General features: G+C 43.2%; 4 protein-coding genes across 5 annotated transcripts; 2 read left to right on the forward strand and 2 right to left on the reverse strand.

The window, feature by feature from the left end:
- Positions 1-2,114: 2,114 nt before the first annotated feature.
- Positions 2,115-19,363, forward strand: DHRS7 (dehydrogenase/reductase 7; the record flags this gene model as incomplete). Its single annotated transcript, XM_079536673.1, has 7 exons — positions 2,115-2,250; positions 7,020-7,172; positions 11,753-11,859; positions 12,620-12,859; positions 16,807-16,929; positions 18,366-18,581; positions 19,328-19,363. The coding sequence occupies 7 exons, from the start codon at positions 2,115-2,117 to the stop codon at positions 19,361-19,363; spliced, it is 1,011 nt and encodes a 336-aa protein (XP_079392799.1).
- Positions 19,364-23,242: 3,879 nt separating this feature from the next.
- Positions 23,243-32,809, reverse strand: PCNX4 (pecanex 4; the record flags this gene model as incomplete). The annotated part of the gene is made up of 10 exons (XM_079537612.1): positions 23,243-23,494; positions 23,906-24,092; positions 24,587-25,623; positions 26,060-26,163; positions 28,702-29,065; positions 29,313-29,435; positions 29,586-29,686; positions 30,461-30,975; positions 31,067-31,246; positions 32,121-32,809. 10 exons carry the CDS (start codon positions 32,807-32,809, stop codon positions 23,243-23,245), a joined length of 3,552 nt encoding a protein of 1,183 aa, XP_079393738.1.
- A 26,336-nt stretch (positions 32,810-59,145) lies between these two features.
- On the reverse strand, positions 59,146-116,419 carry LRRC9 (leucine rich repeat containing 9; the record flags this gene model as incomplete). The annotated part of the gene is made up of 34 exons (XM_079537489.1): positions 59,146-59,321; positions 59,803-59,980; positions 62,355-62,447; positions 64,249-64,317; positions 64,525-64,742; positions 64,986-65,122; positions 67,210-67,349; positions 67,697-67,805; positions 68,283-68,413; positions 68,931-69,053; positions 69,773-69,993; positions 70,403-70,580; positions 72,925-73,059; positions 73,999-74,124; positions 75,596-75,787; positions 76,692-76,811; positions 77,649-77,858; positions 78,906-79,027; positions 79,857-80,003; positions 80,860-80,995; positions 82,486-82,603; positions 85,317-85,493; positions 86,804-86,935; positions 88,259-88,455; positions 90,066-90,221; positions 91,136-91,318; positions 92,007-92,077; positions 92,673-92,736; positions 94,057-94,197; positions 94,758-94,976; positions 96,408-96,491; positions 97,670-97,821; positions 115,398-115,510; positions 116,286-116,419. 34 exons carry the CDS (start codon positions 116,417-116,419, stop codon positions 59,146-59,148), a joined length of 4,902 nt encoding a protein of 1,633 aa, XP_079393615.1.
- Positions 116,420-116,828: 409 nt separating this feature from the next.
- Positions 116,829-211,902, forward strand: RTN1 (reticulon 1; the record flags this gene model as incomplete). 2 transcript variants are annotated; one of them, XM_079537224.1, is made up of 9 exons in its annotated part: positions 116,829-117,018; positions 170,110-170,853; positions 173,123-173,905; positions 208,339-208,546; positions 209,433-209,571; positions 210,451-210,520; positions 210,882-210,928; positions 211,012-211,070; positions 211,860-211,902. In XM_079537224.1, 9 exons carry the CDS (start codon positions 116,829-116,831, stop codon positions 211,900-211,902), a joined length of 2,283 nt encoding a protein of 760 aa, XP_079393350.1. The 2 variants fall into 2 exon arrangements, with proteins under 2 accessions (XP_079393350.1, XP_079393351.1); XM_079537225.1 differs by lacking the exons at positions 116,829-117,018; positions 170,110-170,853; positions 173,123-173,905 and adding an exon at positions 198,822-198,882.
- Positions 211,903-243,813: the final 31,911 nt, after the last annotated feature.

The following is a 243,813-nucleotide window of genomic DNA, read 5'->3' on the forward strand; positions in this document are numbered from 1 at the left end:
GTAGAAAAAGCAATCTAGTCAAATACGTATTTCTGTCTTATTGCTTTGGAGGCTTATGGCATCTTATTTTGCTATGATTTCCATTGTTGCCAATATCACAGGTGTAACAGGCAGTAACAGGAATAGAGCACATTGCCATGCTATGTTCATACTTCAATTGATCTGTTATCTGCTGCCACATAGTCAACACAGGGAGTCTCACCAAGGCTGGCAGCAGGGTGTGGAGCAAGACTGTGACCTCCTGAAGAGGTAACTGTTCTCTTTTCAGAGCCGTGTACTTCAGCCTTGCATTTGGTTCTTGCAGTTCACTGCGTACTTGAGTACAGTACAAATAACAGAATGTTTACTGGACTCCAAAGTGTCATCTGCGTAAATCACAGCACAAAGTGCAATAGGTCTGTCATTCATTCTTTTGATGGACAGGCTGACTTCGGTAAATTGAGTCTGTAATCCTCAACCACGTTTAAAAACTGCTAGCAGTAATGGCTTCTTCAGAAAGTGAAAATCAGCTTCTCATGTGGAAACTGAGCTCAGACCTTAGAAAGATAGTTTTTTTGTTTTCCTTGAGAACTTAAGAGTTGGTCAAATCCAAGGGCTTTTTTGTTGACACGAATCTTTAAGAAATCTTTCATTTTGCTTTCATAATTTGTCATGCAACTTTTCTCTAAGCAGTTGCTGGTTCTGAAGCAACACAAAGAGCATATGTTACTGGCAGTACTCAAAGCTGTATTTCCAGGAAGGAAAGCCAAAGCACCCCTGGCCATCAAGGTAAGACTGGATGCTGGCAGCCTGGGACTCCTGTCAATCTTTTGCCTGTTGTTTTGATGCTGAGAAGAAATCTTGTGGTTGGGCATGATGTAAATTGTTTACAGAAATCAGAGATAAAAGCCACAGACTGTGGTCACTTCACTGCTTTTTAGCTGATGGAGCTCTCTGAAGAAGTTTTTTCACAGACTTGAGTGGGTATAATTAATATAATTTCTTAACTATATTTATCCATCATTAAGATAACCACGGAATCGTAGAATCATTCCTGTTGAAAAAGATCACTGGGATCATCTAAAGGGAGACCCTGGGAGCACCGGTCCCGGGACCGACGCCTGAGGGACACTGTTTGTGACTGGCCTCCACTCTGACGCCCCCACATCCTTCTCCGCAGGGCTGCTCACAATGAGTTCTTCTCCCAGTCTGTACCCACAGCTGGGATTGCCCCGATCCAACAGTAGTACCTTGAATTTGTTGAACCTCACTAGATTCTCAAGCCTGTCTACGTCCCTCTGGGTGGCATCCCTTCCTTCTGATCTATCAACTGCACCATTCAGCTTGGTTTCATCAGTAAACTTGCTGAGAGTACATTCGATCCCTCAATCTTCATCAATGATAAAGGTGTTGGAAGAGTACCAGTCCCAAGACAGACCTCAGTGAGACACCACTCGTGACTGGCCTCCACCTGGACCATTGATCACAGCCCGCTGGCTGCGACCTTCCAGCCAATTCTTTATCCACCTAATAACAGTCCAACCTTCAACCCCATCTCTTTCCAGACAGATGACATCAGCTGCCAGATGCGGGTGGGGCTGGCCTCAGTGCTGCACTTTGAGCTGCTGTCTCCTGTAAAGGCAATGCAGCACACTCCATGACAGGGAGCCGCCTGAGGAGCAAAGGGATGGCCGTGTCCCCTGAGACTCTCCTCCTCCTCGCGTTGAGCTCCGGGTTTTGATCTCTGGGCACAGAAGTACTGAGGATGTGTGTTCACAAGCTCTGCTCCCCTCGAGAGCACGTCGCGTCGGGATAAAGAGGGCCCCGCTTCCAGGAAGCGACCTTCGCCCCGTCAAATGCGTGACCTCTGCCCCGCAAACGCAGCGCTTATCGCCGTAGCCTTGACTGTGCCAAACGCGGGGCCGTTACCAACCGGCCCCAACCAGGGGGCGCGGGCCACGTCCCCGGGGAGAGCAGAGCGGAGCCGCCCACCGCAGCCCGGCGGGGAAAGCGGGTGGAATGGGAGGCGAGAGGCGGGGAAGGGCAGGCCGGCGCTGGCTGCGGGCAGCAGGGGCGGCTCCCGCCTGGCCGAGGCCCTTATAAAGGCGCGCGGCGGGCGGCGGGAGGTGGCGGCCATGTCGTGTGGCTGCGGACTGTGCGCGCTGCTGGTCGGCGGCGCCCTGCTGGTGCTGCTGTTCCAGCTGCTTCGGTGGCTGCGCGCCGACGGCGACCTCACGTTGCTGTGGGCGGAGTGGCGGGGGAAGAAGCCAGGTAAAGCTGTGCCTGCGGCCCCGGCCGCTAGGAGGGAGGCGGCGGGGTCGGGTGTGGGCGGCGGTGATCCCGGGGGTGGGATTCTGTGAGGGGACGGGACGGGACGGGGCGCGGCGCGGCGGTGCGTGGGGCTGAGAGGTTTCCTCGGGAGCTGGAGCTGAAGTTTCCTCAGCTCCGTGAACCTGACCACCGCTGCCCCACGGCTTTGTCTGAAGAACGACAAAAATCACCCCGAAAACAGAGTTCTTAGCCCTTTATCCACAAGGTGTGCGGTGCCACTCGCGTGCATCTCCCTGCGGGGCGACTGCGGAGGGACCTGTTGAATAAAGCAGTAACCTGAAGTAACTTTGCAGGGACGGGGCTTGCCCCAAAACTATTGTTTTGCATCTTTTCCGGTCATACGTCCGGTTCTGGGGTAGCAAACAGTTCCGCTGAGCGAGCATGTTGCTCAGGAGGCCGCACCAAAGGAAGGTCCATAAGGAGAGGGGATGCGATACTGCCTCGGATCCTGACCGCTGTGAAAGTAAGGAGTGGCCTTTGTCACCTGGGGTATGAAGACTCTAAAAAGCTCCCAGACAGGATTTTCAACTTTTAGGTTGGCCTCCTAATTTGTCTGTAGTTCTGCCCACTTCCAGACAACTAACGATGTGTAAAAACTAACTTTTACTAACTTTTTTTTTTACAAAAAACTAACTTTTTTTACTTAGTTTTTTGTAAAAACTAACTTAAAACAGAGGCTTTTGATCAGATGAGCTACAAACTTTGGGGATTTCACCTTAGCTTAGTCAGCAGCCCAATCTGAGATGCTATGAGCTCTGGATAGCTGAGGTGAAAATGGAGCTGGAGCTGTCAGTCCCTGTACAGCATCCTCTTACATTGTCTGGTGGGATGGAGAATGGGGCAGAAAACATTGTAAGCTGTCCTGCGTGTGAAATGAAACTGTATGGTGGGTTGAGGCAGGGAGAAGCAGCATCAAGAGAATGAGTCTGGGGGGAATGGAGGGATGAAGATTTGAGTTTGAGGCAGTCATTCATCTACGAATGGTGGTGCAGGTGAAGGCTGGCATTGGGAAGGGATTGAGAGATGCACAGGGCAAACTCTGTGAAGAGTTTGGCAAGAAAGATGTTTGAAATGTGAATGTGGGACTGGTTTTTTGGAGATTCTTGAGGTCCCTTCCAACCCTGGCCATTCTGTTTTTTTGTGACCAACCAACGGGATGTGCAACAAGCTAGGAGCAAAGATGGAGGCCATCTTCAGGTTGTACAGAAGAAGTGGGATAACGTGAGGGTCATTTCCCTGTGGAGTTGGGTTTGAGGGTGTTGAGACTTGGTTTTGGCCCCAAATTTGTTGAGGCTGTTCTGTCTTCTACTGTCTGACAGAGCTTGCTGTAGAAGTCTATATAGTGGAGAACAGAACAGAAAAGTGCACAAGTAACACACACTAAGAACACAAAATGTGTGCAATCCTCTGTATCTCTTTGTGTATATAATGTTTTATAGTAAGTCTGTCAGGTAGTTCCCTTACTACAAGAAAACTGCACTAAAAAAATCACATCTGTGTGTGTGATCTTTGCAGAGTACATGCAAAGACTCAGGGCAGAGAAACATGAGAGATCTCCCCAAATAAAGCTGTTTTGCAGAGATTTTGCTGTGAGGGTTTATGTGATGCACATGGAGATCTAGGAGCTCTCAGGTAGATGTATTCATAGAATCACAGAATCCAAGGTTGGAAAAGACCTCCAAGATGGTTGGGTCCAACCATCCACCTACCACCAATATTTCCCCTCTAAACCACATCCATTTGTATCACATCTACACATTTCTTGAACACCTCCAGAGATGGTGACTGTCTTTTCCAGTACCTGACCACTGTTTTTTGAAGGCAGCCTTCAGTCTCACTGGGAGCTTTGAAACCTTTTAAATAGTCCCACATTAGGAACAATGTAGACATTTTCGGATGGGGCAGTTTCAACTTGTTGAGAAGAATCAGTCAGAATTTTATAAATGTAAGCTTCTTTACTTTGCAGAGAGATGGGTTGTGTTCTGCCACTGGTGCTTGTCATCGACTGCAACATGTAGCTGAGATGGTAGCATTTCAGTGGTGTTTTGCTGATAGCTCTGCCAGGCATATATGGGATAGTGGCACCACAGGTGCTGGTCATGTCCACTCAGTGAGGGGAACAAAAGGGACAAATACTAGCAAAGATGTTTCTTTATCCTGTGAACTGTAATTACACGTAGGTAAGACTGGTTTCATTCCATTGATTCACTTCTATAGGGAAGCATCTGGATTTTGTCATTGGCAGATGCTGGATTATTTCCCAAAATGTAAATATTTGTGTGATCAGGAGATAAGGGTTACTGCGTGACATTCTTTGTGTTGTGTCTCATTAGCAGATCAGCAGTCACTCTGAACATTGTGTTTTTCACAGTCAGTGTGGTTGGATCCTTTTATGTACAAATGTGTACGTATGTGAAAGCCTACTCCTTAAACTTTAAGCGTAATATCATGATTCTTTCTGGGCATGGGGAGTGTTCTACTTCAAACTTCTCCACCCCAAATGTTTTTATGAATGAAATAAAGTGGCAACTTTGTGTGATAGGCGCACAAATGATGGCAAACCTCCCAAACCAAATAGAGCTGAACAACAGAAGCACATCTTGTAAGACGAGTGCTACTGCTTTGTTCAACCACTTGTTTCTTATGCCTTGTAATGCAGTAGTTAATGGTTAGTAAAAGCACATTCTCCTTTTATTTTTCAATTTGGCACAGTTAATTTTTAAGCCTATTTGCAGTATCAACAGGGCATTTATTCTAAAACCATCTAGGTTTTGATGCAGCTTATGAGCTAGATCTTAAATTACATCAATTCCAGTGCTTGGTAGCAATCAGCACTGAGAAATCTCTGTTAATTATTCTGTCCACGGAACGAGATCCTGAACAACTTCAGGAAGTGAAGCTGCCCAGGACAATTTGAGAATGGAGGAACTGTGTCATAGGAAGAAGTGAATTTGTTTGCAGTAGCAAAAGGAGATGAGTGTAATGAACAGGGATGAAGGCCTGTCCATGTGCCCTTTTCTTCACATAGTACTTGTTTCCACAGGTTTTCTGCCAACAAAACAAACTAATCAGCTGTGAACCCCCATGTTTCTTGTGATTAATTTAAGGAATTAGGAATATATTGAAATGAAACTGTAGGGAGAGTGTAAATAAGTGTTGAAGGCAGCAGCCTTCTGGTACAATTATTAATTAAAGTTATTCCTACAACTTCAGTGACATCTCTTTCCACTTCCCATGCTCATAACCTTAGCTTTCTCCTTTGGAAAAGTCCTTTTTTTTTAAACAAAAGGAAAGACTTGTTCTTTGGCTAACATACAGTCAGCTTAAAGAAAAAAGAAAAAAAAGAAAAAGAAAAATAGTGCCTGATGCCAGTACTGCAAACCCAAGTTGAGATTGGATAGTCTTGAATGCTCTCTACTCTTCCAGTCAGATGGGAAGAAGATTTTGCTGCTCATCTCTTCATGGGATTTTCATCATGAAGACTCAAAGTAGGAATTTGAGACAGTTTAGTGCAGAGAGAAGCAGGATCTGATCCTGAAGCAGGAAGTAGAAGTTGTCACAGCCATTGGCTTGAGTGGGGGAGGAAAAAAAAAAAAGGGGGAGTTTCCGCTAAACTGAGAAAGTGGTTAAGGTTCAGTGAGCTCAAAAATGCTGTTCTGGCTATTTTGAGAATCAAATAGGCTTTAAGTCCCAGGAGGTGAATTTGGCTCTGCTATTAGAATTGTAATATGAAGTCCTTGGTTGGCTAGGAATTGTTTGAATGCTCTGTATGTATGGCAAATAGAAGGGAGAGCTCTGCTCAGCAGCCCTCTGTGTACTTGAGTCAGATTTTCACTAAGACTGATCTTGAAAAATACGCAAATTTTAGTCAATATGTGCTGAAGGTGCTCTGATATTATTGCTTAGACCGTGTTGAGAATGAAGTGGTTGATTTTTGATCCATCTATTTTATTTGTTTTTGGATGTGTCCCTGGAAAGCTAAACTTTTCACAAGTTGCAAGTCTGTCTTGGAGCAGGGGTGAGGGAATGACTGCAAACAAGGGGGAACAGCAAGAGAAGAAACAGTAAGGTACTACTTTTACTAGAGATTTAACAGACATACCAGGGCAAGAATGGAAAGCATGCAGGAAATTAATATATGAGCTTTAGGAATTCTTAGGAACACTTTAGGAATTCAGTGTATTGTACTCTGACCAATGCAAGAATTAACCTGCATCAGATGTAAAACAAGGTGGCTGAACACCATTCTGTTTGTTTTGATCAGCCTCCTACGATCAGAGAACTTGCTGCTTTAAGCAATTCCTTAGGAACGTTTTTGAGGTAGGACGTTTATTAGGAAATGTTTGCTCAGCCTTTTCTTTGGTTTTGCAATATAGTAACAGTTTTCTGTCATTTCCAAGAATTCCTCTGTTTCCTCTGAACCTCATTTTGATCAGGTCTGTGGAAATCCTATCCAGTAGAAATGCAACCAAATACCTTGCATCCATGTTTGTTCAGATCAGCCTTGGAACAAAGTTCAAGTGGCAGTTGAACAGCATTGAACAATTTCACAACTACATGTGACCAAAAAATAAAGAAGTCAAGATTTTGTAACAGCCAATAAAGCTGAGCAGGTCTTACAAACAGTATCAGATTGTATCTCTGCAGTGACTCCTATGTTTATTCTAGCATTAGCAAGGTGTGAACTGCTGTCCTGGTTCTTTTGACAGAAAATGAGCTGCGTGGCAAGGTTGTCTGGGTGACAGGAGCTTCAAGTGGAATTGGAGAAGAATTGGCTTACCAGCTATCAAAGATAGGAGCTTTGCTTGCTATCTCAGCAAGAAGAGAGGATGAGCTGGAAAGAGTGAAAAAGAGATGCCTTCGTAAGTATAAGTTCTTGCTTCATGTGGCCAGTTCCACTCTTAGTGTGGTGGAGTTGCTGCAGAAATAGTAACCTACAAGCATGGGAATAAATTTCACGATGAAAGTAAACTTTATGCATAACTCAGGCATGTGGTATGAGTGCCTTCAAGAGCTGGAGTTAGGTCAGAATCTCATTATTAATTCCATGTTATATAATGGGGAAGGAAGCACATGAAGGGGTATCATTCTGTGTCTGTCACTTCACAAGTAATGCCTCCTATTTATTTCCGTGGAAACTACAACATATGCAAAGAGCACAAGAATACTGTTTGATAGAGCAGGTTCTCAGTTACAAAATGCTATTTTCCAGTGTAGTCACTACCATTATCTCTGCATTTTTGTCAGTGATGAACGAGAGCCTGCATGCTGTGCTTGTACAAATCTGAGGTGGCCCCCTGTTTCACAGCTGCTGTGATGGTGTTGGGAGTGCATGTTGCCCATGCAGTCTGTCTTTCCTCAACACAAACAGATGGAAGATGGAAGTTGCCAAATGTGAACTATCAGGACAGTCCAGGCAAGACTGGCAGTATGCTTCACAGTCTTCAAACCAGTATGTGGCCTGGCATTATCATGTTGCAGGAGAAAGGATGTCATCTTCTCTGGCCTAGCTCAGGAAGTTTAAACCTTCAGCTTAGTCAGTGTGATGATGTGCTGGTTGGAGTTGATGGTCTGTCTGAGTTTCAGGAAATCCAGAAGGATCGCCCCTTCCTATCTCCATGGACTGCTGTTTTGACTCTGGCTCATAGTGGTGATACCACATCTTATCACCAGTAATGATACGATCCAGGGAACCTTCAGCCTCATATTGGTTTCTGTAGGTCCTGACAAACTTGCATACAGTTATGTGAATTACTTGGAACAAATTTTGCAATATTCCAGCTCTGCCACGGTCATTTCCAACACACTGGAGCTGATAGTCAGCCTCATACACAGTTCCCTGATTATAATCTGCTGATTCATGTGGATGAGCTGATCAAGATGCAGAAAAGAATATCTCCTGTGTATCCTGAGGAACAAATGTTAAGCATTTCTACTCTGAAGATCTGACAGTGATCTTTAGAAATGCACTACTCCTTATTTCCATTTTCTGATGCCTCAAAAAAGCTGCCACTTCAGTAGATATATTTAAAAGGGAGCAAGAGGGATCTGTGTGTCTAAGTGGTGATAATGGCAAAAATTCAAATGGGAGAATTGGTAGGAATACATGAAACTCCTCAGTAAGAAGCCCCCTTGCACTCTTACCTTCTCTCTAAACTCAACCTTCCATCCCTTTCCTTAACTATCATGTATGCTGGCTCCTCCAGCCATCTTGGTGGCCCTGTGCTGCAGTTTCTCAGTACTTGTTTGCAGCCCAGTAGCATTTTTTTCTGACTTTCATCAAGATCTTAAGTCTTGTTTGGGGATCTGATACCCAACCATTTGGATGTTGGTTTGCAGTGCTGCATAACACTATTCAGTCCCAGGTGCAAAATTTTTCATTTGATTTTTGTTGAGCTTAATGAGGTTTGTCAGACCATTATTACAGCTTGTTAAGATGCCTCTGAAAGGCCATCCTGCCCTCCAGCATATCAAATGCTCCTTTGAACTTGACATTATCTCAAAATTTGCTGAAAACATGTGTTTCATTCCATCATCTGGGAAATTAATGAGGAAGATACTGAAAAATACTGTCCATGGAGAGATACCTCTTAGAACTGGTCATCACTTTAATTTTGAGTGGTTGGTTGCTCCAGCCTGGTGTTTATTTACACTGTAATCAACTCCTCTAGACCCCTCATTTCTCTAATATTGTTACAGGGATGCTATGGAAGACAGCACAGAAAGCTAAGTAGTCTAGGTATTAAACATCTGCTGCTCTCCCCTTGTCTGTAGAGCCAATTGTCATCACAGAAGGCAATTAAGTTGTTGGGCAGTCTACATCCATCTTATATCTATGTTGGCAGTTAGTAGTCTTGTCTTTTATATGTTTGGAGATTGTTTTAGGGGGAATTGCCATATAATTTTCCAAAGGACTGAGGTTAGGTTCAATGACATTTGTGTTTTTTCCAGTCACTGGAGACCTCCTCTAAATATCAGTACCACTCTGGTGATTCTGGTCGGTTCTTGTAGCTTTTGAATGCATGTACTGACCTGTTGGTATCTCTAGTTTGTCCCTAGCTTGGTCTTCCTCTGATGCTGGTAGGCTTTCCCCCAGAGGCTAGCCTCAGGAGTGTGGGAGACCAGAGAGAACTTGGCAGTGAAATTCAGGCAGAAAACACAACATGAATGTTTTCCTGTGTCCTTCATCATTTCATTCCATCTCTATACTGAGTGGTGATCTCACAGTCTTTAGGTCTTCCTTTTGTTGCTGCTGTACCCATAGAAGTCCTTTTAGCCTTTTGCTTTTCTTACCAGCTTTGACTACATCTGAGTTGAAGTCTTCCTGATTCCATCTCTGCATGCTTAACTAACTTCTGGATTCTGCTTCCAGAGGCTGCCCCTGCAGCCCTCTTGCTACCAAAATGCCATGTAAAGCAGATACACAGGGCAGTTTGTGCTTGCTTCCACCTCCTGTGTATTTTCTTGTTGTAACTGAGTTCAAGGATGTCCTATAAGGCTTAAGTAGCATGAGATGGGTAACGATTGAGTCGTAATGCATAACAACAACTTGAATTTGGCTGAATTATATGGCATAATTGGAGTTATAAGCTTTAACATGCCTGCAGTAGGCTGTGCATAGCAGTAACTTAACTAGATAATTGACATATTAATGTCAGAACAAAGCACATTTATCTTGTTCAAAATTCAGACACCACCCTGTGATATGTTTATGCATTCTACACTGCTTAAATGCTGAAGGTAAGAGAAGGAAAGCTGTGTAAAGGTTACAGGTAATACCTGTTGTCATGCACATGCCCACATGCTCCACGCTTCATTGCACCTCTGCAGGAGGAGAAAGTAACTGGAAGGATTTTTCTAAGAGGATTTGTATTTTCCTGCAGCATTCTCTACAACAAGTTGAATCTCACCAGTACTACTGGAATTTCTTTTCTCTCAAAAGCCCTTAAAAGGAGGAACCTGGGCCCAAAACCCCATCCAGCCTGGCCATGAGCAGTGCCAGGCTTGGGGCTTCTCTGGGCAGCCTGTTGCAGTGCTTCACCACCTTCATCATGAAGAATTTCATCCTAATGTTAAATCTTTATCTACGCTCCTTTAGTTTAAAGCTCTTCCCCCTTGTCCTGTTGCTACGCTCCCTGATGGAGAGTTACTCCCCAGCTTTCTTGCTGCCCTTTTGAGTACTGGAAGGCTGCAGTGAGGTCTCCCTGATGCCTTCTCTTCTCCAAACTGAACAGCCCCAGCTCTCTCACCTTTCCAAAGGAGAGGTGCTCTAGCCCCATGGCCTGTCTCAGTAGACTTTGCTTGTGCAAATCTGCTCGTGGGAGTGTGAGGCAGAGGTGTAGTTTGATGTACCAGGACTTCTGTTGCTGTCTGTAATGAAAGAAAAATGCATGGAGGGGAGAGAAGAGGTCTTGGAGGGGGCTGTTCACTGAAATACAGTAGCTTTAAACCAGAGAAATGGGTATATTATATCCAGTTGCCTAAATACTTGTGACCTTTGAACAGAGACAAGCTATGGGTTTCAATCACCTCTTCTGTGCATCACTGTAGAGACAAAGTTCAGCCTGACCTATATATGCAGGCAGTAATGAAAAACTCTGTGCTCTGTATTTAAGGAGCACAGCAGTTAAAGGGGAATGGGTGTACGTAATTGTGGCTAGGAATCAATTTAGAAACAAAAATAGCACTACTAAACCAGTATAAATAAATTCTTTAAAATATCCAGTTTAAAAAAATGGCAGATTAACAATGAAGATTTTATTTTTGTGAGTCAAATGCCCCCAAGCCCCAGGGTAGCACATTGCTGCTCTAGAAAAGCTTTCTAGGGAAAAGGTCAGTTCTGAAGAGGCAGTGGTGTAAACACTCAGTATAACGACTTGAAGTTGATGATAAGTGACTTTTATTCCAAGAGGTGGATGCTTTGAAAACTCTCAGTTAAAGGGAAAACTTCTTAGAGAATATTCCAAGCTAGAAGGGACTCCCAAGGATCATTCTCCCTCTTCCCTTTGCAATAAACCAGCTCATGTATACAGGTTGTGGCTTTGGCCTCAACTATACTGTTCCTGTTAGAGAGAGTAGGCATGGTTGAGCAGTTTACCTACAAGGAAGATGTCAAGGCTGCCAGTAATAATCACATAATGCATTGCTTCCAACCACTGCAATTTATTTGGAGAGTTGCATTGTCTACATTGCAGTGCACAAACCTATTTAATAAAGTCAAGCTTTTTGCAAGCAAAAACGTAATGATAAGAAAAAAGACTTGATAGGAAGGGATTAAAAATGTGTTCCATATGGAGATCAAAATGAGGACAAAGAAGGCATTTGATTTCCATTTTAATGTCATGGTTTCTTTTTAGTGCAAATGTCTGTTTTAAAACACACTAATCACAGTTGTTGTATTAGCACCCTTACTGGTTCCCATTTACTTTGTGATTGTTTTTAGAGATCAGCAACTTGAGCGATAAAGATATCCTTGTTCTGCGTCTTGACTTGACTGACAGAAGCTCTCATGAAGCTGCTACCAACAGTGTTCTGAAGCATTTTGGCAAGGTGAGGAATGTTCCTGGGGCTGAATTTTTCCATCTCCTCCTCTCCTATCCCTGCATGTATGTCTGTATTTCACTTCATTTACTGATGCGTACATTCTTGCTTAAGTTTCATTATTGAACATGACAAGTAGTACCTAAATTCCCATCCCTTCCGTTGCTTGCTTCTGAATTTTAGCAGCTTTGCAGAGATACAGCAAATAACAAGTAATCACTGGTTGTTACCAAGAATTAAAAATTAATTTACTTGATGTCACTGTATTTCCTGACCAAATGGAGTAAGCCTCATCTGTATATTCTAGTCCTAAAATTGTGTGTGAAAGTCAGGACTTTGATTTTGTAAGCTTTATAATGCATGCAATTTGGGTTCAGGGCTGTATGGAACAAAACTGGACATCAGGCACAAGTGCTTGCCTTGTTTGGTGTGGTATTTTGGACTGTGAGTCCAAAATAATGGCAGTCAGATCTGACTAATACTGCATGTGGTGGTTGAAGCTTCAAGCTACACCTTAGTTGTCCACTGGTACTTTGGTACCAGATCTTTTTGGTTTCCAGCTGCCATTGTTCCTATACTAGGAGTTGGTGTCAAACACTGTTCTGTTTTGTTGTCTCTGCTCTAAAGCAGCCAGTCCTCAATACAAAGGAGTGGTGTCCTGTTTTGGGGTGGCAGGAGGGAAGGGAACAGTCAGTTAGCAATTGCCTGAGGAAGGTGAAATATTAAAGAAAACATGTTGTATTTATTTATCACTTTATTTTTTTCTGAGATTGATGTTTTGGTCAACAATGGTGGACGTTCCCAACGCTCTCTGTTTGTGGATACAAACCTGGATGTCTTCAGTGCCATAATGGAACTGAACTACCTAGGCACAATCTCTTTGACAAAATATGTTCTGGATCACATGATCCAAAGGAGAAGGGGGAAGATTGTGACTGTGAGCAGTGTGATGGGGATCATGGGCGCTCCTCTTGCCTCAGGGTACTGTGCCAGCAAACATGCTCTGCAGGTAAGACACGTTCTGACCTTTATCAAGTCTTGTTGTGTGAAAGACCAACAGATGGACTCCTTCTCAAGTTTCTAGTTGTGTAGCCTTTAAAATAGCTTTGAATTGAACTTCAAGCCCTTCTTCAGCTAACAGCACTGGCAGTTCATTGTTAGAGAATCTGCTTTGTTTTTAGCAAAAAAAACCCGCACAGAAGCTTACAGCAGTTCTGAACTACGTGTGCAGCACTGGATAATGTGGGAGAAGGGTTTGCCATGCTTCTCTTCCACTCCTGACCCATCACACTCACTGTGTGCAAAAGGCGCTGAGCTGAGCAAAGTCCTTGCGCAGGTATCTTGGAGTGTGGTGCAAGAATAGGGGTATGGTGCTTGAAGACACGGCTCAGTCAGTGAGGGAAAACTACAGAAAGACTATAGGAAATCTTGAGGTCAGTAAAGTGAGAGCAGTGATGGGTAAAGCAGACTAACAAGAGAAAGGGCAATCCCTGATCTTGGAAAGATCTGAAGGAATCTTCCCAGTAGCTTTGAATCTTTCTGAGCTGTGAAGAACTGGCAGCTCATCGTGCCTTAGGAAGGAGGTCCTACTCTCTTCTACGTAACACTGAATTTTCAGTTTTGCTTGGAAAGATTTCTGAAAGCCATTTCACTCATGCAGAAAAACATAGAAGAGCTGAGAAAAATGTCTGCAGGGAAAAGAGGCTGCCTCTATCATTGCAGAATCGTTTGTTTAACTAGCAAATTTATTTAGACATATTTGTCTTTCACCACTGTTTGACTTCCTGCTAATGTATGCTTTGATCTCAGAAAGCCAAAGTTCAGCTGTACTTAGAGGTGATTTTAATAACAAAAAGCTGGCACGTTCCTGCTTCCTGCTGGGATTATGCACACGAACAGAGTACAGAACTCTGCTCAGTCTATTGGATCGATATCTTTTTGACAGTTTGACCACCAACAGCAGATGTGGAACAAGTGGCTGACATTGCAAAGCCATGGGCACTTGCAAGAATGAGGATATAGAAGACAGCAACAAGTCTCTGCTCACAGAAGACTTTCAGCTAATGACAGGGAGAGAGCTGCTACTTTTAATTTCGGCACCAGCAATGGAATTGCCCGTTAGAGGCCAGCCTTGACTTAGGTCTGGTAGATTTAAATTAGAAGAACACAGTGTGCAGAAGCATGGACTCCATTCACTTACACTCCTTTATTTGAAAACGTTCTTTCACTTGACTGATCTTTTGGCTGTTGGAATAAGCACAGCTAGTTAGTTGCTTTAAACGTTCTCAAACTTCGAGTTTCATGTGGAGATTGAGAATGTGGAAGAAGATTAAAAGAAAATAGTTTACTAAAATGTCTGGATTAGTTATAAGCAGTTCAGTTACCTTGTTTTTTCTTTGGTATTTCTTCTTCTGCTCAATAACCAGGCCAGACCCCAGACCTCCTCTCTTGTTTCTTTTGCAGTAGTCCTGCAAATACTAATTGCAAATAGTTTGCAATATAGATTTTTGAAATCAGACTCACCCTGAGAGTCTCTTACCAGTCCAGAGCTATGGGTAGATGTGGGCACGAGACCTCCAAAGCTATAAAAGCTCTTTTGAAATATCGAACTTCACCAATATAGCTCAGATAAAGGAGATTTGTCAGAATGGCAGCCCTCTGCACTTAGCAGACACCCATCTCTGATGACCAGGAGGAAATGATTAGAGAGGAGTTGGGGAAAAATAACACCAAGCATGAAGTGATGCATTTCATGTTGTGTTTACCCAGCATGTGTCAACCCGGTGTCATCTTGAACTGCAGATTTCATTCTGTCCCCCTGTTATTAAATATAAGTCTGACATCTATAATATAGTTAAACAAGCATATCTTGATTCATGTCAACTGGATCTCTTTAGAATGAGGAAGATTTCAAAAGCTGAGGAAATCAGCCTTTTCTGCAGTTTCTCTCCTGGTGTGGTGGTGCTGGTGGAAATGATGCACCATTCCTCTGGTTGTAATGTGTGTAATTGGTGGCACGTGGAGTGAGTCAGAAATGGTGATCTTAAAAATGTACCTCCATCAGGAGCTTGTCTAATGGGCACATGGGCTGCATGGAGCAGCAACAGCCACTCTTCATTCAGCCTCTGATCCTTAGAGGAATTTCTGAAGTACATTTCTGTCTTAGAAGTCATTTCAGCATCACCTTTTGCAGCATCTTCTAGGATATGGTTACAAAGCTGAAGAGGCCCATGGTTTGAAGCAGTTCCTGTTCTGCAGACCCTAGTGCAGCCTGCTGTAGGGAACATGCATTAGCATTGAGGTTGGAATCAATAATCTCCAGAGGTCTCTTCTGTGAATCTGTGACCTGCTGCAGCCTCATCCAGCTCCTTGTGCCAGAGCTGCCTTCTTCACGAGGGTCTGTTGAATTCCCCCTGAGCAAGTGTGCCAGTCACTGTGTGCTCTGGGTGGGCTGCACCTCTTCTGCAGTGTAAGAACTGCATTGGGAGGGACGGAGGGGTCACAGAAAGCCCTTTAAATGCAGGGGGATAGCAGGGTGGTCACAGTACAAACTGCATCTTGCTGGTTTCTCTGGCTACATAGATTTCGTGTTTGTGGAGTCTGAAGCCCTTGGTTGCAAATAGCACTGACGTTGACCCCACTACTCAAACAACACTGAAAAAAGCCTCAGCAGCCCTGTGCTTGGCTGATGTCTAGACAGGATCTTCAAGGATAACTACGTCTCACTGGATCAATGCTTAGCTTTTGTTACCTTGCAATTTGTTCAAGGCAACAAGGCTCTCTTTGTAAAACGCTTGGAGGGAACCAGCAGTCTGAGGGAGCGTGCCAGAGCCCTCTGCGGGAAGCTGTCTGAAGTTGCAGAGCTGGCCTCTTCTGGGTTGTGCCCAATTTTGGCTAGAATTCATATCCCTGGAGACCCCCAGTGACCCAATCCCAAATCCCATGGAGTGATAAGGGAGTGAGGGCTGGAAGAGCTCTAAGTGCTGCTCCTGCAATTCAGTATTGATGGAGGAACCAACGACTGCATATGGCAGGGACTATGGTTGCATAGCTTACTGCTTAGGGTGTCTTTGTGTGAGAGCCCAGGCTTGTAGTCGTTGCTGCAGTAAATAGCATACAAAGCACTCGTGATCAAACTGGCTGTCCTCACCAACTTGACACACTGCCACCTTCTCCCCTTTAAGGTCCAGTGCTCTTTGGCATATTACTTTCTACTTAGCTTGGCTGCACAGCTTCTGTGATGGAACTGCACAAATTGGTGCTCTTCTGAGATGTGTCCCCAGGATCCCTTGGGCAAAGGAGGGGATGTGAAAAGCACAGCTGTGGGCTGCAGCATCAGCCCAAAGCAATGGGTGAAGCCCAGCCAGCAGTGTTGATGCCATGGCTGAAGATGTGCATACGGATGGAGAAGTACTCCAGGGCGGAGCCCAGGTTTTTAATCAAAATCATCTGAATGCTTGGGAGATCTGAGAGGCTTCCTGATCTGTTCAGAAGCAGACTTCCAGACATACAAACATCTTTAGTGTTAGAATTAGTCCTCCAGAAGCTACACATCTTAGATAATTTGCTTTGAAGATCTAATGTGGGGCCTGCAGGTCTTGTAAGTTAAAAGGTGCAAGTCAGTGTTTTTACAGAACGTAGCTGCAGAGCCTATGTGCAATCTGTGAGCTGGAATCAGCCACCAGTGATTGGGAAATCAGAGCATATGTGGACAGGTCTTGGTTGTAAGCGTGCATGGGTGTGCGATTTGTTGCCTGTCCTTAGTGCATTGCTCCAGTTGTTGTGTTGGTGTCACCACAGGAGAACATCTGATTGACATTTCTCCTGCAGCGCATTTTGGATAAGAGCTTGGGCCAGACAGCCCTCTTCCCAAGCTGGATAGGACAATAGTCAAAATAGTAGGGATTGCAGAAATTGATTTTTAAAATGTAATCACATGACAGTCTTTTCTTCCAGGGTTTTTTTAATTCTCTTCGGACGGAGCTGACAGACTACCCTGAGATAAGCATTATCAACATATGCCCAGGACCTGTGCAGTCTAAGATCATACAAAATGTCTTTACGGAGAAACTTGACAAGGTAAGGAGTCGAAATTCTATTACAGTAAATCCAACTTTTGCTACAGGTAAATGTGAACCTTTTGTGATTTTGTTTTCTCTTGCTTCCCCTAGCAAACGTCAACCTCCCTTTTCTTACCAAGAAATGCTTTGGTTAATGCAAAGCCATGTGTTGTCATGTAATGCTTTGTGGTATTAGGTCCATATAAAATGAAAATAAAGTTGTAGAGTTGTTGTCCTCTCTTCCAACGCACCCAATCCACACCTTGTAAATTAACCCTACAGCTGCCCTGCTCCAGTCTTGGGGAAAAGGCCTCTGTTTCCTAGATACTATGCTACAATGCAGAGCAGTGTTTCAGCACAGGTAGTTTTCTGTTTGCCCTACTCACAAGGTCCTCTGTTTGGCTGACTCTGGTGCAAGTGTTGGCAAAGCTGCTGGGGTCAGCTGATGCGAGGCATGCATTCTTTTCCTGTTAGTGGTTGTTCAAGGACAAATAGCAAAACCTCCCAATTGCTCAGTTGTTTTTAATAAAGGCTGTCTCGCAGAATAGCTGGCAGAAGTTGTTGCTGTGATTTATATTGGTAATGTCATAAATTCAGTTAATTTAAAGCTCAGGATAACACACAAGTAAGAGGGGGAGGAAGAAGTTCTCCCATTGTTACATCAAGTTCTGAAAGGAATTTTGGCTTGCAAAACTGCATACTTTCATGAAAGAAAAGATTACTTTTCCAGCAATCTGGAAATGTTGCAAAACAAATTCCTTAGATTTCAGTGTGGCAAAAGACCCAGGAGGAAGACTGAATCTAAGCTAGAATAGCTTTTGCTCCGGGAAACAGAATAACAAAGTGATAAAGCAGTCCATGACTGCTGAAGTGAGATGTGTTTGAATTCACAGAGCTGCAGCTTATTTTCACTATGGGATACCTGTGGAGAAGACATCAAACAAAACATCACTGCCACTGAAGAAGTCTATTGCTCTTCTCTTGAGATAGCTGCACACAGAGCAGAGCTGGCAGGAAGTTTTAAGTTAATGGAGGACATGTCCTCGTACTAATTTGATTACAGATTAACTTGGAATGTATAATGGGGTAGGCAGCTGGGAACAGGAAAGTTTGCATTTCTCAAAGCCTTTAGCTGCAGAATGGGTAATTTGTCCTGATGTATCTCCTTCAGTGTAATTTCATGCCAAACCAGAATAGGTTTTTGAGGCATTTTTAACCTTTGAACTATTCAATGAGGCATTAATTAAAAAGGTCCTTTATTTAATCTAAAGGAAGGCAGTAAGCTTTCCCACACAGAAAGCCAGTGGATTAGCAGGGAGAGATGGGTTGTTCCTCATTTGCACAGTGCAGAAATTAATAAGAGCATGCCTGCTGCACAGAGCCCAGCCCTTTCTCTCCCTCTGTCAGCCACAACCACAGATTGGTTCTGATTCCTGCCCTCTCTCTGTGCTGCAGTCGCTAGAGAACAGCGGTGACCAGTCCCACAAGATGCCAACAGAGCGCTGCGTCCGGCTCACGCTGGTGAGCACAGTCAATGACCTGAAGGAGGCCTGGATCAGCGACCAACCCTACCTGGCTGTCTGCTACCTCTGGCAGTACGCGCCCACCTGGGCCTGGTGGCTGATGAACAGAATGGGCAAGAGGAGAATAGAGAACTTTAAGAGCGGAGTGGTGAGTTTATTCCTCTCTCCCCCACTTGTTGCTTTTTTTATGCTGCTGACAGACTCTTTAGCTGTAGGAATGCTGGGATTGCAATTTTGGATCCGTTTCTTTTCTTCCTCCTCACTTCCCTGGCAGCTGATGCCCAGCTCGGCTTCACAGCTGCGTGCCCGGTAGTCTAGAATTACTGCAGCACCGTCACATTGCAGAGCAGTGAAGTCAGTACATCTTGTAGTGCCAGGGTCTTGCCTCTACTCTTTGTCACGCAGGCCACGAGTTCACACTCAGCAGCAGCGCAGGGCTGAGCTGTAAGTCACCAGCACGGATTATTTAACGCAGTTTGAAATTAAGACTGTTGACAGACTCTCTGGGAGTTCTGTCAAGTTTCTCTATCAGACATGTAATCGGAGCATCTCCCAAAGCACGTTAAGAGTATGGCTCTGCATCAGGTCTCTTCCCTCTCATTCATTTCCCAGAAGACAGACGTACAACGCTGTGTCTTGATCTTGATCTTGCAGCACTACTTGGTAGATGGTACGTTTTTCGCTGTGTTCTTGAACTTAGTATGCAGTAACGTGTTGAAGCATTCAAAAATCAGGAAATGGAACACTAACGCTGGCACATAGATTGCGAAGGCAGGAAGCTTTAAGTTGCAGCTGCCCATGGTCACAGGGTGGTTCAGGCAAAGTAACACTGTGAGTGAAGGACACCAGTATAGCACAAGGAGGGGAAATGCTGACAATGTATTCTCACTCCAGGATGCTGATGCCTCTTATTCAAGAAAGAAGAAATAAGGAGAAATGTACAGAATCCTGCTGTACTCGTGCTGAGGCTGAGAAACTTTCCCATGCTGCATGACTGCAAATGAGAACTTTTTTATCACTTGTACCTTTCTCACCGTATGACTTGACAGATCTATCAAGCTGTATACGCACTTGGCTAAATAAAGTTCAGTTTTTAAATACACCTGGTTTAAAACATGTTTAAAAACTTACAGCAACTGAGACAGAGGTCAAGCATTGCTTTGTTTTCTGCTGCTATGACACTAGCAAATACTGTGTGAGCAAGCTATGAATTATATACCCACAGGATTCCATTTCCTTCACTTTTACTCTTAATGGGCCATTAGCAGAAGAAAAACACAGGTAGAAGCTTGTGGTTAAAGGAAGCATAGTCAGTGTTTGAGAATTGTTCCTTTGGGAAAAGGAGATTTCATCAGTATTTAGAAGTACTTTGTCTTCAGGACTCCAAGGACAACTGCAGAGCCCACAGACCTCAAGTTTCTGGTTGGTGAGGTGAAGTGTGAAACTTAGGCAATGGGGAAGGAAGAAAGTGATGATACGACTGTAACCTCTGTCACAGCAGGCACTCAGCTTTGCACTAAGCCTGGTACATGCGCTAGAGTATCAGAGAAGGGGAAGAGTTCCTATAGCAGAACAACATGTAGCTACAAGCACAGGCACGGCATTAACAAAGAACTTGTTACATCAGCTTGCTTACAGCCAAGACAACAGCACTTGTGTCAGAGCTGGATTAGGGCAGGCATTGCAGTGTGGGTGACTCAAGCACGAGACAAAGCTCCCAGCCCTGCCAGGAGCAGGCACCCTCATACAAAGCAGAAGCAAATCCCAACATCAGCAGTGGAGAACCGAGGACTGCAGTTTTAAAACTTCTACAGTCAAATTAACATTCAGTTCAATTGTTTACTAGAAATACCTCTGTAATTTCTTTGTGTTTACAAGCTTGGTGACCATTTTGCTGCTGAAGTCCTCAGTAATGTTTGGATGTACCTGAAGCCACACTCTCCAGGTAAAATAAAAATAAAAATCCTACTTCATATATATTATTGAGCAATAATAAAAGAGTAACCCATTCATAAATTATTGAAACTTTCTAAGTGTAGCAGAGTCAAAAGTGACATTTTTCACATGGCTTTTAATACAGAAGGAATCTACCGTCTAGAACAAAAATGACTGATCAAATGACAAGCGAGTCTCACGCAGCTCTGGAAGAACAGAAGGTTCATTTCACTCCATTAAGCTGATTCCTGTTGCCTCATAATAACAAAATGAGACAGGCTGTCTCTGGGACTTAATGTTTTTGTATGAGAGCTAAAAAAATCCTGCTTAGATCAGAAGGGGTAAAAATCCTCTAATGAGCACTGAACTTTTGTTAGATTAAAGCTGATCTTGTTCAGTATTCTTTTTCAAGGCCACAGTGTTTTATGCTTACCTTTGTGTGATGAATATTGCGATCTGTAATGCAAGCAGGTGTTAATAAGAATTTACAACACAGCTGATGCATACCTGGTTAAAAAGGTAGAACAGTTCTCAGGGGTCACACAGCAACCAGATACTGCATCCCAAATCATTCCCTCAGACAGATGAGTAGTGGGATATGTGCTTACAAGAGCTGCAGACAAACCTGGCTTGAAGGTGCTGTAAATTCCTCAGAACTCAAAGAAATGCTCCAAACCAAACAGAACTGTTCGAGTAGCACACAGAAAACAACACACGTAACAGAGGCACTGAGCCACATCAATCTGCAGTGCAGACCAAGAGACTTTAACCAGCGGTTCTGCCAAAAATTAGATTCTGAAGAGGGCTACAGAAAATCATTACCAGGAATCAGTCATGCTGCCACACAACATAGTGGAATGTATGAATTGGCTCAGTGTACCCATGCATGAGGGGCTGCAGGACATGCTGCCTGCAGTAGCTGGGGACAGGATGTTTCAGGGTGCTGGAGTCTGTCCATAAACAGGAATTCTGCACATAGCTAATTCTATTCCTCCATCTGGTACCAATCGAGATCTCTGCTGGAACACCGGGGCCAGTAACACCAGTTACCAGCAATGCTTTTCAAGAAGGCTGGGTACCAGATGGACAGAACCAGGGAAACAAGAGAAAATGATCGCAGCTCTCTTCAGTCTTTTCTCAACTAGTTTATTCGGTTTACAGAAGACAAAGTAGAAAACAAAAGAATTAAACTGTCTGTGAAGGTAAGTCAGTAGGAGGTGTACACTGAGGCAGGGAGGTTTAAATTGGACAAGAAAAAAAGAAACGAACAAACAACAATCCCAACCTTTCCAACTGGTATGAAATGTTTTAAGTTGGATAAAACATTTGTCAGGATAGTCCTCCTTGACTGGGAGCTGAAGCAGGTGCTGTGTAAAAGCCCCCAGCAGATCTGTGTCCACAACTCTCTGTTTCCAGGTACAGGGCAAGCAAGGGTTTTTGTCAATATCAGCACTCTGCTGTTCATGCTCCTGTGGCACACCAAACAACCACTGTCTAAAAGCTGAATACTCTATGTGAATTTCATACTGTACTGTGGAAGAGTTACGCGTTGGTGTTTGATGGGTGTTCTGGTACCACTTCTGAATTCCATTGCAAGGTTTGCATACTTCACTGGTGAAAACACACAGTTAATAACCACATACATTGCACACAATCCCGTGACAAATTTTATCCAAGAGGAAAACATCTTAAAGGTGAGGAGCAGAAATAATACACATGCTCCAGGTTATGCAGGACAGGGTTCTCTAAACCAACACCATACCAGTTACAGAGCAGATGTGCTTTAAATTGATTCTACAGCTTGAAGAAAGTCAAGTATTTAATCCTGCTCAACCTACACCAGCAATAACTACACTATAACTACAGATCTACAGAGAAAATACATTTATGTGCTAATGACTGGTGGTAACGACCAGGATAAACTGGAGAGATGACCCAGGCCTGTTTCAAAGGAGACCTCAAATAATATAAAACAATTGCCAATTGTTGTAAGCTCTGCTAAGGTAAAAAAAACAAACCAGAACAAAAACATAATAACAGATCTGCCAAAGACAGCTGGGCTCCACCCTCAGTTATCCAGCACTCACTGCATTTGTGGAAGACTGCTTAGTGATGGGGACATAGGATGCACACAACAGTTTTACTGGAAGAAGGAAATAAAATTAATGCATTTGGACTTAAATTCCATCTGTCCCCTGACCACACTCGCCCACTTTCATCAGCAGGCCATACGGGTTATTAACGTGTCAGAATGCAAACTGTTTTATATGAACGTCTTTGCCCCCCACAACATGTACTTTGGTAAAAATCCTCCCTTACGACTTCACAAAAGCACAGCTGATAACTTACTACAACTAAGGAAGATCACCCAAAATCATATATTATCACAAGTACTAAAACTGAACTCAGTCCAATATAAAATGGCCAGAATTAAAAAAAAAAATAAAATCATATAAATAGTCATATATACACTTTGGTTACCAACTCTGTGGTTGACGGTTCTACAGGGAGCTGTAACCTGTCAGTGCAAGTCACCTGTCCAACTATTAGAAAGAAAAAGATCAGAACGCACCACAGTTAATGATCAGAATCATGCTGCTCTTCTCTAACCTGGAGAAGAGAATTTCAGCATCTCCTGGCTTGTCAGCCACACTGGCAATGGTGTCTCAAATGTTCCAGCAGCAAGAAAACAGAACTTCCTGCCTGCTGAAGGTTCTGGCTAGCACCACTTCTGTGCAAATCACATACACTGGTTTGGCACTGCCACCCAGCGCGATTCTCAGTCTTACTTCTAGCGTATAAATGTAACATGAGCATTTTCCCAACAGGCAAATGGAAAATAGAAAATAACAACAAAGAAGTGCTACAGACAGTCTAGAACAAAGACAGATGCAGAAGCTCAGAAGAATAAACAGGGTAGCCAAGAGGTGGGTCTGCAGCTTGCACAGTGAGGTTTCTCAGAAGAACTGGGTGTGCCTGAATGCTGTAGCGTTCTTCATCATCGTTCGTGGCATACAGCAGCTCCCAGGACAGATTTGCCCACTGACCTCGGACAGCTTCATCATTAAGCTTTCCCACTTGTACTAACAGTTCCTGGAGAGTGAGGACTCGCCCAGTGTAAATTCCCTTCAAAAACAAACATCAAAACGTTCATTATTTTCTCCAAGGAGTCACACAAGCACCTCAGTTACAAAGCACTGAATGAGGCTCTGAAGCACTGGGACATCTCATGCTATGAGCACTGGCCCTCTAAAATGGCAAAGTGCATCAGCTAGTCTTCCTGATTCAACTCTTCCATTCTGGAACATAACCAGCAAACATGACAGCATCTGAAGAACAATGCCTTGCTATTTTCAGCAATGGTGAAGTCAGCTCCTGTCTAGCGCAATTTGGTGGCACAGCCTAAATCTTTTGGAACAAAACAAAACAAGAAAAACCAAAAAACACACACAAAACACGTACAAACGAAACACCAGACAAACCACAAAACAGTGGAAAAGAAAACCAAGCTTTGACACCGCTTGCTATGATTCTTACCATATTTCGATCATGCCCCAAAGAAAAAAGGTATGGCTTTTCTTGGAGAACTGCTTGCTGCCACTCAAGATCTGACACCAGCCCGATGTACCAGTCGTTTTCATATTCTTCTAGATAGTTAACGAGCTCTTTGAAGTTCTCAACTGGACCCAGGCTTGCTTTGTCAACCATGAGTTTAAAAGTGTATCTGAAAGGTACAGAAAGACATACAGTAAGTACTGCTGCAAAGGAGGGGAGGAAGAAAGCCTCTTAGGCAGTACTAACTTTGTCAGTTACTTCTTGACAGCTGAGTAACTAGCAGCTAGTGAGCATATGCTTTTAGCTCACCCAGACGTAAAGCACATTAGCTGAAACATCTTTCATTCACCTCAAACACTGTTACCCTGTCTGCTAAAAGGAAGTGCCAAACATTTCACTCCATCGCAATTCTCCCAGGTGATGTGGACAGTGCAAATGGGTCAAATTTCAAGAGTTGGAGGCAGCTGCATGCAGGGAATGAATAAAGAAGGAAACTCCATACTACAGGCTTTGTGGCCTTGGCACACAGGCAGTATTTACGTAGAAAGAAGCTACAAATACCTTTAAATGAGATGGTTTTAAAGTGAACTAATCTTTGCAGACTTTCAAAGTTCAGTATTCCCTATGTCATTTTTCAAATCTGAGAGAGCATTTTGCATTTACCTGAATGCTTTTAATGCAAGCTGGAACAGCTCTGGTTTGCCAGTTAGCCAGTCCAAGCCTACAGACCAAGGAATACCACCAGTGTAGGCTCTGAACACATGGCTCGGGGCAGGCACCGTGTTATCCAGTCCAAACAGACCAAAACAACACGACAATACACCATGGACGTATAAGTCTTGTAAAGCTTTATCTTTCATAAGGTCATCAAGTAAATTGGAAGGCTTGTCTTTCAGGTGAAAAAAGTCCAGCTGACTCAAAATGAAGTGGTACCATTCTTCTGGAAACTTCTGCCTCATTTCATGGACTTTGGAAGGAGGCACCGGGGCTGTTCTCCATTCTTCAGGGATGCTCAATAGCTCTGAGTAAGAGCAGCTAAACTCAACCCGAGGTAAAACTTCCTGCTGTTTTCCTTTGTCTACAGCAGGAAGCCCAAGCACAACAGCCCTGTGTAATTTATCTTCTGGCAACATTTCCTGCAGGACATCTTGGCTCTGTGTTTCTACAGATCCTGGAATAGACAGATGCACTTTTGGTGTCATTCCCAAGTGCCGAGGTTCTTTTCTGTCTCTCATTCTGCCCCTGGGTTCGAGATCAAAAACATCACTATCATCAGTCCAGTCCTCAACTGTATCAACGCTAACGCTCTCTTCGTCCCTCAGGGCCCTGGGTGCTCCTACTGCACCACTGTGCTGCTTTCCTGCAAACGGTCCTTTCTTGTTCCTGTCTGCACTGCCCAGGGTTTCCCATGCTTTTGATTTTTTATAACAATACTGGACAAGCATCCATACAAGCACTTTAATGAAATCATCTTTTAGATGCTTTAAATTCTCATGGGAGTCAATTATTCCAGATAACACATTTCTGGCATCAGAATACAGTCTCACAGGTAGAACGGTACAAGGAGTCAAAATGTGTCCAAAATGGTGATTGAGAGAGAGAATCTTTGCGTGCTCTTGATGTTCAAAGGCCATTTCAAAAATCTCATCCACCCTGTGAGCTTCAGCAGCATGACAAGATGTTTCCTGCAGCTCCAGTCCCTACAGCAGAAATGCAAACAATTTAGTTTTAGTTTTTACCAGTCCTTATCCTCTGTTTTATACAACAACATTTTTCCCAACAAATGAAGATGTGCTCCATTATCAGAGTATTTTCAGAGAGGAGCTGCCTATAAATCTAACTAGACAATCACTACACTGTTAGGCACAGATAAGTGACTTTAGAAGAAGCCAAGCATTTGCCTCATGCAAATGTCTACCAGCTAATAAAAACATGACAAGACAGAAAATAAATAATTTTACAGCTGCTTGGCATATCAGCTGCAAGACTAGTTAATGCAGATGGAACACTCATCTTAAAAAACTGACTGTAGCAGCAGGTAAATCAGTTATGTGTTCAACAGCAATGCAGCAAAATCTCTACATGGTTCTAAAACATTCAAAAGTAAATCTCAAGTTAAGTAAAGCATGCAGTTACCTTAATATTAACACCACAGTAAGTGAAGCCTTTTTCCAGCACCAATATCCACATTAGTCTATCCTGAAAACGGCACAAATAATGTGATCCAGGTAGAGAGAGACCTAAACAAGAAAAAAGAAAAAAGCCAAACCAACTGCTGTGTTACTGTAGCATTCTATCAGTGAAAGCCTTTTCCACATGCCAGCTAAGAAACTCAATTGCAAACCCAAAACATGAACATAACAATTAATTATACCTGGCTAATTAGTACCCCAGGACCTTAAAGGAACTAGCTGCAAAGCCTGACCTTGTAGTTTTCCTGCTATCTTCGAAAAAGCTGTAGAAAATTGTGAAATCCTTACAGAACTGCATGAGCGCAGTATTCACACTGACCCAGGATTAAGTAACTCCACCCTCAACTGCCTTCATAGTCTTCTGTGATTGAAGATCACCTTTAGCTGCATTTCCAAGTGCACAGGTTCCATCAATGGAGATATAAATGGAGATATATCATGGAGATATAAAATTCTTGAGACTGTGGAATACAGTGAAGAATCATCATCTAGCATATGGGTATCTCAGTGGCCCTGCTTACTGGAGTACAAAGCTAAGGGAACACGAAAATTCTCACTCAATGGAAGTCTGTACCTATACTACCAGTTCCTGAATTAATTTGTCTGTATTATAGTGATTAAAGAAGTATTACTCAGGATACAAAATACAGAGCTTAAATCATTCTGCTAGGTTGGGAGTGGCTGTTGATTCTCTTGAGGGTTGAGAGGGGTTGCAGAGGGATCTACACAAAGTGGAAGGCTGGGCAATCACCAACTGCATGAGGTTTAACAAGAGCAAGAAAAAAAATCAGCTGTTGTAAGTTTGACATCACCAAAAATAGTCAGGAAAAACGAATTGAAATTTGAAAATTAAGTTCTGAACAACATCAGATCACAGATCAAAGTCATTAATGCTCAAAAATCCCACAATGTGGTGACAGCTGTAAGAATTACACAGCTTATTCCCAAACACACATGTTCTATTTCTCTCTTTTAACCTATTTCAGTAAGAGGCAACGCCAAACTTCCTTCCAACTGGTGGTTATCGTGTATTTGAGTTACAACCACTGCCAACTCCTCACACATTGGTGCAGTTTGAAAGCCTGATGAGGTACCTTTGCAGCAGTTTATGACTTGCTTCTGCTCTCACTCACATCCAAGTGATCACTCACTTCCATGGAGAATTTCAGTTTTAGACAGTTGTAAGATGGAATCAGTGAAACCAAGCATTAAGCTGCAGTTAAAATTTAAGTAACCTTTTCTATCCCAGTGAACTAATGAAGTGCATTTTCTTGCTAACATTTTGCAAAGACTGCAACATTTTTCTTACTAGCTGTTAAAGCTACTAAAACTTCTTTACATAAAAAAGTATGGCTTTAAATTAAAATGGAGACACACAAAGTGGAACATTTTCATATTTTAACTCATCTGAGAACACAACATTTTTTCTTGCTTGAGGACATTCATTCACAGATTTTCCCATTAAAGAGAAGACACTTTTTCCATCAAGACTAGTGTTTAAATTATTTAAGCTGAAGTATACATGCCACCAAAACCACAATGGCCATAGAGAAACATACAGTACACACACAGAGGCTGATGGACTGGACAGTTAAATGTCTTGCTTCTTTAGAGGAAAATAGCTTTTTTTTTTTTTTAAATATCTCTCTAACTGTATGAAAACTGCAGCAAATATTTCCTAGTAAAGCAGTTGTATTCAGTCTTCACTAGATAGAGTGATTAACTTCCACCCTCTTTAAATATCAGTCCAACTTTTCTAGTTGTAAACCATAAGCCACAGGCTTCTGAAAATGTTTGTCCTTTGTCACAGGGTAACGAGCTTTTGATTATTTATGCTATACAGAGACTGCTCATCTAGAAAACGAGCTTGCAATTTCAAGTTATTCTGTCTCCAGCTGGGAAAAACAGCAGCATTTCTTCCCTTTTATTTATATAAACCTGTGAAACACCCAGCATCACGTTCATTTCAGGCTTTAAGATGAGAAGCGTTGTGGCAACCCTACAAGGTATGACATTAAGTCTCATCAACTGTTTCTGGTCTCAACTGCTAATGCTAGTTAGGTGACACCATATACCTTAATGGACATTCCATCCATATTCATTCTACCTTATAACATAATCAAATTAGTAGAATTACCTTCTAGTCCCCAAATACTGGGATGGATGAAGAGAAAGGCATGCACATATACAAACACAAAGAGCAGTCTGACACCTCCTTCTCTCCACTGTCAAGAGAACTCCTCAATTCACTGTCTCTATATAGGTGGGATGAATTCATGCCATCTTTTTTTGTTCAGTACAGTAAGATCAAGACTGACACTGCTTCACTGCCCCTTTGTTTCTGCTTATTTGCTTATTTTAAAGGCAACAAAGAGAAATATTTCCTTGAGAGAACCTAAGAAGTAGAGTGGCATGAGAAAGATGGGAAGTAATCGGTTTTTCTTCAAATGAAAAATCTGGTTATCAGATTTAATCTAAGCACTTGAAAAGTATTACCAACCAGATGCTGATTCTGCCATGTTGCAGCAAGATCACATTCCTCAAAGCATTAATTACATTCCATCGTGGTGGAGCTGCCATACCTACCTAAGCTTCCAGCTGCTAATGCAGACTGCAGAGCAAGAGCCAGGCTTGGAACCATCTGCTGGTAGTACACCGTGTCAGAACAAACACACGCTGTAGCACCCACTGGTCCTGGCCAGCTTCGGATCGGCCTAGGAAAGCCAATCAGAAATACTGGTAGCGTGAAGAGAGGCAGCAGTGGAGAAGAAAGGAGCGCAGAGATGGCAATGAAGATCAGCAGGATTGGGAAGAAAACCACGTTCAACGTGATTAAGGTGGCAGCAGATTTACGACGCTGTTTTTTCTCTGTCCATGATGTCAAAAGAATGGCTATGGCAAATTGCAGCTTTGAGGCAAACTGAAGCAGTCGATCCCGTAGGATACCAACCTGCAAGATACATATAACATGAGTATGTTTATCTGTATTTTCTATCACAGCACTGCTAAAACTGCCTTATCTAGAATAATTTTAAGAAAGTGAAGAGCGATTATCATTGACTTCTTCAGAGTGCATGTCTTAGTACACAGCTTTTTAGTCTCTGCTAGATCCTGAACTCTGTACATGTCTAATAGGGGAGGGCAAGGAAATAGTTTAGATTACAACTAAATGCAAAAATATACATTATGACAATTACCAGCAATAGTCTGATTCCTGTATCAAGGCTCTTGTTCCACCACAGGTCTGGATTGAACACCAACATTTGCACTACTGACACAATCACAATGTCCAGTAGGGCATTTTCTGTATTCTGCCATACCTAAAATAAAGGTATGTTAAAAGTACATTTTAAAAACGTGCTTAATTTTTCTCAGCTTTCTTGACCTGGAATATTTCTGCCAAGTCATCTTAATACTTGAATAACGCTAAAGAGAATTTCTTAGGCTAACATAATTAAACTTCAAATTACCATCCTAAATATTCTTGTGAATCCAATGGAAACAGAGACAGAATGAAGGTTTTGCAGCGACCGGTCTAGTGACAGGAATGCTATCATAGCAAACGGAGACACTGAAATGGAAACAAAAGAATAATTGATTTCCTTTCAGAAACAAGAAGTTTACAGTGGTAAGCAGTATTATTGCAGAGTAAAGTCTTAGTGTGAAAAGAGAATTCCTTCTTTCATTGTGACAAGCTCCTCTTTGTATTACATTTCTAAGACATCAAAGAACTAATGGTAATGCAAACATTTATGTCAGTGCTTGCTTTTCACTCATTATTACTTTCTTTGTTTCCCTGAGAAGGGAATATTTCTAGGTCAGTCCACTTCCCCAAACTGGAACTTCTTATGAAATTGAATGAACTGAGGTCAAATTTTGGTTCCCTCAAAGTAAACAAATTTGTCCCTAACCCCACCAGAAAGGAGAGTGTTCTGTTTGCTAGCAAATTCAGTAAACCTGAAGACTCTCAAATCACTTCAGATTCCAAAGACCTTTTTTAAAAAAAATCAAGAAAAGTTTTTTTGTTGTTGTTTTGTTTTTTTTTTTAAAGTGCATACTGATGTTTTAACTAAAATCCTTTAGCAGGCCTTACTTCTCGAGCTGGAGTTTTAATATTCTCAAACTTTAAAGTTTATCCCTTTAAAGAAAATGAACTGGTAATCACTTTCAAATATTCGGAGCCCGTATTTTCTCAATGCAGAAAGAACAGCAAAGAACAACAAATAATTCCAGCTACTCGGTTTTTCTTAGTTCATTCACAGTCTTGCACATAAAGTAATTCTAGTGTTGTTTCAATCTTCCTACAATCATCATCTAACAAACAACAGATAGTGTGCATTCCTACCTAGTGTTAGTAAAATCCTCCTGACAACACCAACTTTCATTAGCCTTCTTTGCTTCTCCATGAATACAGTCACAGTCCTGATATCCTTGGGATAAAAGGGGTTTCGGAAGGTTCCAAACAAGTACACTCTCTGAATCTCTCTAAGAATCCACACAGTTACAAGTAATACCAGCAGAACGTAACTCACTACAGCCTGGGGACTGGCCTTGGAAAACGATGAAAAGCCTGCAAACTGATGCAGCAGGCTAGCTTCTGTGAGAGCAAGTGTCAGTACAGTCAAATAAAAAATCAACTCCCTCCACCCAAGCTGTATCCTAAGACCACTATGCATATCTTTAGATTTGCTGGAGGCTAAACGGCTGCTCATGGTGCGTTTGAAGGCAAAGCCAATCTCGCTTAGGTTAAGGCTCAGTATGAACCCAAATCCAGTCATGAAGAGGATCGCACCGAGAGTGCTGGGAATGAAATACGATGCTATTGCTGTTCCAGCAGAAATGAGAAACATTACTAACAACCTGTGAAGGAGAAAATAAAAAAGATTTGCTTGAAAAGAAAAAGGTTATAAACAATATTGCTGTATTTTATCATTATATAAACAAAATTTACTTTGTGTTACTTGACATAGGTGAACCTCCTAGTCCAAACTCCAACAGTTGTTCCATTCCCCACAGAAAAAGTGCGTCAAGCGGGGGCAGAATTCCCATTGCCCACAAGAACGGCAGACAAAGAAATACGACGTGCAAAATCTGGTTTGCCTGCTCTAGAATGGGTGCGTTGACAGCAAACCTGGAAAGAAGAAACGCATTTGACTTTTGTGAAGGAAAATACAGCTGATGTGTGGGAAGGCTTTTTGCTCAACTAGTACAGTCCATCCAGAAGCATAAACACGACCTATTCAATCTACAAGACCTCAGCCTCTATCTTTCAAAATTGTAGTAATTTTGTACATAAAAGCATTTAAACCCTTCTGTAAAAACACAAAGATCAGTATTAGAAGTCAGCATAAATTCTAAGCCACATATAGTTCATCAGCAAGCACACTGACTCACAGGTGGACTGCTAAGGTACTGGATTTCCCTCTGCTTCCTAGTAAACAAATGCGCCTGCCTCAAAGGAATGTTTTCAGGAATTTAAAGAACGTCTGAATTTTCTGTTCATGAATTTATAGGGAACTATTTGGGGTCCAAGAACGTTTGTGTAATTATCACATTGTAACTGAAAAAGCAACTAGGGTAAATTACATCTTCAAGTGCAAAACTAATCAAATCAAAAGCAAACACGCTTTTTTTAATAATGCATTTGAAGTACCTCTGTCACATGAACACATTTTCTGACTAAGTGATATCACTACTGCTTGACAAGGAGAAAGCCTGTGTAAAGTACATCTAAAAGCAAATTAACATTGCAAAAGACAGTTTTAACTGTTTCTAACTTACAAGCTGCTCAGGGTCTTCCCAATTTACGTGACAAAATACAGCAATTTAAGAACAACCTTTTATACACAATGTAGAGCATCAGTATTTGACATAAAACTTCTCTGCCTTCTTTTGGACAACCTACAGTTGATTAATTTCCCTCAGAAGAATAATTTCACCTTTCTCATAAAAATACACACAAAATAACTAGAGCTTTAATTAGGAAAATGCTGCATTAGGTTTACCTGTGTGCAAGATCCACTGCAATAAAGACAAAAATATAGAAAGGCCTCATCAGAGCGGTGATTTCGTAAGTATCCAGCGCTTGGAAAGTAGCAGTCTCAGTAGCTGTATTTACGATTAACGAATACTCTGCTATACATACAGTCACCCATCCAAACACAAAGATCATAACAGTTCCTCCAATGTTGTTATACAGCAAGGTTATTCTGTTTGGCAGCAAGTACCAAGTTCCCAGCCCGCACAATACCCCTGCCAGAAGCGAATGGAATACAGTGTTGATTATGTATTTCTTGCCAGGAATAATAAATTTTATTGTCTCTGAACCTACGCAGCTGGAAAATTCAAACTCATCTTCATCTGTTAGAGCATTCTGGATTTGCATTCTTTCTACTGTCACTGTTTTCTGTTTTGCATATAGATTTGCCATCTGAAGAATAAGCGCAGTGACAAACATCAGTCCTCCTGAAAGTGCTGCAGTATAATAGTCTTTCATAATGTCTAATTGGTACAGAAGCGTTCCTACTCCTCCCAAAACCCATGGCATCAAGAAAAGAATGATCTGATTCACATATACGTAAGGAGGGGCACAATAGCCCAGCTTAAAGCGGGGACCTCCCAGCACAGTCTGCGGAAAGCGCTTCAAGAAGAACTCCTGCTTGTAATCATTGAGCAGCGGTACATCTGGACCCATTCTTATTACTCAGGAATGCTGGATGAGTATCATTGTTCCTGTAAGAGAGCAGAAAGAAGAAGGAGCAAACATTACTGAATCTTACTCAAAACCGAGACAGGGAGTTCTTTTCTCCTATTTTCATGTAGCTAATTCTAACTGAATTTTAACAGTAGTACCAGAAACTGCCCTAACACGTCCAGAGATTTTGCTACTAGAATACAACTAGTAAGCAAACGCCAAGAATGTCAATAAGACCATTTTTTAAATTAAAGAATACGCTAATGATCCAAAGCTTTAGGCAGCAGATGATCTAACCTGTTACTGGGAAATGAGAAAACCACTCATCTCCACACCACAGTGTCTGCCTAAAAAGGATTTCTTTTTCACCTGGGCTAATTCCAAACACGTCTTGCTATGGAACTCCAATTAATCCTGTTACAGATCTCCATGGACAAACTGAAGAGTCACTGATTCGGGCGCATAATCAGGCATACAGTCACACCTGAAGTCCCAACAAAAATCAAAGCACTATGAAATAAACTGTAAAAAATTAGTAAAGCCTATTATTTCTATAACACCAGCATCTTTAGTGTCTTTCCAACATAGCTTTCTGCCTCCTAAAACATATAAAGGAAATAAACACTGATAGTTTTCCATGCACTGATCCTGCACAACTCACATCTTCCTCGTGGCAGTGGGGAAAGCTGAAAGGAGGAGAAAACAGAATCACAGAAAGGCCAGGGCTGGAAGGGACCTCAAGCATCACGAATCTCCAACTCCCCTGCCACGGGCAGGGCCACCAACCTCCACATTTAATACCAGCCCAGGCTGCCCAGGGCCCCATCCAACCTGGCCTTGAACAGCTGTAGGGACGGGGCATCCACAGCCTCTCTGGGCAGCTGTTCCAGCACCTCACCACTCTTAGAGTAAGAATTTTAAAACACCTCTAAACCTTTACAGTGGATCACCATGTAAGAGCCAGTCACAAACACTGAGAAATAATGATGGTAACTCCAATATTCAAATATAATCTTACAAGACTGGTCACAAAAGCGAAAACCCACAGATGTTCTTGGGAGATGCTAACATGTACAAATACTTGAGGTAAGACACGGGGTATGGCATTTCTACTCCTCCCAAGAGCAGCACAAAGCATGCAGTGCAGAACTAATTCATTGATAAGAATGCTTCTTAAAAAGAGATGCTGGATTGCCTTGGAAGATGCAATTCTGCCTTCCTTCCACTGGATGTGCACAACCCGATGAAAGCCTACTAGACATCATTGTTGATACAGTGAAATACATTGACCACCATGGAGTTCCCACCTACTGTGATCCCTTCCTGTGATCCCTACATACCAAATCCTTTTAGGTGCATCTGAGCCCACTTCACTCCTCACATTTAATCACATACTAGTGGCAGAGGTAGCTGCTCATCATTCTCAGACTAAGAAGCAGTGCAAATGAGAGATTCTAAAGGCCATTTCTACGCATTAGCTCAACCAGAAGCTTGCCTTCAGGGCAACCCAACACACCCCCAGTGAAACGTGGGGCCCTGCAGGCTTTCTTCAACCACTATCCACCAACGCTGGATTATTTTTTCTTCCAAACTGTAAAAATTCCAAGCTAGAGGAAAGGAGAAGGCAGAAGTCATAATGGAAAAGACACATGTTGACAATGGGGAGAGGAATTCACTGCAGTCAGCTCAAGGATGTGAAAACCTAACAGTGATGCACCCAATTAAAAACAATTTTCAAATGTCATTTTAAAAGTTTACAGTTCAGCCAACCTCTTTTGTAAGAATGCTGCTTAAATGACCTGCATACACAAAAGTAAGTTGCTCCCACAGTTAGGTGCAGCAGATTCATATGTATGCAAAGGACAGAAGACGAGCTTTCAAACAAAACCAAAGAAGAAAGTAGAACCAAAAGGTGCACCGTCCTCCTTTAAAAGCAGTTCTTTGGCAGCCGTGACGTTCAACTCTCTGTAAAAAGGGCTATTTCTGTTTCAAGGCTTCGTTTGCGTTGTGTCGATTTGTATTGCCAACCAAACGCTAACAAAACATCCCTCTTACAGCTTCTGTGTAAACAACAGACATCTTTGTGCGAGACGCAGAATCTACACACACAAACAATACAGCTCCACTTGGCCACCCTCCAAAAACCTACCAGGAGCCAGAAAAGGAAGAGAGTTTATTTATAAAGCCCAAGACTTAAGCTGAAGAAACGTGGAAATGCCCCCATCAGCAGTCCTGCCGGCTGCCAGCAGTCAGGTAACACCTCCCGGCTCCCACGAGGCGCTCACGCGTCTCGTTATTGCTGAGCCCTTAGCAACGGGGCTCCACGAGGCACCGAGTGTTTACAGGACCTGGCTCCAGCACGCATTCCTATCATAGGGGCCTGGCCCAGCGCTGACAACCCTCCTGGTTACCCAAACAGTCCGCGGGACAACAGCTGCTCATCCCCGGCAGGGACCGAAGCGTCGTAGCGGCGCTACAGGGCTGCAGCGCCATCAGACCGCTCCACGCGTTCCACCCCCCATCCGCGTCCGCACGGAGCGCTCAACGCACCGCGCACGGGATGCCCCCTCCCACGTGCTGAAGTCCCCGTATTCCCGCGGGAAAGCCGCGGCTCTGTGGCGGACGGCTCTGGCCCCGTGCCGGCGGTGGGGAGGTTTCTCCCCGTTGCCATCAGGCCTCGCCGAGCCACGGAGCCCGCAGATCAGATCGGCTCCTCCGAGCACCGCGGCGGCACCTACCTCGGGCCTGGGCTCCGAGCAGCTCGGGGAGAAGGGGAACGGGGCCGAGCCTGCGGCAGGAGGAGGAGGAGGACGGCGGAGCGCTGCCCCGCACCCCGGCCCCACCGGTTCCCTCAGGGGGCGTGAACGGTGCAGGCCGCGGCCCGGCGCTCCTCCCCGCCGGCAGGGCGGGAAGAGCAGCAGGAGGAGGCGTTGGATAACGGATTCCGGCCTCGCGGCGGCGCCCCCTCCCCTCGCAGCCGCCGCCGCCATTTTGCCGCCTGAGGGAACCGGCCGCACGGCGATGAGGGCGAAGCTCCGTCGGCAGCACCGTGTGCGTCTGCCGCCCCGAACTGCCGTCGTCCCGCTGTAAAACGAGACGTGAGGGCCCTGTCTAGCCGTGGCTTGCTGGCAGGCTCCCAAAGTGAAGAAAAAAGTGAAGAAAAGCCCCCGGCCCATCCAGCAGCTGCAGCAGGTTGCTGTCCCTGGGTCCCTCACCAGCCTGGGCCCTGCGGACCACATCAGGCCCATTGCACACTGTTTAACAGCCGGAGCGTCCTTAACAGGATTTACATCTAACAGCATTACGGTGTGTAACTCTGTACTGTAGGGTAGCAGGGCATGCATCTGTCTGCCTTAATATTCACGTTCTAAGTTCTTGGAAACAATCACATCCGTTGGAATCTGAATCCCTAATAACGTCTAATGCATTTCTGTGTACTTGAAATTCTAAATACAGCAAAGGAATTCCTCTGAGCAGTTTGAGTCAGAAGCGTAGTAACTTTTTTTAGAGGCTTGTTAGTCTGTATTCTTCAAAGATAACAAAGCGACAAAGTGGGGGGTATCCAGTGTAGAACTCGGGAAACGCTACCAAAAGAGACAGATTTACATTTATGGGGTTTCTTTCCCATGGAGGTCAACAGTAGAAGTGACTCCGAGCCCAGTGGGCAGGACGATGCGCATCTCAGGCTGCTCGGTTTTTCCAGCATTCCAGGTTTATTCACACCTTGTCCTTGAAATGTGTCTCTTGCAATCCTATTAAAACACTGTACTGAAATATGTAAATCCTCTGACAATTTCGGGGGTAAGCAGACATAAGCTTTATTTAAAGACAGTCTCTGCAGCTTGTGTTTCAGAACTTAGAGAAAAGATTCTTGCCTGTCCTTACTCAAGAATTAATCAGAAATTGAGTCAATGCAAACTCTTAAGTACTGGAAAAGAGAGCACACTAATTTATTTCTCCAAAAGTTAGAAGAACTTTCTTGGTCATATAAAATAAAACTTGCAAAGTGTTACAGATCAATTTTGCCAGCCTCCAGCTGTCCTTTCCAGATTACTGCAGTGTGTAACTGCAAACATGTGAACAATTCTTCTGAAATTAATAGTTCTCATCTGCCTGAATTGAGATATACATAAACTATTTGCAGGCTTAAGACTTGTTTTTTGGGTTGCTTCTTTTTAGTTGGTGAAAGGGCTCTTAATTCTGATCCCCCAAGTAATCATCTTGCATATTTTCATACTTTTTATGTTTACTTTCTTAAGATTGATGAAGCTGTGTATGCTGGATGTGTATTATCCACAACTACTTTTTCATGGCTCCCTTAGAAGTAATTCCTTTAGACAGTATGACCTTAGGCTGGCAGAAAGCCATGGAATACTTGGGAATTTGCTTCTTTCTGGATGACTTTATCCCTTTAAAATAAACCATCTACTTTATTAAAAAAGTTTTAAAAAGTTCCTCTGTGTGAAAGATACCTGCATTTCCCCAGGGCCAAGGGCTTTCGGTGGTATTTCTGAACTACTATTGATCGTGCCAGTGTAACAGTCATTCATGTGGTGAATTTTCTCAAGTATTAACTTTCATTCAGCTGCTCACTTGTCTTGGAAGTCTCTTTCGATTGCTGTGCTTTGAGAATCTGTCACTGATCCGAGGAGAAGGGGACAGAAAAAGAACTACAAATTGCAAATTTGTGTACTGCTTGAATTGTAAGTGACAACCCAGGATTGACTATGGGATATTCTGCATCTTTGGTTTGACAGGGCGTAAGAGTCCTGTGGCCATGCAGACGTCACAGTTGTCATTTGTCCCACGCTCCGTGGCCATGTAGATGTGCTTATGAATGGAGGCACACTGTGCAAGAGATGCCATTCCAGCAGCACACTGCCTCTCACTGCTGGAGCTTCAGGACAAGTTGTAGCTCTTGTATGAGTACTGAATTTGTGTCATCTGCATGCAAGCCAGTGGGTGCACTTCACCCAGTCAAGAATGGTCGCCTTCACACCCCGTAGTTATCAGGGTGTGGGTTCCAATGGCCTCCATCAGGATCTGAATGTGAAGATCCTCGTGACATTCCAACAACGCTGAGGGGTGTGTGATTTGTACACACCATCAGCTGCTCCTATGGAGTGCAGACCATTAGGCCTGCAGGTGAATCTCCCACGTTACATGAACAAATGCCTTTTTAGCCTAACGGTTAGAGGCTGACAATATCCACCCCACCCAGCTGGGGTGCTGGAGCTAGGGGAGGAGGATGGGGAAGAAATGCACTATCCTGCAGCATAAGTCAGCTGCCAGAAGGCTTCCCAATAGCAGAGCTGACCCCTCGGAGCTCTTACAGGTGGCAGTGCTTGGACAGTAGATGAATGTTTTGGAGAAGAGCTTGAGAGCATGCCTGTGTTTTCCCCTGTTGTGGAGCATTAAGCCTATATCTATACTGATGCAAATGGTAAAGTTCTGTTCTTCGCTTGTTCTCCGCGCACTGCAGTACTGCTAATTAAGCTTTGTTAGTTTGATGTCCAGTTTTTCCGACGTGGGTTTTGATCCAATCTTTCAAAATTCTGAAACTCCGCTTTTTTCCTTTGTATGTGCAAGTACATTTAAAAAGGATTTTCATCATTTCTTTGTGCCCAGCTTCTCTAATAAGGTTGGACAGATTCTCACAGTTTCTGTTGCTAATATGATTCCTGGCAAATAGAGCAGAAGGTTCAGGAGAACAAAAGAAATGATCTAATTTTAGTAATGGTGCAGACTGGGTCTGTCATTTTTCTCTCTCTTTTATCCTCCTACCCTTTTTGAATGTCAGCCTCTCCCAGCATCGCTTCTTTTCAGTTTGAATCTAATTCTTGTTCTTTGTCAAGGACTGGGCGTGATGAGTTTTTAGATATTCCTCTGAGCAGAAGCTGTAGTGTTTGAGAGGCTTATCGGGGAGATTTGGACTTGTCAGAGGTAATTTACTAAGAGTGAGCCGCTTCCAGGGAAGCTGCTTTTGAATGTTAAAAAGCCATCTATCTGAAATTTCACTTAATGTATATGTCACATTTATATTATCCACTTTAAATCTTCAATCAAAATCTGAGTCTAAGGAGTGCACTGCAGTGTGAGGATAATAAGAGAATTAATTTGGTTCTGAAAGACAAAGAGGGTTGCATGTAGTGTTGGAGGTCAGGCCTCTGTCTAGTGAAGTTCTTTGCCTTCTGCATAATTCAAGTATGAAAATTGCTACTGAAGCCTTAACATTAAAAGTGTTCTTGCAAAAACAATACTAACATGTTTTAAATTAAGTTTGTGCCTACAAACTTTGCTAGATTTGGACCCAGTGACATTGTTCTGTTGAACTGCAGCTATGCTCAGCTTACCCAGCCTTTCTTCTCGTGCTCCTGTTTTGGATATGAGAAATAAACAGGCTGTATTTGCAGTTTGGATGATGGTAATTATAGATAGCTGATGTGCAGAACCGTGCAAGGACGCAAAGAGAAAAGAGCAGTGTGGACTGAAGTGGAAAGTGCTGAAGCGGTAGCAAGATGCAGAGGACATCCTGTGTTAATTTATTGTGCGTACAGCAAGAACACCAGCAGGATTAGAAACAAACTATAGCTCAGCATTCACAGTCATAATGTATTCCCAGATGAAAAATGAAGCCAGCACAGAAGTTAATTTTGTTCCCAAACAGATCTATCTAAATAATTAAATCTGCCTTGATTAAAAACGGACAGTTTTACAAAATAAATCATTCCTGATTATCTAGCTCTAGCTGATTTCATTTTCTTACGTTTCATGGCACCTAGATAGAAGAGGGCTCTAAAACCTAAACAATATTCCTGCTGGAATACTGCTAAAACGGCTTCCTCTGTTGTAACAGACCATACGTTAGGCCTGAAGTTGGGCTCTGGGATACAATCAGTGTAATTTAGAATGGTGTTTCCAAGTGCAAATGCTCGGTAAGTAATTAGGCAGACCTCTTGCCCTACTTCTGAGACTGATTTAAAAAGTGAGCTGAGCAGTTTTGAGATGGAAAGAATATTGTTCCATCTTCAGGAGTTATATTTACATTGCTTTTTTTTATTTCAGGAATCATTAACCCTGAGTAAAATGAAAGCTTAAATGCATTCCATGAACGGCAAATTAAAAATGCTGTGTGCCAAGTAGGGAAGGTTTGCAGTGAAATGTCCTGTATCTCTTTACCAAGCAGCTCATCATTTCACCAGGAGATGAAAGGGAAGGACCAGCCCTTCCTTATTTCTCTCCCATTTTTGCATTCCATGCACAAGGTTTGAATGTTTTCAAGGAGAAGCTCAGCTAAGCGCTGCATTCAGGCTGGGCAGCCAGCCCAGCCCCTCTCCTTGCTAGCCATCAGCTCTCATCAGGGTGCTAATAAGGTGCCTAATGAGGTCCATGTTCTTGAGGCACATTAAGAAATCCCACAGATACAGCTCACATTCAGGAACAATAGTGTTTACATTGGCAGGGCTTTGAACAGAAACTCACTTTCACTCCAGCTGGTGAGTGTGATTCTAGCAACTAACCTAGCTTTCAGTAGCAAAGTTTGTTGATACAGCTTGTTGCTCTTCCTGTCACAGAACAGATCAATCACCTGCACAGTCAGAACCACAGGAGTGTTCAGGTTGGAAGGGACCTTTGGAGGTGACCTAGTCCAAGTGCTGCTCAAAGCAGGGTCAGCAGAGCAGGCTACTCAGGGCTGTGTCTGGCTGGGCTTTTAGTATTTCCAAGGATTGAAAGTGCATAACCTGTTCCAGTGTGGGTTGTCAGGGTTTGGTTTACTTTTTTGGTGTCTGTTTTTTTTTCTTATGTTTAAATAGTTTCCTGTATTTCAGTGTCCACTGTCTGCTCACTGAGCGCCATTTAGAAGTCGGGCTCCATTTCCTACCCCTTCCCATCAGGTGTTGGTTCACATTGGCGAGATACTCCTGAAGCCCAGGCTCAAGGCTCAGCTCTGTCATCCTGTCCCCTTACGACAGACGCTCCAACCCCTTAACCACCATCATGGCCCTTCACTGGACCCATCCTAGAATGTCTATGCTTCCACTGTACTGAGGAGCCAAAGACTGAACCAAGAAGTGCAGATGTGACCTCTCTATTGCAGAGGAGAGGATTATCTCCTTTCCTTTGACTTGCTGGAGATGCTCTTCCTAATGTAGCTTTTGCTGTAAGGGCACATTGCTGGCTTGTGCTCAAATTGTTGCCCTCCAGGTCTCCCATGGGAGCTCCTGCACAGCTGCTTTCCAGCTGTTCCACCCTGTTCTGGGACCTGTGGTCGGTCGTTCTTGCCCAGGGGCAGGGCTTTGCAATTCTCTTTGTTGGACTTTATGAAGTTGCTGTTTACCTGCTGTCTTTATGAAGAACCTCGCAGGACAGAGTTGGAGGGATGGAGATTTAATTACTCATGTTCCCGCAAAATCCACACATCATTCCTTAACTTTTTTGGTCTCGTGACCCTCTATAGCACCATGTCATCACCCTGATCTCTCACTGAATCTAAAATGAAAAGAAAAGCAATCCATGAAGTTATTTGCTTTGTAAGTTTATGCAGAAAAAGGAAGGAAAGGTATTTAATTCTCCATGTTATTACCTGAGTCATACAAATTTTTTATTTATGGCATTTCTGTTTTAACAACAGGAATCATGCCCAAAAATAAATGTGTATAAATTAAAGCCTCTTGGTTATGAATGAATCACTTATTTTCTTTATATTTATCCAGCTGAAATTCATAGTCTCCTCTGTGTACTGTGCTTTTTCCTCAGGGTTCTTTCCAACCAGGCCTCACCAATTCTGTCCTCAGCTCACCTACGATGAGAAAGCAGAGCATCTGTGCTGTTTCCTGATTGTATAAAATGCTGGGAAATGCTGCCACAGACTGGAATCTCCATCAGATTGCCAGATGTCCTGAACATCCAGAATTCTGTCTTTGCCTTTCTCATTTTACCTGGTATCTGGGGGTAAATGAGACTTAGAGCCTCACGGAGCAGACTGATGGATGGGGCTGCTGGTCCCTTCCTTTACGTTTGCCATCCACGTTGCATTGGTTCACAGAATTGCAGGGGTTGGAAGGGACCTCGAGATCATCAAGTCCCACCCCCCTGCTAAAGCAGGCTCCCCGCAGTAGCTCTCACAGGGAGGCATCCAGATGCCCAGCATGGATTGATTTCTGTCTGTGAAGATTTCTTACTTGAGGCTCTTCCTTGGATCTGCACTTTCCGGTCTGTACCAAGGCTCAGACAGTGCACGGACTTTGGGACATAATCCTGGTTTCTGGGGACTCAGCACTGAAAATGCCTTTGTGCTGGAGGCAGCCTGCGTTTGGAGGTCAGGAGCATCCAGGCCCCTTATTTCATCTGTACTGAGAACTTAAGCTCATTCAAAACTCTCTGCTCTCCTTGCTTTGCTCAAACTCAACCAGTATGTTTTAGCAGGTGTATTTACTTCTTAAACGTATTTGTTTAGTCTATAATTTCATCGTGCCCCTGGTGTTGCCTTGCTGTCAGTGACTCACTGCTGGGAAGCATCAATGCAGAGGGATGGAGAATGGTCTCGTGTTGAAGTTACTAAGCTGAGGTGCTTCCAAGAATGAAAAATGGTGTTTGAACAAATGTGTTTTCATCTGACCTTCAGTAAATCTTCTGACTTCATTTTTCCTCCTGCAAATTAGGTACTGCCAGGGTAAATTTATTGGCTATAGGGTGGGTGGGAGGAAAACATAATTATTGAGAGAAAAAAAAAAACAACAACAAATCCTGCTTCATAGACAGCTCATTTATTTTAAGTAGGTCAGGGTTGTTACAAAAACACAGCAGCAGTCACACTTGCGATAGGCTTCAGCTTGTTGAGTACCATCCGTTCGCATTTAAGACATCCATCCCCTCCTAATTTTCAATTTTGAAGGCAGGTGACTCACAAGGGACACTTTTTTCCCTCCCAGGCTGACATGCTGACCCAGTCAGGCAGCACAAGTGGGATCCAGGTCCTCCCGTTGCTGAAAGAAGCGCCCAGGAACGAGGCTGCAGGATTAAGGAGGAAGCGGAGGTTTTAATGAAGCAGACTCCATTCTTTGGTGGGGTGAAGGGAGGTAAGGGGAGCTCCTGTTGCTTATGTGATTATTGCTAATTACTGTAATTGAACATCCTCATGACAGGAATATTTGGGGCCTGAGGTAAAGCCTGTTTGCCTCCGTTCCTTTTTTCAGCTGTCTCGTGGTGCCCTCTTGAGGTGGAGAGCTGCTCGTTTCATTCACTGTTTAGAGCAGCTGGGATGCGAACTGCAAGCGCAGCCCTTGCTGAAGAAGCTGAGAAATCAGTTTGCTTTGGAAAAGAACCGCTGCAGTAACTCCACGCAAAGTTGTTTGGTTCTGGATTCCATTTGAAAGCACACTGATCCCTCTGCCTCCAACTTTTTTGTGAAAGCCAAAGGTGTTTCTCCCCTGTGTGAGAGCTGATCAAAGTTAAAGGCTGCCTGCTTCCATGAGGGCAGGGACACACTTCCCACAGTGTGCTCATTTCCCTTGAAGTCTAGGACATGTTTGGGTAATAAGGGGATCCGAAACCTCGATGCATTAGGAAGGCCAGCCTCTGGCTTCAAGTTAAATAGAGGGCCCCGTGCCTGTGGGAGAAAGCCTTGCATGGCCTGGGAAGCTGAGCGGAGGGATGCAATCACTGCTGCTCTGTGAAGGACTACAAACTGCAGGCTTCCTGTTAACAGCAATTATCAGATGATTGGGTTGGAAACATCTTTTGCCATGCGACGGCAGATTCTCCTTTCCAAAGGCCTCATCTTAAATCCAACAAGGAGTGAGGATTATCAGTGCCATAAGTCCTTTAGAGTCATTGAATGCATTACATTTGTTTTGGACTGAGATGGGTAGAAGCTGAGTGTTTTGGAGCAAGGACTCCATCTGACAGATGAGTATGCCGTGGGTGCGTGCTGTTTTATCAGTAGGCTGCCATTCTGCTGAGTGGGATAAATTTCACCTGTGTCCACTTTGCTGTCACCTTTTCACAGGATCTTTCTGGGTCATCCCAGGCTACTCCCACCCGATAAGGGTTAGACACAGGAGGCAATTGCTGGCTGTATTTTGTCAAAGTCCTTTCAGACCTCCTGCCACACCAAATTGTCCCAACAGCAGCACTCACTGGAAGTCTGTCATGTTCATTGGACCAACATTGTTTCAGCTGCACCCTTCAGGCCAGATAGCCACAGAGGGCTTGAGATGGCCTTGCTTTCAGAACTAGGAGGCAGTGGAAGCTGTGGCTACCAGAGAAGGCAGCTCACACAGATTAGTGCAACAAAGTGGGCTGATGAATGCTGCACCTTAGCAAGTGGCCTTTTTTTCCTCCTGACAGCAAGACAGCTGTGGTCTTCAGAGACACCTGGGGAACAAGATTTCCTGAAGGGTTTTTCTTTTCTGGTCTGATTTTCTTCTGCTTTTACTATAGAAGGCAGACTTCATGAACTACAGCACCGCCTCTGTCCATCTTTTATGTGCAGCTTGGTTTTAGAGGTTAGAAGGTTTTTCATCCATTGATTTTGTGCTCATCATGGATATGTTTTAAAAACACTCTTAAAAAAAAAAAGTCCCCACTTCTCATGGATAAATTTTGATGGGGATGGTGGGAAATAAATGTAAACAACTGCTGAATGACATGCGGAATCTGATAGCACAAATCCCCTCTGCAGAGCTGTAAATTGACTCAAAGCTCCTGTTGTGTGGAAAAGAACTCTTGGGCCCAACGAGGGGTAAGATGTTAATAAAACCTTTGTTCACTGCTACAATAGGGAGCAGCTAAGTGTGGTTTGGGGTTTCTGCCAAGTTAACCCTGACTTATTCCCATTGTCAGAAATACTGCTAAGAAACCCTTTAATGTGTTATTAAGGGTGAAATATGAAAAATAGTATTTTTCATTTCCAATGCTCTATTTAAAGCAGAAATGTTCATTGTAAGAACATCCTTTATTCCTTTTCCCCCTGCTACACTCAGTGCTTTAAAGAAAATTCACATTTTGTGTGGCACTAATTTTCTTCTTGTTGGAAAAAGAAGTTGCTTATGTGGTCTGAAACTGCCACCATCTTTAATATGGCCAGAGTCTTATTTTGTTTAAGAGGAAAGTGCAGGTGTTCTGAGACCCTAAACACATGCTAACCTGGCTTACTTGATCGTTCCTTTGCCTGTGGCCTGTTACTCACTGCCCAACCATGGTCTCTTGCCCTGTTCTCAGCTGCTTAGGTCAGGATGCATGTGCAGTGCATTCAGATCCATGCACGGGTTTGCAATGGTAACTCAAATAATAATCAAGTTGTGAAAAATAAGACAGTATGCATTTCAACAAGTTCAATTTTTATTTCTCCAATGAAGAAAGGTGAGAGAAAGAAAGCTTCTGTCTACAGTTCTGCCTTTTATTTGCAACTGCGCTGCTAGGGATTTAGAGGCTGTAGAAGGCAGCATTTCTATGTATCTCCACTAGAGGCCAAGCGTGGTGTGATGACACCTGGTGTCATCTTGGCAACCAGGGAAAAAATAAAGGAGGTGGAAGGTCTAAGCTGGGCACTCTGGTGGAGCCAAGGTGTCTTGGGAGCTGAGTGCACAGAGCTCCAGCCATACGTTTAAAAGCAGCCTGGTGTCACAGCCACATTCCTTCCAGCCCTCATACCTTTCCTTGCCCTCTGTGCCACCCGCTCATCTGAAGAAAGGTGGCATCTAACCAAAACACACTTTTGGTGCTTTCAATTATAAATGTTTACTCCATTCTCAAAACGTTTCCACTTGTTTTCTTGGCAGGACCTTGAGGATCTCTCTTGAGAGTTCCGTTCACGTAGATATGCACAAAAGGAACAGTTTATCTCCAGCTCCTGCTGACTTCCATGAATAATTTGTTGTAAAAGCTAAGTTGGACTTCTGCAGTCTTGAGTAACTTTGGAGTACCAGGTTCTAATATTCCAGCCACAGACCTAAGCAGCCTTTCTACTTTTAGAGGCCAAAGCGGCCTCTCTGATCTCCACTTATCTGTAACCACCTTGGAAATTTCCACTCCTTTTCCCTCCTTTTGGGTTCCCCATAAAACCAAGAGCTCCTCACTGGCAGAACTTCCCTTCTGAATTAAAACTTAAACAAAGATTTGATGGAACAAAGATTTGATGGATCTTTACTGTTTCTTCTTCATCGCTCAAAGTGCATGCCAGGAAATACTGTGCTGACATAGGAAGGTGGGCAGCTGTTTCACAGGGTGCATTTGTACACCCAATCTCACTGAAGGCAAACAGAATTGCTTATCTGAGTAATGCCACACATGTGCCTGAGTGATTGCAAAGGACTGAAAGGAGTTGGGAGTAGAAATAATAGCACTGCTTCATCTCTCACAGAGCAGCGCCAACAAAATAATGAAGCTGCATGAATAAAGAACCAACATAATAATTGGGCTGCCACCATTTTTGGAAAATTAGCACTTCTTCCATAACAGTAACGGCTGCTGGGAAAATGGTACAAAATATAACTGTCAGGTTAAGCACACCTTAATCAACATGCGCCGAGTCCCACTGATGTGTCCTCAAAACTGTTACTTAAGTACTTGTTAAAGCCAATTAAATAAACAAAAATTTACAGCCTAATAGCATAAACCACATAAATAACATAAAAGAGCCATAATGGCTGAATGGGTGAGTGTTTAGCCCTTCCTGATTTAAAACAGTGAAGTGAAAAATGTTGGAGCCCTTGAAGGTGATTTTGAAGATGAGGAAGTGACTGTGCTACACAAACAGCAATCAGAGACAATTAAGAGAACTGGGACAAGTGCCTCATTCTCTCCACAGACTGCATGGGAAATTGCACTTTACATTTCAGTCTCGTTGCATTTAAAATAAGGCCCCCAGCTATGTCATTTTTCAAGTCCAACTCAAATCAAAAGATATTGCTTAAAATCTTCCTATTACTCCAGAAGTGAAAAGAATGATTGTCTATGCTGATGAGCCCAGAAGATTGTCTTGGAAAGACTTTGGCAGTTTTGTCTCCCAGTCATTATAATGTTATTACCGCTCCTGAAGAAGACTGACAGAGTCTGAATGCCACAGTAAGTACTGGGGCAGTTTAGGGTAGCTGCAGATTTCATGTTGTTTCCCTGCCAGCAGAGAAACTGTGCTGTGCTGTGCATCTGTTTTCTTTTAGAGCTTCATCTGATGAAGAATCTTCGGCTGCACAGAAACAAAACAACAGAAAATAAAGGCAAGCTAAAAACAGCCCATAAAAAAATTGAAAGAATGCAAATAGGGAATTTTGGCAATAATGCAATTAGACATGTCTATATATAGTTATAACCTGTATAAATATAACCCTATCCATAGACAGGTCCCTAGCACACACAGCCCTTGGGCAGCACCTGCTCAAAACCTTTCTGGTAAGCATGGAAAGATTTCAGTACAAAATGGAGAGGTGTTCTGAAGCGGTCAGGTGGCCTCGCTTTGGCAGTCATTGTTTTGTGAAGCTTTCAGAGCTCATACAGCTCCTCTGATTTGTCTTAAATTGTGATGCCTAGAAATGAGCACCTCAGCTTTAAAGGTGCTTAAAGACAGATGTAAGTGACCAGCCTTCCCATGGTGCAAACCATAGAGCCATCTAGGATGTAAAGGACCTGTAGGGTCATCCAGTCAAACTAGCAGCCTGACCTACCAGGTCCCATCGCTATGCCGTGTCCAGCAGTGCCACATCCACACCTCTTACATACCTCCAGCGATGGGGACTCTGCTGCCTCCTTCAGCAGCCCGTTCCAAAGCTTAACCACCTGCTCTGTGAAGAAAATACTCTTAATGTCCAATCTAAACTTCCCTTGGTGCGACTGGAGCCTGTTTCCTCACATCCTGTCACGTTACCTGGGAAAAGAGACCAACACCCTCCTTGCTGCAAACTCCTTTCAGACAGCTCTAGAGCACGATGAGGCCTCCCCTCAGCCTCCTCTTCTCCAGAATGAGCAGCCCCAGTTCCTTCAGCTGCTCTGTCTTTTGGATTTGGAGACGTAAGGAGCAGCAGAGTACGAGTATCATTAATATGTTTATTTTTTAAAGTTGTTTTTTTTCCTAATGGAAAAGGCTCTAAAAATAAATTTTAATTAAAAGGATAGTTAATGCCAAATATAAGAAATTGTTAATTTAAAAAAAGTCAATTACAAGATTTCTTCACTCAGATGCAATCAACTGCATACACCAGGTAGTCTTATAAAACAAGAAAACAAGAACTTAAATCAATTATTTTCTGATGAAAGATGTAACTTGTACTTTTTTCTGTGTAACAATTGAATAAGAGAGAAATTATGGTTGCAGCGATGACCTGGTGCTCGCTCCCTCTGTCCAATGGGTAAGCTACCTCAATTCCTGAAAAAAGAGTAATGCCCTGTTGGTCTCTGAGGACTTCAGGGCAAATAAGCTTCTTGAAACTAAGACGGGTTTGGGAAGGAAGCCACCTGTAAATTCTAACAAACCCAGCAACACAGCGGAGTGTCAGAATTCGAGTCCATCTGAATCAGCAGTCATACATGGAACTGCGGAAAAGAGAAATGCTGCAAGCCACGAGTCCTGCTCCCCAAAGCATCTCCTGGTACCAAGACTCACGATGGACTTCCTAGCAGAAACTTCATCCGTTTCAGTGGGACTCCTTTGGAGCATTCAGTGAACGATGGCAAAGTTGAGTCCTAAGCTGTTGCTTTAAAAAAGCTTTAGGAAAAATATACTCAAAGGCAAATGCTGCTCTCAATAAAATCAATGGGAGTTTTGTGACTTAATTTGTATGTTATACAATAATAAAACTTGTCTTACATTTTCAGGTACTGCGGATGCCTAACTACTAATCTAAGGAATACATTGATGCACTTAAAGATATACATGTATAAAACTGCAGTGTTTGTCATTTTATATTCGCTGGTGACTGTAGTTCTGCCAATGACTCTGTGTCATTTTCCAAAAGCTGAAGACCATCGGTAGCATAACACCAAGCTGAGGTCTCTCTAGCTCTCCTCTTGGAGCAATGCTGTCACGTTAGAGGGACTTGTAGCAAACGCTTGCAGTTGCTGAGACTGTCATCCAACTGCACGCCGCTTTGTGCCCAGGATAAGGATCGGGCCAGCTGAAGTGCTGGCACCACGCCATGCGGACAGATGGACAGATTGGTGAGCAACGCGGGGACCGAGCAGGAGCATCCAGTGTGGATTCTGAAGGCAGCGCTCCCAGCTGGCAGACACCAAGCAGCTGGCCGGCCTGAATTTGTTAAAAACAATTTCTGTTTTTGGAAATGTTGCGGTTTGTTTGGTTCTGGGTGACGTCACGCACCAAACACAACAGGGAGAGGAAGAGCTATTGTTAATTGATGTTGGTAGCGTTGGCTTGAGCTGTACGAAAGGAAGGAAGTGAAGAGTGGGCATTTCTTCTGGGCCCTGCAGAGAGTGAGAGAGAAATCTCAGCACGGATTCAGAAGCTGGAACTTATCAGAAACTCACACTTGAGTTTTTTTTCTCCAAAGAGGATCACAGTCAAGTAGGGGCACTGTGAAACAGCTCCTGTCCTGGTGTGAGGGTAATGTTTACAGGATACACTTGGACTCTGCCTTATTGCAAGCTGGAAAACGGAAACTTGAAGGTGAAAATATGGAGCGAATGTATTTTGTTTCTGAAGAAAATATCTGAAGAGAGATACTCTAAGTTTAAATATTTAGCTTTAAGCAGTTTCTTTCTTGGCACGCTGAGATTTAGACAGTAAAATTAAGTCTTTCAACCCCATATGGAAATGGGGCAAGGAGCCTGAATGGTTGGTCCTCACATGTGGAAGCGTCCCTTTGTCTTACAACATTTCATCCCTTCTATTGGCAAAATCAAATAGTGTCTTCCTGGGCAGAGACTTTATCCTGGCCACAATGTTCTCTCTTCTAATAGTCAGCCTAATCTGCACGTCAAGCCATAACCTGTAATAAATACTAGCATGGTACAGATTTATTTACTAAACTAAAGTTCATAGAGAAGAAATATGTTTCTGTTGGTGCACTTGCTGTCCTTCTCCCAGACTGCGGTACTTGTTGATCTGTGCTGAGATGGCACACAGCCGCACTTTACGGGCTTCCACAGATTATGCTTACAAGCTTAATACCAATTATATGCCCACAGTACATTAAATAAAACGATTACATTGAAAGAATGTAAAAGGCATGAGGCTGCCAGCCAAACAGTGGTTTATACTTTAAAGTAAAACCCTCATCTGTGTACTCCGGCAGCACCTCTGAACTACGTGACCAAGTGCTTCTGGTGCCGTTTTAGGACAAGACTTTAGAACATGCCTTCCATCTTCTGCCATCCCCATATAAAGGTGACATGCACGGTGCCTGCATGGTGGCTTTGTCGCATTCACGAGGTGTATCTAATTTGGAACATCACAGGTCTGAGACTGTGGCTGTCAGTGCAGACATTATCTAACTGTTGGTCTCATCTTGGCTTGCAAAGATCAAGAGCCGACCATTGTGCACCACAGCAGAGAGAAACAAAACATTACCATGACCCCGGCTCTAAGCCAGCAATGTTACAAAGGGGTGAATCTGGGTTTAAGTCTTCCTTGTCTTGTTTAAGGTCACCGATTCTCCCTAAAGAAACAAAACAAAACACACATGCAATAATTAAAAGAATTAACACTGGACTTAGTTTGTGCTGCAAACCAGGATTCCTGCTAAGTGGAAATTTGCCAGATGCTCTCCAACACCAGACACAAAGAAGAGGCGTTTTTCTAACTTAAACCTGAGTTTTGCTGTGGGATCAAAGCTCACAATTCTGTCTGTTATCGGTTTATTTCGGAGTGTCAATGTTCGTAGTGCAGGTTCTATCTCGGAGTTACTTGGAAGAAGCTGTAGAAAATCCTTTTTCTCTCAGGCTGCCAGGCTTTTATTTGGTGGAGAAAGTAACACAAACAATAAAATGCTGGAAGTGCCAGTGGGCTCAGTAAAGAAGATTGAAGGGTTTATATGTCTTTTTCTTCCTTTTCCTTTCTTTTTCTTTCTTTCTTTCTTTTTTTAATGGTCCAATTCTGTACCACGTAGCAGCAACTGGGCTAACAACAGCCATATGATGGAATAGCTCGTAATCCGGTTGTGGGTCTAGCTCCATGAGACAGACTCCAAGTAGATGAGTTTTAAATCTCCTTAGAATTAAGAAGGGTTTGGCAACCAAATTAATTGTTTTGGAGAAATCCTCCTTTATGGATTGTGAAGAGGATAAAAAGGGAAAAAACATGTCATCTGTAGTGGTTAGTCAGATGTTCTTTTGGAGTTACAGCGATTTCCTCTCTAATTCCTCTTCTTGTTGACATTCCCGTTAAAAGAATAATGAGCGCTGTGTGAGTTGCCTTAGCGCTGCTCGTCGCTGTGTACATTACGAAATCTTTGCATTAAGCCACCCAAATGGATTGAATCACATCGCAGGGCAGGCATTAAAAACAATTGCACTTGACTGTAAGCGCGCATAAAAGCAAAGTATAACTGATACGCTGCCGTGCAAGTGCTGATCAGTGCTGGTGCACTGTGCAGCAGATTGCTTCAAAGAGGTGCTTGGGCCCAGACATCTGAGAGCACTGGTTCAGCAGGACTGGGTTATTTTAGTCTTTGGATTTTTAATATTGATGTACTTACCCTTTTTCCAGCGAGGCTGTGATGCTTTGGAACAAGGCATTGCATGTATAATTAATGCCGCGTTTAAATAACGGGAGGCAATTAAACAATCACCGTGCAATAGCCTCCCAGGTGTATTTCTTTAGCATACATTTTGTAGCTATGTGGCCTGTTCTCACAGTGGCTGTGTTACTTGATGCTTTTAAGGTGTTTTGGCAAAAACAGAGGTGCAACAACCAAGATACTGTTATTTCACAGGTGGCATAGAAGGAGCTTCATTAAGGCGGCTGGTGCTGATAGTCCTTTCATACAGAAAGCCAGGAGATGGTTCTGCACGTGGTAAATTAAACAGCGAAATATACCAATTTTGACGTGATTTCTGTCAAGCTAAACCACCCAACGTTCATTTGCTTCGGCTTTAAGCCCTTCCATTCTAGTATTCTCTGGCCCCGGTTACAGAATTGCAGCTTGCTTTTCACCTATCTTCCAACAGTTTAACATGGATGTCTGGGTCCAGTCCATTGTTCCAATTGTGTATAGTTTAAAAAGCTCTGCAGTATTTTACTCTTTCCATTATATCTTGGCTTCCCCGAGCGCTCTGCTCGCTGCATTTTGCTTGTGCTGGCTCTGTTTTCTAAACCCATTTGTGCCTTTTTTTCTGTACACACTTGTTCATTGGGGAGCTTAAATTGACTTCTCTCCATTCTGTTTCCTTAACTAAAAACGCACCATTAAGGTTGATTGAAGTCTTTTGAAAACACTTCATAAAAAATGAAAGGCCATGAGAAATTAGGCTACCAGTGTTTGCAAATACCTGTTTTCAGCCAAATTGATGGGAAGGAATAAGAACTGAAATCTAAAAATGCTACCGATATATATTTGTTTGCTACTTAGTTTTATGGGAATGGAAATAGCATGTGTAAAACATGGTGAGGAATAAAATATTGAGACACCAACAAAACACCCTGCTTTTGTCATGGAAAGCCTTTTCCCAAAAAACCTAAAGCAGGCCCCAAACAGAGAACGTGTCAGCATTAATTCTTACAGAATCGTTTTATTTTCAAGTGCTCCTCTTTGGAGAAGGCTGAAAACTGTTTCTAAGAATAACATTGGAGCCATGCAATAACGTGTTTATCAGCAATGGGAGTTCTTGGCTTTCCAAATGGGAGAGAACACAAGGCTGATCAGATCGGCAAAACTTGGAGTCTCCTTTCGGCACAAAAACATCTGTGCAGTGCTTGAGGATATTAAGTATGTTTTACACGGTGTCACGTGCACTTAATAAACAAAGCAGCCGATTTCACCCGTCACCCAACAGGAATAAGACATCCCAAAGAGCACGCTGAACTGTCAGGGAAGCTTCTATGGACATATGGAAATACGTCTTACTTTCAAAAGAGAAAAACCAAGAGGGATTTGCGCAAAGTTAGGAGCGAAACAACCGCTTCACAATCAGCAGCGATCGCATGGAAAATGGCAGCTTGCTTGTCAGAGCAGCTGAATGGCTCCCTCAGCAAGCAAGGCAGCCCAGCTGTTTCCAGACTCCCCGACTCCTGCTGCTGATCAGTACAGAATGTACACTTCAGAAATGTAGAAAGACGTAAAAAAGAATTATTCAATTTGAATGCAGTCTTAGACCATTTCTTACAGACAACGGACAGCTTTATTTTCCAGATCTGTTGCTTCCACGGCTCATCCTCCTTTCAGAAACATATTCACTCTGACAGTCATCTCACTGACCAGAGATGTCTAAAATTCAGAACATGTTCAATATGTATCTCATCTTACAGCCTTAAGAGATTTTTACCAACAGAACTTTTAATGTGGGAAAAAAACCCCAAGCCTGTAACCCCAAGGTCGAACTCAGGTTTGGATTCAAGGTCAAACAAACCTGTAAATGAAAGCTGCTTGCAGACTTTGCCCTTAATGCTACGATCCCTTTTCGATTTTGCTTCCTTTTTAGTTCATTTTCTAAAAGCAGCAGAATAAATCCACCAGGCCTGAGCTGCAGCAGTGTTTTATGGTGGATGTGAACACAAGTTGTAGCATACTGTATCACTGCCTTGAAGAATTCTCCCGCTAATGGAGGAAAAGAGCAGCGAGATCAACAAGAAAAGCAGCTAAGTACAAGGAGGTCATTCAGAAGCTATGAGTTCTGTAGCAGAGGTACAAGAAAACCCTGTCAGCTTCCATCCCATTAAACAAGCTATGAGCTATGTGTTAGACTCGCTGGGATTACCAGCAAACCCCTACCAAGATGTGTGCTAGCTTTTGCTCACGTCCTCCATCAATTATTTAGTTCCTTTTATGCAAATAATGTTTCATGGAAGCGGTGCAGATCCATAATGGGAAGAAGAGCAACATCCATTTAGAAGAATTAAATGGTAAATGAAAAGTATGACACTTTGCAGACAAAAGCTATTGAAATGGTGCAGTAGCATTACTTCTTAACTGTCTGCGTTCATATACAGATGGGGAGATTCAATGTTTTATTTGCTTTTTTGGTGAACTTTTTACAGAATTAAATAAGAAGGCAATAGACAAAGACTCCACAATTGCAGTGCTGCCCAGGGCACTGCTGCAGACGTGAGGCCTCTGTCGCAGATTGGTGTTCTTCAGGTTCTAAGCTTTCATTCTGTATTTTACAGGGAATGTTTGCAACTTGTTTCTGTGCAAGAGTCTTTACTGTTCTTTAGACTCAAGGGTCAGAAAGGACCAAGGGCTACTCCTGCATCCATTGATTTCAATGCATGTATGGGATGAAAACTGCTCTGCTCAGCGCTACTACAGTTGTTGGGCCAAACTGACGAAAGGTGCTTGCGGAAGCAATCTGTTCCCATCGCTGGAAGAAAGCTTGCTGTATGAGACTCGGCAGAGATGCTTCAGGAAGGCTTCCTTTCTTCTGTACAGGATTCTTCCCACAGAGGAGGCTGACAAGTAAACGCTGATAATCCTGGGCACATCCATCCGAAGAACTGAGTGTGCCACTGCAGAGCCTTTAAATCCTGGTCTGGGATTTTCCTTGGAAGGTTTATCCCTTTCCTTGTCAGCAGCCTAATTATAGCCTTCCTGCTGAACTGTCTGTGGGCTGTGTGACCACTTAGGCTGGATCTGCCCTGGTGAGCATGGTGATACCCACTAATGTATCTCACAGCAAAGGCTGTGGGGGGGCTGCTTGTCAGGAACAGAATGTGTCAGTGGGGGTGAGAAGGGCCTCCATCATCCTGTGTACCCCAACATCATTGAGAGAACCTCAAAATAACCATGAGTTTTACACCAGAAAACCAGAGATAATAAGGCTTAAAGCTATAATGAACAGATACTGGACTGTGGTCTCAAGGCTTTTATCTCCTGCTGCATCCCCTTTGCCACCCTCTGCCATCACTAGCGGTCTTTGCGTGCAAAGGAGCATGGATCAAAAGCAAACAAAATGTTACCAAATGTCACAATTTTGGGAGACAAATCAGAATGTTAAGCATTTCTCACTGCTCCAACCTGTTTCTCCCATGCAGACACCTCTTCTAAAAGTTTGTGGCGTGAGTGCCCTCTACAGTTACAATGCTTCTGCATCTCTAAATCTACTGTTACTCAAAAAGGATATATACATATTATATATATATATATTTTCCTAAACCAGGATATCCTGAAAGTGTTTTTAAATGGAGACCAGTTAGCCCCAAAACCAGAGTTATGCTTCCATTATAAAATGCTGCACTTCAAAATGCCCTGGCAAAAGACAAAAGTGAAATTTTAAATCTCTGAAAGGCATTGGAATTCAAAAGAATATTATGCACATAGATCCATAATGTAGTTCAGACAATGAAAACAAAGTAAAGCCAGAGGGAACACACATGTATTCCTAATTTTACGTTCACCACGTTATGCTTTTACAGCCTACATAAAGGAGAGCTGTTCACCTCTAGCAGGCTGCCAGAACAACGCTCTCCATCTTGGAAGCAGGTGGCATGCCAAAGGGTACTTTTGTTCAGGCATAAACAGGGCATTTGCTACATAGTTTGAATTCACACGGAGCACACAAGAGCAAAAAGCTGCACTGAGTGGTCTCTGAAGAGAGCAAGAAGAGCTCTTTCTCGTCCTTTTCCTCCCCACTTCTCTCACTTAAGGCAACTGTTAGGTCTTGCCTTAAAATTTGTTACCTGTGTGAGGCTGAGGTGGATTTTGTACAAAGATCAGTGACACAAGGCTGTGAATACCTCCACACCTGCATGAGCACCTTGATTTTCTTTAGCACAGTACTTTTACAATCAGCTCATGGTGGGAGACCACCTGTTCTGCATTGTTCCTCCATCTCCATTAGCTGCACATGTGCTCCTCTCTCCTGCAGGCTCACCTTACGGGATGAACTCTTCTGAGTATGAAATGTCTTTCCCTGACAGCACTGCAGTTCCTTTCCTCTGGCTCTCAGGCAGTGACTTTCAGATGCAAGGAGATACAAATTGTTTGCACAAAAAATAAACCAGTCGCTCTCAGATCCATTACCCAAGAAGTCAGAGCTCCACGTTAAGCAGAAAACAATTTCTGACTCGGTGGCTGTGCTGCCCTCGCAGGCCCTGCTGAGTTCCGCAACACCACAAATAATTTATTCTTGCCTTCTAAAACGCAAGGATAGAGCCTACAGCTTTGGTTTATTCAGGTGCAAATCTGCCGTAACCCAAACGAAGCGAGAGTCGCTGTGATGCTGAGTACTGGAGGCATACGTTAGCCGCCCTGGTCTGGAAAATGAGCGGTACGACAAAGACACCTTGCGGCTGCCCTGCAAACTGCACACGAGACAAAGGAAACAGCAGCCGGGCAGGGGATTCAACCGCAACCTGAATGTCTGCGGTCAGTCAACAGCCTTCACACTGCGGCCTGCCGTGTGCCTGTAAGCACAATGGACACTGACTGCTCCTTCAGGTCGCTGAAATGTTATCTGAGCAGCAAGGCAGTAAATTTGCCGGCATAATCCTTGATCTGATACGTACTGATTTTTTTTTTTTTTCAGTTTCCCACCTTTTCAAGAAAATTCATTATAATGGAATCCGTGCTGTTTTTCCAGTTTAGTAAAAACTGAGCAGTGATTGGGATCATGAAGCTCCTGGAAGACGACAGTACTGCATAGTAAAGATGGAGAGAACAGACTATGCTCCACTGTTCCAATGCAGATCTGCAGAAATACTGCTGAATTCAGACTTCTTAGCAACTAGATCCAGAAAATTGAATCCAGATTGATACTGGGGTGAGTTAGAACAGAACCAGACAAAGGGATCTCGGAGTCCCACAGGATCCAGGCATTCTACATGTGTTGAATTGTTTGCTTCACTGAATGAAATGATTTCATTACTTAATTGCCATTTCATGTCATTCATTATACATTGACAATGACAGCCTTAAAATGGAAATACAAAATGCCACTACTGCAGCACCACTCCAGTCTGTGTAATAATACTGAAGAAAAAATTTCCTCTAACTTCTCACATTTTCATGGTTGCTGTTGACTTTTATGGCCACTTTGGCTGGGAAAGGCTTTTAGTTAATTTCCTTTTAAAAAAAGGAGCAATTCAAAACCGTGGAGGCTTAAAAAACCCCAAACAAACGAACAACAAAACCCCTAGAGTTTGTATATGGACACGATGCTCAGTCCTGCCCTGCACTCCCAGGAGAACAGGTTTCCTATGCATAACCAGAACTTGGCTGAAGTAACTCAGAGACCAACCTCTAAATACAGGTCTGAGATTCTCCTGCCCACTTCAGTACCTCCCCTTACTGTACTACTATTTTTAAATCTTGTTGATTTCTGTGGATATGGAGAAAGCTTTTAACCCTGTTCCAGTTGTGATGATGTAAAAACAACACTGACCTAATACCGGGGAGCTGAAAGAGCCATGAGATAACAGTGTATTGTCTTCTTATCACTCATCTACAAATAGCTGATGGAGTGGCTGCCTCCTGTTCTCTGCCATCAAAGGATAAAAAGCAATAGTTTTAAAACACAGGAGTTTTCATTTGCATCCAAATGATCTTTTTGATAATCTCTCCTTGGTGGAATTTGCCTTCTATCAAAATATAAAACTACAATATTTAAAGTCAACACAAAGAAGCCCGGGAGATTTTACTGTTCGGAAAGCTAAACAAGCCAGATGTTCTGCTGTAAGCAGGGGACTGCAGTGGTAAAACAAAGTTGTTTTGCATGTTAAGCAGGGATTCAGGCTCCTTGTTTTGTACCTGCTTTTCCTTAACATCTGCAACCAGCTCTCTAAGAGAATGGGAAAATGCTCATGAAGCAATTCTGCAGTGCAGTGGCTCGCTAGCATGACATTCCTATGGAACATCAGCTATCCTGAAAGATCTCGTGTCTGCAAGGTACCTGGAGCATTCTTGGATCAAAGGGCAGTGGGCTGCAGCAAGATTTATCAATATATTAAAAAAAAAAATTAAAATAGAAATTAAGTTAACATCAATAAACAGTATTTGCTACAGCATTTCATGCACCCTATCTGATAAGTGCAAAAAGTGCCTGCAGAAGGCTCCTAGGCAGTACGCATTCAGTGTAGAGTACAGTCATATGGAGAGGCCAGTTTCAAACGAATTCTGCACTGCACTGCACAGCCACTGTGAGCAATGCCATCTCCTCTGACCTGCTTTCTCGTCTGTAACATGTGAGTCAGCACAGCACTACCTGATTAAATCCAGTTTATTTAAAGTGTTTCCCTCCAGAGGTTTGGTCGTACTGCTCACCAGAAATACATTTTCCTTTGGAAACTACTCCTGTTGTGTCTGTGCCCAACCGAAAGCCAACTGAAGATGGTTGTGTGAGAAACATCGCTGGGAGCAAGCCCTTAACTAGCTCTCTCTTTTTCAATGGCAAAATATAGCTAATGATTATTTTTTTTTAGCAAGAAGAAATAGGACCTGTCTCATCATTTTTAGTATAAAAATATATTAAGTATGTCTAAGGAAAATGCTCATTTGAGACTAATCTTGCAAAACAAAACAAAAAAAAACAACCCAAAACCAACAGCTCACAGACTGGTAACATGGAGTCACCTCACTCATTTACACAGCTGATTTTGATGGCATCTCTTTAGGCAGCAAATATTAATCATCAAGATAGAAATGCCTGAGTGCCAGGGCTGCCCACTTTCCTATGGTGGGTGAATGTTTGATATACTAAGAAATGGTGGTGTCACTTTCCTGTGCCATTTCATCAGCTGGCAGCAAGTAATGGAATAAAAATACTGCTGCTGACAGAACAACAATTAGACAGAATTAACCACAGTGACAGCTTCACTCTTGCACTTCTGCTTCCGTACTTAATATTCTTGATTACTAAACAGAAGTGGGTAACAAATACAAAACAAAATGAAGTTTTGAGCTCGTGGCGGAGCAGGATTAAAGAGGGATTTGGTAGATACAAGCTTGTTTTTATCAAAGAGCTGGCCCTGTTTAATAGTCATTGTTTTAGCTGCAAAATTTTTAATTGTTTCCTAGGTTGTTCTCACAGATGCAGTGCAGATTTTATCAGAAGAGATTAAACACATTTTTGGTGGATCTGGAATCAGAAAAAAGAAAACGTGGCAGCATTCGTAGAAAAAAAGTATTGTTATCTTGCACATCAGTCAAATGAAGAAGGAAGAGAGGTACTTTGGTCCTAACCCCCTCTTCAGAAAGGAAAGAAAATTATACTGTGTTTAGAGTTGGTAAGAGTCTTCACCTGCCCACGTTTTCTCTGCTGTTCTGATGCACTTGGCTGGTTTGAGAAGTAACACTGTGAGGCACCAAACTGCTTCCAAGATCAGCTGTTGCTCCTTTGGCTTGCCTAAGAGCTCTTTTTACGTGGCTGCTTCGCAGACTGTGTGTTGCAATTGCCGGATTCCCAGGCATACCTGAAACACAAAATGCACATGGATATTCTCCCTGCGCAGCCTCACTCCTGCTGTCAGTCACCAGGAATGGCACTCATTCTTCTGCTTGTAATTTTCCAACCAGATCAGTGAGACATCATTTCCTAGCACAGTAAAAACTCATTTACAGACTGAAACCGGTTAACAAATTAAAAGCAATAACATCAAATCTTTTGGAAGCACTTTTGGAAGATTAGTTCTTCTGACAACTCAGGCTGAGTCTGAAGATCCATGCTAATGTGAAGAACACCTGGCAAAGATGTATTACTCCAAAAAACACAAGTTCTCCCCGTTTTGGGAAGGTTATTAGAAACTCTTTGAGAAATTTGCAAGTTTCTCAAGAAAAATAAAAGTATCCATGCTAAAACTGCTCTATATGAGCCATATAATATGCAGTATGAGGGAGTAAAACCACATTAAATGTTCAGGAATGGGAAATATATTGCTATTTGCTTGTGCTTACTTTTATCTGGTTTATTCAGTAGAGGCTCTGCAACTTTATGACCAAATGTAAGATCAAATAAACGGGTGATGCTTTCATTCAGGTCCACTGTTGAGATCCTGAGAGGAGTGCGTCTTGTAAAACTGTCTGGCAGTGCAGGAAATCCAGAGTCCTTTGTGGAGTTTGCAACCTGGAAATCCTCCATCAGAAAAAGAAAAGAGAGATTAAATGATTAATTGTTTTGGTCTTTACAGTAGAATTTCTTTTGCTGTTGTTTTGAGGTAGCATAAACCGTAATGGCCAACTTTCTGTGAATGAAGAACTGTAGAATTAGTTCTAAATTTACTGCAGTGGGGTTAAGATTTCAGTATTGCACTTTCTAGAAAAGCTTTCAGGTAAACACAGGAGCCATGCCAGCTGTGTGCATGAAAAAACATTGCGTATGTAGCTGAGAAACCAAATGCTTGAAACAACATTGTAAGAACTCAAATAACAAACCTATCAAGCCCTGAAGTTGTTTTTATTAAGATGGAAAATAATGCATGTTCAAATTTAAACCAATGACAGGGCATGGGCAACAGATACAAAATTACCTCTGGAAGGTTCTATACGGCATTTATAAATACTCAGTAGTCCACAAGTCTCACTCTGTGGTCACCAATTCTTGTAGCAACTGATTTAGAGCTGTATGCCAGTCTATGCCAGTGTGTTAATTTTGATGGGACTGTATACCCCTGAATGGCAGCAGCAACTGATTGCCTTCTGTAAATCATCTGTAATTCAGCAGTGAACATTTTAAAAGGAGATTTAATCAATAGCTTGAAAAGAAGAAATAATATTATGCACAGAGTGTTCTGGTGTCTACCTAAAATAGCCCGAAACAAAGTGCTCGTGTTTCTGCTGGGAAAATCTCTTTTGAAGCTGAAGATCAAGAGCACTTTCTAAGCTTAAACAACACCATACGGTTTCAATTCTTGCTTTCTAACAAGCACTTTAAAAAGCACAACTAAAATGCAACTGACAAACATGAAAGATCTTTTGTGTTGTTCCACTTGAATGATCTAATGAGAAAATGGCTCAGTTCTGTTGCAGCTAATGAGATATAACATCTTCACTGAACCTAAACATAAAACAGAGATTTCTCTAAAGATAGTCCTTACATTGCTTCTACTGCTTTCTCTTGCTTTGCTCATTCTGCCATGTTTTTATTTAAGTGATATCCATGAAAAGTACAGGTCAGTTTTGAAATAAAACATTAACACATGAAATTACTCAATCCAAAAGTGCTTTGAACTCTTGTATATAAGCATTGTGGCATTAAGTGGGAAAATGTGTTTCTCTAGGACAAGAAGTTACAAAGGTCCTGAGACTCCAAGCAAAGATGTAAATGTAAGCATTCGAAGATCCATGATAGCACACTTGTGACAGATTCATTTTTGAGACAGAACTGTGTACAGGGATTTCAACCTTCCTGGTTTCAGCAGTGACCTACTACCAACGTGAAAGCTGAGATGTGGCAAAACAGTGAAGATGTGTCCAATACCAGTATCAAGTAACAGCTGCTACTCCGCTAGTATCTCTAAACCAAAACTGTGCTAAAAGGTTCTATTTATGCAATGATGTATTTATGCCAAGACATTTCTGACAAGAGCTAAATAAAGGATAGCTGTGGTTAGACTTGGTTGAGTGTGATGAGAGCATTATGGCAGTAAAGAACTGAAGAAGATATTTGGAGTGGAACACTGTTGTGGTGTAGGTGCCTACTGGCTGTGCTTCTTGTCTATGAACTGTGCAATGAGTTTTGAGGAAAGGCTGGCCAGGGTGATGAGAGTAAATCCGGTCTTACTGAGGCTTCTCAGCATCCTTAGTAGTTGTGTTTCAAATGTGTAAAAGAATTGTTTCTGCGCTGTGTTGGTATGAAACGGATACATGGAGAGAACTGCCTTGCACAGCAGAGAGGGAACAGACTCCAGATCTCATTACTCTCGGTTGATCCTTCTGTGGAAAAGGCTGGTTAAAATGAATACTGCAGTCCTTTGAGCTGCGAGGAAAGAGTTCTGTTCATCCAACAAATCTCTAGAGAAATGTCATGCTGTGATATAGAAAACACAGATCAGTTGTGCTGACAACAAACTCTTTCAGTGAGCGGAGTCGTAGTGATAAAGAGAACCACAGAGACAAAGAACCCTCTGTTAGTAAGAGACACGTGTTGAGCGAGCCTCCTCTCTGGCTCTCTGCTTTGTTATTATTATATTTAGGCAACCTAACAGCGAATCCTACCAAAAATCTATGTTCCAGTGTGTTTGTATTGTAAAAGGAGATGAGGCACACCCAGTGAACGCAGACAGACTGACAGATGGGTGAGCACAAGAAAATAATGAGGAATAACACTGGTCAGTGTGACAGACAATGGTCGCAGCTGATGCCCAACTGCTGTCACGCCTTCTTTTGGTTTCTTAGTCAGCGGCAATTTTAGGGCAAGATCTACAGGAGAGTAAATGATGTGAATGTTGTCCTAAGAGCTGAAGTAACATTTACTATAAACTCGCAAAGTGCTGGTACTCAGCTTTTACCCTCTCTTCTGCATTTACTGCAATTCCATCTAACACTTGTAGTGCTGGCAGCTGGATGACAAGCAGTGAACGGTAGTTCTTCTTGAGATAAACCTGTATGAAGAAAACAGAATTTAACTCAGAAATGGGGTCCTCATCCAATAAGACAATCTGATAGGACCTCAGCAACATTACTAAGTGTCTGAACTAAACCTCAGACCAATATTACTCTCCCAGAAACAGAACCCAAACTGGGTGTAAATGACCATACATCTCTGAACAATGGTTTTCAACTTCAAGCGACCACGAATGACTGCATTGGCAAAGTTGCACCCTGGGGGAATGTTTGTACCTTTACCTCATATTCGGCAGGACCGAAGCAACTTGTCATAGCCTTCAAACACACAAGAATTCAAATGCACTGTGCTCCCTGTAAAGAAGTTACTAGGAAGCAGCTTTACGCTTTTTTAAGAAGCGGCATTGAGATGCAGGCTGTGCTGGAAACAGAAAGTGCTAGCAACAGTGTTCTATCGTAATAAAAAAGGTTATTGAAAAGAAAAGGTTATATGCTATCTGCAGCGTGGACCGTAGTGGCAGATACTGCTACTGCTACCCTGTGAGGCACTTCTCCTTAATGCCACACTGTACAGAAGAGAGCTGAGACTGCCATCTCTGTCTCCTTTAGGGGAAGTCTAGATCTAGATTCTAAAAAGTAGACACTGGAACAGCGACTTCCCAAGTGAAATTTGTTTGGCTTTTTTCCTCAGAAGAATATGACTGTTCTGGCCATTACTGGGTGACTTTCAGTTTGCTTGACACACTCCTGCCTTTTCATCAGCTGCTGCAGAAACCAGTTAATTTACCACTCTATATAGCCCCTTGAAGGCTGTCCACTGAAAATAGCATCCACAACTGCACTGTGTGTGTTATTCTCCAACATATACCCTCATCTTCTCTCTTCCATGTGTTTCAAGCTGTTGCTTTAGACCACGAAGTGCAGATTTATGGTAAAAATACTTAAGCATTTAGAACCTGAGAACTTCAGCTTTCAGTCTAATCTTCAAGAGCCTATTTACGAAAACAAGCACTATGACCCATATTTCAACTGAAGTTGAAGAACTGAAGAAAGTCACATTTGTTCTCAAACTAACAATGAAAAATGTATTTTTGTTTCCATTTATGCTTGATGCTACTTTAAAGCTCAGCAGTGCTCAATACATCAGGCTGAGATCCTGCAGATTTTCTTCATACATTTGGCCCCACTGAGATGTACTTTGGGAATGAATCCTGTTCTACAGTGTGGCAGTGTTATCTGTCTTCTGTCCCACAGCTCTGTGTTCATAAAATCAGAAGGGCTAGAGTTTTCTTTACTGTGTTCTAGCAGTTTGCTTTCACAGGGAAAAAAGGCAAACCAGCAGTTTTACGTTGAAGAACAGGAGCATGTCTGGAAAACAAGAAACCTCAAACTTCTTTCCAGGACTTTTTCAAGGGGTAATGTGCACGACAGCAAAAAAGATTGCTATGAGACCATTTTAAAAACAAAATCTCAGGGTTCAGAGATCCTTTAACATTCTATGACCTTTCTTCACAGATCTGACCTGCTTTGGAATATTGAAAGGGCAAATCATCTCTGCAACGTACTCATGCAAACACATGCATTTTAAATTTATCTTGCAGCACAGTGAAGAAGAACGTGCTGAAGAATGAGTGTCTTCTGATCACACTGCTGCACTGACAGCTACAAGTCAGTACCATTGTGTACTCTATTAAGTTTTCAAACATGAAACAATAATAGTAGAACGATCTGTTTAGTGAAAAAAAAATCATAATCGTTTCAATAATTATAAAGGGTAAATACTTAGTGTTTAGGGTGAAGTACATATCTGCTTTATGTAGCAGTGACCATCATACTCACTGGATTTCCATGCAGTGAGAGCACCTTGAGACTAGGAATAACTTGAAGTTTTTCTAGTTCAGATACTTCCTGTGCAAAAGTTAACATAAAATTTAAAAGTTAAAAAATTGTTATGTCAGGAGTCCTCAGAAATCTTGCAGCTGCTGTATATATTTGGGGGAAAATACAGGTAATTTTACTGAGGCAAATCCGTAGAAGAAAATGGGATTTTTGTCTGAATGAAGTCTGCAACATTTAGTCCATGGAATCTACATCACTAACAAAGATACAACCTACCTGAATTCTGTTGAACTGAAGAAAGAGTTTCTGCAATTTTACCAAGGGTTTTAAACCATTCAGTTCTCGTATGTGGTTTTTCTCTAGATCAAGAGTCTGAAGATCACTCTGTCCAGCAAGAGAGCCTTGTGAAATTCTTTTAATGCGGTTGTGGTCCAGCACCAACTCTTGCAGAAACTGGAGACCTTCAAGTCCTTCAATTTGTCTGATCAAATTTCCTAACGTACCAAGAGGAAATGTATGAAATTTTGTTGCTCAGTAGCTGAGGAAACTTACAGCCATGGTAAGAATTAAAGACAGGGCATCACTCGCATTGGGCCAAGACCAGAGAAGAGCACCACAAATTCAAGACACAGGTAAGACTGGACATAAGGGAAGTACTACCTTACTAACTTAGTACTGGACATAAGGGAAGGGAAGTAAAACCTGAATTAATGTAAAGAAAAATTATCATCGCTTACCCTGCAAAAATAGAAACTTGAGGTTTTTCAGCCTGCTAAGCTGTAGGTAGGCCATGTCAGTAATTCCGTTATGGCCCAGATGAAGAACTTCCAAACTCTGCATTATTGGAGGCAGACTTTCTTCAAACCCTGCATCCCTAAGCCAGGAAATTAAACAAGAATATAACATCATGGTTTTCCTTCGAAAAAAGAAATATTAGCTTTTCCCACTTGAAGAAACAATTATGAAAAGCATGTATAGATGACTGCAGCTTCACTAGAACAGGTTTCACAAAAATTACACTTGAACATAGAAAAGAAATCTGGAGCACTGTGTCCAGTTCTGGGCTCCCAGGTTCAAAAAGACAGGGAACTGCTGGAGAGAGTGATGGCTATAAAGATGGGTAGGGCCTGGAGCATCTCCCTTCTGGGGAAAGGCTGAGAGACCTGGGACCATTCAGCCTGAAGGAAACTGAGAGGGGATCTTATCAGTGCTCATGAATGAATGTCTAAAGTGCAGGGAGTCACATGGCTCCTTTTTGTGGTGTCCAGTGACAGCATGAGGGGCAATGGGCACAAACTGGAGCACAGAAGATCCATATGAACATGAGTTCATATGAACAGAGAAATGGAACAGGCTGCGAACCGATGCTGTGGAGTCTCCTTCTCTAGAGACATTCAAAGCCCACCTGGATACTTTCCTCTGCAGCCTACTGTAGGGAGCTGCTTGAGCAGGGGTTGCACTGGAGGATCTCCAGAGGTCCCTTCCAAGCACTCTGACACTGTGATTCTATAATTAAGGCCCTTTCTGAGTCTCAATTTGTGTGAAAAACGCTCATATCTCACAAGAGAAAAATGAGCACAAAAATTTGTCATGTTATGATGGAAACCCAAACACCCAATATCCATGTGTTCTTCTGTCAGTGTTCCTTCCCCACAGAAAATGTGAATCAAATTCGTGGTTTCCCACACCCCCGATGTTGAGCATATGCAAAAATAAAGACAAGAAGAGTCTGGGGAGCTCTTGAGAAGAATGCACATAACAGCTAGGTTTTGCAGGATTCTCTGATGCACTGTAAATGTTACGTTCATAAAATTTGACCATGGTGTAGAGGTGACTCTGGAAGTCTTTTCCGATATGATAAAACTGAATTTGGCTACGGATGTTTTCTTGTATGCAGGAGAAAGCAAATGAATCCTGACAGGTTTCAGCAGTTTCAGTCCTGTGTACAGTTGAGAAGTGCAAACTGAAAGGTGATTTGAAAATGCTCTTTAGAACACATGACCTACCGTAGATGGCAGAAGGAAGAAAGAAGAGGAATAACCACCTCCTTTGGAAGATGAATGGCGTATTCTCACTTATGAAATAAGAGAAGGGAAGGAGGTTTAATGGCAGGATAAATCAGAGAATCACAGAAGGGACACACGAGGACCATTGAGTCCAACTCCTGGCTGCACACAGGACCACACAAAATCCAAACCCTATGTCTGAGACCACTGTCTGAATTTTGTCTGAACAAACAAAAGCCTTGTTTATGGTCATAAAAGGTATTTTATCCTGAACTGGCTGAACAAATTGATTCTAATAAGTGTTTGTGATGGCTATGAGAATAATACACAGCACAAGGCAGCCGTATTTTCAGAAATCAGGCTCAAGAGACTGCAATACTATCTATCTATCTATCTGGGGGTTGGACTCGATGATCTCTGGAGGTCCCTTCCAACCCCTACAATTCTGTGATATCTCACCATATTCTTCACACCGATAACATTTTGTAGTATAATGTACAAATTAACCTGAAGAATGAAGCACAGAATATCAATGATCAACCTGATAGAAGTACATGTCCACACTGTTCCAGATCAAACCAGCAGCCAGAGAAAGGTAGAAGGTTCCCTTACTCAAAACAAAATCCTTTGTAGAAAGGTGAATAAGTGTCAAGGTGTGCCTAGTTGTCTGTGTGACAGGATCCAAAGGATGGGTGACAAAAGACTGGTATTATTAGTTTGGTGAAGAACTGGCCTGACAACTTGTACCCAAAGAATTTAGGACAGAAAAGCCAAGTAGATTATGCCAAACATGTTGTAAGTGTGCAAAATGAATGCAAAAACCAATACCCACAACAGCACAATAAAACACCCAAAACAGAACAGCAAGGAACTTCCATCGACTGGTTGAAGATTGCTCTTCCTTCCTCAGTGGGCTACAAATGAGACACAGGCATACTTTAAAAGCTTCTGGTACCTTCTTCCTTTGGTATATTCTTGTTGTCCATAACCACTAGAGATCACCTTTCGGTGCAGTTGCTGCCTGTTTGTTAACTCATTTGCAGATTTTTGTCCAGGCAGTATTGATTCAATGTGATTGTAATTCAGACATAGTACCTTACAAAGGAAACACAGTTAATCAAATGAATGCCCCACTTTAAGGCATTAGCAAACCTGCCAATCACACTTTTCTGACTCAGAATTTTCATTTTTTAGAAACAAAATTGGTCAGCCTGGAGTGCTTTAAAATGTCTGCTGCAATTCACTGGTTTTTTTTAGGATCAGTTTGGTGAAACAATAGTGTATATTTGAAACAGTGGACACAATCAGCTTTTTGCCAGTTGATGACTGTTGCTACAAAACCACACAAAGAGCATATTGCATGAGATTAAAGATGTATTTTCAATCCGAGGAAACTAGTTTATTATTTTTTGTAAAAATAGAAAAGGCTGTCACCAACTCACCTTGACACTGGGAAGGAAGATTAATCCACTGAAAGATGTGAGATTGTTGTTCTGTAAATTCACACTGCTGACACCTCTAAACTGATCTGCTGGCACCAGCTCTACAGCTCTGAATTAAGTAAAGAATGTAATGATGGAATTAGAGTACACGTAGTATCGGAAAACAAGATATAAAGGACGTACATAGCATGAGCAGAGCCCTAACACGCTGGCTTGTTGGTTAGAAAGATAACATGCTCCTACAAAATAAGCAATCTAATGAAAATCTCAAACAAATCCACAGTTTTCTTTCCCCAATAGTAAGAAATTGACTTGATTCTGACACCGAAAGCATGGGCCTGCAACAGTCTGCTCCTTTTGCCTGTACAGCTAAAGAATAACAGCTTCAGGCTGTTTTCATTGCTTTCCAGCAGTGCTGGAGCTGCCATTGCTCCAATGGAGTCTTCCCTTCTTCATTTAGCTGTAGGCTGGGAAGGGAATTACCAGTTGGCACATTTGGTAAACACTAGCTTTAGTTTCAGATTTTCACATTCTAACTGCATTCTAATGCTACTGTTAAAAAGCGCAATTCTGAAGAGCACCGCACCTTATGTTAGAGCTTGCCCAATTTAATTCCTGCATTTCGGTGAAGTCTGAATGTCCCAGCCTATCTGCAATCATGTCAGAGGTGAGTTTGCCTTCAAACAAATCTTTTGCACATTCTCCTTCCGCAGGTTCCTGTTAAATGCATTTCAAGGGAAGTCTGCTACATTAATGCAGATCTACAACCATGATAGCAATTTAAGAAACACGAAAATATTTGCAGTTGGAGTAACTCTAAAAGGTGCCATTTTGCCTTAAAAATGTGGCCATTTGTCTTACACAACAGACTAGGCTGCCTTCTCTCAGCTGGTTCATAACAAAGAATTTTAAATAATATTCACTGATTTCACAGTTGGAGCTGATCATGCTGATGCTCCACGACTTAAAGTCCCCAGAACTCCAGCAATGTGCCAGGACACTATAGTGGTAGGTACTTCTACAAAAAGAACACAAAAAGCCAATTTCTATCTCAAAAAATATGACTAAAATAGATAGAAACAAACAATGGAACTCTTGCTGAGTTACATATGTTACATATGTTACTGAAAAGTTACATGTGTGATGTCAGTAAGTCCAGTCATCTGGAGCTTGATTTATAAAAGAATGATTTTAACAAAAAATCAGGTTATAATCTGCATACAGCGTGACTTACTACAGAGATGCCATCTAAAGCATTGAGAGAGGGAAGATGGAATAATACAAATAGTCTGTAGTTATCTTGTTTCCAGACTATTCCATTTCCACTCATGTCCAGAATTATCAGATTAGTTAAACCCTGGGAAGAGTAAAACAAATCTTTTGTTAGTATTACTTTTAAACAACCATACATAGGTGCTTTCAGGCTACTCTGTTTTCAGCTGTCTCTTCAGTTGTCACCTGCAAGAGTCAAAACCAACTGATCACTTAAGAGAGTCCGGATATTTTCATTTAGATTAAAAACATTTTGCACCACCTACAAATAGACAAATGTACCATCTGCAAATAGAGCTCTCAAAGTACGTGAAAACTATACTAACGTGCCCTAGAAAGGCCTTTGTCTTCTCACAGAGTTTTAAGAGAGTCTTAACAGAAATAAGAACCAGGGTCTCAGGCTCCCACTAGTTGGTGTCTGACAGCAGCCAGCAGAGTTTGTCATACATATGGTAGCTGAAAGGAACTGGAACTGCTGCGTGTGTGGTTGTGTGACGTGCAAAATTATTGCTTGGTTTATAAGCCGTGAGGCCTACGCAGTGTATGTGATATTCAACTGCAGAAAGTTTTGAGCCCCATCTAAGTAGAGGCTTTAGTTCCTCCTTCTAAAAGTGCACTCATCAAAAAAGGCTACTGTGGGGTTCTGATCACTTTAGGTCCAAGTGCAAAGCTAGATGGATGCGGCACTCAAAGGCAGAACCTTGAGTTGTGCTCTGCAGTTCAGCTTCCTCAGTTCCAAGCAGCAAAATATTTCTAACGTGTTAAAAACCAAATTAACCTCTGAAGTAGTAAATTCATATTTACCTTTAAATGATGTATCTCTTGGCTCGCTGAAATACAGTTATAACTTATGTATAATTCTATTAGGGAGTATGTTTTCCTTAAACCAACTAAAGATGTGATCCTGTTGTTCTCAACAGAGATGTAATGAAGATGAGACAGATTCTCAAACACGTGTCTTTTGAGGCTGGTAAGATGGTTCTTATTTACACTGAGTCTTGTAAGTTTGGTGAGCTTCGAAATTCCTTGAAAAACAAACAAAATGTACTTAAAATAGTTAGGTGCAACAGAAACAGGTGGCTGATACAGATGGTAAAACAAATTATAAGGGACACAGTTTGTGTTAATAGGTCCAACTGTAACTGTGTCATGACCATTCTATCAATTAAATGTAGGTAAATATGCCAAATAATAAACAAAACAACAAAACACTACAACATATTTTGCTGTAATGTAATTTCTCTGCCTCAATCCCTAACTTCGGTTCAACTAAATATATGTTCAGCAACCAGACATCAGGTTGTTCAATACCTGAAAAGCTCACAGAGTAGCTAGAAAATCCAAACTCACCTCTGTACAATATTTCACTACGAGCATTTCTATTGAGTCCTAGCTTAAAAGCCTGAATTGCCACTACCATGGTAAATGTATTACCATCGAGTGTGGAAATGCAGTTTTCATCTAAAGTGAGTTCTTCGAGGTTGAGACAGGACTCCAGTCCTTCTACTTGCGTGAGATTGTTGTTGCTAAATGATGCCCATCTTAAGTGCTCCAGTTTTTCCAAGTTGGAAATTTTGAAGAGATGCTGGTCATCCAGATTTAAGACAGTGATCTGTAATAAAACTTATTGCTAGAATTAAAAGAAATCAGTCAATCAATTCAATTCCACCTATTTGTTCTGTGCTCAGTTTCAATGTGTACATTTCCTACTGATACCTCTGACAAGTTATTAGATGCAGAAATGTAACATTTCCTCATTACGTGAAAGAACTGCTGATCTGTCATACAACTTAGAAAAACCTCAGCTTCTCCCTCATAACATAAGTATGCCAGTTCCAAAATGCACCTCTGCTGTTGAAGCAATCTGAACATAGCCTTTTTTTTTTTTTCTTGCCTGCATTTGCCTTTAGGTAGCTTTGGGGGATTTAAATCCTTCTGTCAATACATTATTTTAGTGCCTAGTCTGTTTTACAAGTACTTGTGCTACACCAGGCCTGGTTTAGATGGAAATGGAATCCTGGTAATGGAAGCAGGATTTCAGCATAACACCAGGGGATTGATATTTAAACCTGGATATTTATCTGGTCTAGCAGATGCTGAGTCCTGAGTCACGGCCAAACTCTCTTGTATATTTCATAATTATGACATCTGTATACTCACTGACTGTACAAGCAGTCTAGGGTAGACAGGGCTGTCAGGGCTATCCATAACCTGTTTGCATGACCATGGCTCCCCTACTTTCTGATACTGCAGTGTGTTAACAAATCATTGTGCAATGGAGGAACAAAATGATCACACAGCCTCAATTTTAAAAAACTGGATAGCATTGTAGAGACCCATAATATCCAGTATTATAAATACAACCTAAAACATTCAGTGTCATTTGTTAATGACTAAAGAACAATTTGGGCTACGTTATTTCCTTTCCCCAAAATGTATTTTACTCACTGTGAATCCTTTCTCTCTGATATCACAAAAGATACATGACACGTGCTAATGCAATAACTTTCCCAGCAGTTTCAGTAATTCTGAGTTCCCCAATGCACACAGAATGAAATGCTATGCTTATCAACAGATATGTGCTTTCCTCTAGCTATTCTACATTGTGTTAGCAAATTGAACTGACAGAGGAGCTTTTAACCTTTCATACTGAGAGGATTAGCATGATTTCAACTGATGGGTCACAACAGGTTAGGGTGACCTTGGATCTTTTTCCTCTGACTCTTGTGGCTGCCTGTTAGTTCAGTTTCGTGGAAGGAAAAAAGCCTGGTGTGACTGTGCTCCCTCTCCATCCACCCATGAGCCTTACCACTGCCCTTCAACCCCAGCGGTGACTTTTGGCTCAATCTGTCAGACAAGCAGAACTCTGAAAGATACCAAATTCCTATAAACTCATAAACAGCCAAATAAGAGACATAAATTAATCCTTCCAGTGAAGGAAAAGCTACGGTATTGGCTCTGCTACAATGCTAGGCATTAGAGAATGCAGGAGAGACTTTTCTCTGAATGGCCTGAGGCACTCTGAGAGCTCAGATCTGACTGGGCACTGGGTATAACAAAACAGTCTCAGTTGCATTGTAAAAGTATCTCTTGTTTAACAGACAAATACTGGTTAGAGGATGGATCTCAAAAAGTAAGAAGTGGGATGATTTGGACTAAATAAGGAAAAGACTTCTGGTTCTTTAGAACACCTGGTTCTAGCCCTTTACAACAAAACAAGAATTACTTGGTGCTGGAAGCCAAATTTTTTTCAGAAACAGGGTAGACATGACAGAGTAGGAGAGACCTATTTCAAGTAACAGATTCACTGTTACTCCAAATCTTTATAGAACCACTGAGAACTTCGTGTCAGCACACTGCTATCAGCAATAGGGACATCTCCATCTGTGACAGCTTGTAAGACTCCCTGCTAGAGGGCAGCGCACTTCAAACTGCGGCGCCCCTCTGAACACTCCCAGGACTCAGGTCCCACAGCTGTTTTTGTGTCTGCTTTGCCTATAGAAGGAACCTAGGCTTAATAGTTCAAATGTGGTTATCTGTGCTGCAGACCACAAATGTTAGGTGAAATGAACCCTAGTCTGAATGGCTTTACATAAGACTTGCTGTAGCTCGGAGAGCTCATAGTGGTCTGGACACAGAAATTACCAGAAAATGCTTTTTTTGCCTGCTTTTTGCATAAAGTCACTCCTTGGTTTTAAAAATCTCTTAATGCTAAAAGGAAAATGGCACTGCAAAAACTGCAATCGAAATGCCCTCTTCAGGCATCCGAAACCTCCTCCTGTGAGATGTCTGGAGGTGGCTATAATCAGAAACAAGGTAAGTTCTTGTTAGACTTTCAAGTTTTCTGTAATATATTTTAATCAAACAGCATAAAATGTTTTAAGATAACAAATGGAAACATTTACATAGAGTAATCTAAGTGTTGATGTAAGTATATGAAACAGCACCAGCCTTACCATTGAATACCAGTTATGTTCCATCTGTAAATCCACCCTGTTCTTGCTGATTTGAGACAGAATTGTAGCACAAGAAAATACACTGAGAATGGGGGGCTTTTCTTCATCAGTCCTAGAATATTTCAACAGTGATGTCTAGAGGAAAAAGAAGAAAATATTTTATTGAGTCCGTAATAAATGATACCATACACAGTTCACCAGCATACAGTAAAGGGCATACAAATTTTCTGCTCCTGAAAGGAACAGGTGAGATATCAGCTGACATGAGAAATCATAGATCTAATAAGTCTAGTGGTTTGGAGTACTCCTATAAGGTCTCACATATCAAATTTTTGAAGTTTTCAGTGCTTATGTTCTTCACAGCAGAGAAGGTAGACCTCATTGAATCCTCTGTATTGACCTTACAGACTTTCCTGGGAAGGTATCTGTCCATTTCTTTGCAGGAGGATCCTTGTTTGCTTTCACTGTGAGCAGACAGTAGCGCTGTGACTGTGCTCTGATCATATAAATGTTGTGCCAGCATTGAGTTCCAACTAGACAGTCCATGGTGTGTGTTACTTAAGCTCAGCCTAAGGTTCAGGAGTGCTTAGAGATATAGTCCAGAGTTCTTGTGCTCAAGGGTTGGGAGGATGTGCTCCATACCTGTTGTAAAGTACTCTGAAAATTTACCCATAGAAAAGACCTTAAAGCAAGGGATATTTAAAAGAAGGATGTAGTACCATTATCCAGCTATTTTCCCCTCCGTTGTTTCTATTTGGCAAACATTGAAACTTTCTTGCATCCTGTATTCAGCAGGAATTGGACATGACTGTTTCCAGCACCACGACAAAGCAAAATTCTTGGTAGCAACAGAGATCTTTGTAAGACCTACATTTATTACGTACTTTCAGATCTCCTGATAGAAGCAAAGATAAAACACCTGTCTTCAGAAAAAAACAATAACAAAAATACAATGAAAAACCAAGTGTTCTTTAAAGCATCATCCACAACATCAAACACGGGTGTAGAACTGTTCACATGGCTTTCCCTTTTGGTAGAACTCACTGTAAGTTGTAACAGAACAGAATATCACACCTTGTTTATCACTGATCCTTCAATATAGTATAGTGCTTCTGCAGCTTCTTCATCAGCAATCAGGACTCCATCTAGGTTAGTGAGAGTCTTCAGTCGGCCGATGACACTGAGCCGGATGGAGGTGGGCTTGAGGAGACAAAAAAGGTTACTCTCATCTGTCTTCTTCTTTTTTTAAATACCAGTTCATACCAGGAGGAGGCTTCCATTGCTTTTCTGGTTATTTTACTGTCAGCTCAGGGATGTTGAGCTCTGCTGTGATCTTCAGCAGAGCCACCACATCATCCCTGCTAATGCAGTTTGCCAGAAACATGCAGCACAAGTTACCTTTGGGCCAATTTTGATCATCCTGATTTTATGTGATGCTGATGGAAATAAACTGGTCTGGAGTCACATGGCTTGCTCGGAATGCTACTAATCTTACAGCACTCATTAATATATGAGCTGTATTTAGGAGTTCCATTTACAAGCTAGAAATATTACAAAGGCAAAGAAAGCTCCAGAGGACATGTGAGTGATGTTTAAAGGATTCAGAAGTGTCACTGAAGCCTCAAGACATCAACCAAATGTATCCCATAAATAGGGAATATGTTAGACTGCCCACTAGTTTAAAACAGTACATGGAATACACATTTCTCACATGATGAATAACAATGCCTTTGTCTGTGGATGTTCTTTCAATATATTTTGATTGCTAAATAACCCAAATGCAGTCTTTCATGAGCTAGCTGGTAGAATGCATCCTCTGAAAGGTGATGAGGATTTTCTGCTTTGCTCTGAACTAACTAACCGTTGTAGTTGGATGTCAAAGCAGGGATGTGTCATACACCACATTTACCACGTTGACACAAAGTTGATGGCAAAAAAAAATTAGCGAAATTAAAAGTTTAATCTGATAAAAGCTTAATTAATCACAACAAAGAAGACTGGAACTAGCAGCTCTTATTTCTTTTTATGTTTTAACAAGTATTGAAAAGCATCAGTGAAGCTTAAAGGGACCAGTGGGTGTCTGAATGGAGTTCTGTTTCCTGTTGGTTTGCTATTCAAAGTATTTAAGAGAAGTATTCTACTCAGAAAGTATTTCTGTTTGCCTGAATTGGAATGACAAAATACTCAGTATTTTTTTTAATGGTCATTTAAATACTAAGTGTTGTTCAGTGCCTCAGATTTGTAAGGGTTAACTGTGTTGATTCTCACTAAGCTATTGAAATAATGTTAAAACGTACTGATTCAAAAGAAATAAAGAGAAACATTTGTTTCAGAAGCTGGTTGGGCAATATCCATGCACGAGTGTCAGTAAAAGGGCTGAGTATTGGCTTTCTCTCCAAAGCTCCAGCCAGCACAGCTGTGCTGCTGCTGAGATGCACGCAGTGCCAGACTAATTGTACGTTGGCTCACTTTCTAGCACTTGTTCAGGCTGCGACCACAGAAAAAAGCAAAGGCTTTGTGAGAACGGAGATGCCATAAAACGCTCACAAAGCTTCTTACACTGGAAGGACCTTGGAATCAATAAGGTGCGGGACCAAATTTTAAGCCTTTACGATGTAACTGTGGACCTGGTTAGAATGCTCTCCTAGGGAATTCAAGCACTGATATCTACCTTACACCATGGGTTGTGCCTGATGTCCAGGCTTTGTACATTGGGAGTATGTTCACATAAGATGTTCAAAACTTCCTTGGACTCTTTCAGCTGATTCCAGCTCAGGTCAAAGAACTGCAGTTTGCTTAAGCCTCTAATGCCCTCAAGAGTGATCACATGGTTATGGCTTGCATCCAAATACTCCAGGCTGGGCTGCAAAACAATACAGGTTTGAAGACAGTTGTGTTGCCAAAAGTATTGCAAAATAAACTTTGGTTAAAGTAATCAGGTATCTTTAAAGTCAGTAATCAGAATCTTTAAATAGATCTAACTGGATCCAGTGTTCAGGACTTCCCTTGCTCTGAACTGTTTCTGTTGAGGGAAGTCTAGAATGTTCCAGCCATGTTCCAAGACTACAAAGGGGCCATTACCTGGCAGAGCACTTTGGCATGTTATGCCAGGAAGTTTTTGAAAGGGGGAGAGTGCATCTCTGTTCATATCAGGATCCTCCTAAGTGGTAGGAGGTAACCTGGGAACTGGATCCCTGATTCCATATCAGCAGGATGGGAAAGCCCAGAGGTCCTGGTTAGGACTTAAATGTGTTTAGTCATTCCAGTCTAAAGACTACAAAAGCATCCATGCACAGTGTGGCATTTTAAGGCTGAAAATGAATGCCTTCCTTAGCACCTTGCTCCAAGAACATTTAGATTTGTCTCTTTCTATTCACCTTTACTTTGATAGTTTTTACAATTATTTCACTTATTAGGAATGAAGGAGAAAAGCAACGTGACACGAATCATCCAGTAGCCCAGTGGCAAAGCCAGGGGGAGAATTCAGGTACTGCATGAGGTGTTACTACTTACTAAACTGAAATGACCACTGTGCAGGACAGATGTGTGATAAAGTGATAATGCTGTAATACTGTGATTCAAATGGGAGAAAATTGCTGGCTGCTAATAGGACCACAGCATTTGTGATCCTAGGTTAGCCCCCATTCTTTTGTGATGTACACTTCCTGCCTCAACCCTGTCCTGTGAGTCCACCCCACGTGCATGAATATTAATGCTAGTCAAAGTTTCTTCTTAAAAAAAAAGTTGAAAAAACCTTGATTTCTCACCAAGTCATAAATATCATTTAAAGAAGCAAAGTCATTAAAGCTGATGACAAGCTTTCGAAGTGTTTTAAATCTAGAGATGTTCTGCAGCTTCTTCAGTCTGTTTCCATGCAAATTCAAGACCTAGGCCAAAAGTACATCAGAAATTATGATTTTATCAGACACGCAGTCAAAATCTGTAGTACTCCATAGCTGCCTTAAAAATATAAAGCTTCAGCTATTGGAGTGCAAATATAAATACCATCCTATTGATAAATCATAAAAAGACTGTAAAAGATGAATGCAGATTGACAGGTAATATTGAAAGACAACAAAAGGCTATGATTAGTCATTTTTCACTAATTTGAGGAATATTTATTTTCTTCTTCACAAAATATATGAATAATATAATATAATAATATAAAATAAGATGGAAAGACAGTCTATCAGCTGATGGGAGAAGGGAACATGAAGCAACTTCAGCAGTTCCCCCTGTTTCTTAAAGAGCAGAATGGGAAGAGTGAGGCCAAGGAGACACAAAGTGCAGACCCTTAGGAAAAGGCAAATTAAGAGGACAGTTGCTGGAATTACATTGCAATGAAGGTTGCTGTAAAGTAAAATGGGATTGAGAATATGAGCAGCAGACTAAAAAAAAATTACATCAGCTCACAAACTGGAGTTAAAAATGGGACAGTTTGGAAACTATTTCATAATAGGAAGCATCAGATATTTTTCATTGTTGTTTATCAAATAGGAAGCAACAGTTGTTCACGTTGCATGAAACTGACGGGCAGAGGACCACAAGTTCTACTGACATCAAGTAAACCTAAGCAATGTCAGAATTGAGCTCAAATGGAAACATTAATTTTTAATTGACCATCTTTGGTTTTCTCTGGTCAACCTGAACAACAAAGTAATGATTTTGTAACACATTTATTCTGCTGAAAAAAGCAAATATTAAAAAAGAAAGCAATACCTCACCTGTAGCTGACTGTAGATATTGGCCTTAGCTACTGAAAGTATTTTTACTTCATCTAAACAGGTAATCTTAGGCCTGACTTCTACTGATGGTGCCATGTTCAAAACTTCATCATCACGTTGCAAATCATGAGACGGAATAAAAACTTCTGTGCTTCTCATTCTCTCTCCTGCAATTATATTGCATGTAGAAAACAGAGACTTGTCTTTGACCTATGTAGATACATTAAAAAAGAGGAATCTAAGGTTTGTAAACTGTCTGCTTTTTACTTAAGTAATAAATCTAACATTCAGCATCGAACCAGAGGAGTTTGATCAGGGAATTCATAGCAGAGAAGTTAAGAAATCATCTTTCTGTGACACAGATCTGCTAGACATTAGGTTTAAGTTGTATCATTGCACTACCTGATGACTTTTTATATAGGTCATTATATATCATATATATCTCTGGCTAGAGCCAAAAGAGGTACACATATGGACTGAAGAGTCACAATAGAGCAGCCTACAACTGAAGCATGGGACCAGGCAGCCCATCAGTGAATTCTGCTCTACTTCTTCCTTTCCCCAGAGCTGAATATCCTCAGAAACTCTTGTTTGTACTCTTTTTGTTTCTACCAGGCACACAGAGGAGCTCAGAGTCTGAAATGACCCTTTGCACCTTGGCAGCAAGTTATGAAGCTAAATGAGTGAAAGAGCAGCATTGCATGGGTTATATGTGAAAATAAACAGAAACAATTCTTACTTGAGAAAAACTTGCTTAGGATACCAGGCGAATGAAATATATCTCTTTTCTTTTCTCCCAAAACTTTACAACTCACAATTTAAACCAAACAACTAAAAAATCATTTGCTCACTAAATATCTCTTGAAAACAAGATATTTTAAAGTCAATACTATTGGTTGCACCTTGGTACCTCAGGAAAGGAATTCTTATTGATATTGGGTGTATGTTTCACGTACATTTCCATTTACTATCACAACTTAATTAAGGGATTTGTGCTTTCTTCGCTGTGCCTTTTACAACTACAAAATAAAAGCTTCCTCCAGCTCCCCCTATGAGTGGAAAGTGCCTCACTGACTTCCAAATAAGCTTTATCTGGATCAGATAGAATGGACAGAGGAGAACCAGACTTAAAGCTGAGCTTGGCAGGTCCTGTGAGCAGAGCAGGCTTTCATTTCACCTATTTGCTTTTTTTCATTTTGATATCTGAAGTTTAAAATGTAACCTCTACTATCACACTAGGAAAAACAAAGTACGTACCAGTGTGACGTACTCAAGGTCAGCGATGTATTCTGGCAGGACCAGGCCATGGTCAAATACAAACCACTCACACTGCCATCCACTGCTGTCACAATTTCTCTGTTCCAAAGAAGCCCACATTTCTACAGTGGAGGAAATTGAAAAAAATACATTGTTCTTAAGCGTTCATTTCAGAATGTTAATAAACCAAAGATATCTGCTTCCAGGAAGGTAGCTCAGACTTATTCCTTCCTGCTATTAGACTTTCTTTGCCATGCAGACTCATAAGAGACTTTAAGTTGGCTATCTAATCTCCCACACAGAATGAGCATGTGCCAAATTCCAGCATGAAGATCACTGCCTGTGGAAGACAAACTTAGAGCTGGAGATCACAGACTGCTCTCCTGCAATGTTCTGTTGCTGCACTGTCCAAAAGTACTTCATTACATCGTGATCATCTTCCTAATGATGCTTCTTTTTCTTCCATTCTAAAAAACCAGAAACAAACCCAATTCCTTTATAAAGTGACAGATGCTGCTCACTTTAAGCACCTGAATGTTTAGAAGGAACATCAAACAGAAGAGGTAAAATTATTACTCAGTCTCCACTCTGTGTTCTCCTGAAAAGGAAGGGTAAAATGGAATTTACCAGTGAGAGGATGCACATCATACAATACAGATTTAAGCTCATTACTCATAACATTGCTTTTCTCTAGAAGCATGCTACTCTTACTGTGGATTAATGGCTAAAATCAGCATGGCACAGCTCACTTCCACTCTGTGGACTAAATTAGCACAAATATTTATATTTAAATAAATAGCAGCTTCTTGTCTTTGAAAACAAGTACTTCAGGTAAGCAGAGTCTGTTCCAAGAAATGAAACATCTTGACACCCAAAGTGGAAGATGAGTTTAGAAAACAAAGGTTACTTTAACCTTAATTTTTTTGCTAACAAATACCTACTGCTACATACCATTATCTGAAGGAGATGCACCCCTTTCTAGGCATTTCCATGGCCTGAATACTGAATTAGCTTCTGGGTAATTGACTTGACAGATGGGATTCGTTGGACAAACTGGAGCACTGTGGCCAAGGAAAACTTTTGCAATTATCACTGTCCCTAAGTGTGGAGAGAAGATACTTAATGCTTCTAGCTTAGGGAATGGGGATGGGATAATAAAACTATGGTGCTTAATGTAATAAGACATCTTTGACTGGTAGATGAATGGTCTATTAAGTATGTAATACCTACATATATATATGGACACATATAAAATAAACATGGAATCATTATCAACATCTGTGTTTTTCAAGAAATAAATAGACTGGCAAAAAACCAAGTACACACTGAAATACAACTTTTCTAGCTGGCTAGTATTTAAAGCAAATGAAATCTGAATTACAAGTGATTTAACGAACAGTAGAACCTGGGAGGGAAACTAATCTATGTTTAGCCGTAATTCTACAAAAGTTGTGAATGCTTGATTATCTTTGAGAGTTCTAATTTATTTTTTTTTCAGATTTGGTTGAAATTTGATCATTCCCAAGCCACGGAAATGACAGTCACACTGCATGACTGCCAAAGCCTTGTCTCTTGAAAACCAACCTACAATATATTTTTCCTTTTGGTGTCCTGTCCTGGACACAAATTAACCCAATGTATTTGTGCCTTTCTTTGCTCTGTCCTTTCCTAGAGCTTCTGGATCATGAAAAGATTAGATATGGCTAATTATTTCTCAGATGAGAACATTTCCCATGGATTCTCAAACTCCTGTCTGCAAATTACTTGTAGTAGGCCAATTCCTTTGTGGAGCTTCCTAATATGCAGAACTGCCACTGAAACAGACTTCCACAAAGTTTCAGAGCTCGTTTCAAGGTTACATATACCAGCTCTTGGCCTTGGGCCTATAGCACAAAATACAGCAATCATACAACATCAAAACATCAGTTTTACATCCTTCCAAACTTTGGATTACCATGCCTGAATGACTCCTCAGGATCACTCCTGTTTTTGCCTTCAGCCTTGGCTTGCTGTTTCAGAAACTCTATTCTGGGACATTCACATATGTTCAGGCTGTTACAAAGAAGGACAGCTTCATTCCTCCCAGGCTGCTGCAAAGATTAAAGGCCCAAGTAACTTTGACTTAGTCCATCCCATAGAAATGTAATCAGATTGAAGCAGCGTGAAAATATACACATGAATTACAATAAGGGATGCCAGGCAGGAAAAGTGAAGAATAAAGAGTAAGAAAATGGTTTATGGTGTTATTTTAACAGAATGAGAGAAACAGACAAGATCCGACTGTTAGTTTTATGTGCAGAGTTGTCCTCCCCTATGCTTACATACATGTAATGCCACAAATAAGAATCTCAGTGCAGCCTTTGTAAACTAGTACAGTGCAAATGGTAAGAAAGCAAAAGCTGAAAATAGCAAAAAAATATTTGAAGATAAAATCTTGCTGTCCAAAACTCTGATCTTTTCTTGGAGAAAAGCAAGAAAGGCAGGCATACAAAAGGCTGGAAAGAAGAAAAGGAGAGTAACAGAGAAGAGTGATACGCTGCCATGAATTTGTTTTTCTACTCTATATTTTTCCTTCGTTAGGCAAAAGAAAAACTTCCTTATCTGAAGTATCTCCACCTTTGGATATATTCAAAATCTGTCTGGACAAGGTCATAGGCATTCTGCTCTTAGCGACTGCTTGAATGGGTGCGTTGGGCAAGATGATTCCCAGAGGTCCCTCCCAACCTCAAGCATTCTGTCAGCCTGTGAAAATACTTTTTCTGATCATAATTTTTTTCACTCATAATGAAATAATGTATTACACTTGTCTGGCTATTTTTTCAGTCTGGTGCTGAAAGGGGTCATTGGGACAGGACTAACAGTTTCAAGGGTTTATGATTGGGCTAACAACTAGGATCCATGCCAGCAGGGACCAATAGTTAGGGTTGGGAAGCTGGAAATACCAGAGAAAATACTGATCTTAATCTTATTGTGTTTAAGGACAAAAGATGTGGTGATTTAGTTTTAGGACAAGGCTTGCAAAACAGGACACAGGATGCTGCATTACTGGAACTGAGATTGAAAGAATTGAAAATCCTTGATACGATTAAAAATCGCCATGGTAGGAAAAACAAAATAATATTGTGTTGAAACACACAGAAATGAAAATTCGAAGGTAAACGACTGAAGAAATGATTGAACTAATGTGATCCACAGGCAGCTCACAGAGGTGCTGCAGCAGTGACTGTGGAGACGTTCAAGATAGAACAGCAACAGTACTGGCAAACCAACAGGGACACAGATGAGAAGCAGTGAGTGAGAAGAGATGATGTGCAACAGCAAGAGAAAGGGCAAGGGAAGGACAAGAAGACGGTGAGGAAAAATGGGAAAGTGCTAATCATGGCTTTGCCTGAGATGGCATAAAGATGTGAAGAATGAAGCAGGAGTAAAATGAAGAGATATGGTAAGGACAGGGAAGAAACAGGAAACACGAATGAATAGAAAACTGATGAAAGAAGAGGGGAGAAGAGAGCAGCAATTTTCTGACTACTCCCTTTGCTATCCTTTACTTATAGCAGTCTTTGTCCATTTCATAGCATACCGCATGCGTTGCCATGTCATGGAAGCCATCCTCCAGTACCTGAAGCAGCTGCTTTTCCTCAACTGACCACTCAGGATTAAATACATAAAAGAGATACTCCAGCTTCTCTTTGTAGTTTCTTAAGAAGAAAAGAAAGGTTTCAGGTTTTCATTATGCAGTTACAAAAGCAGACAAAAATACCAGTATAGCTACTTTAACCAGAGAAAGCTGATACACATTTACATAACATTTATAAGATAGCAGACTAAAATTAATGCAAATTCTATAATACTCACTGTAATCTCAAAATCACTTGCAAGAGAGAACCGTCTTTCCTGAATCTTTACAATTGGTACAATCAGCCTCCATTTCCTTGATCATATTTTACAAATATCTACCTTTTTATTTACCTCTTGTGATGGTTTTGGCTCGGATGAAGTTAATTTTCTTTATAGGGAAAGGCTAATGTGATGCTGTGCTTTGGGTTTTTGAAGAAAATAGTGGTTATAACTCAACAATGTTTTTAGTGGTTGCTGAAAAGTACACAGAGCCAAGGGCTTTTTTACTTCTTGAGCTGCCCTGCAGGCTGGGGGTGCATGAGAAGCTGTGAGGAAGCAAAGCCAGAACAGGCTGATGGAAGGGACACCTCATACCATACGGAGTCATGATTAGCAGGAAAAACTGGGGCAAAGAAGTGGGGACATATGGAATGATGGCACTTGTCTTCCCAAGGAAGTGATACACACAGGAAGCCCTCCTTTCCTGGAAGCAGCTGAACTTTTGCCTGCTCATGGATTAGTAGCAAATGAATTCCTTCTTTTACTTTGCATGCGCCTTCATCTTTTGCTTTACATAGAAAACTGCCTTTATCTCAACCTATGAGTTCTCACACTTCTATTTTTCTGATTCCCACTCTCCTCCCACTTGAGGAGAGTGAGCGAGAGCTGTGTGCAGGGGTTAAAACACAATGGTGCTGCAAGAGAAAAAGTCTTTAATTTGCTGAAGACCAGGAAGGTAGCTGTAGCACGAGAAGAAAGAAAGTAACACAATCTGTTTTAACAGCAGCAAATATTACACCACTGTTGATAATTATTCCTTTGTTTCCTGACTTCACTGCCCTCCCCTTCCCCCATTTCTCCCTTTACCAAAATTAGCAGTAAACCATAAGGTTGTTTCAATTTAAGAACAGTGTTGAGCAAAAAGCATGGGCTGATTCCTACATAACTGCACTTAAGGGAGATTGATGCCATAAATTGCCTGGGATCTATTGGAACAGGCTCTTGCTCATCATGAACAGATCCAACATGGCCAATTCATTCTAGGAGCTAACACACTAAGACAGTTTTCCACGCAGCCTGCAGGAAATATTGTACCACCATGATACAGAATACTCTGAGGAACTTCCTAGAAAGTTCTGTTCTCTCCAGGTAATATGAAAAGAACTCCAAATCCTATTGGCTGTACCAATCTGAGTTCCCCAGCACAGGAACAATCTGACACCCAGTACGAGCTTAAATAATTTGAGTGATGATCATTTTGTGTTTCCAACTTTATGCAAAGGATAGTAAGGGATGAACAAATCTGCTTCACGTTGTACTGAAAGAAAAGATCAAAAGAGTATGAACAGTGGTAAAACTGTAACTTTCAAAAATACAGTGACACATCAAGTCTGCAAACTTCTCAGTATTGCAAAGAAAAGAATGGATGCAAGCAGTGGTTTTGTTTCATAGCTACAAGTGGACAACCATGCGTCCTAAGACACTGAGGACACAGTTTTGGGCAGATAATTACCAATGCTTATGATGAAAACCATGTTTGCATTGTAAGTCTCAAATTGATTTGTGAAAGGAAGTGAATTAAATTAGCACAGTGACATCGATTTCAAAATCAACACTTGCATAAAAAACTGGGCTAATCTGCATGGATACAAATCAAATTTGTGACATCCTTGCCATATCCATATGTTCTCCTGTGGTACAAATGAAATACAGATGCATATACATCCAAGTGGGCTTTGCTTTGCATTGTTCATCTACTGCTCCTTTCAGCTTTCAGGAGCCTGGCCATTCATAACAACATTTACTGTCCTTTCACAGCCACATTAGGAATGGATAAAATAAGACACAGATTCTAACATCATCAATCTGAGGCACGTCTCAGGCCTAGAATTTTCTACCAAGCTACTGTGTGCAGCATACTGTGCTGCAGCTTGAAGATTATTCTTCCCCTCTACATGAGAACCTGTCAGCATTCCCACAACATAAGAAGAATATGGACTAGTTGGAGTGACTCCAGAGGAGTCCATGAAGATGATGAGAGAGCAGAAGCACTTCTATGAAGAGAGAATGAGAGAGCTGAGGTGTTCAGCTTGGAGAAGGCTCTGTGGAGAACTTATAGCAGCCTTCCTAGCCCCCCAATAAAGGGACTCTATAAGAAAGCTGGAGAAAGACTTTTTACAAGGGCATGTAGTGATATGACAAGGGATAAGGGCTTCAAACTAAAAGAAGGTAGATTTAGGGATGATGTAAGGAACAAATTTTTCACTGTAAGGGTGGTGAGGCACTGGCACAGGCTGCCCTGAGAAGTTGTGTGTGCTTGTCCCTGGAAGTGCTCCAGGCAGTTTGATGTGTCTCTGGGCAAGCTGCTCTGCTGGGAGGTATCCCTGCTTGTGACAGGGAGGTTGAAACTAAATGGTCTTTAAGGTCTTTATCTGAGGAAAACTTCTTCATAGTCCTATGAAAAAGGTTAAGCAAAAGGTTAAGCAAGAAGGTTAAGCAAATTTACTCTCTGAAATCACAGATTTTAATTTGTTCACATGGCAGTGCTGCACTAAATAGCACTTATGCACTTACTCTGCTACACTGAAGGTTTCTTTTTCCAGAAACGCTTGGAGCTTCTCTTCAAATATCAGCCTTAGGATTTGGTTGTGCACTCTGAATGCACGGTTTATTTTCACTCCAATGATATCATACGCTCTGAAATCCCTGCTACAAAATCGTGACTGAATTAGATCGCAACAGGAACTAAACCTGAATGTGGAAATACACAGAGGAAACAGTGTTACTATTTTCTTCTTCAGCGCAACCCACATTATTTTATTCAGTTCCCTATTCAAAAGAATCACAAGCAATACATCCAGCCTGTTTCATTTCATTACAACTTCATTCTCTCAGATGGAGATACATAAATTTACCTAATTGTATTCCAACGCCGCATTCAAAGTTAAGGATCAAACATCAACACCCAACCATACGTGATTCTTTTCTGTGTTCTTTTTCTCTACTTGCACTCTTGTATCTACAGTCTGTTTAAATCCTACCTCACTACACAGATTAGCAGATCTATGCTTATAAGTGAAGCCATGCATGAAGTGAGCAGAGTCTGCAAGAACCTTCAACAGTTTCTAGCTTAAAACTTGAGGAAGAAGAGGTGGTCCACTGTCTAGCTGGGAGTCTGGGGACTGGAGCTCAGAGTTCTGTTCTACCATCTACCCTGTTCTACCTGTGGTACTCAAGTCAGCTCACTTAATAAACACACGGCCCTTGACTCTGTGCCGACTGCTAAGACTGGCTCCTGTAATTCCATTTGGTACAATAAAATTCTTTAACAATTTCCTTGGTAGTCAGACTCCTTAAGAAGAAATTCAGTCTAGAAGTGCAGAATCTTCCACAGTTTTTCAATCAGTGGAAAATTTTCTGAAGAACACAGGGCAAAGCTTTTATTGTTTGCATTAATCATTCCGACTGCATTTCTCAAAAAGATTTTGTGCTAAGAATACTCATTCAAAAAACCTGAGATTCATTGACCTCCCTACAAGAGCAGTTTATTAATTTCTAAGCAAAAACATTTATTAATATTTTTAAACCGAAAGATCCTTGGCTTGAGAAAGTAATGCTAAAAATAATCAGAATGCTATTGATGAACAACCTCAAATTGAATCTGTAAGTACAGGGCTACCTGCAGCTCTAACAAACATCCCTGAGCACAACAGGAAGGCAGAGCTGAGCTGGACGAGCTTGGAGTACTCAAGCAGAAAACAGCCCTTGAAACACTGCCAACCTAAATTTGAATCTCTCCTCAAATGAGTTTCAAGGTTACTCATACAAAGATTATGTAAGCACCTTCTAATGCTCCTTCACAATAGAAATCTCTAGGAACACAGAGTAAACATTACTGTCAGTGTTGTTATAAAGCAATTGGGTAATTTTTTCTTCTTAAAAATAGTCATTCTTTTGGAGTCAAAGCTTTAGCCTAGTCCATCATTGAGAGAAGATGAAGGAATCAGCTGTCCACAAATGAAGCGTTAACTGGAACTTTTAGAGTATAGTAAGAAGTTTACCAGGGACTATTTGATAAACCTTCTTCAAAGCGAATGTTTCCCACTGTTTCCAATTCCAACAACAAGAATTGGACTAACAAGTTAAAACTCTTCTTCTTCTTCTTCATTTCTGTTAGGTAATATTTTTCAATTCTGCAAAAAAGAAACAAAAACTTTGTCTAAAACAACAGACTATGAACATGCATAAATTAGTATGGTAAGAGAGAGGAGTTAATCTAGCTTTTTAAAAATAGGAATAAAAAGAAATCAATGATTCTAGAACTACTGATTTTAGAACTACTGACTTTTAAGAAAAAAATCTAGCATCACAAAAAAAATCTTACTATCACAACTGTGGGTAAGTAAGGTCCTGTACTGACCGTAACACAAGATTCATCAGTTCCATTGTGCTGTAATTTTATGAATTACCTCTTTCAGGGCGAGGTCTTAATTTCTCTTTATTGTTCATAATGATACCAATCCAAATTGCAGTACTAATAAAAAGATGACGGCCTTAGGTTCAGTGGGAGGCACTGGACTGAAATCTGTGTGAGTAAAGGCAATATATTTCACAGTACAAGCTCTCCCACTCCATAAACTGTTCCACTCTTGACACAATCAACTGCCTCTCCACCTTATGAGCGAGCTTTTAAGCTGTACTCTCTCAATATATTATTTCTACCCAAATGCAAAAACCAAACGATTCCTTTGGAGCTAGATGCTCTACAGACTCTGTACAACTCTTGCTAATAGGAACAGCCTTTATTGGTCTTATCCACAAAAACAAAGCAAGAACTGGCCACACCGAAAGGAGCACAGTATGCCTTAAGCATCCTGCAAAGCACCACAGAGAGAACAGACAGCTTTCCACCCTTCAGAGGAGAGTCATCAGGAAAACTGTGGAGAGTGAGCTTCAGACCCACGGCGCATTTAGCACCATGCTCGTGGTATCACTGCTACTCTGCACACGCCCTGCTGTGAGAGACCTTCTGCTGGTCATTGACTTTAGGGCAATCTGACACACAAAGCACTAAGCCAGAAATAACAATGTCAAGAAAGGGAAATCACTAAAATCACATTGGGATTACAAGTGGAAAGAAAACAAGAAAACAAAACCCACAGTGTTTTGCTAGGAATGTCTACTGTTTAAAGGCCCAGAAATCTTTTCCAAGCACTGGTCCAGTATAGACACACATTCCAGTTATTTTTGTTCAAACCTTTTTATTCACTGAGACCATCAATAGCAGGAGTGGCAACATCTCTGCTAGAAACTGGCCTGAATCTAATAACTGAGAACACAAAGAATTGTCACTTTAATGACATTTGCAACACTCCCAAGTTTGGACCTCATCCAAATCGAATGTTAGAGAGGCTTCAAGTCCTGCTGCTAACTTCCTAACCACCACCACCACCTGTATCCAAATATTAATATTGAAAACATTACATTTCTTTTCCTAAAAAATTCACTAAACATACTCATCCAGTTTTCTGTTCCAGAATGTTATTCTTTCCTTCATGGCATTTATTTTTTGTACAAATGCCTTCTCAAGGCATGCCTTTTCTGCATCTTCCTTGTCATGACCTGAATTTTCAGCTGCCAGATTCCTTCTCCTTTGAGATTCACTATTTGCTGTTTTATCCAGCATTTCCATCTTGTCCAGTTCACATTCCAGCTAATAAAAATAACACATCATGATTCTGAGGAGAGAGATTAAGTTAAAGCATGGCATGAAAATTATCTTAAGTTTCCTCAACACATAAACACTCCAGCTGTGTACTAAAATACGTATCTCAAAACATCAAAGCAGAAAATTATTTCAATAAATAAATATTAGCTCTTGATTAGTGAGTAGAAAAGAAGTTAATTAGCCAAAGGGACAGCTTTACTCTGAGTAGATGCACACATTTTTCTTTTGCATCCTGCTCCTATTCATGTCAATCAGACCACTGTTTTGCTCAGGCAGGATGGGCTCCCCAGTGTAAGTTCATTATGCTGCGTGTCTCAGGAAGGAAAAGAGTCGGACAGCAGAGTTAGAATGGAACTGCAGCTTTTCTTAAACACTTAATGGCAGGGACCATTTATCTCTCCATGTCTGTCCACCGTGAGGCACAGTAATCACTCACTGCTGAGTGGAATCGAAACTCTTCTCATTATTTCCTGAAGTACACCTTCAGGATTAATCAAGCCCTTACGCAGCTGAAATTATCTACAGCAAGACAATGAACTGCATTTCAGTCCTTTGGAATAACACGCAGGGATTCTGGCTTTCATAAAACAGAAAGCAACTCTGTGCGTATATTTATTTTAAATAATACTCCCACTGGAGTATTTAGGCAGAGTGAACTATCTTGAACTATCCGCAGGCATTTATGCTCCAAAGTGGATTAAAAACCTACTAGGAATGTTTACAAATTGCTGTACAGAGTCTGTGATACTGTTCTTTTCTTTTAAGAATCACATGGATGCACTGATGCAACTGGAATCTGATCCACACTGTTACTTATATGCTGCTGTCAAAGGAAAGGGAACAGACGAATCAGCTGGGAATCAGAAAAACAAAACCATCAACAAACAAATCCAAAAAGCAAACCTACCTTGGGTAAGGGAAAAACAAAAGCAAACAAAAATACCTTTCTAAAATGCAAAAGATACAGCAAGCTGAACACGGAGCCTTCATCAGTGTTCACAGTGTCAACTAGAACAGACAACAACTTAATAATCTAGGAACCTGGAACGTGCCTTGTGAGCTTCTGGTCTGGATGAATAAAAACAGCAACTCGAACTTCAGTTTACCACATGAAGTGTGCATCCTACCTTGTCCGCTGTGCTGGGTTGCACTTTCATCTTGACTCTGTTCCAGCTAGAAAAGCATTGGCTAAAGCACTCACTGAAGGTTTGAGGCACCACGTTTACATAATTATGAACCTAGAAGAACTGAACTTGGAAATGGATCCCTTGCAACAACTGAAGTCCCAGACACAAAAAGGACTACCTTTCAGGCAGAAATGGACTCCCAGATTACAAAGATTAGTAAAAGCTGATGCACTTTCATGAAATACTTTGCTGAATATCAATGAATATAACCTTAATGGTGAAAACCAAACTGGAACTGCACATATTTAAGGATGTGAAAGCCTGATTTTATTTATTTACATTAAGATGTGCCTTTAATTGACTCCATCAGGAAAAATAAAATATAAATAAAATAATTCTTCTCAACAGTCACTGCTACTTGTTTTAAACAATACATCTCTGCTGACATTTCAGGCTATTTAAACTTACTTGTTTTATGTTGCAGCTGAACAACTTTATCTTATTTTCTGGCAAACTCTGCAGTCTGCTTTTCCTTTCCTTTAGCTCCTCAAGCTTGCCATGGAGCTGTCTCTGGACACTTTTTACATGCATGTGACAGTACGTTATTTTTTTCATAATTGTAGTCTTTAAAAATTAAAAAAGGAGGTCATTAATTTGTTACTAAAAAGTTTGAAGTGTCACACAGCTTATTCCTGAAGAACGCTGCAAAACAAGGCATTAACCTTGCAAACTGTGCATCACATATTCCTTCTGCATTTCTAAATATCATTTTAGCATATTTGAATTTGTTTGTATTTGATCATCAGACATCAGATGGCGTCTTGCAATGAACACGTTCTTATAATTCAGTTTTTAACAACCAATAATAGTATTTGTATGAACATCCTAACAATTTTGTGTTGTTGCTACAGATTCAACCATGGCTTCATTCCATGAACCTCACTTAGTTCTGGGTCTACATCCAGAAATGTTCAGTAATATCATTAGGAAAATGCTCTCACTGTTCTGGATGAACCAACAAACACTTCTCATCTGAGACCACTTGCTGCCATGAGCTCTTCTTCTCATGTGGTACAAGCATATCTCCCCCAGTAAAACATTCCAAAGCAAAAGGATGAAGATTCACACTATGTATTCCACACTGAAATACGCTGCATGACTTCCTTCACTGAGAGGTGAAATCAGTCACAGTTTTTTTGTATATTCTTAAGCACAGAACTTTATTTTCTATGATGTAAAGATGCTCTACATGGATAGCAAGACATCTGAAAGTATCTCAATCACAAGATAGCATTTTTTCCCCATAGCAAATTGCATACATTCAGATTTCTGTGAGACAAAAGAACTTCTTTCAACACAATATCATACATAAAGAAAAGAGCCCAGAAATTTTAAGACCAAGCCAAAACTCAAAATGTTGACAACCTAATCCAGTATGGAGCAGTAACGTAAAGCACTCCCGTAAGCTGGCTGAAACTCAGAGACAGCAGAAAAATCCATCACCAGTAAAAAAAAGCCATTCATAAAGTCCGAATTACCTCTGCCAGAATCTTGATATGCTTTTGAGAAACGTCATATGTATCCAGCCTTTGAAGCTGTGGTATGTGATACAGCACGTGGATGGCATAGTTAGAAAGAAGGCAAACAGGGTTGGGTCCGTACAGGGGATCATTTAGGGCCAAATCTTTTAAGTTAGGTAGTCTTGACAAATTTGTGAGTTCCTGAAAAACAAGGAAAAAGCTGTAATAACAGCATGCCACTAGGCCTTATTTAAAGAATGGGTACTTCACTGCATTTCAGCACAAAGACTGGGGGGGCTTTAATAACAAAGAGCATATACAGAACTAAGGACACAGTAGGAAAAGGGAGGGAAGAAGAAAAGGAGCAGAGATACAGCAGTATTCATGAGGAAGGGCTCGTGCAATTTTACAGAACGTTGAAGGTTCACATAGAGCTGGGAATTCTCGTTTTCTAGGGATTGCATGAAATTTGGGAAAAAAACAACCTGTAAGCAATCAGTGAAAAGCACAGTAAAAGTTTGAAATGATGTTCAATCTCTGTGAAGAAGTAATTCTCAAGAAGAGATTGTTTGCTCAAGAGCCTGACTTGGCCTTGCTCGAGCTTGAAAGACAAATGTGGGGTCACTGAACAAAAATGTTTGAAATATTTTCAGTAAAGATAAGACTTACAGGACTTTAAACATCAAAAATAACACAAAGAGCCACAAGTCTGAAGTACAAAGGGACCAGGTAAATGTCATTATGGTAGTTTAATATTGCCAATACCCAGATCCTCCAATACCACACTGAAAAGTCAGATGCTCTCTCCAAGCATCACTGAAAAACAAACAAAAACAAACAAGCACACACGAAAAAACACATCTAAAAGAGGTAGGAAGTGTGAACATACCTTGAAGGAAGATAATTTGTTATGAGAGAGGTTTATTTTTTCAATTTTTGTATTGAAGTCCAAGCAACTTCCTAAAATTAAAGAAATACAAACCGCAGTCAAGAAAATGCAGCTGTCTACTAGAATATCTACATTTCCATCCGTAGTTCAATCACATAATGAAATAAGCACTTCTGTGGGTTTGTTGAACACAAACAAAAAAATCACACATACCTATTATATTCTTTTCCATTTCCACCCAAAGACAGGAAATAGCATTTGGAAGATTGTTTTGTTACTGATAAAGAGAAATGAAGCAAAACTTGTAGGTTCTGTACTATTTGTTTAGAAATGCAGAATCAACTTACAGTGCTACTTGTAACCAAACAGATTTGATTTAAACTAGAAGCCCTTTATACTAAAAGCAGTGAAAAAGAAAAATAAACAACACTGATGCCTATTTTCTGTCTTCTTTGACACGGCTGCAGCAATGGAAGGGATGTTGGTGCAAAGATGAACCCTAGGGATTTCTGACATGGACTTTGCATGTTCAGGATTGCATATTGGGTGTGACTCTAAACCATGCAAGGTGATAAGAATTTTGCTATTAGAATGAGAGGAAGATTAAACCAAATACAATAGCAATCAAAATTCTCACACTAGAGATGCCAGACTAAAATTACTTACCTATTTTTGTTATTAGGTTTCCAGCAAAGTTGACCTCTTGCAAATTCTGCAGAGTATGTAAGCCCTGTGAATGTTTTAAACAATACAGTTTTAATCTAATATAGCACTGCAAATGCTGAAGAGCCTGGAGGCCAAGAAGCAGATCATTCAAATGTAAAAATAAATTTGACTGGAGTCTAAACAATGTTAGCCTCTGTTGTAAACTATAGCTTTCTTTTGACATGGAAAGAGAGAATGCATTTGCCCAGGGGGAAAGAGCTTGGAAAGCCTTTGTAAATGATACTGCAATGGAAATAAACGTGGTCCTCCAGCCTTAGTTTCACAGCTGTGTATGAAAAGCTGAACAGATGATGCCTCCTGCCATGAGTACTCATTCGCTTTTGGCTACAGCCCATGTCTTGGCCTCGGGACATCACAGGAACTGCATCACTGATGTCAATCATTTGTCTTCATGGTGACACTGCAGTTCTTTGCAGAGAGATGTCACTGATATTTGTAGTGTGCTCACTAACCAATAATAATTTCTACCTTGTAACACTGTAGTGCCTTTACACGTGTTCTCTGTCAGCTCCCCTTCTCTATCAGCACGCTCAACTTTGATTTCTATTCCTTCCTCATGCTGGCTTTCGAGATTCACAATAACTTGATCCCCATCAGCACCTCCTTCTACTCTAACTACTTTCAGCTATTTTATCTTGGTATCACTATCTCCTTCTGCCTTGTTTTCATGAACTCTCTCTTGGTAAGGCAGACTGGGCTGCAGCATTCTCTCTTCCTGATGTGAGTCAGGTACTTCAAAATGCTATGTTGTCTTTTGCTAGAAATGAGCATTTATACATTTCTTCTCCTTTTACATGCCCAACTGCTAATGGCAGAAATCTTGCTAGTTCTGGACTGAACTCCATCCCAAAGTTCAGAATGAAGATTAATTTTGAGGTGAGATAGAAGAAACCATTTTTTTTCCTAGGAGGTAATTTGACATGTGACAGCCTGAGAAAAACCCAGGATAGAAATTCTTCTGAATAGGTGCTCGTCCTTCCAAGACAAGAAAATGCATAAAAATTAAATGCCAATCTTTTACATAATGCTGAAATGCAGACAGAAGTCTGCACTTGTAAGAACACACCCACAAAAATCCTTTCCTCATCAGTAGTCACAGAGGTTGGAAAATGGCTCAGGAAGTTAACTCTGCATATGCAGAAAATCATGACAGCCACTCGATTCCAAATAATGTTTCAGCCTTAGTTCTTGTATACTGAAGATTGACATTGCCCTTTTTATTCTGAAAGTTAGCCTTACTTAATAACATATTTAGATTTCATACTACTAATATGCCATGCACTGGACAAATTAGAAGAAACTATAACAAAAAGAGCAGACTCACCTCTATGTTTTTGATCTGGTTATTATTCAACCAAAGTACGCTCAGCTTTGTTAGGGCTTCCAGATTTTCAATCTTGGAAATTTCATTGCAATAAAGGTAAAGCTTTTCTAAATTTACACATTTTTGTAGACCACTTATTCTCTAAAATAGAAGAAGATGTATTTGCAGCACCAAATAAAATGTCACTCTTTCTGTCAGCGCACCACAGAGCATTGCCAGGTAGTTCTGAGCAATTTGATACCACACCCTTTGAGAACAATTATACTAATTTACAAAGATTTCCATTAACCTAACAAAGAAAGAGTAGTAGCTCATGATAATTATGTGACTTTAAATGCAGTATTATTCTCATGGAAATGTTTATGTTCTAACCAGTTGTCTGGAAAAGTTTTCAATATACCTGCTACGGTTAAAAAATATATAGTTTGAAATTAAAAAATCCAACTGTAGGTTATTAAAAATAATTAAATAGAAATATTTAACAGATAATTAATAAATATTTCAAAAGGGGTTACTTGATCTGCACCTAAAACATGATTTTTGCATGCTTAAATTAAAAGTGCCAGATCCAAACTCCTTTTAAAAGGAGTTCTGCTTGCTCTGCCTCAAACAAACAGAAGTGCTTGTGAAACAAACTTACAGTTATTGAAAAGGTCTGGAAATTGGTTAACATTGGCTAGAAAGAAAGTGGATTAACTTACCACTAAACAGCATTCAGCAATCCACAGCTCTCTGAGCAACAAGCAGTGCTTCAGGCCTGTAATGTTTTCAATGTGTTGCCCAACAAGAGTGAGAGTAGTTAAATTTGGGAAATATTTCATGCCTACAATTCTAGGGTAACCTGAGAAAAACATCTCCAGCGCTGTTGTCTTCAGTCCCTCTTGATCAATGTTCTCATAAGACAATCCATTGCATACGCACTGGAAACAAAATGCAACCATTATTCTCTTTACATCCAGTGTAAAAAATAAGTTATAAAGTACAACATCTTACTGACAGTACAGTTCTGCTTAGCTTCAGTTCTCTTCAAGCTTCCCATGCATCAAAATGTGTTTGCAATTAGGACCGCGCTCATTATGAAACAGTTAAATAGCCTTCTTCTGTTCATAAGTCACTTTCAAAGTATTCCGTGAGTTCTTCTTATCAAACCTCAGAATGCACCTTCATTTTAAAACAAAGTAATTTTCAAATATGCTACTTTTAATGAAGATTAAAATCCAGAAATCCAGAAATTTATCTATAAGCTAGCATATGTACACATACATTCACATACAGGTATATGGATGGTAACTTTAGCAGTTTTGTAGTTTTGCTTTCTACTTCTGTGTAATAATACAAGTGTTTGGCCAAAAAGTAAGAAGTTCACATGCAATTTCATTACAGATGAGATTCGGTCTGAGATTAAGGTATCTACATGTGTAGCTACCTACATGTGAAACTCTTACTCTCATGTTAGTCAAGAGATTTATCCAGTATAGCCAGAGAACCCTGAAAACTCACTCAGATCACCACAGGAAGTGTTTATATTAAATTCATTATTCTGCAGGGTTCCTTTACAATACGTGATGTGACTCAGCTGACCACACAGCATATATCCAGTGCTGTTTCAGAGGACTTAAATGTATCTGGCAGCTGCTGTTCAGGTACCTTAAAGCAGATAAAATGACACTAAATGGCTGTATGTATGCAGATGAATCCTATCCTTATTTCCACTGACTGTGATGAACATATGTAGATCTTTAGACACTTTGAGTGAATGTGGACTGCGACCTCATTTTAAAATCCTAACCAGTTCATGGGAGATGAAGTTTCTAATAGTTTATTGGCTGACTCTGCTCATAACAATCTACAAAAATGTGTAACTTAGTCACAGCTACTAGCTTTTTTGATGAGGTGTATATAACAAGATTATTTTTCTTTCTGTATAAAAATATTCCTGTATAGCACTTCTCAAGAAACAAAGCAAGGAAATGTACCTAAAAGGTAAGTTCTTTGAAGACAACCTCTTAAAAGAGGAGGTTGGACTCAGTGATCTCTAGAGATCCCTTCCAACCCCTACAATCCTGTGATTCTGTGAGGTTCTTATTTCTGCATCTTGAATATGAATGTTTTTACCACATTTATGAAATGTTGAGATCACCATAAGTTCTTGTTAGGACGTACCCCATACAACCTTTGGGGCATTCCAGAATGGAGGCTATGCTACAATGGTGTCTCTGGAGAAGCCAAAAGTAACTGTGTCCCAGCAAAAATACTGATAATTACAGAAACAGCGAGGAAGATTAAAAATAAAAAAAAGAAATAGAAAAACAACAACAAAACAGATGAACAAAAAGGACCAAATATCTTACCAGCTCTTTAATTATCCCCTCAGGGTTCTGGGTTTGGTTTTCACTTTGCATCACTTCTTGAGTTTTCTGCAGTGATGGCTGTTTCTTAGGAGAAGAAAAAGATAGCAATATTATTAGCTGTGTAGCTACCCATGTAATTTACGGAGGCACGGGATTTCCAAGAAATTTGTAAAATAATAGTGATAATAAATTAATCTAAATTCCTAGAAGATTGCATTCCAGAATCTGTATTTCTAATGCACTCTCAATGGAGGCTACAGCAGCAGGAAGTGCCTGGAATATCTCAATTAATCACTGGTTTAATGAGCATTTGTAGATTCTGTACCGCAGCAGAGGGTATTCCAACCTCCATCCGGAAGGATGGGGAATGACACCGCTTCCTTCTGCACTGGGCTCAGTTCTATTTGCACAAATTGTAAAGGTGAGAAAAGAATGTTACAATTACTCTCCAGCATTAACAAATGCTTGTTTGTGCATAAAAAATATGACTGATTGGCTTTTGTTGTTGCTGTTGTTTTGCTTTGTTTTCTTCTTTTTTAGTTTTCCTTTTGAAAGCACTAAGCACACAGCCCAGATTACATCTTTATCTATCTGTATCTCCACTGCTTTTGTATTTCATGGCACACAACCCCTGTGGTGAGCGCTGCAGGACAAGAACAGAGATGAGACAGCAGAGGAATTTACACCAGACCCAGATCGGACATAGGAAGCAACTGGTTTTGTCCCACCCCGCCTACTGAGGGCACAGCTTTGCCAGCATCGTTTCTGGAACGCGGTCTCCCCAGAGAGCGGAACGCTTCCCGCCACCAACGCGTCGCCTAGGAGACCGCGTCGCCCCGCCCATCAGCAGGCCGGCAGCCAATCGGAGGCGTGGGTGCGAGAGGAGGGCGGGCTTCGCTCCGCAGGGGCGCCGGCCTTGTTGGTTACGTCAGGGCGCGGTGCTCAGCCCAGTATTTCCAGTGACTCCAGTTGAACAGACCTGCTGGAAACGACTTGCTAAAATCAATTAGAAACGTGGGTGTGAGGCAGAATGTACCCCTCTGACCGAAAGAGCTGTGCTCATTGAGCCATTCATTCTATAAGAACAACGTGTTGAAATCACTTTTTTTTTTTTTCCTTTTGCATGAAGCGCGGCAGGCTGAGCGCTTTCCAGCGGTAGGATTTCTCAGTAGAAAATGGGGTCCATCGTGAAACGGAGCGAGGGGGTGAGTTTACTGCAGACCGCAGGGGGTTGTGGCGATGTCTGCATTCACGTTTCTCACCGTTTTTAGTGCAGGGTAAGAAAATGGCGCGAAGCGTTGTTTTGTACTTGCACTGCTGCGGCTTGCCGCCAGGTGTCGCTCCAACGCCTCGTAAGCGTTATGTGCGTTACACAGGATATTCGTGAGCTTTTGGACTTCCCTGCCTGCAGGGGCTGCAATTCACGTAACCAAAGGCACAGAGTTAGCGGGCTTGTTGCGGCAGAAGTCTGTAAGGAAACAAATACATGAGTTCCCAAGTGGACGTGCTGTAACAAGTGTGTAAAGGAACAGCTTTAAATTAAAAAAAGCAGCTGGTAATGCTGTGAAAACTCTGCACACTTCTCCATTTCAAAGAAACAACACTCTTATCTATTCAGAGCTTTCTCCAAAGAAACTGCAAGGTCATTTTACTTAAGGGAGAATGTCCTGCTTCCTTTACAGTGGATCCTGCAAAGAGAGCACCCTGTTCAGCAAATGACTCCTTTTCTTCCCTATTGGCAAAGCATCCAGAGACAGCCCTCTCAGTAAGTTAGCTTAGGCAGCTAGGCCAGTTCTTACCATTTTGTGATCTCTCTAGTATTTTTTAAATAGTGATTGAAGGATGCAGCAATAAAAGTGGGCACTGCATCCAAACCCAGATATTCACTGGTATTATCAGTAGCAAATTGCAACAGCTTTTGTTTTGGAGAGTGCAAGTGAATGACTCACCGTTGGCACCGAGGAAAGCCAAATGATCTAATTTGGGTTCAGGGATTTCTGCTTTACTGGAAGATGCTCCTCTCTTACCAGAAGGGAATAATTAGAGAATCAACATTTTTGTCCTAAGTGACTGAATGATCTCAGGGTGACCTGCTCTGGGAATCTACAGCGTGTAGTGATATCCCTAATCTCTTCAACTGCAGCAGACATGCAGGGCAGTATTCCATTATTAATTGTGAACGCAGCTCATTAAGAACTAGATAGTGTTGCTGCATTTGTTGCATGAAGATGGTAAAACACATATTTGCATACACAGTCCTTTAAAAACATCTGGCAGCAGTTGTTAGATTTCTCTTTTGATCTAAGGGGCTTTCAAACCTATCACAGTCAGAATTAATCATCTCAAGTGTGTTATCCTTCACCTTCCGCTGTGGCACATTCTGCTCTAATTCTGCTAAAGCCTTTCAATATAATTTCATAACATAATCAAAGCAAGTAGTTAATTGCTGATGGTGCCTCGCTGCTGTAAATTTACTTTGGGAATTGTCCTTGTAGTTTTGCTGACTACCACAGAAACTTTCAAAACTGATGCTCATCAGGTTCTTATGGCTCACTGTATTTTATGGACACGTGTTTCTGCCTATGCCTTCTGGTGTTTTTGTAGGGTGGTGGTGACTTGAACTCACTGAAGTTGCTGGAAGTGATTGCTATGTTTGTTTGTGGAAGGGTCTCTGGCCTTGAAAAATATTGTTTGCAATCTTTGTGCAGCTTTTTGGTTGCTTCTGCTTTGTATCATTGGTTTATTTCTGACTTCCATGTGTCATTTATTAATCAAAGTGCTTCTAACTCTACAGACCAAGGCATATTTAGATCAAATACTATATTAAGTGCCAGGAGGAAGCGATGATAAACTACATGTAAGTATTTAAAATAGAGAGCTTGTTTCCAAAATATAACCTCTGCCTTATCTCTGAAGAACTGTACACACTCTAATTAGCTTTGAGTATTAGGTAAAAATAAGCAGTTTGGGTGGTTTATTTATTTATTATTTTAGCAATCTAAATATCTTGGTGTAAGGCGTGGCTGTATATTTTAAAGTGTTAAACATAACAGCACCTTTGTTAAGCCATTGGGAAATGTCACCCTTTCAGCTGTAATGGGAGGCAGGTAGATTAGTAGGATGTGCTGACATTACTTTGAAACATGAAGCTAGTGACATTGATGTCTCCACCTCATAATGCAGAGCTGTTATTGCTGCTGGGGCTAGAAAAACGTTGCTGAAACAAGCCTGAGAAAGGCTTCTAGGATTTGACACAACACTTGTGATGCAGTCACTGCGTTTGCATCAGTGCTGTGAACCGTGAGCACAAACGTGACAGGGAATGAAGCGCACTTGCTTTTGGCACTGTCAGAAATAGGTGTTACCTGGGGAGGTTGCATCCCAGGCTAGTTCCAGTCTGACCTGCAGGATCAGCTGGATGAAAGTACGTCATCTCAAGTATGGCACAGACAATTGTTACAGATAATCCAGAATTGTGGCTTAGATGCATAATATGGTTTAGTGTTTTATCTAGAATAACTGGCTGAACTTCAGGTAGACAAGGTCATTTCCCAGCAACTCCTGCTGCACCTCCGTGTCACGCAGCACACGATGCAGAATGGATGGCTCTGTTTCCCTGTGGTCCAAGCTCACTAACCTGAGAAACAAAAGGATGGGGAAAAAAAAAACCTGAGTTATTTTTAATGTCTTAGACTTGGGGATAGCTGTTGAAAGTCTCCTACAGGGAAGTGAAAGAATTAAAGCTCAATAAAACTTCATTAAGAGCAAACAATAGGTAAAGCATTATTTACATATAAAGTTTTATTATTGCAGTCACTTCTACACCCAGCTCAGAATTGGGTGTTATGCTAACAGAAGCGAGCTCAGTGTTGATCTATAAAATAGCTGTTGCCTAGTGGCTCATGATCCTGGCACGCTTGCTTTGTGCAAACAAAAAACAGCACTGTGCACCAGTAGACACATGCTGACTTTTTGTTGTGGTCACTGGCCCAGAGCCTACAGCACTGATCCCAGCACAGACCCCTGAGGAGCACTGCTTGTCACTGATCTCCACCTGGACCTTAAGCCACTGGGTATGACTTTGCAACCAGTTCTACATCCATTGGATGGTTCATCCATCAAATCCATGTATTTCCAGTTTAGAGGGGAGTGTTACGTAGGATCCTGCCAATGGCTTCACTGAAGTTCAGATGGATTACATTAGTGGCTCTTTGTCCACTGCTGCAGTTACAGCACCATAGGAGGCCATGAGGTTGGCCAGGCAGGACTTGGCCTTGGTGAAGCTGTGCTGGTCGCTCTGAACAATAAATCCGGGCAGTTAGCTGGGTGGGCTGCCTGTACCTGGGGATGGGCTGGGCATGGGTTGGCTGATGATGTGCAATTGTGTTTTGCATTGTTTTCCCCCTCTTTCTTATTAAGTGACCTCTATCTTAACCCTCACATTTTCTAACTTCTTGCTTTCTGATGCTCTTTGCCCCATCCTGCTGGAGGGGGATCTGAGCGAGCAGCTTTGCGGTGCTTAGCTGTATACTGGGGTTAAACAAATGCCAGGTTCTCACTGCTGAATGTCACTGTATAGACAAGGCAAGTAAAAAAGGGCAAACAATTCTAGTACAAAATACCCAAATACAAACAACACATCATGAAATTTGCACAGTAATTATTAAATGGATTGTGAATTAGCTTAAAAGCAAACTTGAAAATGGAAAAAAACACATTTTAATGATTATTAATCTACTTTATGAAGCTATCTAATCATTTTATTGGTCATCCAAATGTTATCATAGGTCTCTGCCAGTTATATCTGTAGATGGCACAGACTCGTTGAGTAGTAAACAATAAAGTTATGCCTACATTATGTCTTGAATTACCTAATTAAATGGTCACAGTCCAGCAGCATGCACTTTAATACAGCTAAATGCAAGTGGCTACACTTACAGGAGAAGAAACCCCATGTTCTGTATTAGGAAAGGAATATAGATTCAATCATAGCAAGTTGGTTCAGCCTGAGCTCCCATTGTAAGCATAAATAAAGTAAACTGTGTGATCTGTGGATTTGTCAAAAAGGTGATCACAAAACATGGCAGGGAAGGGGTTTCTCTTTTGTATGCTGCATTGATAAGACAGCTTCTACAATGGTGTATGTACAGTCAGAAACCATACAGAGGTTAGACTTGGTAAGATCAGTAAGCATACAGCTGCTTGGTAAGCTTATCACAGTGGAAAGATAATCAAAATAAATGAAAATAATAGTCAGAATCAATGAAAATACTCACCTGTGTTGTAAACTCCCAGTGAACTCCCCAAGGAGCAATCTCCACAAGAGATCCTTCCTCAGTGGCAGCCATCCTTAAATGGGGTCCAGGAGAGGTGCAGCCAGGCTCCACCTCTTCCAGGTAGCACAGCTGAATTGCCTTCACCTGCCTCCCACAGCTGACTCAGTGCTTGCCTCAGGTGGTCATCAGAGTTCAGGCTGCGATCAGCAGTTCCCATCCACTGTGTTGCTTTAATGAGGCTTTAATCTAGGGAAGGAACGTACAAACTGGATCGTGTGCTGCTTTACAGCTGCTAACAGGCCCTCAGCAATGAAAGGAACGTTAAGAATTCTGGGATGTATTCTGCAGTCACACTGCAGTGTCAGTCAGCAGTCTGTAGGAAATGTGGATTCCCAAAGAACCACAGAAGTGGCACTGGAACATTTTGTCTAATATCTCAGGCAAAATAATTGTGCTAAAAAAGAGCAATGAAACACAGTGAGGAATTTTCACCTACTTTCCCACAGTGCATCTCTTTTGTCTCTGAGGCACAGGGGAAATTGAAAACCTGCTAGACTGGAAAAAGTGAACTTTCAAGGATGTACCTGACTTGGTGTGTCACAGAGAGATGATGAGAGAAGCATCCTAGGTGTGATAGGAGCAAGTCTGAGATAGTTGCACCTAATGACAAAGAGATCTGTTAGCATAACTCATAGTACTGCAATACTGCACTAAGGATACTGCAATACTGATGCACTGGATTTGAGCGTGTAATGGACTTCCTACGCCATCAGCTTAAGGGAATCCTAAATATATATATATAATTTTCTGTCTCTTGTATTTTATCATCAGACTTTCTTTCCTGCATCACAGGAACAAGACTAGCCAAGCACCTTCAGCAGTCACTTAACTCAGCCCTTTGCTGCAAGGCAGAATTTACTCTTTCCAGATCTTTTCTGTGTAGTTTTTGTAACTAGTTTCTAAAAGTCTCCAGTAATGGAAATTCTAAACGCAGAGACTAACAATAAACATTGATCCCTATCAGCAGAGAAGGTTAGTGAGTGCAAGAGGAAACATCAGCATTTAGTAATAGCTCAGTAATACTTTGATATTACATTACCTTTTAGATTTTGCTGTAGGAGATCAAGAACCTGGAATTTTCTAAAGCTCTGCTGAGTCAGTCAGGAAATTCCGTAATTCCTCTTCATAAAAGTTTATATGCCTTTATGTAGTGGTAATGCTAAGTCACAGCATGAGGCTGTGATGGAGCACCTGGTGGGAAAGCAGGGCCAACTTGGGCCAACCTCAGGTGCATGCAGTGTACCTCAGGGACCAGAAGGGATGGAGCCAGGATCCGCCCCCTCCCACACCTCATGTAAGGGTTGGCAGTGGAGGGGAGGTTATCTTGGTGGAGATCTCTGTCTACCTGAGGTCTTCTGAATGTAAATAGGTTATTTCTTTTGTTTCCATGCTTGTAGCTGTTATATTTGAGCAAATCCTTCCTTGCTGCAGCCTGGGGCTTTGCTATGTTGCTTTGATTGTACTTACAGTGCAGTTGTGAGGAACTCTATGTATCAATAGAGCCTATAAGATTTGAGAGGGTAATGGAGCATGGTGGAGTTAAAGACCACTGTTCTAGGGTGGTGGAGAACAGCAATGGTTGTATTACAGTAACTGGAAGGAGAACAGAATAGTGGGAATCTGGGAAGATTCACAGCAAGAGGAGAAAAGCGTGAGAAAAAACAAGGATTTAATTACTTTGTCTATGACTTATGCTTTGAAGGAAGAAAGCAAAATGTTTATTGGGAAACAAAAAGAAAAAAATCCAGAGAAAAAGAACCCTAGCCATATGCAATAATTTTTATTATAAGAAAATAAGTTATCTTTGTAAGAAGACTTCTTAAAGGCTGTCCTTGATAGTTGTTCCAGTTGCATATCTGTAAGTTTGGGAACAAATATGCTTCTGTGATGATTGTATGAGCAGTTTGGTCTTTTCCTAGAAGTAGAAAATGAAGCGCTCACCTTAGAAAACAGATGACTAAATCACAGAGAGGTGTATAACATCACAAATGGCATGAAGATGTAAATAGGGTCATAGAATGGCCTGGGTTGAGAAGGACCACAAAGCTCATCCAGTTCCAACCCTCTGCTGTGTGCAGGTTGTCAACCAGCAGGCCAGGCTGCCCAGAGCCACATCCAGCCTGGCCTTGAATGCCTCCAAGGATGGGGCATCCACAGCCTCCTTGGGCAACTAGAAATAGGGAACAGTAGCCATTATTTCTTGCTCTGCAGGCTCTGAAGTTTATCATGAAATACAGGCAGGTACAGAACAAACAAAAAGAATTTCTTGAAGCAGCCTATAATTAAATTGTGGCTGTTGTTGCTGCAGGATATCTTGAGTGCTGGAAGCATAAATGGATTGAAAATGTGATTAGACAAATGTAAAGGATATACCTCCTGGAAAGGCTGTTAGACAGAAAGATGCAGTTTCTGTATTGGACTGGGGAGATCTTTGAGAACAGATTACAGTAGTATGCAGGGATATACTGAGGAAGGAAGGCAGGGCATTTCCAATCCCTATGAAAGAGGTGATTTTTTACTCCTGCTTTCTGTGTGCACCTTAATAATCTGCAGCTAGATGCACTCAGACAGGATCCTGAACAATCCTTTGACTTTGACCCGTCATGGTTTTTATAATTTTTACTTTCCCTTTATCTGTTTGTTTTGTTTGTTTGTTTTAATAACCAAGCAGTCGTATTAGGTAAGACATGTGGCATGGCTCCTGGCTGATCAGAGCCTTCCCGACCCTTTCTGCATCCTGGAAGCATTGGGAGCACAGTTTACCCACTTCTTGTGGCTGAGTGCTTGTGACATGGGGAGATTTTGTTTTTCCCAACACGTTCTTGAAAATATTTTGCACACAGTGCTGGGCAAATGTGGGCAGTGATGTGGGACACAATAAACCAGACTTACAGTCCTGTTTACTGATGATGTGCTGCTGGAAAGGCAACGGTGGGGCACAATGCAATGATTGGTGAGTTGAGGTAATTTGAAAAATAAACTGCGCTGGAGCTGTTGTTGATGAATGGATTTCCATCATCCAGAAGAACACTTGAAGGCACCTCTATAAAATGTGTAAATGATGCAGCACTGGGACAGGATGCAGACACCAGTGGGGGGAAAAATGAGCAACTGGGAAATGGAATCTGGAAATTTGTTTTAAAAAAATGAGCTCCTCTTTTGTAAGCTTATACAGCTGGGAACCTCCCTCCTCCTTCCCAGATTCTTGTTCTCTGTGGGAGGTAGAAATGTTATTGGGGATATAGAAAAACCAGAGGATAAATGAAGAGCAATGTGAAAATGAAACAGCATTGAAGTGGAACCCAGGCTGGTCAGAGGTATTAATTCATGAAACCATAGTAAAAGCTTGTCTGGAATACTGCAGCTAGTTTCAGAAAACTGTGAATAACAAGAGCAAAACTGGATAAACTTAAAGGCTGCATCAGGATGAAAATAGGGAGTGACTTATGGGAAGCTATGAATATCTCAACAAAGAAAACACCAAGGAGGGAGAGAAGTTGTTTAAGCTGAAGTACACTATTGGCACAAGAGCAAATGGATGTAAACTGTCCGTGAATAAATGTAGGCTTAAAATCAGAATAATTTGTTTTGCCCTAAGAGAAGTGAAGGTTTGGAACAGTTTTCCTGTAGAAATAAGAGGGACAGAGCACTGTGTTTTAAAGTGACATCGTGTGGTTTATATGATATTGTTGCCTGAAATAGAAGAGAACTGTGCCTGGCAAGCCAAAGAGTTGGGTATATTTTTGTATTTCAAGCAATTTTATATTGTAAGATGAAAATAAGTTTGAGAACATAAACATTTGAAGGGCAGAAGGAGAAAAAGTACTTTCTTGAGAAACATCCTGAGTGTAAAGTGGTTACATGATATTTACTTAAAAGTACCAATGGATGATTAATTATTTGGGTTGTAATCAGAGTACTTTCATGATGTGCCTTGTGGTGGCAAGTGTAAGGAGCACGTCTGCCTTCATCAGAAGTTATGTAAGAAGGCTCTGAATGTTCAAACCTGGAGCCCAGTGAGGAAGAAATGGTGCCCTGGAAGACAAATTCTCTCCATCAAGTGCTGAAAAGGAAGAAACAAGTGACTGCAAGTGATGGCAACTCCTTCCTACTCACCTCACCTTGAAGGCAAGCGATGTCAGGTTTCCATGTTGCAAGCATTAGTAGGATCTGCATTCTTGAGAAAAGCCTGCAAGGAATTACACATTTCAATGGGAGCTTCAGGGTGGATTCCAGCCAGGTGGTTCAAAATGTCATGAAAAGCTCAGATCGTGAAACCAGTTGGCTTTAGCAAAATCGTATAATTAAAGCAGGAACCATGCCAGTCACTTTTTAAAAGGTCAGACCTTAGGTATAAGCATTATTCAGTGCAAACTATAACATTTTCTTCTAATTTTATTTTTAATCACCTTACTTTTTTCCCTGAGGATGACTTTTAGGTATTAAGCTGTCATCTAACTGTGTTTCACTTCGGGTGGAGTGTGGTATTAGAAATGCTCCATGATTTCCTCTTTCTCAGGCACGTGGGGAAACCTTCTGTTGGTGCGAGTGACAGGAATAGTGGAGGCTTTCTGTTAAGCGATGCTGGAACATTGTTTTCAGTGGTGAAAGTGAGGGTCTGGAGGACAGAACACATGGAAGATGCACTGTGACAGAAGAGTGGGTCAAAACATTTTCCTCTTACAAAACATTCACTGGTGTTTAACTGTAGTGCATCTTTGAAATAGCAGACTGCTTGCTTTGTAATGTAGCACTGTGGCACCAGGCAACATCCATGTTTTAGTGTCATTAATACACCAATAGGTAATGGGGATTTTAGAGAAATAGCACAGGTCTTTACTGCAAGATGATGATACAAATTCTAGCTTAATTGCTTGTCTTTCCTGTTCCAGTGGAAAATAAGCTGTGGTAAAGGCACATATATGTGAACAGAAGTCCTTTGAATGAGTTTTCTGGTTTCAATTCAAAGCAGTTTTGAATCCTTACTTTTTTAAGAACTAAAATTCCTGTGCATGTCACTGTTGTTTCGTTATCTTCAGATCTGCTAATCTACACGTTTGACATTTACGTTCCTTCTTAAAACAAATACGCAGTAGGGATGTTCAGTATCTTGCTGTGCCCACTTAAAAATCAGATTTGAAGCTGTTATCCTCTAGTACCAAATTGCTAAAACCACTGATGTTCTGGGCTGTGTTCAAGACCTGTGTATGAATAATTAAGTTTAAAAATACAAGTTCTCACATTCGTTTTTCATGAGCTGACTTGATGTGGTTTTCAATACTGAGAATACCAGAGCTGGACAAAGCCCTGCCAGCAATACTTTCCTACTAAAAACAGAGTTTCAGAATAATGAACAATCTTGTATTGATTCTGCTAAAATGTTTCATAAGTGAGCTCAAAGGCAATGAAGCTGAGGGATAGCTGCAGGTACAAGATGCTTAGAAAGTTCTGAGAAGCTGAAGAAAAGGAAATCACAAATGAGTCCTCTCTGCTTCCACGAGGCAAACCTCAAGCAATCTCTTCACCTTTTGAATTTCGAAGTCTGTATGGAGCCATATGGCCATCTGTTATGTGTTCGTGTCACTGTGATTTCACATTCCTGCCTGGAGACCCTCAAAGTGCTCCATCAGCTTCCTCCATCCCCCAGTCCCTGACGTTTTTCCGAAGCCTCTTTAGAAATTTCACAAGAGCTGTGTATGTTAAAGAGAAGAATCAGTTGTGCCTTTCAGGTTAATTTAGTTGAGAACGGTGTTGTGGAGCAATCTGTCTCCTATTTGCTGTATTGATTGAGATCCCAGAACTCAGAAAGCACCTGCTGCTTGTGACAGATGATAGGATGAGGGGAACGTGCAATCCTTCCACCGCTAGAAGGCCTGGTGTTCCTTATGGAGGGTTAGTAAGACTTCCAAATCTAAAGCATAGGAAGTATTCAGCCAGTTTCACTTGGCTGAATTTTTCTTCCCAACTCCCTGAGCTGTGCAAAGGGCAAAAGCTCTTTTCCTCTTACAACATCCTTCACTGGCTCTTACACAGGTTTGTTTTCTTATCTGTTTCTTTACCATGTTTGTCTGTAAAGAGCTGATTAGAATTCAGATAAGGAAATTGCAATGAATGGGATGTTGTTTTTTTCTTTTTCCTGTTTGAGCACAATGAGGAGAGATTCTTCATGAGCTGTACTGGGAAACTTTCCCTGTAATGTTGTTTGAAAGTGGCAAAATGCACTTTGTAATCACAGAGGTGAGTGGGAACCTGCAGTTCTCTTCACAAAAGCGTAACGGTGGCCAAAGCTGTGTGCTGATGCGTGTTACAGACTTTTCCAATTCAGTGATTCGTCTCAGCATTCAGGAAGGATGCATTTTCTTCCTAATCCAGCAGAGGGCTCTGGTCATGATTTCACTGTTTTGCCAGGAGATTTGAGTTATTCAGTGGGATTGGATTATTCACGGGGAACCAGAAGAGCCCTCTTGCAGTCTGGGTTTTGATTTTTGCAGATGACGAGTTACATTACGAAGAGAGCATGCTACACGTTCAGAAAAACACACAGTCAGACTTATTTTCTTCTCTACCCACTCCATTGCAGAATGCTGAGAATAAGACTAAGGGTTTTAAGGGTTGTTTATATCAGGGATTCATCCTGGTTTTGCTTTTTCAGCACTGACATAGGCTAGAGTTTGTGGAACGTAGGTTTGTGTGGACTACAGACATTTAATTCACAAAATAAAGCCACAAATGAGAAGGCTTGGTAAGGATTTGCAGGTTGTTCTGTCCAATTTAGTGATGAGATATACAGAATGAACTACAAAGTGATTTTGAAATGTAAAGCAGTAATGTTCCCTTTGAAGCACTGATATCAAGTGCTAAATGATATATCAATTAGATGCAAAAACAAATCCCAATCCTGCAGATATTATAGGAAAACAACTTACTTGAAGTTGATGGGATTAATTACAAATATAAAATAGAGCCTGGTTCTACAACACTTCTCCTAACGGGAGTTTAATTTCATAATTTAAATAAAGATTACACTAAAGGCCTCAGAATAGCTCTCTCTTGGCTTCATACTGGCAAAATACAGTCTCTGCCTGACTCAGCCTTCTGGATCTGTAATGCCCAAACGCCTCAACAGTGTGTTTATCCTTGAGCCACAGGGTGCTTCACTTCTCATATCATCTGTGAGGTGTGTGGGCAGCACCCAGCAGAGGTCTAAATTCAGGGCTAAGGCCTAATTGCAGTACTGTCACACCTAATGTTTAGGCAGGTGGAGCCAGTTCAAAGGGGCAGGTAAACACAGTCAGCATTTGCTGTCTGTTCAGCCAGGGCAGCTCAAGCTCAGGGCAGAAGCCCATGAGTGAGCAAGGTAACAACGTTTTGCTCAGATAACTCTTTGCAAGAAATAATTAAATGAGAAATGAGGAATTCTGAGCCTGATTTTGATTTATGGATTGGCTGCTGTGAATGTGTTCTTGGTTCTCATTTGTATGCAAAGCAAGAAAATTAGATCTGTGCTATAGAAAAATGGAAGCCCAGACAATATGTTCTTAAATGTAAGAGCCAGCCATCAGTGTTTCACTGGCATGGGTACTTCAGTGTTCTGTTTGATTATGTCTGTCCTCAGACTTCTTACATTAGCCTTGGTCTCTCAGGTTATCTATTAGCATCTTACTTTTCTGTGAACCAGTGGCAAACACAGATACCATCACTGTTCATCACTATTATAAAGCATTACTAATTTTTAAACTATGTTTACTAACTGATGAGAATTGCTTAGAGGTTATCTCTGGGCACAAATCATTACATCTATTAAGAATGTGTTCCCTTTCCCTGCAGTTACATCAATATCTGCATATTGCAGTAGTTCTGGGTTTTAGGGATGATGGATGCAGCTATCAGTTGCACACGAATGTGAAATCTCTGGTGTTTTAAAAGCAGCTTCAGGTTTTTTATCTCCTTTGGTTGATTCTCTGATACTCTCCATGCCATTCTAAATGCTAAGTGGAAGCATATCTGGCCATTTCTGTTTCTTCCAGCGTGCAAAGTGCTATCTTTAGCCCTGTGAGTTTCTGGCAACTTTCAGCCAGTACATAGTCAACGCAGTCAGATAAATGCATGCGCTGTATCAGCATAAATCAGGGCACAAATGCTAACCTCTAATGGACTTGCTGCAGAGCTGTGTAAATGCACAGAGCACTCTGCACAGATAGCTTCTGATGTAATGCAAGGGAACAAAAATTCATGAAGAAAACTCTTTCTGCTTCCCTGGTCAGTGGCTGAACCTTTTTGGTACAAATCTAAATGTTCTGTGATGGCTGAAGTTCCTGGATAGACCTTTAGACCTTTGGTTCACTTTCTTTAGCTTCTCCCAAAAGAAATCTGCCAATTGTTTTATTTTTGCTTTACTTTTGCTGTCTCATACTAAAATGAGCAGAGGCACGTGAAGTTTGGGCCACCATATAACCTGTTCAGAACTCGCAGACTGTCTTGTCTATCACTCTCCATTCAGCTGGATCATGAACAGTGACATTATGTAGCATCAGACCCATCAGTGTTAGCCTGAGCACTTTTTTCACTGATAACTGCTCTGCTAAGGCAGCCCTGTGCCATGCAGCTGGAAATCTCTGACAGGACAAATTCTAATGCTGCTGCTTTTAATAACACTGGACTTGGCTCCCATGATGTGGGATGAGCACCATAGGAAAAGATTTATGCTCTGAAGGTGGTTGGGAACAATACTTGCAAGAGCATGCAGAGATCCTGATGCCACATCAGGATGTACTGCCAAAAAAAAAATCACCATTTAAGTTCACAGATCCCAAATCTCTTGGTCCAGTGTCCAGGGAATTATTTCAATAGATATGCATTCTAGAGGTGAGTACAGAGCCTTTCCGATATAACTCTTGGATGGCAACTCATCTACCAAGCCGTGCTGAAACTAGGCCACTACTGAACCCTGCATGTGCAGAGCTCCCCCTCCTACTCACCTGTCTACTCTGCTCAGCTCTCCTTCCCTGCTAAGAGGTTGGATGCGGGAAGAAAGGGTAGATGGGCTCTGTTGGTCCTCTGCTGGGTTTTCTCCTCTCTGGCACCTGATACGCACACATGACTTGTGCCTGCTTATGTTGCCAACAACTTTGCTGTTTAAACTCATGGCAGTGGATTTCTTTGTAAAATTGACTTTTTGGTGAAACAGAGGTAGTCCTCGCTGCTCCCAGAGTGACTGTTGATGTGGGGGGATGAAGGACTGAGCAGTCAGTCAGGCTTACCAGCGGAAGGCACCACCTTTAATCACATTTCATTACAGCCAGAGGGCTAGAAATGCTGAAAGCTCTTGCATGGTGTGGGAATTAAAGGGCCAGGCGGGGGTTTACGTACTGCTGTGTACAGATATAGCCAGGCAGACCTCAGAGAAATGAATGTCTGCTGAAGACGGTGAGCTTTGAACAACATGCAGTAAAAATGCTGCTGTTCAGAGTCTGGTATTTTTGACAGTGCACTTACTAGAGGCCCAGCTGAACCAACCTGCTTATTTTGCAGCATGTGGTAATAAATGGCTCTGTCCAGCTGCAGGTTTGGACTGCGTACTTGTCTCATCTCTGCAGTTGTTCGTTATAAATGAGAGCATATCGTGTGCAGCAGTTTGTTCAGGAAGGCTGATGGTGTTATATCAGTATGCACATTTCTGTCTTTCCTGGGCTTAACCAGGTTTGCTGCTGCCTTGTTGGCACTGGGATGTTTGTGCTTTGAGGAGCCAAACTGCATCTAACATCCAACACCTGCTGGCTGATGCAGGAGCTTAATCCAGGTTACAGAGCAGAGGTATGAGACTCCTGGTCTCAGGAGTGCTATGAGGGTGTGGGTGATACTTTGAAGATCTGCATGAGGCTGCTGTTTCCGAATGAGCCTGAAGCATTGGGCTTGGCATTTGTAGCAATGGTAGGAGCATGTGAAAAGATCCTTGAAGATGCTGCCTTGTTTCTGCCTCATTTCCAGAGCTTGTGGAAATGGAGAGGGAGAAGGTGTGAAGACAAAGGATCCAAGGGACACCCCAGGAAGGAGCACTGTGCAAGGGCTGCTTGATGCACTGAAGGGTGAATGTGGCCTTTGTGATGGAGAATGCTATCACCACACATCAGCTTTTCTCTCAGGCCATTTGCCTCTCTGTAGTGGCAGTCTTCAGTAGGTTGGCTTGCCCAGCAGAAGTCTGTCATCATCCTGAAAGTATCACCTTGGGATTTCCAGCCTTATCTTGGGAGTCCCAATAGCTCTCTGTCTCTTGTAGGACGGGATCCTGATTATATGCTGGGAAAGGCAATCCATGCGTGCTGGCCAGAACAGCATTGTTGTGTACTCCCAGTGCTGTGCCTGTTTGGAGGCCAGGGGATGGAACATGCCTGGAATCTGCAGCGCAGACACGTTGAATTTGAAACCATATATCAGGAGCTACAGTGCCAGAATTTTTTATATGGAACAGAAAGCGTTTTTTTTATCTGTTTTTTATTTTTTGTTTTATTTGTTTCAGAAGCCTCTTTCCTTTCTCATTTTGCTTTTTTTCCATTGCAATTCATTTATTCTAAAACCTCGAGAATAATCCTCAAGGAAGGGGAGATGATACTTTCTGTTACTGCAGCAGTTGATATCCCTGCCAGGCCCTCTGCTCTTCGGTGGAAATGTTACATCTAAGACTAAAAATCCCCTCGAGGTTTAAAGTCACTCTGGCCAAGCAGCATACATTGGCCCCATAGCACAAAGGGCTGTAATGGAAAGAGAAGCAATTTGTGTGTATGTGTTTGCAGACTTCATATATTCAAAGAGGTATAATGTTGAAAGGGAAGAGCAAGAGAATTCAGTATCAGTGAGCAGAGATGGATGAGCCCTGTGCATGTCATTTTTCAACACAGTACAGCAAAAACTACGGGGAGCTTTTGTAAATTCATTGAAAATAGAAAGGAATCAGCTTTGTTCATTTGTGCCAAGTATTACTTAACTCATGCTTCTGTTAAGCACACAATTGATCTTCCTGGGAGATCTTTTCTTTTTTATTAAAAAAAAGTCTTTAAAATGTGCAGTGACTTAACCTTACACAAGGCATCCTGAGTTGTGCTGAGTTCAAGCATGCAGAATGGGTCAGTCAGGCTTGCAGAATGTCTGTTCTGTTGTTCCTGTTCATTTCTTTTTCATTCATCCTGGCAAAGCAGAACTTTGCCATCACAAATTTATGTACCATGTGTGGAATGGTCAGCGGGAGCCCGGGGTTTGTATCCAAGATCTGAAATTGGACTCGTAGGTTCCCACCCAATGTTACGTGGTAATGAGCAGGGCTGATCGTATTGCGTGAGACTGTTCCAGGTCACCTGCGCGCTGCACATGAACTGGTGAAATAAAATCCTGAGTTGTGCTACAGTCGGGATCCCTGAAGCAGAAGCCACTTTTTTGATTTATGTGCTTTTCTCTACTTGTCCCCACTTCTCTTTGATAAGCAGAGCACACAGCCCGCACACTATTCCCTCCGCATCTCCTCTCACAGCAATACTGTGTTCATGATGGCAGCCCACAGATCGTGGTAACCTTTTTGCTCTGTAGCAATGAATCATTCTGAGCGTGTGCACACAGTTCTGATGATGCTGAGTTATCAGAAGGCCTTTGTGGCTGCAGGTTGCTCACACAGCAAAGCGGTCAGGGCTCAGTGCTTCTCCTGAGCTCCCAAGTTTACTGCCAACTACCACAGAAAGCATCATAGAAACACCCAGAAAGTGATGGACACAAAAGAAAACCAGACAGTCTGAACAGGGGCGTACTTGAAGCTTTACAAGAAGAGATGCTTTTGTATACATGCTGCATATCGTTAACATTATTAATATTTAATGTCACCAGAATCTTGGCAGAATCACAATCAGGCAATATAACAGGCGTGATAGGGTGTATGTCAAAGGGGAAACAATGGATTAGTTAAATTTATCCCTGTTGCTCAGATGGTGAGCTTTAGATGCAGAATTTGGCAGTAAGAACACGATGACTAAAATCATGCTACTGATGTGGAGCAAACACCATCTTATATTAATGTAAACAAATAAAGAAAATCCAGTAAGCTTGTGCATGTAAGGCAGCTTGAGCACGGTGGTGGGACATATTTTTCATTGCTGGCCCATGAAGATGTTGGTAATAATAAGTGCTGCACTGTGGATTACAGGTGAATCAGTGCTCCTAATGAGGGGCTTGGGGAGCTGCATGGAAATCACTCTGGTGGAAGTCAGTAAGGGTATTGCTGAGTACTGCAGGAGCACAGAAACACTGAATCTTTGTCTATCTTGTCATCTGTTGCATCAAAGAATTTGAAACTGGTATCGAAGATGCATTTTCTATCTCAGGTGATTTTAGGGAATGGATTTAGTGATGGGCAACCACTAATGGCAGGGGAATTGGATCCTTGAGGCCCTTTCCAACCCAAGCCATTCTGTGATTACCAGGAACTAACTCAAAGCAAAACTGAATTTGGTAGACTGTGCTGTGTGATGTATCCTTCTGTAAATGCTTTAACAAAGCAGTGGCTCAGGAGGAGATTTGCTGCTTGCCTTTACCCTCTGGATAGCCATATTTCAGCCAAGGGGTTTGGAGCCGTTTTCTTCTTGTAGCCCAGATGGTGCTGCATGTTGTGTTAAGACATATGTTGCCCTGAAAGTAAAATGACCTATATAATAATTGCTGATCTAGAAATAGCAGGCAAAGCAGACCAAGAGAAGTGGGCTTGATGTTGTCGCTTTTCAGTAATTAGTTGGATTAGGGAGCTCAAAATGAGAAAGAAATACCTGCATCACAAGTTTCCAAGTTTCTGGGGTAGGCAGAGTCTGGAGAGCCCCCAGGACTCTTTGTGAACAGGTGCAGTTGGCAATGGTGTGTTGGCACAAGCTGTCCCAGTGCTAACAGGGCAGCGCTGAGACAATCAACTCAGTTTATAGTTGCTTCAGAGGTGGGTTTATTTTTTTATTTTTATTTTTTTCCACGGCAATGTAACAATAACATTATGATTTCACTTCTTGAAGCCAAATTGTACTGATCTTAGTCTTCAGTAGCTCCACACTGAAAGTATAACATGCAACCCTACCTACAGTAGCACCCTATTATTTACAACCGTGCTTTCCACTCAGAGCTCAAGAGCTTATCTGAAGTCACAGCAGTCACCTGGCATGTGTGGTTTGGCTGATCCTGAGCTTGTTGCTCACGCTGGCAACTCAGTGCTTTGGTTTCCAGCCTCCCCAAAGGCTGAGGAGCCCATCTGTGGAGGGCCCAGGGGAGCTGGCACTGAATAGCACTGATTCAAGCAGCAACAGGACGACTCCCAGTAATAGATCCTGGACTGGAGTCAGGAGATTTAGATTGGATGCAAGGGAAAGTTTTTTACAATAAGGGTGGTGAAGCACTGGCACGGGTTGCCCACAGAGGTGGTGGGTGCCCCAATGGGGACATTCAAGGTCAATCTGGACAGGGCTGTGAGCACTTGATGGAGCTGTAGGTGTCCTTGTTCGTTGCAGGGGGGTTGGAGCATATCAGCTTTAAAGGTTTCTTCTAATGCTAACAATTCTTTGATTCCTTGAGATTCCTGGAGAAGATAACATGGATGGAGGCTGCTTCTAAGGCTCTTCATCTGGCAGTATGAGCTTACCCTGAATTTCCTCTCCCTTCACATGGAGAGAGTAGAAGTGACTTAAGTTTTCAAATCCAGGTGCCAGCATGGCTTCCTGAAGCTGGAGAGGATCTGAAGTGTGGCTGGGGATGCTGTGACACAAAGAACACAGCAGAACATTGCTGAGGTAAAGTTGTCTGGCTGGAGCAACAGCTCCCTGTGCCACAGCTTGACTTTTCACATCATAAGAGTCAGATCCTGAGAATCCTGGTCACAAAATTCCTCTTATTTTTTGACCTGTCAGTGCCAGAGCTCTGTGCAATGCGGGAATGGTCTGATACCACCTGATTGAATCATAGAATTGTTTGAGTGGGAAGGGACCTTTGAAGGCCATCTGGTCCATCTCCTCTGCATTGAACAGGGACACCCACAGTTCCATCAGGTGCTCAGAGTTCCACCAAGCCTGACCTTGGTTTGTCGCTGGGCAACCTGTGCCTTACTGCCCTACCATAAAAGAAACCTTTTCTTTAAATCCAATCTAAATCTCCACCCTTTTGCTTTGAAACCACCCCTCCTTGTCCTGTCACAACTGACTGACTTTGCTTCCTCTGTAAAATGACAGCATGGGTACAGGTTCCCAGTGCACCTGGGAAGTGGCACAGATCCTGCCCCTGCTGCATCTCCTGCCAATGCTTCTCCCCTTAATTGCAGAGCTCCCTGCACCACCTCTGCTAGCACAGCTTGCTTATGAGCATCAGTAAGAATGAAAATACAATAACGGAAAAAAGAAAAAAAAAAAAAAAGAAGAAGAAACGAGGCACACAGACACCTGCTGTGAGTTTATTTTGACAAGTGTCATTTACATGCAAGAAGCTGTGATCGTCTCTGCCTCCTTCGTGGCTGCAAGCAGCACGGAGCCAACTGCACAAAGCCGAGCGCCCAGTGGCGGAGTGCGGCTTTTTCTGCTCGGCTGGTGGAGATCGGAGGCGTTTGTGGGCTGGTGGGATGCGCGTGGCCACGGGGCTGTCTTTCCCCGGAGGTGTGAGAGGAACCGGCGGCATCCCCGCAGTGGCTGCGCTGTTTTAGCGTGCTCTGCGGGACGCTGTCGCGGGAGGGGATTAAGAGGCGGGGGATGCGCTTGCCTGGAAGGGGTGCGTCCCCGCTGTGCGCGCAGTCCGTGCCTACCCTGCCAAAGCGGTTAAGTGGGGGAGAGCAGCAGCCAGGCTGGCAGATTCCTGCCCTGTGATATGCCAGCCACAGGGTGACGCAAGGGCTGGAAGGCTCCAACTGAACAAGCCATTTTCACCTGCGTAATACGCGCTAGTGGAGATACGGCAACAGCAGCGGCGGCTCCGAGTCCCGCAGCCGGCCAGACCCAGCGCGGCCGCGCAGCAGCCAGCCCTCGGCGGCCACTTTCGGTGGCTCCCGCCGCAGCCCGAGAGCCGGAGCCAGCGGCCGCCTGGCAGCAGCATGTCAGCCCCGCCGGACCCCCAGGACCTGCTGCTGGCGGGCACCGCGGAGCGCTGGGCTGCGGCCGGGGCGGAGCAGTACGCGGCCGGGGCTGCGCTGCGGGATGGAGACGGGGCTCGGCAGCGGGAGCGACTGGCGTTCGGCTCCGCCGGGGAGCACCAGCCCGTCGCCATGGCGACCGCATCCCCAGGTAAGAGGCGAGGGGTATCCGCTGATGCTCAACAAAGGGGCCTGGCGACGGCAGCAGCATCCCCTGCCTCTGTCCCCGTCCCTCCCCCTGCTCTTCGCCCAGCCCTGCTGTTCGAAAACACTGCTAGCGAGTAGCGAGCGCATAGAATGGAGCGAGCAATAGCGGCCTTTGCAAATTATTTGCTGTGGTGGGGGAGGGGGACGCAGGACCCAGCCAAGTTCCCCGAAGCTTTTTACAATTTGCTGGGCAGAGAGAGTCCAGTTTTCAGTCAGATGTTGGAAGGTGTTTGGTTGCAGTTCAACTTGATGGGGCTCTGTCCTCATTTGGCTCCACCTGTACACATCCAGAGTGATAGATTGCAAAGGAGTTACTTCACGTATTCCTTAAGTACCTGAAATTCCTGCATAGCCCCGTGATGTTATTTCAGCACACAAATTTTAACGGAGTGACTGTTCTGAAGTGTTATTTTCTGCATGCTTTTGAAGATAGCATCGTAATCACAGACTTTTGGATTGCTGTGTTTTCCTCCTGTAGGTGTACCTGACCGAAGTGCACTTAGCTGAGCCAGGCTGTGTGGGTTCATTGATTTTCTTCAATATACTTTGGAGATGTGTTTGATTTCTCTTGGCTTAGGGTTTGTTTCTTCAGTGGGTGTGCCAACAGCAGGTGTGCGTGCGTGAATGAAGCTCAGAGGGCTTTGGCTGCCAGTACGTCCTGATATAAATGTTTTAGGGAAAGCGGCTCTATTTCCTTCTTGGTGATATTTGCCCACTTCCTTTCCCTCTGCTGCCCACCTGGGAACTCAAATAACAAATAACTCAGCCCTTGGGACCTGGTGGATCCCATCCAGATTCCTCTTTGCTGGGAAGCAGGTGTTTCCATTATGCAACCTGACAGCATTAAACTTGTGTTGAGTAAGTTGAGGGTCAGGGCTTGGGATGGGAATCGGTCTCGTTATGCAATAGCTGCAGGAGCATTAGGAGCTGCGTTTTTGGGCTGAGTCCTTCCTAATCCCCTTCAGTTAATCAGCACAAAGAGTAGCTGGCTGGAATAATCAAGAGTCAGCGTGGCTATATTATTCCACTTCTACTCATCTGGATGATTTTTTCAGGGTTTGAGTGTGCATCTGTGCGTGCGTGTTCTCTTGACATGGATTTTTCCCTGCTGCTTTTCTATCTGCTTAATGCTACCGAGTTCAGTAGTAAAATGGGATCTAACACCCATTGGCTGCTGTGGGAAATGTTTTGCTGTTTTGTAGCTGTTTTGTAGCTTTGGGCAGGCAGAAAATCTGCTGATGTGCTGCTCATTCGCTGATCTGAGCCGTAGGTTGTGGAACGCGACTTTTTGCTGGCAGGGGAGGCAGATGGTATTGTAAGGCTGCTCGGGGCATGAGGCGTGTGTGTGGAGCAGGGCAGCACTGGGGTCCTGAGGTTGGGCTGCTCAGTGGTGCAACGACGCGAGGAAGGAGGAAGAGATCGTGTGAGCTTTTGTTGCTCCCTGATGGATAAAAATATGGCCATGCTGAATCTTAGCATACAGAACAAAAAAGGCTGATCTCTGAAATAGTATAAATTCCAATAAATCGAATGTAGATTCGGGCTTAGAGAATGCAGAATAGAAAGAGTGGAAGAATAAAAGAAAAAGAAGAAAAAGGAAAAAATAGAAAGAAAGATCAGAGGGAAAAGGAAAAAAGAAAAAAAGAAAGACAATGTTCTGCTTTTGGAATCATCTGCAAAGGGACTTTGCATATGTTTGTTGGCATTTGTCAAATGGTGGCAAGGTAGAAATGAAGCGAGCAATGCAGACCTTGCCTGACGTTTGCTAGCAGTCAGTCTGATTAGCAACATCTTGAGAGCAGGAATGTGTTTCAAATATTTTTCATTCTGTTTTCCCTGTTTAACAAGTATCTGGTGTGTGTTTGTGCATGTGTGTGCTGTGTGTATGTGTGCCAGACACAGCAGCATCCCAGTCAGTGCAGTCCTGTGCCTGCAGTCTCTATTTGTGGCTGCAGTGCCTACATTTCTGTTCTACATTACCTACACAGAGAGAAGTGCAGCATTTCACGATTCTCTGTGTGACAAAATGTTCTCAAGTTGCTGAGTAAGAGTTCTGTCATATTGCTGAACATCTGAAACTGTAAAGTATTTCAGAAAACTCTGTAATTCTGCTGCTTAGAATGTAGCAGTGAACCTGTGAAGGATACCTGGCTCCAGAAAGTACTGTGAACTTAGAACTCTTGCTACTTAATGGAGCACCTGAGGACAATTCAAGCAAGGAACAGGGCATCCAAACAAGAGCCAACCTGGCCTGTTTGCTTTCCAAACAACTCCCGACACATCCTATATCTTTCTCTCCAGCTCTCAGACAAGCCCTTTTTATAAAGTCCACTGTTTTGCTCTGTGAGGCAAGAGAAGGATATGGAGACTGGGAGATTCTCCCAGCATGAGAACAGATGATGGGAATTTATCACAAGATGCTCAGAAATTTTCTTACACAACCTAAACATTTGCAAACTTTCCCCGACCTGGGCTTTTGTTTTAAGTTTGAAAACCAGCCAGGGATTGTTGAAAGGTTCGGGAATATTTTCAAGCTGGCCTTGAGCCCAGCCTTGAGCCAAGCTGGCTTTCTGTCAAAACCTTGTGAGTGGTTTCTGAATGATGAAAAGCAATGGTTTCACTGCGTGTTCTCTGGATCAACCAAAATCTGCAGTGATTTGGATTACAGAAGAATATTTCCCACAAAGAGTGGAAAGCTCAGAGATTTCTCAAGCAAAGTCGGGGTAATAAGGAGCTGCAGATCCCACAGCTACTTCTCCTCCAGCAATGAAGATTGACTCCAGTAGCTTCTGGGCATGGGCAAAGCAGAATTCCTCTTGCTTTTACACTTGGCCTCTAGATTTTGCTGAAAATATTACACTCCTTCAAATTGCTCCTTCCTGAAGATGAATTTGGTTTACGGTGAGAGGAGCTTGCAGGCAGCCCTTGCAAGGACTGGAGAGCTGTTTTGTGTTGATGAAGAAGAGCCCTATATCACCCAACACACCATCTGGTCACAAATTCTGTTATTTATTTTTATACACCAACAGTGATTAAAATTCCTTGAAAAGCATTATTTCCAAAAATATACACAGACTGCCAGGCATTTCCCAGAATAAATAAATAAATGTGGTTTCCTTCAGAGAGATGGCAAAAGGTAAGAAGGGACTCTGCCTCCATGGTGCAGGTGTAGCGAGGTGGTGGAGTCTCCATCCCTGGAGATGTTCAAGAACTGTGGAGATGTGGCACTGAGGGACATGGGCAGTGGGCATGGTGAGGGTAGGTTGACATTGGATTTGGTGATCTTAGAGGTCATTTTCAACCTTAATGATTCTATGATTTTATCCATGGGATGATTTCCAGGCAGTGGTGGCGGTCCCTTCTACACGTAGCTGAGGGTGGGAGCTGCCAGTGACCCCTGCTTGCTGTTACTCACACTGGGATGCTCTTTGCCTTCAGCCTGGCACAATGGTGAGGACCTCCCTGGCCATCATGTCCCATTCCTCCTCCTTAGAGAAGTCACAAGTGGGATCCAATGCCATGGGAGATGGCATTGAACCCCAGAGCCATGCCTGTATGGATGGCAGGAAGCACCTATGGGAACCCTTCTGGAATGGCAGCCAGGGACTGGCTGGGATCTTCAGGAGTGCCTGGCACAAAAGCCCCATGATTCTGGGACTGAATGCTGCAGATGTGGTATGTGCTAGGGAGGTGAGCTGTCCTAATTCCTGCTGCCCCTTGACAAGGACAGTTCCTCCAAGCTCAGTGTTTGCAGTAAAAGTATTTCTAAAAACCGTTTCTAATTCAGATCATTTGTAGGGATCAGTTTTGAAAATGTGTGCCAAGTACCTCCAGCTATGGCTGGGCCACCAAAATGTGCTGCCAGCCAGGGCTGTGGTGAGCTGCTTCCAGCAGAAGCCTGTGTTCATGCTGATATCCTTCACCTGTAAATCCTAATTTCTCTCTGATTTCTGGAGAAAGTGAGTTACTGGTGGCTTTACTGCTCAGCATAAAAGACAATTCTGGTCATTTCCATGCAGATTAAGAGCCCTGGTATTCACCTAAATGGAGAGAAATGGGTGTGAGCATGAGTATCTGCACTCCTGTGTTCAGGCACTGATGCTTTTGGGTTATGTCAGAACACAACCAAATGCTAAGCAGTTTGCTTTTGCTACCTTCTTTGCCTTCCTAGCCTCCCAAGTATTGCCCCCCAAGATCCGCCCTGCCAAACATCCAAGCAAATGTACCGTTCAAGGCTATGTGACTGTAAAGGCTGAGATCCAAAACCCAGTGTTTTTTAAAGTTGCTGTAGAAAGAGTTTTGGTAGGGTGGATTCACTGACCTAAGCATTTGCCGCAGGGGAGCCTGAGGAGTTGTTGACAAATATGTCCCCAACTGCCAGGCTGTCTTGCTGTGATTTAGCCAACTGAGGATAGATTTAATCTCACCGTGCAAGGATATATATCCATGACAATTTTATTTTTGAAATTGTAGTCCTTCCTGATTCAGATAATTGAATTTCTTATTTTTTACTCTCCTTCCTGGACTGAAATGATGCTGGAATGAGAGTGATGGAGATTGTTTGGTGGAAGTCTCTGTGCAGCCCTTGCTGCTGTGTGAGTGGAATACCTTGCAGAGAGACAGAAACGCTGTGGGTTTCTTCTTGGACCCTTCTCTTCCTGTCATTCTCAGACAGTTTGACAGAGTGGCCATTTCATCACAGCTCACAGTCAATCGTCTAGAAGAAATTCTTGTTGAAATACCACCTTGTTGAAGCAGGAGTGAGCTCTGCAGCACGAGCTCTGCATCTGGGTCTGAAAAGTGCAATTGGAGGAGCGTAAGTTCTCCAGGCTTGAAATCTGTGCAGCTCTGTTCCCTACAGGGATGTAGGTGACTCCATGCCCATTTGACTTCAGAGCTGCAAATGTGTTGAGGAAGAGGATGAGGCAGATGAAAGAGAGAAGTAACACCAGGGAGGGTGACTCACCTGCCTTCTTTTATTCTTTTTCACTGGGTAATGAAATGTTTTATTTATAGGCTAGGACAGAGAGGAGAGGCTGGGGAGGAGAAGAGTAGCATCAGGGAGGCTGTGGATGTTCCAGTTGAATTTTGCATGTTGTGCTTTCCCTGGGCTGCGTGGCACAGGGTCTTACTGGTACAATGCTCCTTGAACTCTGGCAGCTTGGGGCCCTTGGGAGCATGTTCCATGCCACCACTGAGACACTGGCCCAGCGTGATGCCCAGGGCTCCATGATGACCCCATGATGCTCAGCACTTGCGTGTGGCTCTGCGTCAGGACCTGAGCCCTAATAATTTTGTGCACACGTGTTTTCCCTCAAAGTTGCAGAAATAGCCAAGGAGTTGTGGTTTCACATCATTAACAGGGAATGGAGTTCTTTAAATTGGTCTCTTAAGAGTTTGCCTCACTTTCCCTTCTGAGCAGTCTGTACCTCCAAAATGGGCCAAGAATGTACAGAGCCTTTTCCTTCTTAACACGGCAGTTCTGTTCTTACTGTCTGATCGGGGCTGCTTGCAAATTTCTGGGGTTTCTTTGTTTTTAAGCTGTCGTAAGAAACTGCAGCTTCAAGTAATGAAGCATTATTTATAATTGGTTTTCCAGTTTAAGGGAAGTAACGCGCTGCAGTAGACTGTGCATGATTCAGCACTGAGGAACACAGTCCACATTTAGTATTCATGGTTCTGAAGTCACGGCTGCTTTATGGTCACCTAATGCTCTAAGAAACTGCACATCTTCAGCAGTGAGAAAATTTTTGGCATTCACCTGCAAAACTGAACTTGAAATAGTAAGAATTGCAGTCTCAGTCCTTTTTAAAATAAAGTGCTTAAGACCCTTATAAGATAACGTAGCTGGTTCTTCAGAGACTATTTTGACACCCCTGCCACTAACAGCTACAGCTTTCCCAGCACCTCCTTCATATAGTGGTAACTCTATGACTCTAAGATTCAATGATCCTATTGTATGAATCCCAGCCTGGACATAGTGCCACAGCAAGGAGTTTCCCTGGGTACTGCTGAGGATGGAGCGCAGGAGGCTGCACACTGCAGGATGCTTTCTGTGCTGGGGAAGCTCTGAAGGTCTGCTGAGTTATGCCAGCTGTAGGCTTTGCTGTGCCACTCAGGACATGAGTTATATTCTGTTTTTCAGCAGTGCTGAATTTATGAACTGCATCTGATTTATTGTTAGGAGCTTTGAAGTGCTTGTTAATCACAGCCAGTAAAAAACAAATGTAAGGGACAGCCTTGTCAGGCAGGGAGCCTTCCCAGTGCCAGCCGCTGGGAATCTCGTGTTTCTTTCTCTTGACCCATAGGAATTTTTTCCATGCAAATGCAGGTCTGTGTCTTGGTAGCACATGCAGGCACCATCCGTGCAGAGGGGCTGTGGGCAGCCTGAGCTGTTGAAGTTCACAATGAATTTCTTCTGCTGTGCCTGACTGCTTGCATGCTGATCCTGAATGGGGTGCCATTAAAGGAATCAATGGAGAAAAACACTGCAGTCATGCCTTGCAATCAGCAGAGGACTTTGACCATTTGCAGGTTTAATCCTGCCCCCAGCTTGGAGGTAGCAGGGCTGAAGGAAGGAGCATGTCTGAATCATCAAAGACAGCATTTTGCATACTGGGGAGGTGGGAGACGTTCGCTCCACGCATATAGCATGCAAAGCAGTTCAGGCAATGTTATTATAAAAGCCAGCTGTATCTTGGGCAAAAAAAGCATGGCCAGCAGGGCAAGGGAGGGGATCTGCCCCTCTGCTCTGTGTTGTGAGACCTCACCTGGATCACTGCATCCTGAAGAGGAGTCTTCATTACAGAAGAGGCGTGGACCTGTCGGAGTGGGATGGAACGCCTCCCTACAAGGGCAGGCTGAGAGAGCTGGGTCTGTGCAGTCTGGAGAAGGGAAGGCTCCAGGGAGACCTGAGAACAGCCCCCTGAAGGGGCTTTGAGAAAGAAGGAGACAGAGGCTCTAGGAGGCTCTGCTGTGATAGGACAAGGGTGAGTGGTTTCAAACTAAAAGAGGGGAGATTTAGATTGGATATAAGGAAAAAGTTTTTTACAATAAGGGTTAACAGCACTGTAGCTGGGATGGGAAGAGAAAACCCAAGGCATGCAGATGTAGAGAGCACAGCATCTCGTACCTCACTACTAATGTGTGAGGGGGGACTGGATTTCCATAAGCCTTAATTACGTCTTTCCCTTTACGTCCTTAATTCAGAGGCTAAAGAGATGCACTTTCTACTCATGTGTGGGAAAAGCTTTGAGTATCAGAGTATTTTCATTCCTGTTGACTTCAGCAACGAGGTGCAGCACAACATGCTGGAAATGAAGTGGGCACTTTGGCTGAACAGAGGCTGAACCACTCTGTGCAGATGCAGCTGTGGGATGTGCACTGTAACCATGCATACTGCAGACTTACAGCAGTACGAGGAACATGTGCTCTCCAGCCCTTTCACAGAACTTATAGAAATGTAGATCCTGATTTTGCTCATCATTTTTTCCTCTGATAGTTGATTTCTCAGGTCTTCCAGGTTATGCCTACAGAAATAATCCATGATTCTCAGACAGGAATTAATTTGCAGGAGGGGTGTTGTGCCTGCAGGAGAAGCTCCAAGGAGATGTGTGAGAGCTGGGAGAAGTCCCAGAGGAGTCAGTCTCTTCTGAACATGTTGTTTGTGAAAGAAACAGGATATGGAGCCTCCATGCAGTAGCTCTGTTTATCGTTTTCACTCATCAGAAGCCACTGTATCAAGATGGCTGGCAAATGACATCTCAGTAAAACAGATGAGATAGGATTTTTATCTACAATTTTTGCATATAAAACAATGTGGAGTGGATCTTCAGTAGGTGTAGGTGATTCTCTACTTAAAAAGTTCTGTGTGTGTTCAGTGTGGGTACGTAGCATACAGGGCTGAGAAGTCAAGTGAGCAAATTGTTGTTTGTGTGCACAAATGTGGAGCCGTTGCCTGAAAACTGGGTTATTTTTACCTGGGTGAAGTAAGAATGAAACACACGACGGCCTCTGCTGATGCCAGGAAAAAAGAAATTCCTGAAATTTAATTTTTTTGAGAATTCCCCATCCAGCAACAGATCATCCTGCAAGAGATATATGGATCAAAATGATAATAAATACAAATGAGTGAAGTCTTAGAAATCAAATGCATACATTTGCAAATTCTCTCCCAGTCAATTAGTGTGTTTGACATGATATGGCTACCAGCAGGACTCAGAAATGTATCTTGTCTTCATTTGGTTTTATAGCAGGGTGGTTACTCCAAATAAACCTATACTGCATTTTAAATGGATTAATTCTGCCCTGTAGAAGTCTCTGTTCTACTTCAGAATTGCTGTGTTATGTGCTTTTTTCTTTCCCTACCTTTTTTAAAGGTAGGGAAAGAAATTAACATTATGGATTACAGAGGATGTCCTGATTAGCTATCACTGTCAGAGCCAGTTGCTGTTTTGGCATCATTTTTTCTTCGACGTCTCTCTGACATTAGCCTCTGTAATTCAGTGGCTGTGTTGCAGAAGTTCAGGTCAGAGCTAAGGAGATAGGCGTGGGGATTTACGCCGTGTGAAATGTGTGCAATCTGCTTTTTACTTTGAGCTTGCTAAACAGACCATGCATAATCCCTGGAATATTTAGTAGATCTGCCAGGCCGTGAAGATGGCATTTGTAATATCCAGCTAGCTACATGCACTGTCACATGGTTGTCCATCTCTGTGCATCCAAACTCTATTCAAAAGTGGCCTGAGGACAGAGGGCTGAACTACGTGTGCAAGGAAAATATTTCTCAGTTGGAGATTTTGGAGTTTGGACTTCTTCCTCTCGCCTTCTCTCTGATGTTGCATTATTCTTCTAACCTACTTCAGAGCATCCAGCATACTGCATGTTTTGCAGGTGAATCATAGATGCACTTATGCATTTGTGCTGTGCAAGTACATTGTCAGCTCATATTTGATAGCCTATCAGCAAACAGGGGTGTTTTCTGGAAGCTTGGGATCCTAGCATCGTTTTCCAAGTGAGAATAATGCACCCACTGTTAATAAATCAAGCTGGGTCTGAAGATGTCTCACCACTTTCACTGCCTCCTTGATTAGCATTATCCTCAGAGGTATAAATTAAAGAGGAAAATATATAATCTGGGAAGCTTTCCAACATCATCTTTGAAAATGTGAGCTGTGCTTTGCAGAGATGTCTTTGGTGGAGGAATGCTAATGGCAGTGCTGAAGATGTGTGCTGATTGCACCCAGAAGAGCAGGAAAATGCACAGAATAGCTTCCTTTTTTTTCCCATGGTCATCAGGATAATTTCTAATGCTGTTTGCACAGGATGAATCTCGTGTTTCGACACAGTGCTGATCCCAGAAATGTGGCTTTAGTCGCTTCTTCTCTGCTGCTTGTTCCATTATTCTGACATCCACACAAAATGTTACATTTTTTCCATCTCAGCCTCCAGATAATTGCCTGCAGTTGCCAGCAGTGAGTGTCCGCAAGCCCTCTGCTGTGTTGGTCAAAGCCTGAGCTTCATCAAGAAGGATTTTGGGGATTTCTTCCACTTCTCTGTGATCATGCATGATCAGTTCCCACGAGGTGTCATCTCAGCCGGGTGGTGCTTATGGTGCTTCCCTCACCACCAAGAGAAGAGAAGCGTGCTGCAGGATGTGCTGATTGACAAAAAGTATTTCACGAGGAGGGTGTGATTCTAGCAAAGTTCCAGCTGTTCTGAATGGGCTGCAAAGGGATTTCTTAGCATATCAGCAGCATTTGGATATGGAAATGCAAATGACACATCTTCCAATACCTTCTTAGGAGTTGGTTTTCTCCTTCCCCTCATTGTAACCTGCTTGGGTTTGTAGTACTTACTGAAACTAAGAGTTTCGCAGGTCTGTAGTACTTGGAGTTCTGCTTCATAATGTCTGTGTTTCTGTTTGCTTTCTCTCTGCCAGCTCCCTGCCAACATCATCCTTTGCTTTCCAGGAGACGGTGAAAGCACGGACAGGAGGAAGACTGAGCTAGTGTTCCCCATCCTGGGGAGGTGTGAAGAGGTGAATACCTTTAGTGCTGATTTGCAGGTGGGAAAATTGATGCACAGTGGACAGGAGGGTCTTACAAATAGACCCCAGCAGCTCCATCTGAAGTAGCTGTAGGTCTGCTGAGGCTCAGGCAGTGCAGGCTACTCCACAGAGGTTCTGCTTCATCATCAGTGACTTGGTTTGTGGGGCTTCTCAGGTTGAGGTTCCAAAAAGTCATTCCTGTCTCCTAAAAAATGTAGGGCAGCTATTTTTACTTAGTTGCATAAAGGTGTTGTTTTTTTTTTTTCCTGCCTTCTTTTCACTTTTAGATTCATGTTAAGGTTTTTTACGTTTTGCAAAGGCATTCATCTTTCCAGCTGAACAGCATAGAGGGAATCCTATAAGTGCCACGCATTATTTGCTGCCTATACCAACACTGCTGAATTATCTGAAGCAATGTATTTCAACTCTTCCAGACATTTTTCCTCTGGAGCTTTCTTTTCCACAGAAAGGTTTGCTGTTTCCCCTTCATTTGAGATGAAAAGAAAATTGAAAATAATATGAAATTTTCCCACAGGACAGAATTTATTTTTCAGTAACTCCACTTCCAGCTAATGTCAGGAAAAGCACAAACAACCACAGTCAGTATGTTTAATTTCAGCCCTGCATTTATGACTTATTCTTTGCCACCACTGTCTGAAAAGCAGCACAGCTGACACACTTTACTCTCAGCTTGAAAATGCCAATTAAATCTGCGAGCAAATGCTCTACCTGCTAGGATTTGTTAGGACCTAATTAATGCATTTAGCAGGAGTGTGCCATCGGTTCTCTCTTGCTGGTAACATGAAGTCACCTTCTGGCCCAGCCCATCTAATGGCTGCTGAACTATAATCATAGAATCATAGAATCATTAAAGTTGGAAAAGACCTCGAAGATCACCCAGATCACCCCACCATGCCCATTACACCATACCCAGCATTGCTGCCTCTCCATGGTTTTTGAACACCTCGGTGACGGTGACTCCATCACCATGCAGGTTCTTCTCTCTTTATGCCAGATGTCTTTGCCACCATATGGTGCAGAATATACGAGGCCATCAGCACTCACCAGCCCAGCAGTTGCCCAGCATCCTCAGATTCAAAGTGCTTCCTCCCTTACTTGCTTAAAAGTGCAACTTGCATACTGGTGCCAAGCAATGGAAGGAAAGCCAGTGAAGGCAGAAAATCTCTCTTTCTTCTAAAACTCTATGCAAACAGACAAGAAAACAACTTGAAAGCTGCCTCTTCTCTTTTTGTGTTATTTGGAAAGCAGTGCAAACTCCTCAGTGAGCAGTCAGTGAAATCTTTAGGTTTCATCAGGTTCTTTTCCCCAAACTACCATGGGGTGTTGCAAAGATAAATGCTTCCTCAGCTTTGCTGTGCTGTATGTTTTAATCAGTCGTTTTAGAAACAAACAAACAACAACAACAAAAAAACCACAACAGTCTGCTGCAGAAATTTTCAACCAACTCCAGCAATTCCAGCCCCGTTTTCCATCAGTGGTTTGAGGTCTCTCTGCTGCACTACGTACAGTTCATGAGAAGATGTTTTAGAGGAGTTGATTGACCTCATCCAGCAGAAAGTTAAGAGGGACAGGGATATTTGCTCCTGGTGCTTGGGATGAACAGCCAGAAGAAACGAGCTGAGCTGAAAGTCAGTGTAAGCACAAGGACAGAACCGTATAAATTGAACAGAGGGTTCAAGGGAGGAGAGGAAATTAAAACGGAGAGGAAAAGGAATGTCAAGAGGAAGAAATCCAAACTACTTTCAAACTTGAGGTTTGTGGAGGAAATTAGGTAATGTGATGCTTGCATCAGTAAGGAGTTAAGCTTAGAAACTCAGCGGGTGCCTTCTGCTCTACTTCTTCCTCATTCAGGAGTTCTGGAGACTTTCCTAGCCACCCCCATCCTATATACATCCCACTGTTTACTTGGATCTGTTAGCATAATTTCCCTTAAAAAAGCTTTTGAATTAATTTTACTTTTCCTATTATTTCCTTTACTCAACTGGAAAGGCATTAAATCCCCATTATTTAATATGTTGCAGCAGGTCCTGGTCTCACTCACCAAATGCTTGGAAACTATGTGGTTTCACCGCACTCCCACAGCTTGTGCTGGAAAGCTACAAGAAGACCATGAAGACTTGGTGTGATCTTTGCCAGTTGTATAAAGGGACTGAATAAAAATGAAGAAGTTCAGCAGGCACAGAGCTTCACAGAATGGGAAACCACAGATATCAAAAGGACGGAGGGTACTGAGGGTCACAGGTGTTGTAGGAAGTGGTGGCTGGGCCAACAGTGCATCTTGGTAACGTCATTCAGGTCTTCCTGGACTTTCTTTTGCAGGAGTCTGTAAGCTGTGGTGAGTGACGGCAGTAGGAGATACGGTAATTTCTCCTTTTATCTACAGTAATTTCTCCTTTTATTGTCTGTGGTCCCTGTCCTGTTCAAATCAGTTACCCACTGAACCCATTGGAAGTGCACACCAACCATGAGTCTCAGAAAAATGGGAGTTGCTGATGATTCTGTATCTCAGTGCCTTTTGATGCTTTTTTTCTTTGGCTATAAATGTAGTTTCTGTTTTGCAGGAAAGCCCTGCTTTCCCTGGGGAGCAAAGTGACACCTGTGGACAAACAGCAATCAGTGTTTTACGTTGGATAAGCTGAGCAGTTTTTGGCTTGATATTAAAATCTTTGTAATTTCTATAAGCTTTGTAAGCTTGGTGGGAAGAAACTGTAGAAAGTGAAGCATGTAGCGATAGCTGGAAATTAGCACCATATTGTCTGCATTCAAGGAAGCAAGAGTGGAAAAAAGATACAGCACATTAATTTGATTTCATTAGTATTGTTGAATACATTAAGGTAGATGGAAAATGTAAAGAATAAATCATTGATTTGCAAATGCAGACTGTATGTCAAGCCTGATGGCACCAAAAGCCAGAGCAGCCCATGGATGGAGCATCTGGTGGCAGAACTAGGCAGGTGTGAGTGATAGAAAGTCACTCCCAACACTCTACAAGTGTGAAAGGAGCCGTGCTGTGATGTGCTGGAGTCACCACTGCCCTCTGAAAAAAGGGTGCAAATGGTAACAGTGGCAACAGAGAAAAAATACTGAAATGCAAAATATTTGACTGTTAGTTTCAGTGTTTTCCAAAATAAACCCCAAGGTTTGCTTGAAAATAATTTGACAAAAACAGGAAAAGGTTCAGTTTTACTGAAATGACTTTTCCCAGCCACTTCTTTAAATGAAAGTTACCCAGCCCCTCTTAAGGATGAGGAAATAGTCAATGAAAGCAGCTGTGAGAAACGTGGCACCTCTTCCCAATGGTGATAATACCAGTCGGGAAGCAGCATCTCCTCAGACCGCCTTGCTTACCAAATCTGGAAGTGAGTGCTTCCATTTATATTTGGGCTCTGTGGCCTGATCATGAATATTTGAAAAGTGAGCTGTACCGTGTAATTGTAGCCTCTTACATGAGTCACATGATTATTTAATGAGGATCCTTGATTGGAAGAATGAGCAAACACATCTTTTATACATGATTGTGCCAATTTTGGTCCTTATTTTCTCTTGATGCTGATACACACACGTTTTTCATCGGCCTTGGCAGACCTTTCTTTGCTAAAAATGCACTGAAGGAAAATGAGGTATGGATTTAGGGAATATAAAATCATTTAAATGTGGGTAATATCCGCTGATTAATGCTTGTATAATCCCCTCTGTACCAAAATTAGGAAGATAAGACTAAGATTCACGTCTGAGTCAAAACTGAGTGGCTGCTTTGTACGTGTCCAGTTGTGGAAATGCTGTTAAGTGAAGTCAGCATCAGCTTCTGGAAAGACCAGTTACTTTCCTAGGCCTGCTGTAGAGGTTGGGGGTTGTGTTCCTTTCATGTTTAGGCTTCTCCTGGATGCTAAAGTGGCCATAATTCTCTCACTGCAAGAGTGGGTGTTGTGGCTGTGACACAGCCACTCCAGCATCACATCCTCTGCCGGTCTCTGGGTCTTGTTCTGCATGCAGCTTTAATGGGGAATCACAAGGTCCACCAAACACCAGCATGCAAGGAGACTGACAGTTTGGCCATTAGTGGTACAGAGCTTGTTATGAGTTGTTCACTGAAACATTTTTCATTAGATTTGGGGAAAAAAAGCTTTTCTTTCCTGAAGATCTAATTAAAGCATTTGGTTACAACAAAATTGGGAAGAACCTTCTCTGAAGGATGTTTTCAATTAATTTTAAGCTACACTTCATGAATACAGAACATGACATATGTGATCTTCCTTTTGTTCAGCAGTGAAGGTTGCTGTTGATGTAAAACAGACAACAACAGCAAGCAGTCTGATTGAGAAATAATCTCCATTTTTCACACCACAAAGGCCACTACAGCTGCAGCAATCCAAGAGATCCCATCTTCTCAATCCCTGCAGCTGAGGAGTTTTTCTGATCTAGTACAAATGTGAATTTATCCGCTTTGTTTGGGCAGTGACTCCATGGGTACAACACACTTGCTTTCTGTCCTGGCAGGGATTCCACCAATTATTTCCCAATTTAAATACATTTTGTGCAGGCATCTTGGTGTCATGAGTATTTCCAGAATCCCTCAGCCTATGTGTTTATTTAAATTATTAACAAGTTTCCCTTCCAAATGCTTTTGCCAAACCAGCAACAACCCCTTGAGCCACAAGCATCACGAAAGGCAAATTATTTCATGATACACAATACTCCTGAAAACACAATGCTGTGTGTTGAATAGATCCACTCACTGACCTATTAAGTAAGAAAAAAAAGGAAAGAAATAATGGGCATGGAAGTCTGAAGCTGAACATTGATGAGAGAGAAAGGATTGTGGCATGCAGATAGCACACATTTGGCAGAAAAAAAAGAGAGACTGTTTAGGAGAACATCTGGAAGGAGTGGTGCCAGATGGTTTTTGGCTTTTTGATAGGACGAGTATTTTTTTTGGTAGAGTATGAAGACCCAATTTTCATGTTTGCCAATATTTACAGATCTCAGTCTCGATGTGAGGAGGAAAATAAGGTTTCAAATAGCACTCTGTGCATGCTTAAAATAGGCCTGATATTCTGCATTTTGCTGACTCAACCCAAATGCCTGAGATTCTGAAGTGCTGGGAACACCCAACTCCTTCTCCAGTTGGTGGCATCTGAGAATGCTACAGCACTACTCCAGAAAGGCTTTTTTCTTGTAGAGGAGCAAACTCCAGGCACCCTTGATTAGAAAATTACGGTGTAGCAAAGTCTTGCTGAGTTGGTAACAGGATGAAATTGCTGAGATTGCCACAGATTTGGGACCTGGTCCGATACTGCAGGCTGGGGAGAAGCTGAGAGTAATAGAAGGGAGCAAAGGAGAGAAAAAAGGAATGAAAGTTGGTCTGTGCTGAACATTTCATTATGAAATGATTGCGACTGCAGATGTACACTTTCCCCCATCAGCCACTACGATAAGCCCAAGACAAAGTTCATTTATGTGAACAGCTCCCTATGTCTTTGTTATGTGGCATTGGGGTAACACTGTTTTCCACATTTGTAAGAGAACATATCCATTTTGTATAACCTTGAAGAAGTACAGTTAGCAATGAAGGTGTTTTCTGCCTGATGCTTGGGTTTTCTTTCACAGATCAATAGTTTTAAACATTTAGAACACTTATTAGTGCTGAACAACAGGTATTTTTCTTTTCATTTTATGCAAGGTGGAAAAGAACTTTCGTTCAATTTGAAATTTAAAATGATGGGGCTTATGTGAGACTAATGATTAACATTGTTATCCCATGGGGCAAAAATCTGATTTCTGAGAAGTTTGCGTAAGTTCTTCTGCCATTTTCTACCTGAGTCCTTTCCCTGAGGTTGCTTCTGAGGATGCTGCAGCCAAGGCAGCACCAGGTGAAGCTCCCACTTTTGCAGTGCAAGATCCTCCCACCTGTCAGCGACCCTTAGGTGCACCAGTGTGTGTTGGCAGCTGCATGTGTTCTACCCACAGTGTGTCCCTGGGCTGTCATACACATTACTAAAAGAAGACCAAAAATCTGTTATATGGTGATGAAAGCAGATCTTATCCTACACAGAGCTTGAACAGGAAAAGAATTTTATTGGAGTCTGAGGGCTTTAGCAGGGCTTGGGTTGGAGACCTCCACAGGTCCCTTCCAGCCTGAAATTTTCTGTGGTTCTGTGACTCTTAAGGTCTGGGCATCACATTTTTCCTTTGCTTTGCTAGTATCTACTATTCCAGACCACTTCCACCTCTTTTCCCATTATAAATATAAGATAATTAGGGCTACTATAAAAGTTGGCTGCTGGCACTCCAGGCACTTCTGCAATAAGGAAGGGCTTGAATTACAGCTCAGTTGGGTGTCTTGTAGCTCTGCTGGGAAGGTCTCTCCTTTCTTAATGGTCTACAGGCTGAATTAATGCATTAAAAATATGCATATTTTTGCAGGTTAGCCTGATACTGCAGTGGGGCAGCTGCCCACCATCCTGTGTGCTAACAAGTTCAAGAGCTGTCTGCACCTCTTTAATGAGCATTTGTCTTTCTCCCTCTTTTCTTTATCCTCCAAAGCAACTAGTTGTCAAAATATCTAGTTGGCATTCTGCTGGCAGCATTTTTCATGGATGGGTGTTGATAACAGGATAAGGGCAAGGTAGAGGTAAAAGTGCTGATGTTTTCTTACACGCTGTGCCATCAGCTCACAGATGGAAAACTCCATTAGCACTTGGGAAAGCTTGATTTCTCCAGGGGAAAAGGAGTCTGGCTGCATATCTGCCTTCTCCAAGGGTTCCTTCAGTTTGCTCCAAGTCCTCAGGGGTGCCACATCTCTCCTGCTGTGGGTTGGCTTGTTACTTTTTTGCAGTTTAATTTCCGTGAGCATTGCACGCTTCTCCTGCAGCTCTGCTCTCTGTGGGGTTGTTACAACATTTTAGCAAGACAGAAATGAGATGAAAAGCAATGTGATTTATCTGAGCTGGAAGCTGCTTACATGGGGGGATCTTCACGGGGGTGCAGGCCCCCAAATGTGCAGTGTGGGAATGGTGTAGTGCTGGCTGTCCTTCCTTGCCGCTGTGATGATGCAATGTGTTCCTGGGCAATGCAGATGTGTTCCAAGGACAGGCAGGACATCTTCCAGTATCCACTTTGCAAAGGATGACGACATCTGAGAAGGCAGCCAACCTCCAGCTTGTGACAGCAGAAGGTTTGGGAAATAAGGGGAGGCTTCTCAGGAGGCCCCATTATGGAGGGCTGTACGGGAGAGTGTAGCTCAAGTGGATAACGGGAATTGCATAAGAGCACAGGACCCAGGGATGAAAGCATGGCAGAAAGCACTGCACTGCTTTGCTACTGGTTTATAGAAGCTACAGGACGTGCAGCCCTGCTCTGTAACATTTCCCTCATGAGTACAGTTGTCCAGAAGTCAAGCTGTGCTCCTGAGCCTTAATTTCCTATGTAACCTAACGCAGTCTGCACCAAACATAATATGCTGTACTGTTTGCCTGCATAAAACTGAGCGTTTTCTGATGGCAAAAACTTTGGGTGGAGTGGAGGAAAACCTATATTTGAATCCTGAGCAGAGCATGAAGCCTATCGTTAATCCCCAAACATGTTTTGAAAGGGGGTTTAAATAAAGCAGAAATAGTCACCACAAATATTTACAGCCACGTTTGTGTGTAGAGAAACCTTTGGTTGTTTCTCCTCTGGAACTGCAGGAAGACCAAAAAATGAGACACATCTCTGCCACCCCAGCAAGTGGGTGATGTGGGTGTCAGCCCCACACCCTCACTCCTTTAAGCCATTAACATTATTTTTTTGAGCTTTCCTATCAAGATTGCTCCCTGAGGTCTCCTTTCTGGTTCTTGGAGTTCAAGCTGGCCATGGACTACCCCTCAGGAATCACCAGAGGCCGCCTGTGCTGCCTAGCCTGTCCTTGGGAAGGGAGATCTGTTGACTTTTCCCTCCTGCATTCCTACTTTGATATTTCCAGGAATTTATTTGGCAGTTGCTTAGAATGTTTTTGGTCCCCCCGTTCCATTTCCTTTGGCATACAGGCAGGGAAGCCTGCACACACACTATGAGAAATGCTGTTATTAATTTCATACTGTTTATGAGGTACTCTGTCTGCTGACCTGTCACAGCAGCAGATTAAGCTGGGGTTAACCTTTCTCTAATCTGCAAATTGAGAAACTTGTCTGATATATCCCTTCGTTATGAAACTGGGATTATTATTTCAGCAAGGATAAAATGTGAAGGCCATCAGCTGCGCTGGTTGAGATCCTTACCAGCTGGGAGGAGGAATATGTAAAATTAGCTGGGTGCATTGTGGAATGCTCACCTTTTCTTCTAAGTGCTTTGCTTAAAGCCAGGATATTCTTTGTTTATATATATATAGCACTGTGCTCTGTTACTGTAGGAGTTAATATGTGGTTTGGTATCCAGGCCATTTCCAAGGAGATGTGATGTTTACAGGTCATCTCAAGCATCTGAGCTTGTCTTACTTGCAAGCAACCTTGCAGTTCTGTTTTTGTGCCTAGGGTCTGTCTCTCCCTTCATCAGGCTTGATTTTCACTCTCTGTCTTTCCTATGCATCAACTGGAGACTGCTTCATTTGCTCCTGCAACAAACACTGTGTGCACACAATGAGCTGCAGCTGGCAGAGCCCAGTGCCAGACAGCCCTCTTGTCCTCCACCAGCACATCACACCTGGCCCCTTCTGACACTGTGACAGCGTGTCTGAGATGCCTCCCTCTTCTCTCCTTTCCATCTGTCTCCTGGGGAAAAGCACAAGAGCTTCATTACCCGCTGTGACAGGCCAGGGTTACACGGAGGAGAACTCCTTCCGTAAAGCAGATGGGACAGAGAGAGTGAACAAGATGCCCTAAAGAGATGTGGATCAGGCAGTGGTGGAGAGGATGTGTGCCAGGATCAAAAGGTAGCCACCATCCACAGGCCTGATTCTCAGCTCTTACAAACTAGTAAAGCTCTCATGCAGGAGACCTGGGAACTCAGGAACATTGCTTTATGCTTTGTATTTACTGATGTGTCTACTGAGTGATAAGTTATCCCACCCAGATCATGCCATACAATGCTGTTTCCCCTGTGAGACTGGATTCAACTGATAGCACGTGCTGTTGAGTAGGATGCTGGCATTGCTCTGTACCAGAGGCATGGTTAGTGTGGAGCAGGCTGCCCAGAGAGCTGTAGATGCCCCATCCCTGGAGGTGCCCAAGGCCATGCTGGATGGCACCCTGGGCAGCCTGAGCTGGTGGGGGGTGAGCAGCCCACATCAGGGGTTAGATCTAGATAATCTTCAAGATCTCTTCCAACCTCAGCCATTCTATGATAATTCCATGCTTCTAGATACTGCATTGTGCAAGGGGATCATGCTGAATATGGGGGCAAAAGCCCACTGCATCTTGGGGAAGGGTGGCCCTGACCCTCTCCCCTGCTGCTGCTCTTGCACAGAGCCAAGGAGAGTTGCAGGTCGGTGCACAGCCACGCCTTGTAGCATGCATGGAGTCACTGGCCCAGCTATTGCTACAAGCATCACAAGCATCCTGGTAGAAACAGCGAGAGAATGTTCCCTGCCCATAGTGGGGAAAGCTCCTGGTGGTGTTTGAAAAACACGCTGTGTTTGCTGTAACTTTGCAGTGGCATTTTTCACAACATTTTTCTTGTTGTTTGCTCATAGAAGCTTGAATCTCCAGATATTTATTGCTCAGAAAATGGAAATTCTTTGATCTAGGGCTGTTGAAATCACATGCAGAAACAGAGCAGAAAAAGGGAGGCTAGAAACCCCTGGAGGAAGAGGGGACAGACAGGCTTCCCAGGACAATTTCCATTTCATCAGATTGCAATTTTTTTTTGTGATTAGAAGGAAAAAAGCTGTTGGCTGCTAACATTTATTCCCTGTGAGCTGCTCCTGTTAAGTTAATGGGAAGCTGCTCTTAAGGAAATTTTTGGAATACCTTTTTAGAGGGAAACAATGTTAGATCTGCTGTTTTCCATCCTCTGTTGGGCTGGTTTCCTGCCATTCAGCATAATGGGGTGTAGATAGGAAGGGATGTGTCCCCACGGGCTTATAAACCCAATGACTTTAAAACACACCCATTGTATAGTTTGCACGGAGCAGGGATTTATAGGAGAATAGGATCCTATGAAGCTCCATATCAGAAGGCCTGATCATGAAACAAGGGGAGGAATTTTTCTCCCCATTGTTTTTAATTGAAGAATTATATTTTCTGGCAGCAGTTCTGCCAGATCCTCTGCCATTTGCAATGCACTGAGCTGCTGTACTAAAAAAAGAGATCAGTGGAAGTGTCTTCTGTTGTCTTGTGTTGTGCACCATACATTTTGACCACCATTCCTGCTGTGATGGCAGTTTCACTACAGCTCTGTGGTGCTGGCACTGCTCTCCTCCACACTTTTCATTGCACCCTGCACCTTTGCAGGTAGCAGATCCTGGCCCTGTGCAAGCTGAGGGTTTCCAGAAATGCCTGAAATATGTAGCTAGCAGCTCCTGACACTGGGGAAATGGATTTTATTCTGTGTAGGTGGATGAGTGTTCCTCATCCAGAGGGCTCTGCAGCTGCTTATGGAGAGATTGCTGAGCATTGTTTCCCAAGCCCTGTGCAGGTTAGGTAGGTTGCAGAGAGCTCTCAGACAAATAATTGCTGGTTTGGAAGCACACAGGTTAGCAGTGTTGCTGATTGATAAAAGCTGCTTGGGCAAAGAGACACAAACAGCAGCTGAAGCTGCACAAACTATTTAACAGCCAGTGCAAAGGAAACACGTGAGAATGGAGGAAAGCATGTCTCTGTAAGGTCCTTTGCCCATGCAGTGTGCCTTTTGCCTTTCCCCTCTGCCATGCTGCACAGAAACCTTGGTTACATGCTAATGCTTGGTGCCAGGCTGCTTTCTGCATTGCCATCAGCAGGAAATTAATCCCTGCTCCTTGCCAACAGTACATGTGTGGAAGAGCCCCCTGATTTGTTTACTGGGCAGAGACCAAACTGTTAACTGGGAGTCCAGGCTGTCATGGCCACCTAGAAGGGGATCTGGAGGTATGCTTTGTGTTAATTCTGGTGCTGATAGAACCAGTGGAATTACCTGAGCTTAAGACAGGAATCAGGTTGGATATTAAGAATTTTTTTTTTCTCAGAAAGAGTGATTAGACGTTGACACAGGCTGCCCAGGGAGGTGGTGGATTCACCATCCCTGGAGGTATTCAGGAACCAACATGGAGACGTGGCACTGAGGGACATGGCTTAGTGGGCATGGTGGGGGTGGGCTGGCTGTTGGGCTTAGTGATCTGAGCAGTCTATAAAACAAGCTCTCCATCCACAGAGCAGCTCCTGAATTTTTCTGGTGGTGAACAAAGCGAAAGGCCATGGCCCTCCAAATGGTGCCTTTGTCTGAAGGGGAGTGCAATGAAGCATGCTGGGTTTTCACTTCTGCTTATTGCTGTCCACCCAGGGAAAGAGCAACCATCGGTCACAGACCAGTTATGTGCATAGCATTTTCTTGTTTTTTGCAGCCCAGTTACTCATGGCTGCTATAATGCAGATAATGTTGCTGCAATAACACGCTGTTGGAATGTTTTGCATTTAAACTGTGTTGGTAGTGACATCCTCAGGCAGAGGGAAGAGCCCCTCATCAGCAGCACGTACAGAAATGAGGTTGAGTTTCTCTCCGGTGAGCAGAGCCCCTCAAACCAGAATCCTTATGCAATTATGTGAGATTTTTTTAATTCATTTTTATTTCTTTTAACTTGAAATCCTAAGAAACTGTCTCTTGAATAGGATGTTTCGTGCTAGTTCGTTCATCTGTGCATTTCCCTGGCAGGTAGTGTATAAATAGCTCCGAGGCACACGCGATTCACGAGTTCTTTTCAAAATACATTATTGAGTCATCTTAAAGCCTCCTACTGTAGCTCTTTTAAAGATGCAGTCATTATTTGAAGTGGAAGATTTATGTCCAAGAAAAAATGGCAAAATCCTGGCTGAAGTTTGTCCCTCCACCAAAGCGCTTTGTTTAAAAAGAAAAAAGGAATGAAATTGCATGCAGTACTGCTGGTGAAGTAAGCAGGCAGCATCTGCACATCCCTGCTGTGGGGATAAAGCCAGGAATAGAAAGCAGGATTCCTTGCTCCCTTGCCTTTTGCCACGTAGGGCAAAGCAATCCAGCCAGACCTCTCAGCTGTCCTCTCCATCTCACCCCAGCTCTCAGTAGTTAGGGCAGAATTAGGGTAAGATCCCCAGAGATGGCGACTGCCAGAGCAGAGCTGGCTCAAAGGGTAGAGCTTGTCTAAATATTGAGCTGAGTGTCCTTTCTCACCTGGAAATGTAGTCCAAAAGGAACTGGGGGATTCGACAGACACGAGCATATGGAAGCCTGCAGGTTGTGACAACAGCTCTGCCATGGCACTGGGGGAATCAGATTTGTCTGCAGCACGTGTTCAGATGAACACTGGCTGCCACTGACCCCAAAGTAAGCAGAATAACTAAAAAGACCATTTATCTGTTCCACTGCTGTGGAGTGCAGCGTTGGCTGCCTGAGGAGCAATACAACTCAGCTATGTAGAGAAATAGCACGATTCCTTCAAATGGTGGGAGAGCTCTAAACAGACCAAATTGTAGTTACCTGCAGTGGAAGCCACCTGAGACCCTTCTTCCCCCATCTGAAATTCCTCATGCACAAGATGACCAGGGCTGTCTCAGGGCTGCTTTTTTGGTGTGGATGTATCTCTGCACAGTTTTCAAAAGATAAGTCAGGGTTTACATCGCACTGAGTCACATCAACACCATATGTATTTTGTTGTTCCAAGGTTGTATGTCAGTTTGAAGCAGGACCTGTGACCAGGTTAAGCCCACAGAAGTTTTAATAGGATACTTGGGTGGAATTTCTCTTTCTTTTCTCGTCAAAACATGCCTGACTGCTCTGCCCAGAGCATCTCTCTCCTATGCTAGATGTGTTTTCTTGTACTGTGCCTTCAGAGCATCTCCCAGCAGTGTGACATCCAAATCCTGCTTTTGGTAATGACCTGTCATGCCTTTTGGTGTCAAAGGAACACAGTCAAGTCCCCATCAGCCATAAATATCTGTAACTTCCCCTAAAGTTCAATGTGAACGTGAAAAATAGCCTGTGATGTCTGAGACGTGTCACGCACTTTTAGCACGTGGTTCTGCAGCCATGAGCTGTGAGTGCAGCCTGAATGAGTCACAGATGCCACCAGCACCCTGCTGCTTCCCAGCACGCTTTTGAGTGTCCTTGGGACACTCCTGTCACTGCCCTGTCACTGTCGGGGCTGAGCTGGGGCCACAGAACATCAGGATGCAGCAGTGATGTCCACAGCTCTTGGACTGGGCTGATGCCATAAGTGGGATTGATCTGCTGGAAATCAGACAGCCTGTGCTGTGCTGTAGATGGACAATGACATGCTGACATCTGTTGTCTTGATGGCTGCTGATGTTATGATAAAGTAAAACAGTGTTCCTTCTTAAGAACACTGTGAATAGATTTGAATCAACCTCTCAGGTTGGATATTAGGAAAAAATTCTTCTTGGAAAAAGTGCTAATGCATTGGAACAGGCTGCTCAGTGATGTGGTGGTCAGCATCCCTGGAGGTGTTCAAGAACTGTGGAGATGTGGCACTGAGGGATGTGGTCAGTGGGCATGGTGGGGGTGGGTTGGGGTTGGGCTGGATGACTTTAGTGATCTTTTCCAATCTTAATGATTCTATGAGTCTATTACTGAGAAGGCAATAAGCAATGTGCTGTGGCAGGTCTCCTACTGAGATGCCCTAATGCATTAGTGTACTGCGCCTTGGCTCAGAAGTTCAGAGATCCAAGACTCACCTTCCTGGTGAGTTACAGTATCCAGGGTGGATGAAAATCTTTCAATCTTTCTTTGACAACTTCTGTGTTTAAAAACAAGTTGTTCAGGACGGTGGGATAAACCAGCACTTGCAAGGGCTTGATTGAGTTCCAGCTGAGTGCTGGGTGGACCATTCTTGTGTGCTGGGATGAGAGCAAAGCTTCTCGTCATTTGTAAGAGCACAGGCCCTGCAAAAGGAATATTTGTTATTCATAATCTGCTGCTGGTTATTCTCATCATCAGTTGAAGGAGATGACACCATGTGAGTTAATGGTTCTGTTCCACAGCAGCTAATGAATAGCGTACGTATTCCCAGCTAACAGTTTGCCATAGCTCCATGGGAGAGGGAGTATTAAGTGCTCAGTGACAGCATGCAAATAATGAACATATTTATAGAAAGCAGGACTGGGGGACAACAAAAAGGCCCAGGTGTCTGGATGGTATATTCTGAATGATAATAAAGGAGATCCAGATTAGAAATGTACATATGCAATTTGGGAACTCTTGTGAAATTCCCTGCTAGTCAAAAATTCAAGCCTTTGTAGGTCCTATTGAAAACAGTGGGAGGACATCCCCTGTGGAAGTCATGGCTGTTCAGTGTCTGGTTAAAAGCAACCCATCCATGCAGCCCCCTCCTAAGCAAATCAATTGCTAACAAGTTTCCAGCAAGGCAGTGCTTGATTCTTTTGTCCACCTCTCAGAAAGGCACAGATGCCAGGTGCGCTTGTTCAGAAGATTTCTGGCTTTTTGTTATCATAATGAGGATATAACATCAAAGTCAAAGCACAGTTGACTTGCTGCTCTACAGACATAGTAAGAGAGATCCTTCCTCTAAGGTGCAGACAACTGAAATAGCAAACAGTCCCAATTACACTGGCATGGCTTTTTTGAATTCCCATTTCTCCTCTGGTGTCTGACTCTTGTCTTTGGGGCAAGACCACAGTTTGCTCAGCATTCAGCATATAGAAGTATAAGACACCATTGGGATGCCTAGAGTTAACAGCAGTTCACATAATTAGGAGTAACAATATGTGTGCTAAAATTAATGGATATTATGCTTCTGTGCAAGTGCTTGTGTTTTCATACACTTCAGGTCTAAGATGTGCACAAGAGTAGCACATTACATTTTTAAGAGCATTTACCTTTGGTGACTTGAGACTCATCTGTTTGACAAAACAAAACAGTTTGAATGTATTTGGAGCAATGCAGACTTAAAAACATACTGAGAGCATTGTGTTATGGAGATAGGTGAAACTCTCATGTCCTCTTGGCACTGCAGGGCAGAGTGAAATGGGGTGTAACGGTATCTCACCTGGATCAGCAACAATTGCTAATGCTCCATCTCTCCTTCTAATAAGCACAGCAGAGCCTTCAGAGAGTTCCCGAAATTCCCACCTTGCTTTTTAGGACATGGGTGAGTCTTTCCAGGCTGATAAAAAGATGTTCACCAAAAGAAGTTGATGGAGAATGGCAGCCATCGACTTGAAGTTGAAGGATAAATGGATTCATTTTATGATTGTTTCTTTCTTTCTAACACCCAAGCAAGAGACATTCCTTGTAGTGACAAAGCCTAGTGTGCTCAATTCTCTTGGCATTACTAACTCACTTCTTTCTATATCCTTAAAAAAAACCTGGAGCAGATATAGCTAATGCTGTGTTGCATCCCACGCACTCGTGTTGCTCCTGCAGTCTGTTGCTTTTTCAGATTCACACACATACATTTGCATTTGCAAGCGTCACTACTGCTTTGCAGTAAACACTGCTCTTGCCTCTCTCCTAAAGGGATCCAGATTTCTTGCTCTCAGGATGGTGCATTTATTTTTAGGTTTTTATGCTCATTGCTTGGTACACTGGATGTTCTTTGCTTCTACATATAGTTCCTGGTCCTCATCACAGACACTGCATAATGGTGTGAGGACAGTGATGGGGAATGAAGGATATCTGTCTTCTGAAAAATAAGTTTTGTTTTTATTCTCCAGACTCCATTAGTTCCCCACAGGCAGGTCTGTGCTGTGATCTCTCTTCTCATATGGCCAGCAATGCCTCTATCCGCTTGGGTTGCACATGGTACGTTGTAGGGATTTGCTGGCATTTGGAAGCTGAATAAGAAAAGCATTTTAGCTGTTCAGTTGCTGAAATAAAAAGAAAAATGAAGATTTCCAGCTCACTTTTATTTAGCAAATGAAGGCACAGTATGGAAGAAGAAAGGGCTGGGAAATAGATGGGGACATGGCTTTAGTGGACGTGGTGGTGAGGGGTTGATGGTTGGGCTAGGTGATCTTAGTGGTCTTTCCCAACCTTAATGATTCCATGATTAAGTGATGTGTGAGTTTCGATCAGACCAAAGACTGGTGAAGGTCTGCCACTGAGTGACACAATCAGAATATCATTCTGTGAGGTTTTACAGCAAGTTCACAGAATCACAGAACGGCCCGGGTTGGAAGGGACCTCAAAGATCATGAATCTCCAACCCCCCTGCCACAGGCAGGGCCACCAACCTCCCCATTTCAGTTCAGTGAGGACTGAAAAATCATGCACAGATGAGGAAACGCTTTTATTCTTCCTTCCCCTTCGGCATAATCTTGATGTCATTATTAACACCTCATGTGTACAAACTTGGCTGTCAGAGCTATTTGCCAGAGTCATAGCAGCATTATGGCTGTGCTGGCCTGAGGACGCATGAGGAGAACTGGTAAGGAAAGATAACAACTTGTGATCGACCAGCTAATATTGATAGGGAAAACAGACATGCTCCTGGGCACAAATGCCTCCTCATGTCTCCTTTTGTTTGCCAGGGGCCTGACTCCAGCATCTTGGGCATTCAGATGAGGATTTGTAACTTCAGGGCACAAAGTTCCTGCCGACCAGAATAAAGGACCAGCTCCTCAAGCTCAGCAGAGGCAGAGAGTGAATTGGATACCAAATTTGCAGTGAGCCTATTAGTTCTGTTCACCACCATGTATTAGCCCTGCCATGAATTCAGTGCTGTTTCTTTAGTTTGTTACAAGTTCTTTGTTGTTACAAGTGAGCAGTGCAGTTACATCCCTGGGAAGTAATCTTTTTTTCATGATTTTTCAAATCTGGAGCTTGCTTGGGTTCAAATACCTACCAGAAGCAGACTCACAAGCAGCCTTTTCCCCCCTATTTTGCTTTAGTAAAGGAAAGGACAATATTTTGGCAATCACGAGGCTTTTCTTAGTCCTGCCAGGAGAGTTGTGTGCATCTTCCATAGCCCCAGTGGTATGAGATTTCATGGAGGTCAGGGGTTATCACAGAATAGCAGAAGATCTAGCAAAATACTGAGACTGCATTATTTAAAAAAAAAAAAAAGCATTTGAATGGTGGCATTGTGCACAGTCTGATGTATACATAAATAGAGTTATAAATACATTTTATGAATGTACTAACATAATGCCTGCTAAATGAGTAAGGAGAAAACCAGGCCAAAACATGATTGCACAGAGGAGGCACTCATGGACGTTGGTTTCAAACACAAGACAACTGCAGAAAGAGTGAGAGGCAGAAAAATGCAGTGTCTCACTCTTCCTATATGGTTTCTTATGACTGCAGGTGGTCACAAGTGTCTCAGTGAGACAGGGTCAGCCATGCCATCAGTGCCTCGCTCAGACCCTTCTGCTCTACCTCTCTCCATGACTTCTCATAGGAGGGAAGTCATATGCTGGAGCTTGGTTTTTGGTATTTCTGGATGTGGAAAGCAAGAAGGTGATTTGATTTGATTTGATTTGATTTGATTTGATGAAGGTATTTCACCCCTTTGTCTGTTTTACAATGCTGACCTTCAGAAGAGGATTTTAAGAAGGAGCAGAATCATAGAATCATAGAATGATGAAGGTTGGAAAAGGACTTTCGATCATCTAGTGCAGCCATCAACTCATCCCCCAGCATGCTCACTAAACCATACCCCTCAGTGCCACATCTCTGTGATTACTGAACACCTCCAGGAATGGTGACTCCACCACTGTCCTGAGCAGCTTGTTCTATTATTTGACCACTCTTTTGCAGAGGAAATTTTTCCTAATACCCAGCCCGAACCTCCTCTGGTACAACTTAAGGCCAGGAAGACTGAGATTTTCTGGTACTGGGGCTTTATCAGGAAAAGTGAGATCAGCCTGCAACACAGCAAGATTTTATTTGGAAAATATTTAATGTCATTACCCAAAGCCACTGTTTTCTCTCCTGTACAGATGGTGACTCAGCTGGTCTTAGCATGTTGGAGATCAGAGCCTAAATGGAAATTGAACTTAGCATGTCCTGCTGTGTCATCTGTCAGCTGGAACTCATGGCTTCTGTAAGCTAGCATCTTACCAAAGCACATGCTTGGAGCTGGGCAGAGAGCTCATGTCTGATCCACCACTGGTTTGTTAGGCTTCAGATAGGGATGCTGGGATGCTATTGAGATTGCATGGCATTGGATGAAGATTTATGATAGGACAAGTGCCAAAGTCACCAAAAATAGCTAGCTGATGTTTTCAGTGCATTATCTGTGGATTTGTGCTGGTAGCCAAATACTTTTAGCACACATACTGGTCCCCTTCAGCACCTGGCTTGTGGTAGTAAAATCAGGACTCTGGGCTGGCCCAAGCCCTGCAAAGCCGTGCTGCCTTCTGCACTTATCAGAAGGAGCTGCTCCCTTGATACCTGAAATGTCTGACTGCAGAGCTTGTTATTTCCCCACACCACTTACAGAGCACAGAAGTTTCAAAGCTAAAAATTTGGAAAGCATAAAGAGCATCTTAGATCCATTTTTTCCCTTAGTAATTTGCAACATGTAATTTGGTTACATAATAATTTCTCTCAGCCTGAGCTTCTTGGTGTTTAATTAGTCAGGGATTTGGGGGAAAGGATGTCTAAACTGTTGAATATATGCTTCCTGGCCCACAAATTGTTCTATCACGTTGTAGCTGCTGTTTTTGAAAGTCTCAAGAAAGAAAGAAAAAGCGTCTTAAAATACTGGAAAAATAAATGGTAGTGATTTTGGCTTTAATTTTCTGTACCTTTATTTGGTGACAGAAGGCAGGGAGGGCATGAAAGGCTAATGTGGGTCAGCAAAAAGCAGGGCAGGGCTGGAGGCAACCCACTCTGCAGAGCCTCTTCCATCCAGCCAGAGGGATCTCTTGGCTCAGAGGGGAAACCCAGCTGACAGCAGAGGATATGCACTAACATTACAGCCATCTACAGACACATCTTTCAAGGGACTTTCAGCCTAGTGTATACTCTGCTGAGAATCTCCGTCCTTTTTAAGCTACCTTTAATTCTCCCTCCTCTATGCTAAAAGGAGCTATAGAGCATCTTTATCCCTAATACAGATATCACCCAAAGTGCACTTCCAACTTTCAGGCTTCCCTTCTTATTTTTGCCTTCAGACACCAGTGGCATGATGAGCGGGTGCTAATTATGGAGAACTGCATTTCAACAACAGAGCCTTACTGCTGGTGAATACAGAAAAATTGCTCATTAGAGCAGCACGGTATTCAGTCAGATTGGCTTTCCTAGATATTAACATTCTAGCATTAATGCAGACTGGCAGTGTACTACTTGAACAAAACTGTCTTGAGATAACGCACACAGAAGGCCTTGTACAACTGCTGTCCATCCTTCAGGGCTTACTAGGCATGGTTCTGTACCTCCACAGCTACGTGAGCTGACGCTGCAGCAGCTGTAACCATTAAGGATTCCTCTCTCCTGTACATCCTAGCTGCTTCCTAGTTGCTCCATCAGGCTAACCTAAATATTCTAAACAGGCACAGAAATGGTGTAACTGCTCAGGACAACAGAACTCATCAATCTGCAGAGATACCAGGATTTCCTCTTCTGCAACCCTCTGGGCCCCCCTTTGACTTGAACACCAGCTTTTGCTAATTAGCTCAGCTTTATCTAATTAGCACCAGAGTGGGAGAACCTCACTTGGCTGCCTCTTGGGAAGAGTTTTCCTCTACTTGGGAGGAGCTTTGCATGGAATGTCCCTCTTTGTGTCCTGAATGTGACCTTGTGCTACTGAGCAGTACCTGCACCAGGTCTCGTTTTGCTCCTGATGTATCTAACCTGTTTTCTTTCTTCCAGTTTACTATGTGTATGTGTATATATTTTAATATTGGTCATGGTATTTTGTGCCTGGTTTGCCTTGGGAAATAGATTGTGTCCTACATCTGTGTCTATTTTAAGGCTTTGCTCTGTGATTGCTCCTAGCCGAGGATGTGCCTGGAAGAAGCACTGTTTTCATGGGCAGAGTTACTGTAAGAGGAAATGCTGGCTGTTTCTGGGAGCCTGTAGCTGTGGCCTGGCTGAGAGATGTTGTGTGTGCAAGCATATTTCTAACCCAGGCTACTGTTCTGTCAGAAGTAGTACTCATCTCATCTGAGTTAAGTAGTTTAATTTAATTGAACAAGGTCTATTTACAGACAATGGAGAATCAAGTATGTCCAGAAAACAAATTATTGTGTCTTCAATGTTTCTTTTATGTTGCAAGGAATATGGTTTTCTCCTTGTTGCCTCTTTTCACTTGTTTGGGTTATTGGGGACCAAGAATCTGTTTACAGCAAAGCCATGAGAAGGAATTGGGATTTATCCTTCCTAGTGGTTTGGGTGCTCTGCATAATGCTGCAGAAGCCAACAGAGCAGTGCTGTTTGCATGTTGGTGGATGCTTACGTTTGTGGGTAGCAAACACTGCTGCTTCAATTCAGACTGCATCTGTGCACTTTCCATTTTACTGACGGCATACTCTGTGCAGTGGATCTGTTCTTGTTTTACTTAGTGCTATGTTCTGAGTGATGAGAGGGACTGGAGGACATAAATGAGAGGATCTTTTTTTTTTTGCCCTGGAGATGGGCAGCCACTTGATGAACCAGGCATAATCACGAGGAGTCTCTTTGTTTGGGATGACTTTCCTCTAAAATGCTTCTCTCGGTCAAAAGTTCATGGCTTTCCAAGAGCTGGCTGCTGAGTGGATTAAACCTGACCGAGAAAATGTGCTGTAAGGATGTTCCAGAGCCAGGTTTGAAGGCCAGAATAAATGTATTTGGTGACCAAATGCTTCCTATGCCCACACTGATGCACAAACCTGTCCTGGCTTTAAGCCAAAGCCCTGGAAATGGTGGGGAAGGATTGTGCTGGTTGTAGCAAGCTTGACCTGGAGGGTGACCAGGTAAATTCCTTGCTCTGAGTTGCACCTTGCCACACTCAGCTGTTCCTATGCTTTCTTCCAGGCTGGTCCCAATCCCTGTACTTGTGAATGTGAAGCTTGAGAAAGCGGAGAGTGTTCTCAGTGGAACTGAATTTCCCATTCGCTTTCATGTAATATTTAAGATTCAACCAAAGAGTTTATGCAGTAGTAGCAGGGAGTGAATTCTGTATTGATTTAAGAATTAGGCATTTTTAGCTTACTATTTTATTCATCAGAATATGGACTTAGCTTCAGTTGGAATGCCATATATTACTCATTTGCAGTGCTGTACTCATTAATTTATCCTTGGCATCGGGCTGGTGAAAGCACTTAATTCATGTCCTGTTTACTCTTCACATCCTTAAATGAGACATCTTAATAGAAGTGTGATGGGCAGCAAGGCTGTGCTCCTCACATCCCTCTTTTCCTCTGGGGTTGGTGGCATCTCCAGCTGGGTCGGTACTGGTGGTAGCTCTGGAGGTCTTGCACTCACTGGCCATCCGATTTTTTTGCTACTGGGGTGAACAGTGTGAAGTTGAGTGAAACCAGTGCTTCAGGCCGGCCTGTGAGACAATGGAGCTGAATTTCAGTTCTATTCTTATGCTGGTTTATTTATAAGCCATTAAAGATGCATAAAGTGGTTTTTGGAGCAGGCAGTGTGGCCGTATCTCCACTTCAAGGACATGGTCTGACTACCTGCTTACAGATTCTGCTGGCTTTCCTGCCTGCTTTTTTTTTTTTTTTTTTTTTTTTTTTTTTTTTTTTTTTTAAACTGTTGCTGCTTCCCATGCTGGATGTTGTCCTTGTTCCACTGACACCAGAATCAAGCCTTCATAGAGTATGGTCTAGCTAAAATGATGAGCACCAGAATGTAAGTTTTGCTTTGCCCTAGTCTTAGCCAGCAAGGAAATGCAGCATGATAAGTTCCTACTGCTCCTGTGCTGAGTGTCCTGCATGTCACTTTGCACCAGCATTGCTGGAAGCTCTACTCGCAATAGAGTTGGCGCAGTTTCCCCTGCTAGCCTTGCAGATGGCCTTGTTTGAATGGTTTGAGCAAAACACTGCACACAGTGCTGATGAACCCTGAACCTTCACAAGGCACTTTGCAAACTGGCCTTTTGCAAGATCCTTCTTACCACTCACAGCCAAACGTATGGCATTGGAGAGCTGCTGCAGGGACACCACAGGGAACAACCAGCAACAGGTCATTTTACCTTCTTAAATATATGAGGATGTGTACAGCATATAAGGCTCTGTCTGTGTTGCAAAGCCATTGTAGTAAAAGTTACAACGGTAGCATTCTGCTGCAAAACCCCTGGAAGTCTGTGTAATGGCTCCACTGAATTTCAGCAGCCTTTGAATGGTGTTTCCCATTGTAGAATGGTACTGATCAAAACCTGGTGTTCCAAAGCTATCTTCAGGAATTGCTCTCACTGCTCTCCTCCTATTCTCATGGTGGATGTGAATACAGACACAACCAGTGCTTAGGTTTCCTTAGATCTGCTGATGTAAATGAGTGCCTGAGAGCTGGTATTATTCCACTGTCATAGGTCAGGTTAGTGGGTTACCTGGAACTGTGCTGCAGTGATGCAGCCTTGGATGTCTGCGTGAGCCCATGCACCCCCACTTTTAAGCTAATGTGACAGAGCTTTTCTTTCTGGAGGAAAAAACTGTTTTAATGACTTGTGGCCCAAGCTCAGTGCATTGCTCTCTGTTGATCTGTCTCAACACAAGAGCAAAGCACTAAAAGAAAGTTTTTAATTTTAAAACTTGCCTTTTTGAAGCTTTAGAATAGATGCAAACCCCCTACAGTGCTTGTTCTGTGGCTGCAAGAAGTCCTCCCTAAAGGAGCGAGCGTAGGAAAAGGGAATCAGTCCTGTACCACTGCCTTGTAGAGCTAGACAGTGGGATCGAGTGTACCCTCTGACTGTCTCACTGGTGTTACCAGGGACTTCGTGACACCTGGAATTGCATTTGCTAGTTTTGTTGCTCAGAGAAAGCCCATTGCTGGCTGATAAGTGTGCTCCCGCCCTGCATTTAGCAGAGATGCAACACTGGTCCAGCACAGAACTTCCCGAGCTGAATTGAAAGAACAGTGCCCTGCTGTTGCTCACAAGTGGTACCTCCTCTAATAATTTCCATGGGAAAATTTTCAAATGTTGAGCACAGGCTTCCTGCCTGCCTGTGGGCTGCACAGAACATCCCAGAGGATCCTGTAGCTAGGATATCTTTGTACCATTTTGAGGATAATTCCTGTAGAAACCTATTAATTTCTGCCCTGATTTGATCCTGCAGGGGATGAAGGTGACCTGATGAAAGCTTTAGTTAAATGGAAGCTACTCCATCTGGCTTCAGTGAATTTTCTGCTAGGTCTCAAATAGGTGAGTCCTTGCAAACCTGTGCTCTCCTTAAAAGTCATTTTAGCTAAAATTAAATCGCACAGTGGACCACCACGAGCAAAGGCTGCAAGGGTTGCTTTGGAGGGTGGTATGGATGAGACAGTGCTGTGACTGCTTTATTTACAGCTCCTCAGTCACAGCAGACAGCATGTAATTAGAGCAATTCTCTCTGTTAGAGAGAGAGAGAGAGAGAGAGAGGAAAACCTTGTCGATCAGCGTGTCAGAAAGGCACAAAAGGATGTGTCTGATGGGCTCTTGAGAGTGGAGGTGATGCTTTCAGAAAGGGAAGCAGGATGTGTTTGCATCTCTCTGTCGTTACAAGTTAGAGGAGAAAATATTGCGTTACTGGGAATGTATTGAACGGCTGCTAACGGAAATGCAACTTTGTAACTTGGAAGGATGAGGAAGTGAATCAGCCAAAGACTCTTGGGAATGGAAAAGGCTGAATTTGAGCTGCTGTGAAACACAGAAAGCTGAAGGGACTGAGGAGTGAAGCAAACATGGTGGTGATGCTTGTTCACAAGGCGAGTGTGGCAGGATTAGCCTACAGCCAAACGGAGGGAGTGCTCTGGCAAGCTATGGGAGAGGTCAGAAGCTTACTCTCTGCAGGTAACCTTATAGAGTTATAGAATCATCAAGATTGGTAAAGACCACTAAGGCTATCTAGTCCAACTGTCAACCTCTCACCACCATGTCCACTACGTCTTTTTTCTTCAAAGAAAACAAAGGTTGCTTTGGGCCTGGAGGCAGCTTCCTTGGTCTCTGCAGTGGTTGCATACATGGTTTCTCAGCTTCTATCAGGTCTGTAGTGGGCTGTTTCTGCAAGCTTTTTGCTTAGGGTGCCTCTGTGCCAAAGGTGGAGGTGAGCACAGACCCATAGATGCCTTTGGAGTGTGAGGTACATGGAGAACAGAATTCAGTGGGAGTGGTGATCTCTGGAACAAAAGGGCAGTGAAAATTCAAGGGGGAATTCTTTTATTGAGGCTTGCTGGGTGAAGAAACAGTCAGAGGGGCTGAGATAACCTCGGAAGAAACAGGGTCTTCAGGACAGCTGAGAATGGACAGGGAAGAGACTGGGTAGGAATGATCTATAGAGAGTAATGACCTCAGTTCAGCTGGTGGGTCACAACTCTAATGAAGTGCAGGCTTGTGTTCTGGCTCCTTCTGTCTTTTATGTTTAATATGCCATTCAAAGCAGGACCTGAGTGCTCTGTAGAAGCAGCCAATACAGTGCAGATGAAGTCCAGAAAGATGGAAACACCAACACAAAGGTTGGGAGCAAGAGCAGGGCAACAGAGATAGCTGCAGCGCACACCTACCTCATCTACAGCCAAGAGTGCCACAAAGCATGGAGTGTTTCCCAACTTAGCTTTCCACTGACCTTAGGGCTGAATTTGTTCCAAGTTAGATCACTGTGAAGAAAATGCACTTCTATTCCATGGTTTGAAGTGTGGAACTGAGAGGGTGATGAAACAGCCAGCTGACTTTCTCTTCAAGAGAACTCTTATGTTTGGAGCAGCATCACGTGGCCAATAATTTGCTGCACTCAAACAGCAATACTGCAGCACTGTACAAAAGTATAATAAAAAATCGTCCTGATGCAGGGCTCACCTGAAGCTCAGGTTGGAGGGATGTGGAGCTTGCAGGTCAGTGCAGATCTTGGCTGCCTGGGAACTCCCTGTCCTCCATGCCCTTGATCTCTTCAGGTGAAGGAGCTCTTCAGGTTGGAAGAAGACTAGACTGCTTTGACACCTTCTGGAGTTTGGGTCATGGAAGTGAACAAGAAACACAGCGTGCAACTTGCTGGTTATGGGAACACTTGGAGGTGGGAGATCTCAGCTAATGCTGTGGGTCTTCTGCTGTAGGGGCTGGTGAAATACTGTCCAGTGTGATGGCTCAATCTATTCAACAAGATCTTCAGTAAACATCACACTGTTCCTCTTTGCCCTCTGGTACAAATGGGGTGGAAAGAAGCAGGGTTGGGAGTACGATACTGTACGGCCTCCCCAGGTTTCCAGGTATGTGGTGAAGGTGACACAAGGCAGCGTCCCCTTAGAGTGAGTGTCCCCTCCAAATCCTGCAGTCTCTAGCCCAAAAGCAAAGGGAGCTCTTCTGCACACCTGGGGCCGTGATGCTGGGATTGTTGGGAGCTTTCCCAGAAAATTAGGCTTGTGGCTTTGCCACATCATTTATTAGGCAGATTTCTTCATTAGGAAGCTTTGTAATCTCAAACATGAGCAACTCAGAAACCCTCTGCGCCACCTGAGGACTGAGAAAACTGAGCTGCACTGCCAGTCTCTGCAGTACATGGTGCTTATTTATCATTCATGGCATCATGTTTGTTTTATGACAAATGAACCTAATCACAATCTTCATGGTGGAATACACAGGAAAACACTCAGGGTAACTATAGCTGCAGGTATAGAAAACCAAACTTAATTTAGAAAGGATACACAGGAGCACTCTAAGCAGCTGAAGAATTGAGTTAATATAATAAAAAGATGAAGTTGTATATAATTTTTCATGCTGGCACTATAGTCCCATGAGATAGAATGGTGTTCAGATTCTGCATTAAACTCTTGTTGTGTGCTTAATTCTGAACTAAATCATTATCATTATTTGTTGCTGAAAAGTGCATTCTGGTGTTGGGAATAGTTTTTTTCCCTGATGTTGCAAAGTGGAGGAGGGTAGGAACTGCAGATCATTTATTAATGCTCTGCTCCATTGTGTCTCTAATCTTTAACAGATGGCTCTGGATGCTCTGGCTAAAATTCAGTATGAGCGTGCTGGCTTGCACAGAGCTTCCTATTTCTGTACAGCAGGGCAAGTTCTGGGCGAGGGCACTGAGTGTGGTGGTCATCATCCAGAAATGAGGTTCCAGAAACTTCAGAGGATGAGAGTTCATTGCTCCAGCTTGGGAGAGAAAGGGCTGTGCATGCACATGTGTAGATGTGCTTTGGGTTTTGGTTAGGTTTTGATTCCTTGATGTGGCATTTGTGTGGCCATGTTTGCTGGGAAACCCAATAATTTGCTTGACCGCGACAGCACTATGTGATTTTTTTGTGTCTCTTTGGTGTTATTGTTTCTTTCTAATACTAGAACAGGAATTATAATGTTTGAATCAAGAGTTGTAGAATCACTGAGGTTGGAAAAGACCTTTAAGATCAACCAGTCCAACTGCCAACCCATCCCCACCATGCGTACTAAGCTGTGACCTTCAGTGCCACTTCTCTGCATGTCTTGAATGCTTTCAGGGATGGTGACTCCACACCTCCATAGGCAGCTTGTTACAATACATCACCACTCTTTCTGAAAAGAAACGTTTGCTGATATCCAACCTGAACCTCTTCTGGTGCGTCTTGAAGGCATTACTTCTTATCCTATCACTGTTATCTGAGGGGCTGACATCCATCTTGCTACGACCTCCTTTCAGGGAGCTGTAGAGTGCAATAAAGTCTCCCCTGAGCCTCCTCAAGACTAAAAATCTGATTTTTCCCTCAGCTGCTCTCTGTGAGTCTTCTGTGTTCCAGATCCTTGACAGCTTGGTTGCCCTTCTTTGTTTCAGGGCCTCGATATCTTTCTTATAGTAAGGGTCTCAAAACTGAACACAGTACTTGAGGTATGGCCCCGCTTGGGCTGAGTACAGAGGGCTGATGACCTCTGCTTCTCCTGGCTCCACTTCTTCCAGTACAAACCAGGATGCCATTGGCCTTGCTGGCCATCTGGACACACTGCTGGCTCATGTTCAGCCAAGCACTGACCCATACCCCCAGGTCTTTTTTTTTCCATGCAGCTTTTCAGCCACTGTGTCCCAAGCCTGTGGAGAATGTTGTGACCAAAGCACAGGATCCAATGCTTGGTCTTGTTAAAGGTTTTACAATTGGCCTGGGCCTGTTGATCTGGCCAATCTAGATCTCTCTCTGGGCCTTCCTAGGTGGCCTTCCTACCCACAGGGATATTAACACTTCCTCCCAACTTGGTGTCATCTGCAAACTTACTGTGGATACGCTCAATTTCTTCATGCAGATCATCAAGGAAGATATTTAATGGAGATGGGCCCAATATTGACCCCTGGGAATCACCACTGGTGACTGGTTGCCAGCTAGATTTAACTCCATGCTCGAAAATTAACCTGCTGCTGGAAGTGTATTTTCACACGTTCCCAGCCAAATGAAGTAATGATCCATTAGCCTGCCTTGTGTTGAAGTGCATCAGTGTAGTGTTATGTATTCAAAACTACTGTGATGATGTTTCTAAGGAAAAAAGGGAAAAGAGAAGACACGTCCCTGAGTGTGGCACCAGGCATCCTAGGCTCTCTTGGAGATTTATTGTAAGAGCTTGAGAGCTTTCCTGAGGAGACAGTAATTTGTTTGCCTCACTAAATGAGAGCTGAAAGGGAGTGATTGCTTCCTATAAATATTTTCAAAGGTCGAAGAGCAATGCTGACAGAAGAATTAACAGATATAGGTTGGTCACAGATAAATTAGGCTGGAAATGTAGGAGACTCCTAAACACCATGGCATGGCAGAGGTTTCTGGTGAATGTAATAAGTCAAATATCCCTTTAAGATAGAATTCAGTTTCCTGAAAAGGGCCCTGCAACAAATTGTTCCCCTCTGAGAGAAGGCTCTGATTGGTGATCCAGGTATTCTCCCTTAGAGATTTACATTTTATTGAAAATTGGCTCCTTTGCCCATGAGGCATCTTTAAAATACGTTGTAAACAGCAGACTGCTTTGTGACTGAGCAGCATGGCTCTAGAAGGATCACTCTTTGATCGGAAGGTGCTGAGATAAATGGTGTGGCCTTTTGTCATTTGGTGACCCAACAAAGTGAAGCAGAGAAGCACAGTTTAGCCTAGGCCATGGAGATGTATGTCACAGTGGGGCTGGAGAAAGCAGGAGCTTACAGAATGCCACCTTTTTCAATGCAAACCCCACCTTGCACATCTGGGAAGCTTCTTCCCTACTTTCATTAAGCCCACTGAGCAGGCTGCTATTCCTTCCCAGCAATGCAAGGGACTCTGGGCTCCTGCTGAACGAAGGTAGTAAATAGATTAATTTTCAAGAGTGAGTAGGAGAGACCCTCAGCCATTCCCAAGGCTGACAGCAAGCCTGGTCTGAGATATCCAGGTTTCTCCTGCAGCTGTGACATTAAGGCCGAATGTTTGGAATTCTGCAACTGAGACCTTGCTGCTGAACTGCAGTTCAGCATGAATTGGATGACATTCTACCTCCTGACGTCTCCTTAAGTCTTTGGTACACAGCCCAGCCTGGTAACTTCATTAAAATATCTCTGCTGCAGTCAGACTGAGTTCTGATTCCAGAGGCTTTGGGAATGAACTGGACTGACTTGAGAAACCTTTTCTTAAGTGAGAATCTTCATCTTCTGATGGAGTAGTGAAGGGATTTGGGAGCATCATGTCACTTTAATGAGCATCAACTGTTCAGGCACTTGGACATGTGTTGGTGCATGTGGCTGATATTTTTCAGTGTCAGGACTCTTAGGAGGATGCATCCTTGTCAGTCCAGCTGCTGTGAGAGCCAGCTGAATGAGGTCAGATTGCAGATGGATGAGTGTGTTTTCTTCACCTCTCAGGAAAATGAAACCTCCCGTGCCACCTTATAAACGGTAAGGATATACTTCATATGCTTTCAGACAAATATGGCTACATGCATGCCATCAGTAAAATATGGCAGCCAAAGGGAGGGAAAAAGGTGTGGGTAAACATATTCAAAAGATGCTGGCATGAGGTTGTGGACAAAGCTGTTCCTCTGCCTTTTGCATCTGTGTTGCTCCTTGTGCTCTTTGCTGGTCCAGGCTGGAAAAGCTTCCTCTCCCTCCCAGGTAAAATGCCTGCAGCTATGCATGGCTTGAGGCCACCACATCCTTGTTCATTTCTAAACATTCTCTCTTTTGGGGGCTGTGCACACATCTGAGAATAGCTCCTCACCATAACTTCCTCCACAGGAGCAGTTATTTATTCACTGGGCTTGCTCTGATAGTCTTTCTGTATTTAATCTAAAAAGAGATTTTCTTTGTGCCTGGGAAGTGCCTGGCCCATCCTCCAAAGGCTCTTCATGTGGTTTTATAGATGCTTAAAAATAGTAACCCAGAAACACATGATGGATAAATATGAATGAGGAAAACGCAGATTAAATGTAGTAACAATCAGACTATGTACAGACAGGGTATGTGTGTCTCTCTGAGCACTCTTAAAGCTTCTCTTCCACACCTATGCTTCAATCTGCTACCTGTATCATCCTTTGTTCCCAGTGTTTTTTGTTTTTCTTCCTTTGCATCTTAATTGCATCTTAATTCTCATTCTGCTCTGCTTATCTCAACACATCATTGCCCTTTCCACCCTGCTCCCACATAATTCTGCCTTTTCCATCTCTCCCTGTTCCTCTACCCAGTTCTTAGCTCTGCGCTCTTCTCTCTGTTCCCTTCTGCTTCCCTTCTTGGCTGTTTCATCACAAACTAGAGTCTGTACCAGGGATGCTCTGCTGTAGTTTAGCTGCCTGGTGCAGAGATGACCCAAACCTACATGAGAACAAGCTGAAAGATGCAGAGACTGAATAAACCATCCTGGGTGACAGTGTGTTATATCCAGGTGACATCCTGTGGTTAGGATGGAAAAGCCACTTCTGCTGTCCTCTTTGAAGAACTTGAGTGACTCCACTTAGGGACACCCAGAGTAGGGCCAGGTGGGGATTGGGGTCTGATTCCTCCCCCCAAAGGTTGGGTCCTGATCTGGGGTGCCAGCCTAGCTAGAAATGTCATTGCGATTTCTATTTACACTTGTCTTGGTCTAAAGTAGGCATTGAGTCCTTAAGCCTGTAGCTGTTGTATTTAAGTGGATAAAAACCATAAAAATGAAGAGCCTGCCCATATGCTGTGTATGCCTTAGTGACAGACCTGAATATTTATCCACGTGAGGGCCCTTTCACACTGCAGAACACTGTGAAAAGGCCTCAGGGTAAGTAAAAGCTGAGCCAGCCATGGTATAAATAGCTGATTGGAAATACTCTCCATGCAGTTTTCCCAGACTTCCATCATCTCTTCTGCTTCCAAACTGTAAAGGAACAAAGCACTCTTCATCGTCTTTGGATTATTTCGGATGGAGCTGGGAGCTGTGCAACCCTCAGAAACCCTTTTAATGTTACATCCCACCAGTGGCTGTGTGGCTGTCTGCTGGCCTTGGAGCAGGAGGAGAAGCACCTGAGGCCTGTGCCATTTGGATAAAAAGATGTTTATAAAAGGTTGTGGTGTTGTGTTTTGTCTTTGCACTCTGGAGTTTAGTGGAAGAATGTGGTGGTGGTGGTGACTTGCATTCCAGAGCAAAGTACAGCCTTTTTCTTCCTCGATGCAGTCCTCTTCGTCCATCCAGCTCTGTAATGACTTAATTTCACATCCCCTAAGGAATGTGCACTGTTCTAACCTTTAACTACAGAAGAAATGTTGATGGTTCTTGTTACTGTATGTGAAATACTCAGACTTTAATTTCTGCAAGGTCACACCGCAAATTCTTGTGGACACCAGTGGAAAGGCACAGATTTTCCTTGTTTGCTTGGGCTAATAAAATTACCCATTGTCTGTGTTTAAGTTGGAGCATGTTTCCTTCACTTGCTTGTAGGAGATGTGTAAACAATTTCCTTTGGGGAACCAAGGCCTGTCACAAGTGGGGTGCATGCTGCTTTTTGCACCCCACAGCTCAGTGAGATTGGGAAGGAAGCAGCTTAGATCAGCTGGTGTTGGGAGCGGGGGAGTGGAAAGCAGTGCAAGAGAAGATGGCTCACCCCTGCCACACAGCTCCTTCTAATATATGGGAATGGGGACAGTGATTTCTAATAATACTCAATACAGTGTTACTATAGCAACTATATGGGGTGGTGAATAATTGGATGGGCTGAAATCCAAAATGCTGGGAGCTAAAAGAGCTCTGAGCATGATTTAGGACTGCCTGCAAACTTGGGTTGCTTGAGTTTTTACATCTAAATGGCCGGACTTGGGAAGAAGCTGGGGGAGAGCTAAGAGCTGCTTCTCTGCTGGCTCTGAAGAGAGCTGTAGCCTATATTATCTAGCTGGTGGTGGGTGGGGAAGATGTCAGCACCCCACAGCATCCCTCTGTGTGCACTGCTTTGCGTGTGCTTCCATCAGGGTCCACAGTCACAGTTCTTCCCTTCGGTGTTCAAAGTGGGTGTGCTGTAAACCAGATCTATGACATTTAGCTTCAGGTCAGATTACATTGATTTGGCTGAGGGTGATTTTTATTGGTTTGTTTTCTTGTTTCACTGAAAAAAAATCATTAAAAAAAACCTCTGTTACAGCTTGGTTCCAAGCAGAATGACTTCCCTGTAATTTTCTCTCTTGCCAAACTGAAGTCTCTTATTTAGTCAGCAGCTTTCAACTGAAGTGCTGCTGTGCAAGAGGCAGACCTTGGTAGCAGCAGTGCTGGGAGGATGGTGGGGACCTGCTGGCAGGGCAGAGCTGTATGTGCTCCCATTGACACCCATCCATCTATCCATCCCTGCTCATCCACTCCTCTCTGCCAAGAAACACACCTTAACACACAGCTTAATTTTATGTCTTGTCTTCAAGCCGTTGCTTTTTTCCCATCCCCTAAGACAGTGACTAATTCACGCTCTTCACTTCGTGCTGGTACCTGTAGAATTTATAGCTTAATCTTGCTCTCCCCATCCCTTCCCCCATTCTGTACAATATACATTTATCTCCTCTCCAGATTGGTCCCTGCCCCCAGGTTCTTATGCCACCAGATTGTTATTTTTTTTTTTTACCTGCAGGTTCTCAGCATTTTTCTGTGCTTTTCCTCAATGAAGAAAATCACAAAATTACCCCACTTGTGGTTCATTCGTGGGTTGATGGTTGCACTAGTTGATCTTAGTGGTCTTTTCCAACCTTGATGATTTTATGATGTGTGCCAGAGCACAAACTATAGACGAGGTTTGGGGTTCTCTTCTTGCCCTGCCAATCCGTGTGGGATCTTCTCTCCTTTATGTTGCCCCATTAGTCCATCAGCTCTTATTTTCTTTCATTGTCTGTTCCTGGGCTGCCTCTTTCCTCCTCTGTGCCTTGATTCCCTCATTAACACTTTGTCTATTTGATACCAGCTTTCTGTACATGTGTAATGAGTTGACTACCAGAGAGCGCTGAGTGCTGAAAATAGAGCGGAAATTGAACTATCCCACAATCACTGCTCTTCTGTTGCTTCTTAACACCAAACTTGTTGGCAAGAAGGTCAGTAGAAATTTTTTTAGCATAACCTACTGCTTAATCTTAGCTAGTGATCATGTGCTTCTGTTCCAAATGCCCTTTGGCTCACTCACTGTGGTAGACTCTCAAAATGGGCTCTTCCCAGAAGATGCATAATGCTTCATTTGCCCTAAAGCCTTCTGGTTTTCCCCTTCTATCTCTTTGAAAACACAGCAAGAGGGAAAAAAAAAAAGAAAAAAAAAGAAGATAAAGCCTTCTTACTGTACTAGCTATTTCTCTTTATCACTGCTTGTAACTTTGACACAAATCTGCAGATGAATCAGGAATATCTGCAGAGCTGTCCTGTCCAGCATTTGATATAAAAGCTGCTTTCTTCTCAGATGAATCATTTTACCAGGTGTATCTACTAGAGTGGAAAGGCCCTTGTTCATGATAGCTGTGCATCTCATGTGTAATCGTCTTCCAAAAGCAGCTGACACTAGAGATTGAAGTAGGAGAACTACTGTGAAGGTCACAGATTCATCCTGTGTCATAGAATCACAGAATGGCTTGGAACTAAGACAGGGGAGGTTTAGGTTGGGTATTAGGAAGAAGTTTTTCACACAGGGTGTTGAGCACTGGCACAGGTTGCCCAAGGAGGTTGCTCCATCCCTGGAGGCATTCAAGGCCAGGCTGGATGTGGCTCTGGGCAGCGTGGTCTGCTGGTTGGTGACCATGCACGTAGCAGGGGGTTGGAACTGGATGAGCACTGTTGTCCTTTTCAACCCAGGCCATTCTATGGTTGTCAGGGAACTTAAAGATTGTTGAGCTCCAACGCCCTGCCATGGTCTGTTTGCCCCCCACCAGCTCAGGCTGCCCAGGGACCCATCCAGCTTGGCCTTGGGCATCTCCAGAGATGGAGCATCCCCAGCTCTCTTGGCAGCCTGTGCCCAGGACCTCATCACTCACTGAGTAAAGAATTTCTTCCTAACATCTAACTTCAATTTTCCTTCTTTTAGTTTAAAGCCATTCCCCTTTATTCTGTCACTATTAAACCATATGAGAAGTTGGTCCCCATGCAGGAACACCTAGACTTGTAGTATCCAAGAATTCTTGGTGTAGTTTCTCTTATCCCTCTTAATAGACCAGGATCTGAACCCTTCTCTGCACAGGAACAGGTCAGGATGGAGGCCAAGTCGGGCATTCTCAGGTTTGGCATCTTGGACCCTCTAATGGAGGAAGGGGCTCTTTGGAGGAAAACAGACTTTCCTGTGGCTGACAAAGTTAAACTTTGGTTGCGGCTTTCAGTAGAAAATTTGCAGTTGATGTGTGCAGTAACCACTGGAGCTGCTTCAGGATGAACATGTTGTTCAGAGATGGAGCCACAGAGGAGAGCAAGGGAAAAGCCTCTGCTCCTGCCTTTTCCTGTGGCCTCTGTAAGTACCTGGCAGCCACCTCCTCCTGTGTGGCAGGGACTTGGGAAAGCTGCACAAAGCACTGTGATCTGGGAAATTATCCCCTGCTCTTCATGATGGTAGTGCCAGGACCAACATTGAGCTACTGCCTCCCTCCTGCTTTACCAGCACCTGTTACAGCGAATAGATGGTTTGAATCGAGGTTGCACTACCACAACCTCAGAAGCTTTCAGTAGTGCAGCGTCCACTCTTTAAATCTGCAGAAAACTGTGATTTAGCCACTAACCCTGACTGCAGGGAACCCTCTCCCTGCAGAAAGCAGAGGCATGACTTTGCCAAAGAGATGAAGCTGCCACGTAAAGGAGAAGGATCTTAACCTGGGCTTTCAGGGAGGTGTTCAGTCCGTCTTTGCAGTGCTCCCCATTAACACCTCCACTCTAAGTAGAGGCTTGCTGGCTGTTCTCCTGGGTGGGCAAATGTTTTTTATGTCTCCAGTGTCATGTATCCACAGGCAGGACATGGAGGGGGGGAGGTTTGTAGCTGTATCTGCTGCTCCTGAAGCAGAACAACAGATGGGATGAGACTCTGAAAATGTCCTTCAGGGAACTGGGATGTCTGGGGAACAGTTCTCCTGCCTCTACTTGGCATAAACTCATCATTTGCAGGAGAAGAGACATGGCAGCAGGTAAATAAAGAAGAGACCTTGGAAGCAAGGACATTCATAGCTTTAGTTATAGCACATCTGGCCCGGTCCTCATCAAGCAGGAGCTGGAGCCAGGAGTTTGATGCTGATTTATGACTATAGTGGCTCTGTCCCATATTCTGCGCTATTGTGAGAGCTTTAACTTTTAGTGTGCTTTTGAAAACTCTTTGACTGACTTTGAGATGCACTCTTGGTGCCCTCACCTTCTAGAAATAGAGGGGAATCACTTAATGTACAAGGAAACCACATTAGTGCTTGGATCAGATCCTGCTGCCTCACCTGCCTCAGCAGAACCTCTGCAATCTGAAGCTGCTCATATGTCTTCACTCCTTGATGTTATATATTCTGTGTCCTACTTGAAGCTATACTGTGTCTTTTCTCCTAACGCTTCTGTCACTGCCAAAACTAGGATTCACCAAAACGTGTGCACCATACTGGTCCTCCCATATTGGCATAGGTCAAATTGCAATAGGAAAACTTTGGGTGAAAATCCAGATTGGGATTCTGGAGCTTCAGCTGTTCGCCTCCATCGACCTCATGCTACCATGTCTTGTGACATGGATTTCCCTGCTTTTCCATGGGCATTAGACTTGATCATGATTTGTGGCCAGTACCATATCATCTCTATGTGGGTGACCCATCCACCCATGTGGAGGTATTCAGGGCCAGGCTGAATGGGGCTCTGGGCAGCCTGTTCTAGTGATTGGCAACAGGGGCTTGGAGCTTGATGATCTGTGAGATCTCTTCCAGTGGGAGCCATCCTATGATTCTATTTGCTGGTTCCTAGGGCCTTGTACTTCTCTCCCCTGCTTCTTCATGTAGGTACTGCCTTTGTGGAGTTGTTCCTGCCCTGCCCCAGACCTCAGTGGCTGGCAGCTGGTTTTCTCTCTGAATTTCTGTACCTGAGACATTGCTGTATGTACTCTGCATTGTCACAAAATTAATTTTCTCCTTGAGAGCCCTCAGTGATTTCAGCTGAATGTTGCTGCAGTTGTCACCCTGTCTCACTGGAAGATTCACACTGCTGGGGTGCTCCAGGCCTGGGGCACAGTGAGCCGAGTCCAAGTGCAAGCTGATCCTCTCTTCCTTTTTTTGTTCATTCTTAACAGCTGAATTTCCATGAGATGTTGCAGTCAGGCATGTGTGCCACAGAGAGAACTCAGCAATCCTCAAAATGTGTGTATCCCTCTCTTCCTTCAGGACTGACATTTTAGCACCACTCCTTCTCCAGCAGCAGCTCTTACCTCCTTGCCATCAAGCTTCCCACGCGTGAAAGTGCCTGGAGCTATAGGGCAACGATTTCTGTCCCAGTTTTATCAGGGCATCATAAGCAGCCAGAGCTGATATTTCTCCCTTTTCCAGGCTGCAGCCACACCACTACAGATTGCCTCGCAGCAAGGGAGGGAAGCTGAGTTTGTGGGTGTCTAGGAGCCGGCCAAGGTGGATCTTGGGGTACAGGGGGGCTCGAAGCAGAGCCACGGAGGGAGGCTGGGTTTGGGGTGCCACCAACTGGTCTGATTTTTGGGTAGCCCTACGAAAAGCCAGGAATTGGATTTGACAATCCATACAGTTCCCTTCCAACTCAGGATATTCCATGATTTTATGACTGGGATGTAGCAGCTGGGGGTGTAAGCAGTGAACAGCTCGAACTCCTCAGTCATGTTTGAAATGGAGTTAAAATGTCTGAGAATCTGAAGAGAAAAGGGACTTAGCCAAATGCATCCAAATTTTGAGCAGCTCCTATGGGTAGGGATCTAAACAGAGTTGGGCTTCATTTCAAATCATTTAGAAAGTGTGATTTAGGTGCTATCTCATTTAGGGCTTGGAAGATTTATCTGTTGGACTCGGTGAAGTTTGATCCTTCCAGGGGAAATGTGAGTCTGGTGAAATGAGAATGGATATTTTCATAAGTGGGGCTTAATAAACCTTAGATAATAAAACTTGATTGTGTTTTAGGCAGTACTTCAATATCACTGAACCCTACTGACCATCATGTTACGCCTGCTGATACTATCACAGCATCTCACTTTTTATTTCCCTGAATCTGATTTTTGTTAAAAATTAAAAAGGGATGCTTGTATTCTTTTCTGCTGATCATGAAGATCTGGGGCAGCTGTATTTCTAGCATTTGAAACTTTATGCGAGTTTTTAATTGTTTTTATACTACTCTGAGAGTTCATCTTTTGGTGTTTGTGATATTTCATGCTGCCCAGATTACAGGGGAAGGTTGACACGGACCTGATACTGGGTTTTGCTGCCAGGTCAGACTAGAACTCTCTATAGCACAGAAGTACATGGGGATGGGAACTGCTGACTCACTGTGAGTTCACAGTGCGTGCCTGCCTGTTGGCTTTGGGGCACCCATCAGACCCAGTGAGCTCTGGGGATGCTTATGGGACTAAAGATATTCAGCATCACCAAACAAAGCCCTGCTCCTCACCAGTAATGTTGGGCTTGGCTTGGTCTGGGGTGCACTGGGGTATGCAGAGCAGCAATTCACCAACATGTGAGAGATGAGCTTTGTGTTTCTTTGGGGCAGTGCTGACAGGGAGATGCTTGCTGTTGCAGTGCAGAGTCCACAGCAACGAAAGATACTGTTAATGGCCTGCCAGAATGATGGGGCCGCAGCACAGCACGTCCTGCATTCCCCAGAGTGGATCTGTTTTAATGTTATTAGAAGCTCATCAGTGTTGTTCCTACACGTCCCTCCCACAGGCAGGGCTGTAGCACTCAGCAGCTGAGCCAGGGCCTGATCCTTGCTCCCCTGTTCTTTTCAGAAGTCAGAGATCTGCTGGGGCAGCAGGACGAGCCCCAGGGCAGGGTCTGGGGAAGCTGTGCAGCAGGACCATGTTTCTGTATGATACAGTGGGGATGTGATGCTGGCGGCGGAGGGGAGCATCTCAACTGGGCATCCCCCAGACCAGTGCTCTCCAAAATGCTGGAGGCTCCAGAGACAGGATCCTGACAGCAATTTACCATCATCCCCAGCCCCTGTGGACATAATGGATGGTGGGTCAGTAAAGGGTGTTCATCTTCAGCAGCCAAAACTTTCTGGGAGTTGGGGTCCCAGCACAGGTAGAAGCTTTGGATCTGGTGGCTGGTATGATGGCTTACCAGACAGCCAAAGCACTGGGGTGGAGGCTGCAGGATCTCAAATCCTCTGTAGATTGACTCACAGAAAGAGTTTTACATGCATCAAAGCATAGCACTAATTTGTCTGAGACGGTGTAAGCTGCCCTCTTGCTGCTCTGAGTTTGCCCTAGCACATTCAGGACCCATGCAGTGAACCAAGGGGAAATAGATCAGGAGTGTGTATCCTTCTGGTATATGCAGTTTTCTTGTAGCATCTATTGTGCAAATGAGTTCCAAGATGACTTTGAGAGATTGGCCATTCCTGTTTGCAAATGCTGTGCCCTGCAGAGCTGTATTCTTCCTGCAGCCAATATCAGAGAGTTTTGGAGGAAAAGAAGTTGCCAACCAATGAACTGGCTTTGAAAATCCTGAGCTAAAAGAAAGAGCACCATCTCCTGGCAGTTGGGAAGAGCTGGTCCTGCTGCCAGGGCTGCAGGCTCAGAGAAGCTGTGTTACAAGCAGCCTGCTGCTCTGTGCATCAAATATGCAGCATCTGGAGGCAGGATAGCCCTGTGCATCAAACCTACAACATCTGGAGGTAGGATAGCACTGTGCATCAAACCTACATGTGGAGGTAGGATAGCACTGTGCATCAAACGTACAACATCTAGAGGTAGGATAGCTCAAGGCTGACAGCTGGCTTTGGCTACCAAGAGAGGCTAATCCAGGGGAGGCTGAGAGCTGATTTACTGGAGTTAAATCACTGCAGCATGGTAACGCTGCACTTGGCAGGGAGATAGATGAGCTCTCAGAAGTTTGGGTTTCACTCACCATTTAAATTTTCACACAAGTGTTCAAGCAGTTGTGAAGTTTGCCTGTACACGGGGTTAAGGGAGTAGGGCCTGGTAAAACTGAGAGTGTGGCTCCCAAGTGGTACATTCAGATATCCCTGGGGTACCCGTGATATTCATGATTGGGCTGGACAGGGCTCTGAGTAACCTGACTTAGCAGTAGATGTCCTTGTTCATTGCAGGGGGGTTGGACCAGATGGCCTTTAAAGGTCCCTTCTGACTCAAACAATTCTGATTCTACCCAGCTGGTTCCAAGGTCTTGGATGATTTGGCATAAGGCTGGGAACTGTGCATCCCTGCTGCAAGCTACCTTCACCCCTGCTGGGATCAGTACCAGCCAAGGATGTCTGGAAATCTCTGCAACATCCCCAAGGTTTGAGGTTGGACTTGTAACCAAGCTCGTTACTCATGACTGATACCAAAATTGCAAGGTTGGCACAGAAGAGGCAGGACTGCTTAATAGCTACTTTTATTGTACATGTGGAAGCAAGCAGAAAGATTATAGAATCATATAATTATTAAGGTTGGGAAAGATCTCTAAGAACACAAAGTCCAATGGTCAACCTATCACTGCCATGCCCACTGCCCATGTCCCTCAGTGCCACATCTCTATGTTTCTTGAGCACCTCCAGGGATGGTGACTCCATCACTTCCCTGGGCAGCTGTGCCAGTGCCTGATTGCTCTTTCTGAGAAGAAATTTTTCCACCTGTCCAACCTAAAGCATGTATCTGAAACATAAAAATGGAGAGGCTGGAAGCTGAGCTGCTGATGAGGGATTTGTAAGCACAACCTATGCAGTCTATCAGACAGGAAGCCCCAGTGATGAATTGCTCTGGTGTCTGAGAGACCCTGCAGTATCACTTAGGCCAGTCACACAGCAGTCCCCTTGTTCATGGGACTTTTTCATTGTTACCTCTGCCTTGTAAATGATCACATTTACAACCCTCATTGCATTGAGGCTGAGGTAGTGGAGCCTTTCTGCTCTCAGAGTCAACTTGTCAAAAGACCTACAGGAATTTGCTGGAGGGCTCTTCTAACTCTGCTCTGCTTTCATCTGGAAAAGGTTATGGAAACCAGCGTTCCTCAAGGTGCAGTTTTTCTCCTTCTTGGTGCAGCTCCAGGCTGTAAAAAGAGTATCATCTATTTAAAGATTAGTTCTCCCTCTTCTCTTAGGAGAAATTAATAACTCTGACTGAGGCACTGGCGCACAATAAATACTGAACATCATGCTGTGGGGTTGCCAGCTGTTCCACAGACCAAATTCCATGTCCTTCTGCATCCATCTGTCCATGCCTCAGAAGGTCATCAGAGCTGTACGTGAGGGCTGAGAAAAGCAGGTTAGCATGTAGCTTATTCACATGACTTCAGTTAAGGGAACACCATATTCTGAAGTGATCAATTTGAAGAAGATTGAGCATACTCAAAAAAAACCCCATCATTTTCATTTAAATTAGCTCTTTTTCTTCTCTGTTATCCTCACTTCAACTCCTCAACTAACCTAATCCCAACTCCTCTTCCAATGTGCAGAAGCACTGCAGCTTTCATTGATCCAAGTTGGTCTTCAGCTGCTTGTCTTAAATTAAGAGTTACTCTGCATGAACCCATCATTTCTAAGTTATTGTGCTGTGTCAGTTGCTAAACTCGCACGCTGTAGGGGGGATCTTTGGAGCATTCAGTTACTTATTCTGAGGAAAGAAAGCAATTGTTTTCAAAAAAAAAAAAAAAAAAAAGGGAGGGGGGGAATTTCTTTACAATTGATGAAATTGCATGGAACTTAGTAAGCTCTCAGCTGTGCTCAGAATGCTGGAATCAGACCCATTACTTCTTCGGGGGTAGCAGGAAGTGCAATGATTTCCCTAGGGCTCGTGTTACAAGCAAACAGACTGCTGCTCCCAGCTCTGAATGGCTTGGCTTTACCTGAACTGGCAGGCAGGTTTTTGGGCACATTTGAGAGACATCCAGTTTTTAAAAAACCCTTTGTAACAAGGGTAACTTCAGAGCTGATCCTGCCATCCATTACCAGAGCTATTCAAGGCTTCTCCTTCCCACGGATATTGAACTAAATAAACTTAAAATTAGGGAAGGCATTGCTTAATCACTGGGCTCTGAATGCTCCATTCTTCAGCAAAAAATCAGCTCAGCTTCCACAGGTTTCCATGTCTTTAATAGCCAGCCTAATAGCAATGCATTCACGTTTCCCCACTGAGAGACACTTTTAGCAATGGCTTTCAGTCATTCTCTGTGGAAATACAGAGTTGCATTAAGTCCCAGAAATTAGGTGATTTCAGCTGCCTTTCAGCTTTTGATTCTGCAGGTGCCTTGTGAGTTAGGATCCCTCTGTCCTGCTGCTGCAATCCCTGCTTGCTCATGTGCGCCTGGACTCCAAGAAGAAACGCATGGACCATTTCACCATTTTCTGCAAAAACACTGCAAAGAAAAAAGAACAGGCTTGTGATCAGTGAGCCCATTTGAAATCAGCTCTCGCGGTTTCTGCTTGCTGCTGCTGCATTTTTTTGTGTGCACCCAAAGCAGCAAGGGCTGTGCTGCCATCCTGAGCTGATCCGTGTTGCTGATCCACTCAATATCAGTGGGATTTTTTTCTAGTGAATGCACTGGGCTTTGGATCAGGCCCAGGAGGCACCTGGGAATCAGCTAATGAAAGGGCAGCTCCAAAACTCCATGATTTGGTAGCCAAGCACAAACAGTGAATTATGAAAGTAGTCGTTAGTCAGCAGTTCAACAGCCTGAAACTTGTTGGCATAAACAGTGCATCAGATAATTTCAGCTAACCAACACATCTGTGAAAATGCAAACCTGTTCATGAACAATTCTCAAAAAGTAAACTCAGCAAGAAAAGTTTTGCAAGAAAATCAGCCTGTTCCTTTTTCACTTGCTGATCATTTTAGAATTTGCTTTTTTTTTTCTTTCTTTTTTTAAATACTGCATCCAGGCTTGGGTTCTGAGCACAAGAAAGATGTTGGGCTGTTGGAGTGAGTCCAGAGGAGAGCCAGGAGAACGCTTAGAGGGCTGGAGCACTTCTCCTATGAAGGCAGACTGAGAGCTGGGCTTGTCCAGCCTGGAGAAGAGAAGGCTCTGAGACCTCGCTGCAGCCTTCCAGTACTTGGGAAGAGCTTATAAGCAAAAGGAGAAGTGACTTTTTTACACATAGCACTTTCAGGATGCTTTTTCTATATGTTACCAAGTTTTCCTTTGTGAAAGACTGAGTGTGCCTTTCCAGTCTGGGGAAGAGAAATTGTGTGCTGCTTGCAATGAGCAATGCAAAAAAAAGCACAAGGGAGCTGGTTGTCTGCCTTTGTGCGAGGTTTGGGCTGTGCATGTGAAATCCAGCAAGGCTGTGATAAAACAAAGTCTATGGTTAGATGGTGAGGGAAAAATATGTTGTTCACAGCTCACTATACAAGCTGCATATACCTCATGGCAGTCAGACAAAAGTAATTGTGACCTGTACTTAAAGATGGTGGTGCTGTGTGTGTGCAAAGAGGAAAGAAACTAATTGCAAACAGCGCAGGGGCATTTCCACAGATACCTTGCAGCTTCTGACATTGCAGCTGCAGCAGCGTCCCTTTAGTTTGCCTTGTGATTGGTAGCCCAGGACACTGCATGTGTGGAGCAGATCACAAGCTGTGTATCTCTTGGAGAGTGATGAGCAGAGGTTGAGGAAAACCAGCTGGCCTCTCCAGTGCTGTGTGCACCAGCATGTAAACAGTTAACACTAACAGTTAGGAAGCAGATCCGATAGGCATCAACTTTGTTCCTTCACATCCTGATCCAGCAGCCCCTATGAACGCTTTTCTCCCCTCCTCCAGCTTCCACTGGGGGAATCTTGCAGTTCTGTTGCTGAACTGTGCTCTCTGTTGATGCTGCGGAGTGGCTCCCTTTCATAATCAATTTAGCTCCATCCCCAGAAACTTAAAACACAGTGAGGAAATCAAAGGCAGTGCATGGAAATGATGCAGGGGCATGTGTAAAGTTTCACTGCTTTTATGTTGCAGTGCAATGTAGATGATGAACGTGGTGTGGCTTTCTGGGCATGTGTCATGGTTTTATGGTTTTTTTATCTGTATTCCACATCATAACATCATGTAGTCTACTGGGTGTTAAAGAGTGAATGCTGCAGTTCTGTGGATTGTCAGTATTTCTGGTTTCTTGGTCTCAGAAGAGAAGAATGAACTACTACTCACAGAAGCTGGTTTTTTTTTTGCAGAAAGGCTGATGCGTTCTGGTACTTGTCTTCTCACAGTGCTGTTTTGTGCATTTGCTGTAGGTGTCACGGCCTCATCACACCTCTTTGACTATGGCTCCAGCTCAGCCAATGGGGCCGACAGCTCCTTCTACACCTCCCTGATCTCAGATGTTCACTACACCACTCCCCGGGACAACACCTACTTCACGGGCATTTACCAGCAGGAGAACAGCCCCATCCCCTGCTCAGGCAGCACAGAAGGCTTTAATGCACTGGGGCATCCCGTTCAAGATGTGACTGGATTTGAGTCCCGTGGCTTGTTCAGCTTGGATTCGGGAATTGAGATGACACCTGCAGAGTCTGCTGAGGTTGACAAAACCTTAGCGGATCCCATGAAAGTGGAAGGTTATAAATACATGGACATAAGTAGACCAGAAGAAATAAAGTACCAAGAAAAACACGATCCAGACTTGGAAGATGAGAGCCCAGACCTTATCGATGAGTACCGAGGAACACCCATCGGATCTGGCCATGCTGCTGAACCTGAGAGGACAACAGTATCAGAGGCCACAAAGGTTCCCAAAGAGCAAGACCCACTTGAAGACAAAAGATTTAGCGACCAGCACAACGCCTCTGTGGTGACAGCCCCTGTCAAGATCACACTCACTGAGACCCCTGGGGCCAGAGAGGCCACCAGCAAAGAGGCGAGTCTCATGCAGCCCAAATCTGGCCTGAAGCCGAGCCACGAGGTGGTACCAACAGTGACAGTATCAGAGCCAGAAGATGACAGCCCAGGCTCTGTCACACCACCATCCTCTGGCACAGGTAATGCTGTCACCATCGTCTTTTTTGCTGTTCAGCATGTGGTTGCAGTGTTAGCTCTGCATTTGTGCAGTCACTGTGGAATCACTGACGGGAACAGATCTTCATGGTGGAGGTGTTTCTGCTCTGCTCTTGTAGCTTTTCACATTGCTGGTGGTCACCAGGATGCCATCATGTGTACTGTCAGTGATTTTGGGATCTTAGTGATCCCATCTGACCACACTGCCACAAGGATGCAGGACCAGGGTGCTGTGAAGGGCTGGGTTATTTTTTTTAGATTTCAATGGCTGTTTAATGCCTTTTTGCCCTCGCAGCATTGGGTTGAATTGTTAAAAATGAGCACTGTTTTCAGGTGAAAGCGCTGCTCTTGGAAAAATGCTGATGAGGGAAATGCTGTCATCTCATTTACAGAGGGACAAAGGGCCAATTTCTAATAAAAGCTGGTGATTGCTGGCTTCTACTGCTGGGACTGGGGGGTGGAAGACACCAAAATCCGTCACGTTTTCAATTACTGCAGTGTTGTATAATGTCTGTTCCTCATTTCCTACATTATACACTGCTGTTCACCATTAAAACATGGAAGCAGTGTGGCATTTTAAAAAGAAATGAGATTGTCTGTCAGGAAACAGAATTTTCAAACTTGAAATTAAATTTCAGCATCCTGGATCAATACCCTGTTCATTGAAAATGAGTATCCTCATGCCAGAATGTTCATTCCTTTGATGAAATCTAGGAGCATGTAAAAGTCCAGTGGAATTCCCATAAAATGGCAGTTTGGGACTTCCACCCTCACTGACACACTGAGTGAAACTCCTCCAGAACTGTGCACGCATTTGTGCACCTTCAGAAAGGAAGAAAAAAGGAGTCCCCATCAACTCTAACAGTGTTAGTTAGAAAATAAATTAGCTTTAAAGCATCCCATTTTTCTTCTTTTATTTGGCTGGGTGATATCACACACTACATCTTCAAGTTTTTATCGATTTACACTTTTTGTACTAAGAAGTAATTAAGAACTTCAGGCGCTAATTATTATTTATGCCATCCTTGGCGGCTGTGGAAGGACTGAATGGCTCCAGATAACTGAATCTCATTGCAGCAGGTGAACAGTGTGTGGCTGAGCCTTGTAGTGGCTGAGCATTGTAGTTGCTGAGCCTTATAGTGGCTGCACTTGGCTACAGAGGACACCCTCTTACCAAGGCAAATGTTATGGCTAAGGGCTACAAACTGCCCGATATGAGATGGGTGTGTTCTGTGAGAGCTATTTTGTTAGAGGAGCTGCAGACACACCAGTGATGTGTTCAAGACTGCTGCTGAGATGTGTATTGATAGATGTACAAAACGAAGCTGCTTAGGGAGCAGAGAGGGGGTTGTAATTCTTGCCCATCTCTCAGCAGGACACAGTAGAATTGTAAAATCATCGAATCCCCAAGGTTGGAAAAGACCTCCAAGATCATCCAGTCCAACTACCACCAATATCCCCTGCTAAACCACATCCCTTAGTACATTAAAGGCCAGGTTGGACAGGTGTCTGAGCACCTGCTCAAGCTGTAGGCATCCCTGTTCTTTGAAGGGGAGTTGAACAAGATGACCTTTAAAGGGCCCTTCCAACTCAAACAATTCTATCATTCTGTGATCTCTGCATCAGTCCTATTAAATGCGAGAGGAAAGCTTCCTTGTGGCAAATGGTAGATGGATCAACCGTGGAAGACTGGTGCATTAATTACCACTAATGGAATGGTCAGAAGGCTCAGGAGTAATATTAGTGAATTATAATGGGAAAATGGATCTAATTCTCAAACATAGCTGAGATAAAAGCAAACAGAGAATTCACTGTCACCTCCCCAGACCCCAGAAAGTCAACCTCAGAAGTTAACTTTACATTACTGGTAACTACATGTAGGCTATTACAATCATGACAGAAACCCACTGGTTCCCTGATCCCCAAGTTCCTCATGACTGGTGATTTTCCTGCTATAAATCATGCTGCTGAGCCACTGGCCAAGCTCAGATCACCATCACCTTTGTGCCTCAGCTTTTTCCCCTGCTAACTGATGATAATGATACTGCTTTTATAATACAGGAAATAACCTATGAGGACAAGTTGTGATAACTGTTAGTCACCCCAGATGAAATGACTTTCTGCCTGTTACTAGCTCTTCTAGAGGGATCTATGCTAGTGTCAAATTTATTGTTTGTTGCCTAAGCAGCCAGAAAATACAACTTTTTTTTTTTTTTTTTTTCATTTTTTTTCTCCCTATCTTTCTGTGCACAGAACCGTCAGGCTCAGAATCACAGGGCAAAGGCAGCCTGTCAGAGGACGAGCTCATCAGTGCCATTAAGGAAGCAAAAGGCTTCTCCTTCGAGACCTCCGAGGTGCAGCAGTCACCAGCCGTTTCTGCAGAGAAACAAGAGCAGAAGATGAAGCCTGGGCACCCTGCTGTTCCCTCACCTCTGGATAACGAGGCCAGCAGTGCCGAGTCTGGAGACTCAGAGATCGAACTGGTTTCAGAGGACCCGCTGGCTGCTGAGGAGGTGCTGCACTCCAACTACATGACCTTCAGCCACATCGGAGGGCCCCCTCCCTCACCTGCCTCCCCATCCATCCAGTACAGCATCCTGCGGGAGGAGCGGGAGGCTGAGCTCGATAGCGAGCTCATAATTGAATCCTGCGATGCCTCATCGGCCTCTGAAGAGAGCCCGAAGAGGGAGCAGGACTCCCCTCTCATGAAGCCCATGGTAATGGACATTATCAAGGAAGAGAATAGCTCACGTGCCAGCGCCTTGGACTATGAAGCTAGTAAAACAACGGAGAGCAGGATGAACAGGGAGAACCTGGCAGACTCTGCATCCTACCTGAAATGCTCTTTTGTTGCCCCGAAAGTAAGCTCTGAGCCTCCAACATCTGCTGTCAGCACTGAGGAGCTGAAGGAAAGAATAATCCTGAAGAAACCCATTGAAGAAACTGTTGTTAACCAAAGTAAAGTGTCTTCCAAGGACTCTGGGAAAAGAAGCCCCTTGGCTTTGCCTCTACTGCCGTTTTTAAATAAGCAGAAAGGTAAATGTAGATGTTTTTGTAGATTTTTGCAATGCTACTGAGAATTGTAAGTTGGAAAAGTCCTTTAAAATCACCAAGTCCAACCCCTGTCCTTTCCCACCATGCCCACTGACCACGTCTCTCAGTACCACATCTACCCTATTGTTGAGCACCTCCAGGGACAGTGACTCCACCACATTCCTGGGCAGCCTTCTAATGCATTACTACTCTTTCTGAGAAGAAACTTTTCCTAGTATCCAACCTGAACTTTCCCTGACACAGCTTAGTGCCATTACCTCTTATCCTATCACTGTTACCTGGGAAGAAGGGGGAGGAGAGGGAAGTGGCTGCTCCTTGCAGGGGAGAAGTTTGCACTGTTGACCAGGGGATGCTACTGGTATTGGGTAACCACAGCTCGAAGCTGGGTATGGCCATGACAAAGCAGGTATCCCCAGATTTGCAGCAGAAAGGAATGTTGGGGCTGCTCAAGCCTGCTGTGCCCCTGGCAAAGGCTGGCATGCAGAGAGCTGCTGCTTCCCTACAAAATGCTGGATAGAGCTCAGGCAAGCCCAGTCTCTGCTGCTCAGTGAGCATCTTTTTTGTCCATTCATATTTGTCTACTGACCACATGATGGCCTGGAGATGTGGCAGGCACATTTGTGGCACACTTACATCTGATTTAACTAGTACTGTGAACCTAAGCATGCAAGTATGCTAAGGAAGCAGCCTGAACATGCACAGTGTGCTGAGGAGCCTACTGTAAGATCTGCAGAGCAATTAGATATGTTAATACTGATATTCTTAGCGATAATGAATTAATAACATTAATAGGCTGAATAACAAACATCATTATTGCTCCTTAATATGTTTCCCTGCCAGATCTCAGAGCACACAGCATCGCACTGTGTATCTCTTAGTTCATTTACAGCTCAGTGAGCTCTATCTTTTCTCTCCCCATCCCCAAATTCCCCTTTTGCAAGGCTTTGCCCAGGTCATGCCCAAACCCTCAAAACAGCAGGGCTGATTGAATTTCCCTTGCACAGCCTTCCTCCAGTATGGAGGTTGGGTATGGTTCCTGCAAGGTTGCTAATTCCTGCAATCACATCAAATGCTCAAAGTTGCACTAGGCAGACAACTCAGGATCTCAGATTTGGGGAAATACCTGGGCAATACCAGAAAGACAGCTTATTTCACTGTGATTTGGAGTTTTCAGGCCCCAGTACAATTTTCAGGGACATGCACCCTTGTTAACAGTTCAGCCTTCCTGGAAAATCCCTCATGCTGCCTTGCCTTCTCTTTAGAAGAAGTCTGTTTCCTCAGAGAGATTTTTTTCTTCCAGGCCATACAACTGTCTTTGAACTCAAAGCGTAACCCAACACAAAATCCAAAATGCCAAACTTCATCTGGCTGTAGCTCTGCTGAACTCAGTGCACCTACATGCAGTACAAATCCAATTTCTCTTGATTTTATTTGGAGTTCTTTGGACTAACTTTTCCCTCTGCTTTCTGCCCTTGCTTAAACTGATGGTAGCGGGGGCTTGTTCCCATGTGGCAGTCATAGAAGATCCCTGTGTGCATGTCCTTCTGCCCATATCATGTCTGTGTTTCCTGTCTACATTCCCATAGGTCTGTAGTGGCAGGAAAGTTTCCTCCAGGACAGATAGGAGACAGCTAATTACTGCTTGGTGATGTGCAAGTACTGTCTTTTAGTTTCTGCTTTTCTCCCTTATGATGCTCCAACGTCAGAGACAAGGAGAACAAAAACATAAAGTCTACCAAGAAGATTATTGCTAAACCTTGTGTTATTTTTTAAAGCAGGTTTCAGGGCAGGGAGAGGTGGGCTCAAGGTATGAAATGTGAATGGTTGCAGTGTTTGGTTTACTCTGCCTTCCTATCATGGGTATTTGTTCTACAGGTTGCTATGTCTGGGTACCAATTAAATTCATGTGTTGAATATAGAATGGGACTCTCCTGACCTGGGAAAGAAGAGTTTATCCTCTCGCTTATGAACTGACACGAATTCACATGAAACTCTTAAGCTGTTTTTCAGAGGTGAGCTGAGGAGACACATTAAATGGCCTGGTGGAACCAGAGCATCCCCCTTGTGTCTCCCCAGGTTGCATGACCTTGAAATGGGATTGGCTGGCAGAAAAATGACAAGGCAGAGCGCATCCAAGGGGACAGTGGCTGCCTTTGTAGCGCTGACCTGAGATCCTGGCATAGCTTTTCAACAGAGACATTAAATACATGCCAACTTGGGTTCACACACCAGGCATTTGGCATGGACCACATTCAGCCTAGTGGTAAATGCCACTCAATGGAAGTGCAGCAAAATGATGTCATCCAAATCATGAAGAGAGTTATCTTAATTATAACTGCCTATCATAAAGAGGATACCAACATACAACACTATTTAGACAGAAGACAAAACCTTCCAGACTTTATGTTACCTCTTTGTTTCATGTCACCTTGGTAGTGCTGGTCCACCACCACCACATGCCACCATTAAGACAGAGTAATTTTTGTAATGTTCCTGGAGTCCACGTGGGGAATGACCTCACTGTGGCCATCACAAAGTTCCACCTGAGCTCAGAGCAGTGCAAGCTCAGCATTTCTGAAAATTAGTGGATCAAATGAAGCTGTTACACTCACACAGCTGTGCTGTTGACACCCAATTTTAGGTATTTCTGTTGCCTTTGGCCTGCTCACAGCCAGGTATATGAAATTTAAAAATAGCCACCAGCTTCATGTCTGAGTATGAACTATTTTGCAGTGTGATACTGTAATTCCATCAAGGCAGAGAGCAGCAAATGGATGTGAGGTTTGCGCAGTAATAACTCAATGTCTCTGCTTAATGTCTGTTGCCATCCAGTGGCAATAACAAAAATGGGCAGTGACTTCCTACCTCCTTTTTACTGGAGCTGAGTATCACAGGTTGTAATAACAGAGCTATCCCCATGCTGTTAACTGCTAGTCAGACACATTTGCTTTTTTGCACGGTCGGAAAGGTTGCAGTGCTGGACACAGCCCATTCCATCAGGATTTGGAGCCCTTCCGGATGTAGTTTTGTGGGGAGGAGTTTGCCAACACAATTTCGTTTTTGTTTTAAATATTCAAACACAGAGAAGGAAGATCAGATGTATTTGTCTTATCCAGTAGCCAGAGCAAGGATGCTCTATGTGGATGCTCTATGTTTATTTTTCTTTTTCATTTTATGTCAGTTCAGTGCAGGAGAAGGGGAACTCCAGCCTGGGGCTGTAGTCATGCTGCAGCCCACACACTAGATGGCACAGCTCGTAGGACCCAGGTGCCAAGCAAGGCCTCCAGCCAAGAAACAGTCTGATAAAATTCAGCATCTAAAATGCTGTCTTCTACACTGCAGCTGATGCCACCCTACTATAAACATCCATGCTTTTCTAAGGACCACTGTAAATGTTAATCTGGTTAGTCACCTACAAGGGTGACCCCTCATGCCTTCCTGTGTTGTCCAGAGCTGTCACACTGTGGACATGCACAAAGCCATATGTTTTTTTTCCCCTTAATCTCTGTGTCTACCTCTGCTACTGGCTGCAGAGAAGCTGATTTTGCAGTTTCTCAAGAGATTGTTTCCCAGCAGAGATCTGTGAGAGTCCTCAAGTTATTGTGAATGGTTTTTGTTCATCAGAACGTAGTCTGCATTGTGTTAGCACATCTCTGCTGTTGAGAGAGCTGCTGGTGAGGCATTTTCCTATGGGACGGGGATGCTTGGTAGGGTGATTTAGTAATACGAGGCTTGTTTCTCATCTGTGTGCTTCACTAGGCTGGCTCTGCAATCAGCATCAATCCAGGCCGCGGCTTAAGCATACGGTAATGTTAGTTTAATATTGTAGTGCCATCTGCTGTAAGTGCCTCCACACTCCAGCCCATCTGTTTTGCCTGTTCCAGTTTGCTTTGTATGGGACTCTGATAGCTTTGCATCCTTTGGAAAGTCCCCACTTAGACAAGGTATGGAAAGAGGGGTGTCCTGCCTCAAGCCAGAGCATTTTCACATGTAAAACAACCTAGAGAGGTGAAGGCATGAATCCAGGTCTGGCTTTGCCTCAAAACCTTGGGTTACATTGGTGAACCTGTTTGTTCTTGCTTCCTCCATAAAATAATTCAGGTGGGAAAGGCACAATGGAGGTCTCTACTCCAATCTCTTGCTTGAAGCAGCTTCATCATATTGCTCAGGGCCTTGTCTATCAGCCCTTCTGGGCAAAAGCAGATATTTTTGGGATTAGCTGAGACCTATGAATCTAGGTTGGTTCTGGAACACTGCCTGGGCTTCAGGTGCGCTGAGTGTGCTGCAGGGTGGGATAGAGGGGAGATACCATGGCACACGGCTTCATGCAGGGGCTTCACTGAGACCCATCTGGCCCTCAGCCTAGATCAGCGTTGGAGCTCCTGGCAGATGCTTGCGGCTTATTTGGAGAGGGCTCTGTTGGCAGATCCTCCGCCTGTTCCCAGGCATCTGCTGAAAACAGTTGTCATTCCTTCATCCTTTACTTCAGGCTAAACAATTCCAACTTCTTCGGTTTTATTTCTCCAGTCATGTTTTTGAGCCATGGGAGCCATTTTGTTGTTCTCTTGGCCCTTTTTTACCAAAAGTGAGATCCTTCTGGAAGCAAACTAAGGGTGGAGGCCATCACTACATTGATAATGGGTTGCATGCCCGTTCTACAGGCTAGGGCTGGGCTTGTAGGTCCCACTACAACAGCCTAACATTGAGGTTCATGTTTGCAAGAGTTATCTTTTCCAGTTTGCTTGGAAATGTCTCTTCAGACTTCTATTGCGTTTTGTGCCAATCCATCTTTCCCAGCTTGGACTCGTTTGAGTCTCTTAATTTTCTGCATGGAAACAATTGTGCAGGAATTTGTGAAAGGGCTGGAGAAGTCCAGTGGAAAAAGGACATTAATCTTGGAGCATTTCTAAGAAATGGAGAACTTGCATGACTTCCTGCTCAGACTGTTGAATGCATGCTTGAGGAACGCGCTGCGGGTGTCTTGAGGGGGACTGACATTTTTCAAATGGGTTTTGGAACTTCAGGTCATACTGTAATACTGTAATACCCCAAGAACCATGAGCAGAATTGAACGAAAGAGGTCCAATGGACATGATTTGCAGCTTTTTCAGAAATCTGCATTTCTTCCCATGAACCCAGCAGCCTGTTTTTCTTTTTTCTCATGGGCTGTCTGGCCCCACAGCCCACTTGGTTCACAAATCTCCACTTACTCTGCTGAGTACAGTCTCAGCTACAGATTGGTGAAGTAGCTGGATTGCTGTGCTGAGGTGAGTGGGATGAGGTTCAACAAGGCCAAGGGCCAGGTCCTGCACTTTGGCCACAACAACCCCGTGCAGCGCTATGGGCTTGGGGACGAGTGTGAAGAGGAAAGGGACCTGGGGGTATTGGTTGATGCTCGGCTGAACACGGGCCAACAGTGTGCCCAGGTGGCCAAGAGGGCCAACGGCATCCTGGCCTGCATTAGAAACAATGTGGCCAGCAGGAACAGGAAGGTGATCATCGCCCTGTACTCAGCACTGGTGAGGCCGCACCTTGAGTACTGTTTTCAGTTTTGGGCTCCTCACTACAAGAAAGACATGGAGGTCCTAAAACGTGTCCAGAGAAGGGCAGCGAAACTGGTGAGGGGTCTGGAGCACAAGTCTTACAAGGAGCAGCTGAGGGAGCTGGGATTCAGTCTGGACAAGAGGAGGCTCAGGGGAGACCTCACTGCGCTCTACAACTGCGTGAAGGGAGGTTGTGGTGAAGAGGGATTTGGCCTCTTCTCCCAAGCAAGAAGCAGGACCCGAGGAAACGGCCACAAGTTGTACCAGAGGAGATTTAGGTTAGACATAAGGAAAAGCGTTTTCTCTCAGAGAGTGGTCAGGCACTGGAATGGCTGCCCAGGGAGGTGGTGGAGTCGCCATCCCCAGCAATGTTCGAGAGGCATCTGGATGAGGAGCTACAAGATGTGGCTTAGTGCTTGTGGTAGCAGTGGTGAAGAGGGCGGCTGGATTAGATGATCTTGTAGCTCCTTTCTAACCTTGTGATTCTGTGATTCTATGATTCTTTGCACATACAAGTGCAGCAAGACCACAGAAATGTCTCAGTAAGTCTCATATCCTTTGGGTCTCCACCTTTGTCATCCATATCTTGAGCATTTTAAGCCGTTGCATCTCTGGCATCTGTTCTCTCTTCTGACTTTTGGCTGTGCTCCCTGTATGCTGTGTAAGGCCAAACTTATAATGTATGAGTGTCAAAGCTTTAACACAGTGGCTGGATGCTCAGAGGTGCTTTTAAAATTAGATGCAGTTTAATGTAGGCAGATCATACATTTTCTCTTGAGACTGCCATCCACTCCACTGTCCATCTACGAGCTAAACATAGAGCTATAAAAATTTGTAGACCTCATCCTTTTGTTTTCATATAGCTTCTCTTTCAGACTGCCTCTGAAGAGTCACTGAAAGACAAGGTGCTCCAATAGAGCTCTGCAGTAGATATGGCATAGGATGGTGTTTAGAAATGTTTCTGCCAGGCCAAGATTACAAGATTACCTCCTGACCATTAAAAAAAATATTAAAAACAGCTACTTGTATGACTGTGCACAGGTGCCTGATGGTTGTATGAAGCGCTTCTATATCAAAGACATGCATGGCAATATCTAAGCCAAGAACAGAGAGTTGCTGGGTACCCGTATACAAACAGGAACCTGCCAAGGACAGATCCAAAGAGTAAAGACGTGTAACAAGTCTAGACCTCTTTCTCTGCAGGCTGGGCTGCACAAGTTCATGGCTTGCTCTGCCTGTGTGCTTGTCCAAGTCTGTGTCCACACCATGCCAAGCCAAGCACCCAAGGATGGCTCAGTCCTGCTCCTGGGGAAGACTGTAAGGAGACAGTAACCCTGCACATAGTGATTTTCCATTCCTATGAGCAAACCTCAATTGCAGAGTTGATCACAGCTGAAGCAAATTTTGTAAGCTCAGATCTTGACATGGTGCCCCTTTCTGTGTCTCTTGGCATCGACAGTGACTCAGCTTTTGGGTAAGGAGATGCTGTTAAGGCCAAGTTGCTTGTTTTTTTGTGACTGTAGCATTGAGGATCTGATCACAGTGACAGTTTCCCAGATGCCTTGGTACAGCAATGTTTTGCTTGTTTGGGGCTTAATCCTGTAATTCTTCAGATATTAGGCTGAGTAAGGATTTCCCCAGATGTTATTATTCAGCTGGCAGATAGCATGAGGTTAAAATTAAAGTATTTGACTGTACTGAAGTTCTGGAAAGGGTGTGTGTGGTGCGAGCTCTCCTTCGCTGAGAATGAAAGCTGTAGCTGGATATTGATTTTACTGCTGTTTTTCCTTAGCTTCTGAGAGTATACTTCTGATTGGGATATGATAACAATATCAACTGAAGAAGGAATTTTCTCTTCTTGGGAAGCTGTTGTGGTCATGTGAATTAGGGCTACATAGGAGATAGGCAGTGATCCAACAATTCAAAAGGTTTGATTTGGCCCCCAGAGAAACAGCATCTGCCATTTCTGTTATTTTGACTCTTAACCTTACCTTGATTACCACTTTGTTTTGTTTGTTTTATTATTTTGTTTATTAGTGCAGCAATTTTTTTTCTTAACTCATCTTTTAACCAACTCAGGAATACACTATTTTTTGCAGAGGCACATTCTAGCTTTCCTCTCTTTTCCCTCTGTCTCTCAGCAGCTTGGTGGTTACATGGGAACTGTAGCAGAGAGACGTCATGTTGGTGTTTTGCTTTCACAGCACTTCATCTGTATGTGAGGAATAGAAATACTTAGGGAAAAATATAATGCTATGTAAGAACAGCTCACTTTGGATGGCAGTAAGCTGGCTGACCACAGGTCTGACAGAGGCAGGCCTACCTGTGGTGAGGACAGTCGGCGATGCTAATGTTGCTTAAATCAGCTCTGACAACAACAAAGATTGTCATTTATTTCCTATCTGGTGCCTTATTATTCTACATGGTATCAGAGATCTCTTGAGGTCCCTTCCAACTGAAGCTATTCTGTGATGCTTTCCTGTATTTCCCTACAATCTCTGGAAAAGGAGTGCAAGCTGTTCCACAGGTCATATGAACATAATCCACAATTAAGTTCATGAGAGTGCAGACTGCTGAGAGGTGACCTCAGGAATCCTTAGAGCTTGGGTAATTTGAGAAGAACAAAGTGGATACAGATAAGCAGTATTACCTTTGCAGAAAGCCATGTCTTAGAGGAAGAAGGCTTTCAAGAGAATACATTAACCTGCATTATGGATTTTGCATTAAGTCATCCAGATTACCAGATAAAGTAGGAATATCAGTAAAGACTGTGCCCTTTCAAACTGGATCCTAAAGAATAATTTGTCAGGGGAACAGCTCTTGGTGTTGCTGCATCTGGCTGGATGTAAACACTGCTGGGGCTACACATTTCATAAAAGTGACCACAATATGGGATAATTTGAAATTGCTTCTTATCTTTTGACTAGCAGGTGCAATAAGGTTGCAGAATTTAAGGAAAAGGACAGCTGCAGGTTTCCGAGGTCTGACAGCACCCACAGCCTGGCTGCTATAAACCCCTGCCTCATGTAGAGTTACTTGGGATCCACAGCAGTGTGAGATCAAAATCTAGAGTCTGGCAGTCCCAGAGGCGCTGTTTTCTCAGCAGCTCATTTCTAAGCAGCCACACTCACTGCAGTGCTGTCGTCAGAGGCAGGCATTGCACAGACAGTGTTTTCTGCTCTGTCTCTCTGGTGGATAGAGACTGCTCCTTACAGATGCAGGTGGAGTTACTGCATACGTCCTGATGAAATGCTGATAGCATTCACTAAACACAGCCTGTATCTGGGCAGCCGGAAGGGAGCAGGGCATGAGAGCTCATAGAAAAGCCAGCAGAGATTAATAGCCACCATTTCTGAAGATTACTTTGTCAGCTAATGTACCATTGATACAAGAGCAGCTATGCTCACTGCTTAGGTTAAGTGCAGAAGCTTTTCCAGGATATGGAAGTCACTTCCAAAGAGAAAGGGATGCATTCATTGCTTGTTTCAGATGCCTGCACTGAAGCTTTGCTGCTGCTGAAGGAGCACACCCACGTGTAACCTCACACAAAAGAACTAGGTTTTCTCCAGCCAGGAAGTTGTAAAGAATAAGATTTAATAAAATGGAAGCAATTGTGTTTTCTGAAACAAGCAGTCACCTTTACACTTTATTTTACACTTTATTATTTGTACAGGCAGTTATTGCAGCTGGATGTTATGTGCTGACTGTGCTGCCTGGTGCTCCCAGACAGAGTAATTGCTCATACAAATTAGGTCAGAATTGCGTGGGCAATAATGTTCAGCGTTCCAGAGAAACAGCCCTTGCTCCTCTCAGGGAAAGGGTCTGAGTGCTGCAATTTTGGGGAAGGAAAGATGGCTCAGTCCCAGCAATAGCACTATTAGGAGCAGCATGCCTACAGGTTTTGGCCATATTTAGAATGTTGCTTTTCTTAGAGCTGCAGATTGGCAGTGAGGGGCAGCAAAACAGATTTCCAGACAAAGCAAGAAAGGAGATGATAACATCCTCATTTTACAGATGGCTGCTGAAATACATGCACACTCATCTTGAAGCCCCTTTGCCTAGGAAAGCTGTTGAAAAAGGGACTGTGGTTGGCTAATTTATTATGCTATTAATGGATTTGTTGAGTGAGGTGAACTGATTTCAGTTCAGCAACACCAGGAATATACCACAGAACTGGGAAATGACCCCTCTTTATTTCTGAGTCTATTTCCTGGTTTGCAAAACCATCTCTATAGCCTGGTTGTTGACCCTTACATCTGCTGTATGTCTGTATGAAATTAGTGGGTTCCCCATCAATCCAAGTGGCAACGAGCAAGAGCAGCAAGGTAAGAAGAATTTTGGGTAGCACTTCATTTCTATCACACAGTTAATTCCCATGTATACAGGTGTATGTCCATATAGCTGTGGCAATGTGCTTTCCACTTGTAGGTTTTGCTCCTCCAGAAGCAGTGAAGGGGAGATTATGCTGGAATGAAGCTTAAAAGAAGAAAAAAGCTAAAGAGCAGTTTTGTGCTTAGTAGTGCTGAATTATTCATAGAGCTGGCCGTCCAAACTGACGCTGCAAAGGGAAATAAATGAAGGTGCTGAGGGAAAATGTCAGATGACATGTCAGCCAAATGCCTGAGTGTCACAGGTTGCATGGAGGGAACCCAACTCCTAAGTGCTGGGTTGCCGTCTGCCCTTTGTAAGGGACAGTGAGCATGTTGGCCACAAATTCTGGTGAGACTTCAGTGATGCTTGTGAGCCTGGGTTAGCTCAATTTGTGACCTTTATTCCAGGGAAACCTTCTCTTTGAAGGGATTAGCAATGAGTAGGGAATAGTCATCTTACAGCTCTCTGGGACCACGGCTATCCAAGGTCAGAGGCATTGATGGGACAACTCCAATACAGCAAGTGGAGCCACAAAGTTTGAATGATTAATTCCTGTGCAACAGAATTGCCAGGTAACAGCCTGAACCAATGGTTGAACACCAGGAGAGAAGGTGTGGCTAACCCAGAGAGCTCAGGTGCAAGCAATGCACCTGGGTGATCAGAAGGGATGGACTCTGGATCCGCTCCTCCTCACTCTCATTTAAGGGTTAGCAGCCAGTGAAAGAGTATCTCTCTGGATAGAGACTGTTTTCCTCTTGAGCTGTCACTGGTCATCAGAATAGGTGAGCTAATTTTTATTCTTTGTCCTTGTGTATTGCTGCCAGTGCTTGTATTCTGATAGAAGGTACTGTCCTTGCCTTCTTTTGTCATGTGTCAGCCTTATCTCTCCAAAGAATCTCCCCTTGTCCTGTTTGAAAGAGCTGCTTTCTGCTTTTCCTGTCCCTTCTGGTTAAAAATCAGCAATGAATTTTGCAGCAGCTTTCCTCTGTGCTTCATCTGCAGATGAAATCTCTTAGAATCACAGAATGGCTTAGGTTGGAAGGGACCTCAAGCATCCTTCATTTCCAATCCCTATGCTGAGGATAGGGTTGCCAGCCACTAGATTGAACACTAAATGAGGTTCCAGAGCTCCATCCAACCTGGCGACCTTCCTTCCTGTTTACTGCCCTGCAGCTCCCAGCAGCAGCTAAGAGGAGTGTCTGGTGTGAGCAGAAGCCATCTGATTCATACCTGATGCTACGTGGGGAAGTGATAACTGTGAGTTCAGAAGCCTGGCTTCTGAAGTAGTAATGTGCAGTAATTAGAGCCCTTCTTGAGGAGCAGAATTTTTCCCTGACGCTTCTCTGGCTGCCAAGACTTAGAAATCTTGCCTCAATCATTATGCAAATGGCTCTGCTACATATAGCTGAGCTCTCCTGAGTATTCCTGAAGAAAATATTCAATGCACTTGGCTTCAGCTCCTGTTGTTCTGATTTGGAGATTCCAGGAACTGAGATTTTCTGCTGTGAGTCAGGAGTTATTCAGATGCGGGCTTTACTTTGCCCTGTGGGCAAGGGTGAAGTTAAAATCTGCAGTTAACACATCTGAATCAGACCACACAAATATATATATATATATATATATATACATATATATATATATGTGAGTATTAGATATATGTAGAATTCTCTCAATTAGAGCCTCCCATCCACTTCCTGTAAATGCCAAAAAACAGGGTTGACAGCAGGTCTTTGTGGTTGACCCAGGCTGAGTTAGCAGCTTGTCCCTGCCAACGCTGGCTGGAAAAAAGAGAATTATAGAAAATAGAATCATAAATTATCCCAAGTTGGGACCTGTAAAGATCATCAAGTCTAACTCCTAGAGTTGAAAACAAGGAAACGTGTAGAAAGCATATTCTTCCTAGAATACCAAGGTTTGTGTTTTCCCGGGATAAATGTATGACTCCCAACGTAAGCTCTGTGAAGCCTCCAGAGCATCTGATGTGTGCTGTGTCCTGTTAGCTAGTTGGAGAGTCCCAGTTTTCAGTGTCCCTTCTTGGGGCCGTTTCTCCCCAGAGAATGGGAGAGATCATTTTTGTTAGCTCTTTGCAGTTGATTCCCACTGAACTGAAAGGAGACTTGAAAAATGGAATCACTGCAGAAGGATCTGCCATGCTTTGGGTTTGTGGTTTGGTTGTTGTTTTCTTCTTGAACAAGATTTAACTATGATAGTTGGATCTGTTCCAGGAAGGGGAGATACAACATGCTCTCAGCTGTGGAAAATCCTGCAGGAATTCACTTTTACTGACCAGACTGAAAGGTCTCTAAAATGCCGAGGCACCCTTTGTCTATCATTTTGTCAAGCCAATATAGCAAGGGAGAAGATGTAAATATTTGCTGGAATTGTGTATTGGAGAGCACCCAGGCATCTATGTTTGGTTCATCTGCATTACAAGTGAAGTCAGAGGAATAGCAGGTGACTTTGAAAGGCTGTAGTGCTAGACACCTTTCGTAACACACACAAATCTCATCCTGGCTTCATAAGGAAAAAGAAAGCTCTGGGATGATTATTGTTTTCAGATCTTACTCCAGTTGTACTGTCTGGAGCCACCATCAGGATCTTGTGTTAGACCAGATGGACATGTGAGGTAAGATCCTCTCCTAGGAGAGTCTACAGAATGAATTTTGGTCTAAGGAGGATTGTTTAAGTCACGAAACCAGGAAACAGCGCCATTTTGTGCTGGCTGAGGTCAGCCCTGGCTTTGATGTTGCCTGTTCTCCTTTTCACTTAGGACACAATAGCTCTGGTGGGAGATGAAGCACAGACAGTCCATGTCAGCAGATGACACCTCCTGCCATGCACAAAAAACGCTGCTTCTGCTGTAAGTTAGAGGAGTGGAAGTACGTAAGGGCTGGAGGACCAAATGGTCTGTTTTAATTATTCATCGTTTGCAGTAGCTATTATTATTTAAGATATGCCCTTCTTGGCCTGAAATATTAGCTGCTGACCCATTTCTTTCCTTGGTTGCTATCACCTGACATCCTGCTGCACTCTCTCTGGAAGCAGGCCAGACCTACAGTCTTGTCCATCAAGTTCCAACCCACTGCCATCCTTGCAGGAACTGCAGTGACCCCTGTAACCATCTGTGCCATCCCTTAGGCTGTAATTCTACCAAGCTAGCCAATGCTTTGCTCCTTGTGCTGATCCCAAATGGCTGCTGGGCTTCCCTTGCTCTGCTCCATAGCTTCTCCCCAAGACCAGAACAGCCAGTGTGTGTAACATGTTCAAGGGAAGAGTCCCTGTGGCTCTGCCTGCACACCTACTGTCATCTCCATTCTTCTTTGAGAAGTGCAGGCCTTCTTTAGTCTGCTTTTTAATAACACAGATGCTTTTAATAGTTTACTGCCTTTGCTCTCAGTTCCCTCTCCTTGTCTGTAGTCTGTTTAACGCTTCCTTCTAAGTGATGGCTTTGTCACTTAATCTCATTAAAACTTCTCTTCATTGAACTCCATGTGCTGCTTATCAGACTGTAAGCCTAATCTCCCATTTGTAATTAATTTGTTCTGTGTCTCCTACAATTTGGCATTGTTAGATAATGGCATCAGTCTCAAGGTCGTTGACATGCAGCAGGAGGAAAGCACCAGCACTAACTGCCCTAACAGCCTCCGTCCTCCTGCCTCCTTCCTTTGCCATACTGCTTGATTTTATTGACAGCTTTCTCCCTCTACCTCAGCCAGTTTCTGATGTGTTTCAGCTGTCTCCTGTCTGGCTTATGCTGCTCTGTGACTTTATGAATCAATCTCCTGCATTGCCCAGAGGGAAATGCTTTCCTGATATCTTCGAGACTCACCTGCACTACTTTGCCCTCTTGCTTTTCAGTTCATTCCTGTTTGGTCCAGTAATTCAGGTGCGCTGCTCTTCCTTTGCAGAGCTACATGTAAAACTGGAAGAGATTCATTTTGTGGACTTACGGTTGGGGATGGGATACAGGAGCCTTTCTCCTTTGGGCTGCTAAGTCAAGTGGATGCTTGGTGTCTTGCCCAGTGTAGAAATCAATCAGTGCTGTAATTTGATGTCTGTATTTAAATATATTAATAAATTCTGGATCCCCAGAATGCTACAGCATGCTACCACCAGCCAGTTCCTGGTGGGTGGGATGAAAGCACTGATCAAAGGTGAAAAACGGCCCCTTAGTGCTTCCTGCAGATGGGATGTGGGTGCTTGGTGCCAGCCCATGTAGAGCAGAGTTGGTGGGGTCCTGCCCTGGCTGGCTCTGCTGGCTTGAAACCTTCTTCTAGCAATAAATTTCACGGCTAGAAAAGACAAGAATGAGACCTGCAGTGGCACTGCCATTTGCTCATCAGGAATTGCTGATACACTTATCTGGGGCCTTTGTGGGCCCTTGAAATAGGGTTAGTCTGGGCCAAGGTAAAGCACTTCATTTTCCCTGACAGACTTATCTTCATCTCACATTTCCCTGTTTGGATGTAGAATCCAACAGACTTGAGCTGATTTGGCTTATTCTTTCCAGTCCTGCATGTCCTGGAAGCCATCTACTGAACTTAAGTAACAGATCCACACGAAGCTGTCATTAGGCCACAGGTATCAGTGTTCAATGCAGCACTGATCACAGTATTCAGGCAGCTACACAGAGCAGTTCCAAACCTATTACCTGGAGTGGGGTGGAGGAAAATTTCAGACACTTAAAACTCAGAATTTGTCATTCACTTGAGTCTGCAACTATATTTTCTAAATTATAGTTCTTGTTTGTTGTGGTTTTTTTGTTTGTTTGTTTTTCTTGATATTCAATTAAAAAAGAAAAAAGCCACAACTGGTGAGAATATATCTTGGTAGCAGGTAGGCTGCTGTGAAACAGATTTTGTTTTGTGGGGGGTGGTGAATACCAAAAAGACATTTTGCACTTGCACGTGTAATGGCTGCATACATTTGGCCCCACTGCTTTCTGTGGAGTCAGTTGAAGGCAGGTAGCCGGATCTGCAATGCTGTGTGTATGAGACAGCTCATGGGTAAGGTCCAGCTCCGTACTTGAGGATACAAGGTTATTACTCCCAGTGAAATGTGCCTGGCTCAGAAGCAAGAAGGCGTGTTTGCAGTGTGCTTGTCAGCTGTTAGGAATTGTGTTTTGTCTGAATGCAGTTATGCCTAGGGATGCTAGCTAGGAGCAGAAGACTTTGTGGCTATAGTCACATACTCAGTGGTCAGTGGATTCTGCTCAATGACCATGTTGATGAGACTAACAGAGTGACAGCTTCAGGAGACTTAGTCCTGTGATCTGAGCCAGGTCTGCATCAGAATGTATAAACTGTTCCTTCCTAAACTGTCCTCATTGTGGACTCTCTCTGCAATACGTTCCTCCAAACCATGCTGAAAACATCTTTATAATCCATTTATATAACTCCTTTTGTGCGCTGTGCTGCCATTCTCTGGGCTCAGACAATCACTACACCGATGTGATCAACAAAAGAACAACAATCATTTTATTCAGCACATACTCCATTCCCTCTGAGAACAAGCTAAAGCCTGGCTTTGTTCGGCTGGAATGTGATTGGACCCCAGACCCCAAAAGCACCATTGTAGCACTAAATATCACCTATCTACTCTCAAAGGTGTTTTTTTTTTAATTTAGATTTTGTTTTATTTTTAATGATCCATTTGTCTCTTCAGACTCAGGAGCAGTGAAATAACAGTGATTTGCAGCCACAGGCTGCCCGCTCCGTCCTCTGCTTCCATGGAAACACGTGTTGGATGAGACAGAATCAGGCTTAAAGCAGATGATTTCCAAGTTGTCTGCTTTTTCTTGCAAGAAGTAATGGATCTCTTGTTTGTATCAAGCTCTAGTCGAGGAAGATCCCATAAGCAGAGGAGGAACTGCCTCTGGAGGGGTAACTTTCAGAGGTGCTAGGCTGGTGTTATTGCCAGGGATAGAAGCATCCTTCCTGTGCACATTGACTTGCCACTTTCCTGCTCTGGTGCTTGAAACAGTGAAAACAGTGGGTTTTAAGCAGGTATTCTTATGGCCAAGGCTATAAGATGTAATTCCTTTGCATTACCTTCATTTCCTACCCTCAGGAGGGGGAAGTCGTGCTGTTCTCTACGCTTACACACCTCAAAGGGACCCAAATGACTCGTGATACCTCTGTGCACATACTGGGTGACCTCTCTCCTCCGTGGGTCACAGTGAAAAACAGATTATTTGCAATTTGAGGGCAAAATGAGAGAGGAATGGGGAAAGGGCAGGGGCTTATCTAAGTCTGCATGGCACAGGCAGTGCCGCAAGACAGCTCCCGTCTCAGCTCCAGGAAACCCATCCATCCTTGGCCTCTTCACAAATCCCCACCCTCTGATGTCAAGAGGTAAAAATAAACATCACAGTGTGTTGCCTGCTGGTTCCCCAAGATTCCCACTAATCAGAGCCCTTCATGAATTATTTAGCTTTGGGGAAATGTGACAGAAGGATTCTGGCATTAAAGATGCGCAAAATAATGACTTCTTTTACTTCCCAGCTAATTGGGAAGCCAAAATATGTTGTGTTATGTGGGCTTGGGATTGGGGTCCCATGGATTCACTGCGTCTGGGAAGGCTCAGGGTTGTTCTGCTGTGCGTTGGTATGGCCTGGGGGTGTCACGAGTATTGGTTGTGGACACATCCATTGTCCCCTCTGTGCCTCCCTGTGAGCAGCCTGTTCATTGTGCCTCGCCTTGCTTTCTGCATGCCCTCCTCCCAAATAAATAGGTCTCAACTGCAGGTTTGCAAGCTGGGGAAAACAAACAGATGCAGAACTGCGTGGCTATATTTATCTGGAACTCAGAAGCTGCGGTTTGCAGGGATCTTTGATCACTTTGAATGTCAGACTACCTGGAGGGAGAGAAAAAAAGAGGAAAATAAAACAATTGAAAAGCAAGTCTTTTGGAAAAGGAAACAGCTGCTCCTTCCAAAGTGAAGTCTCAGCAGTATCAGATCATATCCACTGTGTTTGTGATAGATGAGGTTCATCCAAAACCAAGCACTTGAGTTTGGGATTTGCTTTTCTTTGGTTGTATATACAGAGATTGTGGTCTTCTTGAATATATTATGATTTCAGTCCAAATGTTTTTGTTCAGAATGAAATGTTTGGTCATTTACAAAGAGGAAGGGGTATTTGGTGGTTACTGCCTCAGCTGGAGAGTTCCATCCCAATCTGAAATGCCTTCAAGGTGTGAAAGATGGGGAAGCAACTCAGAAATCCCAGCAGACCTCGTGCAATGCTCACCCAGTCCTATGTTGCTATTTTCTTTTGGAATTCCTCAGTTTCTGCCAAAGCTAAACCTGTTGCAAGGAAACCCATTATTCATGCATGAAGCACAGTACACTGTTCTTCTGCCCTGCATTGTTCATGTGCACTTTATGTACAGGTGTATGGTATTCCCTGAAATTGCTGCTACTTCTGCCATATCCACACAATATTCATTATTGAAACAGGGTGGTTGAACATGCTGTGATACAAGGGAAGCATTTTTCCTTATTACATTTTGTCCAGTGAGCTTGCATGCTGCTTATTAATTGATACAGAAAGCAAAATAATTCCATTTTGCTCTTAAATATATTCAAATTCAATCTATAGCTCCTATTGCATATTCACACTAGGGTCAGGGAGTTATCTTTCGTTTGCAGAAGCAATGGGGAAAATGTGGCTCAAGATGTTTAACAGTATCAGCAGGCGGATCTCGATTCCTTATGCTTTTAGTTGGGTTTTCTAAATGTGAGATAGTTCTGCTTATCTGTCTTTAATCTTTCAGCCTTGAGAATAGAAAATGAAGTTGTCTTTCCTCAGATACTCGACATCAGCATCCATATCAAGGCTTTCTCATTGTGTGCAGAGAGGGGGTGAGGATATGAGTTATTCAAGTACTCAAAGATGAAGTCTGTTTTTCTGGAAGAAGTCCATTTCCACAAGTTCAGGGGATTTATCTGGGCTCTGCATTTCTTCCTTCCCTTTTTCCTCATTTTGCACTTCTGTATACAAAATACCTGGTTTTAGGGATGACTGATGCGAAGTCTCTCATGAGCTGTGGCTCCAGGGTGTGATTTCTTTTTTTTTTTCATTGTGCATTTTGCTGATGTGTTGCTAGAACCTTGCTTCACCTTGTTTATGGGATCTGCTGACCCTGTACACCATGTAGGGGATGTATGGAGCAGGGCCAGCACCCCAGTACCCAGCCGTGGCTGCTTTCTTCTCTTGCTGCTCTTCCAGATGATTTCCTAAATTGTCCCACAAAGCCATTTTCCCTGTGCTTTACCCCAGCAAGCACAACTCTGGCCACTTTCTAGACAACGCTTATGGCACATCATTTCCTGATCTAATTCTTCTGGTTACCCTGGAGGCCTGGAGCAACATCTGAAAATCAGAGAGCTGTTTCACTGGCAAAATATTTCTCTAGCCATTGCTCTGCTTGCTCTCAGCAGAGCCCCACCATCTTCTCTCTTTGTTTCTTTCATCCCACAGCCTTGCACTGGCAATTCCTGTCATACCTCTCTATTTTACATCCTCTCTCTTTTACTCTTCCCCCCTTCCCTCGCCCCCCCCCCAGCACACTACTACTGCACACCTCATTCATCAGCCTTTGGCCCCATGACCCATCTTCACATCCTCTGCAACCTCAGCCAGCTGGTTTTATATTAACAGCTGACCCCTCTGCATCCCTCCAGCCTGATAATGGTTTTGAACAGCAGCATCTGGGTGAGCACCATCCCTCCCTCTCCTCTGCAGGGTGCCACTTGGTACCCAGATGCTCACATCCACAGAGTGGGCAGTAGCAGGGCTGGGGAAAGGCTGCAGTGGTGAGCATCATCAGTGGCATCTCAGTGGTCTGCTGCTGTTTCCCAGGGAAAGCTGGGGTTGCCATGACAATTGCTTGTTGGTTGAGCTGGTGCTTGCATGGCCACAGCATCTGCACACCTCTGTCTCTAATGCATGGATGATTCTGTGTCCCAAAGAAAATGGCTTTTTTGTGGGAACAGGCTAGGATTTGTTTTGTGCCACTCTGCACCTTTGCCCACTGACCAGGGTCAGGTTCGTAGGAGGGATACACACTACAGGAGCCAACATAAATTCTACAAACCTATTCACCAGCGCTCCTGGGTGCCCACAAGGATGCCAGCCTGATTTAGAGGCTGTCTCTGACATGAGGTTGTTGGTTTACTTTGCAGTTGTTTGCACAGTTTGTAGTTGTGTTTGCACTTGGATAGAGCATACCAGGCCCTGATTCCTTAGGGGAGAGCCAATGGGATGAACTCTGCCATGGACACTCCTCTATCACCAGCTCTGGCTCTGCAGGGAGAATGACCATGCCATACAGCCCTGAGCCTGAAACAGCACTATTTCACCTGCAAATCATGATGGAGAGACCCCTGGGACAGGGCAGAGGTTGAGCCTAAGGGAAGGGAATTGCTTCCCCTGTGTAAGAACACATAACTTGAAATTTGGAGACAGTTGAGCTTTGGAACTACCAATGGAGCTCTTGGAATGCCACCCAGAGGGTGAATGATCTGCAGCTCAGTCAGACCTTGCTTCAAGACTTTGTTACAAGTATGTTGTCCCCTTGTCTCCTGAGACTGAAGGCTCCTCTGTCGCCCTCGCCTCCACCCAGCACAAGGCAGGAATTCACCATTTCCACAAGCAATGCAATCTGAACACATATTCACAACCATGCTTGACCTCCGTTGGTCCAAAAGATAGCAGTAACACTTGTCTGCAACTTGTTTACAAAAATGCATGCGGTTCCTCTGCTTGAGAACAGATGTTGTGCCAGGTGTTGCAGAAAGAAGGCTTTAAAAGCAGATGCTGCCCCAAATTTAAATGAACCCAGAGACCCAAGAGAGAGGATTCCTAAGGTTACACAGGAAGCCTGTGGCAGACACGAGGGCTGAACACAGATCTCCTGAGGCCCAGCCAATGCTGTGGTCTCAGGACTGTCTTCTCTTTTGTCTTCCAGTCCATTAAGACAACCAGTTAATGAAATGGAATTAATAATGCCAGCTGCAGCACCAGCACTGCTGTATGGGAGACAAATTTAGAAGCACGGGCTTACAAGCAGCAGGCTTGGGAGCAGGGGTAGCCTGTGAGTGGCGGATGAAACTGCTCCAATGGAGGAATGCAGGTCAGATATAGTTTTAGGGGCTCATCAGCTTCATAAACAAATCTTGAAGGAGAAGTGAAGGCGTACAACTGCCTCCCCAAAGGAGAGAAATGCCTAATTGTAAGGTTTCAAGCACTTGAAAAATGTAGCCCCTCTGGAAAGAAAGAAAGACTTTTCTAGGTCAGTGGCAGGAATAGAGCCTTCATTCTTACGGTACTTGTGGTTCAAAAAACATTTTTAAATAACCAAGAGAAATTATCCACTTTTGATGAGCCAGGAGTAAACCACAACTGATTCATAATTGTCAGTCGTGCTGTCTCCCACATCAGTCAGCAAGTTCCTGCAGAGCATGCCTGGGATGGTCAGTGAATGGGATCTACTCGCTGAGGGACTGCACATCAGCAGTTCAAATTCCAAAATGGAAAACTGCTTCGAGGAATCCTAGAATCCTTAAGGTTGGAAAGACCTCTAAGATCATCTAGTCCAAACGTTAACCTATCAACACCGTGCCCACAAAATCATGTTCCTTTTCTTCAGAGTTGACCCAAATTGAAGGGTTTCCCTGCAAATGCCTCTTTCACTAGGATTAAAGGAAGGCAACAAGTGCAAAGCGGATTCCACCTGATTCTTTCATCCACTCATTTGACTCATGTCACATGCCTATTGCCTAAGACCTTACAAAAAGCTCAGATTTGGAGTTTAAAGAATAGGTATGAAAAACAGTTGTGCTGAGCAAAGAGTGAAACAGAAGTTAGAATATTATGTGACATGCTGGGACACAGCACTTGTTTTGTTACGAGTATTCAGCTCTAGATGGACGTTGTGCCGGTTGGAGACCATGTTGCCTTTTTTACCAGCATACTGATTTCTTTCATGGTATGAAGAGCTGAGAAAAAAAGGTAATTCATTGCTGCATTACATGTCCTGAGAGAAAACATCAAGGGCTTGGGCATGAGAAGGACAGAGTTGTCCAAGGCATCTGGACTGTGAGTAGCAATGGACCTGCGATAGCCATCAGCATCTCAGTGATCCTTATGGGTCCTTTCCAACTCAGGATATATCTCTCAGCTCCTGCCCTTTTCATTTGAGCTGCCCCTGAGCAATTCTGCAGCCTGGAAATGTGTTGAGCAAGAATGAGTGCAAGACAGCAGAGCCAGGATCTGGCCCATCCCGTGCTATTGACAGACTCATCACTAAAATGTAATTGCTGGCTGCCCTTGGCTTGGAGTACTCAGGCAAAAATTCCCCATTGCTCTTGAGAGCTTCAAGACATATTAATGCGACTTTTAAAATAGCATCCCCTCTATTTTTGTTGCTAATGCTAACAAATGAGCTAAGGAAAAAAACCCAACAGGCAGTGATCTCCCTTAATGCTATTGTTCCCCTAAGTGCCAAGTGATGGGACTCACAGCACCAGGCTGCAGATCTGGCTGCCCTCAATGTGTCCTGAGCTGCATTGATGTGGAGTGATGCAGAGCTCTGTTCTGCAAAACAGAATCAGTCCGAAGCATCTTCAAAGTCACTGCACTTAGAGCAGAACTGGTGATAATTTTAGCTCTATCTTTGAATGTGTCATCGTGAACTATTCTTTGAAACCAGTGCTGGTTTCCACCCCTGTCCTCCAGCAGGGTGCTTAGGGACAGCCCTGCAGTTCGGGGTTGTGCCTGCTCCTTCCCATGGAAGAACATTGTGAGTGCTTCTGAGCTGTGATGGACTGCTGCATTGATTCACAGAATCACAGAATCACTGAGGTTGGAAAAGACCTACAAGATCATCCAGTCCAACCATCCACCAATCACCAATAGTACTCACTAAACCATATCCCTCAACACAACGTCCAAAATTCGACTCCATTTACCAAAAACTCCTTAAATGTTGCTAACTCTGACCTCACCAGAGGTGATGCAGGCAGGCTGGGTCCTGGTGGAAGTAGGGGGAGAGCAGGTTTGGAGAACAGTTCCGGTGTAAGGCTGGTTGCATCAATACTGGGTAAGAATGGATGGCAAGAGATGAGGCAAGCAGCAGTTGCCTACTCATGGATTACTTGAGGATTCCCTCAAGTAGGTTAGGAGGAGCTGGAACAAACAGGTAACTTTATTCTGCTGAGTTCTAAACTACGCTTCCTACATGGATCATCATCTCCAGCAGAGCTACATAATAGGCAAATACTGTCAGCCCACTTGGCTTGTGGCTGTACCAATTTCAGGTGACCTCATTGAAACATCTGAAGGTCTATAATGACCTCAGCAATATCCTGCAGTTAGAGCTTTGCTGTGAACAGTATTCTGAAGGAAGGAAATTCCACGTACTGCTTTTAATCCTGCTTCAATTCATGACTGGAGAAAAACTCTTCCATCCCTGCAAAGTACTGCAGTTTATGCCGTGAGCTCTGATCTGTACACCTCTCACTTGTTGTAGATCCAGGCAGAGCCATGTTATTTGTGCCTTCCACTTTGCTCTGCTCCACAAACATTCAGTCAGTGGCTCTGGTTTCATTCTGCTGCAAGAAAATAGTCCTCACCCTCAGGCTGTTGGTGGCCAGCTGCTTCGTCCTAATGCTGGCTCACATTCTTGGATGCATAATTTAAATTCTCATTGTAGAAATGCTTTTTTTATCAATCACTATTTTAGCCACTGCAGTTTTGTTAGACTTGCACATCAAGCTTGGGTTGACACATGCACAGTGTAACAGTGGTGCCCATGGCGTGGGGCAATCCAACTAGATACAACAGCTCTGAAGAGACACTTTTGGAAAAGGAAGCAGAAATTGAAGCAGGAAAACTGAGGATATGGTTTATTTTGGTGGCTTGGGCAAGGAGCTGGGGACCTGAATTTTGGGGTGAGGAAAATCTCTGCCAGTGAAGGAGAGATCATCGTGAGACCAGAGTGTTAAGTGTACGTGGACCTCTCTTCTGTCTGAAGGAAACTATTATTATAGCTAATGGAGAGCTGTGGGGTGCAGTGAGATTTTGTGTCTTCTCTCTGCTGTGTTGCTGATGGATCATGTGCAATAGCCCTCAGTTTCAGTGATGTGCTGTTTGAGGTCTCTTTGGCTTTTTTCAGGGACTGCAGGATTTGGGAATTTCTTATGTCTGATCTTTTCTATACACTGCTTGTAAATAGCTCATGTAACATGTTGGTGCAGAGCTGCATTCAGTGTGCAGAGCTAAAAGCAACAAGAGAGGTATTTTCTGCTTTTGCAAAGGGTCTGAATCAACCAGACCATAGTTAGAAGCCATCCCTTGCCAAGTTGCTCCTTCTTTCCTAAGGCAGGAAGTGTGCAAAATCAAGGCTTGTACATTATTGAACATTACTGTATGCAATGACAATTGAAGCCAGTTCTGCACCAATTAGTTAATTATTTCTCTGTTAGAGGACTGCAAATGCTGGATTTAAGCCGAGAGCAAGTCTCTCTGTGGATTTCAGAGGTGATTTAGAAGCACAAACAATAGCTGCTGGCCCTGTAACCCCAGCAGAGCTTCCTAGGTAAAGGTTGAGATCTGACTGTGGTGCGCCGCTCTGTAAATTCTGGCTTTCTTCTGTGAGATGAGTTACCTGAGGGAGGGCTGAGTGACCTACTACTGCCAGCTGGGGAGATCTGTTAACTCAGCCGTTAAAGGCTTGAGGTTTTGGAGCCAAAAAAGCATAGAGGTTCAAACTCATCTCCCTGTGCTGATGTGTGTGTGACCTGCTGTCTCTGTGCTTCTGTCTGTTTTCATGGTAAAAAAAAAAAAAAAAAAAAAAGAGCACTCAATATAAAATTGCTAAAGGAAAAATATTTAATAAGCAATCCTGATCTGAAAGGTTAAATACAGCTGAGAGGTCCCCATCTGGGTTCAGCTGATGTGCTGTATTGTGGGTCACTCTTCAGTCAGACGGGGTGCATTTGGGGCAAGGTTTTTATGAGCAATAAAACCTGAAACAGACTGGGTGAAGGTAAGGCATTTCATTTAGTATTTTCCGTGTACCATGAGGCCATGGCTTGCTATGACATCACTGCAGTTGGGAAACTGAAGCAGGGGCAGCTTGGTCTCTGAGGCAGGAATGTTGGGGCTGGTGTTACAGTCCAGCCATTGGTGCACTGAGTTACTGCTGGGAGCTTTTTCACAAATTATCTCATAAAGTTGCTGTCTTACATGGTGTGTCCAGCATTTTGGGCAGTGAGGGGAGGTAGTGCTTGGACCTGCACACCCCAGCAAGGGAGCAGCAGGGGTTGGTGGGAGGGGTGTGGGTGCTCTGCTGTTTTCTGCTGTTTCTAGAATAGTTTTGATGGGGGGTTGGGGGCAGAGGATTGCTTTGATGGGACCAGATCCTGCCCTTGGTTTTCCCCTGCCTGCTCTAAGACCTCACCCAGCCAGGCACAGGAAAGGGAGGCATCAGCACCTGGGGGTGGATGGGGAAGTTTGGCTTTCCCCCCAAAAAACCCCAATAAAACACCCAAATTCATTACTCTCAAGAAATTTCTGGAACACGAATAGTCACAACCGTGCAGCCACATAGAAAAACAGTGCTCCCCGCCTCCAACCGCCCCAAATTTGTTTTCTATTTCATTTGCCATCAGGTTGCTTTAACCATTTCAGCAGCTCGGAGCCGCCGAGCGCAAAAGCTTTTGATTTGAAAGGGGACCGCATCCCCTTTTGAAAGGAGCCTGCTCCCTAGGGCAACCACATCACACTGCTGATTTGCTGCAGTGGAGACTGCAGCGCGTACAATATGCCCTCCCCCCTCCGCCCGTGCTGCTTACAGCATCAGTCCGGAGCTGAGCGGGGAGACGGGCGCGATACCCCATAAACCACCCATGCTTGGGAATGCCTGAGTGCTAACGCAGCGCCTCCGACCGCAGCACCGGCCACCCCTCTGCACGCCGAGATGCAAGCCAGTGCCGACTCCACCAAGATGGACTGTCTTTGGAGCAACTGGAAATGTCAGGGTATTATGTCTGTTCGAGTGTTGCATGCTAGAAGGACTGCATGGTAAAGGCAGGATCCGTCCATTTTCGTATTGTTCACCTGCGGGCCTTTGCATGCTTTTTTATCTCCCTTCGTGCAAAGCTTTTATTTGGGGGTTACGTTAAGAAAGGGAGGAAGAACCTTTCATTGTGCTGTTTGAATGCATTTCTTCCACCTCCAGCTGCCTCGCCCTGCGAGCACCCGGGATGCAGCACCTTCATCCCACCTCCAGCCCATTCCCAAGCATCCCTTAGCAGATCACCCTCATCTCAGCATGATTTTTTCCCTCTGGGGCTGTAGAAGAGCCGGGCAATGGGGAATCCGTGCTAACCAGGGAAAGAGGGGCTGGAGGTGGTGGTAATGGTGGTAATGTGTGCTGGGTGCATCCTGCCCTGGGCACACCCATGACCAGGGCTGAGCTGAGCGTCGGCACAAAGAAAACGCAGCTCCGGTGACAGTTCTTTGCTGTAGAGTTGCTGTTTTTGTGTGCTTTATTGCATTTCTCAGCAATCCACCGAGCCATTTGGGTGAAAATATTGAGGGGGTATATGTAGGGGGACAATAGCATCTCCGTTTTGGGCTTATTTTCAGTGATATGGAGCGGGTTGGTGCCTGCGCTGGGTGGGGCTGGCACCTTCTGGGGCGCCTCGGCCGGCTCTGCAGCCATTTTTAGTTGGTTTCACCCTTCCCAGCCAGCATCCAGCCTTTGTTTTGCTAAAGGCAAAGCCTCTATGAGGCTGTGAGCTGGGCAGATCGGGAGAAAAACGTGTGGCAGTCCTGCGGGCAGGCAGAACACATTCAGTTTGAATGTGGTTTTTAATTGTTAGGTGCATGTTTACATTGAATAGAGCGTACATGGTGCTCACAGCGGGGTCCTGGGAGAGAGATTAGAGCATCATCTTGTTAAAGGGACCGGGATGCTGGCAGACAGATCTGTGAAGGGAGCTGCATGTAACAGGAGCCAGGAGACCATCCTGAAGTGCTTTTGGGGAGGGCAAGAGGAGGCGGACAGACATACAGACGCTGGTTTTCAGGGGCATTTCTGCAATCTTAATCCGGCACCTAATTGTATCCGTGGTCTGAGGGTTTTTTGCATCAGGAATCTGGGAAGTAAACAGATGCACCTGTTCAGTGCCAGCCTGCAGCAACTAGGGCTTTCCATTCCTTAACACAGGGTTTTCTATAGGATTTTTTGATTCCTTCGGCTCTTATGGGAGAGCCTCACCTAAACCTGAATCTCTTCATATGAGATTTAACTGTGAGCATCCTTGAGAGGTAGGGCTGGGGTTTTTGTTTGCTTCATTTCCTAAAAGGTGAAGGATTCTGCTGATATTCCTAAACACACTGATCTGCTGAGTCAGGTTGTTGAACCACCTGTATTTAGAGGCAGCTGAATTTTTAACCCTTTTTTAGCAGGAAAAAATATATATATTTGTTCATAAAGTTGAAAAAGGGGTGACAACAAAAGGCATGCTGCTGTTGTTTAATCAATAATTAATCATCAGTAACAACTGCAGGCTTTCTCTGTTTCTGTGCCTTCCTTTTTGAAATCAAGGGGCAGAAAATTAAATGGCACAACATGATCCATGCTGGTCTGAAACAAAAAGGATCGGAACAAAATTGACGCAGCTGAAATAAATCACTTGCCTCGGTGCCACATCATCTGCATATCTTTCTTGTTCTTGGTTGGTGCTCTCTGCTTTAGAAATGATCCTGCAGAAAACATGAAGTACAGAGCATTATTTCTGCCAGCAAAATTCTTTGATCGCTCCCAGATAAAGGGAATCTAAAATTCAGAGGAACAAAGACTAAAGACTGATTCCTCTGGTATCTATTATTCATGTACCTTCCATCTCAACCCAGAATATCAGTTTCATGAATATCTGGGATTGTATAATTTTGCCAAGTTCCTTCTCCATAGAATTATGGTTCCTCCTGAAAACTCTGGAATATGGCTGTGAATGTAACAGATGCAGTCACAGATTTCAGTAAATTCTGAGCATATTTCTACTGAAATTATGGAAATGAAATGCTGAGGTTAACCTAAGTTTTAATCAATAAAGAGTCAAGCAGCTAAATCATTGGTTTGCCCTTTGGTGTAAAATTGGTGTAAGATTTCAAAGGGAGCTGCAGGGATGCTTGGTGAAGCTTGGCTTTGCCCCAGTGAATCTACATACTGTTACTTTCCTTTGGAGGACTGCTGCTAAACACATTTAGAAATACTGCAATGAGTTTTACCAACCCATCCTGCAGGTAAAGCATGTTTGTGTCAATGGTAGATCCTGATACAGCCTTCAAGGAGAGCAAGAGAGCGCATCAACCCTGCCAGGCACGTGCTTCCTGTGAAATACTGTCGTGGGTAGGTGGTGTCGTGGGTGGGTGTGTGCAGAAAGATCTCTAGCTGGGCGTGCTGATGGCTGGTGTCCGTGCTGGGGACTCATCCCCACACTTCTCCTCACATGTTCCTCTGGGTTAGGAAGGTCTTGGCAGCTCAGCCTGTTGGGCTCCTTGGTGGTAGCACACTGCTTCCCATGCCTCTGTTTCTTCTGCGTGCCAGCTCTCAGCTGGCCATAAGAGACATGCTTGTTCATTATAAACCAGTGTGGACAAGGACTGCAGATTTCATCAAATCTGTCCAGCTGCCATAATTCCACTGGAACTGGAGTTATTGAAGAGTGGTTTCTTGACAGCTGTTCCAAGAGAACCAGCTCCCCTTCTTGCCTAATACGTCAGCTGGTTTAGTAAGGGTGCTGAGAAGCTGCATCAGCCATTCGTGCCAACATTCCCCACTTTAAGAGGGATAAAGAAGTTCAATGACAGTTTAAGGATGCGTGCTATTCACATATAATCTTATTGACAGTTCTGAAGTCTGGCTTGTTACCCCTATCACCATGAAAGCTCATTTCAGCCTATCAGTACATTCAGTGTGTTCCTGAAAATACGTGTGTGGACCAGCTGGAATCACCTTGCTTGGCTCAAATGAGCTCTCCACCAGATCTGTCCCAGATGTTGGTTTTTACATTGGACTTTGGTAGAGCTAAAATCTTGGAACAAACTCATCATCTAATGTAACCTCTTTAGCAAATATCTTCAAGAAAATAGTTTCTAACTGATGGAGAATTGACATCCCGATTTTGCAGCTCATTTCCTGTGAAATTTGAATCATCAATTTTTTTGTTTGTCAAGATGTTTTTCCACTTCCAGATTTGCTTTTATTTTTTGTTGCCACTACATAAATCCGATCAATCCTTCAGGCACATCCCTTGTTGATGGCAACAGGACTGCAAGATCAAGAGTTTAAAATCAGAGGACAAGCTGTCTTAGGCATGAGCTTCATACTGTTTGGTGGCCAGCTTTCCCAACAAACACAGTGATCTAGATGGTATCAAAAGGGAGATTTCAGTAGCTCTACCAAAATGAGGTGTAAAAGAGCATGTTTCATATCTGAATGTAAATCTCTCTCTTTTTTTTTTTTTTTTTACTTTTAAGAACAGATAAGCAATATTTTTTTATTGCCAGAACAAAGAAAATATTCCCCCACATTAAGATTAAGGTATTTCTTATTATGGAGTAATTTAATCTCCAGCAAGAGGGTGATGATGTGGCAATAGCTGAAGGCAACACGGGAGGACTTTCATCAGGTCGCTGGGAAGATTAACTGAGTTTGATGGGGCTGTTTTGGTATCAAAGGGGTAACCTCTCCATGTCATATTCTCATAACTAAAATAGATCTGGGACTTAATTTTGAAAATCTGCAGATTTTCAGATGTTTGGATAGAGTTAGGAAGGGTCTGGGTCTGTTAGTTTGGTCCAGGAGCATCTCAGAACAATCTATGGATTTCCACAGCATCCTGTGCATTCAGGGACTGCACTCAGGGACTCTGCTTGGTCCATTTGTTCTCTGCTCTCTTAAAATAAGAACAACACCACCTTCATAGAAGCTGACAAAGGCAGAGTGATGTGGTCTGACGGGCAGGGGATGTGTGGAAGGATGCTTTTTTCTACCTTTAGATCAAATATTGGTCTCAGCTCTCTCATGTAAAAATAATAACAACAAAAACAGGAGGCTGAAGGGCTGATTTCTTTATTGTCAACTCTGTTGTGCTTCTGTCTACCCAGACCCAGACTGGTGTCTTACATAAGGCTATCAGTCCTTTTTGAGCTCACATGAGGCAATCCTGAGTTTGCAGATGGAGGAAGAGGTGGGCTGGAGAGCATTCCATGTATTTTTCTTTGGACCTGTTCCTGCTCCAGGTTTCTTCTCAACAGGGTTCAGGTTGAGCATTGGAGCTGAGAGATGATAAAGAAATTAAACTGAGAACAGGAATGTCATGGACTAGGTGTGTAGAAGAGGGATAAGCGTGCAGAGATTCCTCAAGACTGGAGATGAAGGAGAAATGCCTCGTAGAACAACACAAATGCTCTGCCTTGGCTCTGCTGTTGATCACAGCAGTCTTCTGAAGACACCAGACTGCTCATTAAATGTTGTATCCATCTGTATTCTGTTTTAATCAGATCTGTTGTGGGAAGGGGAGCAAAGGCTATGGATCCTCCCCTGGAGAGAGGAAGGAAATCATGTCCCCACACCCTGTGGTTAAAACTGAGAAGTGGCATTTCTTTGAGCACAAGCAGTATTTACTTCTTTTGGAGGACTCATCTCTAGTAGTCATGTTTGTTGACAGATATTGTTGCAGCAATGCTATAAACAAGACTTCCCTTCTTAAATTGGATTTCCTAAGCCTTTCACTGCCAGTGGGTCTGGGAAATGTATTATGAAGTCTCTATTGTATTGCACTGTATACAGAATAAAAGACTTTTTCTCAGTTCTCATTAATAATAATATTACACATGGAATGAAGCTGTACAACCCATTGATTTTACCTCCTAAAGAGGCCCAATGGGACCTCCACTGTTGGGAGGGCTGCTTGATCACATCCACGGGTTTATTAGTATGCTGAAAACATATAACCTTTATCTGATCCTCAAGGTCCATGGCTCTCATCTGAAGGCTGCACACAAGGTTTTTGTGCATGCTTTTTATGCTAAATTCTGCTTGATGGATGCTCATTTTTCATATAGTTGTTGCAGTAGAGGAATAACGTGCAATATCAGGAGGGAACAGAGATCTTCAGAGAAGGGCAGGGAGAACCGGTGGAAGATGTGAATTGATCAGTGTACACAGCTGATCTTCATTAATTTTAATCTTAAAATGCTTGCTTTGAGGCATGGAATGGGAAGGTCCCATTTTTAAGTCATGCAGAAATCTGAAGGCAGGAACACATCTCAGCCACAGGTTGGTCAGAATCCCCCATTCTTTCTCTGAAATCTTCTCCCAGGAGCTTTGGGCTGCAGCTGCCCCACATCACAATGTTTCCGGCAATGACAGAAGCCACCAGAGCTCAGTTCTCATGGTTTCCACCTGGACTTGAGGAAAAGAGAATCAGGAGCATCATTTCTTGGTCCACCTCAGCCATCTTGAGCTTTCCACCCTTTTGTACTGCTCTTCCCAGCCCCGGGTCTTTCTTCTGGCTTTTGTGATGCCAAATATCCAGGAGCAGAAACATTTTCTGCTGAAAGTCATGGTGTGAGCTGAGTGAGCTTTCAGGCACTGTGCTTAGGAGCCATTTCTTGCTGTCACAAGTGTTGCATGCTGCTGCTGTTATTCATATTTGGGAGGTTACTTTTAACTTACCTTGTAAGCACTGGTATTTCCTGGCTGTTGATACTGACACGTAGTTGCTTAAATCAGAAAATATACCTTTGTACATCATTAGTCTGACAGATGGCCCCAAACAAAGAACTCGCATTCATTTAATAAGATGAAATTATACTATGAATGGCAAAGCTGAGGCACTGCTTGGCACCACTGAAAGCTTTCTCTTTCCAATTCATGCTACTTGAGTAAAATTTTACAAGTTCTGTTGAGAGTTAAAAAATACAGACAGGCAACTCTTTCAGATAAATAGCTCATCAAATGTGTATCCGCAGAAAAAACTCTTCAAAGACAGTAGCAGTGACCTGCAGCAGTCTGCAGCACTGCTTTCTTAGAGATTGCTGGCGAGTCCCCCGTAATAAACACAAAGTCTTTGGAGACTGAGAGCGTTCTGGCAAAACCCAGAGCCCTTTTATAACTCCACAACTGAGCCAGAGCTCTGCTGCGTCGTACTGGAAAGGGCACAGTGACTGAGGGAGGGACTCTGCTTGCTCCTTCCAGGAGGCTGAAGGGAGATCATGAAAAGCTGCAGCTGAACTGCTGCTGCATGTTAATGGGCATGGTCAGGACTTAGAGTTGGGGTTTTCAAAACAGAAGGCTTTGAATGAAACTGAGGCTGATTTCGGTGCCTATTCTCCAGGACTGTGTTTGCAAATTCTTGCTGAAAAACATCAAAGCTCTGAAGTTGTCATTTCAGCACGCACAAATACATGTTCCTTAGCCAGACAGACTGACCTGCTGTCCGGCTGCATGCACATCACATAGCGATGGGCTCACGTGGCACCAGCCTCCTGCTTCATGCATATTCAGTATGCATTGCTCAGAATCATGCCATTGTCGTGGGTCTGGGCAGTATCACATGTGCCCACACAGCCTACAACAAGCCCAAGTCTTGCAGGACCCTTGCCTGCACCAGGATCCTATGGTGTGATTTTGCACTAAGAATTGACCAAAGCATCTAATGGTGATGTCAGGTGTACAGCTTTAGCTCAGCTTGTGCTCACTGTGTTTCTGTGCACTGGGGATGCTTGTCTGAGCCTGGCGTGTACAAGGATCAACAGGCAGGGCAGTAAAGTCATGGGGCCAGCAGGTGCTGGAAGGAGCCATGAGGTTCATCTCCATACACCACTGCCTGCTCCCTTGGAGGCAGGAGTGATGGCTGCTGGACATGGGCACCATGCAAGGACCTCCACCCTGCTGAGATTTTCCACCTCTCAGCTGCACATGGGAGTATTTGTGTCAAGTCTAAAAGACACAGGATCCCTCCCTCCCAGGTTTCATTTGGCTGGTGAAAGAGGCCAGCTGCCTCTCATCTCCTTTCTCACGCATGCACACAGCCCCAAAACTGTGTCATTTGGCCTCTCTCCATCTCATGGCTGTGGCAAGGCTTTCCTTACCTGATACACCTTAGTAAACCTCATAGCCATCTCAGTAAGGGGCAGCTTGCAGGATATGCACACAAAAACAAATCTCTCTTCAGCCGTTCAGCATCTTCCTAGTTGAGAGGAATCAGAAAATGCAGTTTGGCAAAACAATATCTATGCAGCCACCTTCAGTCCTTCAGTCTTGCAGGAATTGAGGCAGAATATTGTAGGAAGAAAGAACTGCTGCTTTTGAGTCTTATCAGCAATCAGTATTGACCCAGGGAGCTCCACAGAAATGGGCTGCTGTGGTTTTTGCTCAGCTCTGTTTGCCTATCTACTGCCTACTTGCTAGGTAACATTTTTCACTGCTACTTGGCCTTTTTGTTCTGTGTGCAGGTGATAATCCACATACAGCACCCTTAGCCAGCTTACCTGTCCATTCAATATCAAGATATTTTGTAACATAGAATTTAAGTATCTCAAAAAGTGAGATTTACATGCATTTCCAAAAGTGTCCTCTGACCGAGACATTTTTAAGCAGAAAAAGGATGGAGCTGTGAATGGTAGTGCCTGTCCAACTGCTCACTGGTGAAAGCACACCAGTTGCTGTGCTGTGCTGCAGAATTTTGCAGTGCCTTCACTGAAAAATAGAATGAAAAGCAGTAAACACCATTAAACTTATCTTCTGGATGCCATTTTGTGAGGATGCATTGCAAGATGCACATTCCAACCCCGAGACACTGCAAGCAGCCTGTGGAATTCCAGCTGCACGGACACAGCTGTGTCTGCTGCCAACCTCCCTGATGGGAGTGCAAGCCCTGTGCTGTAAGTGCATCTTCAGAGTATCCACCAGTCCATGCCCTGGGGTTCCTGCAAGAAGGAGATGTGGCCGTACAACTGGAGAGCCTCTGCCAGGTCCCCAGTTTATATGCTCTCACCCAGCACGTGCCACTGAGCTCCCAGGTCCCTTGATGCAGTCCTTGGATCTCATCATACACACTCCCAGTCATAGGTCCAGTGCTCAGAGCTGGCACTTAGAAATATGAAAGAGTCATTATGTTGTGTATATTGACAGAGATCATAGTAGGATGGGAATGCTGCATTCAGTAATCCAACAGCAGTTTTGCACTCAAGCCCATTACTTTGAAAAGCAACGCTAATGTGTGTAATAGTAATGAGTAATGGCTCATTGACTCAAGGGAAACATGCAGTGGTGACTCACAGTGTTTTGAGATTAGATGATAAGAACGACAGTGTTGGATTAATATGGTTTCTTTTTGCATTTGTGAATTTTCTTTTGGCAGATTGGATTTTCCCAGAATTTACTCTTTGTTCAGATTATTTGACAAGTGGCATTTAAGAAATACGCTTGGCTTGTGTTGTGCTCAAGCTGTTCATGAAGACAGTGTGTAAAATTGGAGCTGCTTAGTTTAGATTGTCATGGGCCTGTGCTTTGGCTAGAAGAGTCCTCTTAGAAACAGATTCTCAGTGTAAATAAATTAAATTCACTGTTGTGGACTGAATTCAGTGATCATTTCTTAAAATTTTGATCCTATATTGTCTATTTCTGTTGGGAAGATTGCCTGCTGGAGTAAATGATATAAACTGAGTGAAAAGCACCATGCAAAATGGCTTCCTTTATAAATGTAAAAATATATTGTTGGCAGATGTTTTTTTCCCAGTGTTTTATCCTAATTCCTCCCATGTATCTAGGCAAGGAAAGAAGAAAGAAGAAAGTTGTTTTTTTTTTTTTTTAAATAGTTCTGAGATGATCAGATTTGTAGTAGCCAGAGGAATTACTCTGCGTTTTCTGGTTCCATTTGTTTTCTGCCCATGTAAGTGAATGGTTTCCTACCCATGTGATTATTAAGCAGTGGCAAAACTAGGAGTTTTGTTACTTCAGAAGTAACAAAATGATGTCAAAACTTTGAATAGCTGAATAGGATATTGGCTTATTGTGGCTAACCCCAAATTTCTCATTTGTTTATCAACAGTCAAAACTTGAAGGCGTTTTGATCCAGAAGTGGAAAAACAACATTTGGACTAGTGATTAAAAAAAAGAAAAAAATAAATAAAAATAGGAACTTCTATTAGCTTTTTTCCTTAACTTTTCTCTGCAAAATTGTGCTGAGGACAGAATCCAGCCACATAAAGTGCAAGGATTCCAGCTAGGCGATCAGTTCTCCTTTCCTCCACCTCTGAAGTCACGGAGTTGCTTTCAGCCATGGAACTTCCTGATGATGCTGGTGTGAGGAGGAGCACCTCTTCTCCCTTCATCCTCCAGTGAAAGCCCCAAGCATGGCAGTGGTCTTGAGGCCCTCCTAGCTCCTGCCATTAACGCGTTGTTCTTCTCTCCCCAGCTATCAACCTGTTGTACTGGCGCGACATCAAGCAGACAGGGATCGTGTTTGGCAGCCTCCTCTTGCTGCTCTTCTCCCTGACCCAGTTCAGCGTCGTCAGTGTTGTGGCCTACCTGGCCCTCGCCGGCCTCTCGGCCACCATTAGCTTCAGAATCTACAAATCAGTCCTACAGGCCGTGCAGAAGACTGACGAGGGCCATCCCTTCAAGTGAGTGCTTTGTGGTCATGGCTGGGGATCGGGTGTCTTGTGGAGGATCCATTCCTAGTGGAAGTCACATTTCTTCAGCTGCTGCTCTATAAAATTCTTGCTCACAACAGGGGTTTCCATTGTCCAGAGTCTTGAGAGTCATATTGGCTCAGACTCTAGAGGGATGGGTTGGGAGGAGGGGGGATAAAAATCTATGAAAGCACTTGTCCTCTGAAACGTGGACATTTTTTCCTGGGATGTTTGTTCCAGCTGATCAGGGAAGCTTCATCTTCTGCTGTGCCAGTGAGCCCATGAACCAGTTCACAGAACTGATGTGGCTTCCCAACACACCCTGAAAGATGTCAGTTGGGTTGCTGCTCCCTTGTTTTTACTTGGGACTCAAGATCTGAGCATAGCTTAGCGGGAGTTGTAGGGTAGGCAGAGGGTTGGAGGAGCAAGAAGGGGGTGAGTTTGCCTTGGGCAGCAATATGGTCCCAAGGTAACACATGGCTAGGCAGCAGCACTTGTTCCTCCAGAGGCTGCTAGCTGGAGGAGTCCCCTTCTGCAACAGTAGTGTTGCACAGAAGTTTGTGGGGAACTCTGCCAGTGAGGATTTTCACCCTACTTTGGGAGGCATAAAGAAAGAGCCCATCCAGACCAGGATCTGCGTGGGCACAGGGCAGAGCTGTAGTCAGGCAGTCGCAGTGCAGCATGCAGTTGCCCAGGCAGACAGGTGATGCAGGGCGAAGGCAGGGTGTGCTGGTGGCTGTGTGCCTGCAGGAGGGGGTTACATTGCTCCTGCTACAGAAAAGCGAGGGCTGGGGAGGAGGGGGTGATGGTTATACAGGCATGAGTGTGCACGCTGGTGAACCTGGCTGGGTTTCTAACTGCCCTGTGTTTCTGGCAGAGCCTACTTGGATATGGAAATGAATCTCTCACAGGACCAGATTCAGAAATACACAGATTGTCTCCAGCTATACGTCAACAGCACAGTCAAAGAGCTGAGGAGGCTCTTTCTCGTTCAGGACCTTGTGGATTCTTTAAAAGTAGGATTTCTTCAAATATTTTTAACCCCTCTCCAGAGGACCAATTTACATTTCAAAGTGCTGTTTCCCATGTTGACACTGTCCTTATAAAGCTGAGTTTTGTGTAGCTCCAGATATCAAAGTTGCTCTGCTATTTGATTTCCAATCTGCTTGCTTCCAGTAGCATAGTTAGGGTATCTGCACTTGTTTATCTGTAACACAGGAGTTACAAAAGATGAGGACCAGCTTAGCTCCTGCAGGTCTGGAAGCATCTCTCGTGCTGTGACCTTGCCAAAGGACAGAATGGTGTCCTTCCCTTTAATCTCTCTGGTGATCAGGTTTTCCTAACTGTGGACTTTCTTTCTGTGGAGGCTTGTCCTCTTTCCTTCCCTGCTGAGACAGATACTTATTTTCAACCTTCACCCAAGTTGATGTTCTCTAGAGCAAAGGGAAGATCATTAAGAGAGCAGACATAGGTTAGGCTTCTAAATTACTACAGGCTTTTAGAAGAACTTACCCTTCTCCCAGTTCTCAATAGTTTTCAGTCATTGAAATTATCACTGTGCTTTTAGCCACAGGCAGGGCTTTGAATGACCCCTGCCTTCATCAAAACTGGATGCAGAAATCTCCCTATGCCATGCTCCATGCGAGGTCCTAAATGAATGCAATTAAGCCCAAAACATGCATGAAAGTTCGGCTAGGAGTGTGAGAAGCAGTAAACTGCAGAAAGGAAAATGGATTTATACACCCAGAAAAAATACCTAGTTCCTGATCTGCCTTACTTAACAAGTCCCTTTACACATTAAAAAAGGCTAATGTGCCATTATATCAGCTACTTAAGTGAACTAATTTCTTCTTAGCTGACACTGGAGCTGATGTAATGATCTGTTTTTCATTTAGTTTGCAGTACTAATGTGGCTGCTGACTTACGTGGGAGCCCTCTTCAATGGCCTGACTCTTCTGATAATGGGTAAAAATCATCATTTCTTTTAAAATCTGCTTTTAATTTCAATTCCCTGGTTCTACTTAGGCAAAATAGCCTCTCCTCATTGTGCCTTCTCCATAGTTAAACCACCAATTTTTACTTTGCCTTGTTCATTATTCCTATTCCATTATCCATACTGCTAGATTCAATGTGTGTTTTACAGTTTTGCAGCTGCTATGGAAAACCCATATTTGGGAGATTTGAGCAAAGTTAATTTTTAATACAAAGATCCCTGGTGGATCAGCTGACCAAGTGGCACCATACGTTTGTTGCTGTTTGAAGTAGGTCTCTTCTCTGGAGGAATCTGATCAGCAGGAATTTAACACTGTGCTCTTTTTCTCCTCAGCTGTGGTGTCTATGTTTACTCTCCCTGTTGTATATGACAAGTATCAGGTACGTCTGTGCAGCTCTGCCGTGTCTATCTGGTTCTGCCTTGTTAATGCCTCACTGACTTTGTCTCCTCTTGGTCTTTGCAGGCACAGATTGATCAATACTTGGGACTCGTGCGGACCCACATAAACACTGTTGTGGCAAAGTGAGTTCAGTAGCACACTTGACCTTGCTGTGAGGCTGTGGTATTCTGGGGTGGCTGAGAGCTGGGTGTTCCTGGGGACAGCGTGCCCTATCAGTGATGCCCTACCCAGATGGTAGCATGCAGGAGCTTGCAGTCCTTCCCAGATGAGCATAGGCTGAGGCAGATCCTGCATCCTCCTCTCCTTCTTGCAAGGAGCGACACACAAATCTACCTTAACATGTGGATGCTGGATATTGGGAAAAAATTTTCTTTAGGGGATTAGTACAGCACTGGAGCAGGCTGTCCGGGGAGGTGCCAGCACCTCCTTCCTTGGAGGCTTCCAAGGTGCAGCAGGACAGAGCCATGGTCATCCTGACCTGGCATTGGCAATAGTCCTGCTGCAGTTGGGAGGAGGCTGACTGACAGGCTTCCAGGAGACATTTCCAGCCAGTAGTTCTGTGATTTTGAAAACACGTCGCCTTGGGCAGCACTAAAAGGCTATGCTTATTTTTTTTTTTGTTTAAGCTTCATTCCTGGCTTCCAGTACACAGAAGCCCACGGTAGGAAAACAAAGGGCAGGAGAATATCACTGAGCATGTCCTGTGGTTACATAACCATTGCCAACCAGGACATTTACAGCGTGGGGCCTGTAGGAGCGCATGGGCAGGAATCACCTCTATTTCTTGTTAGACTGTAGTCCACCCGTCGCCACAACACACTGATCACAGTTACCCCTAGCCAGGACACCAGCTGAGGATCTGCTGGAATGGAGTTACTGCCTGAACTGCAATTCTTTTTCTTTATTTCTAGGATTCAGGCTAAAATCCCAGGTGCTAAGAGAAAGGCAGAGTAAAGCAGACATCAAGAATCCATCGACTACAGTAATGAATAACGGGGGAATCTGGAGTGAAACAGCTCTGTTCTTACACTTTACTGCAAATTTATCGTTCTTTTATTTCTCAACACCATGATATTAGAAACATGAAACTCGGAAGCAGTGCTTTTCCCCTGCTGCTTCTGCACTTAGAATATTTGCAATCACTTGTGTCAAGCACTAAAGTATAGCAAAGAGAAAAGTGTACTAGATGTGGTTTTTTGTGTTGCTTATAAAGTGCATGATGGTGAGCGCCTAAATAATATTGACCTTTTTTATTTTATTTTTTTAGTGTTTTTCCTTCTTCTATTGGCATTGCTTCTATAACTTTCAATGTTACATGTGGCTAGGGGCTTTCCTGCTTAGCGCACTGATGCAATAGTTAAAATTGCTTCTACGTCACTGGGTTGCTGGTTGGATTCATCTTTATTAACTATATAGATTGTAGACTGATGTTTTAGTGTTTTCCAGCACAAATAAAATAAACAGTAATCGGTACTTATGGTAATCAGTTTTGTATAACTCCAAAAATACAAAAACAAAACCCAGTACTTTTGTCGTAAGGGATTGACAGGCTGATTTACATGTATGGCAACTGGAAAGTTCCAGCTTGTTAAATTTATTACAATTTGTATTACATTCTCTGTAGTTCCTAATGGACTTAATTATGGACTCTGAATATTTGCACTTATGTACTTGATACCGAATGCAGAAATAAATGTTACTAAATGTAAAAAGTCCTCCCTCTCGTTGCCATTGGAATTACTGTGACGTCTGCAGGCTGGACAGATACATTCCTTCTCCCTTCCCTTGTGATCCACTCGTGCTTCACTTCACAAAATGATGCGTCCCATACAACCACCTGCAGTATGTAGCCTGTCCAGCATTTCTCTAGGTCCTTAAACACTTATCTGAACTTCTTGAATTGAAATCTCTCCTTTCATTTGTTCACTAAACTCATCTCCATCTCTTGCACACAGACACAGTGACATTGGTCCTAGCTCAGGCCGCAGCGGTGGCTGGCTGCGTACAAACGTGTAACACAAATGTCTGGGAGGAGATGGCAGAAAACCGGGCCACTTATTTCTTGGGAGGGGTCTCAGCTACCATTATTTTCATTTCAGGTTTCTATTTAAATATTTTTCTTTGCTCTCATTTAAAAATACTGGAGCATTTTGAATTGTTACCTGCATAGGGGCACCAACATCTTTTCTCAAGCACAAGAGCAAACACCTCAGTGTGACACGTGTTGCTTTTGATCAAACGCAATATGTTTGTTTCAGCATGTGCAGTTTGCAGCCAGGAGTTAAAATTCAACACCTACCCCAGCTTTAGCTGCTTCTTAGGCTTTCCTACAAGTGCATTCAAATGGCCAGTGCGTGTCCTGTATTTCTCAGGAGAGTAATATTGACAGTGACCACTGCCATGGTTTTGTGATTTTTGGTTTTTGGTATTCCACATCATAACATCATGTGGGGCACTGGGAGTTCAACTGGTAATGCTCAACTTCTGGGTACCTGCCCAAAAGAGAAGAAGAATACATTCCCCAGGGCACTTTGCAGTCACAGAGAGGCGATATAACTCCTGGCAAGGTCACCTGATGAAAAGCAAACTGTGGCTTGCATTCTTTGGCCAAAGGAATGGAGAAAAAGGCATTAGCAATGTCAGTGCTGGCATACCATATGGCTGCTTTTGACTCCAGTTCATACTGGAGTTCTAACATGTCTGGCACAGCAGCACTCAGTGGGGCTGTGACTTCATTCAGGCCACCCTAGTCTACCATCAGCCTCCATTTTCTTTACACACTGGCCATATGGGGCTGGATTTCACGTGTTCCATGCTGGAGCTGCCCACAGCCACTGTCACCTTGCTGGGATCACAGCAGGACTGCGCACCGTAGCCTTGAAGATGTAAGTATGCAGGAAGCCATCATGCCTGATGCTTCTATAATCCTTGTTAGCAAACCCCTGCTGCATGGTCCTGCTGCACAGCTTGCTGTGACAGAGGCCCTGTGCACGTTGGGAGTGAAGGCTTGTGAAGCTTTCACCTGTATCTCCAGCAACTTTTAAGTTACTGCCTATGGAGATGTTCAATAGCTATAGAAGTGCTCTGCTGGTGCTTTACGTCACCTGAATACCTGTCTATGTGCCTTGAAATGAACACTCCATTGGTGGTTTCATGCAGAATGGGAATGCTCTTGCCTTTAGAATCATGGAATATCCCAAGTTGGAAGGGGACCATAGGGATGATCAAGTCCAACTCCTGGCTCCATGCAGCACCACCCCTGCTTCTCAGTGTTCAGCAGTATTTTACTCTTCCTCTAGCCTATGTATTTACCTCTGAGCTGCTGCTGATCTCTTTGTGCTTCCTCTGCTCTTTAATATTAATCTAGTTGGAGTAAGATCCTAAACACATTCGTGTCAGGAAAGCCCTGAAATTTGGAGGAGAGAAGAAAGATACAGTATTCTGTGAGCAGCTCATCCAGATAAAGAGAGGCTGTCTTTTTCCCCACAGCCTTTGCCATCTCCCTGCACACGTTCAGATGGCGGCTGGCTCCCATCCCCGTCCTGCTGGGTTACAGGCAGGTCGGCTCTAAGCCTGTAAGCTTTTCCTTCTCCATATGGGCACAGGGAAATGCGTGGCAAGCTCCTGTGTTTACCCAGTGCAGCTTTGCAAACAGCAAGTGCTCTGTGTCTCTTCCCTGATCTTCTCAATATTGTCTTTTCTCAGACAGAGAATTAAAGGCTGCTTCATCAGTAATTGTGCATATGAGCTTCCTGGGGAAGAGGGAATGATTGGAGCGAGGCTGCTGGCATGGAGGAAGCTGGTGAGACCGGCTGCTACTGTGGGACATATGGCATTTGGGTAAGGGAGAGATGTTTGCTGGTAAGAGTCAATAGCTGCAGTGCCTCACAAAATAAGAGGAGCAGCCTCTTTCTGCTGGGCTTTCTTGATGCTCAGCGCCTTTACAGGAGAGAGGGGCAAAACTGTGCCCTGCACCAGGACAGAGGAAAGATACTGAGGCTTTGTGGGCAGGCAGACCTAATAATGCTCGGGCAAGCCCCTGCTGATTGAGATCTGCTCATTTCTGAGTTCCCATCACCTCATTATCCCTTTCATATCTGCTGTGCCTCAGCCCAAACACTTGGGGATGCAGAAGAGACCATGAAAATAAGAGGACAGAAAAGACCTGCAGGATGTCTACCCACAAAAGCCAAAAGATGAAGTGTGCCTAACATACTTTCATTGCTTTACCCTCCTGTCTGCAGCTGAACTAGCAGCTCAGACTCATTTCTTGTGTTCACTGAATATCAAAGTGGTTCCCCCTCAAGGCTGCAATTTATGCAGCCTCGTGGCTCTCTTTGTTTAAACTGTGAAATAATTCAGACCAGTGAAGCTAATGGTTCTTCACTGCAAGGCCATTTTGCACATATTTTCCTTTATGAGGGAGCTGTAAAGAAAAGATCAGTTATGTTTTTATTCTTTTTACAGCCCTGTAATTTAGCCAAAGTGATGTGAAGTAGCCCATAACAATCCGAAAATGTTTATGTTTAATAGATGTGATTTTTACTGATAAAGGGGAAGAGGAAGGGAGGGGAAAAGGGAAGGGAAAGAAATAGGAAAAGGAAGTGGAAAAGGAAAATGAAGAGGAACATCCAGGCAGTGGGATGAGTTGAACAGCAGATGTCTTCATACAAAATACTCTTTGCTTGCCAAGTTAGACATGAGGCCCAGTTTCATTCCTCCTAATTCCACTGATGCTTATTGGGGAAGGAACATCCACAGCTTTATTAGCTTTTTCAGTTGAAATACAGATCTGTGATGAACTGAGGAAATCAAAACTACTAAAAATTGCACTTCAGGTTTTCATTCCAGCTTAAAAACATAAGCAGTACAAAATCCTGATGGTTGTAGCGTCACTTCTTTTAGAAATATGTGCAAATTTAAATTCTGACATCAGGATTTAACCAAGATTCTCCCATAGTCTCAAGTGTTTTACCTCGCCCACTTTGGCAACAGCAATCACGAGTCTATGACTCACACACTGTATCAATCAGTGCAAGTTAAAAGAAAATATTGTGTCTACTGCCATTTAGCCAGAGGTACTCCCACAGCTCTCCAGTCACGAGAGACTTGAGTAAATCTTCCTTCCTCTACAGTGAAACGCTGCGGACTCTGTTGTGCAGGTTGAGCTGAGCCATTGTAACCCACATTTGGCGAAAGAAATTGTATGGGAAGTGTTGAGTCACGGCCTGAACCACTGATTGAGCACCTGGGGAAAGGACTGGGTCAGCCCTGAGAGCACAGCTGAAGGCAATTCAGCTGTGTGACCAGAAGGAGTGGAGCCTGGCTGCATCTCTCTTAGACCCCATTTAAGGGCTGACTGCCACAGGGAAGGATCTCTGGTTGGAGATCCCTCCTTTTGGAGTTTTCTATTGTGAGCTTAGGATGCAGGTGAGCATTTCATTTTTGATCATCTCTTTCCACCAAGATTGTCCTTCTAACTATATACCCATATAAAACACCATCCTAACCGCACCACTCTTCTAATTGTACATTCGTTAATTGTACAATAAATAAAATATTTATTGAATATATTGAAGAAATAAATAAAGTACTACAGTCATGTACCAGGAGTCTGTGATACAGTGCTATCTGAGAAATTACAAGCAAACCACATTAAATGGTGATTAATAGAAGATTTTAAGGAGCTTTTCTGGAGCAGATGGCAATTTATACTGTTAGACATCAGCAGTGAAGTTTCCCAAATATGAGCGATATTTTGAGTGAAATGACTGAAAAATAAATGATACCCTAGATGCAAAGGATGCAAATGAGTATTGGTAAAGATTAAAAGTAATGAAGTATCAGAGAGGGCAAATGGGATTTCATGTAGAAAGAACTCAGTAGCCTTGAAGCCTAATAAGAAATGGATGATATTTTGCATCACAAGTGCAAGAACGTGTCCTTGGTTGAGAACAGACAATTCTCTTGTAGGCTAGAAGGTCAGTGGGTGGAAACTGATGAGAAAACCCTAACTGGCCTAAAAAGAGGGCTAAACAGAGGATGGCTGTAGTGGGGCAGAGAAGTGCTACTGAGTATCCAAGGGAATTAGGGCCCATCACAGGAAAGGAGGCTGGAAGAATTTGTTCTTGTTAAATAGGCAAAATGAAGGCTGGGGAGGGGGATATCCTTGCTCTTCTTATGGTCACTGGGGCTGAGCACTGGGAAGGCTGAAATATGTGTAGGCAAGTGCTTAATTAAGATGCTTAATGCTGATGTAGGCAAATAATGATTCTCCAACACTACTCTTATTCTGCTTATTCAGACCTGGTAGCTTTTGCGAGTTGGTGCTGCTTTGTCTGGCAACTCTTACCAAAGAGCTGGTCAGGGATTTGACTTTCCCCATTCGGTGATCAACACAAGAGCTGAATTTATTTCCAACACAAGGCAGCAATAAGTTCCTAGAAGTCTAGGGCTAGAATTCAAAGTACCTCGTAGTTTAAATGCTCTGCTGCAGTTGTAAAACCACCCTAGTTTATGACCTACCCTTTGCTCACACTTGTGCTTTTTATGTCCCCATTTAGCCCCTCAGTCTTTATTAGGAGTTTGAAAGCAACACCTGCAGATAAAGTCTGACTGAACTAATACCAAACAAACAGAAAGAACAGCTAAAATAATACCTATGAGTGCATAATTGCTTGAAAAGAAATTAACTTCTTGCTTTTCCTCAAGTATGATTTTCTAGTTCATGAGTTAAATTCACTGAAAAAGTTGAAAACTTGCCTCCAGGACTTCGGCATTATAGAAATCAATTTGTTTACTTGGCCCAGAGGTGCCTGGATTTCAACTGCTGGCCAAGTATCAAAGTGCCCACTCTCTGGAACCAGTAAGTCCATTGAAGCCTGATTCCTGCCCTAAGACTACAAACGATTTCCAGAAAAAGAAGGCCCTTCCTTTCTTTCTAATGAGGCCTTATTTTACAATTAGCAATTGTGAAACACAGATGGCTTTTTATTAAGCTGGATAGCATAGGTCTTCTAGAAGCCCTATGGAGGCTACTAGCCCAGGGACCACTAAGCTCACCCAGATACTGGTTTTCTGCCTGAAGTGGAATAAAGACATGGGTCTGCTGATTCTAGGAGATAACTGAGGTACTCGGGGGGGAAAAAAAATTCTTCTTTGAAAGGTGAAGTATTGGCACAGTATTGCCCAAGGAGGTAATGAAGTCGCTGTCCCTGGAGGCGTTCAAGAAGGTAGATGTGGTACTGAGGGACATGGTAAGTGGGCACAGTGGGGATGTGTTGATGGTTGGGCTGGATGATCTTCATGGTCTTTTCCAACATCAGCAATTCTATGATTCTACTTAGTATATTCAACCTGCAGAAGAGCATTACCAGAAGTTTGCTACAGCCTACAAGGTAGCAGACAGTGACATATAGAGTTAACAGCAAGTCCTTTAATGCAGGGTAGCACCTGGCAATTTCCAGAGCGGTTTCTTAGCGACCCAGAGGTGAAGGATGCCACTGCCTTTGCTGATTGTCCCTTGCTGAGCCATAAATCAATACTGAGCATGAATGGAGAAGGTCTCCAGTAATAGCCTGGCAAGGTGACAGCAGCCATAAATATGCAGGGAAGAAGGGGCCATCTCTTAACAAGCTGGTTATCTCCAGAGGAAAACTGCAGCACTTTGCATTTGAATTTTGTAGGTAATGAAGGAGTAATGTTGTCCTGCTGATTGTTTATATCTTTGAGCTCAGTTTGTGTGGAAATAAACAACGAATCATAGAATGGAATCACAGGATTGTTAACGTTGTAGAAGATCTCTAAGATCGTGTTGTCCAACTGTCCACCTACCACCCAGTGCCATATCTGAATACCTCCAGGGACAAATCAGTGGTTTTACCCGATATTCCCGCATTCACTCATAACTTTATCTTACATTTTGAATAGAAGTTCTTAGAGACCCCATTTTTAAGGTGATAAGGCCATCCCAAGTGATTGCATCTAAAAGATAGATGTTAGCTGCCACAGCTGCATGGGAAAGCTTCAAAATATAGCTCAGCTGTAACATGCAGGCTCAGAGCAGCAGGTAAAGAATCTACACTTTATTATTTCAAAACCTTGCAACTTTTGAAAGGTTGGGGTGCCAGCATAGCCTCCAAGGCCAGAAATTATCATGTTTAAATGTTAGTGTCTGACAGTACTTCATGCGCTGTGCTTGCAAGAATGCCATTTCATATGTGGTCCTAGATGCTTGTAGGTATATAGCAATATTTTGGCCTCTCTGGAGGTAGACACAGCGTGCTCTCCTTGGAGCTGAGGTGACAGTGGCTGTTGGCCTGCAGTGCCCGGTGTCCTAGCAACAGCATGGCCTGGCGCAGGCGCCATGTTGAGGCCTGAGCCAGGCACTGTGGCATTGCCACCCTCTGCGGTAGCCCTGGCTGCCGTCCATCGCCTGCAGAGCCTGGGTGAGCGTGCACGGGGCCGGGGAGGGGGGTGCTGAGGCGCCTCCTGTTCCCCATGGCAGCATGAGGCTGTGCCGCAGGTGGGAGGGTGGGCTGCTCTCCCTCTGATGTGACCCCCCAGCCTGGCGTGAATGGGAGCAGGGGAAGCCCCAAACTAGGAGCTGTGCTGTGTTTTGTACCGTAAAGACAGAGAGATCACAGCTTCATAGGGAAAATAAGCATTTCTTTAGCCTCAGCGTTGTTTGTCATAAACATCCTCAGAAAACATTGCTGATGTTATTCCCATGGCTGCTCTGGCCATCGGCTGTTCCTTCCTGCAGCCCAGTTTTTTGGGTTAATGTGGGAGACGTAAAATCCGAAGGAAAGAGTCACTGTTTGGTGGAGGCGAGCTGTCTGTTGGCTGCATGTTTCTAAATGAGATGGCTGCCGTGGTTCTTAAAGCATTTCCTCCTTTTCTTTTTGGTTTTGTTATCACATATGTGGCCATCTGTTTCCTCTGTGGGACTCTCGAGACTTTTTGGCAAGCACGAATGTGAAGATGTCTAGGGCTTTTCTTCAAGGCTTTCCATTGCATCTTATTTCTAGAAACGTGGCTTAAAACAGTGTTTTCACTGACAGCTGCAGTTTACACCTGCATCACAAACATCCTCATGACGGTGACACTGTGGGGCATTGCTTCAATCAGAAATCTGGTGGTATGTTAAGAAAGCAAATGTGCCTTGCTCTGTGGTCATGGCAGGTGGTGTGAGGCAGGTGCTTGTGGTCCCCAGAGCCTCTGAAGCGAGCACACAGGATGGCACGTGAAAGAAGGACATCTTAAATAAGCTGAAAGCACAGATTCAATCCTTTTAGGCATTGAGAAGTTACAAGCTCTTTAATTGTCTTTAATGCTATATTTTTTTCCTGGGCTGTATCAGACAAAAATCTGCTTATGGAGCTTTTGGGCCTTCATGGAAGGTAAATGTGACCAATAGAATCACATTTATCACTCTGCCTCCTGTGAAAAAATACACTCTACTTTTAGGGTAGCTGAGTGGATTACAGAGATGCAAAATTGGAACAATTCAGCAATTTGGTGTGAAGGCCTTTATGAAGGAGACGGAGCAATGACTAAAAGCAGAATAAATTTGCTTTGAAAGGGAAGATTAATCATCTTGCAAAAGAAGGATTGCTCCAAGTGTAAGCAAGGAAATTGAGCTAAGAGCAATAAAGTTTTCTAGAAAAAAATGCACCAAATAATCTAAATAGCAAAAGATAAATTTCAAACAAGCTTTATCTAGCTCTGGAGTGTTCCTTTGAGAAGCAGGGGCAGACAAGTATTAAGGCTGAGTAGTCCCAAGGGATGGATTGCACACAGAGGGATGTTGCCTCTGGTAATCATTTCAAATTTTCCAATTTCAGAACATTCAAAACTTTCCATTGCAGTCAAACGTGTTTAACTGTGATGGAGAGTTATTCTTGTCTAACAAAACTGGTTTCTTATGCATTACCAGGATTGGGCACAGCCTGTGGTTAGAGATGTGTCGCAAAATATTCACTTCTAAAGGCCTCAGCTGTCGAATGAAGGACTGCGTGGAACCAGGAGCTGAGCTTCCCCGTTCCTTCTGAGATTTGTTGCAGGGCATCATCTCAACAGCTTAGTTTCAAAGGCTGTACAAGTGTAAAGTCCCTTAATAGAGCTTAAAGCCTAGAGGTCAGAAAAAAGCACGCACAGATGAGATGAATGTCTTGGGGTGACATAAACTGTAGTATGAGATCCGATTTGATGAGGAATATCCCACCAGTTAATGTCTGTCGTCACAGAGCTCTGCCCTGCTGGCCACTGCCATCATGTGCCATAAGGACCAAGCAGTTTGGAGGAAGGATTGGAGGGAAGGCTGGCTAGATAGTCGTTAAGAATGTGGTATGCAAGTGATGTTCTGCTGTGTGGAGCGGATAATCTGTGACTGGCGCTGTTTTTGGAGCAGGAAGTTTGTGCTTGCGGCTCTGAATGGCAGAGGCCAGGAAGTGGGCAGCTGATGCGTTCTGCATGTCGCTTTGATTTCTGTGCTACTTTTAAAAAGCTGAAGGGTTTGATAAAGGGAAGAGTTTTGACAGTCACGGAGGTGGCATCAAACCGCGTGTCTTGGAGCATGGCGTAAGAAAAAAATAGAAAGGTTTAACAAAAGGATCAAACATACAAAGAAATGAAGAGGGGCTCTGAAAGGGAGGAAACTTAAAGGACTGGAAAAATAAGGATTCACAAGCAGAGCTTAGATTTCAGCATGCGCTGTTATTTACGTGCACTGCACCCCACCTTTGGTTGTGTTTCTCTAGAAAACAGCTCATTGCTGTGTTGAATTCAAGGCTGGCAGGTGCTGCTCAGCAGGCCTGAAGCTGGGCAGGCAGAGCAGTGTGCCTCTGCTCCCACTGCTTCAGGATAAGGTGAATCCACTCATTCTTAGATTAAGAACTTCCTCTTCTCCCCCTGTGAGTGTTTTAGTCTCTGTTACAAAATCAGCATATCAAAAAATGTCGTGCCACTGTAACAGGTACAATAATCTTCTGGATGAATTCAAATCCCAGCAATTCTTATTCTAGCTTGAGCTAAATTAAATTTAACAATACAAAGAGCAGCTTCTGCACTAACATAAACCTCACTTCAGGTTTTGATGAATCCAGGTTAGTATTTTTGTTGGAAGGAGACATAATGAAGCCATTACTACTTGGGAAGATTAGCTGCGCCCTCCTGAAAGGGAAATTATTTTGATCCAGAGCTTTTAGTTCAGTTAATAACCTCTGCAAACTTCTCTCTATGACTGCCTTAAAAGATGGTTTGCACAGAATTCAACTTGGAGCCATTTTAGGACTGAGGACTTGATCGGGACCCATGGACCTCATATGCCCCACACGCATCTGCCTTTTCCATGCACCAGGAGGAGTGTCAAAGATGCTGACCTACTTTAGAACATGCAAAAGAGATTTAGCAAATAATTTTTAAGCAAGTCTTTTTTTTTTTTCTTTTTTTCAGAGCTATCTTTGCAGAGCAGAAAAGCAGTATTTAAAGCTTTGAAAATGATCCATTTTTATTTTACTGTCTTTTTTGCTTCAGAAAAACACATTAAAAATGAAGACTGTGCATTCAGTGAGGAAATTGTGCAGCACCTTGAAGACACTATTGCTGCTATTGAGAAACTGGTAAGAAAAATTAATAGTTTGGGATATACTGCAGAAAGTTGGCCGGTAACCACAGAATCAGTCTCCAACAGTTGTAATTTTACGTATGTTCTCTTGCGTACATTATATTCCACCCCAAGAGAGAAGCAGGTTGGGTGATGTTTGCATGCAGCTTGCTGCCTGCAGAGATTTGGCTGTGAAGGCACAAACCAACCTGAGTAGACCACACAGCTGATCCAAGCCTGAGCTCATCTACTGGTGTTCTGATGTGGGAGCAGCGGATGCCTTTTTTTCACTGCAGGTTAGTGGAGCTTGGGGAGTCAAGAAAGGAAGAGTCTTATGTTAGCAAATTGGAACTGAGGGTGTAAGCTCTGTATCAAACTCTGTCTTGTCTTTATAGTTTGCTTTTTCTTAAGAGATGTCAGCTCCAGACCTACAGTGACTTAGTGGTAGCATCACAGAAACCTCCAGAAGGCAGCAGCCTATACTTGCCTGCAGCTTTTTTTTATCAGAAAGGCCTTAACACCCTTGGGAGGGAGAAACATAAAATCATAGAATGGCTTGGGTTGGAGGGGAGTTCATCCAGTTCTGACCCCTGCTGTGGGCTGACTGCCCTCCACCAGCTCTGGCTGCCCAGGGCCCCATCTGGCCTTGGGCACCTCCAGGAATGGGACAGGTGGGTGCAGAAAATGCATTCTTCTCTCTTGGAGTTGCAGGGAGGATGCCCCACTGATGTCAGTAAATACAACAGGCACTACAGAGTTCAGTAAGGAAGTGCTTTGCCCTTCAGCTCAGCCCAAAGGAGTTGGTTTGGGATAATTTGTGTTTACTTGAAAGAACTGTCTGTATTGCATGTGGTGATGGAAGATAATACCTCAACTACCGGCTGAGAAGGGCTGTTCATAGGTAAATGGCTTTTGTTGTAAGACCTCAGAGGTCACTGAAGTCAGAATGGCTTCAAGCAGAAGGCACTTTAACAAGTATCTCCATAGGGCACTTGTCTAAGTAGGTGTAAGTCTTGTAAAAACTGTCTCCATCAGTAGGCTTCTGAATCAGCTATTTGGACCAGCTCTGCATTAGCCTCATGAGATGAGTGTTTTATATAACGTGCTGAACTCATGAAGCTGTTTTCTTTTTCACTGCTTCAGCTAATTGAGGATGTAATTCATGTAAAATTAAGAACCTCTTACACATTTATCTTACGTATCTAAATATTTCATCTTCTCAAGGAAAGGCAAATAATTTATATCATGCATATAGAATTTGCTCTGTAGGCAGCAAAATTTAACAGCATCTTTTCTGCACTGTCTTTGCTGGTGAGTGTAACAGCTAGCAAAAAGGAAGGAGAAAAACGGGCTTGGTTTTATGCATAAGTTGTGATGTGAGAATCTGTGTAAGAACGGACTTATTTTCCCGGAGATTGGAGGAATCTTTGTCAATCCACCTGAAATTCAATCACACAATTTTTAGGATTCGGTTGCTTCCCACCATTGGTTGCTGCTATTGATTACCTCCATTTTCTCTCGCTCTACCATCACCCTGAAGGTGACCCTTTCCATACAGCCAACTGTGAACCAGAAGGTGACTTTCTGGTGTATCTGAAGGCCAGCAGCAGGCTCTGTTCAGCTTTGGGCCATGAGGAAATTAGGCTTTTCTGTTGCTAAAGTGACACCCTGTAAGACAAGTTATTGTTATTTTGAAGACTGGAAGAAAGGAAGAACAAGTGTGAGCAAGGATGATAAGAGGTTTGTAAAGAAGAAGTGCTTTTTCACCTGTTGTATTTGTTCTCATTTGCGGATTTGTTAATTGACAGGAAGAAATGCGAAGGAATACCATTGAATGCCTAGAAGAAGAGACTATAAAAAACAGCAAGCTTCGCTTCAGAATGCACAATTTTCCAGGAGAGATTGCTGCAGAGATGACAGGTAGTACCAAGCTCACTAGCTCTGGAAAGACAAGAAAATTGAATTTGCCATGCATGCAAATGATTTGAAGAATTCTGTGAAATAGAAATGGTAAATGGCTGTCAATAACTTATTAATGAATGAAGATGCTGATGTGTGATTCTGTGAGGGATTATTCTCTTGTGTAACAGTGAGACATCTTTGCTGAAGACTGTGCACAAGCACTAGAAGAACAATGGGGGAACTGCAGCATTAGTTCTGATTGCAGCAGGGCCACAGCTGTTCTCTGATGTTTGTGATGGGGCACTTGAGTGCTCTGCAAGTTCCTTTCCTGTGAAGTAGGATTAATAATGATGAAATAATAAACATTGCTTTGGGTGGGGCTCATCTGACCAATGGCAATCAGGTGCCTCCTACAGCTGATGGAGAGGAGCACTTAGACACGATTCATCTCGCGTGGAATAGATGTTTAAAGCAAGCCAGAAGAATCACAGGCTTGAAGTACCTTGATCTTGGGCTATGAAGGGATGAAAATACATGAAAATGAAGATTGAGATATTTTTTTTTTCTATTTTCACTTTCAAGATGCCCAAGGCATACTCTGCCAACTCTCATCTCCCTTGATTTAGTGGGCATGGGTGGTGGGTTGATGGTTGGGCTAGATGATTTTGGTGGTCTTTTCCAACTTTAATGATGCTATGACTCCAACTGCATTGTATCCACAAAGAACAGCGGTCAAGTAGCTGATCTGGATGAGCACTGGAATTTTTTCATTTACAGGAGAAGCAGTAGAGTTGGATTTGTTTGGTAACCACGAGGCTGCATGGTTCTAAGTGTGGTGCTCATAGGGATGGCAGCACTGTGGGGAGACTGGAGCAGGGCAGTACAGTGGAATTAATCAGCTGTAGGCTCAGTGGGAAACAGCAGAGCTTTTTAGTGGAGTTAGTAGTGTTTTCCTTTCTTTTTTTTTCCAGCTGCATTCTCTGTTTGTTGATTTGTTTCTTACAGGGAGATCCCTCCCTCACCTTCTCTCTGCCTATAGCATGGTTGCTGTGCAGCTATCTGGCTATTTATACTAGCTGCTGCCATTCTGCTCTAAGTGTTTTTGGGTGGGTAGTTGTACCTCATGTGACTGTTATCTCAGAAGCTGAAAAGATGCTCTAGTGCAATGCCCGTGCACAGAAGAGCTTTATCCACGTAGCCTCTTCACATGGGCTCTTCAGTTTCACACAGCTGTGGCCCCTCAGGGAGAAACGCTGTTGAATTCGAGCAAGGTGATCCTGCTCCTTCTCCATGGCTTCCAGAGCTGCTGGTGCAGATGTTTTTCAGTGAATATTTATCATTTCACTGCATGCCCAGGGAATTTTGTAGGCATATAGTTTGGAAAAGAGCAATGGCTCTCTAAGAACACAGCAGACTTTTTCTTGATAAATGATGATGACTCAGGGAAATTGTGATAAGACTGAAATGCTAAATAAAGCATGTGATTTAGGGGATGTTATGTAGTTAGTGCCTCGGAATCACAGCTATTCCTTGCCAAGTGACAGTACTTACAGTGGTGGGTCCAAGATTATGAATCGATCCCTTTATGCATTATCTCAGCTATGCCTTTTTGCAGCTAAGAGGCTTCTGTGTGTTTCGTATTTATTTTGTAGCTCTTGTTGCTGCGTCACGTGAATCTGGTGCTGCTAAGATGAATCAGCTGCAGTCTGCATTGAAAAACATTGCTTATGAAATTGAATTATTGGATGAGAAGCAAACCCTCTGTGAAAGGCAGAATGCTGCACTGTGGTATGTATTTATCTGAGAGAGGAAAAACATACTGACAAGGTGATTAAGGCGAACTGAAATGTTATGAAAACATGGTGAGCAGTGCTTGTCCCTCACTCCTGCAGCTAGCTGCAGTGTTTCTAGGCAACTCTGTGCTGCAGCAGCAAGCCTGCTTCTCCAGATCTGGTTTCTTGAACATCAGAGCTCGCTTGCTGCTGCCTGTCCCCCTGGAAACCCTGATAAGCATGGCTGGGGAAAGCTGGCTGCTGCCTGGCTTCTCACTTTGTCAAGGGAGAGTTTTCTCTTTCAGTGATTTTTGTTAAGGAACAACTGCAAAGATCATAACTCTCAGTTTAGAAAAAAAAAAAAAAATATTAGGAACCCTGAAACTAGATGATCGTTATGGCCCTTTTCAACCCAGGCTATTCCATGAATTAGTAACTGTGTTAGAGATCCCTCTTCAAGAGTTACCCAAAGATACGGAGATGATTCTTGTTTTCTCACTGCCAAATTTTGTGTTACTGTCACCCCCTGGCAAACTGATAGAGAGCTGTTCAAAAATAAATTAAATGCATTTTCTTAGGGGAAGTCTTCTTTCTCCATTTGTTTGGTGCTTGAAGGCAGTCCTTCCATTTTTAATGAGCCTTTTGGAAAATAATCCCACTGGAGTCCCAGGCTGGTTGGGGCTGTGAGCAACCTGCTCTGGAGGGAGGTGTACCTGCCAATAGCAGGGGGTTGGAACTGAATGATCTTAAGGGTCCCTTCCAACCCAAACCATTCTGTGATTCTGTGAAAAGTAGAACTTTAGGAAGGTAGTAATATAAAGAGCAGAAAGCTGTTCCATTAGAGTGAAGTGTCTTAAATGGTTTTAATCACACGTGCTGGTGAATGTTGTGCCTTACAGTAGAGATTGAGTCTTGAGATTGTCAACATATGAATAAGCAAGTATTTATTTCAATGAACATTCGAAGCAACAGAAGTAACAACATCTGAAGTAACAGAAGACATGAATGGTTTGTGTTTTTTTCAGTGAGGAACAAAAGCGCCTGCAGATACAGCATAAAGAAAAAGTGGACTTACTGAATGAAAGGATGGCAACAAAAATTAACACAAATGTGCTCTTACTGGAGACTGATCGTAAAACAAGAGCTACAGAAAGAGAAATAATCAGAGCAAAGGCAGAGTTAGAAGAACTACAAGAAAAAATAGCTGAAAAAATGAGTCAGCTTGAGAAAGAGATGGAAGAGTGTGATGGAAAGGTAAAGGTTTTGAAGTGCCCTGAGAAATTGTGTCTAATGCTGTGTTTGGCTTTCTGTTTGCAGCTAATTTAGGTCCCCACAGCAGCCAAGCACAGAACTGGCTCTTGTTGTAGATACAGGTGCTTTGTCTGTGTGTGGGGGGTCCTTATGTACACATAAACACATACACACCAAAACTACACAGTTTCTAAAATCCATGTTCTATCAGATCATCTCATGATGTCTGTATCAATCCTTCTTGCTGTGTGTGGGACAAATGATTGTATGCTGGGATTGCATCCCTCCAGACACATTGCTTAAAATAAGAGTGCCTATATTTACTACCAAACTGTGAGATAAGGCTTTACTGGTTTTTATATCCTGCCCTACTTTCAGTTGCATACATTTGGTACCCTTTCTGAATGGTAACATAAAAAGAAGCAAATAGATTAAATGAAAGCTTCCTCATAGAGAATGTCTCCTCAGAACAGAACTGTAGCTGTGTTCCTGGGAAAGTATAATCAGGTTCTTCCACTGAACCAAAATCACATGAGCTCCTGAGAGATCACAGAATCCTAGAATGGCCTGGGTTGCAAAGGAGCACAGTGCTCATCCAGTTCCAACCCCCTGCTGTGTGCAGGTCACCAACCAGCAGCCCAGGCTGCCCAGAGCCACATCCAGCCTGGCCTTGAATGCCTGCAGGGATGGGGCATCCACAGCCTCCTTGGGCAACCTGTGCCAGTGCCTCACCACCCTCTGGGGGAAAAGCTTCCTCCTAATATCCAACCTAAACCTCCCCTGCCTCGGTTTAAAACCATTTCCCTTTGTCTTATCACTATCCACCCTCATAAATAGTCGTATCCCCTCCTGTTCTGATCCTCATTTACGTCATTTATTATTTCTTTTTCATGTAGAATTTATTCCATTGGTACGTAGCTGTGGTTTTGGCAGGTTTATTTTCTGCCAATGTAGATGTGCTCGTTTAATTTTGAGAGGCTCCAGATGCTTTACTATAAATTTTTAAACATGTAGTGTGTTACTCAGAGTGAATGAATTGTGTTCTTTTTAATGCAGAGCAGAGAAATGAAAAAAATCCTTGATGCTCAAAAGGAAAAAACTTTGGCAAAAAAGCACGTGTTTGAAAACCTGAATATAAAATTATTGGACCTGCAACGTCTGATAAGTCTGAATTCCACAGTGAGTTCAATGCAGAGTCGCTGTGGTTCATTGTTAGTGCAAAGATCAATGTTTAATTTCAAAATTGGTCGAAGTGAGGGGGAATTTAGAGTGAAATGCTACCTTTTAAGAAGGATAGTAAGCTTACATGTTAGCTAATTGATTGGCATTGTTGATTAATTACTGAATTGTGAATCTTTTTTTGAGAATAGAGGAATCGTAGATACCTTTAGATAGATGTAATGAATACAGCCTTAACCACTGTTTCCTCAGCATTCTCTCTTTGCAGACAGTTGTTGTTTTGACTCTGGAATCTCAGACTTCTTAGAAAACGTTAGAGGAAAATCCCATTCAGATGTTATAAAGTCTTAAAGATCAGTGGCAGAAAGGGATTCGTTGTCTGCTTCTTTTTTTTTTTTTAATAATGTATTTTATTTTATAATATTTTATAAATATTCTTTTAATCTTTTTAATTTTTTTTATAGGCAATACATAATGAGGAAATTCTCATCACAAAACTGAAAGAAAAGAGGGAATGTTTGGAAAAGCAGATGGCTCTCAAACAGGCAGACATGGTGGCAGCCTTGGAAAAGAGGTAAGAATTCATGAATCCTTTGGGCTGATCATTCTGCTGAGACTGCATCTGTGTTTTCACTGGGAAAGGTGACAGCAATGTTAATGAAGAGCCAGCCGAATTCTACAGAGCCTGTGAATTGCTTAACACTGTAAAATAGCTACAATTCTCTTTATAAATTGTAATGCAACAATAAATGGGAGTCTTTCTAGTGTTTTCAATGGGTATACAGAGAAGACTTTGGATTAAGCTGGGTTTAATCTGAATTACCTATCAGTAAAAGTTCCTTTTGGACTGGAGCTGCACCCAGGTAAACAGCACAGGCTGGTTCTATCAGCTGTTTCTCTCTGGAATTGTTTGCTACATGCAATAGAGCTCAACATGGAGATCCTCAACGTAGCATCACCAAGGGTAGATCTGTGCTGCTTCCCCTCTGTCTCTGCCATTGGTCGTGTGAAGGTTTATATGACTGAAGGGGATGGGGAGAAATGAGATGTGCTGATGGTTCAGATTTCTGTTTGAACCCCTTTTGCTCTATAAGATGAATTAAGAACCCATAAAAAGAAGAAAATAAGAGTTCTGTGAAATATGGGTAAAAGTATCGTTCAGAACTTTAATATTTCTCTTGATGGCAGAACAAATCTATGAATGTCTTCGTGGAATGAGTACTGCCATTAATTAACAGTGTAATTACTGGAAAGAAATGAGCTGCAGCCATCATCTGGTCACGGCTCTTGCTTCTGCAGACAGTTATAAATTGCTTATCTTTACCCTCTGGAGTATGGGATCTGTGCTAGGGAGATTGTTTATGCTGACATTTAAAGGGCCTAAAAGTAGTTGCAACTTGGTGAATGACCGTGGACCACTGGCTGTGGTGAATTTTATAGCCTCATTGTAACAGTATTGTCCTTCTGTTCTCATTCTACTGAATTTCTGAAGCTGTTAGACGTTATGAATGTCTTTACTTCCTTCAGAATGTTTTCCCTTCATAACACATTCCATTATTTGATGAAGCAGATGAAGTTAAGCAGCTGAGTTAAAGAAAGAATCTGGCCAGTTATTTTTTCCTTCACAGTATTTGACACATTATCTCAAAGCCTGTTTAGTTTGGGTTTTGCCTTTAATACAAAAGGACACCCTTGTGGTATCTTCTGTGGTTTCTTCCTTCACCTCACGTTTCTTTCCTGAGGCACTTCTTTAGGTTGACTCTTGTTTCTTCCATCACTCCCAGTTTGTTTAGAAGATAGTCAAAGGAAGGGAGCAGCTCTTGTGCTGACCGCATCCTGTAAAGCATACAATTGCACAACGTCCATCAGAAGAAAAAGGATAAATTCATACTCAAATTCTACCACTTTAAACTCTTGCTAGTAGGGTTTATTTACCTGAAGGCCTGTCTGCTTGCTGTTTGAATATTCTATCAGTTTGTCTATAGAAAATACCGCCCACAAGCCTTCCTTGACTTGTATTTTAAGATCTATGAGTAGAAAGCCTGGTAGTTCTGTATGTCTATAACTTTTTTGCAGGTTTTATTCTCATCAGATATATTAGGGGACATAAATGAATAAGAATATCTGTATGAAATAGATCTCAAATGCACGCAGACATTCACATAGCTTACATTTATATCAAAGGGTCTGAGAGTAAGAATGCATTTCACTGGGAGGGTGGCAAGTGCTGGGACAGGCTGCCCAGAGAGGATGTGGATGCCCCATCCCTGGTGGTGTTCAAGGCCAGGTTGGATGGGGCCCTGAGCAGCCTGGTCTACTTGATTTAGTGGTTAGCAACCCTGCCTGCAGCAGGGGAGCTGGAACTTGATGACCGTTGAGTTCCCTTCCAACCCAAGCTATTATATGATGGCTTTTAATAATCTTGTGTTAGTGCTCACCTAACATGTCCAAATTGACTTTGTTTAATAGAAATCAGATTGATTCTGAGTTACTGCTTTCACAATCAAAAATTGCACAAGAAAAAGAGGATTTTGATCAGGAACTTGGAAAGGTAAGAGATTTTTATTCTGGTTAGAATTTTACTAAGCCAGGTTTTGATGAATCAGTCAATCACAGACCTGTCCAAAGTGGGACATGAAATGTTTTAGGTGCTTTGATTTGCTCACGCCTCTATGTTTGGTGGGTACAACCATGTAGAAGATGCACAGATATTTGCTTTCTACTCTGCTTAGGCTCTGAAGGCAGTGGTGAGATCTCCTCTTTAACTAAGATCACAGGAAAGTGTTGATATGATACTGACGGGGGTACTGAGAAGTGGTGTAAACCTGAGGCTGTGGTCTTGTGAGCTGGGATGCAAGAAACTAGAGGGTTTTGAGACTAGGGTGTTGATTTAGGAGAGAGCCCATGTGCAATAAAAGAATGGGACAAACTGATGTATACATGAAGATTGTGGTGAGATTTGTTTACAAGAATGAGGTTGGTATCCTGACTTAGAAATCTGGGTGTGGAATTTTCATAGTGATTCTTGAGGATTGGCTCCATGCTTCTTTATATCATTCATTTATATTGCCTGTGTGGGAAAGATAATTAGCTGTGGCACTCCATCTGCTGATTCTGTGAAGGAAGTCCTACTACTTGAGATTATTGTTATGCAGACTACACGCATCCATCTGGGGACGATTTCTAACTTAAGTTAATGAATTGTATCTCCATATTTATGTATATCGAGCAAGGTATCCACTCATTAAAAAGCTGGGGCTCTTAGCCTGGAGAAGAAAAGGCTCTGGAGGATCTTTATAGTGGCCTTCCAGTACCTGAAGGGAGCCTACAGGAAAGCTGGGGAGGGACTTTTTATAAGGGCAGGTATGACAGGATGAGGGGGAATGCTTTAAACTGGAAAAGGGTAGATTTAGACTAGATACCAGGAAGAAATTCTTTACTGTGAGGATGGTGAGGCACTGGAACAGGTTGCACAGAGAGGTTGTAGATGCTTCCTCTGTGGAGGCATTCAAGGCCAGGCTGGATGGGACTGTGAGCAACCTGGGCTAGAGGGAGGTGTCCCTGCCCATAGCAGGGGATCGGAACTAAATGATCTTAAAGGTCCTTTCCAACCCAAAGCATTCTGTGATTCAGTGATTCTAAAAACTCGGACATATTGGCATTAGGAAGTACCAAGTTCTCTCCATTAAATGCACACTTCACTCGCAGTTGTCCTGCACTCCCACAGTCACAAGCCAGGACCCCATTCCTACTTCCTTTCTCTCTTCCAGCTTCCCACCCCTGTCTCCCTCAGCCATGACACATGACTTCCCTCCTCTTTAATACTGCATGCCTACCTTCCCAGGGCTCCTTCATGGCCAGTCCTTCCCCATTCCCACTTCATCACTCTTGTGGCTCACACAGTAGGAGTCCCTGCCTCTATGTGGAGGAAGGCACCACGTGTCTGGGAGCAGCACAGCCTGGAGGTTGTTTCAGACCAATTGGTTTGAATGGGGACATGGAAATGAAAATCCAGAGATGCAATCTTGACGTGACATTTGTGTATGTCAATTACATGTATGAAGTCAAGCTCAATTTATTTAAAAGTTCAGATTTTTTTTAAGAAAAGCATTGTAGCAGCATAGAACATTATTACAAGAGAGGATATTCAGCTAACATCTGCAGACCTTATTTGTAGGCTAATAAATATCTACAAAGCACTGAATGCCTGAACAACAAACTTAAATTGGAAAATAAAGCTGTGCACCAGAAGCTTGAGCAAGCACTGGAAGAAGAAAAACACTGGGCCAGAAGAAGAGATGAGATGGAGGCAAAGTAGGTTTTACCTATCAGATTTGGGATCCGGATATTTTAATTTTGTCATTTTATGATTTTATGACTAATGCTTTTCTTGCTGCATATTGAGACCACATTTCTACATCTCTTTCTTCTGTTAGATCGAGGAGGTTAGCTGTTCTGTTAGATGAGAAGCGTGAATTTCTAGAAAAACTTGTGATGAAAACAAAAAACCTGGAGAAGGAAACTGAACATCTTGAAGACAGCCTATTGTATGTGATCTTTCAAAATCAGCAGTAGTAAATAATTTCAGTCCTCTTCTTGCTGGTTTGAGATATTCTGAACTGAACATCAGATAAAGCAAAACAAACTTAAAAGGGTTTATGATCTTTACCAGTAGGCTGGAATGAAACCTCATACTACGGAGAGGTCAGCTGCCCGTTACCCTAATTGAGTTTGCAGCTTCTTATCATGAGATGAGAAATATTCAAATAAGAATTGAAATTCAAATAAGTTGTAGCAATGCAAAATGTAAAAATTCAAAAACGTTGGTTTTGACTGGAAGCTCCATACAGTAGTATGAGGTCTTGGACCAAACCATCCTCCTTTTATGGTGGTATCTGAGAAAATCTGCTTTTGCTCAGATAAAGCAAAGTAAAAACAGGTTAGTCTTGTGCACAAAAATGCTCTCAAAATACCAAATCTTTGGGCTGTGTAGTCAGTGGGGTGTGGATGGGAGCAGTGTTGTCCAGGCACTGCAGCTTTTTCTGAACATGCAGCTGGTGGAAGAGATTTGGGGATTTTGTCCATAGATGAGGAACTGGCCACATGGACTGACCCCAGATATCCTGTCCCAGGTTGCCTGTTTACTGGAGAATCAGGACAGGAATGCTAAATGTTGTACTCTAAAAATAAAATCTCAAGTAAGGAGGGTAATCCTGGCAAGGGGAAGAGCTTTTACTCTCTGTTGGAGGATCATCCTTTGCAAGAGAAAGTGAAAAGGATCAGCCAGTTATGTCCTCCAAACCCAGCAGAGCCAAGTATTGCATACAGCGTGTTTTCTTTGCTGCCAATTGTCCTCATTCTGCACAGCTTTTCTTGTGGTGTGGTGCCAAAGGGCTGTGTTAATATGGCTTCCTTGTTCTCTCTCTAAATCCTACTGAGGAATGTTTTGTTATACAGTGTTGTTCAGCTTATGGATATAATTATAGATAAAATACAAGAAAATATCCACTTGCCTCCCTTTTACTGAACATGAAAACACAATACATTCATCCTGCTTTGTAGGGAAAGAAGTACCTTTCTATCTAATACAAACAGTGTATTTGTTATTCTTGGCAAAAGAAATACTGCTGCCATGTAAGTATGGAGTGCAAATACACTGGTAAAGAGGTCAACTTGTAGAGCAATGTAAATAAAATCTACATTGCAAAACTGAATTAACAAGATACAGAAGTGAAATAGTCATCAGATAGTATCTTAACACTAATTTGGAATCTAAACTAATGACAAGAAAGGAAGGGCTGTTACAGCTTTCTCAGACTTGTAAATCAGGCTACATCAGACAACACAAAACCTCTTAGAAAAATTGTTTGAGAGATCACCCTTTCCCAGTCTCTATCATCCTACTTTTTATTTTGTTTGTACATAGTAACCTTGTTCTTTGAATCTTCGCTGGTCTCCTGAGAAGCAGCATCCTTGTCCATCTAGCCCAAATCATTTAATTTCAGTGAATGATGCACAGAGCTCCCAGTCAATTTAACAGGGTCACTGATGTGGAAACCAAAATTAGGATCTCTTGTTAATTTTTCTTTTCTCTAAGAATGATGAGTAATATGTTCAGGATGCCACCATTCGCTTCACAAGATTGATTTTTATTTTTTTAATATGACATTTCAAATCTAGTCTGTCAGGTTTCATTCAAAGAGGGCAATCTTTGATGGATAAAACCCACCGAGATGGGAAACCCAACTTTACAATTATGAACATAATTTTGCTGAGTATGGAATAGAAACAAATAGGACTTTCTCACTGTTTTGCAGGATTACTTAGGGCTACAGTGCAGCACTACTGAAATGTCTCAGAGTGCTGGTTTGATCAATTTTCCATTTGAACCAATAAAACCTTTGGAAGAGACTCCCATCCTACCTCTTTGTGACCTTCTGGATTTGGAGCAGGCACTTCCCGTTCTCTTTGAATCTTGAAGGAGTGAGAATCACTGGTTTCACACCACCAACCTTTTTTCATTGTATTGAGCTCCCCTAAAATATACTGAATGCGCGTAAGAATCGAGCACTTTGATACCAACTCTTTTAGTTTTAAATGGATGTTTTGAAGCTGAGAAACTCTGTAATACACCGTTTGGCTGAACGCTGAATGAATGTGCATTTCTGAGATGTGATCCACAGGTACCACGTTGCATCTGTCCTAATAAATGTTTAATGAAAGGAATATTTTGAGAAGCTCTGCTAAAAATTTGAGGGGAAGTGCTTGCAAATGTTCAGCATTCTTTCTGAAAGTTTCTCTCTTTTTTTTTTTTTTTTTTTTTTTCCACAGAATAGCCAAGGAAAGTAATGCAGAGGAACTGGCGTCTCTAGAGCAAAAATTGAAGGCAGAAAATAAGATGAGGTAAGATGAGAGAGTGCGTGTACTGCATCTTTAAAAACAAAGCAGTAAATTGATGCATTGCTGCTCTTAGTTGCTATTACATCAGAGATATAAAAATAAAGCCTTCCTATGTAAATATCCAGTGATAGAAAGGCAATAGAAGAACATTTCCTCAAATATACCCATGGTTTCACTTGAATAGTTGCTGCCAAGTGGTGAGAATCATTGAACTTACCATGTAAGTTGGTCTTCATCATTATGGCAGTAAATATTCTCCATAATTCATAAGGTATCTGATATTTACCAGGATAGAAAGCTGTGAAACTGTTGGTTATTTATTTTCATTAATTTTAAATTTAATTAATGTCCATTGGTCACTGAATTGAATATTTACGTCATGCTTTTGTCTCCAAGATGCATTTGTGCTCAATTCAATAAGCTGGTTTTGCTTTTCTCCTCGTTAAAATGCCATTCTAAATTCTAACTCTTTTAATAAATAAGAATCTTTCACCTGACTTCCAGTATGTTCATGTCAGCAGCTGTTCTTGTATCAGTGCTATGCTCTGTCCTTCTTGTAGTTTACAAGCCCCAGGGATTTATGAACACAAAATCATGTCCCTTCTAGCTTTTCAATTTGCTAAGGAAATTAACCAAATTATTTAGTCCAGACTTAAGAGAAGACTCGTTGCCTTTAGAGTCCTTCTCTGTGTTCAGTTCAGAGACACTTTTAAATAGAAACTCATAGGGTTTTTTCTGTCTTTCTATGCATCTTTTCTAGATTCTGTCAGGATCCCAGGCTTCTAGCTGAACCCCTTTGATTGTAGTCCTCAAGTTACAGAAGATATCATAGAATCAAAGAGGGTTGGAGGGGACCTTAAAGATCATTGAGTTCCAACCCAGTGCCATGGACTGGTTGCTCCCCCTCTACCCAGCTCAGGCTGCCCAGGGCCCATCCAAGGCCTTGGGTACCTCCAGGGATGGGACACACACAGCTCTGGGCAGCAGTGCCAGGGCCTCACCATCCCTTGAGTAAAAAATTTCTTCCTAACATCCAACCTAATTCTCCCCTCAATAATATGGAGGAATATTCCAAATTCTCAAATTAAACTTGCTCCAGTAATGCTGTGTCCAATCATGCTGTGTCTCCATTCACTCCCTTCGCTTTTTCTCCCAATTTCAACTTATTTCTGCTTATGATCTGTCACTAGAGTGATGCTTCAGTGGAAGCTACTGTACTTAGCGATGCAAAGCAAACTCTTTCTTTTGGAGGAGGAGAATATAAGCAGAAGAGTGAATGAAAGGATAGAGACTGGTGAGAAAAGGCATGCTGAGCTTCTTCTGGAGGTATGTTAGACAGCAGGTATTATAACTGAAGACATTCAATGGTACAATATGTTGATGCTATAAATTCAGAGTAAATTGGTAAGTAGGTAGCCTCCAAGGGCTAACTCATTGCAAGTTAATAAGCATGTAGTCAGGTGTAAAGATTTCTGGTATCTAAAGGTCTTAACTTCTCCATCCTTTGAGGTATTCAGTAGCCATTTGGACATAGTCCTGGGCAACTGGCTGTGGGTGGCCCTGCTTGAGTAGACGGAATTGGATAAGATGACCTCCAGAGGTCCCTTCCCATGTCAATGATTCTATTATATCTTATCATCATTAATAATGTAAAAGCAATTCTTTATCTCAGCAGGTGTATTTTCAATGCAGATTATTCTCCTTTTATTCTGATTGCCTATTTCCTAGTGGTTCAGGTAGGCAATGTATATTTCAGAAATCCCTGTCCTTTGTTCTGTTTTCCATTATGAGACCAAAGAGCTTCAAAAAGAACTTCTTCAGTCTGAAAACCAAATCAAAGCGCTGACTGAAGAAGCAATAAAGAGAAAAAATGATTACAGGAGTTATAATGAAGATTTTACTAATAAAATAAAATATCTGGAGGTAAGCTTTGTGTTCGTTTGCTTGTTTTGATGTGTTGTTGTTGTTTTTAATTAACCCCGAGTCAATTTCTGGTGGATGAATTGATCTCATTCCATGCAGAATTGGCAGTGTTTGCTGCATCACATTGGAGGTAGGCTCAGTAATTATTTCAAGACATTTCTCTCTGTTTTTTTTTTTCTTCTGTTGATAGTGGGATTTTTGTTTGTTTCTTTAGTGCTCAAAAAGTCTTATGAAGAGACCCTCGAATTATTGAGGCACTGCAAGCAGTACAAACCCAAACATGTATTAATGTACATAAGGGCATCTCTGTCAATCAAGTGCCATGCAGGGAAGGTTGTTCTCAGAAGAGATGCCTCCCATTTTAAAATAAAAATCCAGCACAAACTAAGTTACAGGATGCATCCGTTTAACTGTACTGTGAACTACCCCCAAAATAACTACTTGTTCGCATACAATTTGTTTCACTGTTTTTGGGTAAACAAGCCAGCATTCATGGAAATGTGACAGGTTGGTTTTAGGCATTGTTCAAATTCTCCTCTAAATTATGGCTTTTCTATTTGAGTGATGAGTGGTCTGCAGTATATAACTCAAGGCAACTCGGTGTCAGTGCTCATTAAAACACTGATGGGTTTTCTTTCCCAAAGGAAGGAAGACAGAGAAAGACTGCTTATGAACCGTGCAGGGCTTTGGGAAATTTCAAGCACCTCACTGATCTTTGGGATACAGCATGTGCTCTGTTCCCAGGCTCTTGGTCAACATTCTGGCTGGAATTATCTCCATGACAAATGACAAGTCAAAAACTTCTTTGGATGGAGATGGCACGTACATTCAGTAGCTTTTGATGGAATTTTACACTATGCTGGGAAGAAGAATAGCAATTCTTCTATTACTGATTAATAATTTCAGTTCACATATACATTTATCCTTTGTAACAACCTACAGCATATAATTCATACAAGCCCATCGTTGGCCAAATACAACAGTGCTCCCAGATGGTTTGAGGGAGGCCTGCTCTCAGGTTGAAATTAATCTGTATTTTCTTTAATGACTCAGGTGGTAGAACAGTGTATTAATCACATCTGCAGAAGGCAGTCATGATAAGAGTGGGAGCACCCTCTACAGTGCAGAACTGGAATTCAGAATGTTTTTTAACAAATTGGAAAAATAATTTAAGGGGGAAAGAAAGAACTCCTTTGGCTTATCTGTGGGTTTAGATACAAATCTGTTACAAGCCCGTCGTGGGGGAAGGTCTTTAGGTCTAGCAGTGAGAAATAGGACTAAAGCTGGCAAGTTAAACATACTCCAACAAAGAAATGTAGTGATAAAAAAGGCATATATCAAACCAGTCCGTATAAGGAGGCACAAAGGCTGGCAGGGCACATGATGCAGGTTTTCTGCTCCTCCTGGATTGGCAGGACACTGGTGAAGCATTGTGCTGAGTAATGATCACCTCATTTAAAGGAGGATTTAAGTTCCTTAGAGATCCAAGAGGAGTACAACAAAAATGATCAGGAAAAAAACAAATAAGGTTGAAGAAACGTGCAGCTTTTCTAGTTAAAATAGGTAAATCTAGGAAAAATGGTAACTGACAAACAAATAAAGGATAGGTAGGTGTCAAACTTTTCTCCATGTTCACTTGTTGAGGCAAATAACAGGAACAGAGTAGATTTAACTTAAGAAAAAGTTGGGACCTAAGAAAACACTGACAGCACAAACTGTGGAGCCCTGAAGTCGGTTGTGAGACATGGCATCCTCTACTGCTACAGATTTAAGGACAAATCAAACACCTCTCATGGGTACTTAGGTCTAATGGATTCTGCTGTAGAGCAGAGGGAGATGGACTAAGATGAACTCTTGAGAACACTTCCAGTATTGCTTCCTCTGTTTGTTTTTCTTTCTCCCCTCTGGTTATGTTTAATTACTTATGCATGAAATGCTGCTTCGATAGATTATCAATTAGTATTTCTTTTCATTAAAGGATGACATGAAAACTGCAAGTGAAAATCTTCTTAAAATAGAACACAAGTTTAAGGTGAGCAGGATAACTTTGGAAGAAACCCAGAAGGAAAGAGAGGAGAAGTATGCAGAATATGAAGAGTTGAGGAAATCATTTTTGAGTAAGTGTGAAGTAGCTCCTTGACATAGTAGGACTTCTTGCTATTTCTGAGAATAGATTACCATAGCCCTTTGTCTGCCTGTAGTTCAGATGAACTATGAAACAAGTTTAAACTGAGCTCTGCACAACACCTAGAATCCATAAACTGTATGGATAATCCTGTAGCATAAATATGGAGTATTTCTAAATGCCAGACCAGTTAAACAGCTCGCTTACTGACAGAACCTAGTTTTCTTTACAGTAGCTTTACTAAAGTTCATTACACTGCCTTAAAAACCCTTTCTCTGCTTTGTAGAAAAGAAAGATGAAGAGTTACAAATCCGAAGAGCCATTCAGAAATCAATCAAGACTACTGGGATGCTCAAGGAGGAAACTGTAAAAGTTTCAAACTTAATCATACTACTTCTGTAACGTTTCCATCACCAGCCCTGCTTTCTCACAGGCACTGTGAGGCTGGGGTTGGGGAAGACAGGCTGGGGCTCAGGGTGTGCCATCATCTCTGTTGCTGTGTTTCTGTCTGGTGGGTGCCTCGGATCTCTGCTCAGCTTATAGCCCAGCTCATACTGAGTTGCTTTTAAGCCTTGTTTTTGTACTGCCTAGGCGCATGGGCAGGCCAAAAAGAGGCTGGTGAACTGAGGCCATTGTGAACCTGCTCTTATTCAGATGCTTGCTACTGCTAGGGCAGCGTCCTGTAAGTGGGAAAATCTCTCTGATGACTCTTCCACATCAATACAGAAACCAATAGTTCTGTATGCTGGAACATCCAGTGACAATAATGTGACGTGTCTGTCATTGGGCGGCCCTACAGAGGGAAGGCTACTTTTGTGTCTGAGCTGGTTCCTTCCTTGTGGACCATGAGCATCCCTCTCTGTATTTCTGCCTCTTTCCTGGTAAGAGAGTATAGATACCTGTCTCAGATGTTACTTTGCAATTATTAAACAAAAGGTGCCGTGTTATAAAAATCTCTTTTCACTTTATTTGAGTACAAAACTCCTGTATAAAGGTCAGCTAGCAGTGAAGAGTTTGTTATTTACAGCTGGAGCTACAGAAGCAATTGTGCATCAAGCGTGATGCTGCAGTCAGCCAGCTGAAGCATCAAACTGAGACTATGAAGTTGCTGGAAAGAGACATCTATGAGATCAACAGAAAACTTGACATTGTGAACACCGAGAACTGCAGATTCAAATTAGTGAGTATATTGAAGATTAATAGTGCTCATTCTCAATCAGAAGTTCATTTGCTGCAGGAAAAGGCCTTCCTGCCGTGTGAAGGGGGCTGAAGTGAGATGCCAAGTATGCCTGTGCTGTTTGGAATATGTGCTTTTGGGCATAGTCTGTATACCTTTCAAGACCTGGGCTATCAGAATAGCAGAGCCTCCTTCCCCACAAAGGATTGTAAATGTGGTTTTATTGCCAGCTGCTTTCAGGCTGCCACCCAGACCTTAAACCACATCCGTGCAGTTGTGTGCACTGCTGGTGCCTTCAAGCAGGGTGCTCCACTGCTGCAGGTAGGGAATGTGTGCCTGCTGACACTGCGGACGCTAGGTACTAGCTGCTGTGCCCTCATGGGCATTTTATCCTCATGGACATACAAAGGCTTCCCTTGCCTGCAGGCACCTGGAGCTCAGTGATCTTTTATGTCCCTTCCAACCTAAGCCATTCTATAATCCTATGATCCTATCTTGAGGAAGAGAGGAAGGAAGGTTGTGTTTGGTTGTGCTATTGTGGCTGATCTCAGTGCCCTGTCCCGTTCTACTCAGAACGATGGATGTAGTCATATTGCATTGATTTTGGCAACTGTGAAACTTTGTTTATTAAGATGAAATGGAAGCTGTTGTTGAAAGAAAGCTCACCCAGAGGGCTACAATTAACCTTTGCATATCTGTAAGTGAAAACGCAGCTTCTTGTAGATGTTAGGCAAAAAAATTCTTTACTGTGAGGTGGCGAGGAACTGAAACAGGCTGCCCAGTGAGGCTGTGGATGCCCCTTCCCTGGAACGAGGGGGGGCCAGGGTGGATGGGGCTGTGAGCAACCTGGGCTAGAGGGGGTGTCCTGCCTACAGGAGGAGGTTGGAACTGAATGGTCCCTTCCAACCCAAACCATTTTGTGATACTATGATTCTTTTTGCTGATATCTTTAGAAACATTGAAACTGCTTGAAATTTATTTAGGAAAGTTACAAACTGTGGCAAGTCATTCATTTTTATTTTCCAGTGCAATGCACAGATGAAAGAAGATATCTTGGCAATGAATTCTGAAGCTGAAGGCCACCAGTCAGCAATAGTGAAAATTGGGAATGACCTGGCAGTGCTTCGTGGTAATGTTAATTACAGCCTCCAAACAAAAAGTGGTATTGCAGTCCTTGCATCTTCTTCACAGAACAACCTACCATAGCTTAACTGTTAGCTCTGTTGCAGGTTTTCTTCTGGAGAGATGGTCAGAGGACAGCTCTATTCAGAAGGTGAAGTTCAATTTCGTATCAAACAATTTTGCATAAATATTTCAGTTGTGACGAAAAACATTTCATATTACAAGTATGGTACTGCCTTTTTTATTTCATAGAGGGGCACAATATTAAACCTGTGTTTTCCAATGATATGTATTTTTTCCTGGTATCGATCCTTTCGCTCATTCTGTGTTCAACCTTAAACCTCTCTGACTGTCTTTATATGCTAATATTCTTACTGTTATTCATTCAGATCATCAACCTTGGAATATTTTTACAGTTGGGAACGTCCTTCATTTTCAACAGGAATTAAACCAAACTGTAAGGAAGTTTTTATAAAATATTCCACCAGGACAGGAAAACCTGTTTTTAATGCAAGGATTGGGTCATCAGTGGAAAACTTCCTGCAGAGCTATTAGTTGGGTGGTTGGTCAAGCTATGGGAAAAGAAGATGAAAAAAGCTTTCTCAGCGTAATTTTGAGGGAAAGAAACATTCTACCCCATGCCATTGCAGGAATTTCTGGAGAATGAGCAGGAAATTCTGAATGCAGTGACAGCCCTGCTAAGAAAAATCCAGCATCGAGAGGAAAGGATTGGTGACATTAACAGCAGGCTACGAAATAGTCTGGAAGGAATGGATTCTCTGCTTGAAAAAAAATCTAGAATGGATGGTGATGGTAAGACGCACCAAAACTTTTTCACTCTGTTTTTTCAGTCCTAGAGGAGTTCCATTCAATTTGTTCTCAGCAGTCTGTGATAAAGCATGCATAGCACAGCTGTGTTAAGTCACCCTCCTGCAGATTTAGGCTTTGTGGTAAAGCTGGTGCATTTTTTGAAGAATTGGCCTGGATATTAGAATTAATAGTAGCCTGGGTGCTATTATCATCTTTAATTTCCACTTTTTAGAGGCTTGTGATAACAACTGTTATTACACTAGGGCATTAGCTTGCTTCAGTTCCTCTTTTTAGCTCTAAGCCCATAGATTTCTGCTTTCCTTCTTGGTTCACAGGGACCTTGTTGTAATGAGTCACAGGCTTGGTCAGGGTATGACTACTGCCTTGTTACAGAAAGTGGTTTCTAATCATGTTGTGGAGCTGATAAAGCTGTGCTATTGAGGCTGCTTTGAAATTGTTGGGTCTGGATTATATGCCAGGAAGAGGGAACTAACAGAGGAAGGCAATGTCCCAAGGAGGAAGCCAGATAGAGGAGAGAAGGACAGTGTATAGCAGAAGAGCTCCCTGCTTCATCTGAAGGCCAGTGTCAGTACTGCTTCCTGGGCACAACATGCAGAGGAGGTTTTTCATAACACATGAAATCCATGCATGGAAACAAATGCACATAAACACACACAGTTCTCAGTACTGCACCTCTGCAAAAGCCTTTTCCTGCCTGTTGCTGCCCTGTCTGCTCACTTTCCTGCAGGGAGTGCATTAATGTGGCAAATGTGCAAATACAGACAGAAACCTGTATTTGGGTATTTTAGAGAAAAATTTACCCATGAACCTGTCAGTTTTGTAAATGATATTTTAACACGCGGGGTTTAAGACCATACTTCTAGAACTCTTTATTCATGTGTCTGCCACTGGCATTTTCTTTCTAGCAGTATACAGAACAAGCTCCAGAAACTTACAATGCACTTCCTCTCCTTTCTCCTAGAATCAGATGCAGTGAAGAATAAATGAGGAAATACTCAAGATATTCTTTGGAAGACAGAAGCCAGGATATGGGATGAGAAAATCAATGCTATGTTTTATTCAAGCCTTCCTCACTGAA

Source organism: Tetrao urogallus (genome assembly GCF_951394365.1).
Source record: "Tetrao urogallus genome assembly, chromosome: 6".
Classification (NCBI taxonomy): Eukaryota; Metazoa; Chordata; class Aves; order Galliformes; family Phasianidae; genus Tetrao; species Tetrao urogallus.